Below are 288,358 nucleotides of genomic sequence, written 5' to 3'. Positions count from 1 at the left end.
TCAGTACCATCTTCTGAGTCTGATACACCAAGGCAACATCGTGTTCTAGATCATCACAAACAATACAAATACTTTTTGCATGCAACTGTTTGTCCTTTTTGTAACATATAAGGACAGTGCGGAGAGTGCAGCTGCCATTGTTCCAATGGTACCCCTGTACTTATCTTGAAAACAAAATTGAGATTTTCAATGAAATCCATTAAATTTAACACTGATCATTCATCAAGTGTTTCCTTCTTCATTTTCAGATAATCAGATTGTGATTCAGAAATAAAAGAGTATGGAGTAAGTTTTTCAATTTTCTTAATTAGTGTGTCACAGAATTCTGGTAGAGAAGTGATTTGAACACTTAAAGTCATTCTATCAGTTGATACTCTTTGACTGTACTGAACCATCTCATCAGGATCATAGACTTCTATTTCATTTTCTAAATGGATTTGAAGCAATGAACTGGTGGGGCATTTTTCACACAGACGAAGCATACAGGCTCGGTTTTTTATATCACATGTTAATATTTTAATTAGATCTTGGTATGTTTCTTTAATAGAAATGGAATTTGGAAGCAATTTAACGTTTTGGTGGTAAATGCACACACATACGGTATGTGTTCCTGATGATCCTGCAAGTATTCACTGTTTTGGTCGAAGAGAAGCCAATTTTGAGAATCCTACTTTATTTTGAGGATACTTTTTATAGAGAGAATACTGTTTAGTTAAATTACTTAAGACAAGACGCTTTTGTTCATAGGTATTTTTGCTGGTGCTCACTTTGGCTTTTTTCCCAGGCATTATTCTTGTGTTTTCGTCATCCAAATAAAAACTCTTTACTTTTTGCACTGTATCATGTGGCAATGTTTTTCCTCTTTCCTGCTCAGCCATCGATAAAAGAACTCCTGCTTGTCATACCAAATATTCAGAAACCTGAAATTTGGAACTGCCTTTCTGCCGAGACCAAGTTGGTGGCACAAGAGTAACTGAATGTTTTTCACCATTATATGCATAATCAATTTTCTGTTTGATTTTGTCCATGAGTTGATCATGATGTTCTGCCTTTTCTTCCAGTTCTGTTAAATCACTGTCAGGGATAATGCTTGCATCAGCAGCCAGCTCAACTTGATATGTAGGTGAAATTTTAGTTTTCAGAGCCCCAACTGCTGATTCCAATTTTTGTTTGTCTGTTGCATACCGACTATGCTGAGCAACTGAATGCAGCTTTGCAGGAGATACTCATAATGTAAATAAGCTAGTATTGAGCACAGATTTTTCAGGAGTCTGCACCTTCACATTACTTTCATTTATATATTCTGGAGATAGATGTCACTTGCTTGTTTTTCATTAATAAGATTGATACAGGTTGGGAACATTTTCTCCCCATGAATAACGCTGGAGCATCCCATTTTGAAGGTCTTTGCCTTTTCTAAACTAATTTTACTCAATCCAGGTAAAACAGATCGTTTATGGCGCTTGAGGGCATCACAGCAAATTTTCATATATAGAGATAATCTGTGCAGGTACCTGTCTTTGTGTTTAACACAAACCCATGAAACAGTTAAATCGCAGTATGAGTGATGTTGCTTCACTATAATAAAAGTTCATTTGCACAACAATGAAAAATCATTCCATACCATTCTTTCATTACAAATGTATTTCATGTAATTATTGTAACACGAGGGGACTTACTTTTCTTTTGGAATAAACAGTTAAAAACTGCAACAACAGAATTTTTAACCAATAATTGACTCTAGGTACAACTCGGTACAAGAGCTCAGAACTGCATGCTCAGTGAACACTGCAGGCTTTCGTATAAAAATGTGACCATCAACTACCTTCCCTCAGGCTCAGAGTTGAAATATTAAACGTTTTGGCTGGTTTTGTTGTCTAGGGGCTGGGATACGTGGTTGCCACATTACAAGCCAAATACTGCTGAGTCTACAGTATACAGTATGAACATACACATGAATGGTGGGCTCCATGTGTTTCCCAGGTCATGCAGCGATCGTAAATCATACCCATGAATCGAATGGTCAAACGTTCCCATCACTTGGAAATTGCGAATTTTGAATGTAACATAGAAATTTACAAATGAAAGATTGTAATGAAATAAAATCTGCAGGTACTATTTTAACAACTTTAAATGATGAGTACAATATCAAAAGTACCTTAAAGAATGCCATTTATTACTGTAAAACCCTTATTGGTGTCGATGGTCAAGAAATAAAATAAAACATAAGTTGAATTACAGGGAAACAATAGATTCCTACTTCACGTAATTAGTTATGAACAACAACATAGCTCGCGAGAAATTCACTTCTAAACGCATACAAGGTCTTCACTGCAGAAGCCACGGAAATCTCCCGCGACCATGCGCAAACTGCTCAATACTCTACAAGTATTTCCTGCGACCGTCCGTCACGCCTCCCCATCCAGCACCCCTGTCGTGTCCTGTGCGACCCGATGTTCCTCCCCCACTTCCTTACAGTCTCTCCATTGACTTTGGTAGTTGCCTACCATAGAAACAAGTGCTGTGGTTTGCTAGAGTGGTCCCGCCATATCTCCAAGCCAACGCACACTCACAAACATATTGAAATACACACGAAATACTGGCTTTAGATTTAAGTAACTTGAAATTAAATAAATATTCCTATGGATGGACCATAAACATGCTCTAACACACATTATTATATACATAAACAAATCAAATAAACATATATCAATGGAATAGAAACACGTGTAGGCCAGTAGCCTAATGTCTCTGTGCTTTCTAAAACACAGTAAATATTTGACCAATTTGTTCATGAATAGTATATATGGGATATAAACAAAGACACAGATGAATCCATATATTTATAAGCATGCTGCTAGCGTTTTTCTGTGTAACTGTGGAGTACTTCTTCCCGATGCGATCAATAGTAATTGGCCACTTTGACCTCCAATAATTCATTTACTATTCAAGTTACATGCCTGTAATTCATACCAATTTAGGTTTACACTAATAGCTTTCTAAAGACACATCAATCGACAAAATCGGATGAACCGTTTAGGTTTTGGAAACTCGTTGCTAGGTGTTACTTATATAATTAACAGTCAGGTACTAAACTTTAAACTAATAAAGGTATTGAAAATCTGATTACACCACCATAATCGTCGAGCAAATAATAGTAATGTACATGTTTCTTTTTAGGTATTATGATTTGTCTGGCTATTATTAATTTCTGCATGAACTGTGAAATGTCTGCCATTATGGTTTCACAAAGTCCGCCATCTTTCGCATTCCCGGCATACAAATATCCTTCATCACCACAAATTACAGTCGTCGACACAGTGACAACATGGAAATCCCAGCTACACTGTCGAACTGGACCCTGTGCTGGGGCTGCCCCTCTTGCTCCAGCTAATGTTGGTCACCAAGCGGTTGCTGATGACCCCGGCGTGCCGAGTGGCCCGTGAGGCCACGCCAACTCCGAACTTAAAATATTTTCAGGGCACCACAACTTGCCCGTTACATCACAACAGATGTCTCAAAACAAAGGAAATGGACGATGCAATACATGTTGTGGCAATAAAACAGTGTTCTCAGTGTAGTGGCATCACCGTTTAAGACGGGAAAAGGTTAGCTTCAGTACAATATTTCTGAGCGCACAAGTTACAGCCAGGTGCAGGCCTGTTGGCAATAAGTTACACTACCAGCGGTTGTGAAGTAGAATGGAGGCCACAGGGCCGTAGACCTAATGAAAAGAGTAAACACAGCGGTTAGTATGGCCCAAGTTACAGGCAGAAGGGGCCCACTGGACCAACCCAGGTGTTATGAGTACATGACTCGTAGCAGTCCATTAGCAAAACAGAGGCGCACAGCCACGTATAAATAAGTGCCGGTTCACTAACAAGGCATCCAAGTGTGATAGCTCTCCTGGACAGCGGGGAATGTCACACCACTGGCTTCACACTGCAGGAGATGGAGCACCAACATTCCAGTCCACAGCAGGTCGCTGGTTTGACACTCTGAGGCCAACGTGGGGTCCTCAGCCAGCCAGCGGCGGGCCACACCACAGCTCCCTACTGTGGGTAGTCTTGTTGGCTCCCAACACACGCCGGAGACATCCCGAGACGAGGGCTGCAGATTCTGACGCTGGATCATGGGTGCTTGTTGTCGCCGCGATCTTAGCCACACCTGTGAGGAAGCACGCCATTGGCAGCCTTGCAGTGGGTGGCGCTGAGGCAGCGGGGATGGAGACCACTGAGACGACTGCCGGCGCAGTCTGACATTGTCACAACTCCACGGCCGTAAAAGGCCGACACGCAGCAGAGCGTTGCAAAGGTCACTGAGGCTGGCATTCCGCAAAAAGCCATTTCACAGACAGCGAAGTGGTGTCCTCAGCATTGCAGGACCCAGTGACCCAGACTGAGAGGAACGGGGGCACTGTAGCTGGAAATAATAAGTCACTTGGGAAACTTGGACAAGTTTTAATACGGCGCATCCCGACAGTTTCCATCCTCGTCCAACATACCTCTACATCAGCTATGATTTGTTCCTAAGGAAATCCAGTGTAGCCAACTTCAGCAATTGTGATGACACGGTAGTCATGAATTAGCAACTTCAATATTTCTTTTACAATAACATTGTTTTTCACACTTCCCATTATTTCTACAAACAGATTCTTTTTGTGTGACATAATGGAATATTTATAATAATACTGTAAATTTTTGAAAGGTATTTATGAGGGGCCAATACCTTAAAGAAATTATAATGTTCATATTTGGATTTTGTTTAAAAGAAATTATTTACAATTTTCTCTGAGATGTAGTTGATGGATATTCACTACAATAATTGTGACTATAAAAATATAAACCTTTCTCTTTAACTAAAGAAGAAATTCAAGCTTCCACTGCAAAAACTTTAGGAACTATTGCTTTTTTAAATTATAAATGAGTTCGTCTATGAAAGACTGAATTCCTTAATCTGTACAACTTCTATTTATCGTAAGTGTAAAAGTAATTGACTGCAACATTTACATTTTGGAAACGTGAATACAGCTAGGTAAACTTCCACTACTCAAAATTTCAAGGATTTGCTTGATAATGGGTGTCATTTCGTAAAATTTCTGGATGGTCTGGCGTGGAATGAACCACTTGCGAGCAGGTCATGAAAATTATGTCATGGACAGACATGCCAGGTGCAGGTATTTCAGAGGTAAGAATAACTCTGTTTGTGGATTTCGTTGCAAACGAAAAAAATGAAATGATCGTGTGGCATAGATGGCCGGGAGGCCCCATGCAGGAACTTCGGGTGCCAGGTTGCAAGTCTTATTCCAGGTGACGCCACATTGAGCGCTCTGCATGTCGTTGATGATGAGATGATGATGAGGGAAACAAAACCAGTCCACGAGTGGAGAAAACCTCCATCGCGGCTGGAAATCGAACCCGGGCCCATTGCACGGTAGGCAAACACGTTACCACTCAGCTAAGCAGGCGGACTCATTGCAAACATATCTACGAGATTAATTGAAATACTAATCAGTCTTGGTTGCAAGGATTTATTGAAAACTAAAAAATCAAAAAGCATCTTCAGAATATGTCTCTGTAACGTTAAACATTAATATTCTTTAGAGGGAAATGGGCGTCAAAATTACATTTCATAAAACAAAAAATTTATATATCGTGAGTGGTGAGCAGAGATGATGGTGGAGCATTGGTGTCAGAGGACAACACTGGTAGCTACTAAACAGCGTCAAAACGCTCACACGAAGCTCCGCCCCTTGCCTTCTGCATGACATAGTTGAGAGCATAATATACGATGGTAGCATATGTAAAAGACAAAGCATGGATCCAGTTGTTGATAAAATGCAACATTAAGGATTATTTAATTCAGTCAGGATGTAGTAGTAATTGTTTTTCATTGGCAGAAATAATTTTCTGTTGGTTGTTTGCATATGCCGTTAATTACTTGAGCCAGGGTACAATAATTACTACTGCACCCTGCTCACTTTATATAATCCTTAATATTTAATCTACAGCTAGACCTATATTTTATATTTTACAAATGTTAACCATCATATGTTAAGCTCTATTGGCTCTCCGTGTCATCATACAATGGGGGAGGGGCACAGCTCCCTCTTTAGGCTGGGAACACACAGGTCCAGCATTTCACCTGAAGCAAAATGTTGCGTAGCGTGTTGCTCCAAGCGTTTTGCTTCTTTGCTGCTCCAGTGTGCGGGAGGTAATATTTTGTTTCAAGCAACAGTACGTAATATTGTTTGTATTGTTCTCCTCCAGTAGTGGCGCAATTAACATGTGTGACGAGGAAGTCAATGTAGATATTGCTTTGTGGCAGTTTTTGCAAATGCTGGACTCAAATGAAAGGAAATATTGGGTTCACCCGATCAATCAGAGGAGAGACATTAAGAATTATTGTAGAATGAGTGTCAATTGTTTTGAAATTTTGTTGTAAGTGCCGTAATTAGCCTCTTAATAACTTTATAATTAAAATTTATAATTATATTTTGTAATGTGGAACAGCTATACGAGTGGTTCTCAACCTTGTTACTGCTGAGGACCACTTCTTACCCTTCAGAATCCGAGGCAGACCACATACAATATTTCGTTTTTAAATCAGTCATAGGGATATTTTTCTTTTCTTTTTGGCAGCAATTCACAGTTCATTCATGTAACAGAAATGGGACATCCATATAAAATCAATCGGCTATTTCGTATTATAAATTTGTTTCTTTTCTACATTTATCAAGAAAATAGTTGAATTTATTTTGTACATTTTTGTTTCTATATGTTGCTCATATTGTAATATATGGTACATAAATTTAAGTCTTTAGGCTTAAATGTCATACTCATAGAACATAATAAATAAGCACTACTTATTTATACCATCACACGTCATTAGGTGAAATGAAATGAAACCTTAAGTTATATTAACATATTTTATTAATTATAAAATAAAATTGATACCAAACGAAAGAAAACAGTACTGTTAAATGTAAATTCAAAATATAATTGTTACATTATAATGAAATGTCAAAACATATTTTTCAAGGAAGAGTTACTTTTTCTGAACCACAAAAGGTTATTTGAATTATGATAGTCACCAAGCTGTAACAGATTATATTCGTCTTGAGCAGATATCTGAGATGGTGTCGAATCACCTGACGGGTTTCTACCATGAGAACTGCAGAAATTTGGTGCTGGTGAAATTTGAGGGACATTCGGTTGTCCTGAATAAAGCCCTTCTTCTTGATCAAGATAGTAGTTCCACTGTTTTTAACATCCATTTTGAAATGTCTTTGAGAAGTGTCAGACAATTTTTCAATTTCAGGCATTAGACCTCTAAAATAAAGCATCATAGGATGTTCTTCACATGATTTTTTTGGGTGATCGATTTAAAATATGCAGCCATTGGTTCAGCCACTACCTCTGCTGGTGTCTTAGCCTTTTTTTTTCCTTGTATTCATTTCGACCGCTGCTGTAAGTGAAGATGAATAACCAGCGACTGTGGCAACATCTGTCTCAGTTGTGGGTTGTTCTAAGTTCTCTTCTGTCCCTTCCTGAGCTGCTACATCTGTTAGTCTTCGAACCATATTGCTGGTTGTACTTTATGGATGTCCAATACAGGGAAGCAAAAAACTCATTGCGTCAGCCAAATACCACTTTTTCTTGTTGCCACCTGATCCACTGGCATTTTTTTCAGCTCACGCAAATATCTCGCGTATGAGGAACTCAGAACGTGCCGTTTGGACTTGCACTCATTACCTAAAACAAAACAACAAAAATTAGTAAAATAAGTTAAAAACTATTTGTACGCTAATAGTATTTGGTATTTTCAGGGTTCTGGCTACTGGGGATAGATTTCAATACGTCCATTACAATCTTCGTGTTGGTAAAACGACAGTCGGAAAAATAGTAGGTGAGAAATGTACTTACATTTGGGAAGTACTGTCAGCGTTGTATATGATGACTGAGCCTACAACTGAAAAATGGGCGTCGGTAGCTGAACGCTTTGAAGACTAGCGGAATTTTCCAAACTGCTGTGGCGCAGTAGATGGAAAACATATAAGAATTGAGGGACCATGGAACTGTGGATCAGCCTAATACAATTACAAGAACTTTCACTCTATTGTGCTACAAGCAGTGGTAGATGCTGAAGGAAACTTTTTGATAGTTGGCATAGGAGCACCGGGTAGAAACAATGATGCTGGTGTGTTTCTCTCTTCAAGCTTTGGACAGAGATGCGCTGACAAGAGGTTAAATCTCCCTGTACCCTGATTATTGTACCCAAACAAAAACGTTTCGTTTCCTTACGTGTTTGTAGCTGATGATGCATATGGTTTGGCCATCAATATGATGAAAGCATTTCCAAGAGCAACACTTCTAAGTAATGATAGAAAAATATGCAATTACAGGTTATCTAGAGCTCGCAGAATAGTAGAATGAGCGTTTGGTATGATGGATAAAAAATTCAGAGTTCTTGAGCAAGCAATTCTCGTTCACCCAGATGTCACAAAACAAATTGTATTAGACTGTTGTGTGTTGCTCAATTCCATAAGAAAAAGGGAAAGAAAACTAGCAGAAGCCTATGATGAGCTTACGCATATTGTTGAAGTTGATGAAGAACCACAGCAGGCTGGAACACGAGCCTCAAAAGCAGTGTACAAAGTTAGAGAAAGCTACATTCGGTTTTTTAATTGCCCAACAGGTGCTGTTCCTTTGCAAGACAGGATGGCCTTCTGTGATTAAGATATCAATCAACGTGTGAAGAATTATTAACGTATAGACCTTAATGTAGAAATGAACTCATGTACAAAAGTAATGATAACGATTAAATACGAACATTTTTAGGTTAGGCTTTACCGTGACTGTAATGAAACAACAAGTAATGGTGACTGGTAACAGTGAACTTGTTGTTTCATTTAATGATAACGATTAAATTATTATCCTATTATCTTACTAAATAGTAATTTATGATCAATTTTGAAATATTTTTGTTTAAATCTATATAAAACATTATGTTTAAAGTTGTAAAACGATTGAAAGAAGAGGTTTTCAAAATATGAACACTTTTATAACTCATGAAGGTCATTCTTGATAAAATTGCACGAATTATATTAATTTGTTTTTTAATTATACATTTCTTACCTGAGATCTTCATTTCCTGACCTGTGTGTTGCCATGCTTTGGTGATCACATCCTGCTTGTGGTGATCTTTCCTGGTAATCACATGCAACTTGGGTCTGGTTTCCACGAGGGCTACAAGTTATCAACATCGATAACTGTATCGTTGACCACGCCATCTTCCCCTGTTTCAGTCATTACACAGTACACTTGACTAAAACACAGATCTGAAAACACAAAGCAGATGCTTCTGAACTGTCAGAGCTGCGCGTGACAGCTGTATCGGTGGGTAGTGGAGGGGAGTTGGTGCATGCGCAGAACGTTTTGCTCCTTGAAACAGGCATCATGCTGTATCAGTTGCAGGCGTCGAGCAACTGCTCAAATGTTTCAAGGTGTTGCTGTTGTGTACATAGTTCCGTGCAGTCAGGGCATACAGAACTTTCCCACTAGAGCGTGCCCCACTAAGCACAACAGAGCAGGCGCAGCACCCGTCCGTCTCCGCACTATGAGATGGCGCTGCATTAGAGACGGACCATATTCTGCTTCCACAGATCTGCATATTAATATGTAACGCAGCCAAGGAGATTGCTGCTAACGTAGAACCTTTTCTCCTCGCGGATCAACTCACGCAGTGATACATGAATGCGCGAGGTATTATAATGAATGTACAGACCTCTGATTAGTCAGTCTGCATTTGTCTGCACCAGTCTGTACCTGTCTGCATTAGTCTGTACCAATCTATAGTCAAGTTTCAGTTTGCGCCTAATAAGATTATCATATTCCTGTACATAGCCATGAAGAGAAATGTATAGACACTTTGTCAAGTGTTAGAAATATGTGAGAATAAGATTAACATACCAAGACCAAAGGAACTTCAGATTGTCAATTGTAAACAGTATCTAGAATCAAGTTATGTAATGTCTATGCTTTTTATTATTTTAATCAAGTTCTATTTAAAGTTGGTCACCGTCAATCTGCTACTCTTAAGTGTGCAAGTGGCATTTCTATCATCTGACCTAACGGCAGAAGATAAACACGCCACAATAAGATCACAAGACATATTGCTGACACTCGCCTACTTCGTCAGAATGCAGTGTTCTCCATTTCTTTATTTTCCATAGCTGACATACCATTACCGTAAGACTGGACATAAAGTTTGTCCCTTGGTCTGTTTTTAATAGTCTCTGGACTTCCAAATGGTTGTCTCAGCAGTCATGTCGTTAACAGCTACCATAATACTGAAAATGTAAATACATGTGATAAAAATGAGATTTCACATAGTATTAAGCATAGGAAGTTTCAAAAAGACGGTGAGAGGACTGACGTGTAAACAGTGCAACTTCTGCCTACATGAAAAGAGTACAGGAGTCAACATTAAATATGTGGGTGAAACTATGACCTGGCAATGAGCTTTTTGTATCGTGGAAACTGGACATCAGTACAACTTAGATTTAGAACTGATAAGTGAAATAATTAAAGATCTTCAAAAACAGTTGCAGCCTCAAAAACAAGTACTTGATCAAAACAATGAGTTCTTATTGGGTATTTGTGTGAGCAATGATCAGTTGGTGTCATCAGGTTTGGATGAAATGAAGTATAAAAATTATGAGTATGATTTTGTGTTTCCTAAAAAATATAGCACATTCAGATCCCAGAAACAAGACAATATTCTACTTTCTAATGAATCTGAAGTGCTAAACTTAGTTGAAAACGGCAAAAAATGTGAAAGTACAGTTCCTCAGAAACTTTTCACTACTGATAGAGAAAGTATGTCACAATAACTCAAAAAATATAATAATATGTGGTGTTCTCAACATTGATTTCCTTGAAGAATCTGCTCAAAAGTCGCAATTAGTAAATTTAATGGGGTCATTCAACTTAAATATGAAAGTTTAATGTCCAACAAGATTAAACAGCTATCTTGATTAGGTCTGCTACTAACACTGATTGCACTGTAAAATTATAGATGTTGGTTTTTCAGATCACAGTGCACTAAAAAAGCAGTCCGTCTTCAGGCCATGAGTGGCCTACCGGGACCATCCAACTGCCATGTCATCCTCCGTGGAGGATGCGGATAGGAGGAGAGTGGGGTCAGCACACCACTCTCCCGGTCGTTATGATGGTATTCTTGACCGAAGCCGCTACTATTCGGTCGAGTAGCTCCTCAATTGGCATCACGAGGCTGAGTGCACCCCACACTGGACTAACAATACATTTTAATCCATCACTCAATGTACTCCCAACAGGAAAACAGTTATGAAGTGTAGAAGTAATAGTGACAGTAACATAAATAACTTTGTACTTGGCTTAAAGAAAGAAGACTGGCAAACCGTATTTACTTCTTCAACTGCAAATGAAAAATATGACAATTTTTTCCAGATTTTTGAATATTACTTTAATACTACACACCGGAATCGGCTACAAGGGTAGCGGAGTATGTGTGGAGTACACATGTGGGCTTTTTAGGTTAGAGAATTCCCTCCCTAGGCACGACAAGACGCCTCCTGAGACGCGGCAAGGTAGGAGTAGGCAAAATGCAACAGGAAATAACAATATTAATCTGCTAATAGTAAACTGCAGGAGCGTCTATAGAAAGGTCCCAGAACTGCTCTCACAACGCCCATATAGTACTAGGGACAGAAAGTTGGCTGAAACCAAACGTAAACAGTAATGAAATCTTAAACTCAGATTGGAATGTTTACTGCAGAGACAGGCTGGACAGTGAAGGGGGAGGCGTGTTTATAGCGACAAGAAGTGCAATAGTATCGAAGGAAATTGACGGAGATCCGAAATGTGAAATAATTTGGGTGAAGGTCCTGGTTAAAGCAGGCTCAGACATGGTAATTGGATGTCTCTATAAGGCCCCCTGGCTGAGCAACTGTTGTGGCTGAGCACCTGAAGGATAATTTGGAAAATATTTCAAGTAGATTTCCCCACCATGTTATAGTTCTGGGTGGAGATTTTAATTTGCCGGATATAGACTGGGAGACTCAAACGTTCATAACGGGTGGTAGGGACAAAGAATCCAGTGAATTTTGTTAAGTGCTTTATCTGAAAACTACCTTGAGCAGTTAAACAGAGAACCGACTCGTGGCGATAACATATTAGACCTTCTGGTGACAAACAGACCCAAATTATTTGAAAAAGTTAACGCAGAACAGGGAATCAGTGATCATAAAGCGGTTAGTGCATCAATGATTTCAGACGTAAATAGAAATATTAAAAAAGATAGGAAGATTTTTCTGTTTAGCAAAAGTGACAAAAAGCAGATTACAGAGTACCTGATGGCTCAACACAAAAGTTTTGTCTGAAGCACAGATAGTGTTGAGGATCAGTGGACAAAGTTCAAAACCATCGTACAATATGCGTTAGATGAGTATGTGCCAACCAAGATCGTAAGAGATGGAAAAGAGCCACCGTGGTACAACAACCGAGTTAGGAAACTGCTGCGGAAGCAAAGGGAACTTCACAGCAAACATAAACATAGCCAAAGCCTTTAAGACAAACAAAAATTATGCGAAGCGAAATGTAGTGTCAGGAGGGCTATGCGAGAGGCGGTCAATGAATTCGAAAGTAATGTTCTATGTATTGACTTGGCAGAAAATCCTAAGAAATTTTGGTCTTATGTCAAAGTGGTAGGTGGATCAAAACAAAATGTCCAAACACTCTGTGACCAAAATGGTACTGAAATAGAGGATTACAGACTAAAGGCCGAAATACTAAATGTCTTTTTCCAAAGCTGTTTCACAGAGGAAGACTGCACTGTAGTTCCTTCTCTAGATTGTCGCACAGATGACAAAATGGTAGATATCAAAATAGACGACAGAGGGATAGAGAAACAATTAAAATCGCTCAAAAGAGGAAAGGCCGCTGGATCTGATGGGATACCAGTTCGATTTTACACAGAGTACGCGAAGGAACTTGCCCCCCTTCTTGCAGCGGTGTACCGTAGGTCTCTAGAAGAGCGTAGCGTTCCAAAGGATTGGAAAAGGGCACAGGTCATACCCGTTTTCAAGAAGGGACGTCGAACAGATGTGCAGAACTATAGACCAATATCTCTAACGTCGATCAGTTGTAGAATTCTGGAACACGTAGTATGTTCGAGTATAATGACTTTTATGGAGACAAGAAATCTACTCTGTAGGAATCAGCATGGGTTTCGAAAAAGACGGTCGTGTGAAACCCAGCTCGCGCTATTCGTCCTTAAGACTCAGAGGGGCAAAGGCACGGGTTCCCGGGTAGATGCCATGTTTCTTGACTTCCGCAAGGCGTTCGATACAGTTCCCCACAGTTGTTGAATGAACAAAGTTAGAGCATATGGACTATCAGACCAATTGTGTGATTGGATTGAAGAGTTCCTAGATAACAGAACACAGCATTTCATTCTCAATGGAGAGAAGTCTTCCGAAGTAAGAGTGATTTCAGGTGTGCCGCAGGGGAGTGTCATAGGACCGTTGCTATTCACAATATACATAAATGACCTTGTGGATGACATCGGAAGTTCACTGAGGCTTTTTTCAGATGATGCTGTGGTGTATCGAGAGGTTGTAACAATGGAAAATTGCGGAGTATGGATGTAGATGTAGATGTAGAGGCTACAGCTCCATAGTTGGAAGAATACTAGGTTACCACTATACCAAGTCGGAGATTAAATAATGTCACGACAAGCTGCCATAAAACCAGGCATAACTAAGAAATTTATGTGGCCCTGGGAGGAATAATTTCAAATATTGCGTTTCATGTCACATACCAATGCCAAATTACAGCTCCCAGTTGGGAAGACTGTAGTCCATTTTGATTATTTAACCAAATGTAAAGATCTAGACATACAAACTCCTGTAGCAGATCCATTGAAACTCAGAAAGGATCATTTGGTGCAAAAGCAGTGTGCACTACAACTATTACACAGCAGCCAATGAGTTCTGAGCACTATAATTTACATACCATGCCTCCATACAATTTAATGTCTGGGGCAGGGTTTCACAAATCGTATTTCATGGAGCACTGGTGTTCCACAAGAAGTGAATAAGTGCTTAATAATATGGCATTTTTTCAACATTTTTTCTTACTTTTTAAAAATTTTATTCTGAATTTTGTGTTATTAGTTGTAATTTAGAATTGGACTAATGACTGAGTAAAATGAGTCTTTGCCATTGCTTCAGAATTTTATTAACCTTAAAAATAAATGAGGTATTCTGTCCAAGTACCAAGACTCTCAATATATTCCATCAGAGGAAAAGTTTGTTAACCCATGGTCTAGGGATTGAGAACAAATTTTATTGCAAGTCATAGGAGGGATGTACAGTTTTTATTTTCTATGCAAGTCTATTGTTTTGACATTTTCAAGATTCTGTTGTGATTTTGCTTCAGTCAGGCCCTCATAACTAGAAGATTTTTCTTAATAGTTGCACTTCTGCCATTCATGTAAAGTTGCCTTTATGCCTTATAGGTATTTTATGCATAAAACATTTTAGTTTGACAGCACTTCTGCCTCTACAAAACTTCTTCTCCGTTGGATTTGTAACGGAACTGAAATGATGGTGGGCTGACAGTAATTTGGAGCCCGCGCATCGCAAACGGGCGCGCTGGTGTGAGACTGCCAGGGAGTGCACCCTGATGCCATCTATTGGCGAAACTGGGAATTAGCGCTGCCTGTCAGACAATGCACTAAGCTCTCGGAGTCAAATGTATTCTTTTTCTTGGTAATTATAAGCTATTACTGTATGATTTAATGTTATAAAGCGCTAGTAGTAAATTATTATGACTGGTATGAACTCCAGGGTAATAAATATAAATATTCTTAAATACTAAATGATTTCGGTGAAAAGGTGGTAGGGGAACGCCCCCACTCTTGGTGATACGAGCGTAGCTAGAGGTAGCTGGAGACACGGGGACTGAACAATGGAATGGCCTGGGGAGTGTTGACGTGATCGGACGTGCGTAACTGTGCTCACGCAAAAGTGATTGTGCAACAGCGAAGAGGAGAATATCGTCGTCGTTTGTGGAGTAGAACGCGACGAATGGTTGTCGAAGCCGTCTCTATGCCACTGGGGCTGATTGTAAGAGTTCCTGCGCCCAGATTTTATGGCGGACGTGCAGTAGCAACTACGAGTGCTACAGCTCGTAGTTCCAGCCGCCATTGAGGGCATGAGGCGTGAAGAGCTGCGTTAGCCACATGCATCTCACCACCAGCACCGACACGTCTACCCAAGGCAAGACTGCTTGCAATTGTTAAGTCGAACTTTGTATACATGTAAAAGGAGAATACCAGTTTTCTTTTGTGCAAGTGCAGAAGACAGAATATAGTAATGAGTAAAATTACGACGCATGTTGTTCATTGTAAAGTGTAGTAACCTGAAACATAGTGTAGTGAAATCAGACTGAGGCCACCATCGCCTCTTTCATTTACAATTCTTTTGGGTGTAGAATACTTTAGCGTATAAGAATGTTGAAAAGAGCAATGGTCACACCAGAATGAGTCGCCTATTTATAGTTACTTAAATTTTTCTGAGTAACCTTTCAAGTAAAGTCACTTAACTAATTCTATATCAATTGTCCAAAGGGTAATATCCAAAATCATTAAATAAGTTGAAGGATAGAATTTTGTTAACCTAAGTTGCATAAGTTGTCTTGGTGGTAATTACCAAGCCAACTCACAGAAATTGAGAGAGTATTTGCTTTGTAGAATCACCTAGAATGATCAGAAATAGTAATATTCAGAATTAAGTTTAAATTCAACTCAAGCCGTTTCACTTTGAAATGAGCCAAAAAACTGATTTATTCTTTTGCTCCTTCAGAGCTGGCGACCGTAGTTATAAGTATTTTCAGGAGGATTCGACGGTAAGTCTGCTGCTCTCGTCGTGCTGATAGGATTACCCACTGCTGCTAGCAGTGGTGATTGGATACATAAGCTCACTACCAAGTTAAGTGGCTCAGGTAGGCAGTGTTACCATGTGAACTGTAGGGCACTGTAGGCCGTGGATCGAACCCGTTCAATCATCACAGCTCTTTGGGAAATAGTCCGGTTAGGAGTGCACTAATCATTAGGTAAATACTGGCGAGTAATGGTCAAAAATGTATACGCAAGTGAATTTAGCAAGGTCCATGTAGAACCTAGTTAATGTGGTGCAATGGCGAGGGTAGGAGTGGAGTAAAAGTGAGCTGAGCTTGTGGCAGCTGTGCTGTCTCCAAAGATTAATAACGTGAATTCACTACTACCTCTTACCATTAGGGCTGAGCTATTTACGGTTAAAATACGTAGCAGTAAGCGCAAAGGCGTGACAGCTACAAGTCCGTATTGGCTTTATACATACGGAAGTAGGAAGCGGGTCATTCCGTGAGTGGAGGGGTTAAAACAACCGAGTCAGTTGAGAACATACCCCATTTACTGATGGAAAGATTCGGCGGTTCGGTCGCATGTGGCGACTGTGACAGGACTTACCAAGTTTGTAGAATAATGGCTGCAATAAAAGTGTTTTATATAAACTTGTAGTTTCAAGAAAATTTTAAATTTAAAATTCTGTTGTAGACAAATATACCATAATTGGTAAGTTCAAGACGACAACCTGCAAAGCAGCAAAAGAAAGTCCAATAGTAGGAGTTAAACAAGTAATACTTGGTTTAATAAACATTTCTATTAGGCACGAAATACAGCAGCATAAGATGGAGTCGAATAGTAACAAGCAAGACGAAAACATTACAAGGTCAGACCCAGAATTAGGGACCATAGATACTGTTGTAGGGTTGGAAAATCTTATAGATGAATCCACACCCACAAGACAGGAGGAACGGGAAGTGAAACCAAAGGTAGTGAAAAGTGAACCCAATGTATCTGTGGATGCAAGTCACAAGGGAGAGGATATGGAATTAACAAGTTTGTTAAATAGGATGATGGCGCAAATTCGAGAAGGGAATGCTAGTTTGAAAGCAGAAATGGCTAGTCATATATCCCAACTGGATGAAAACCTATCTGGTAAAATAAAAGCCAATTTAGATATTTTGAATACGCAAAGCCAGCGTATCACAGAGGTAAACAAATCAGTAAATAGCATTAGGGCTGAAATAACAAATGTTCAGAGAAAAGTCACAGAAATAGAGAAAAGATTTGATACCGAAATTCAGAGAATAGAGAAATCAGTGGAACCTTTGGTTAGTGAAAAATTAGAACCGATAGTTGAAAGTAAATTACAGGTGATAGTACCAGTTGTAAAGAAAGAGATTGTTAAAGAAACGGCAGCTGATATTGAAACACTGCACAATACCATGTTGAGTTTTGATGCATGTGTGCAGGAGCAGGAAAATACACTGCGTAATGAGATAAAATTGTTAAGTCAGCAAGTTCAGAATCAGACGTTTCTTAACTGTAGTGGTATCCCATTGGTAATGCAAAAATCGGAAATACTGAGTAGGGAGGAAAAATACGATCCTCAAAAGAAACAAGGTGGATGGCATCCAATGGATTTTATAAAAAATTGTGAACGTGTCTTACCAACAGACATGTCGGATAAAGAAAAAATTAATTTAGTAATAGACGCTTTAGCAGGTCATGCTAAACGTTGGGGATTGAATTTGGATATCGACAATTTGAAGTTTACAGACTTCAAAGAAAAGTTCCTTGAGGAATTCTGGAGCACACAACAGAGAGATAGGTTGTGGAGAGAATTCGTTGTAGCCAGAATGCCAGAACATGGGCGTGGGCTCATGAAAGAATACTGTGAAGGATGGTTCAAGCGTTTGGAGTATCTTAAAGATCGTAGATCAGAATCGGAGATAGTGTGGGAGTTGTGGAAAAAGCTACCTGACGATTCAAAGCGGTATGTAGGAGGCACTCATCGAGATTCGATGAATTTTTAGAAAAAATCGAGAATGAAGATAGGTGGCGTGAAACTAGAGAGTTTCGAGGTTTCAGAAATCAGAATGGAATAGTAAAAGGTGGTAGGAATGAACCGCAAATTAACATGATGAGAGGAAGAGGTCGAGGAGGTAACTCTCAGCGAGGGAGAGGACACTATCAGGGAAACGGGATGCATTATCAAAATCAGGAAAACTAAATACCGCGCAGGCCAAGGGCCTAACGCGCGCGGAAAGAAAGAAATGGCCCAAATATAGGGAAGATCGGAGTAGTCAGTACTATAGTAGGATAGTGCGTCGTTCGCCTGAAGAGCAGTTTCATAAACGAAACTTTGCGAAGTATAATGCAGGGATACAAACAGAGGAGAGAGAGCAGGGAGGAATTATTAAGGGAAATGAAGTAGGAAAAGAATATCGGTAGGATGTGAAGGCTCAAGTGAATGAAATAAGTACAATTCGAGGTCAGAGTGACGAATTGATGATGGAAGAGTCAGAGAAGGCATTGTTTGTCGGTAGGGATGGCAACTGTGCAGAGAGGCAGGGGCAAGGTAGGAGTGATGTGACTTATGGTAAAAGGTTCGTACGAATAGTCGACGAATCGCATCGAGAAGTAATTAAAGAGGGAAGGGTGGATAAGAGAAAGGGGCATAGTGCAGAGACGCATGCCGATTCAGAAATTACTTTGTATGCAGAATATGTACATCAGCTCAAAAGCCAGCCAGCACAATTAGAAAGATCTTCCACTCAAGTGATTAGTTTGGACCCGAATATGACAGTGTTAGAGAGCCGTACCGATTATGATGTGTACCTAGTGACAGCAAGAGTACATGACTGTGATGAAGATTCTTTTAGAGAAATTAGAGAAAGTGTATCTAACCAAGAGAAAGAGTGTTGTGATCCCTGTAGTACTGAAGCAAATGAGTTGAGTGAGACTGGAATTCCATTAGTAGGGGAAAATAATGAAAGTAAGAGTGGCGAATGCACTATCCAACAAAGGGAAAGTAGAGAAATGGATTATAATTTGCAAGAATTATTTGAATCCGAAGAAGGTCATATTTCTAAGGAGGAGGAATTATCGTCAGAATCATCAGAAAGCAGCCAGGGAGAAAAAGAAGTAGAGGAAGTTTCCGATTCCGCAACCGAGAGTTCAGGCATGACAGATTCGAATGAGAACGAGATGACATTAAAGAGCCTAGACGAAGGACTATTGGAAAAAGTGGTGAAAGAATTTAGGATGAAAAGGAGAAAGAAACCTCCAGATGGAATGGTCAGTATAAAAACAGGAAAAATAATATGGCAAGACTTGGCGGTGGAAAAGGATTTATTATGGGAAGATAAAGAAAGTATGAAAGAAACTATACGGTTTCAGAGAAGGAGGCTTTAGCTATAGTATGGGGTTTTAGGAAATTTCAACTTTTCTTATGGGGACATAAGACTGTGGTCCATACAGACCACAAAGCTTTAATATTTTTGAAGGACTGCAGATTGTTACATAACAGGTTGACCAGATGGGCGCTGTTTTTACAACAATTTGATATAGAGATCAAGTATGTTAAAGGGAAAGAACATGCAGTACCGGATGCTTTGTCGAGATTACCGGAAGGATGTGAGACACTAGAAAGTGTAAAGAATAGGGAAGATGTTTTTGAGGTGAATTACTTCAAAAAAGCGGAAGGAAGAGAAAAAATTAGGGAAATATGTCGGAATATGCGAAGATATCAAAGTGATGATGATGCACTCAAGTCGGTAAAGGTCAAGTTTGACAATCCGGACGCAACTAACATAAGGGCTTCATATAAAATACATAAAGGTGACTGTATCTTCAAAGATTAAATAATCCAGGGAAGTGGAGAGTATGTTGGCCAGAACAACACACTGAAGTGCTGATAGATTATGTTCACTTGGCATATGGCCATTGTGGTGCACGGAAGTGTACCGATAAGTTAGATGAATGCATTACCTTTAACAACATGGCACGAAGGGTAGCACAGAGGATAAGATCTTGTGATCTATGCCAAAAGGCGAAAGTAACAAATGCAACTAATCAAGGGCCCATGCAATCAATAAAACCTGATGAAGTATTAGAAATAGCAGCAGTAGATATCTTTGGACCATTACCGAAAACCATGGGGGGTTTTGTGTACAAATTTGTATCAGTTGAACTTTTCTCAAAGTATATAAAGCTATATCCCTTGAGAAAAGCTACTGCCAGAGCTGTGTATGATAAAATGGTGTGTGATTATTTTGTGAAAGTAGGGAAGCCAAAGAGAATACTATCAGATAATGGTGTTCAGTTTTGCTCAAAAATGTGGAAGGATGGGATAGCTGAGAAACAGGTAGAAGTGGTACATATCTCAGCTTATCACCCATCAAGCAATCCGGCAGAAAGATATATGCGTGAGATAGGTCGGTTATTTAGGACGTACTGCCATAGCAACCACAAGAAGTGGGGCAAGTATGTGAGTGAATTCGAAGAAATCATGAATTCATTAACAAACGAGAGCACTGGATTTACTCCAGAAGAAATCCTGAAAAAGACGAGAAGTAAAAGTCTAGTAGAAGACCTACTAGAATTTCCAGATAGAGTTGAATTAGATTATGATAGTAAAAAGAACTTAGTAAAAGACAAGATGAGAAAACAAGCAGATGCGAGAATTCGTCGTCATGACGAAAAAGTAAGGAATCCTAAATTCAAAATAGGTGATCTCGTTCTTGTAAAAACACATGAAAAGTCAAGTGAAATTAATAACGAGATCAGCAAATTTAAATATATATATAATGGACCATTTAAAATAGTGTCCATACCCAATGTGAATGCTTATTATTTAGAGCACCCATTAACAGGCAAACGCCTGGGAGTAAGAAACATAGTGGATCTCAAAAGGTATGACAAACGAATTCTACCAGATTGAAAATAAATATATAAATAAATATTAAAGTAAACCAATATGTAAATAGTTTTGTTTCTTTTGTTCTGTGTGAAAGGTAAATGTTCACTAAAATATGTTGCAGTATTCTAATGAAACTTCTAGTTTAAGTAGAGACTAAACAGACTGGGAAAGACTGAGCTTCTAAGAAAGCCTTAATAGATGTGTAAATAAGTGTTGTGGAAGAGGTAGAAAAGTGAGGAGGTAAAGTGAAAAGGACGGGCTCTAAAGTAATAGGCGCATAACGTGTATTTTACTTGCCTGAGATAAAAGAAGTGTATTTAAAATTTTTGTAAAAAAGATGTTTAAAGTGTACTGTGTTTAGAAGTAAGAAAATTGGAAAGAATATATGTAAATCATTTATGTAATGTTTAGCAGGAAAGATAGAAAGAATTGGTGTTTAATTTTAAATAAGTAATATAAGTACCGAGGCGTATCAGTAAGAAAGGGAAAACACTTGGTAAAAAGCTTAACGAAAATTTCAGATTCATTATAGGAGAGACTTCTTATTGAATTACCACTGTTAGATACTTCAATAAGAAGTGGGGCATGTGTAACGGAACTGAAATGATGGTGGGCTGACAGTAATTTGGAGCCCGCGCGTCGGAAACGGGCGCGCTGGTGTGAGACTGCCAGGGAGTGCACCCTGATGCCATCTATTGGCGAAACTGGGAATTAGCGCTGCCTGTCAGACAATGCACTAAGCTCTCGGAGTCAAATGTATTCTTTTTCTTGGTAATTATAAGCTATTACTGTATGATTTAATGTTATAAAGCGCTAGTAGTAAATTATTATGACTGGTATGAACTCCAGGGTAATAAATATAAATATTCTTAAATACTAAATGATTTCGGTGAAAAGGTGGTAGGGGAACGCCCCCACTCTTGGTGATACGAGCGTAGCTAGAGGTAGCTGGAGACACGGGGACTGAACAATGGAATGGCCTGGGGAGTGTTGACGTGATCGGACGTGCGTAACTGTGCTCACGCAAAAGTGATTGTGCAACAGCGAAGAGGAGAATATCGTCGTCGTTTGTGGAGTAGAACTCGACGAATGGTTGTCGAAGCCGTCTCTATGCCACTGGGGCTGATTGTAAGAGTTCCTGCGCCCAGATTATATGGCGGACGTGCAGTAGCAACTACGAGTTCTACAGCTCGTAGTTCCAGCCGCCATTGAGGGCATGAGGCGTGAAGAGCTGCGTTAGCCACATGCATCTCACCACCAGCACCGACACGTCTACCCAAGGCAAGACTGGTTGCAATTGTTAAGTCGAACTTTGTATGCATGTAAAAGGAGAATACCAGTTTTCTTTTGTGCAAGTGCAGAAGACAGAATATAGTAATGAGTAAAATTACGACGCATGTTGTTCATTGTAAAGTGTAGTAACCTGAAACATAGTGTAGTGAAATCAGACTGAGGCCACCATCGCCTCTTTCATTTACAATTCTTTTGGGTGTAGAATACTTTAGCGTCTAAGAATGTTGAAAAGAGCAATGGTCACACCAGAATGAGTCGCCTATTTATAGTTACTTAAATTTTTCTGAGTAACCTTTCAAGTAAAGTCACTTAACTAATTCTATATCAATTGTCCAAAGGGTAATATCCAAAATCATTAAATAAGTTGAAGGATAGAATTTTGTTAACCTAAGTTGCATAAGTTGTCTTGGTGGTAATTGCCAAGCCAACTCACAGAAATTGAGAGAGTATTTGCTTTGTAGAATCACCTAGAATGATCAGAAATAGTAATATTCAGAATTAAGTTTAAATTCAACTCAAGCCGTTTCACTTTGAAACGAGCCAAAAAACTGATTTATTCTTTTGCTCCTTCAGAGCTGGTGACCGTAGTTATAAGTATTTTCAGGAGGATTCGACGGTAAGTCTGCTGCTCTCGTTGTGCTGATAGGATTACCCACTGCTGCTAGCAGTGGTGATTGGATACATAAGCTCACTACCAAGTTAAGCGGCTCAGGTAGGCAGTGTTACCATGTGAACTGTAGGGCACTGTAGGCCGTGGATCGAACCCGTTCAATCATCACAGCTCTTTGGGAAATAGTCCGGTTAGGAGTGCACTAATCATTAGGTAAATACTGGCGAGTAACGGTCAAAAATGTATACGCAAGTGAATTTAGCAAGGTCCATGTAGCACCTAGTTAATGTGGTGCAATGGCGAGGGTAGGAGTGGAGTAAAAGTGAGCTGAGCTTGTGGCAGCTGTGCTGTCTCCAAAGATTAATAACGTGAATTCACTACTACCTCTTACCATTAGGGCTGAGCTATTTACGGTTAAAATACGTAGCAGTAAGCGCAAAGGCGTGACAGCTACAAGTCCGTATTGGCTTTATACATACGGAAGTAGGAAGCGGGTCATTCCGTGAGTGGAGGGGTTAAAACAATCGAGTCAGTTGAGAACATACCCCATTTACTGATGGAAAGATTCGGTGGTTCGGTCGCAGATTGTTGCTATGGACAACAGCCAGTCTGATATGAACACCTGGACTTTGTAAATCAATGCCAGACACAAAGCTGGCACCTTTTGCCCACTGGGTGCCACTCTCACATTCTAATGTGGTCGCATCTGATCTCCACATGACTAGCAGGTACCTGTGCTACTGATGCACCACTACTTTTACTTTTGTATGTTACATTCTCTCTGTTAACCGGTATGCCCCATTCAGCCTGATTTCACTCTCTTACTTATTCCTCTATATTTCATTATATGCCTCTACTAGTGAATGGTTTTGTCATATAGTCTGCATTATTTTGCTATGTTGAGACATTGTTGCTACATAGTTTTCACTGTTGCATGGTATAATGATGTTATGTTCAAAGTTTACAGAACATGAAAACTTACGTTACAAAAGCACAGATCACATGCCATCGTCATGGAGAATGCCACCACATTGTTTTGAAGGAATCTGCAGAAATATGATCTCACTCTCTGCTGAACTGAACCACCTACTGTTCAACTGCCACTGAATAAGTGCAACTCAACCCAGCTTCACGTGCCCGGCATCTGAGTAGACACTGCTGGTGCAATTCAGAATCTTATGTGGACTCTGTGTTCCCATCAGAATTTCATTCCACATACAATCTGAGTAACAGACTTCTATCGAAAGCATTCATTGCTATATCCTGCAAGCTGAATTCTGGTTGGCCACTCAGCTGAAAGAAACTTTAAATGCCTCATCAAATCATTCTTGCTATTCATGCCAGAATTTAATTTCTCTCTCTGGACACATCCTGCCTTATCAGCTCTCCCAGATACCAAAAACACTGAATTGTTCAAGTCCTTGGATTAGTTGATAGCACAGTAGCACCAACAAATTTCACAAGATTGAGCTGCTGCCCATATGATGGCATTTGACCATATTTTACAAGAAATAACTGTTCCCACGGTGATTCTAACCCTGCGGGCTATTCTGATAGTGAGTGTGATTATATAATGATGTTTCATATGCAATTTATGCAGTGAAACAAATACAGCCTCTCCAGCTGACCACATCCCTTGGCTAAGTTCCATTGCAAAAGTTATTTATGACTTTTATTTTTCTAATATCATGAAGTGTAATTTTATAATCTGGCTTTGACTTGTTTCCTGAATTAGAACTACTACTTTGTATTTCTCTTACAAACTGCTTAGTTCTGTGAATTCAGACAGTAGTCTTTTATTATGTGCTAATTTGTTCATTTGATATTTTTTATTGTCACTGGTTATTTTTATGATCTTTCTGTTCAGTTTAACTGAACTTAATTATTTAGCTTTTGTGAGCATGTAAAATTAGGTTGAAAGAATAACCCTTCTGGTGTTTGTTGTAAATTATTTATTATTTGTTTATAATAAGTATCAATGCAATAAGAAGCATCATGTTTTGTATTTGTAAATTTATACTTCTGGGTTAAATCTATTTAATTTCAAACATCATTCTGGTTGATGCTCAGAAAGATTTAATCAGGCAGTTGACATGACGCCTTACACACATTAATATACTTTTAAGTTGTACAGTTTTTCTTTGGTCAGTTAAGTAGTTGGACTGTTAGTCAGAGGATGTAACTCGTGTGGCTAACAAACTCAAATTGAATTTTACTTGCAATGACTGCATCCCCATGATTAAGTTATAGCAAACTGTTGTGTTTCAAAATTCTGTTCTGCGACTTTGACCTGTCCTGTCATGAGGTCAGCAGCCAATTTGTGCCACCCTAATGGTTACCCAGGCCCCATGTAAGGATGTTGCACAGAGTATGCCCATCATCATTCTTTTTTTTAAAAAAAAGGTAACTGTCTGCAGTCTGATGAGGAGGCCTCACAATGCCATGTGGCCCCTGCTCTATCACAAATTACATTGCATCTGTTATCTCCTCTAATAATGATAGAAGTCAATCATTCATTTCCATTATTATTAGAGAATATTAAAAGAAAAACTGGCCTGTAAACATGTGTTGATTATTTTTGAGTTATATCCTAATCCTTGTCATTCGAGTGTTTCAGTTGCTTGTACTCCTCAAAGCTGCCTCTGAAACCAGCTTTGACTATATTTGTAGTGCCACCACTGTCACAGTACTGTGTCAACAACTGTAGTCATTGCACATTGTCGTAACAATTATATTCACACTCCAAGAGTTTAGTTTTTAAATGCAATATATGTATTGTACTGTTAATAAAAATGAAATATTGTTATTGCCTAGAATTGTGGCCCCATTGAGACTGTGAAATTGATGCGTGGTGAACTCTTTCAGGGAGAGGAGTGGAGATGTACAAGGTGGCCTCAGACCATAAGTAATTTTCATTATTTAAATTTTACAAAGAGGCTGCTTTTTTTGTCCATCACCCTCCAGCTGTTCCAACTATAATTGACCACTTCCTGCAAGAATATGTTGAATCGCCTTCTGTAAAGCCACCTTACCAAACATGTTGCTGGTTCCCCAGACTTGTAAGACTGAGGACTCTTGGAGCTGTGGATGAAAAACATCGCTCTCTTCTGTTCCACACCTGGAGCAGATGCTTATTGTCTTATTTCCTACACCTTTGTATTTGCCATTCTCTTTTAAGATGGCTCTGGGGCTACTACAGTTATCTTCTGTCACCCCCAAGCAATCCTTGCCATATAATTATATAATCCCCCACCCCAAGTGCTAATAAACAGATACAGTTTATTTTTATAAACCTCAGTACTATATATTAATTAAAACCCTGCACCTCTTTCCAATCCAGACTATACCTACAAAGGAGTGCAAATCAGTCCTGGTTGCAGATTATACAAGCACTGACGTGAAACTACGCCCACATCTGTATTCTGAGAACCACTGTGAAATGCATGGCAGAGAGAGAGCAAATGAGCATTACTAGAGATGGAGCAAATACTTTTTTGTGAAAGTTACTGAGTGATTTTGCATAAAAGGGCTAGCTGTAAAGTTTGAAAAAAAAAGTAGCTCATCCAGTTTTCTACTATCAAAAATATCGCATCTCCTATTAACATACTACATCAACAAGAAGTAATAAACACACTAGAAACTTCTAAGTCCTTAGGAATGTATGGTGATGAAAACTTAAACTGTAAAATCCATATAACTGACCTGTTAAAATGTTAAATGTGGCAACTTTTGACATTAGGATAATAGCTAACTTTGGAGATATAAAACTTGGTTAAGTTAATATAGTTTGAATATTTTAAGTCACTGATGTCTTGCAGGATAAAATAAAGTAACTCCTCACTTATGTAAAAAGTACTCATTGCACAAAATAAGTAATTAGAATTATGTCTAGAATTCACACTTGACCATCTTCCTGCAGACGTCTCTTTATGCAACTGGGAATATTAACCACAGCCCCACATTACATTTATACACTTTTGAAATTTGTTATAAACAATTCATCTGCGTTTGAGGGTAGCAGTGATATTAGCTGCCATAGCATTTGAAGGAAAAATGATCTGAGACGCCCTTTAATCAATCTAACTTTTAAAACTTTTTGAAAATCTTCACATGAAAATAAATGTCTGACAGACAATAGCAGTGTTTCCAAATGTAGAGTAAAGATATTTCTCCTTGACAACTATTTCTATACTGTTGAGCAATTCTGGGGTATAAATAAATAGTTGAGAATAGAGAAAAGGCCTGTCAATGGAGAGCATGTAGGTACATAAATATTTTTCAACTTTATTTTTTAAAATATATGTACTGTGGTTTTTGTAATTAAAAAGAAAAGGGCAAAGATGGATGGGGCACACACTGAGAAAGTCAGACAGAGAAATTAAGAAGGATGCATTTGAATGGATCCCTCAGGGACTAAGGAAGAGAAAGAGGCCCAGAGCTACATGGAAGAGGATGGTGGAGGGGGAAGCAAGGATGGTTGGCAAGTTCATGTTGGAATTGAGGGAAATGAGCAAAGACAGATGTGGATGATGAGTTCTCCTGGATGCCATATACCCCAAAAGAGGCCAGAGAAATGAAGTTAAGTCTATGTTTTTTCAGTTGACATATTATTGTGATCTGTGGAACATATGTAACTAACTAAACGTAAATTGGTTCACTTGATTTTTAAAAAATAAAAAGCATTCCAGGTCTAAATAAATTTTTATTTTTAATTCTGGTTATCAGTCTATAAGACCATCTTCAGATCATGACTCCAGATGACACGAGAAACCAGTGTATAGACCCGCTGCATAGTGCAGACTTTTACCTTCTGTGAACTGCTCCGTAACTGGGCACTTCTTGGCAGGTATGCCAGTACTACATACTGACTCTGTGCACTGTCTGCCCTGGAGCTGGTCCAGAATTGTCAGTCTAACAGCAGTTCCTTGCTCTGCCTCCTTACATCATCTGGAAACTTGGACTGAGGATGGTCGCATAGATGAAAACCAGTAACCAGAATTAAAAATTAAATTTTATTGTGATTTGGTCTACTTTTTAATAAAATATTAAGTATGACTGCTGTGTTCCAAAATGATATCAACAATTATTAAATTATTAAACAATTTTTTCCCTATGTGTTGAGGATTTATTGGGTTCTTGTTTGTATATACACTGTGAATACCAAGCTCACATATCCTATTACGTCCTCTTTTGAGACTATTAAGAGTCCGGTTGGTCATAGGTATTACCTCCAGCATCACTACTATGATGTGCTTGCAGCATCAAGAAAATAAAAATCAATACAATTTAAAAACATACCAACAAGAGTGGCTGGTTCACCATCAAAGCAGAATCTGTTAAATACCTCATTAGGGTAATGGTGCGTAGACATCTATTAGGCACGAAGGAAATAACTTTCCTAAACCTGTACTTTTATTTTAAATTTGCAAAATTGCAGTGACTGTGCCATGAAAACATGCTGTCCAAAATGAGCACTAGGTGTAAACAGATGCATTTGAGTATTACTTCCCTACAATGAAATTAATGCTGTGACTAGAAGATAAAAATGTGCAGAATAAGTTATACATATAGTTATCAAATACAAAGTCCTTAACCACTGAAATGGTTTCAAATATTGTTGAAATAGGTACTGAAAATGCAAAATTACAAACTGAGCTTGTACTTAAGGCAATCACTGAAAACAGATCATGTTCACCACCACTATCTCATATACGTATTCTGCTATGTGCATTATGCACCACTGTCATCTCTCATCACACACCACCTTTTTTATATTTTGTCTATATATCCTGTATGTATTCTGCTATGTGAGTTATGTACCACTACTGTCATCTCTTGTCATATACCATCTTAACATAATTTTTCAAATTGACTTGTCCTATATCATGATGTGCTTTGCTGTACAAATTGTATGATCTACAGGACCAATAATATATCAAATCAAATCACTACCTCCATAGCACTGGGATTTCAAATATCACGATGTCCCAACAGAGTATTGGTCCAAGATTTAAAACTTTACACCTTCGTTGTTTACTGAACAACTGGCTGCAAATACAGATTCATTACAAATAAACAACAACAGGATTTTAATATGTGTACCAAAGCACATAAAACTTTTGGTTGTAAACATTTCAAAGTGTCAAATTCTGCCAATAAATCATCAGAAAACTACCTCTAAAATTACAAAAATAAAATATGGCAAGTGCTCACAACAGTGCATAGACCTGCTTATGTCAGTGATAAGCTAGAAAGAGAGTAGCCACAGCTCAACATATGTCTTTAATTAAATCATCATACTGTTGAGGTATCAAATCATTGTCCACCTCACAAAACTTTAACTCTGTCAGCATACTTAGAGTGCGTACATCTCAAAACATTTGTTTAATCCAGTCGTAATATTGTTCTGTGGTGAAATGATTGAGAACCTCACAAAACTTTAACTCTGGGTGCATGCAGCTTCTTGAACACAAGTTTATAATGAAACCTGGACCATGTAAGTGTCCATTTCCTGGCAAAAGCTCAATGCAGACTCTGAAACTGGGTATATAACGGCATGCAATAGAGCTCTCAAAATATCCACCAGAGCATACTGCACAAAATTGCACGCTTCGCAGATACTCTAAAAGACACCATGGTAAAGTGGTCACAGGTAATCTGAAAGAAAAAAACACATTTACAGATGCATATCAATGTAATGTTACCACTTAATACATAAGCTGAATTTTTAAAAAAATCTTACTTCCAGGAGATGAAGTTTTAAGTACAGTTAATAGACACTTTTAAAAGTGTGTGTGTGTGGGGGGGGGGGGGGGCGGTGGCAAATTATGACTAGTTTTTGGAATGGTTAGTTTCTCCCTCAGGAAAGAAAGGTTGGTGAAGGCTAGAAAGGAGGGACAGTTCATTCAGCATCAAGGATGATAGGGATTCACATGTTGCATGTGTAATGGAACTGACAAATAGACGTCATTTAATTTTATTATACACTAAAGTCGTGTTAAAAATGCTTTTGCTTAAGATAATACTAAGTTAGGTGTTGCGATCAATAATCGATATTGGAATTGTAAGTTCTTTGTAGCTTGTGACCGTGATCTTTGGTCTGCAACGGGTTTTCGGGCACTTGAGTGTTGGCCGCAGTTGAGTATAGTTGTGTATATAGTTTTGGCAATAAATTTGTTTTTGATACAAAGAAACCGTGGAATACTGGGTCATTTTTCGATAGTCCAGTAATAATTAAAAAACCCGCACCTTTTCTTGGACCCAGAGCAGCGAAGGAATCATCGCCTAGACAACGAGAAGCCACATGGACAACGCAGACTCAGCAGCATCAATAAAGGAGACATCATGGCCAGCTCTACTAAAGTACTATACAGCCATTAGCCACACCGTAACGGTGTCCTTATGGAGATAACTTTTCTTGCACAGTAGAGCGGGTTCATGACAACTGGGGGCTCGTTGCCGGGATTAAGACATTTATATGTACTGGATTGAAGAAACCTGTTTTGCAGAAGTCTAATGACCACGTGGTACGAAGAAGTTATATACATGGAAGTCAAGGGAGACGAAACGAAACAGTAAAGTGGACTGACCACACGAGTGAGAACCAAGACTGAAAAGATAAGTACATTTGTGTAGTGCTGTTTATCCCTTTTATTATTTTGTGTGTGAAATTTCACGAAAATGACCATTGTGAAAGAGGAAAGTGGTGCTGAATCCGAGCAGGATTGTGAAAATTTGTTACTGTTTGGGGACATAAACATGCCGATAAAAACGGAAGATGAGTCAGTCAAAGAAGCGGATCAAAGTCTTAATTCATCAGAACGTGAGACGTCGGACATTAAATCACTGTTACAAATGATGGAACAATCGTTAGCTTTAAATCAGACTGTTGCAGCTTTAAATGAGACTGTTGCAGCCCGCTTACAAGCTAATGAAGAAGCATGAATCAGACGGTTGTGGACAGTTTTTGTGTTATAAATCAGAAAGTGTCACGTCTAGAGGAAGCTATGAACAAAAAATTTGATAATGTCTTACTTTGGGGTAATAAACTTCGCAACGATATATCAAAGATAGACAAGAAACTTAGCAAGCCAGAAACAAAGATTTTGGCGGTAGAATCTAAAGTGGGAGAAGTAACATCTAGTCTGAGTAACAAAATCCAGTCTGTAAGAAATGAACTGGTCACAGACAGAGAGAAAAGTGCAAAGTGTTTTGTGAATGTTAATTGTCAAATAGATACAGTTTGTGTAAATGTAAAAGCTATGGCAGTAGATCTTGAAAGTACAGTAGACTCTAAACTAAACGTTGTGAATGATAAAGTGGAAACAGTCAGTAACACAGTAAAACTCCATGAGACTGAAACTAAGACAGATGTTAGTGAATTAAAAAGTACAGTATCAGAGTTAAACCAAAAGTTTGAAATATTTAGCAATGATGTAGCTAGCAAAAATTTTTCTATGAACACATGTACCTTATTATCCAATATTCCAGTTAAAAACTTTTCTAATGAGTGTAGTTTGCATCCTGTTGACTTTCTGCAGAGTTGTAGAGACAATTTTTTGCCCAATATGAGTGAAAGTTTCAAAATTAAGTTTGTTAAAAAGTTTTTGGAGGGGGAATCTTTGTCATGGGCCAATCAAAATTTTTCTATGGACATGTCTTATGCAGAATTTGAAATTGAGTTCTTAAAACAGTTCTAGTCAGAAACTGAACAAGCCAGGATAAAGAGCGAGTTCCTGAATGGACCAAATTATAGAGAAACACAGGGGACTATGAAACAGTTTTGTAAGAATCAACTGAAGAAACTTGTACATTTGAGCAAACCCTTTGATGAGCTCACACAGATAGATGCTTTAAAGAGAAGGTTGCCAACAGATGTGCAATGGGACCTAGTGTATGGACCAGATGACAACACTGAACAATTTTTAAACTATGTGGACAAACTTGACAGGATTATAGACAAAGTGGGGAAACCAAAAAACTATTTCAATCATGCACAAAGAGGTGGGGATCATAGTTGGGGAAACACTAATTTTAACAGGAGGGAAAACAGTAGGCCCAACAACCATAGTTTTCATCATAGGGAACAAAATAGTCACAATATTAATAATAATTTCCATTCAAGGGAAAACTATAATTTCCATTCAAGAGGACAATCTGGGAACAATTGAAACAGAAGTAATAACAGGGAGTCTAAAAACAGGAATTGGCGTGAACATAGTGACACCAGGAGTCAAAATGCTATGGGAAGTCATGAAGTAAAAAACTAGCATGCGCTCCATTGTCGGTCCACAAGGTAGGGGCGAAAAGCATAGATAATAGATGGACCAATAACAGTGACTACGTTGCACCAAGAGATACGTCTCAAGTAATGAGTAGTTATCTTATGAATGTGTACTACCCTCTAAACACAGTACCTGTTAAGAATGAACACATTGGTTATAATAAAGAGCCAGAGAAAATAATTGACTTAGTTGAATTTTATGAATGGGCAGAAGCTTGTAGTTTGTCAGAGGACCAGCAGGTTAATGATGTAAATGATTTAAGAATTGATGCACTGATGAAGGAACCAGGTGAGCAAATTGTTGACACTGATTTAACAAGCAAACTTGGGTGTGAAAGCAACGTTTTAAGTTTTCGGGAGAGAGAGGTTGATGATTGTAGTATTTGGGAAAATGAAGATTTAATGATACATGATGATGGTGAAAAATATTTTGTTTGCTTGAAAGAGGAAATGGAGGCATTAGGTGTTGTGGGAGAAACTGATATGCATGTTGTAGATGTACCCAAGGATGTTATTAACAGTTTAAGTGGTGTTAATGCCAGTGTCACAACCAATAGGATCTGTAATCAAACATCTTATGAAAGAACCTGGGCAGTTGATAAAGATTCCCTGAACAGTAAAACTGACTGTGCAAGTAGGCTACCATTTGCAATGAACAAAGGTGAATTATTTCTTTATAATATGTGGCTAGATAGTGATGCAATTAAAAATGATAGCAATTTTAGAAAAATGATTCTTAATATGTCTCAAATATTATATCCTGATTGGTGGCAAAACACTAAACATATTATTGTTGAACAACTGAAGGATAAATACCTTAGTGGTGAGCAATGTTATATGGGTGAAAATATTTTGATCAATGAAATTATCAATGCAAGCGGCAGTGCTAATGATGTGTGTATTAATGTAATGACCGTAGATAATAAAGGTGACAGTAATGTAGGTACTTGTAAGTCAGAAAGTCATTGTTTCAGTGAAATTCAAAATGATTTATTGTATGAATATGTTCAGCCTGAAAAAGGTGATGATATGGGTAGTCCGTTCATTAGAGCAAAAGTTGGTACCTGGGAAGGCAAGTGCCTCATAGACACAGGGAGTCAGGTGTCAGGAATATCTGAAATTCTAAGCAAAAAGCTGAAGTGCGAGAAAGATTACATTGAAATGCCAGTCATTGGGGTGAAAATAAGAGGGGCTACAGGAAAACATAGTAAAACTGTGAAAAGACAAACTTTGTTATCTTTTACAATCGAGGGAGTCACATTTACACATGGATGCCTAATTATACCAGGCCTCAGTGAGGACTGTATTCTTGGGATGTCATGGATTCGGAGTGTAGATGCAAGACTTGACTGGGGAGGACAAAAACTTAACATAACAACACCAAATGGGGGGTGTATCTCCACCGAGTTTGTCAGATCAAATACAGTTTTGTGTAATGATAAATTTAACACTATAAATCTTGTAAAGGAGAAAAGATATGTTGACAAACACATAACAGAGCTAGATTTAAGTGAAGTAGATTTCAAAACAATGGTAAACACAAAGATTTCCGAAGCTAGCGGTCTAAACAATGAGCAAAAACAGGAACTAGAGTCTTTGTTATGGGAATACAGTGATGTCTCCAGGGAAAGTTAGGGGTTACAAATGTACTTTGCAAGTAAGACCACATGACCCATTTTTCATAAAACCATATGGTGTGCCCATAGCAAAACGTACAGCAGTTGAGAAAGAATTACATAAGATGGAAGTGTGTGACATTATTGAAAGAAGTATCAGTGCTTATAATAACCCTCTGGTAGTTGTGTCAAAGAGGGATGGGGGAGTGAGAATAGTTCTTGACTCCAGGCCATTAAACAAGATCTTATACAGGGAAACAGACCACCCTGAAAACATTGATGAGCTGTTGCACAAGTTCAAGGACATAAAATTAATGTCAAGTCTAGACTTAACCTCAGGCTTTCACCAAGTACCCCTGGCACCCAAATCTAGGAAATACACTGCTTTTCTTTACAATGGTCGTTGCTATCAGTATTGTGTAGTCCCGTTTGGCTTGAACTCATCGGTAGCAGAATTCGTTAGAGCTTTAGACCATGTGCTTGGGCAGGAACTTGTATCCAAATTAGTGATTTATGTAGATGACATTTTAGTAACTGGACAAGATTGGAATGAGCATGTTGGGCTTTTAAGACAGGCATGTGAGAAACTTAGAAGAGGAGGAATGACTCTAAAACTAGAAAAGTGCAAATTTGCAGTACCTGAGTTAAAATTTTTGGGACATGTCATAACAGAAAAAGGAATTTTGGCTGATCCAGACAAAATTAAAGCTATTGCAGAGTTTCCTATACCCCATAACAGAAAACGACTAAAATCATTTTATGGGCTATGTGGCTTCTACAGAACATTTGTAAGTAAACAAAGCTTGAACACACCCTGTCTAAGTAACTTGTTAAAGAAGGACACTGTTTGGATATGGAGTAAAGATTGTCAAGAGGCTTTTGACATAATAAAAAAGGAACTGAATAACCAGAACCTGTTACATAGACCAGATTTCAATTTACCTTTCTGTTTACATACTGACAGCAGTAATTATGGGCTAGGTGCTGAATTATTTCAAGTAAAAGAAGTCAATGGGGAGACAGTTCATGCTACAATTGCATTTGCAAGCAGAATGTTACTGAAGCATGAAAAGAGCTATACAGTAACAGAAAAAGAGCTATTAGCCATACAGTGGTCATTTTCAAAATTCAGGACCTATTTACTTGGACATAAGGTAATAGTGTACTCTGATCATAAAGCCTTAAGCTATATACAGGAATGCAAGCTCTATCATGATAGGCTTACAAGATGGGCATTGTATTTACAACAATTCAACTTTGAAATTAAGTATATTAAAGGCACTGACAACATAGTTGCGGATGCTCTATCAAGGCTACCAGTAGGAGGGGAAACAGAAAATTTTGATCAGAATGAAGAAAAACAGTTTAAAATGAGGTATATTAAAGGGGTCACAGATGAAAAAGTTGTTAGATCATTGTGTGATAAAATCAGGAGGAGCCAGAACCATGATGCAAATTGGAAATTAGTAAAGAGCTGTTTAGGGAAAAAGAACTATGAAAAATTAGACAAGTACTATAAGGTGTTTAAAGGTACTCTGTTTAGGAGAACTGACGAAGACTCGGACAATTGGAAACTATGCTGCCCTGAGGAGGAAGCTGAGAGGTTAATTAGATATACTCTTGGGAGCTATGGTCATTGTGGCATACAGAAGTGTGTGCAGAAATTACAAGAAAACATATACTTCTACAATATGGCCAAGAAAGTTAGAAAAGAATTGTCAACTTGTGATAAGTGCCAACGAGCCAAAGTAAGTAACAGAAAATGTCAAGGTGAAATGCAAAACATTATTCCTGCACAACCTCTAGATTTAGTCGCTGTTGATTTCTATGGGCCTCTTCCAAGGAGTAGGAGTGGCCACTGCTACATTTTTGTCATGGTGGAAGTATTTTCTAAACTAATCAAGTTGCATCCTGTCAGAAAAGCCACAGGTAAAGAGATAGTAACAAAAGTTGAAAAAGACTATTTCTTAAATGTTGGGAAACCAAAAGCAATCTTGTCGGATAACGGTTCTCAGTTTTTGTCAAAAGTTTGGAAAGCCTTTGTTGATAAATCGGGAATCAAACATGTTCAAATATCTGTATATAATCCATCGTCAAACCCAGCTGAGAGGTATATGCGCGAGATTGGTCGCTTATGTCGTACATATTGCAGTCATAAACATCCTACATGGTACGACCATGTACGAGACTTTGAAGATGTTATGAACAGCTTGCAGCACACTTCCACAGGATTTTCACCTTATGAAATTATGTTTCATCTAAAACCAGACAACATTATCACTGAACTCGTAGAATTTCCACCATGTACAATGATGACTATGCATGAACATGAAGCCATAGTCAAAGAAACCATGATAAAACGGGGAAATTAGAAAAAGATGACATGATGGCAAGATCAAAGCATCCAAGTTTAAAGTAAGAGATTATGTTTTAGTAAAATCACATGAGAAATCAAAAATTCTAACTTCTGAAGATTGTGGAGCATCCACACCCAAATGCATACCGGTTGGTGTATCCTAAATCCAGGAAAGTTCTCGGGCTAAAGAACATTGTTTTGTTGAAATTGTATAAACAGAAGGGATAAGACTAGTCTGAGAAAGTTAAAAGGTGACTCAACAAAAGTTTTTCACTGGAAATTTTGAAATTGTGTATATAAAAAGTTGTCTCATTTTGATACAGTTTTGTGCCCTTGAAAATGTTTATTATTTGTTTAATATGTCTTCATTGTTTGAAGTGTTTGCAATGAATTTTCTGCGTAATGTGCTAGCCATGTTAGTTTTTTGATATTTCTGTATGTTTATACAATTTGATTGATGTTTGATAATTTGTGTAATTTTAGCTTGTGTGACTCTCACACCACACTTGTTGAGACATCATTTAAAATTCAAACCACTAATCAGCACTAAATCTGTCTTGCAACAATTGAGTTTTTTTAATCTTAAAGGCAAAGTCCTAGTTACTACACACTAAGTGCTTGAAATGTCCAACTCTACAAGGAGACAATCATTTTCAGTAAACCACATGAATTACTGTATATTTCTCTCTCAACCACTGCAAATGCATAGGCAGTAATATTTTTTAATTTTGATAGATACGTACCATTCCAAAACTTTCATCCATGATTCTACCTTTGCGCTCTTACTGTGAATATGAACCCTTGTAACAAACTGCCTGTAACTTTACTTTTGAAAACAATTTAATTTTTTCTATCCTTGGAGTAATGTCTTTGTGATAAGATACTTTACACCCAATATGTTAATTCATTTGTATTACAAGTTTATTGAATTTATCAGTAGTATTTAAAGAATCTTTTTTTTTTTGGACCAGTTCATATCTGTGTAGTATTACTCAGACAGATATTGTAAACTTCTCCCACTAGATAAACATTACCAGAAGGTCAACTATGTATCCTAACCATGTACTTACATATAAACATTATGTAACCAAAAGGTGATGTCTGTATGTGATTTTTAGATAACATGGCATTATAGTCAATGAAGCGATACAAACAGCTAAGCTTTGGAAACAGACGCACTGCAGGACAAGCAGAAATCAGACCTTTTAACGGACGTCACCTATGTGCAGGTGGACGATGTGGGGCAGACTGTGAGTAGTGTGAAAAGTGGGCAACAAAAGAAATTAAAACAAGCCTGCAGTTAAAAGTTACAGTCTTTCAATGGTTTCATATGAAGTGCCACAACATTATGGACTCTTCTAAGTGAAAATTGTGAATCTTCTTTTGTATTTCATTTACTCTATGGTTAAAATTGTATGTTTTCCTTTACTGAGTATAACAATTTCAGTGTTAGCATAATTCAAAGGAAACAGTCCTATTAAAAATTTTAATTTATTTAAAAACATATTCTTGGCAGTTCCATTATTCTGGTGTCAGAATTTTGTTCGCATTTTCATACTTACAAAATTCTTGGGGGGCTATTGTAATGGAACTGACAAATAGACATCATTTAATTTTATTATACACTAAAGTCGTGTTAAAAATGCTTTTGCTTAAGATAATACTAAGTTAGGTGTTGCAATCAATAATCGATATTGGAATTGTATGTTCTTTGTAGCTTATGACCGTGATCTTTGGTCTGCAACGGGTTTTCGGGCACTTGAGTGTTGGCCACGGTTGAGTACAGTTGTGTATATAGTTTTGGCAATAAATGTGTTTTTGATACAAAGAAACCGTGGAATACTGCGTCATTTTTTGATAGTACAGTAATAATTAAAAAACCCGCACCTTTTCTTGGACCCAGAGCAGTGAAGGAATCATCGCCTAGACAACGAGAAGCCACATGGACAACGCAGACTCAACAGCATCAACAAAGGAGACATCATGGCCAGCTCTACTAAAGTACTATACAGCCATTAGCCACACCATAACGGTGTCCTTATGGAGATAACTTTTCCGGCACAGTAGAGCGGGTTCGTGACACATGGACAACAAGAAATGGACCCCGTTCAGTCTGGGGTGTGGGTGACCTGTCCCTTCTGTCTAATCTCTCCCAACCTGTATGTTTTTTATCCTTAAAGGAGAACTCGTAGTGAACCAGATAGATCCACACGTGATATCCTGTGACGCAGTTGTAAGGTGTGCCACAGAAGTCAGCAGTTGCAGCTACAAGTTTGACAACAATCGGAGGTTGCCACTCATGGATGCACATGCAGCCTCTTGTCTGCACACTCCACCATCTGGATAACAGCTTTTAGAGATGGGCTCAGCCAGCTCTAACTCAGTTACATGTTTACCTTGCATATGTGTCATCAGACTGTTACTGTGAGACACTCCTTATAATAAGTTGTTTTTTACACTTAATAAAGTTCAGTGTGTCAGTTATTGTGTGGTATTCTCTTATGGGACACATTGGCGATGGGTAGGGTCATATCTTTACATGTTTTTCATTGTACAGTTGCTTTCTGCGTTTTGTTATAGCATGGATGATTCTCTGACTCAAACATTGGTGCAGCAACAGGACCTCATAACAGCCATGCAACAGGCTTTGCCAGCATTGCTATCCAAAAATTCATCTCCAGCTCCATTTCCTCCTCAGTTCATGCTGTTAAATAGGGCAGCAGAAGATTGGGAGGTGTACAAATACTACCCATGGCAGCATTTTCACGCCTTCCACATTACAGGTGCAGAGGTATGTAATGGACCATTTTTGACATGGATTTACCCCTACCTTTTGTCAGGTGTTACAGCATAGTAGGAATCTTCCTCATTGTTGTTTCACACCTTATGTTGATTGTTGTCTTTCTATTATCCGTGCCACACAGATGTCATGGCCACCAGGGTTGAATTTTACCAGTGCAAGAAGCAGCCCCATCAGTCTTATTGTGCCTGAGTCATGATCCTCTGTGGCATTAATCACAAGTGTTATTTTGTCACAACTAAATCCAAAGAGTCATATGCAGATGTCATAGTTCACACTATAATCATCTGCTCCATCCCAGATAAGGAATCCCAACAATGGGTCCTGCAGCTAGAGAACCCTTCCTTCGAAGAGGTTTTGTCAACTGCTCAGTCATATGAAGTCTCACAAGCTGCTGGTTAGCATCTGGAAGCCTGGTGCGATGTTGTGACACTGAATGTTGGCCCAGCTGTGTCCAACTGCATCTGGAAAGAATGACATTGTGGTGGTACAATCCATCCAGTCCGGCAGCTCCTGCGAAGTACTGTAGTGTTCCAGCCACCACATCCTGTTGCTGTCCTCTGTGTCATGTTACTCCAAAGATGGCAGATCAGAGTGTCCACATTGTTAGGCCATCTGTTGTGTCAGAAAAAAGGTCACATTACAGTAGTCTGCCACTCAGCTGCACAGAAAACAGCATCAGAGGCCATGGATATGGATATTCAGGAAGTGTTGCCATCAAGTCCAGTTCCTAATCAAGATTCCAACAAGCTTTTTCTTGACATTTTGGTTCTCCAGTTACAGCTGCACCTCGGCTCTTTGCAATTGTCACCAATAACAGGCATCTCATGGTTACAGTAAACAGCACATCCCCTTGTGTAGCCAATACATGAGGGATGTCACCTATCAAACAGTGACTCAACCTATTACGTTTATTGTCATCCATGACACTAGTTCAGTAAACCTTTCATGTCTTTAGCTTTTTGGTCACAGACTCCATGCAGTTGGAATCTGCCAAGGTGCCCTGTCAGTCTTTGGAGTCTCTGTGCTCAGAATTTCAGGATACCTTTGAGGAAGTCCTAGGGTGTGCCACAGACTTTCAAGCCTACATAACCTCAAAGAAGTTGGTGCTTCCCAGATTTTTTCATTTTTGGCAGATTTCCCTAGCCCTCCACCCCAAAGTAAAAGCGAAGCTGGACCAGCTCACCTCTCTCAGCATTGTGGTTCACATTTACTCTAGTAAATGGGTCACACCACTTTCCATTTTTAAGAAATCCTCTGGGAAAATGCATCTTTGGGGGTGATTTTAAGGTTACCATGAATTCACAGAATGTGGTCAACACTTAGGAATTGCCATATCCTGACAAACTATTCACATGTATACCAGGAGGTCAATTCTTCTCAAAATTTGCTCTTTCCAAAGCATATGACTAGTTACCCCTGGATGATGAGTACAAGCAATCATTGTCATTAACATGCCATTCGACCTTCATCAATACCAACAGTTGATGTGTGAGGTGGCAAGTGCTCCTGCAATTTTTCAACACTGTTGAACAGGTCATGTCCAATATTTCACACTGCTTTAATAATAATAATGTCGTGAGGTCAGGGCCTCCCGTCGGGTAGACCATTCGCCGGGTGCGGGTCTTGCGAGTTGACGCCACTTCGGCGACCTGCGTGTCAATGGGGATGAAACGATGATGATTAGGACAACACAACACCCAGTCACTAAGTGGAGAAAATCTCCGACCCAGCCGGGAATCGAACCCGGGCCCTTAAGATTGACAGTCCGTCGCGCTGACCACTCAGCTACCGGGGGTGGACTTCACACTGCTTTAATTGCCAGGATGACATCATCATTATAGGATATACTATGAGAGACCACCTGCACAACTTCTGGGCCCTATTTCAAAACCTCTGGACTGTGGGTCTCCAATGCAATCTACATAAGTCCATGTTTTTCAACTATCTGTTGGTTATCTGGGCCTCCTCAGCTCAAGGCAGGGTGTCTGACCCATGAAAAGTCTTTTCAGGGCCAATACAGACCTACCATATACCTTGAGATTGTGTGAACTGCAGGCTTTTTAAAGTAAAATTGCCTATTATCACTGGTTCATTACTGGGGCATCCACCATCATGCAGATACTGCATCTCTTTCTCCACAAAGATGCTCCCCCTGTCTGGTCTCCAGCATGTGACCAGGCCTCCACCATGCTGAAGGAATGCTTCCAGTAGCACTGTGTCTATCTATCTTTGATCTCAACAAACCATTGATTTTGGCCACGGACACATCACAGCGTGAGCACAGTCCTTGCCAATTGGAATGCAGACAGCCAAAACTCTCAGCCAAGCACTGGTTGAATAATCTCAGGTTGAGAAAGAGACTCTGGCCATTGTGTATGTGGTCACAAAATTTCAACTAATTGTGAACCACAAGCCCTTAATTTCATTATTTAGTCTGTGCACCTGGGTCCCTGAAGAGGCAGGCCACATGTTTCAGCAGTGGGTTTTGTTCCTCTCCAAATACAACTATGACATTCATTTTCCCACCTCAGGATGACACGTCAATGTGCACGCCTTATCCCCACTGCCCGTAGGCCCGGACCCTGAATTTCATCAGGAGGACCTCAAGTGTTTCAATTCATAAGTCTCCTCCTGCCAAGCAGTAGACGGTTTTCTGATCAATAGAGCCATCCACAGTCAGGTACTCTGCCTCATCCGACAGGGTTGGCCTTCTTGTCCTCCAGGCCACTCGTCTGATCCACTTTGCAACTACTTTGTTTTGTGCCGTTGTCTCGCAGTCTCAGAGGGGGTCCTACTTCTCTCCACAGATGACACAGCTCCCCGAGTGGCCACTCTCGGCAGTTTTCGGCGAGACGTTTTACAGCTCTTACTGGAGGGGCATTGGAGTGCTTCCTACACCAAAACATTGGCTTGCAGATATGTTTACTGGCCTGGTGTTGACCAAAAGCTGGAACAAATGGTTGCTGCACGTCCACAATGTGCTAGTCAACAGGTAGTTCCCAGGTCACTGATCTCTCCATAGCCTCCAGCAACCCAGCCCTGGGAATGCATCCATGTTGATTTTGTGGGTACATTTCTGAATGTGTTCTGGTAGGTTCTCAATGGTGTATTTTCACAATTACCATGTGAGGTCTGGTGCCCTCAGTCACTAATGAGGTCATTATTCAAGCTCTCTCCAAAATTTTTCCTGTGGAAGGTCTTCCAGTTACCCGTGTTTCAGAAAATGGGCCCCAGTTCCTATCTCGGGCATTTCGTGATTTCTTTCTTCAGTCAGGAATTCAACACATTCTCTCCCCCCCTTTCACCCACACTCTAACGGGAAAACTGAGCACATTGTTTGACCCTCAAGACCCAGAGGAAAAAAATATCTGGAAGACTTCCCCACCGAAGAAGCATTATATTTTTTTCCAACAACCTACTGGACTACTCGTATCGCTTCCTGTAGCCCAGTGGAGCCTCTCCACACTCACCGGCTGAGGACACTGCTCCATCTCCTACATCCTGGATCTCCCCGCCATCATGTTCTGGCATACTGGGTTTTACACTGGGGATGTGGTTACCACCATTGGAAACCAGCAGTCATAATGCAGCAGGATGGTTGCCGCATGTACATCCCAATGACCAGGGGACTGGGAGGTCCAGTGCCATCAAAATCAGCTCTGAGTCTGAATAAGCAACCCCACCCCCTCCCCCCAGTCCTGGCCACAACACCATCTTCACCAGTACCCCGGTCACTGGGTACCACCTACCCTCACGGGTTCTGGCCTCCTGTTCCACCAGTGGCAAAACTTTCGCCCAAAGAGCCTACACCTTGACAGACTCTGGCAAGAGCTCTGGTAGAACAGTCCAGCCATACAACGTATCCGTCACTGGTTTGATGTCACAGGAGCAGCCTCAGCTCGTTGTGGTGTCACTTCCACCTTCCGCACTGCCACTGGACGTCGCCATGGATCTCGACTCGGACTGCTCGTTTCTGGTTTTGTCATCTCGTGCTCTGACGGGAGGCAGGGGGGAGAGGCTGGCTCTCCTTATGCTGGCCACTTTCACCGTCGTATCCCCGGGTCTTTGGCATTCAGCAGTTGCTCGTTGCTAGCTCGTCTCGTCTGCCCGGCCTCCAAATCGCAGTTGTCTGTAATTCACCTCGGAGATCAGCGACACTCTCAATGGGGGAGGGGTGTAGCTGACCCACGTAGATACTCACTCGAGATCAGGGCATGCAGTCATAAGGTGCTCCACCGAAGTTACGGGATTTAGCTAGAAGTCTGACGACCGTCAGGGAGTGTCACTCATGACATTCTACCAGCTGTCTAAAAGCTTTTAGAGACAGGTCCACCCAGCTCTAACTCAGTTGCATATTTACCTCTGCATGTGTGTTATCACATTGCTATTGTGAGCCTCTCCATGGCTAGTGTACCCATTATAATAAATTGATTTCTAGATTTAATAAAGTTTGTTATGTCAGCCATCATGTGGTATTATCTTGTAGGATTAGAACAGAACTAACGGTTCCAAAAACAAGGTACACTTTTTTTCCTTTTTATAAGTGTCAGATATGCACAAGAAACTATTTCACTTTCAGCACCTGTTTATCATAGGCCGTTGGAGTAATGAACTGTTCCAAATTATTACGAAAATGTGCAGATCATTCATATTATACAGCACGGTCATCAGACATATGTACATGACTATAGGCCTGTATCACTGACCTCAGTCTGTTGTAAAAATATGGAGCAAGTTCCGGCATGATGTGAAATTTTAAATATTAAAATACATTACATGACCGATCAGAAAAAACAACTTGCTTGTAAATGCAAATAAGACAACGTACATACAGTTACAACAACTAAAACTACCAAGACTGACAATATCTCCCTTGAACTAGTTAATTCAGTTCTCGGCAAAGTAGGGAATCACAAATTCTTTCATATCATTGCTAACAAACACTTGACACCAGAGGACGATACCAGCAAAGTATGCTCTAAAGCAATTGCTACCCTATTCTTAACGAGAAAAATGACAAGGGCAGTGAACACAGGTATACAGTTAACAATGTGCTATGGCCTAGTCTACACTCACTTATCATACTGCATTACAGTCTAGTGATATGCAGCACACATACATATTCATAGGTTACCAAAGCTTAAAAAGAAGGCTGTTGGATACATTACAAATGTTACCCCAAGACAATCCTGCGAAAATAAATTTAGAGAACTTAATGTCATGACTATCCATTCATTATATTTCTTAGCAACAATAATGCACTTCAAAGCAAATAGTACTGCACAGTTAAATAAAGATATACACTACCAGTCAAAAGTGTTTGATCAACTATCACAACTGTGGATTTGTGGTTAAAACAGGGATTTCATTTTGAATATTCTATCAAATCCTAATTCTGATAACAAAACAAGTATAATCATGTAGAGACTAACTGCCTCCCTTGTGTATCTGACTGGTTGTTCACATAGACTGGTGGTGATGAGTATCAAGAACAATACTGACATGCCTTTATCTAAGATGGTCCCTTCGAATAACCCTTATTCCTTCAATTGTCTGTGTATCGAACAATTTGCACTAGTTTACAATACATTATGTGCACCTAGCAGTGTGTTTGTATACCTGATCAAGTACATACCATATTACCTTGTAATGGGGCAGAAGCAGGAGACTGGAATTGAAAAACACACTGTAATTGAAGCTCTGCATCAGGAAGGCTATTCTAGTAGGACAGTAGCAACAAAGGTTGACATAGCCCAATCTACAGTGGTGTATACTTTTCAGTAGTTGAAGCCAACTGGTGCTCTTCCAAGTGTCTCATGCTCTGGAAGACCTCAATTAATATCATACAGGGAAGATCAATTTATGTGTGTACAGAGTAAATGTCAGAAGACATGTACAGCACCTGAAATTCTGTAGGAAGTAAATAGTATACGAGCAGCTTCAATCTCCATTTCCACAGTGCAATATTGTCAGTGTGGATAAGCTTTAAAGGGGCCACCAAATCTTTAGTCTGCTGACAAAATAAGGTGAAAAGATTGCAATGGGCATAGCAACATAAAAGCTGAGGCATGCAGCAATGGTCCACGGTGTTATTCATGGATGAATCTAAGTTTGAAATATTTGGAAGCCACCATCAAATCTTTATTGACTGAGTTTTTGAAGAACATATGAAGAGTCAATCTGTGAAGCCAATGATGAAGCATGGTGGAGGGTTGGTCATGGCGTTGAGATGAGTTGTGGGTGATAAAGCTGGTGATCTCGTGAGGATTAATGAAAAATTAAAGAAGGAAGGGTATCACAGGATATGAATCCAGTTCCATCTGACATGGGACTTATTGGTCATGGAATTGTTCAGAAGCAGCACAGTGATCCCAAACATGCTTCCACATTATGAAGTGGGCATGTCAACAGAAAAGAGAACTGTGGGGAACTGAAGGATATGATTTGGCCATGTCAGTCACCTAGCTTAATCACACTGAACTCTTATGAGATGGACTTAAGAGGAATATCAGGAAACTGAGGCCATCTAATGTTGAAGATATATGTGGTAATTTACAGATATGTCGGATTGGACTAAAGTACCTGCAAAAATATAGCAATATCTCATATCGAGAATCACAAGAGTTTGTGCAACTGTTCTGAGGACAAAGGGTGGGTACTTTGAAGGGGCTAAAATCTAAACCACATTGTATTGTTTAATGATAGAGAGAGAAAATATTTATTTTGTTGGTCTATTTAGTTTGTGTGATATGTTTGTGCACTTAAATAAAGTATACAGTTTTTCTTGTGGGTGATCAAAAACTTTTGACTGGTAATGTACATAACTACAATACAAGAAATAGGGCTGATTATTATCTACACAGGAAGAGGCTCAAGTTACCTGAAAAAGAACCCATAAATGTTAGACACATTTTGTACAATAAATTATCACAGAGAATAAAATGCATTGAAAAGACATCAGTTTTTAGAAACAAATTAAGACATTGTTTGAAGTCTTTATTTCGTACAGCTTCAAAGGATACCTAGAAGTTAAACAGTAGAGAGGATCTCCCACAAAACAAGAAGAACATCATAAAATGTTTTTGTGTCCATGAACCAGGAAGCATGAACATACAACATACATATTTTCTTGTTGTATAAGAATGATCCTGCTGTTGCTTGCTCTTTTTTTTTATCATTCTGGGTGCCTTAGATAGACATGGTGATACAAAGTGAGGGTGACATAGCATTAGACAGTAAAGATCAGTGGGTGCATCATGTACACTGCAGAAGTTAAATGATGAAAGTTCAAAATCACAAAAATATGAAGGTGAGTGTGTGAATTTATTGTGGACATCAAATTACTGTTATTCATATTTTTATTTAATTCATTTTATGTTAGTGAAATACTGGTTTGATGTTGGGTATGATAAATTTTGACTAAATTAGGTGATTCTTTGTAATGACATTTGTATAAATGCAACGGAAATTGTGTATAATAGAGGGAAACATTCCACGCGGGAAAAATATATCTAAAAACAAAGATGATGTGACTTACCATACGAAAGCGCTGGCAGGTCGATAGATACACAAACAAACACATACATCCACACAAAATTCAAGCTTTTGCAACCAATGGTTGCTTCGTCAGGAAAGAGGGAAGGAGAAGGAAAGATGAAAGGATGTGGGTTTTAAGGGAGAGGGTAAGGAGTCATTCCAATCCCGGGAGCGGAAAACTTACCTTAGGAGAAAAAACGGACAGGTACACAATCGCACACACACACATATCCATCCGCACATACACAGACACAAGCAAACATTTGTAAAGGCAAAGAGTTTGGGCAGAGATGTCAGTCGAGGCGGAAGTTTGCCTCTGTACTTCCGCCTCAACTAAACAGTGAAAACTATTAACAACAGCATGACATAGGCAGAAGCATTTGTGTCCTAATGTTACCTATAGTTTTAATGATATACAATATATCTCTTTGAGCCACTTAGATAGTTAACACGATACCTGTCAATTGTTTACGTATGTTCTATATTTTTTATAATAGTACATTTCTTCTACTCGTTGTACAGGGGCCTGAAGATGGCATCATTGTAATGCCAAAACTGGTAGCACACAGAAGTTCATAAAATAAAATAAATTTCTTCAATACATACAGCTGTTGGTAAATTATTGCATCGAGATAGTCTTGTTTATGTTCCGATGTAGTAAACCTAGAGAATTTCATTTAATTGTTCTTTCTGCTTTCCAGTAATTTACTTGTAGAGTGCATATCTTCATTATTTAGTTCACATTTCCAGAAAGCAGTGTAAATTTTATGTTGATTCAGAAAAATTGCACTAGTTGTTTGTCTACATACAGTTGTGTCTGGGCCTAATTTTTCTAAATGTGTTATCTTGTTTATCAATAATTTAACTGACTTAGTATTACTAAAGTATTATATTTATAATGAATGAAAAGTGCCTGACTTGCCATAGAACTGTTAGGTCCAGGTGCTGTAGTTTTTTTCACGTGAGTAAATGTAGTGGTGTGGGAATTGGGGAAGTAATCTAGGCTCTTCAGGATACATAGCAGAGATAGGAGGACAGTGGAACAGACTGAATTAGAAAAGGCCAGGAAAGATCTGGACAAGTAGAGGTGGGAAGTGGCAATAGACAACAGAAAGAACAGGCTTAGGACATCATCTGACAGCTTTGTGGTGCATGTTTGACCCGTTGCTTCTGTTTAAAACTGATGGCCCTCAAGCAGATGTAGGTGTAGATAGAGCACAAAAAACTTTCAGCAATAAATTGAAAATTAAAAATGCAGGAAAGCTGTAAAGAGAAAGTAAGTTTTGTTATTAAGTAGTTCTTGTGCTAAAGGTGTTGGCTAGTTTATGCAGAATGAACTAGGATCAGAATACCAGATAACCAATTTTTTTAAACCTAGTGTTGGACAGGAGAAGGTGACAGAGGATTTAGGATCACTTTGCAAAAATTTCACCATGGAAGACACTGTAGTTACAGTGGGTGGCCAAACAAGAGGATTGACAGAGGTCCTGGATACAAATTACTTGTGGTGTGAACTCAAGAGCATCTAGCAGAGTTCTGTTTAGGGAACTAGTAATATTAACTACTGCTTTCCAATATATACATTCCTTAATGAAATTTGTTATTAAAAATATATTTCTTTTACAAACTAACAGCTCAGTTCATGGAACCAATATTAGAAATAAGAATAAGCTTCACAAAGATTAAAAGTCATTTAGTTTTGCCCAAAAAGGTGTACATTATTCAGGCACACTAATTTTACAATAGTTTTCCAGCAGCCACAAAAGGTTTAACTACAAGTAACATTCAGTTTAAGATGAGCCTAAGGGATTAATTGGTGGCCAACTCCTTCTACTCTATTGATGAATTTCTTAGTGGAACCAACTGATGTGTGTGTGTGTGTTAGTGTTACTAATAATATCAAATAATTTTGTGTATTAGTACAGTCTGACTTCTGTACAAATTCAGTGCAAAATGCAATCACTGTAAACAAGTGTTTTGAATTATTTTTCAATTTAGTGTTTAATATCTTTTAAATGAAAATATGTTTAAATATTTTCACTCATTCTACATCCATGACAATCATTTCACTTGGGATCTGAGGAAGGTACATTAGCATATTTGTTTTTCCTTGTAAACGTTTATTGTGTATTGTTGTTTTTCTGACATGTTCTACATGCTGGAGGATTTACTCACTATTGATCAATTGGAACAAAAAGTATATCTAATCCAATCTAATCTAATCTATAATGTAGTTTTTTCACGTGCTTTACTATGTCAGACAATGCTGTTGTGGCGTAGAGCGCCATAAATATCGATATTTGTTCTGTGCGCAAGTGTGCTATCTTTGAGGAGAGGGCTTTGGGGCAGGATGTTGGACACTAACGGCAGTTAGCCTCCGGACTTGTATCTGTGTAGAAGCTAAGTGAGAATAAATCTGTATCTGAGTGAATTCTAGTTGTTTACTTACAACTATTGTATATTCCCTCACTGGTGACCCCGTTTTTGTGTAATCTGCGTCCGAGTTACCGCCCGAAGGTTATTTACGTGCCTACCGCATCGGGTTTCTCCGCGATTGCGAGGGCCTTTGTTCAGCTCCAGACAATGGCCTTTCAGCGTTCACCGCCGCCCAGATTCCAGCAACATCTCTCCAGCACTCCTGCCGTCGTAGTCGACATGCCGCAAGAATCTTCGGAATCCTTCAGCCAGAACATGCAGTGAAATTCATCGAGTACCGCCAGTTTCTTCCAACCGCCAACGGTCGTGGGCTCTGGCTTTGCTAGCCTGGACCTTCCCACGTGTTCTCCACAGAGTGTTGGTTGGAACATTCCTACTCCTGTGTCGAACACACAATTCAATACAGTTCGTGGCGTCGAGCGAGGTTTTGCTACTTTGGAAAATCCAGTAGTAAATTCAATCTCAAATCAGTTCCCGCCACATGTGTATCCTTCCGCGCCGGTTAGTCAACAGGTGTTCAATGCTCGCCAAACAGCAAATATCACACCGAGTGTGCATCCTAGTGGACGTGTGTGGGATCCTTGTGTTGCTCCTAATCAAATCAACAAATCTGTGCTGGACAGTAATTACTCTGACATCTGCAATCAGCCCCACCACTCACGGTCGAGTGAATACTGTGTGCATAACGGACATTCACCGGCGTACTTAAGCACTTGTGGCTTCTCTCCGAGCTACCACGTCAATGAGAATGCACATTTTGACTACGATCCTCACACCGTTCGAGCGTCCGTCGCTTCTCAGCCGCCCCTCTGGCGTCAAGTGAATTTCGCAATTCCCGCATTACAGGACGCCAATAATTCTGACTCGCAATCTTCTGCATGCTCTACTTCCGTCCGAAGTAATATGCTCACCTCCGCAGTGACTGCAGTGCCGAATCTGCCGAAATTACCAGAATTCAAACCCGCTCACCCGGAGTTCTGGTTTAACCTGGTTGAGCAAACATTCAATGTCTGTGCTTTGGACGATCACGCACGCTTCGCCTGCCTCATGAACCATCTTCACGACCGCGTCAATTTAATTTATGATCTTGTCAAAGCACCCCCCCCCCCCCCTAGCAGGGAAGTATGCTGTGGCGAAACAGACGATACTGGAGCGCGTCTCTAAAACCAGGAGAGAAAATGTGTGACATCTCATTTACGAAGAGCGTCTTGGCGACAGGTCTCCGTCCCAGCTGTGGCGGTGCATCCGTCTTCTCGTCGATGAGCAAGTTATGCCTGATAACACGCTCGCAGAAATCTGGACTGAAAAGCTGCCTTTGCCTGTCCAGACTGCAATCTCTGCGTATGAAGATAGGCCAGTAAATGAACGTTTACGCGCCGCCGGCAGAGCATACTCCGCCAGGCAACGTGAGCTCTGTGCACTGCACTCTGGACGTGACCCCACTAAGACACTTTCTGACGCCACGGCTTTGTCTGGTGCTGCTAATAACAAGTTTGTTAAACTAGCCGCCCCGCCTGCACCTTCAACTCCCTGCAACGGCAGTGCATCGGCCTCTGTGGAAGACTCTGGGGCACATACTCCGTCGCCTAGCAACTACCCACAGGAGCACAGGCCCACCCAACCTTACTGTTTCTTCCACGCGAGATTCGGGGAGCAAGCTCGCAAATGCCAGTCACCGTGTTCTTATCCAAACTCCAACCACAGGTAGGCTATGGTGCCACCTCCTGCGATGTAAACAACGGGCACCATCCTACGTTGCACTCCGTTTCGGACAATAACAGTAAGTGTGGTCGAGTCTATGTTCGCGATTTACGATCAGGTGTACGGTTTCTGGTAAACACTGGCGCAGACATCTCTTTGCTGCCGGTTCGCCTAGCAACCAATAAAGCGCAACCACACAAAACAGTACTTCGTGCAGTGAACTTGTCTACCCTACAGTGTTCGGGTTCCACTTTGTATACAGTGAAACTTTCGCCCGAGTGCAAGCTGGAGTGGACGTTTCTAGTGTCAACAATTGAAGAACCTATTCTCAGAATTGATTTCCTCAAGCACTATCAGTTGTCATTAGATTTTGTGCAAAATACTGTGTTTTACCCCCCCCCCCCCCCCCCTTAACAAACATATTGTTTTTGCTTCGCCGAGTGACAGTTCGGCTAACAACAAACATGTGTGCTGTGCTAAGAAGTGTGTAAACCTATCCTTGGAGCTGCAATCTTGGACAAACAAGTGGCTAGTGGAGTGCGCCAAGTCTTCGAAGTTGCGGATGGAACGTACGGAAATGCTGCTGCATCTCCGCGACATACACCATGAGTTGGCCTCCACACAACAACGCCTCGCAGCACTACAAGCAGACGACTCGTCGGCTACAGACAAGGTCAGTCCATGCCAATCTGATGTTCCCGTGCCCGGGCACGTTAACGACAATGTTGTGAACTCTGCAAACTGTGTCAGCACCCCCTTTTGTAATGATAGGGTATGCCCGAGTGCTCATGCTCCTTGCGTTCCGAATGGACAATTAACTTGCCAAGCTCGTGGCAATGAACTACAGCCATCTGCTGTTCGGCCAGGCCCACTCGTGCCTACAGCGCTCGTAGCGTCACGGCCTGCTACCAAGAACCAGTGTACCAACCTCACCCATGTTAACACGTGTGCGGCCTTTACGCAGCCTACGAGCGGGTGGCACACCTGTACTTCCGTGCCCTCAGCGCCACAGCTTGGCCCGTCCGCCACTGCCTGCTTCGCTTCACGAACATCTGACTGTCGTGCCGCGCCACGTATTGCAGTAGTCACTAATGGCACAGTTCATCGGTTACGTCTAACCGGTGGGCCGCCCATATCGCAACGCCCACGCCGCCTCAAGCCAGACTTTATGAAAATAGCAAAAGAACAATTGGACGATCTGTTACAAAAGGGAATAATTGAACCTTCTTCCGGTTGCTGGGCTAGTCCTATCCTGTTTGACCAAAAGAAAGACGGTACTTGGCGTATGGTCGGAGACTATAGGCGTTTAAATTCGCGCACCATCATTGATAAATATCCGGTCCCACACATTGCAGACTTCAATCATGCGCTCACAGGTGCAAAGTACTTCTCTGTTTTGGACTGTAAGCACGCATTTCATCAGATTCCTATGGCTCCGGAGGATATTGAAGAGACTGCCATAACCACTCCCTTTGGGCTGTTCCAATACAAATTTAGGCCGTGTGGGTTGAAAAACGCCCCCCAAATGTGGCAGCGTTTCATCAATCAAACTTTATCCCATCTAGACTTTTGTTTCGTATACATGGACGACATATTGGTTTTTGCTTCTACTTTAGAACAGAGTGACGAGCGTGTTCAAGTCGTGACACATATTTTAGCAGCCGCTGGTATTGAACTGAACAACAATTGCACCAGTCATCCGTCACATTCCTAAGTTATGTTGTGTCATCGGACGGTCTGACACCACCATAGGACAAGATCAAGCCTGTTCTCGAGATGCTACGCCCTCAGACCTATAGGGCATTACGCAGGTTCATCGGAACAGTTAATTATTACCGGAAACATTTGCCAGCCACTTCTGCAGTGCAGGCTCCTCTCACAGATGCTCTCGCTGGCCCACAAACTTCTGGCACCCGCCAGGTACCATGGACACCAGACATGGACAAGGCATTTAATGAACTCAAACAGCTGTTGGCCTCCGCTGTCACTATTGCTCACCCACGGGCAGACGCCACAATGTTTATCACTGTTGACGCTAGTGACAATGCTATCGGTGCAGTACTGAGTCAGACATACAACGATGTTATGACTCCCCCGCAGTTTTTCTCAAAAAAGCTAAACAACGCGCAGAAGAAATACTCAGCATTCGACAGAGAATTACTTGCAGTTTACGAGGCCATAAGACACTTCATAATTGATGTTGAGGGATGAGATTTCTATGTGCTCACTGATCACAAGCCGTTGGTTCCTGCCATAAAAAATCCTGCGGCTGATCCGCCCCCACGACGCTTTCGTCACATCGATTACATCTTGCAATTTACAAATGACATTCGCTACATCCGAGGAGCGGGCAATGTGGTCGCTGATCTTCTCTCGCGTGTTGGTGCTGTCACAACCCTAATTGACTTAACGGACCTACCTCGGTTGCAATCGGCAGACCCCGATACCATGCAGTTAATTTCAGACCACAGCTCCTCTCTCCAACCGGTACGCTCTACTTTCCTCCAACCGGTACGCTCTACTTTCCCTGGCATATCTGACTTAGAGTGGTGTGATGAATCGACTGGTACGTTGCGGCCATTCATTCCTAAGCCCCTTCAGTGCCAGGTCTTTGACAAACTACACACATTAGCCCACCCCGGTGTCAAAACTTCCACCCGTCTGGTAGCTGAACGGTTTGCCTGGAGAGACATGCGCCGTGACTGTCAGTCTTGGGCAAGGGCATGCGTGGTGTGTCAACAGAACAAAGTTTCCAGGCACACTTCTTCACCCCTTCGCTGTTTTGCCCAACCGCCAGGCCGGTTTCACCATGTTCATGTCGACCTCGTAGGCCCTTGGCCCCCTCCGAGGGTTTCCATTACTTGTTTACAGCTACTGACAGGATGACTCGGTGGGCTGAGGCTGTGCCTATTCTGAACGTTACCTCTGAGACAGTAAGTCGAGCATTCTTAGATTCGTGGATCTCTCGATTTGGCTCACCTGTTTACCTCACCACTGACCAGGGGCGACAATTTGAGTCTTCAGTTTTCTCTGACTTATGTAAAATGTGTGGTATTGCCAAAATTCATAATTCTGCATACCACCCCCAAAGCAATGGGCTTGTCGAGCGATGGCATTGCACCTTAAAGTCTGCCCTGCGTTGCCATGACTCACTATGAACAGAGGCACTGCCCTTCATGCTTCTTGGCCTTCGTGCCACTTTCAAGGAAGACCTCAAGGGGTCCGTAGCCGAGTTTGTGTATGGCCAACCTCTGGTTTTGCCTGGAGAATTAGTCACTCCGACTCCACTTCCACAGCCCTGTGAACTCCCTTCACTTCTCGAGTGGGTGAACTTGCACTGCAGCAAAATTCAGCCGCCACCTCCGGCTGCTCATACACCTCCGCGCGTGTACGTACCGCGCACGCTAGACTCTTGTGAGTACGTGTTTCTCAGAGACGACTCAGTCAAAGCCCCGCTTCAGTCGCCCTACACAGGTCCTTACAAGGTCGTCAAACGCTCTGAGAATAACATGGATCTCCTCATAAAAGACTCTGTAACTACGGTCTCACTCAACCGAGTGAAACCAGCTTTCATTGAGCCTCAGGTGAACCTCCCTGATTCTGCCCCTATTTCTCCCACTCCTGCTTCGAGCGGCCATCCATCTTCGCACACCATGCATTCGGGTATTGATTCTCCACAGCATGTTTCTCTGCCGAGCACTGCTCCTTCTCCGCGTTCATCTAATTCGAGTGGCCAATCTTTTTGGGGCTTCACTCCTCACAGCCCTCTCAGTCGAACTGCCAACCACTTGGATTCTACCATTGTGTTACCATCTTCGTGTGACAGCTCTTTGTCATGCTATTCAATCCATGCTGGCTCCTCGTTGCCTTCGGTCACGCTCCCTCGTCTGTCAGCTGATCGCCCGACGTTGTCTCCTGCGCAGTCCAGTGCACCTGCCGCCCCCCTCTTAGCAGATGCTTCCCCCTGCCATGGCTTTCCCACACCTCCCTGCCTCCCTACCATTGCTCATACAGGTGCCATCCAAGAATTCACAACACATGTGCACCCTGATGACATACATAAATTATCTGTTGTCGTAGATGGCGATATGGTGTGTGTGGTACTCACGTGTGACAAAATTGAGGGAGGAAGTGCAGAATCTCGTGTGGTGCGCCACTTTAAATTGAGCAGAAGTGCTGCGTGTGGCAATTTGCGTGCCTTTGTTAGGCCTTCTGGCAAGGTGATTCTCCGCCTGCCGGCTGACGAAGAGCTACACCTCCACTCCAGGACGGGACATCATCTTAAGCCACTGGCGTCGCTGGCTGACTTCACCGTCGACGTACCGGGTTTCACCCCCCGGTCTCCTGCCAGTCGACCGCTTCTGCCTGATGCAGAAGAACTGTGCGTTACCTTCCTAACTTCTCACCCCCCCCCCCCCCCCCCATTCACAGGGACGTACTCCATACTGTGCGGGGGAGGGGGGGGGGCTATGTGGCGTAGAGTGCCATAAATATCGATATTTGTTCTGTGCGTAAGTGTGCTATCTTTGAGGAGAGGGCTTTGGGGCAGGATGTTGGACGGTAACGGCAGTTAGCCTCCGGACTTGTATCTGTGTAGAAGCTAAGTGAGATTGTATCTGAGTGAATTCTAGTTGTTTACCTACAACTACGTATATTCCCTCACTGTAAATATCACATAACAATATGCTTCAAAAAATGGGATAGACAATGAGAAATATACAAATTACATCACAACTTGTAACCTTACAGGCTTGATTTGACGCCTTAAATTAGCCTTTATTGGATCAACATTTGACCTTAGCTTGAAAATTAATTTGACGCTGTTTGTTTATGAATTTCACACAATATCATTGGATTAGACTTTCACATTAACATATTTTTATTCATGTTATCACTCACAATGATGATCAGTTGTAGATTAGTGTTTAAACACTTCATTTAACAGGTCAATAAGCTTACTTGCAAGTGGCAATAGCACTCTGTTCATCACATGATGACTGTTCCATACAAGGTGCTGTATTTACATGGCCCAATTTATCACTGTGGACATGGAATGTTATACAGTGGGGGCATTCATTGATACCTAGCTATGGACTGACTTAATGAAGCAACTGCATAACAAGTAAACAATTTGGGAGTAAAGGTGACCACTCACCAAATATTAGAAGTGTTGAGTTGATGGCAGGCACATAGAAAACAGACTGAAAACTTTGACAGCTTTTGGAAGAAAACATCTGATGAGCTAGAACAGTGTTTTTCAACCTTTTTGGATAAGTGACCATTTTCCAACTAAAAAATTCTGGTGACGCACAGAACCATAATAAAATTATCTTAATGGTTTCGAAGACAACATATTTAATTTTCTTTCTGTTGATACTATATTGACTGAGAAATCAAGTGCATTGTGCAAGGTAGTTGCAGTGCTCTGCAGGCAGTGATATATTCTTTGCCACAGCGGAGATGTAGGGGTGAGAAGGGATCAGTGGTTGCATAGGCACACAGTTTCACTTGCTTCATCTGCAGCTACATCTACATCTACATGGTTACTGTGCAATTCACACTTAAGTGCCTGGCAGAGGGTTCATCAAACCATTTTCATACTACTTCTCTACCATTCCACTCATGAATGGCGTGTGGGAAAAAGGAACAACTAAATCTTTCTGTTCGAGCTCTGATTTCTCTTATTTTATTATGATGATCATTTCAACCTGTGTAGGTGGGTGTCAACAAAATATTTTCGCATTCGGAAGAGAAAGTTGGTGATTAAAATTTTGTAAATAGATCTCACAGCAAAGAAAACCACGTTTGTTTCAATGACTGCCCGCCCAACTCGTGTATCATATCAGTGACACACTCACCCCTATTGTGCGATAACACGAAATGAGCTGCCCTTCTTTGCACTTTCTTGATGTACTCTGTCAATCCCACCTGGTAAGGATCCCATACAGCACAGCAATATTCCAGCAGAGCTGGACAAGTGTAATGTAGGCTGTCTCTTTAGTGGGTTTGTCGCATATTCTAAGTGTTCTGCCAACAAGGCGCAGTCTTTGTTTCGACTTCCCAACAATATTATCTATGTGGTCTTTCCAGTTTAAGTTGCTCATAATTTTAATTACTAGGTATTTAGTCAAATTGATAACACTTAGATTTGTGCAGTTTATTTTATTGTATAACCAAAATTTATCAGATTTCTTTTAGTACCCATGTGGATGACCTTGCACTTTTCTTTGTTTAGTGCCAATTGCCACTTTTCACACCATGCAGAAATTCTCCCTAGATCATTTTGTAATTGGAATTGATCATCTGATGATTTTACTAGACAGTAAATTACAGCATCATCTGCAAACAATCTAAGGGGGCTGCTCAGATTATCACCTAGATCATTTATCTAAATCAGGAACAGCAGAGGACCTATGACACTACCTTGCAGAACACCAGATATCACTTCTGTTCTACTCGATGATTTACCATCTATCACTACAAACTGTGACCTCTCTGAGAGGAAATGAGAAATCCAGTCACACAACTGAGACAATCCTCCATATGAATGCAATTTGATTAATAATATATAAAAACAAAGATGAGGTGACTTACCGAACAAAAGCGCTGGCAGGTCGATAGACACACAAACAAACACAAACATACACACAAAATTCAAGCTTTCGCAACAAACTGTTGCCTCATCAGGAAAGAGGGAAGGAGAGGGGAAGACGAAAGGAAGTGGGTTTTAAGGGAGAGGGTAAGGAGTCATTCCAATCCCGGGAGCAGAAAGACTTACCTTAGGGGGAAAAAAGGACAGGTATACACTCGCACACACGCACATATCCATCCACACATACAGACACCAATGGATATGTGCGTGTGTGCGGGTGTATACCTGTCCTTTTTTCCCCCTAAGGTAAGTCTTTCCGCTCCCGGGATTGGAATGACTCCTTACCCTCTCCCTTAAAACCCACTTCCTTTCGTCTTCCCCTCTCCTTCCCTCTTTCCTGATGAGGCAACAGTTTGTTGCGAAAGCTTGAATTTTGTGTGTATGTTTGTGTTTGTTTGTGTGTCTATCGACCTGCCAGCGCTTTTGTTCGGTAAGTCACCTCATCTTTGTTTTTATATATAATTTTTCCCACGTGGAATGTTTCCTTCCATTATATCAATTTGATTAATAGTCGCTTATGAGGAATTGAGGAATGGTGCAAAAGACTTCTGGAAATCTAGGAATATGGAATCAATCTGAGATCCCTTGTCAACAGCAATTTGACCTCATGGGATTAAAGAGCTAACTGTGTTGCACATAATGATATTTTCTGAATCTGTGTTGGTTATGTATCAATATGTCATTTTCTTCTAGGTGATTCATAACGTTAGAGTACAGTATATGCTCCAAAATCCTACTGCAAATTGAGGTCAGTGATGTTGTTGTTGCAACCTACATCCTTCTGAATCTAGTTAGTGTATTCATCTCTTGGTCTCCCTCTACGATTTTTACCCTCCACACTGCCCTCCAATACTAAATTGGTGATCTCTTGATGCCTCAGAATATGTCCTACCAACTGATCCCTTCTTCTAGTCAAGTTATGCCACAAATTTCTCGTCTCCCCAATTCTGTTCAATACCTCCTCATTAGTTATGTGATCCACCCATCTAATCTTCAGCATTCTTCTGTAGCACCACATTTCAAAAGCTTCTATTCTCTTCTTGTCTAAGCTATTTATCATCCATGTTTCACTTGCATATATGGCTACACTCCATACAAATACTTTCAGAAAAGATTTCCTGACACTTACATCTATACTCAGTGTTAACAAATTTCTCTTCTTCTGAAACACTTTCCTTGCCATTGCCAGTCTACATTTTATATCCTCTCTACTTTGACCATCATCAGTTATTTTGCTACCCAAATAGCAAAACTCATTTACTACTTTAAGCATCTTATTTCCTAATCTAATTCTCACAGCATCATCCGAATTAATTCGACTACATTCCATTATTCTCATTTTGCTTTTGTTGATGTTCATCTTATATCCTCCTTTCAGGACACTGTCCATTCCGTTCAACTGCTCTTCCAGGTCCTTTGCTGTCTCTGGCAGAATTACAATGTCATCGGCAAACCTCAAAGTTTTTATTTCTTCTCCATGGATTTTAATTCCTACTATGAATTTTTCTTTTGTTTCCTTTACTGCTTGCTCAATATACAGATTGAATAAAGTTGGGGATAGGCTACAATCCTGTCTCACTCCCTCCCAACCACTGCTTCCCTTTCATGCCCCTTGACTCTTATAACTGCTATCTGGTTTCTGTACAAATTGTAAATAGTCTTTCACTCCCTATATTTTACCCCTGCCACCTTCAGAATATGAAAGAGAGTATTCCAATCAACATTGTCAAAAGCTTTCTCTAAGTCTACAAATGCTAGAAACATAGGCTTGCCTTTCCTTAATCTATTCTCTAAGATAAGTCGTAGGGTCAGTATTACCTCATGTGTTCCAACATTTCTACGGGATCCAAACTGATCTTCTCCAAGGTCGGCTTCTACCTGTTTTTCCATTTGTCTGTAAAGAATTTGTGTTAGTATTTCACAGCCATGGTTTATTAAACCGATAGTTCGGTAATTTTCACATCTGTGAACATCTACTTTCTTTAGGATTGGAATTATTATATTCTTCTTGAAGTCTGAAGCTATTTCGCCTGTCTCATAAATCTTGCTCACTAGATGGTAGAGTTTTGTTAGGCCTGGCTCTCCCAAGGTTGTCAGTAGTTCCAATGGAATGTTGTCTAATCCCGGGGCCTTTTGCCGACTTACATCTTTCAGCGCTCTGTCAAACTCTTCACGCACTATCATATCTCCCATTCCATGTTCTTCTACCTCCTCTTCCATTTCCATAATATTGTCCTCAAGAACATTGCCCTTGTATAGACCCTTTATATACTCCTTCCACCTTTCTGCTTTCCCTTCTTTGCTTAGAACTGGGTTTCCATCTGAGCTCTTGATATTCATGCAAGTGGTTCTTTTCTCTCCAAAGGTCTCTTTAATTTTCCTGTAGGCAGTATCTATCTTACCCTTCATGATACATGCTTCTACATCCTTACATTTGTCCTCCAGGTCAGTGATATGGGTCTGTAATTCAATGGGTTACTCCTATTTCCTTTCTTGAATATTAGTGTGACCTGTGCTACTTTCCAGTCCTTAGGAACAGACCTTCCGTCAAGTGAGCGGTTGTATATGATTGCAAAGAAAGGCGCTATTGTGTCTGCATACCCTGAAAGGAATTTGATTGGTATACCATCTGGACCAGAAGACTAGCCTTTCTTATGTGATTTGAGTTGTTTCGCAACACCTGAGATATCTGTTTTTATGTCACTCATGCTAACAGCTCTTCTGGTTTCGAATTTTGGAATATTTACTTTGTCTTCTTTTGTGAAGGAATTATGGAAAACTGTATATAGTAACTCTGCTTTAGTGACACCATCATCAGTAACATTTCCATCGCTATCATTCAGTGACGGTATTGACTGTTTTTTGTGAGTGGTGTACTTCACATATGACCAGAATCTCTTTGGGTTTCCTACCATACTTTGAGACAATGTTTCATTGTGGAAACTATTGCATCTCACATTGACGTCTGCACTAAATTTTGAGCTTCCATGAAACTTACCCAGTCTTGGGGATTTTGCATTCTTCTGAATTTGGCATACTTTTTTCGTTGCTTTTGCAACAGTGTTCTTACGTGTTTCGTGTACCGTGATGAATTAGTCCTGTCTCTTATTAACTTATGCGGTATGAATCTATCTATTGCTGTCGATACTGTATCTTTGAATTTGAGCCGTATCTGGTCTACACTTACATAATTAGCTTGGAAGGTATGGAGATCCTCTCTTAGGAAGGCATCAAGAGAATTTTTATCTGCTGTTTTAAATAGATATATTTTGCATTTATTTTTAGTGGTTTTGGTTTGTATCATTTTAAGCCTCGCTACAATGACCTTGCCTTCACTAATCCCTGTATCCGTCATGACACTCTCTATTAGATCAGGATTATTTGTAGCTAAGAGGTAAAGTGTGTTTTCGCAACCATTTACAATTTGCGTGGGCTCATGAACTAATTGTTCAAAGTAATTCTCAGAGAAAGCATTTAGTCCATCCAGGATATGTGTGTGTGTGTGCGAGTGTGTATCTGTCCTTTTTTCCCCCAAGGTAAGTCTTTCCGCTCCCGGGATTGGAATGACTCCTTACCCTCTCCCTTAAAACCTACATCCTTTCGTCTTTCCCTCTCCTTCACCTGTTTCCTGATGAGGCAACAGTTTGTTGCGAAAGCTTGAATATTGTGTGTGTGTTTGAGTTTGTTTGTGTGTCTATCGACCTGCCAGCGCTTTCGTTCGGTAAGTAACATCATCTTTGTTTTTAGATATATTTTTCCCACGTGGAATGTTTCCCTCTATTATATTGACCTAAAAGCGTAATATACGGGCAGGTGGGATGAAGGAAACAAAAACCAAGAACAAACTCTGCACTCACACTGTGTGCCATGAGGCAGCTTCACAGTATGTGTACCAACAACAACTGACTGGAGGGCCATGCCAAAGGTCTGGAGACATGGTGCAGCAAAGGCACCAGTAGCGTATGAGCAATCGGACTGTCATTATTATCATAGATATAGAAAATATCTGGACTGACTGGTCCGAGCACTTGCAATACTCCATTTAAAAATGTAATAGAATATGAATGAGCTGTGGTATGCCATGAGGCTAATTAACTCTCAAATATGTAATACCTAGTGATATTTTTAGGAAACAGAGCAATGGAACATAGAAAAATGAATGAACAAAGGATAAAAGGCAGAACAATAATGATAAAAATTAATGGTCACATACACCAAGCTAAGTAAATCATCACATATATGGTACATTATGGGCTCAACTGGCATAAAATTAAGTAAAAAACATAAAAACCATCACAAATGTAAAATGTTAGTGTATTAATGTAAGGAGTGTAATAACAAATGAAAATGATCAGCTGAGTGCCCTACATATACAAAGCAATAACAATATGGAATGATGACTAGGAGGTGAAACAACTAAACAAATGGCAGAAAAATAAGCCTGAACCTCACAGATTTGTAAAAATTGTATAAAAAATGGGATACATCTGATGTTAACAACTACAGCTCAACCTCTCTTCTGACTGCCCTATCCAAAATTCTTGAAAAAGTAATGTGTTGTAGAGTAGCTTCACACCTTTGTAAAAATAAAGTTGTAACAAAATGTCAGCTTGGTTTCCAGAAGGGTTTTTCAATGGAAAATGCTATATATACTTTCACTAATGAAATATTAAATGCTCTGAGGCAAGAAGTAATGAAGATTTTGTTGGAATCCTGATCAACCCACAGAGCTATGAAAAATATAAATGTCAACACACAGTGTGTCAATTATAATCTGAGGTGAGCTCAAGAGTCCTAGATCCACTTGGGAGAAACCGCTGTACTTGATGCCTTATTTAACTGGTGCCAATCCTAGTGATCTATTGTTTGATTCAAACCACAGTTACTGAAATTCATTCAAGTAACTGTGGAGCAAAGTCCTGCAGATGAACTGTGTGTGTGTTGTTGCAGCCATTTTGTATCACATTTCGACATGAGCATCTTTTAAATGCACTTTCATGAACTGTTGTAGTTCTGTGTGATATTTTTACCAGCGCAGATGATCAGCGTGAAAAGTAAATTGTCAGTGCTGCACAAGATGCTTCCCTGAGAAAGTCATTTCCACCCAGAAATTAATGTGGTCTTTCTCCTCTCCCCACAAACCTCTCAAAGGTGAACTCATGGATATGGTCTGAACAGGGCTTATTGACACTTGCCACACTAGTCAGGTTTTTTAGGTGTTAGATAAGTTTGATGGACATTGTGTCACATCTTACCACTGCAAGTCTTTGTCAATTTGAATTGTTCAACAGGATTAAATTAATTTCATAGTCATTACTACAAATAAGTACCAAATCTGAATGTGAGAGTCTTTACAATGTTCTTCCACAAAACTTTGTCACTCCTGTTTGACATTTCTACCATAGCAGATGAATATCATGAAGCATATGTTATCGGCTATGCTGCTACTGCTTCTTCCCGCAACTGTGGCCACCGAGCAAGACTTTGGAAAGTCCTGGGCTCGCGACCCACAGATTGAAAAGCACTGAGCTAGAGTACAAACAAACATACACGCGTGCGTGTGCACACACGCACGCACACACATGCACACACACACACACACACACACACACACACACACACACACACACACACAAGCTTGCAGGCACAGCCACACATACCTATGCACTTACATTGTGCCAACTGGACACACAACCACAGTAACTGCTATCTTTGAATGCTTGCTGCTGACTGATTGCCACTTTGTGTGATGTCTCTTTAAAAATATGTGTAGAACAGATATTACAAAATGTTAAAATATACCTTTTAGATATTTATATGAAAGACAAAAAAAGTATACAATATATATTCACTTTAGGTAAAGACATTATTTTGGTTAACAATTACCGTATTTCCTCAAATCTAAGCCACACTTTTTTCCTGGGTTTTGTAAGCGAGTGCAACATAAGCAGAAGTTCTGAAAAATGTTGGTAGGTGCTGCCACAACTAACTTCTGCCGTCGAATATGTGTAGCGCTACACAGGCATGCTGTGCAGGCATAAAGATAAATACTGGCGCCAAAACCTCTGTGTCAGTAAATAAATAAAAAAAAGGTAGAAGAATGTAAACATTATGGCATGTATTCTTTTGTGTTTGCTGCTATCTCATTTAAATGCTGTCTGCCTAATAAACTACAAAACTAGTGTGAGACAGCAGCAAATGCGGAAGAACATACATACCATGTCATGTTTATATTTGTATTATTCTTATGCTGAATAGTGGCAGTCAGAAATTAAGCATGACAACTGACTAGATTTTTAAATCTAAGATGACTCTAATTTCTGTGCAGAATACAATGTACTAAAGAGGCATCTGCAAAGATTTTCAAACGAAGAAAAATTTTTCTTAACTCTCGTTCAGAACATCTTCTTTCATACGCAGTCTATTATTTGGTTCCTGTTGATCATTGTCAAAGAAAGCACCAGTGTAAGTAACAACAAATAGCAGTCCCTTGCCATTGTTTCACTAATGAGACAATTCCTCTCCTCTTTTTATTGTAAGCGGCGGTAGAGTGCTCAAAAGCAAGCCATGCCGCGAGCGGCAACAGGTCGTATACACTCATTATCTGAATGCAACAAACAGTGCATGACAAGGTATGATCATGCATTTTCAGCTTAGAGTGACATAAACACCTATAACAAAGAGAACGGTACTTACCAGATCTAAGCAAAATAAGCAATCAATTCAAACCAGACGAAGCATGTGAAAAAGGAAGGGAACCCGTATAAGTACAGACAGAGCACCTGACGCATAGCAATGGCTACCTGGTAAAGTTTAACTGCTAAGCTTGCGACTCGAACCAAACTACTGTAGCTGTATCTTCATCCATTCAACCTAAACTGTGTCTCATGGACGAACTTTGTTTCGATTTGGAGGTGCAGTCTAAAACTTTTCTCTCCCCTTGAAATTCGAGTCTCAAATTTCTGGTGCAGATTAGATTTGGGAAAATTTTTTTCCTTGATTTTGAGTCTCGTTTTTCAGGTGCAGCTTAGATTCGAGTGCAGCTTAGATTCGAGTAAATATGGTAGCTGAATGTCTTTAAACGAGTACAAGCAATTACATGTTGTCAGAAAAGATAACATGTTCTTTAGAAATATGAGCTCTCAGATGAGGTATGTCAGGCTATCTCAATTCTACGTTCCTCCTTAATGTCTCACTTGAATTTATCCCATTTTTTTCCTACTGACGTTTGATCTGTCTGAACAAGTTATAAGTGCCACGTAAGACAGACAGTTTGCACTGTGGGTGGTGGCACAGTTAACACAATATTTTAGGCCATTCCAAAGAGGGGAGACATGAAGAGGAAATACACTACCAGCACTAAAATGCACCAGAGAAATCTACTACCAGCATTGCCAGCACAACCTACAATGTTTAGCTTCACCATACAGTTATAATACAACTACTGATAGGTTGTGGCAGGAATGGAAAAAAACGCAAGTTAATGTGACGTGTTCTGGACTGAGCCAATATGTGACAAATAAGCCCAGCTGCCACCATTTCTTGTGTCATTTACAACTTAGTTTCATCTTTTTGCATGTATTGCTGATGCACTGTATTCAGCAACAATATTGATTGCCAATCTTTTAAATGGAAACACCAAGTCTCAAAGAATATGCTTGATCAGAATCAAGGAAACATTGCTTATTCCCAGCTAGTGAGCTGTTATTGGTTGGTAACACAACAGCCAGTGCAGCTACCACACCACACTGATACACATAAAATGAGCTTACTTGCTGGATGTGGAAGAGGGAGAGTGGCCCTTCAACAACGGGAGTGCAGGTAGGGGTGAAAGCATTCTGCGAAGTGCTGAAAATATACTTTTTGTGCAGATCATTTGCTATGGCAGGGATGTCACACAGAAATAGAACAAGGTTTCCATGATAGCACATTTGAAAGACTTTCATATTCAAATCTGGCACAATATAGTTGCAAAAACTACATACACTGTTGATCGTAAAAATTAGCATCAGTGAGAGAAGGCATGAAGCAAAACTATAGAGCCTGAGCTTTCTTCTAAATTTATATTTTACACATTGTACAGAAATTCACTGAGCCAACTTCTAATAAGCTTCGCAATGATGTGGAATGTGTCAGGTTAATAAAAGATGTATATACAAAATATTACATTACACAAAATATTACATGACTTTTTTTTGGGTTGGGGGTGGGAAATTACCCACATACTACATCCAAAAATTAATCTAATGGGTAGAAGGAATTGTCATTCAGAAATTCTTTTAATTTCCTTTTAAATGCTATATGGCTATCTGTCAGACTTTTGATGCTATTACGTAAGTGACCAATTTTGCGGCAGCATAATTTACCGCCTTCTGAGCCTAACTTAGATTTAACCTTGAGTAGTGAAGATCATCCTTTCTCCTAGTGTTGTAGCCATGTACACTGATATTACTTTTGAATTGGGGAGCAATGTGTAGACAACCTCCAAGATGGTGCTCCCCGTGCAACGTTGCAGTAAAATGCAATGGCAAAAAGTCTACACAATTCCGGTGACCAGACGCTCAAATGCCTCCCGGCCCACAAGAAGGCAAACGATTCAGAAGTGGAATTACTCCACGAAGATGGTGAGAGTGTGCCACTTCAATATAGAAGGCTACACAAGGACGAAAGGAGAAATCCTTGAAAAAATTATAACAAGAGAAAGATTAAGTGTCGTACTCTTGCAGGAGACACATCTGATGGATGAAAACATCAAACAATTATGCATACCAGGATTCACCAATGTGGGATACTCAGGACACAACAAACATGGTATGGCGACCCTGGTGAAAAATGAGTTTCTAGGAAACCTCGAGAACAATGTGGAATCGGTTCCACACGCAATAGGCATTAAACTGGGAGAGATGACAATCTACAATGTCTACAAACCACCTTCGCAGCAATGGCCTATAGGAATCTTACCGCAGGCTAATCATCCAGCAATCTATGCTGGTGACTTTAATTCCCAGCACACCAGATGGGGACATCAGAGAACCACTCCGGAAGGCATTGGACTAAGTGACTGGGCTGACAACGGGACCTACACCTCCTGTTTGATCCCAAGGACAGAGCGTCCTTTAATTCAAAAGTATGGGGCACAAAGACGACACCTGACCTGACCTTTGTCACACATGGTGCAATGGGCATACCAATGCAAGCTACAAGAAGAGTCCTTGAAGCTTTCCCACGGAGCCAACACCTCCCGATTATTGTGCAGATTGGCCTTTCCATCTCGATCATAAAGAGCCCCCCAATTCCACGGTGGAATCTGAGAAAAGCAGACTGGGGGAAATATAAATCTTTTATTCACAAGACAATAAATCGAATACCACCTTTGTCCAGAGAACTACCAAAGGTTTGTAAACCTGATATATAAAGGGGCCCTAAAGGCAATCCCCTGAGGGGCCCAGAGGGAATACATTCCTTGCTGGTCAGAGGAGTGCGAGTCATTGTTAGAGCAGTATGAGAGGAGTAGGGAGGACAAGACTGCAGAACGACTGATCAACACTATGAACGAGGAACGTAGGAACAGGTGGAAGATGGCAATGGAGAATCTGGACTTTACCCATTCTAGCAGGAAGAGCTGGGGTCTACTACAGAAACTGGGTGGTGTCACAACACCATGGAGATCGGCTGCTGGTGTGGGCCCATCCGAAATAGCGACTGCCATGAAACAGACATCCAAAATACGCCTGAAGACTGATGAGAGGAAAAGGATCTCCAGGAGCCTAACCAAGGAAGTAGCCAATAATCCAACTAATCTAGATATTGTCAAAGCAGTAGACGTCGAAGAGATTACCCAGACCCTAACACTAATGAAAACAGGGAAAGCAGCCGGACCCGACGAAATCCTCCCAGAATTTCTGAGGGAGCTGGGAAGCATTGGGAGGAAATGGATGGCCAAGCTCTTCACGGAATGCATTAAATCAGGTGCACTCCCAAAGTTATGGAAAGAAGCTAAGGTAATAGCGGTACTGAAACCAGGGAAGGATGGAGATAATCCAAAGAACTGTAGACCGACCTCACTGCTTTGTACCTCTTACAAACTATTTGAAAGAACATTACTGGCCAGACTAGCACCATACATTGAGGCGAACCTCCCGGACTATCAAGCAGGGTTCCGTGTGGGAAGGAACTGCTGTGAACAAGTTTTGTCCCTTAGAACATACATAGAGAAAGGCTATCAGAACAAGCTGAAAACAGGTCTCGTATTAATAGATCTTACATCAGCCTATGACACTGTCTGGACCGAAGGACTACTGCTCAAGCTTACTCAAATTATCAAATGCAATCAGACGTACACATTACTAAAGAATATGCTGACAGACAGGAAGATCAAGGTCTATCTCCATGGAAAGAGCAGCAAAAGCATGGTCATAAACAATGGCCTGCCGCAAGGGTCAGCCCTGGCGCCGACCCTTTTTAATTTATACATATCTGATATGCTGAGCACCAGGTCGCGTAAATTTGCGTATGCGGATGATCTGGCCATCGCATACCAAAGCAAAAATTTTGAAGATCTTGAAAAAACATTGAATGCGGACCTTGAAGCACTGAACACCTACTACCTTAAGTGGCATTTGCATCCCAACCCCAATAAAACGACCAGTACCATAATGCACCTTAATAACAGAGCTTCAAGCAGGAAACTACAGCTTTCCCTGAATGACCGGCATATCAGACATGAAGATAAGCCCAAATATCTGGGAGTAAAATTAGACTGTACACTAACGTTTAGCTCCCATCTGGAAGACACCAAACAGAATTTAAAATCTCGAAATGCCATTATGTCTAAACTGGCCGGAACATCATGGGGGTGCGGAGCTAATACACTAAGGATGTCAGCATTAGCCCTCGTGTACAGCATGGCTGAATATTGTTCACCAGTCTGGGCGAAAAGTGTGCACGTAAATAAAGTAGACACCCAATTGAAAGAGACGATGAGAATTATCTCGGGCACACTTAGGGCTACCCCATGTGACTGGCTCCCAGTCCTTGCCAACATAGAACCCCCTGATATAAGGTGCTCCATGGCGACCTCAAGAATATATAGGAAGATCGTACACAATCCAGAACTCCCTATAAACCAAAACTTATCACCCATCAACAGGCTAAAATCTAGGTCCCCCTTTTGCAAGATTGGCAGGGAATTACAGGACTTTGACCCAAAGCTAGCCTGGGGGGAATCATGGCGCAAAGGGACACACAAGAACCAAAAGCTTATCGATGACCCCAGCAAGAAGATAAATGGTTTTGATCTCCCTCGGAAGCTCTGGGTTGCCTTAAATCACTGTAGAACAAGCGTGGGAAGATGCAAACATCTAATGAATAAGTGGGGACTTGCGGAGAGTCCTGTGTGTGAATGTGGTGAAATCCAGACACTGGACCACCTACTGGTGTGTGAAGTGGTAGGATATAGTGGTGAACTGAAGGACAGACATTACTTGCCTGAGCTAGCCATAGATTGGCTCAAAACTATAAGTAGCATTGTGTAGTGCTGTAATTTCCTGGTGGATTGTAATGTCACTGTAATATTTGCCTTGTATATGCCGAACGAATAAATAAACTTTTGAATTTGTTCGGATTGTTAATAACAAATTTCATAAGTGAATATATATATTGTGAGGCTACAGTGAAGATCCCTAGCTCTTTAAATAAGTGTCTGCAGGATGATCTTGCATGAACTCCTGCAATTATTCTGATTACACATTTTTGTGCGATGAACACTCTTTTACTCAATGATGAGTTACTCCAGAATATGATGTCACACGAAAGCAGGGAATGAAAATAGGCATGGTAGGCTAGTTTACTGAGATGTAAATCGCCAAAATTATAAAAGACCCTTATAGCATAAGTAGCTGAACTCAAACGTTTCAGCAGATCCTCAGTGTGTTTTTTCGAGTTCAACCCCTCATCAATGCATACACCCAGAAATTTTGAATATTCCACCTTAGCTACTGATGACTGATCAAAGTCTATATTTATTAATGGTATCATTCCATTTACTGTGTGGAACTGTATATACTGTGTTTTGTCAAAGTTTAATGAGAGCACATTTGCAGAGAACCACTTAATGATTTTCTGAAAAACATCCTTTTACAATTTCATCAGTTCATTCTTGTCCTTTGGGTGTTATAGCTATACTTGTATCATCAGCAAAAAGTACCAGCTTTGCATCTTTGTGAATATAGAATGGCAAGTCATTAATATATATTGAGAACAGCAGAGGACCCAAGACAGAACCTAGCGGCACCCCATTCTTGATTGTTTTCCAGTTTGAGATCTCACCAGTTTTTTTCATATTATGTGAACTGCTTTTTTCAACTTTCTGCGCTCTTCCAGTTAGGTATGATTTAAACCATTTGAGCACTGTCCCATTCATACCGCAGTACATGAGCTTATCTAGAAGTATTCAATGACTAACACATTCAAAAGACTTAGAGAGATCTCAAAACATCCCAATGGGTGACTTCCGGTTACTCAGAGCATTTAATATTTCATTAATGAAAGTATATACGGCAGTTTCCGTAGAAAAACTCCTTCTGGAAACCAAACTGACATTTTGTTAAAACTTTATTTTTAGCTACTCTACAACACATTACTTTCTTGAAGAATTTTGGATAAGGCAGTCAGAAGAGAGATTGGGCAGTAGTTGTAGACATCAAATGTATCCCCTTTTTTATGCAGTGGTTTAACAATGGGATACTTCATTCTATCTGGGAAAATACCCTGCTCAGAGAGCTATTACGTAAGTGGCTAAGAATCCCACTTATCTCTTGGGAACAAGCTTTTATTATCCTGCTGGAAATGCCATCAATTCCATGTGAGCTTTTATTCTTGAGAGAGTTTATTATCTTCCTAATTTCAGAAGCAGAGGTGGGAATTCCAATTGTATCAAATTGTGTGGGTAAGGCCTCTTCCATTAACTGCGTTGCTTCTTCTAATGAACATTTAGATCCTATTTTCTCTACAACATTTAAAAAATGACCATTCAAAACGTTTTTGACTTTCGGCTTGTTGTTTGTCAAGTTTCCATTCGCTTTGATGGTAATGCTGTCATCCTGTACGCTCGGTTGCCCTGTCTCCCTTGTAATAATATGCCAAATTGTTTTTAGATTAGATTAGATTAGATTAGATTTACTTTCATTCCAACTGATCCGTAGTGAGGAGGTCCTCCAGGATGTGGAACATGTCAGAAAAACAACAATACATGACAAATTTTTACAACTAAAAATAAATAAGCTAATGTACCATTCCACACGTCCCAAGTGGAATGATCATCATTTTTTACTGAACACTAAGAGTCATTTTACAAATACTAATGCACTGGATTTAAAATAAAAAAGTTCGTTATTTATTTATAAGGTAATACAACTACTGTAATACTTATTTACAATGAACACATTACTGCACTGAAATGGTGCAGAAGTTAGATTATACTAAAACACACACACACACACACACACACACACACACACACACACACACACAAATTTTCAATGAACCCATTACTGCACTGAAATTGTGCAGAAGTTATGTTGTACTTATATACAAATCAGTTGGTTTTACTAAGAAATTCATCAATGGAGTAGAAGGAGTTGGCCACCAATAAATCCTTTAGGCTTCTCTTAAACTGAATTTCATTGGTTGTTAAGCTTTTTATGGCTGCTGGCAAGTTATTGAAAATGTGTGTTCCTGAATAATGCACACCTTTTTGTACAAGACTAAGTGACTTTAAATCCTTGTGAAGATTATTCTTATTTCTAGTATTGATTCCATGAATTGAGCTGTTGGTTTGAAAAAGTGATATATTTTTAATGACAAATTTCATTAAGGAATAAATATATTGGGACGCAGTAGTTAGTATCCCTAGTTCCCTAAACAGGCTTCTGCAGGATGTTCTTGAGTTCACACCACATATAACTCTCACTGCACGTTTTTGTGCCCGGAAAACTTTAGCTTGGCTTGATGAATTACCCCAAAAAATAATCCCATATGACATTATGGAATGAAAGTAAGCATAGTATGCCAGCTTTTTCATTTTTATATCCCCTATGTCTGACAAAATTCACATTACAAACGGAGATTTGTTAAGACGCTTCAGCAGTTCTGTGGTGTGCTCCTCCCAGTTGAATTTATTATCAAGCTGTAATCCCAAGAATTTAACACTGTCCACTTCTTCTATCTTCTTGTCATCGTATGTTAGACATATATTCTTGGGACACCCGTTACAAGTTCTGAACTGCATGTAGTGTGTTTTTTCAAAGTTTAGTGACAAAGAATTGGCTAGGAACCAGTGATTAATGTCCACAAATATTTTATTGGCTGGTCTTTCTAAGACTACACTTGATTTGCTATTTATTGCAATGTTTCTATCATCGGCAAACAAAACAAACTTGGCATCTGGTAATGTTACTGATGAAAGGTCATTGATATATACAAGAGAAAGTATGGGCCCCAAAATGGAACCTTGTGGGACCCCACATGTAATTAGTTCCCAGTTGGATGATGCCTGATAGCTTGATACATGTCTCTTTCCTAATAACACCCTTTGTTTCCTGCCAGAGATATAAGATTTGAACCATTTTGCAGCATTTCCTGTTATACTATAATATTCTAGTTTACTTAAAAGGATATTGTGATTTACACAGTCAAATGCCTTTGACAGATCACAAAATATACCAGTTGCCTGCAATTTTTTGTCTAATGAATTAAGCACATTTTCACTGTAAGTGTAGATAGCCTTCTCAATATCAGAACCTTTTAGAAATCCAAACTGTGACTTTGACAGTATGTTATTTGAGATAAGATGGTTATAAAGACGGCTGTACATTACTTTTTCGAAAATTTTTGAGAATGCTGGCAACAGTGAAATTGGACAGAAATTTGATGCTATTTCTTTATCTCCCTTCTTAAACAGTGGCTTAACTTCAGCATATTTAAGCCATTCAGGAAATATTCCACTAATAAATGACTGGTTACACAGATAGCTTAATATGTTACTTAGCTCAGAATCACATTCTTTAATTAACTTTGTTGATATTTCATCATACCCACTAGATGCTTTTTGATTTTAAAGATTTTATGATGGACATTATTTCTGTTGGGGTAGTGAGGGTCAAATTCATATTATGGAAGTTACTTGAAATGTCTGGTCTAAGGTAAACCATAGCAGCATCTACTGAACCTGACAACCCCATCTTTTCAGTAACAGTTATAAAATGTTTCTTAAAAAGTTCTGCAACACTATACACATCTGTCACCAATGTATCATTTACTCTTAATGCTATTTCTTCCTCTTCATGTCTGGTTCTACCGGTCTCCTCCTTCACTATATCCCATATTGTCTTTATTTTGTTATCTGATATGACTATCTTTTCCTTGTAATATATTTGCTTTGACATCTGTATTACAGTCTTTAATATTTTGCAGTATTTCTTATAATGTGTTGTACCATCAACATTGGAAATGTTTTGGATTGACAGATACAGTTTTCTTTTTGTTTTACAAGATACCCCTATTCCTCGAGTAATCCATGGCTTCTTTGTAGACTTTGCTTTAACCTTGGTAAGTTTTGGGGGAAAGCAGTGTTCGAATAAGGTAAGCACTTTATTAGCAAAAATGTTATATTTTTCATTCATGCCATGACCACTGTAAACATCAGTCCAGTGAACGTCTCTGAGGAGTGTCCTAAAATAATCAATTTTTGGCTTACTGATTACCCCCTCGAGATCAGATTTAACAGATTTTATATCCTGTTCAGTATTAACATTTAATAGAAAGAACTGCATGTCATGGTCTGAGGCCATTGACTATTGGTTTTGTAATATAATTTTGTTCATTGGACTTTTCTATAAAGATATTATCAATGGCTGTTTGTGAGCAAGTGGCTATCCTAGTGGGGAACTTTACAGTGGGAATTAAGTTGAATGATAGTGTCACTAACTCAAATAAGTTCTAATTGGGAGAGTCTTTAAGGAAATCTACATTGAAATCACCAGCAACCACTATTTCTTTGTTTTTGGTTATTAAATGGGCCAGTACAGCTTCAAGGTGGTTGACAAACAGATTAAAGTTACCTGCAGGTGCTCGATATACACTTAATATTATGAAGGATTTTTTGTGAAATTCTAATTCTGTTGCACATGCTTCCATATGCTGTTCTAGGCAAAATTTATGAATGTCTATGTTCTTAAATTTATTACAGTTCCTGATGAATGTGGCAACTCCTCCTTTCTCCATTTCTGATCTACAAAAGTGAGATGCTAACCTAAACCCTGTAACACTTAAAAGTTCTATACCAGTGGTCACATGATGTTCAGAGAGGCAGATTATGTCAGCTGGGTTTGAAGACTCTAATTCATCTATGCAGATAGTTAATTCATTAATTTTATTTCTCAGTCCTCGAATATTTTGATGCAATAAAGATAGCTGACATTTCTCATTGACTGAGTTAAAATTGGGTGGAGTTAAAATATCTGCTGACAGTTGAAAATTCTTAACCAATGGCTGTTTAAGCTGATGTAATAAGCTGGAATTATGTTTTTTGGTTTCTTTCTCCAACTGAAGGTTTGTCTCAGTTCTTACCTCTCTTAAAATTTGCTTTCTTTCTGTCCTCCCTACCCGAAAAAAGGGTCTTTTCTGAATCCTATAACCACTGGTATTTTACCACTCATGACAGTGCCTCCCCCCTTTAACTCTCCTGCTATTTCCCCAGCCAGTTTACCCTTCCCCTTCCTGTTGAGGTGAAGGCCATGCCTAGTATAATCCCACCTACTGAGAGAATCAACATGAACCACACCAATGTGTGACCCCGCACCCGACATGAGCAGCCGTTCCAGCTCCAAATTAGCTCTCTTGACAGAAGAGTTCAAATGAGGTCGGTCATGGCACCCAAGAACAGATACAAACTCAACACTAGTATGCTTCGATGCTGATGCAATCTTCGCCAGGTCATACTCTATACTGTACCCAGGATCTCTGTCAATACTGTTACCTGCCCCACCCACTATAACCACGGTGTCTTCCTTAGTGAAATCTTTGGAAAGTGATCCTAAATCCTCCATCACCTGCTCCAGACCAGCACTAGGTTTAAAAAAATTGGTGACCTGGATGATTTTGTTATCAGAGGTATTAATCACAGACATGATGCACGTGCTTCTAGACTTTTTAATAACCTTTCTTAATGTAGCACCGTAGTTTTTATAATATTTGGCTGTTTCTGGGTCATTACTCTTTCTTGTTGTTAGATACAGTTCCCTTTTGTGGTTACAAGATATTTTTACTCCTTAAGGAAGCCAAGGTTTTTTGCATGGTTTCTTATAATTAGATTTAACTACTTTCTTGGGGAAACAGTTTTCAAATTATCTTACAAGTGTATCATGAAATAAGTTATATTTTAAATTAGCATTGGGTTCCTTGTACACTTCATCGCAGTCTAACTGCTGAAGATTTTCCCTGAAATTTCTAAATGTTGAGTCTTTAATTGAACGCACAACTTTGCAGGGTAGTTTTGAATTACTGAATGGAGCTATGTCATATACTGTAACTAGCTGAACACCATGATCAGAAAGGCCATTCTCAACATGACATGAATTTATGTTTTTAAACTTATCTTGGTGTACAAAAGTGTTATCTATCAATGTGCTGCTGTCCTTTACTACCCAATTAGGAAAATTAATGACAGATGTCAAATTGAAATAACCGAGCAAGTCTTCCAGGTCATTCTTCCTATTACACTCTTTCAGTGAATCAACATTGAAGTCCCCACAAATAATAATCTGAATTCCTCTATCTGACAGATAGCACAACAACGCAAACTGTGGTAGCAAGACAAATCTATTGACTGTGACAATTGGGAAGCTGTCAGACACTGTTTCTGAAAGCTGTTGGGCACCAGAATTTCAAGATTTAAAACTGATACATGGTTAATGTTTAGTAATTGTACCAGTTAACATTCCACATGAAATATGAATATTCTGTAGTATTATTTGTTTTATTCTGTGCATTGCATAAATTTTTGAATACTATGTCTGCATGCTTCCTTCATGTACACAATCAATGTTCATTGTGTGACCTCCTGTTTGTTACATTTTTTGATACTTATTTATGCATGGTATTAGTTGCCAATGTTGTTTTTCTCACCACTACTGGCCCCATGTGCATTCAGATTGGCATTAAGTTTCATATATGTATGACTTGTTTTTGATACCTTATTTCCCCACTGCTGTGTGGTTAGTTCTTGTATTTATTTCTAAGAATTGATGTAACAGCTGACTATTTTTTGTACACAATGGAGACAAAAGTTATGGGATACAGATATGCAGATACACAGATGGCATTAGTAACACATACACAAGGTATAAAATGTCTGTGCATGGGCAGAGCTGTCATTTATAGTCAGATGATGCACTTGAAAAGGGTTCTGAAATGATTATGGCCATACGACAAGAATTAATGGACTTTCATTACATCTACATCTACATGATTACTCTGCAATTCACATTTAAGTGCTTGGCAGTGGGTTCATTGAACCACAATCTTACTATCACTCTACCATTCCACTCCCGAACAGCGCGCGGGAAAAACGAACACCTAAACCTTTCTGTTCGAGCTCTGATTTCTCTTATTTTATTTTGATGATCATTCCTACCTATGTAGGTTGGGCTCAACAAAATATTTTCACATTTGGAAGAGAAAGTTAGTGATTGAAATTTCGTAAATAGATCTCGCCGCGACGAAAAACGTCTTTGCTTTAATCACGTCCGTCCCAACTCGCGTATCATATCTGCCACGTATCTGAACACAGAATGGTAGCTGGGGTAGATGCACTGGACATCCCATTTTGTGAATCATTAGAATACCAAATTTTGGGCATTATTTCTCACCACAGCCTTCACTTAATGACCGAGAGCAGCGCTTTTTGTGTAGAGTTGTCAGTGCTACCAGACAAGCAATACTATGCGAGATAACCACAGAAATCATTGTGGGACATATGATGAAGGTATCCACTAGTACAGTGCGGCAAAATCTGGAATTAATGGGCTATGGTAGCAGACAACTGACACAAGTGCCTTTGCTAACAGTACGACACCACCTGAAACTTCTCTCCTCGTCCATATTGCTTGGACCGTAGATGACTGGAAAACTGTGGCCCGGTCAGATGAGTCCTGCTTTCAGTTGGCAAGAGATGGTAGTAGGGTTCAAGTGTAGCACGAAGCCAAGGAAGCCACATACCCAAGTTTTCAATAGAGCACTGTGCATAATAATGTGGGCTGCGTTCAATGTAATGGACTGAGACCTCTGGTCCAAGTGAACCAATCATGACAGGAAATGGTTCTGTTTGGCTACTTGGAGACCATTTTCAGCCATTCATGGACTTCATGTTCCCAAACAATGATAGAATTTTTATTGATGACAATGTGCCATGTCACTGGGCTACAGTTGTTTGCAATTGGTTTGAAGAATATTGTGGACGGTTTGAGTGAATGATTTGGCCTCCCAGGCCACCTGACTTGAATCCTATCAAACATTTATGGGAGATAATCAAGAGGTCAGTTTGTGTACAAAATCCTGCACCAGCAACACTTTCACAATTATGGACAGCTATAGAGACAGCATGTTTCAATAATTCTGCAAGGAACTTCCAATGACTTGTTGGGTCCACACCACATGGAGCTGCTGCACTAAGCTGGGAAAACGGAGGTGCAACACAGTAATAGGAGGTATTCCATGAATTTTTCACCTCAGCGTATAACTGTTCTGTGGTATTTCATGCCATAATTCCTTCTAACATGGCTATGACTTGATGATATTGCACGGAATTGTGTCAACAAATTAAATTGTAACCAAGACTTTCCACAGACAATTAAGTGTCAATTCTGAATGGTTGCCTACCTCATAGATGGAAGCATATATGTACCAAGTGAAGTACAAATTTTTTTCATAGGAACACAGTTTTCTGTTCAGTCAATCTACAAAGATGATACTGCAAGAACAATGCAAGCAAGTAAGCAAGCAAATGTATAAAGGGCTATACTTCAGAAGAAAAATAAGTGATCATGGAAGAAAGTTTGATAGAATTGTGCATCAGTATATTGTAGCTCTAGAAAAAATATGCAAGAAATTACCTGTAGTCAACCACAGTTCGGGCAGCAAGTTCTTTGAGAGATGGTACTTTGTTCTTCTGAGGTCTATCTGGTGTCACAAAATAGCGTGAAGTGAATGGATTATTTGACAAATCCAAAGCAAATTCATGTAATGGAAACAAATTGTATGGAAAAATTCGCATCATATTGTTGGAGGCCGTTAGAACACTGAAAAATAAGAACAAGAAGATATTATCAGTTAACAAAGTGACTAATTCTATACCATCAACAACAGTTTCTCTCCTGTTCTTATCTAATTAGGTATGATAAGAAATACATATAACAGTAACTTGTGTGGCAAATTTATGTCACTTTCATGAAAACAATTAGAAGATATAGCTCATCTGGTGCAACAGACTATGACAGTGAAATTGTTGACTGAAGAAAGATCTAGTGATGTGGTAAGTACTAGGTGTTATTCTGCTCTGTGGGTAGAGAGTACATTTGCACATATGGTATCACCTCCTAAGTCTGCAAGAACAGCTACGATCAATCAATCAATTAATCAAATTTTATTGTCATTCAGCTCATAAAGCAATAGACAACATCAAGATAACTTACATTTTTAACATTAATTACTAAATACAATTTAGTTTGGATTACATAAGGCCAACAACTAGATACAGTGTTGAAAGAAAGTATTTTCAGTTTCAAAAAATTTGTCTACTGTGTAGAAAGGATTATTTACTAGTATTCTGTACAACTTAGCTTGACAGGTAACTCTTTTAAATCTATACTTAACTTATTGTACAACTTAAGTCCAAGAACTAAATATGAATTCTGTGACTTGGATAGTCTTTGATATGGTACATCTAAACATGATTTGTTCCTGGTGTTATGGCTATGTACATCCCTTCTTAATGATATATTTGAAATATTGTTCCTAACATACAATAGAACATTATAGATGTACAAGTTTATAACGGTCAGGCATTGCAATTTAACAAACAAGGGTTTACAGTGTTCTAACTTATCTGAGTCAGTTATTATTCTTACTAAATTTTTTGTAAAAGTAGAATGCCCTTTATGTGACTGCTATTGTCCCACAATAAGATTCTATGTGATATGATACTTTAAAAGAAAGCAAAATATCCTAATCTTATATAACTATTAGGGACATGTCTTTTTAAGTTTCTAATTAAATAGATAACTCTTGAGAGTCTGGCAGATAAATGTTTGATGTGTGGTTCCCATGTCAACTTGTTGTCGACTACAACACCTAAAAATTTTATGCTTTCTAACTCATGATTCTCTCTTAAGCTAAAGGAAAGTGCCTGGGTCTTACTTTCATTTTGTAGAAAACCGTTTGCTCTAAACCATAATGAACTCTTAGCAAGGGTATCTTTAACTTTATTTTTTAGTGTGTATAAATCTGAGGTGTTTAAATCTGAGCTTCACACAGTGCAGAGCAGCAGCAGCAGCAGTGTACGGTAGAGAGAAATGCCTGTCAGCACTGTGATTTCCTTATGGAAATGGCCAAACTGACAATTTTGGATTCCTTCCCAAACAGAAGGGGCCTTTGCTAAGGTGGCTATTGCCAACACTCATATGTATTTCATATTAGAATTGTTAGAATGACACAGTACAGAATTTCATCAGTTTGATCAGTCACCAAATTAATAAAATCACAATTATGTTAAGCATCTCCCTGAAACTGCATGAAATAGCACATCTGAACACTGTAACACATTGCATTAGTCATATGCTGCAGAGAGGTGTCTCTCTGGGTTGTGGAAAGTAATACAGGGTGTATCAAAAAGAATCATCCAATTTGGCATATCTGTATTTCTGAAACTAATAAACATATACAATGAATTTTGTTTTATGATGAACAGGAAACTCAAAAAGTTTTTTTTCATATCTTGTTATAGGTGTACAATATGCCCCCTTGAGATGCACAGCATATGTCAATGTGGTATTCAAATTGTTCCCACACTGCAGAAAGCAGGTCTTCAGTTACAGCTTCCACAGGTGCTGTTATGCAGTGTCTCAGTTCATTCAGTACTGTTGGTAATGGAGGCAGATAAACAGAGTCTTTTATAAACTCCTGCAGGAAATAATCACATACAGTCAGGTCTGGTGACCTTGGAGGCCAGTAATGTAAGAATGGATCATTCGGTCCAGTGCGATTGATCCATAGTTCAGTAACCTTTTGATTTAAAAATTCCCGCACTTCCAGATGCCAATGTGGTAGTGCCCTAACCTGTTGGTAAATGAAGTCACTTGAATCAGTATCCAACTCTGGGAAAAGAAAATTGTGAAGCATATCGAGAGACATGCTTTCTGTAACAGTGTTCTCGGCAAATAAAAATGAACCATAAACCTTTTCCTTTGAACAAAACACATTAAATTTTGGAGAGTCTGTCTCATGTTGTACAACTTTGCGTGGTTGTTCTGTACCCCGTGTTCTCACATTATGACAGTTCAGATTTCCATTTAAAAGGAGTTTTGGCCTGTCACTGAACACTAAGCCTGGAAGAAAACTGTCATCCTCCATCTCACCAAGAATGAAATTACAGAACTCCACAAGTTGTTGTTTGTCACCTTCATGAAGAACCTGCAGTAGCTGAATTTTGTATGGTTTGATGGGTAAATATCGATGCAACACACACCAGATGGACATCAGGGGCATGTTGAGTTGTCGAGATGCACGACGAATGGATTTCTACGGACTCCTTGTGAAACTACGGCACATGCTTTCAACGTCTATGTCTGACAGTCAGGTACGGCTTGGTGATTTGCCTTTACACAAACAACCTCTTTCTCCACACCATACCTAGTACGAAAGTCACACTGAAGAGTTATTACTGACGTGCACTGTGAAAAATATAGAGCAAAATATGCTTTCTGTTGACCTGAGATCATTTTTACTAGAACTGAAGTGGGCACACACTGCTGCTACCGAGTGGGAGCCATGCAAAACTCCAGAGTTTCCTCTTTCCAACACACGTATAGCAAATAGTGTAACAGTTCTGATTTTTATGAATTGGATGATTCTTTTTTATACACCCTGTAAAATGATAGCAATATAATGAAATGACTTGACATAATGACATATTATTGCAATCAAGTGCTAACAATAATTAAAACTGATTTAAAATAATAATTTTAAGAGATTCTGTTCAGATATTCTTCAGTTGCTTAGAATGTGTTGATCAAAAGGTACTTCCTTAATTCATGCTTAATCGTCACAAAATTATCCATACAACATCTAATACACTCTAGTTGGTTGTTATACACGTGTGTGCATGAGTCTTTTATGTATTAATGTTAATGTATTGAAGCTTTATAGATACTGGTATCAGATTTGTACTTTGCTCCACCTTTCAGAAACAACAATGGGCATTAATTAATTAATATGAGCTCACTAGAGAAATATTAGCGATGTCTTTAAAGGAGCATACTAGTCACTTTGGGGTGATGTATATGCTGCAGAACTGATACCAGGCAGTCACATGGCCCTCTCCCACTGACATAAGTCATGTCAGTCAAGTGAAGTGTACATGGAAGTCCATTGTATGGAATCAGTAAACATGGGTCAACATGGTGACATACAGAGCGGAAAAAAGGAGCTATGATGTTTGTTCAGAGGCATCCATGATTACACCATGAATGTATGTGCTCAATTTATTGGTGTATTGACACAGACTGTCTGAGACATCTATAAGATAGGGTACACTCACAACCATGACATATGAACAGTGGTCATAAAATGATTCTGAATGAAAGGGACCAGAGATGAATGTCACACTCTTCCAATGACAGCCAGTTTCACTAACTAACAGAAACTGATGCTGTCAATGAATGCAGTCCATCTCAACCAGAGTCCAAGTTAATATTATAAAGGTAACTGCATGCAATGGATACTGGGAGTTGGGTACCTTACAAAACATCACTGATCACAGTGCTACATAAAGCTGTATGTCTTCAGTAGGTCAATCATCACAGAAACTGGACAGTACTTGACTGGCAGGATTACAGTGCAGTTCACTTAGTCACATTTTTGCCTATTTTCAAATGATGTGAGGCACTGAGTGCACTGATGGCCCAATGAGGCATTCGACCCGCAGTGTGTGAAGCTTGGTAAGTGATGTTTTGATGATGTTTTTCATTTCATGACTTGGATCTACTTACACATGAAATACACAATGCATTTCAACAGTGTCATTGACCATTTGTTGCTTTGTCTTGCACATCTTCATTATGAGTATGCTGAAGATACTACCCTCTTTTCCAAGATGACAAAATTCATGTTCACAGACCTGCATGCCTATGCTCCCAGTTTGATGAACGTTCAGGCATTCAATCATGCCTCAGTTTATCCATGGAATCCCCCAATCTTAATTCCATACAAATATCTGGGCCTGTTTGGAACAGTGGATGAAATGCAACAATAAGATGCATATGGCATAGCTGAAGAAACATCTGGCCTCTCTTCCTCACTCAAATGAGGTCATTATCAAAGCTAATGTGATGTTAGACAGCATTAGCATGATATATCTTGGGATTTTTTTATTATTTATTTTTATTTTTATTTATCTATTTACTTTTTTTTGGCCTAGTGTGCTTATCTAAGTTGTAATAGCTGTCAGGATGCCAGATTTTTTTGTAAGATTTCTGTGACTAAATGGAAAGATGCAGAATAAAGCACTTTCTTCATTTTTAAATTACTTATAGTACATACCAGGTGTACTGAAAATGTAAGTGAACTAAGGCGTCTTATTAAATACATGACAAGGGTTTTGTAATTAACACTGTGATATATTTGTAGTTCAATAAAATTAACATTATTTATTTATTGTATTTCATGATCTTTGTGGTGACTAAGATTTCAAGATGAACTTCATAGTCAATTTATTTAAAGTTCATATTCCATCCAAATGTTGAGTCTCATGCCCTACGTCAGTGGCACAACAGTTTAAAGCTATTTTTAATACATACAGATCTTAAAACACAAATTTAAATTGTTGTACCACAGAAAATAGTCATGAGGTTTGACAGTGGTCCAGTACGATAAATTTTAAATAGTTCATACTATGTAGCCAATGCAGGCATTTTAGTTAACATTAAATAGCTGAAATTTGAACAATCAGCAACATACAGTGTGAATTTTATGTCATTGTTTAAGTAGACTATTTTTATAGCTTGAAGGTCTCTATGAGAAGTGCGGTATGATTGGTGTTGTGATTTTCAATCTGAAGACTGGTTTGATGAAGCTCTCTACATTTCCTGTGTAATCCTCTTCATCTCTGAATAACTACTGCAACTTCTGAATCTATATATACGAAGACAGTAACTTGTTCTCGAAAGAACAGTTACTGTTGATGAGCGTGCAGCTTTTTCCTGGAATAAATGATAACTAACTGACAACCTCAGCTGCCGACAGGTGTTGTTGTTATACCTCGATGTGGACAGCTGAAAATGTGTGCCCCAATCGGGACTCGAACCCGGGATCTCCTGCTTACATGGCAGACACTCTATCCATCTGAGCCACCAAGGACACAGATGAATAGGGCGACTGCAGGGACTTATCCCTTGCACGCTTCCGGTGAGACTCACATTCCCAACTGTCCACAATTCTACATATGTATTGTACCTTATAGACATTTGCCTATCCGCTCATTACTCGCGCACGCTTTGGCAATTCCCATAAGAGTTTGGGCAACTTATGCGCATTCGCACAGACGAAGGTCAATGGCTGGGTAGCCTTTTAACTATATATACGAAGACAGTAACTTGTTCTCGAAAGAACAGTTACTGCTGATGAGCGTGCAGCTTTTTCCTGGAATAAATGATAACTAACTGACAACCTCAGCTGCCGACAGGTGTTGTTGTTATACCTAACTGTCGGCAGCTGAGGTTGTTCAATTAGTAAAAGTAAAAAGAGTAAATTAGTTAAAAATATTTGTTAGTGAATGTCTGAATACTCGTGAACAAATTATTAACAAATTACATAAACCAATTAGAAAGGATTTTAAAGGAAAAAATATCATTTTGGGACAGATGAATTATGGCAATCTGATTTAGTGGAAATGGATTCAAGTAATTTCAAAAGTAAATAAATGATATAAATAAATTAAATGTAGCAGATTTTTCAAACTTTGCGTGGCTATTCCAGTTAAGGGCAAAACAGGTAGAAATTTATGTCATTCATTCGAATAAATATTCGAGTCAAGATAACGAAAAAATGGTACAGAATTTTATAATGAAGAATATCAAGAATTAACGAAAAATTTAACATTAAGCATTATTCAGGTTTTAGTGATTTAAAATCAACTGTTGTTGAACGATTTAATACAACACTGAAAGATAATATGTGGAAGAAATTCGCTCTTCAAGGCAATTATAAATGGGTTGACTTAGTTTCTAAGTTAATTGATGAACATGGTAACACAAGACATTAAATGATAAAAATGGTTCTGAAAGATGTAAATAGAGGAACTGAAAAAATATTATTGAATACTGTTTATGTTACTGTTTTATTGGCTACTGAACAGGAATATAAAATTGGTGATAAAGTTAGAATAAGTTGGTAAACAAAAATTTTTTAAATTCAACATGTTATTTGTTCTAATCCAATTACACATAATTTGAAAGATTTAAATGACATACAAACAAAAGGAAATTTTTATGAACAAGAACTACTGAAAATTAATTTTGCAGATGTTTACCATGTCGAAAAAGTTTAAAATATGGAAGGTATTAAATGGTATGTTAAATAGTTAGGTTTTGATAATTCACGCAATAGTTGGGTAAATAAAAGTAATGTAATTTTTTAAAAGGTTAGTAAATAAAGTTTAAATATAAATGGAAAGTGTTGTGAACTTGAACGAATTTTCATTGCATACAATATTCATTATGCTTTTTATTTCATTAAAGAATATAGAGTTTATTCTGGTTTTCAAATATATGACAAAACTGACTACTGACCGGATAATTTGAGAATTTAAAAATTGAGTTAATAAAATCAAATGGTTTTAACGAATTTTGTATATTATATGCACAAAAAAACTTATGACTGTTATTTAAATTTAAATATGAAAAAAGTAGTTACAAATTTAATTTAAATTCTAGGAAACTTTTACTAGTTTAATTATATCTTAATAGAATTGTTTTTGTGATTAATCAGCCAAAGTATTAAAATAATTTCGATAACAAATAAGTCTTCAATTTTTTTTCATTGATGTAATCTTAAGATAACAAAAGTAGATTTACATTTTGATAACTTAATTGAGGCGCCACATATGTCAATAATGTATTTATTTCTTCAGTTCTTTCGTTTATTATTCCAATTCCAACAGAAATTACTTCTCTATAATTTTTTCTTTCATTTTATTTTAGTTTTCCAAGTGAGTTATTTCCTCTTTCATTTTATATTTCGTATGTTTTCTAATCGATGGTATAACTACTTCATAAACCCAATTTCGAAAATTTTATGTTAAAGGCATTTCGGATTTTATAATTCAAGAATATAAACCAGATTCATTTGTGTATGGATGAACATTTTTCGTAGCATAATTTCAGTGCTACTCTAATTTTCATATGTTTTACAATATTCTGGTTCAATACGTTATTTTATTATATTCTTTGGACTTCCATATTCTAAAATATCAGCAACTTCATCTGCATAAAACCAAAAATAATTTTTTCCATCAATGGTTACATAAATTTGTTTGTGTAAAATTTAAGATTGTTATTTTGTAAATCCACAAGTGGTATCATTGATATATCAAAATATATTATTTGGTCAAGATTCGAAAACATTTTTTCCACATAAATGGAAAGTGAAAATAAAATCATTTGCCCATTGTACTATAAAAAAAAGAATTCATAAAGAAATTAATATAACAAAACAAAATATGCATCCAAAATCAGTTTGTAATAATTGTAAAAAACAGAGACAAAAAGAATATCTTCCTAATTGGCATATTTATTTGAGAACGTTTATTTGAGAAATATGTGGAAAACGAATTAAAAATTAGCTAAATATATCATAGCTGTGATCATTCAAAAGATGAGAAAATAGCTTTCTGCTATGTAAAAAAATAAACACATTATCAAAGAGTCGAATGTACACTCCTGGAAATTGAAATAAGAACACCGTGAATTCATTGTCCCAGGAAGGGGAAACTTTATTGACACATTCCTGGGGTCAGATACATCACATGATCACACTGACAGAACCACAGGCACATAGACACAGGCAACAGAGCATGCACAATGTCGGCACTAGTACAGTGTATATCCACCTTTCGCAGCAATGCAGGCTGCTATTCTCCCATGGAGACGATCGTAGAGATGCTGGATGTAGTCCTGTGGAACGGCTTGCCATGCCATTTCCACCTGGCGCCTCAGTTGGACCAGCGTTCGTGCTGGACGTGCAGACCGCGTGAGACGACGCTTCATCCAGTCCCAAACATGCTCAATGGGGGACAGATCCGGAGATCTTGCTGGCCAGGGTAGTTGACTTACACCTTCTAGAGCACGTTGGGTGGCAAGGGATACATGCGGACGTGCATTGTCCTGTTGGAACAGCAAGTTCCCTTGCCGGTCTAGGAATGGTAGAACGATGGGTTCGATGACGGTTTGGATGTACCGTGCACTATTCAGTGTCCCCTCGACGATCACCAGTGGTGTACGGCCAGTGTAGGAGATCGCTCCCCACACCATGATGCCGGGTGTTGGCCCTGTGTGCCTCGGTCGTATGCGGTCCTGATTGTGGCGTTCACCTGCACGGCGCCAAACACGCATACGACCATCATTGGCACCAAGGCAGAAGCGACTCTCATCGCTGAAGACGACACGTCTCCATTCGTCCCTCCATTCACGCCTGTCGCGACACCACTGGAGGCGGGCTGCACGATGTTGGGGCGTGAGCGGAAGACGGGCTAACGGTGTGCGGGACCGTAGCCCAGCTTCATGGAGACGGTTGCGAATGGTCCTCGCCGATACCCCAGGAGCAACAGTGTCCCTAATTTGCTGGGAAGTGGCGGTGCGGTCCCCTACGGCACTGCATAGGATCCTACGGTCTTGGCGTGCATCCGTGCGTCGCTGCGGTCCGGTCCCTGGTCGACGGGCACGTGCACCTTCCGCCGACCACTGGCGACAACATCGATGTACTGTGGAGACCTCACGCCCAACGTGTTGAGCAATTCGGCGGTACGTCCACCCGGCATCCCGCATGCCCACTATACGCCCTCGCTCAAAGTCCGTCAGCTGCTCATACGGTTCACGTCCACGCTGTCGCGGCATGCTACCAGTGTTAAAGACTGCGATGGAGCTCCGTATGCCACGGCAAACTGGCTGACACTGACGGCGGCGGTGCACAAATGCTGCGCAGCTAGCGCCATTCGACGGCCAACACCGCGGTTCCTGGTGTGTCCGCTGTGCCGTGCGTGTGATCATTGCTTGTACAGCCCTCTCGCAGTGTCCGGAGCAAGTATGGTGGGTCTGACACACCGGTGTGAATGTGTTCTTTTTTCCATTTCCAGGAGTGTATTTGTGGAAAATTGGATTGTAAAATTTATTTGGAAAGGTATCGTAAATTAACATATCAAGAAAGAATAATATAAACTAGTTAAGTTTTTATTTTATTTTATTTTCTGTGAAATTTTTTAATTCTTGGAAGAAAACATTTTCATCATCTTTTATTTTATTTGGATATAATTTGTAATGACTATATGGTAGTGTATTAATTCCATCTTGTAATAAAACACGTGTACCATGTACAATTAAGTTTAAATGATCTAATCAAATTCATTTTCCTATGTTATTTTATTTGGTCAGTTTAACATTTTTTTTTTAAATTATCGAAAGTAATTTAGTTTTTCGTTAAGTATTTGTAATTTCTTAAAATTTTTTCTCTACTACATAACCAACATAATGAGCACACATTTCCGATCTAAAACTAACATGTTCCTACCTATTTTTTCCCCAGTTTTCGTCGTTAATTTATCATTATACTTTCTTATTTACTTACTGAATATTATCTTTTGGATAATCACTTGTATCAAAGTAATCTTTCATTAATTTTGTGTCTTTATATAAGGCCTTGGCAACGACCTTGCTGCAGTGGATACACCGGTTCCTGTGAGATCACCGAAGTTAAGCGCAGTTGGGCATGGTCGGCACTTGGATGGGTGACCATCCTCGTGACGCCTATTGACTAGCTACTCGACCGTAGTGGCATCGGTCAAGAATACCATCATAACGACTTGGAGAGCGGTGTGCTGACCCCACGCCCCTCCTATCCGCATCCTCCTCTGACGATGACACAGCGGTATGAAGGTACCGGTAGGCCACTCGTGGCCTGAAGACGGAGTGCTTTTTTTTTAAATATAAGACCTTAGTTCTTACATCATAAATGGAAGAATCAGTATCCATATAACATAAATCAATAATTTCTCCATATTTTGTTTTCATAAAACTGGTACATTTTTATATTAGAAACACATAGAATACTCATTCCCACATAAATTGGTCTATTCAACATTGTTTTAATGTTTTTCATATGAACTGCTACTAGAATTTCTCAAAATACTGTAGTATGTTCATTATTCTGGACTGAAGTATAATTCGTATATTTTGTTGGATCCTTTATTATTTTAATATTTTGTGTATTCCTAATATTTTCTGCTGCTTTCCCAAAGGCTTAATTATTCATTAACTTGTAGAAATCTTTTTAAAAATCTTTAGCTGCGTTCCTTTTCATTTCTGTACAAAAATCAATGCATTTCTTAAACGGATCTGACTGTTAATATGATAAAATTCTATAATTTTTAAAAAATTTTAATCCAAGTTTTAAACTTTGTTTAAGAGTTATATCATGTAAAACTTATTTTTCTTTGATATTTAATGATGTTAATAAGTTACTCCCTTCCTTTCGTGCTAATATTAATTCCTTATGTAAATCATGATATTTGTTCGCATATTCTTAATCGACTTCAAGAATATATACAAATTTATAATCATCCGAAATTGTAAGCATTCTTTCAGAATTATAACTTTCTAATTCTACCTAAGTGAATTTTTCAAATGGTAAAAATTAAGACTTTGTCCAGTCATATAAATTATTTGAATCTAAATATGCAATACAATTTGATTTTCAGATATATTTGTTAATTCATTTAGTATAAATTTCAATACTTTGAGAAATTCCATCTCAAATTCCTTTCTCTAGAAATAAAACCATATCATAATCATGTAATAAATCTAATCTAAATTTTGTTATTTTTGACATAGTATTCCAAGACAATCCAGGTGCTGTAAAATATGAAGATGGATGAAGTTTATAAGAGTGAACAAGTGTATCTCTAAAATTTTCGAATATATCTGCTAAAATTAAAAGATCAGATTTATTATATAATTTTGTATATCCACCCATATGCTTCATACTGACTTTTTTCTAAACTGTTTTTGCTCTTTTATAATCTGCATCAGAAATAATATTTTCATTAAGTTTTTGATGAAAACATTATTTTTATGTAATTTTGTTTCTTGTAATTTTTCTGCAGAATTCATATAATCATAAGGAAAAACTTCCTTTTTACTTATTAAATCTAATTGCTCACATTTTGATGTTTCTCTATATTCTTCTTTTGTAAGATTAGATGATATTTATCAATACTTCACGCCATGAATTGAAATGTATCGAAAAATGTTATTGTTAATCCATCATCGTCATATTTACTATAAGGAATATTGTTTTGTTTATTATATTGAATAGAGTCAGCATCTTTACTATCTACTGCTAATTATTTGATAAACAAATGAACATCTTAATTTGTTAAATTATGAGTATGAACTGGAATTAATTTAAGGTTTTGGTAATTAAGATTGGAATCTTCAGGTGTAATTTCTAGATATCTTCCGGTTAAATGGCAATGATCTCTTACTTTATTTTCCAAATACATATCGTTTCCCAAATAAAATAAGTTTCCAAATTTTTAAAATTGATTATATTTTCTTTACTTATTGTCATCAGAATATTTCTTTTATATATTTTAAGAATTACTAAAACAAGTTTCTGAGGTTTTAAAATTGATTACAGTCTCTTTAGTTATTGCCAACAGAATATTTCGTTGTTATATTTTAGCAATTACTTTAGATTCTCGTTTTAAATTTCAAGGAATTTCTTGCTGCATTTTTACTAGTATGTGTACCAGTATTTTTATAAGCACAATTGGAATGTTTACCATCATAACTGAATGAAATTGGTAAATGTCTTTATGTTTGTTAATATAACATTCTTCAGGATTTGGATGACAAGTGTTAATATCTTTTAATAAATATTCGAAATCTGCATAAATTACAAAAGGTATCCTTAATGAATGATTATAATTTTGAAATTCAATTTTCTAACATGTATAACTCATATCTGTTTTTACTTCTTTGTGTTCTTTACAATTGTATTCATGAATCTCTAATTTTACCTGTGAATGGAAATATCTTAAACATCGATCACAAAGCTAAATTCTTCGATTGTGTTCACTTGTTTGTGAACTAATTAATCTAGAAAGATTTCTTATCTAACAATAATGTTAATTATTTTCTTCTAGAATTAAATGAAGATTAACAGGTTTTTCTGGTTTATTTTGTGTATGGTAAAGAGGATTACAATAATTTTTTCTTCTTCATTGCTTTCATATCCATAAACATCAACTGAAGTATTTTATTTCTTTTCAAATTTTGTAATATCTGTTAGCGAACAGGTAGAATAATTTCCGATTTTTCAGAAATTTCATCTAATTCTAATCAAATATTTTTATAATTATTAATGGCCTCTACCTGATAATTTGCTGGATATTTGGATGATTTTATTGTAGAAAAATATTTATGATGTACGTTTTTTACATTAATTACAGCTTTCTTATCTATAATTACTTTTTGCAAATCCATATAATAAGAACCAGAAACTGGACTGTGTTAGTTAGCATTTAATTCTAAACTTTCTTTATAAAATAAAGGCTGACCAGATTCTTTCATCTGCATTTCTTCCATTTCGGTTAATAGTTTATCTGTTGATTTTTGATATTAATCTTCTAAATCAGTTGTTCTTAATATAAATGATTAGTTGTTTTAAACTTAAACTCTTGTACTTTATCTTGATTTTTAAAATTACAAAAATATCATGTTACATTTAATTGTACTTCTTTGTATTAAAGTATTCTTTAATTTTTTTGATTCTTTCTTCTTCAATTGGATTAAAAAATTCCTGTGGTTCAACAATATTATCAATTCCACAAGTTATTATTCTTGATTGCACAATATTATTTCTATAAATTCGTTTGGTTGGTTTGATGAAATCTTAATCATCTAGAAAATTGGAACCTAGTTAATTTTTTGGATCATGTTTTTGATTAATTTCTTGATATTCTTCTATTAGCAGGTTTTGAAAATAATTTTCATTATCATTATTTTGTTCTCAGGTTTATTAAGGTCAGAATAATTTTTAATTTTTGTTTGTTTAACAGATTTTACAATGATCACTTAACGGTTCCTTACCCAAATAGTTATAATCATTAATTTTACCTTCAGATTTGTTGATAAGATCGATTAATTGTCTTTTTTTAAGTTTACAATAATTTTTTATTTTTTTTGTTTTAAATATCTGATGAGGTTCTTTGAAAAATTTTTGTTCAGCTCATTATCGTTATCATTGTTCTTAATATTGACATCAAGATTTACAATAAGATCGTTAAATTTTTGTTTATTAAGCGCGGAATAGTTGTTTAAATTTTCTGTTTTACAAATTCATCGAAGTTCTTTTACAGTCTTATATTTTAGTTCTCACTTCTTTATGTCTTTCTTATTAAAATAATCAGTAATTACTGTCAGATCATCTCTAGTTACATTTGAGTAACCATTTTCTTCCCAAAAATTTTCTAAATCTCTGTAACTCAATTCATACTTTATTTTACTATAATTTTCCAAGTTTTTAAATTACTCAACTTTCTTGTTCATTTTATTTAGGTTGTAATTATATAGAATGAAATTTGATATTTATCTTATTAAGACGATTACATTTATAATCCCCCCATGAACCATGGACCTTGCCGTTGGTGGGGAGGCTTGCGTGCCTCAGCGATACAGATAGCCGTACCGTAGGTGCAACCACAACGGAGGGGTATCTGTTGAGAGGCCAGACAAACGTGTGGTTCCTGAAGAGGGGCAGCAGCCTTTTCAGTAGTTGCAAGGGCAACAGTCTGGATGATTGACTGATCTGGCCTTGTAACAATAACCAAAACGGCCTTGCTGTGCTGGTACTGCGAACGGCTGAAAGCAAGAGGAAACTACAGCCGTAATTTTTCCGAGGGCATGCAGCTTTACTGTATGATTACATGATGATGGCGTCCTCTTGGGTAAAATATTCCGGAGGTAAAATAGTTCCCCATTCGGATCTCCGGGCGGGGACTACTCAAGAGGATGTCGTTATCAGGGGAAAGAAAACTGGCGTTCTACGGATCGGAGCGTGGAATGTCAGATCCCTTAATCGGGCAGGTAGGTTAGAAAATTTAAAAAGGGAAATGGATAGGTTGAAGTTAGATATAGTGGGAATTAGTGAAGTTCGGTGGCAGGAGGAACAAGACTTCTGGTCAGGTGACTACAGGGTTATAAACACAAAATCAAATAGGGGTAATGCAGGAGTACGTTTAATAATGAATAGGAAAATAGGAATGCGGGTAAGCTACTACAAACAGCATAGTGAACGCATTATTGTGGCCAAGATAGATACGAAGCCCACACCTACTACAGTAGTACAAGTTTATATGCCAACTAGCTCTGCAGATGACGAAGAAATTGAAGAAATGTATGATGAAATAAAAGAAATTATTCAGATTGTGAAGGGAGACGAAAATTTAATAGTAATGGGTGACTGGAATTCGAGTGTAGGAAAAGGGAGAGAAGGAAACATAGTAGGTGAATATGGATTGGGGCTAAGAAGTGAAAGAGGAAGCCGCCTGGTAGAATTTTGCACAGAGCACAACATAATCATAACTAACACTTGGTTTAAGAATCATGAAAGAAGGTTGTATACATGGAAGAACCCTGGAGATACTAAAAGGTATCAGATAGATTATATAATGGTAAGACAGAGATTTAGGAACCAGGTTTTAAATTGTAAGACATTTCCAGGGGCAGATGTGGACTCTGACCACAATCTATTGGTTATGACCTGTAGATTAAAACTGAAGAAACTGCAAAAAGGTGGGAATTTAAGGAGATGGGACCTGGATAAACTAAAAGAACCAGAGGTTGTACAGAGATTCAGGGAGAGCATAAGGGAGCAATTGACAGGAATGGGGGAAAGAAATACAGTAGAAGAAGAATGGGTAGCTTTGAGGGATGAAGTAGTGAAGGCAGCAGAGGATCAAGTAGGTAAAAAGACGAGGGCTAGTAGAAATCCTTGGGTAACAGAAGAAATATTGAATTTAATTGATGAAAGGAGAAAATATAAAAATGCAGTAAGTGAAACAGGCAAAAAGGAATACAAACGTCTCAAAAATGAGATCGACAGGAAGTGCAAAATGGCTAAGCAGGGATGGCTAGAGGACAAATGTAAGGATGTAGAGGCCTACCTCACTAGGGGTAAGATAGATACTGCCTACAGGAAAATTAAAGAGACCTTTAGAGATAAGAGAACGACTTGTATGAATATCAAGAGCTCAGATGGAAACCCAGTTCTAAGCAAAGAAGGGAAAGCAGAAAGGTGGAAGGAGTATATAGAGGGTCTATACAAGGGCGATGTACTTGAGGACAATATTATGGAAATGGAAGAGGATGTAGATGAAGATGAAATGGGAGATATGATACTGCGTGAAGAGTTTGACAGAGCACTGAAAGACCTGAGTCGAAACAAGGCCCCCGGAGTAGACAATATTCCATTGGAACTACTGACGGCCGTGGGAGAGCCAGTCCTGACAAAACTCTACCATCTGGTGAGCAAGATGTATGAAACAGGCGAAATACCCTCAGACTTCAAGAAGAATATAATAATTCCAATCCCAAAGAAAGCAGGTGTTGACAGATGTGAAAATTACAGAACTATCAGCTTAATAAGTCACAGCTGCAAAATACTAACACGAATTCTTTACAGACGAATGGAAAAACTAGTAAAAGCCAACCTCGGGGAAGATCAGTTTGGATTCCGTAGAAACACTGGAACATGTGAGGCAATACTGACCTTATGACTTATCTTAGAAGAAAGATTAAGGAAAGGCAAACCTACGTTTCTAGCATTTGTAGACTTAGAGAAAGCTTTTGACAATGTTGACTGGAATACTCTCTTTCAAATTCTAAAGGTGGCAGGGGTAAAATACAGGGAGCGAAAGGCTATTTACAATTTGTACAGAAACCAGATGGCAGTTATAAAGAGTCGAGGGACATGAAAGGGAAGCAGTGGTTGGGAAGGGAGTAAGACAGGGTTGTAGCCTCTCCCCAATGTTGTTCAATCTGTATATTGAGCAAGCAGTAAAGGAAACAAAAGAAAAATTCGGAGTAGGTATTAAAATTCATGGAGAAGAAATAAAAACTTTGAGGTTCGCCGAGGACATTGTAATTCTGTCAGAGACAGCAAAGGACTTGGAAGAGCAGTTGAATGGAATGGACAGTGTCTTGAAAGGAGGATATAAGATGAACATCAACAAAAGCAAAACAAGGATAATGGAATGTAGTCTAATTAAGTCGGGTGATGCTGAGGGAATTAGATTAGGAAATGAGGCACTTAAAGTAGTAAAGGAGTTTTGCTATTTGGGGAGCAAAATATCTGATGATGGTCGAAGTAGAGAGGATATAAAATGTAGGCTGGCAATGGCAAGGAAAGCGTTTCTGAAGAAGAGAAATTTGTTAACATCGAGTATAGATTTAAGTGTCAGGAAGTCATTTCTGAAAGTATTCGTATGGAGTATAGCCATGTATGGAAGTGAAACATGGACGATAAATAGTTTGGACAAGAAGAGAATAGAAGCTTTCGAAATGTGGTGCTACAGAAGAATGCTGAAGATTAGATGGGTAGATCACATAACTAATGAGGAAGTATTGAATAGGATTGGGGAGAAGAGAAGTTTGTGGCACAACTTGACCAGAAGAAGGGATCGGTTGGTAGGACATGTTCTGAGGCATCAAGGGATCACCAATTTAGTATTGGAGGGCAGCGTGGAGGGTAAAAATCGTAGAGGGAGACCAAGAGATGAATACACTAAGCAGATTCAGAAGGATGTAGGTTGCAGTAGGTACTGGGAGATGAAAAAGCTTGCACAGGATAGAGTAGCATGGAGAGCTGCATCAAACCAGTCTCAGGACTGAAGACCACAACAACAACAACATTTATAATGTAGCTTTGAGTTTCTTAATCGAAATTTCAGTAGATGATATAGGTAGCTAAGATTTGTTTGATGCTATTTGCAAAGAGAAACATTTATTAGGTTGCTACTTTTTAAATAAACCAGACTTTGTTCTTTTTTCAGTATCGGCAAATGAAGTTTGAAGCTTCTTATTTATAAGGAACAAAATTTATTACATTTTTTTAAATTTTTAAATGAATAATGAGAATTTAGTTTCTCAGGATAGGTAAATGATGTTTGATGATTCTTTTTGGAAATAATAAAATTTATTATATTTGTAAATCTTTTAAATGAGCGAATGAGAATTCGTTTTTTTCGATATAGATAAATAAGGTTTGATGATTGTTATTTAGATCCCTAGGAAACAGTTGGCAAGAATGGGGGAAAGAAATACAGTAGAGGAAGAATGGGTAGCTTCGAGATACAAAATAGTGAAGGTATGATAGCAGAGGATCAAGTCGGTAAAAAGACAAGGGCTAGTAGAAATCCGTGGGTAACAGAAGAGATGTAGAATTTAACTGATGAAAGGAGAAAATATAAATATGCATTAAATGAAATGGGCAAAAAGAAATGGAAACGTCTGAAAAATGAGATCCATAGGAAGTGCAAAATGGCTAAGCAGAAATGGTTAGAGGACAAATGTAAGGATGCAGAGGCGCATATCACTAAGGGTAAGATACTGCCTACAGGAATACTGAAGAGACCTTTCGAGAAAAAAGAATCACTTGCATGAATATCAAGAGCTCAGATGGAAACCCAGTTCTAAGAAAAGAAGGGAAATCAGAAAGGGGGAAGGAGTATATAGAGAGTCTATACAAGGGTGATGTTCTTGAGGACAATATTATAGAAATGGAAGAGAATGTAGATGAAGATGAAATAGTAGATATGATACTGTGTGTAGAGTTTGACAGAGCACTGAAAGACCTAAGTTGAAACAAGGTCCCAGGAGTAGACAACATTCCATTAGAACTACTGACAACCTTGGGAGAACCAGGCCTAACAAAACTCTACCATCTAGTGAGCAAGATGTATGAGACAGGCGAAATAGCTTCAGACTTCAAGAAGAATATAATAATTCCAATCCCAAAGAAAGTAGATGTTGACAGATGTGGAAATTACCAAACTATCAGTTTAACAAACCACGGCTGCAAAATACTAACACAAATTCTTTACAGACAAATGGAAAAACTGGTAGAAGCCGACCTCGGGGAAGATCATTTTGGATTCTGTGGCAATGTTGGAACACGTGAGGTAATACAGACCCTACGACTTATCTTAGAAAATAGATTAAGGAAAGGCAAACTTACGTTTCTAGCATTTCTAGACTTAGAGAAAGCTTTTGGCAATGTTGATTGTAAAACTCTCTTTCAAATTCTGAAGGTGGCAGGGTAAAATACAGGGAGCAAAAGGTTATTAACAATTTGTACAAGAACCAGATGGCATTTATAAGAGGGGCATGAACAGGGAGCAGTGGTTGGGAAAGGAGTTAGACAGGGTTGTAGCCTATTCCCGATGTTATTCAATCTGTATATTGAGCAAGCAGTAAAGGAAACAAAAGAAAAATCCGGGGTAGGAAATAAAAACTTTGAGGCTTGCCGATGACATTGTAATTCTGACAAAGACAGCAAAGGACCTGGAAGAGCAGTTGAACAGAATGGACAGTGCCATGAAAGGAGGATATAAGGTGGACATCAACAAAAGCATAACGAGGATGATGGAATGTAGTTGAATTAAATAGGGTGAAGCTGCTGGAATTAGATTAGGAAATGAGATGTATAAAGTAGTAAATGAGGTTTGCTATTTAGGGAGCAAAATAACTAATGATGATTGAAGTAGAGAGGATATAAAATGTAGACTGGCAAAGGTAAGGAAAGTGATTTTGAAGAAGAGAATTTTGTTAACATTGAGTATAAATTTAAGTGTCTGGAAGTAGTTTCTGAAAGTATTTGTATGGAGTGTAGGCATGTATGGAAGTGAAACTTGGACAATAAATAGTTTAGACAAGAAGAGAACAGAAGCTTTTGAAATGTGGTGCTACAGGAGAATGCTGAAGATTAGATGGGTAGATCACATAACTAATGAGGAGGTATTGAATATAATTGAAGAGAAGAGAAATTTGTGGCACAACTTGAGCAGATGAAGGGATCGGTTGGTAGGGCATATTCTGAGGCATCAAGGGATCACCAATTTAGTAATGGAGGGCAGCTTGGAGGGTAAAAATCGTAGAGGGAGAACAAGAGATGAATACACTAAACAGATTCAAAAGGATGTAGGTTGCATTAGGTACTGGGAGATGAAGAAACTTGCACAGGATAGAGTAGCATGGAGAGATGCATCAAACCAGTCCCTGGACTTAAGGCCACAGCAACCACAACATTTATAAAAAATAAAATATGAGATTTGTAAATTTTTAAATGAGAATTTTGTTTTGTGGGCATGGATAAATTATTTGGTTGGTTTGAAAGGGGGTGGGGGGAATGGTCCAAACTGCTTGGTCATCAGTCCCTGATAAATTTTTTGGTTTGGAAATTCTGTGAAATTAGAACTTTGATTTATAACCCGGAATCTTTAATCCAAAATGTTCTTTGGTCCGGAACTCTCATCAATATACTACTTCCACATTTAATAGTTCTCCAATTAGATGAGAGCAGGACAGTATGGGTCTCATCAGTACTATCTACTACTAAATTCTGCCTTTGAGGTATGTTCCACAATTCTTGTATATATACGCTTTTCCAGAAACTTTGAAAAAGCAGTTAGAAGGGAAATTGGTTTTTAATTTGTGACTTCAGTTTTGTCACCTTTCTTATTTGCTACGCCAGTCATTCCTGATAGGTCTGCTTGCTGTAATGGGGTTTGGTGGTTCACAGTGTCAAAGGCTTTTGACAAGTCACAAAATAATTTTATTTTTACCATTTTGTCATTAATTGAATCCAGAACTTTATTTGTGAAAGCGTAGATTGCTTGTTCGGTTGACAGACCTTTTCGGAAACAAAATAGAATTTTACTGAGACTGTTACATTTATCTGGATGTTCCACAAGTCTCTTATATATATATGCTTTTCCAGAATTTTTGAAAAAGTAGTTAGAAGGGAAACTGATTTTTAATTTGTGGCTTCAGTTTTGTCACCTTTCTTGAAAAGGGATTTTACAGCAGCACATTTGAGTCTGTTAGGCAACGTTCCTTGTTGTAAGGTTACATTGAAAATGTGACTAAGTACATCACTTATACAAGCACAGCCCTGTTTCAGTAAATTATTAGAGATATTATCTAATCCAGTGAAATACGTATTCCTCAGAAAGATGATTGTTCTTTTAATTTCAGATGCTGTGCCAGGTGTAATATGAATTTTACCTGTATGTTTGGGTAGAGTCTTTTGCATATGACACAGTACTTCATTAACACAGCCCTTTCAGTCTATCTGTTCTGAATCTGACAAGAAGTGGTTGTTGAAAATATTGACTATGCTTTCAGAATCATGTACTAGACTTCCTTCATGTTCAGATCTTCAAAAGTTCTTATGGACTTCCCTGTCTCCCTTCTAACGATATTCCAGATAGTCTTCATTTTGTTATGAGATTTATCAGTTTCTTTCTTATAATAACAATGCTTTTGATTGTTGTATTACCTCCTTTAGTATCTTACAGAACATTTTATAATAGCCAGTTCATTGTGCCCTTAGTCATTCTAACTACAATGTAATGTTCCCTCTTTGTTTTACATGATTGTTTAATTCCCATTGTGACCCAAGGTTTGTTTGGTAATGTACCAATATTGCTTCTAACAAACATGTTTTGGGAATACCTTTTCAGAGGTGGCTGAGAAATCATTTATGAATATATTAAATTTAGCATTAACCTCAGCCACCCTGTATATTGGGCTCTAGCCCAACTGTTGCAGTTTTTGTGTAAAGATGTCTACTCTAGACATTGACCTAATGGATTTCCAGATGGGGATTAATTTCATGAGAGGTGTACTGTCATACAGTGTGAGGAGTTGTCGATCATGGTTACACAACCCATTCAGGGGTGACAGTGAACCTGTGGTACCTGCTTAATTCTATAAATACATTGTCTATCAAAGCCTGACTCTAAGGTGTGATACTAGTGGGAAAATCAACTGCAGTAAGATTATATGAATTCATCAGATGTTGGAGCTCTACTTTGCTGTTGGTTTCAGTTAAAAAGTCTACATCAAAACCCCCAAATAATAATTTCACTATTTTTAGTAAATAAATCAGAGAACTATAATTCTATTTGAACAAAAAACAAAAACAACCTAAAATTAGTTCCAGGTGCTCTGTAAATTACCACAACTCTTACTGGGGAGTTATCTACATTAATTTCTATTGCACACGCTCCAAATAGTTGTTCTAAACGGTTTTTCCTTACATTTATAGCTCTAAACATAATATTATTTTCAACGAAAATAGCTACACCACCTCTTTCCTAGTTCTCCCTAGAACAGTAGCATGCAATATTGTAGTCAGACTCTAAATGTAATAAATTAATGCCAGTTGTGATACATTATTTAGGAAAATATAATATTTGAGCATTGTTTATACAATTTCTCTCATTTATATTAACTGCTAGCTGATCTGCTTTGCTGATAATCCTCTAATGTTTTCATGAAAGATAAGCAGGTTAGACTTGATTGTAGAAGTGGCACTTGTCTTGGGTGCCTTTTTCTTTGTATCTGTAGTTTAGTTAAAAATTCTTTCACACGAGATGGGCGCACACTTTCCATCTTCTTACTATTCTTTGTGCAGTCTGCTTTGCTGTTGTGTTTACTTCTGTTGGTGCTGGAACTCCTTTTTCTTCTTCTCCTTCTTCTTCTTCTTCTGCAGGTGATGTTATGCCTAAGAAGTTCTTGGTGTATTTTTAGGTGCTGCTACATGGTGGTCATCAAGTGGTGAAGCTATTTTTGAAGCTCGCAAAATCTGTGCTTCATTCACCTCTGTTCTTATTGGCTTGAACCATTTCATGACTTGCATTTGTTTTACTGTTTAATTGTTACTTTCTGACCTACTGGGCTTAAACCACTTTGTAATTGGCAACTGATTGATGGCTTTACTGTTTGCTGCTCAACAAACACTTTGTGGTTAGGCATTTGATTGCCACTTGTCCTAATATCGTCATTGTCCCGTGAAATACGAATAAATATTTTATCAGCAAGTATCCCCTTTCCTGGTGCATTTAAATGAAGTCCATGAGCTGTATAGAAACTCCATTCCAAAATGTCTATGTCTATAACACCGACATTCTGGAAATTAGTATATATTTTGGTGAAACTCTTTTTTGCAACACTAATTTCACAGTTCATGCATGACCTACTAGCCATTCAGTAAATCATGATGTTGTGGGTCATTCACAACGAGTACATTTGTATGAATTAAATTATTTAAGCACTTTATTAGTTCTGTGCTAGACTTGTAAATCTCACTTCGATAAAAGCCATTACAGCCTCCCAGCAACACAATGAAATTGTCCTAAGTCAAACTAGTTACATACTTCACTTAATTTTGTTAGAAACTTTAAACATTGTTATTGAGTGATGTCCAGCAACCACACATTTACTTAATTACAGAATGTATGTATAGCCACTTCGGCTGCACAAATTTGTCAAATTGACAATGGTTTTGGCAGCACTAAAACGGTCTTCATCAGAATTAGTGGCTCTATCTTGAAAAAAGCTTTTGTTGCATAATTGCAGCGGTTCATTAAGAATGAGACCACCCTTCATTCTGATTTAGACCACCATAGTGCTGTCAAAACCATGGTCAATCTGACAGGAATTTTATGCAGCCAAGGTGGCTATACATACATTCTGTAATTAAGTTAACCCATGGTTGCTGGACATCAGCCAATAACAATGTTTAAAATTTCATGATTCCCACCTGCCGAGGTCTCTAAGGCTGTGACGATATACATAGACTTGAAAATGAAAATTCTGAATTCTTCCGATAGGCTGAACATCAAAGAAGAGCTAGAGATTTTTAAATACCTATCTCACTCTTAACAAACAGTTGCAATTACGCAACAAACACTTTTATCAAGGTATAGAGCCGCTAATTCTAATGAACACTGCCTTAGTATTGTTGAAACCATGGTCAATTTGACAACAATTTTGTGCCACTGAGGTGGCTATACATACATTCTGTAATTAATTTTGTTAGGTTTGCTAGTTCACACAATGGAGCTCCAAGCTTCAAGAATTCAGATCCCTTGAAATTGTATTTTTCCTTTACCACTGCGGATATTCCCAGTCGTGAGTATTCCCAGGCACACTTATTTTTTGTATTTTATAATTTTCGCACTCGGGATCGACTAGCAATGGTCTGTTTAGTTTTTGTGATTGATTTCCCAACTTTCCGATTTCAGCTGGTGTGATCATTGATTCTTTAGCAGTGAACACATAAAAGTTTTTATGCACTCGAGTTTACTGTTTTTATGCACTAAAGTTTCAGTGTTTTTGCACACAGAAGTTTCACTGTTATTTTGAGATTGTATTTCCTGGGTGCTGTTTTCTTCCTTGTTCCACTTGTCTGCTGAGGCCGAATTTTCTTGGTTCATCAGTGCCTCACCTTTCCTGCATTTAAGTTTCTTTATGAGCAGTTTCAGGGCACCGACTATAAATTTTAAACTGGAAATACGTTCATTTAGCTTTGAAATTTCGTCCTATATGTCCTATTCAATTTCTATAACATTGCCTTCAAGTTTATCTCCCTTGCCCAGACCTTTTATACACTCCTTTCACCTTTCAACTTTCTCTTATTTACTTAGTACTGGTTTTCCATCTAAGCTCTTGATATTCACATGGCTGCTTATCTTTCCTCCAGAGGTGTCTTTAATTTTCCTGTAGGTGGCATGTTTCTTTCCCCTAGCAAAACTGCTTCTAAATCCTTACATTTGTCCTCTCACCATTCCTGCGTAGCCATTTTACACATCCAGTCACTCTCATGTTTTAGACATTTGTATTCCCTTTCACCTGCTTCATTTGCTGCATTTTTATATTTTTCCCTTTCATTAGTTAAATTCAATATCTCCTGTTTTACACAAAGATTTATAGTTGGCCTTGTCTTTTTACTTATTTGATTCTCAGATGCCTTCACTGTTTCATCTCTCAAAGCTACCCATTCATCTTCTGCTGTATTCCTTTCCCCTGTTCTAGTTTCCTAACGCTCCCTCTGAAAATCTCAAAAACCTGTGGTGATTTCTACTTTTCCAAATCCTATCCCCTTAATTTCCTATCTTTTTGCAATTTCTTTAATCTACAGTTTATAACCAATAAATTGTGGTCTGAATCTACATCTATCCCTTAAAATGTCTTACAATTTAAAATCTGGTTCCAAAATCTATGTCTTACCATTATACAAGATGAAAAAAAATGCCACATTTGGTGGTCGGCATGTGAGTCCTCATCCTAATTCAAGACAAAAGTGTATCTAGCAAAATCCAATTCCACCAATAGGTTTTATAGAAATGTTATTTAAAAATTGAGGCAAAGCTGTAACTAGATGCAGCATGGCCAAGAACAGGTAGCATCAACTCTACACTGTGCCAAAGCTGTCCCATTAGCTCTGTAAGATGAGGCAATGCTGTGAGGAATGATATGCAGACTCACCAATGTTCGAGTTACACTCATGCCAAACACTTTTTCCAGTTACAGCATAAATCTGCATCCACCGTGTGTTATCTTGTGTATTTCTTTCTGTTACTATTAAATTTATTTAAACATTAACGCACACGATGACCTTCTTACAGACATAAACGACCAATTTGTTTCGTATGCGACACAAATAAAGCCAATAGAAATAACTGGATACAGTAACACTGTCTGTATCCAGTGCGGCACAAAAAATTATGTACACAAACTACACTAGAGTGCACATTCTGTATGATTGATGCCCAGGATTATCTTCACACAGCCAGTATGTACATGTATGGGCAACATTCACTTGAGAGAAGATGCTCAAAGTGACCATCTTGCATTTTCAAACACCTTGCCACTTCCTGGATCATACTTTCTGGACCCTATGCAACACAACTGCATCCACCACTGCGAAAGTAGTATGTACACAAGCTGCTAGGTCATGTACATCCATGGATGCAATTACAAACTGGCTCCTGTAAATGTCGCCACACATAAAACTCTAGTGGATTAAGGTCCGGGGAACATGGAGGCCAGAACACCGGACCTCTACAACCAATTCATTTCTGTGGAAATGCTTCATCTAAATATATATGCACATTCATTCAAAACTGCAGCAGTGTACCATCATTCTGAGACAATGGCTGTTGCTGAGCACCAAGTGGACATTTTCTAATGCATCATACAAAGCACTGCAAAGAGATGGGTGATAATGGGGCACATTGAACTTGTCTAGCAATAGGTAAGAGCCCAAAAGCTCTCCCCCCATGGTTCCAGCCTATATGTCTATGCCAAAGTATGGCTGAAAGCTATACTCGTGTGGGACATGTGGGTTGTGTTTCAACAAATAATGGCTGTTGTGGAGGTTGAAAATAACCTTCACATGCGAAGCTAGATTCATCAGTTTATATCACGTTATTTATAAAATGTTTATTATCTCCTACTTCATGCAAAAGCCATTCACAAAAATTGTACTCACTGAACATGATTTTCTGACCACTGATGTTCTGTTAATGTGTAATGATATGGATGTAATTCTTTATTGTGCAACACTTCAACAATCAGTCTTTCAGATATTTTGAACTGCCTTGCAAAATTATGGGTACTTCATTGAGGTGAATGGTTTCAAGAATTGCTTCCTCTGTTTGTGGAAGATACCTAGTCCTTGGATGACCTCTGCCCTTTACTAGTGGATCAAGACTACCAGTTAGCCATAGGTGTTTCTCCTGGTGACAAACAACATTCTTATTGGGATGGCACCTATGTGGGTATTGTGCAGAATACACATGAGCAACAGCAGCAGCTTGGTTATCAGATGCACCCAGCACCAAAACACATTGACATATTCATTGTTTGCATAGTCTATCAGGAAGTTGCCCTACATGACATTGATAGGACCAGTTAATGTTGAGCTCTGTGTGGTTAGTAGACATGTGCATACAGTTTAATGGAGCCCACTGTCATGACAAATGACAAAATGATGTCCTGCTTATAAACGAAGAGAACTAGGGAATGAGCAGGTAAAAATTAAAAAAGAAACCTGACATTTTTTTGAACGTGGGTTTTGATGGAGTGGGGATTTTCCAATATGACCATTTCATGAGTGTACTGTGAGTATCAGGAATCCGGTAAAACATCAAATCTCTGATACTGCTACAGCCGGAAAAAGATCCTGCAAGAACTGGACCAAGAATGATTGAAGAGAATCATTTTAACATGACAGAAGTGTAACCCTTCTGCAAATTGCTGCAGGTTTCAATGCTGGGCCACCAATAAGCATCAGCATGTGAACCATTCAATGAAATATCATCGATATGGAATTTTGGAGTCAAAGACCCTCTCGTGTACTCTTGATGACAACATGACATAAAGCTTTAAGCCTCGCCAGGGCCCATCAACACCAACATTGTGCTGGTAACTGGAAACATGCTGACTGGTCAGATGAATCTCATTTCAAATTCTATTGAGCTGATGGATGTGTATATACAAGTATGGAAACAACCTCATGAATCCATGGACCCTACATGTCAGCAGGGGACTGTTCAAGCTGGTGGAGGCTCTGTAATGGTGTGGGGCTTGTGCAGCTGGAGTGATATGGGACCCCTGATACGGCAAGATATGACTCTGACAGATGACACATACGTAAGCATTCTGTCTGATCACCTGCATCCAGTCATGTCCATTATGCATTCCGATGGACTTGGGAAATTACAGTAGGGCAATAGAACACCCTACATGTCCAGAATTGCTCCAGAGTGGCTCCAGGAATTCTACTCTGAGTTTAAACACTTCTGCTGGCCATCAAACTCCCCAGGGATGAACATTATTTAGCATATCTGGGATGCCTTGCAATGTGCTGTTCAGAAGAGATCCCCACCCCCTTGTACTCTTACATATTTATGGACATCCCCGCAGGATTCATGGTGTCAGTTCCCTCCAGAACTACTTCAGACATTACTTGAGTCCATGCCACATTGTGTTGTGGCACTTCTGCGTGCTCTCAGAAGCTTTACATAACATTAGGCATGTGTACCAGCTCCTTAGGTCTTCAGTGTAAATATAGACTGCTCAGTTGATACTCCTTTCTGAAATACAAACGTTTTATAACTGATAATGTTTTCTGTGACAACTATTTATAGATTCTTTAGAACACGATTTTGTCAAAAATTTATGAAAACAGTGGCATTAATGAGATGGGTCTACAAATCTTTACCAATAATTTATCATTTTATTTCCACTGTGAAGAGATTCATTAGATAAGCAACTTATGAGGATCAAGCAAACAATATTTGATTATTTTACTACTGATTTTCCCAAAGCTTTTAAACATTTACTTTTAATAGAGTTGGTTACACTGAAAACTTGTTTTGGATATGCAAGATGTAGATGAATTTTATTACACTTATTTTGAAATGCTGCTCGTAGAATTTGTAGGTTATCTGCTAAGAAAGTGTTCAGATCTAAATCTTCTACTTCTGACTAAAACAAGTTGTTAAAAGGGTCAATAGTTTTTGTAGTTTAAGTGCTCCATGCTTTATTTTCCTCGAAAGACATTTCCTCATTTTTCTAATTCATTTCTGTGTTCCAAACAGTTCTTGTTATTGGAAGAGCTTTTTTTAAACACATGTATTTTTATGCTCTAATGGCTTTGCTTACAATTGTACAACAAAGTTTGAAACATAGGTTTTTAGTGTCGTAATCTATGTCCCTTCATTTCACATAAACTCGTCTCTTACTTTTAAAAAAAGTTATTGGTTCTTGAAGAGTTTAACCTCATAACACAAATCTCTTTTTTAAGACAAAAGTTTTCAAGGAACCTATGATTAAGTTACAGATTACATTATATTTTTCTCTAACACCAAGTACACCATTGACCTTATGACCACCGATCAATGAAAGAGTGTAGGCCATTGGGTGGTACCATGGGCACGTGCCACAGTAAGGAAAGTATGTAAGTGGGGCGGAGTTGAACAGGGAGTGATTCTAGTGAAATGGGGAAATTCACTGACATAAATGGCTTTGTCAAATGGCGGATTATTATGGGCCACCACCTGGGCATGAGCATATCAGAAATGGAGAAGCTATAAAACTGAAACAACAAGTAGGTAAAGATGTTGGATATCCATGCATCAGTCAATCATAGTATACATAAATATACTAATTTACTGTTTTGTACATCCAGAAAGGTGACAGTTATTATAATGGTAAATATAGCTGAATGTAAATATTTTGCAGGTCTACCATGCTCACTGCTTAGCCATAATGTTTTTCCCAGTTTCAGCTTTCATCAGTATGCATGCAAAAGAACTTAGAACTTTCTAACCTGTTTATTATTTTCTGTTGGTTCAACACATTAACAGGAGGTGCAAGGTTTTCGAGAGTACAGAGCTGGATTTTTTTTTTTTTTTTTTTTTTTTTTTTGCAGATATGCCAATTATCTTAAATCTGTTAGTAGCTTTAATAAAAGTATCATCTTCTACTTTCTCTGATAAGGCTTTTTTACAGAGCTTGACAATAATGCTTGTAGAATCTCTAAAAAGCATTAATTCCATCCCTGATTAATATGAGTAAGAAAAAGTAATGAGGCCCTGATCACACTCTATGGAATGCTCATTTTGATCTCTTTCTGTGCAAACATTGTGGTACCCCTCCCCCACCACTTCCCCTTTATATTGCTCTAACATCATAGTGTACCTCTCTGTACCCTCTTTCTTCACTAGGAGTTACATACCTTCAATAAGTCATACAAGATACTAATCAATGATACTTTATTCTTTAAAATTCACATTATGTTCTCAGTGAATGTACAAATAGATGCCCATATCGAGTAGCATAGCAGAAATATCAGTTGTGATTGACTAAGTATCCCACTGCTACACAGGTGGTGTGTTGGTGTTGTTTGGGGAAAGAGACCAAACAGTGAGGTCATCAGTCTCATTGGATTAGGGAAGGACAGGGAAGGAAATTGGCTGTGCCCTTTCAAAAGAACCATCGCAGGATTTGCCTGGAGCGATTTAAGAAATCACAGAAAACCTAAATCAGTATGGCCAGACACAGGATTGAACCGTTGTCCTCCCAAATTCGAGTCCAGTGTGCTAACCACTGCACCACCTCGCTCGATACACAGGTGGTGACAACACTAAAGAACATTACTTATGAGACAAATTTATAAAATGATGTTTAGTATTCCTGCCTATAGACATCATGATGAGGCAGATGAGATGGTACAGGTGTCACAGCAAAATAGTGCAAAAACCTTCCATGGAAGAGGCATGTAATGTGTAGTATGGGTAGACCCACTGCTGGAGGTGTTTACCTGCTGGCAGCAGAAGGCAAGGTGGGCCAGTGATTATCCAAAGTTCAACCACAGTGGACCTCGCCTTGTACTTCATGCTGTGTGCTGTTGCTGAGTGCTTAGCCATTAGCCATTACCCATTAGCCATACACACCTGTCTACATGGCTTCATACTATCTGTTTCATGTATATTAAAGTGCATGGCAAATTTCTTTGCTTCTCAGGAGGTTCTGATCGCTGGCTATTATTGAGCCACTGTTAGCCTGTGAAGTATCCACGCTGACCCTGTCAAGTAACAGCATTTCATGCCTATGCAGATACTAAAGTGGCAATGAAGTATGTTCTTACACATGTGATACCCCTATTTTTATCCTTTGCCCCTTTTCTTTTTGTTAACTTTGGCTACCACGGTCCTGTAACTTCTGAAACGCTGACAGGAACAGTTGTGCCTACAGAAGGAGTGACAGCTGCAGCAGCAGCAACAGGAGCAGGAGTAGGTGCTGATAAACCAGAATGCAGACTTGCTTAGTGCTCTTACAGTTCCCTTGAAGTTTTCTACACTGCTCCTACCACCTGCTGTTTGTCAGTTTGATGGGTCGACAGAAAGCTGGAAGAGTTACCTGCACCAGTTCATACCACATTATCAGGTAACATGTATCGTTGATCCCTTTGATAGGGCTGCCTTGTTGTTGTCCAGCAGCACGGGTTTGTATCAAGTTGTCCAAAATTTAGAGCTCTTTGCTGAGCTCAAGAAACTTCCCTTTGATGAGTTCTGTCAGTTACTTACACAGTATTTGAGACATCAAACCTGTGTGGTGGTGGCACTGTTGCAGTTTAACCAGCACAACAAGCACCCTGGACAGTCATATGTGGTCTAGATAGCCGATCTGCAGGACATCTCACGTAAGTGTCATTCTCAATGCCCAAATGAGCTTTCTCTTATGCAGACTCACTAATTCAAGACATGATCATCTGGTTAGCTCCTGATCTAAAAGTTCAGACTAGGTCATTGACTATGTCCAACCCTTCTTTAGCCAATGTTGCCCAAATTGCAGAATCGCATGAGCATACAGAGGCAGTGAGGGACATCTTTTCTGATAATTAGCAGGTGGAGCAATTAGGTAGCATGGTAAACAGTCCCCAGTGACCTGTGTGACCTCCCAGGAGGCCTCACCTCCGACCAAGTCAGCACGTGTTGCCGCCATTGGTGATTCAGGTGCATTGGCATTGCTGCACTGCCGATCCTTGTCCTTGTGGGCTCAGCAGGTCTAGGCTGCTAACACCATCATAATTCCACATGCGGCATTTCTTGTGTCATCAGTGCCATTCTCCTTCTGCTTGTTGCGTGAGCCAGCAAGACTGCCCCAATTGTCATTTGTTGCGTGTTCACCAAGACTGCTTGAATGTATATAGTCATCCATCAGATAGGCCATTTGGTATCTGTTTCTGACTGTAAGTGGGCCATGAGAGGCACTGGATGCCCCATTGTTTTCACTGCACTCTGCCCGCACAGGTCACCCCTACATATTTTGCTGACATTGGTAGTGGACAGGTAACTGGTCAAATTTCAGGCAAACACAGGAATGATGGTTAACGTCGTTAATTTAGATACATAGAAGCTCTTCGTGTGCCTGGAGTCACAATAGCCTCTTTATCAGGTTGTGCCTTATAGTAAACAGCGCATTCCTTTGTGAGGGCTCTTCTCCATTTCTGAGAATCTGGAATGGTAACTTACATTGTTAGTTGTCTTTGGATTAGACACTTTTTCTATGTTACTGCTAATGCCCAAAAAACATGTGTATTAGTTAATGACAACAAATCAGAATCGTAGTTAATAAGTTGCAACATCATTGTGGAGGCTGCAGTATTAGTACCAGAAGCAACAATGGAGGCACAAGGTGCATCATGACTAGTACATCTGAATATGGATTTGTCAGAGCTTCTATCATACAAAGCAGAGTGTGCGGCACATTGTCCATTCGTGGCAAAGCTGATCTAGATCAGAAGGCAGTTTTTGATATGGTTATTAAAAACAGTAAAAACCACAATGCAGACTCACTGTCCAAGATTTTGGCCATTAAGAGACTCAGTTTTCTACAATTTGTTCTGCTCATTATGAGAGGTGACTGCTGAGCAAAGTTTGTAGTTACCACGACATTTTTTACCATTGCAGATGACGGTTCCAAAACACATGCACACATGTTGACAGTACTGTCACAACTGTTCCCCCCTCCCCCTTTTCCATGGTCTTCAATTTGGTGATTGAGAGATGCCACTATTTTCAACAGGACAATGCTCATCCACATGTGGAACATTTCTGTATGAGTTGTCTGTGTGATATTGAGATACTCCCATGGTCAGCAAGGCCCCCAAATCTGTCTCCGAAACAACACGTGTAGGACCAGCTTGAATGTCAACTCTGCCCCAGTGCCAGTATCCAGAATATCGAGGACTAGTTACAACAGTTGTAGTCCAGGTTATCTTAGGAGACGATACAAAGGTATTATAACAACATTCCCACTCAAATCAGTGCATGCCTAGAGGTCAGTAGGGGTGCAACATCATTCTGTTAAGGGGGCTCATACAGCCAAGTTCTTTGTAAATTTGATTTGATATTGCAGTCACTGAAATAACATCACATACCCTCTCAACCTGTGGAGTTTCATTTTATTTCCTTCTTCCCTTCTGGATGTTCCACTTTTTTGATCAGGAAGTGTAAATAAAATAAATAATAAATAAATAAAATGTTCATTTCCATGCATTAAAATGTCAAGATGCTCATTAAAGATATTTTTATGTGAAAATTTATGAAAATTAGATTTTTTTCAAATGATTGGGCATAGCTGTTACATGTTATGTTGTATGTTTATTGTGAAAGAGAACAGAGGGGACGGAAGAGTCATCTTGTGAGATCAGCAAAAATCTGTACCAGGAACGTTGCCCGATGTTGACACAGTTATGTGCTAGCTGCAAAAAATGAATTTGAGCTAGCTGCTAAAATTGAAGGTCATCATTGTAACAGCTGTAATACAGAACCAAAGCATTGTAACTTTGGCTGTTTTAGGACTTACGTGAGACTGTTCATTAGAATTTTGCCTGGGTCAGCACATCTGTCATAGTGGTAAATGAGAAGCTCTACTAGTATGTTACAATGTGGTAATGTATGTGATAGACCATATTCTGAATCTCTGAAGTTGATATTGGTGTTTAAGTCTAATTTCTAAAATATTTTGGAAAGTAATAGTGAGAGAGTTGGACAGTGATTGGTAATCAAAAACGTGTACGATTTGTCCCAAGTTTTGTTTTGTTCCTATTGAATAGGAAGTGTAGATTGGAAAACCTTAGATCATTAGTGGGATTTTAAGATTTTTCTATGACTCAACACCACACCAATCAGTGTAGTATGCTTTAATTCGTCCAGTATCATTGTGTGTTCATTTTACATGTAGTTAGAGAGATAACAATAATAATTAATAACTGAATAGCAATAATCTAACAACAGAAGAAGAAACTAACTCATGAAAAAATGTCTTTACCATCACTAAATAGCTAGGGTCATATGAGAAAGTTATTTTTACCATTTGTGCAGTTTCAGTATCAAACTATTTTTTTGAATGTGGCAAAGCTTTTTCGCAAAATTTGATCAAGTGATATCAGTAATTCATAGCAGTCAGATGCAGGTAAGAGTTTAAAATAAATCAAATACTATATGATAGCACAGACACAAAAATATTTGTCAGGCACCTAGCAGAACATTAAGCATTATTATGATCCAAAGTCATATAAAGTGAAATTCAAATTAAAAATATAAATCTTGTCTGTAATAATAATCGAATTTACCTGTGGTGATACACTTTTGAATACATTGGTTACTTTGAGAATGTATTACCTTTGGTATATCTAATCAATAAAATAATAAAGAATGACTGATATAATCCACTGGTAGTCAGCAGTTGTCACTCAATGGCTGTAAGTTTAATGATTGTGGAATACGAAGTTCTTAGGAAACTATGATTTTAACTGATCATGATTATGTGAATCCCCATGGGCATATCAGATACCAACTTCTAAAATATACAGGGAAAAATATCACAATGGTTGGAGCAATATATTTAATATTAGCTGTCACTATCATATTATGAAGCCTGCTTAGTATCAAAAAACCCAATATCTGATAATATGACGTGGTTACATCATTCATGAAATCTGAGGAAGTGATTTCTTCTAATATACACTAGTTATGAAAGAATTTTCCAATTCTTGGGACTCTAGTAGGCATCATACATCCTGAAGATAACGTACTTTATTTTTTCAGATGACACATGAATGATTTGGAAGACTAAAATAACATGCACTGTCACTTTAAAGGCAGCACTACATGGACCATTGGGCACAAATTTGCTGGATCTCATCAGAAACATATGCTTATGTGTTTTCCCTGCATAGCAATGATATATCAGAAGTAAGGCACCACAAATTGAAGACACCACAAATAAATGACTAAAACTGTGAGCTACATGACACATCCCCAAAACTTTCTTGTGCAGAATGTCTTACATAGTGAAATGTTAATGAAAATGTTTTATGCAGCAGTGCATTAGCTTGTACTCATTCTGTTATAAGCATAGAGTAGCAGAGAGAAGGTGTGGAAAGAAATAGTAAAATAAGTGCATCACAGAGTCACACTATTTTGAACAGTGGCTACCACTTTTTTGGAAAAAATTATAATTACTAGTCTCATTAAATTGAAGTTGCAGCAATCTAAATATCAATAACATACCTTAAACCATCCATCTCTTTTAGAGCAGTTGGAAGGGTCACTAGAAAATTATCATCCAATAGGCAGATTGCAAGGTCAAGTTCCACCACTTCTTGTGGTACATTCTGAAGCTGTCAAAACAAAATAAATACTTAAATTAAAATTTGTAAGATCACTAACACAGCATCATTTTAATGTTTTTTTAAATTATTGTCACCTGCAGTGTTACTACTTCAAACATTACACTGCAAAATCCTACATGCAATACAAACAATGGAATGATTAATGACATCCACTCAAAATAAAGTGGAGGACTTACGCAGTGAATAAGGGTGTGATCAAAGGTTCAACAAAGTAGTTCAGATTAAAAACTTGTACTCTTCTTTGAGCACACATATACCCACAGCAACAATGTCCAGGTTCTGCAGCTTGAATCGGATGATTGGTTGTCTTTGGTGGAAGAATGAAGAAGAGATGAAGAGAAGGAGACTGAAATGGAAAAAGGGGAGGGGGGTTTGGATTGGAGGAGAACAGGACAGATGTGTGGCATCAGAGATAGTTCACTACAGTGTAGATTTGTGTTACACACAATTATAAGGACACAGGATTATAAAGGAGGTTCAGAAAGACCACTAAGAGAATGGTGTAGATTGATTAGATATAAAAACAATACTTTGAGGACAAAAATAAAGGAATTGCTAATGCAGTACATCTTTTTCTTCGTAATGAACACTTGAAGGCAAACTTACATTAACTATGGCCTCCATCCCTCCCTCGAATGATTTTACGTTTAAAAAAAACTGTTCCTTATATGTATTACGTACAGAGTGTTCAACAGTGCATATAATTTGTTTTTATGTTTTAAATTTGCTCGAAGTGTAATGTTCTAGTTGCCCTATATCTCGAACAGCTGTTACACTGTTAGATGCACTGGCCAAATAAAGAAATAACATAAATGTATTTATTTCTGTCATATTCTATGAATGTATTAGCACGTATCATTTATATTTTTTAAATTTTTTTTTTTTATATTTTTGTATATTGGCACAGCTGATGTAAGTTTTCTCATTTCTATATTGCAAAGCAGCTGTTGTTTTGGCACAGTGAGTATGCAGAATTTTGCTGTCTATCTTCTGTTTTCACTTACTTGCTGCTTAAGGTAAATGGTACTTTTTCATGTCATAAGCATTTTTTTGTTGTTGCAAATACTGTATCTGTACAGAATCATTTTTATGCAGTATTTAGAATTTTATTGCCATCAGCCATCTATCTTTGTGGAAACACAAGATTTCTGGCTTTCAATAAATAAATAAAAAAGAAAAAAACTGTTAAATCATAAAATAACCTGAAGTGAAGGATCCAGAGAACAGAAGTGAGAAGTCAGTGTCTGATGGGGTAGAGAGGGAGTCACAAGAAATGAGACAGGACCAGAGATGAACACCAGTGTATGATTAGGTCTTATTGTTGATCAGACCAGGAAGGCTGTGGAAACAGAAAATATATTTGAAGGGCAATTACCATTTGCACAATTCAGAGAAGGTTAGGTATAAATCAAGATTTTAGCAACTGTAAAGAAGCCACTGACATTGACAATGCCTCCTTTTAGATATACCCAGAGCCAAAAGTCACATAGATTCAGATCAGATGATCTTGCAGGCCATGCATTTGGAAAACCTCTGGAGATAGCATGTTCAAGGAATGTTGCATTAATCAGCTCTTTCAGTGATGGAGGGAAATGAGGTGTTGCCTCATCTTGCATTGAAACAGTGATTTCCATGCTGGTGAGCTCTTCCAAACAGTATGCTGTACAAGGAGATCTCAGTAACTTTCAGACATCATGCTACACCTGACAGGTCTTCTGAATGTATTCTGTTCAAAGAAGAATGGACAGAGAATAAAGGTGTTTACAAATCCGCACCACAAAGACACATACAGTGAGTGAAATGGCTCTTTGTGCACAACATCGATTTAAAAGGATCTCAAAGCTCGCATATCTGTTTATTTACTGCACCCTCTAGAGTAAAATGTGCCTCACCACTCCATAGAATATTGCCTGGCCACTTGTCATCAATTTTGATGTATGCCAGATACTGAAGAACAAATTCAGAATGTTACTGCAGATCATGAGTCTTGTACAGGTACCGGTGTAAAATCGACCATAAAACTTTCTGTTCTGTTGAACATGGGATGGACAGCTCTCATAACACTGCGCGAGTACTAGCACTACCTGGGGCACATGCTGCATGGTCAGTTACAGCAACAGCAACCTTATCAATAACTTCCACCAGGATAGGATGCCTTCCTCTTCCTGGTGCCTTGCAAAGCTCACCCATGATTTCAAATTTCAGTATCATCTTCTTTAAACCATTTAATGATATCAAGCATCTCCTCAGAGCTCTGGGTCAGCAATACTGTCTAAAGGCAGCACTGTAATTGCTGCCATTTACATAAAACAGTTTCACTAACAATGCACAGTCTCTCATTTCAATAGCACATTGCTCACTCACAATACGGCTTGTCAAATGACAGTGTGGATGTCATACCGTCATACAACCAAAGTACAGTGTAAGATCTGCACTTGATGGTCAGAATTGGAACTAATAATTTTCCAGTGTAAATCAGTTCCATATTAATCAATTAGCACATTTAGTTCTACTGCTATATGATAATTACAGCTCACACTGAACTTCCATGGGTAACACTTAATTATAACCACCTGGTAGTTTGGTGATTGTCATTCATAAGGGTGAACTGTTCATGAATACTTGTGCACATGTTAATAGCCATGCAGCTGTTGAAGAGGTATTGCATATGATTGCTGTCAGAGGTGACCCTGCCTCTGGCTGCACAGTTGACAGATCTGGAATAGGATGTGCTCCATGGATGCATGGGACAGGCCTTACATGTCAGTATTTTAAATGGATATGAACAATAAGGCAAGTGGTTGTACATTGGGACCTCAAAAAGATGGATTAGAATGTTTTGTAGAAAAGTCAAGTTTGCATGGCCAATACCACTACATAAGAGACAGGAGTGATATTCCTCATTTTGGGAATAATGAAAACAGAATAGTCATAGCCCTGATGGAGGACACTGTTCAGCTATTCCAATCCCATGTGATATTCAATATAAACAGTTTACTAGAGTAACTGGTTTACTTTCCTCTTTTTTCCCTACACAATTTAGCAGTAATAGAAAGATGGTAGATAAGTTGTTGGTACTGCTTCCTCCTCAAATGTCTATTTCAAAAATATCCTCTAGTACAAGGAAGAACATAAGGTCAAATAATAACTGTTCTATGTTTGATAGGAACATCAAATATAAAGTACTCTCATAATTCAGAGATAAAACTAGCTGAACATGTCTTCAGTTAGGATATAAATTCAGCTTGAGAGAACATTGAAGTTTATTATGTAAGATCATTACAGTAAATGTAGTGAATATATAATTACGTTACATAGAGAAATAGGCACTTGTAAACGAGGTTACATTTTCTGTTTCTTGCTCATGTGATTGTGTAATTACTTCAGAGTTAAGTGCAATTCTGATTTTAAAAAAGTGGTGATGAAGGAAATAAACTGAATACAACATTTTGCAAGCTCTAGGGATTGAACACATCAGCTCGTTATTACAACAGCTACAGAAATCCTATTAATTAAAAATTTACCTATTCTTATTCTGCTTTAACAGGAAATTCTGAGTATATTCAAAGGAGAACAATGAAAATTGTTAAAAATTTGTCTGCAACATAGAGGAAGCTCATACAATTCAAGAAGAATCTGAACTGGCCGATGATTATATAATGTTGAAATTGATTTTTAAGATTTTAATTTTAAAGTTGTATATCTGTTTAATATAAGATATTTAACATGTACATTTAATGTTAACACTAATTTTTTTATCTTTGCATTGCAGTTGTAACAAGCTATCACTAACACAGCCTATTACACTATATGTGTTCAGTGACATGTAAGTATCAGAATTATCAAAAAATGGCCATTTTCTGATGAAGCCAGCTCAGTAAAGGTGTCTTCAGTAGTCCCTACATCTTTCTCCTGCAGAAAATACAAAAATTAAATTAAGTACTGTTCATGTATGGGTCTATGTTTTGTACACAATCCATATATAGTTCACCTATGGATGGAATTTGAATAAACTTTGATATGCAGGAGACATAACTAAGGCAGGATGCCCAAAATATATTCAGAATAAGAAAATGCAGTGTGAGTCAAAAGTCTAACATTTGACAATTCAATACTTCATGGAAAAATGTAGGTAGAGAGGTGAGAATTGACACATATGCTTGAAATGACAGGGGGTTTTACTGAAACAAAAAAAGTGCACAAAGTGACAGACATATGGTGCTTTATATGACACAAAAGCAATAATTAGCATATAAATTGATTTTTAGCAAAGACAATGTTCTTTATAGCAAATGCTTAGCATGTTGGCCATCATTCATCAACAATACCTGTAATCAAGAAACAAGGCTGTGAACAACATTGTACAGCATACGAGTAGGTACGGTGAGGAAATTACTGTTGTACGCTGTCTTTTAGCATCCCTAATGCGGTCAGATGATCGAGGTAGACTTGTAGCTTCAGGTAACCCCACAACCAATAATCACACGGATTGAAGTCTGGAGACATGGGAGGCCAGGTAGGCCAAGCATCATGGCTATGGTGGTTCAGCATGTGATCCTCACCAAACAATGTGCATGTGTAGCAGTATGAGGTGGAGCACCATCCTGAATAAAAGGTCATGCCTTCCAGCATGTGTTTATTATGCAGGCTGATTATCTCTCTCTCTCTCTCTCTGTCTCTGTCTCTCTCTCTCTCTCTCTCTCTCTCTCTCTCTCTCTCTCTCTCTCTCTCTCTCACACACACACACACACACACACACACACACACACACACACACACACTACAGCACATTTTATACATGATTCTCATGTGGTGTCACTGATGTGTTGCTATCCAGTGCCAGCTTCTGGCCAGTTTTTGCACCTTTTTGTTCCATCAAATCCCCATGCCATTTCAGATGTGTCTGTCAATATTTACCTCTCTACCTACATTATTCTGTGAATTAGTCCATCTTCAAATGCTAATGAACTTTTGGCTCACCCTGTATATTAACACATTCCAGTTGGGCTACAGTTGTTGCTGTAGCCTCCCACATGTAAACTGTTTCAATTTCTTTGTGTTGCTGCTGCTTATAAGATAAAGGATTCAGGCAAATTACCCTGCAATTCAAAAATACTGGCATTGATTTCAAAAGCATCATCGATTTAAGAACCAGATACTTCAAGAAGCCTCAGTATTTCTTCATCAATCATAGTGTGCCAAATTTTACAACAAAGCTTTTTCAATCAAGACAATTATGGAAGTGCACTGCAACAATGAGTGAGTGGGAAGTGATTACACCTGTAATACATTTTTCAAGACATGGCCAACTTTGTGGAAGCAGGACGTCCATTTAATGTCTCTTAGAAGCACTTAAAGATCAAACAACTGACTTCAAGCCATCACTGCTTGGAAATAACGCATCATGAAGTAACATCCAGGAAAGCTGCACTAGGAAATTCTTTGAGAAATGGCTGTAGTTTCTACAGGCAGTGATCAGTATGTATTAAAGTGTAGTTTATGCCAAGTTCTAGTGGACAGTGTTAAGAATTTTCGGACACACATAAGCTATGCCAAAGTGATCATGCACCCCAAAGAAGAACAGTCAGAGGTGTCCCCCCTTCCACAAAACTACCATTCTGCAGGGGGTATTTCCCTAAACAGATTTAGAAAAATTAATAATTTTGTATGTAGGTTTCTTAGAAATGAAGTATATATAAACTTCACTAAAATTAAGAACACTGATGAAAAATGTTGCAAACAACAAATAAAATGTATCATCATACTAAATAAATTATCAAAAATATTAATAGTGCATAAATAATTGATTACAAACACAAGAATTAGATCAGAATCAGAATTTTATTGTCTCATAACATATATGTTATATCATTGATTTAGTGTACAGGAGACTCGTCAAGCTTATGACTATAATAGATTGTACATGGAGAACAACGTTTACTAGAACTATAAAATATCTGAATATAAAACCACTCCATCTACAGGCCACAAGTGGCCCATCGTGACCATCGGACCGCCTTGTCATCCTCAGTGGAGGTTGCGGATAGGAGGGGCGTATGGTCAGCACACCGCTCTCCCGGTCAGTATGATGGTATTCTGGACTGTAGCCACTACTATTCAGTCGAGTAGCTAGTCAATTGTCATCACGAGGCTGAGTGCACCCCGAAAAATGGCAAGAGCGCATGGCGGCCTGGACGGTCACCCATCCAAGTGCCGACCACGCCCGACAGCACTTAACTTTGGTGATCTCACAGGAACCGGTGTATCCACTGCGGCAAGGCCATTGCTATCTGAATATATTTACTATTATAATTTTTATCCTCCTCAAATGGTCTGATCGTCATTTAAAACTTTACCAATAGAGTAATAGCATTTTTGTACCAGAGTGCTATATAATTTTCTTTTTACTGAATCAGTTTCAATCTTTTGCAAATTTGTCTTTTTAAACTTGTATATTTTCATTCCCATATATCATAGGGTCTGCATGAAAAGATTGAGTCTATGTCTAGGAAGCATGAAACTTTCTCTGTTTCTAGTTTCATATCTGTGCCGGAAGTTATTTGAAGCAAAGAGTTTTGGATTATTATTTGTGAAAACAATTATTTCGAATAAATACAGTGAGGGAACCCTTAGTATGTTTAGGTCTCTTAATAGTGGGTGACAAGATTCTCTTGGCTTTGTGCTACACATGTTCCTTATATTTATTTTCTGTAAAGTTAATATTCTTACCAAATTACTAGCATTTTGCAAGAAGACAGTGGTGTATCTCACTATTTCCTCAAAGTAGCTATGGAGCACTACCTTTTTCATGTCTGTGGCAGTTGCATTGGCTAAGATTGACATAACAAATGCCAGGCTGTTCAGTTTATTTTTTAAATAGTCTATATATGATGACCAAGACAGATTTCTGCCCAACTCCATTCCTAAGAATTTAACACACTCTGTTTTGCTTAGTTCCAGACTTCTGTGCATAATTTGAATACCATTTATTTTAGATTGTTTTGTCTTAAACTCCACAAACTGTGTTTTTGAAATATTTAGTTTTCGACCATTTAGATGGAACCACACGTTTAGGATTTTCTAGAGTTTTTATGACATTTTCAGAAACATCTTTCGCATTTTTCTTTTCTATCAGTACTGATGTGTCATCGGTGAATAAAACCAAATGACGATAATTATAATCAAGGTATATATAACTGAGAGTTGAGAAAATATCTCCTTCCAAGAATTCTGTTTTTATTATAATTTTACGTCTTATTTCCTTTTTTTGAGCAAAGCAAACTAATTGATTATGTCATGGAAGTCAAGTTTAGCAGCTGTGTCATAGTCCATAAAGACAGTTGAATTTGATAGTCTGTTGTCATTCATGCTTAACCTTACGAAGATTTTTATAATCCTTAGTTTGTTGTAACTGTGTTCACCAAATACTGCAGTCACTAATATTGTCATAAATATCTATAACATTATTACAACTTTTTGAATTACATTTCTTAGCCTACACTTAAAAAAAAAAAAAAAAAAAAAAAAAAAAATCTTCAAAATATCAGAATTGGAAATTGTGTCTATGCTCTTCATCAGCTCTTAAACCTTTAACTTGAAAGCAGCTATTTCATAAACTGTCTCCACTGTATAAACATCTCTGCTACATTTTTCATGAGTTCCTCTCGATAACTGAGAGGTGAGCATAGATGGCAGCCATGTGGAGGACCGAGGTTCAATTGCTGCTAGTGTCAAGGATTTTTCCTTTGTGGGAGAACTGGTATAGTGTGCACCCAGCCTCATGATGCCAACTGAGGAGCTGCTTGACTGAGCAGTAGGGCTCCACAGTATGGAAAGTCTATAAACTGGCTGGGAGAGAGGTATGCTGACCACATGCCCCTCCATACTGCATCCACATAATGCCAGAAGGTAGAGGATGAGACGGTGGCCAGCAGACATCCCTTGCGCCTTCACACCCTGAACAAGAATTCATTTAAACAGTTTTCAAGATATGATACTGAGTTTTCATATTAAGACATTTCTTAATAGGAAATTTTAGTCAGATAAAACTGAATATGGGTGTCAAAAACACATAATATATTCTTCCATGTAATTTATGTCACTGGATTCTTCATCTTAAGTATGATTATAATGGTTTGTGCTGCAGGTTTACTGCTAGCACACCTCCAGTGCAGTCCATCAATGATGAAACAAACCCACTAATGTTTGGCACTTTTGACCTGCAACAGCACTATACACCTCACTATGATTCACTCAGATATGCACATACAAGTGACATCCAGCAATCACTGAACTGAGAGAGAACTTGAAGGACTGTAATATACTCTTTAGAGATACTAAATTACAATATTTTTAACAAAATACAAACTCCCCAGAAAAAATACAGAGATTATCTGACTGATGTTAAAGCTCTGCTGCACCCTGGAATATCAGGCTAACACTAAAAATTTGTTAAAACTCTTTTCTGATGTCACCAGAAGTCAAGCCATGTGAGTCAACAACTGTCAAACTGCAAGCTAGGGGGAAATACTGAGCAGGCTGAGATGAACATGGTTGTGATTGTGACAAGTGGGACCTGCTGAGTGCCCCAATTTGCAAGTGAAGCACAACAACATTGTGGCAACAGACAGATATCATAACACTGGTAACAGAGCAGAGTGACACAAGAAACCACAGTTATAAGACAACAGTAACTATACAGCCACTGATTCTACAGAAAATGGTATTTGGAAAGATGAAGCTAATAGGAGAGCCGACCATGCAAGAAATCTAGTATACATGATGTCATTGCTACCTGCACTGCAGCAGAGTGGACAGAAAGTACCAGTATAAATACTATGCAACTCTCAGTTGCAGCAGTCCCGTGATACAGGGGAAGCTATGTCAGTTGACCCTCTGCATGCCTTATGGTCTACAATCATCTATGGAGTTGCCAATCTCACTGGTGAGACTCTGACACTGCAAGCTGCAGTGACAACTTCTGAGTCATCACTGACTGGGTGCAGAGACTGCCACCAGTCTGCTGGCCTACTGGAGACTTGACCAGCCAGGCCAGGAAGCTGTATACTATCTGCCGATGTGAGAAAGAACCGCTGCTGCTGCTCGCCCCATTCCTGCAGCCGACAATGATGCTGCCAGCCTCTAGGGGCCGTGGGTTGGACTCTACACAATGAGTACTTCCAGCTGGGCTAGGTATGGAGTCTCCTGGCACACATACTCAATGAGAGCACCTCAGAGATTGGCCCACAGAGGCTGCTGTCCACCATTGTCCAGTAAGGACTATGTCTGTCAGTGTCTGGGGCCACTGACCAAGCTGTGTCATTAATGGCCAACACACCATCCTTATGTGATTTGGCAGAACTGCTGAAGATGAACTCTCACTTCTGCTGACTGGGTCTGCACTCCACTGGCCTGATGGAGCTACCGTTGCCTGAACTTCTGATTGATAAATGTTTTGTTATGATTCATGTTTTTTTTATGCTGTCAAGCATGAGCAGATCCTTCTCAACACTTCCTACTCAGTTCAGTCCGGACACGTGGGGATTTGGGCTGTCTTGGTCACATATATCCAACATCAGAAGTGGCGGACACCACTATATCTGGGGTTAGCAAATGGCTACCAATGGTGGAGACGTCTGAGCTTGCTGCCACACCCATATGTCTACAACAGCTGCAGCTGTCATCTTCTGTGCAGCTCTGCTGTAAGGTCAACGGTTATGGATTGCAGTTTGCTATGATGCAGTATGGTGAGTGACTTATATTTGTCAGCCTTCTTCTTGTGTCATCAGTAATGACCATGCTGAGCTGTGAGGATCTCCTCAATAAATTAAAACTGTCATTTGTTATGCCACAAGAAACTGTGGAGTTGTCTTTCTTTTGTGGAAATACTAGGGAAGTCTATCTACAGCCAGCAAGATGTCAGTATTACAACCTATCCAGGTATGATTTGCCATATGTTCAAGCTGTGCTAGTTATGTGTAGTACATGTAGATGTACAGAGTCCAGCTGGGTCATGATACAGCACAAAGATTAGGTGCAGTTTGTTCTTATTTTTGTATTGGGCAAACTGTTTGTGTATTATTCTTATGTAATGGCAGATGAAGGTAGCACAAATGCCAGACATGTGGCCAATGATACTAAATAAAATGTTGGAAGCCCTGAAGGGGCAAATAGCTGTGTTATTAGAGACTATAGTCCTACAGAAACAGAACAATGAGGAATTGTGTCAAAGGATAGAGGAATGGGAAGCCATTGGTGATCAAGATGAAAACTGTGTTGAGGGTACCTGTCCTTTTCATCCCACAACAGCTAATCTTATGGCGGCATTTTCCATAAAAGCAACCACAGATGTATCTCCTTTTGTTGCTATGTGATATCTGCCACTGAATTTGGTAAATGGTCAGAGGAAATGTCCTTGAATATGGCTAAATTGTGGTTAGTAGGAGACATGAAAATTTACCACTAGACTCTTAGTAAGGTCTCAACTTTATGTATGAAGAATGTGGTCAACAGCAATATTATGAACATAACAGCATAACATTAAAAGAAAATTATGGGATGATAAATGACCCAAAAGAAGCGTGGGAGAAATTCATACAGTAGAACAACTGGCAAAAATAAAGTACATAATTAGGCACCTAGTTTTACTGTTAGAAACATTAGCCAATATGTTTCCAGCAGTGGCATTACTGGCAGTCATTTCAAAACTTAAAGCTAAAATTCTGGAACAACATTTCTCTGAAGCTGCTAAAGAAATGAAGAGGAGACTCAGTGAAGCCTCTGACATGCCTAATAAATACCCCCCTCTGTCATGGAGAATTCCCTGACACCTTGAAAATCAATGAAATTCTAGCAGTGTATAAGAAGTGAATAAAGACTCACACAAAAAACTACAGGCCAATATCATTCACTTCAGAACTTGGCAAATTATCAGAGAAAGTAAAATTAAATCAGTTCATGGTATATTTCATCAAACATAATATATTCAACAATTTACAATGTGGTTTTAGGAAAGGAAGATGTAATGTAACAGCAGCAGCAACTTTTATACATGAAATAGTAAACAAGCTGGTTAAGGGAGTCAAGGTAACAGGCACATTCCTAGATATGAATGAAGCTTTTGATAACCTGAATTATACTATCCTATGGCATAAATGAGAAAGAAAACTGGCGTTCTACGGATCAGAGCGTGGAATGTCAGATCCCTTAATCGGGCAGGTAGGTTAGAAAATTTAAAAATGGAAATGGATAGGTTGAAGTTAGATATAGTGGGAATTAGTGAAGTTCGGTGGCAGGAGGAACAAGACTTCTGGTCAGGTGACTACAGGGTTATAAACACAAAATCAAATAGGAGTAATGCAGGAGTAGATTTATTAATGAATAGGAAAATAGGAATGCGGGTAAGCTACTACAAACTGCATAGTGAACGCATTATTGTGGCCAAGATAGATACAAAGCCACAACCTACTACAGTAGTACAAGTTTATATGCCAACTAGCTCTGCAGATGATGAAGAAATTGAAGAAATGTATGATGAAATAAAAGAAATTATTCAGATTGTGAAGGGAGACAAAAATTTAATAGTCATGGGTGACTGGAATTCGAGTGTAGGAAAAGGGAGAGAAGGAAACATAGTAGGTGAATATGGATTGGGGCTAAGAAGTGAAAGAGGAAGCCGCCTGGTAGAATTTTGCACAGAGCACAACATAATCATAACTAACACTTGGTTTAAGAATCATGAAAGAAGGTTGTATACATGGAAGAACCCTGGAGATACTAAAAGGTATCAGATAGATTATATACTGGTAAGACAGAGATTTAGGAACCAGGTTTTAAATTGTAAGACATTTCCAGGGGCAGATGTGGACTCTGACCACAATCTATTGGTTATGACCTGTAGATTAAAACTGAAGAAACTGCAAAAAGGTGGGAATTTAAGGAGATGGGACCTGGATAAACTAAAAGAACCAGAGGTTGTACAGAGATTCAGGGTGAACATAAGGGAGCAATTGACAGGAATGGGGGAAAGAAATACAGTAGAAGAAGAATGGGTAGCTTTGAGCGATGAAGTAGTGAAGGCAGCAGAGGATCAAGTAGGTAAAAAGACGAGGGCTAGTAGAAATCCTTGGGTAACAGAAGAAATATTGAATTTAATTGATGAAAGGAGAAAATATAAAAATGCAGTAAGTGAAACAGGCAAAAAGGAATACAAACGTCTCAAAAATGAGATCGACAGGAAGTGCAAAATGGCTAAGCAGGGATGGCTAGAGGACAAATGTAAGGATGTAGAGGCCTATCTCACTAGGGGTAAGATAGATACTGCCTACAGGAAAATTAAAGAGAACGACTTGTATGAATATCAAGAGCTCAGATGGAAACCCAGTTCTAAGCAAAGAAGGGAAAGCAGAAAGGTGGAAGGAGTATATAGAGGGTCTATACAAGGGCGATGTACCTGAGGACAATATTATGGAAATGGAAGAGGATGTAGATGAAGATGAAATGGGAGATATGATACTGCGTGAAGAGTTTGACAGAGCACTGAAAGACCTGAGTCGAAACAAGGCCCCCGGAGTAGACAATATTCCATTGGAACTACTGACGGCCATGGGAGAGCCAGTCCTGACAAAACTCTACCATCTGGTGAGCAAGATGTATGAAACAGGCAAAATACCCTCACACTTCAAGAAGAATATAATAATTCCAATCCCAAAGAAGGCAGGTGTTGACAGATGTGAAAATTACCGAACTATCAGTTTAATAAGTCACAGCTGCAAAATACTAACACGAATTCTTTACAGACGAATGGAAAAACTAGTAGAAGCCAACCTCGGAGAAGATCAGTTTGGATTCCGTAGAAACACTGGAACACGTGAGGCAATACTGACCTTACGACTTATCTTAGAAGAAAGATTAAGGAAAGGCAAACCTACGTTTCTAGCATTTGTAGACTTAGAGAAAGCTTTTGACAATGTTAACTGGAATACTCTCTTTCAAATTCTAAAGGTGGCAGGGGTAAAATACAGGGAGTGAAAGGCTATTTACAATTTGTACAGAAACCAGATGGCAGTTATAAGAGTCGAGGGACATGAAAGGGAAGCAGTGGTTGGGAAGGGAGTAAGACAGGGTTGTAGCCTCTCCCCGATGTTGTTCAATCTGTATATTGAGCAAGCAGTAAAGGAAACAAAAGAAAAATTCAGAGTAGGTATTAAAATCCATGGAGAAGAAATAAAAACTTTGAGGTTTGTCGATGACATTGTAATTCTGTCAGAGACTGCAAAGGACTTGGTAGAGCAGTTGAACAGAATGGACAGTGTCTTGAAAGGAGGGTATAAGATGAACATCAACAAAAGCAAAATGAGGATAATGGAATGTAGTCAAATTAAGTCAGGTGATGCTGAGGGAATTAGATTAGGAAATGAGACACTCAAAGTAGTAAAGGAGTTTTGCTATTTGGGGAGCAAAATAACTGACGATGGTAGAAGTAGAGAGGATATAAAATGTAGACTGGCAATGGCAAGGAAAGGGTTTCTGAAGAAGAAACATTTGTTAACATCAAGTATAGATTTAAATGTCAGGAAGTTATTTCTGAGAGTATTTGTATTGAGTGTAGCCATGTATGGAAGTGGAACATGGATGATAAATAGTTTAGAGAAGAGAATAGAAGCTTTCGAAATGTGTTGCTACAGAAGAATGCTAAAGATTAGATGGGTAGATCACATAACTAATGAGGATGTATTGAATAGAATTGGGGAGAAGAGGAGCTTGTGGCACAACTTGACTAGAAGAAGGGATCGGTTGGTAGGACATGTTCTGAGACATCAAGGGATCACCAATTTAGTATTTGAGGGCAGTGTGGAAGGTAAAATTCGTGGAGGGAGACCAAGAGATGAATACACTAAGCAGATTCAGAAGGATGTAGGCTGCAGTAGGTACTGGGAGCTGAAGAAGCTTGCACAAGATAGAGTAGCATGGAGAGCTGCATCAAACCAGTCTCAGGACTGAAGAGCACAACAACAACAACAACAACAACACACAGTTGCATAAAGACCATAAAGATAAGATGAATCAAGGCTCACACATAGGCATATAGAGAGTCATCCTTCCCTTGATCTGTTTGCAAGTGGAACAAGAAAGGAAATAACTAGTAGAGGCACAGGATACAATTCACTAAGCACCATACAATGGTGCATAGAACACGTGTAGATGTAGATGTAGTAGTCTACATGTCACTATGAGGCAGCTTCAGTGAATGAGTGGGGTGAGCCAAAGGTCTGTTCTGAGAACACAACACAATATTTCAACACATTTACCCTTTCCACATTTATCACCACTAACAACTTCATGTCAATGACTTTCAGAAATAATTACTGTTCTCCAAATGGTGTCTACAAATACTGCAATGTGAGGTGGCATTTCTGTGCATGATTTTGCTCACAAGTGAATCATCATTTACATACTGAGGCTTAATCAATCTTCACAATGTGCAATACAGGTCAGTTGAATATCAGTGCTGGCTGGGGAAGAGGACTGGCAACAGCCTTGGTCTGTCAACATGTAGTGTGAGCTTTACAGGGATCTCTGTTTCATTTGTAAGACTCTAAATAGTCACAAATATCTACAGTTCCTAAAAGATGTGCTGTCACAGTTATTGAAAGATGTCCAACTAGACCTAAAGCACCCTATGTGATGCCAATATGTTGTGTATCCCATGCATTCTGCACAGATAATTACAGACCTTCTAAATTGAATAGTTGGATATCGCTGGATTGGTAATTCAGTGATCTACATGCTCACCAGACTTCGCACCTCTGGACTTTTACATGTACAGAAAATTAAAACAAGAGGACTAAAAGTAAACAACAATGACCCCCAAAAAAATAAAATTCCGATGGTGTAATATGTCCAGATGAAATTCAGTCTGCAATATTGTCTGCCTGGAATTGTTTTCTAGCCTGTGTCAATGCTCAGGGTCTGAACTCTCAATATGACAGTCATAATAATGAAAATATGAACCTTACCTGAGTTACATGTTGGCTTACATTTTGTACAGTAGGGCAGATGCCCGTGGGACTCCTTTTCTGATAACAAGACGGTAGTTAGTGGCACTGTTGTATTATTACTATTTGATCAAGTTCCACACATGCTATGGCAATGAAGTCCTTTTTTAATGCTATTTTCAATACCACAGCAAAAGTCTATAGTACCATTTTAAGGAAAGGAAGTTGGTTTAATAATTCAACACCAACATATGTTAAAAATTACTTGCATATGTCACACCACTATCTGCTATAATTTAGTGAAAACTGTACCTCTATACATTTACTCATTGTGGATTACTGCCATTAAGTTGTGATGCTAGCAGTCTGGTGTAGTGGTTAGTGTCAACAACTGCCATTCTGTGGGTCACCAATTCAAATCTGAGCACCAGCCAATATTTTTTTACTCAATAATTATCATTTCTGAAATGTTCTCATTATGTCTTATAGTTGTAACGTTTGTATATTCTGGTATAGCTGCTGTTTGTATAAATAGCAGCACTATCTGTCCAGAAGTTCATTTATGTTCTGGCCATATTATGGAGTCAGTAATAAATGTGTTTTCAGTGCTAAGTGTTGTACTTCATTGATGATCCTACCTTTGGATTTGGACTCGATTGTGGTTTTGACGTGAGATGGTTTGGTGAAGATGCAGCTTATTTCAATATGTCTTCATCACCATGGTTCCAATTAGGCAACATAAAAGTCGTCTCCTGCATGGACACGAATTGGAATACAAACGGTGCACCACTCCTAAGATATGTATGTTAGGGAGACTATTGATTCTAAAACAGAAGTAAGTAAGCTGCATCTGAGGTATCCATTAGTGTTTTCCAGAGATGCTGGTCAGGACCTGACAAAATGGCTGAAAGAATTTGACCAAGCCACAATATACAAACAGTGGGATGACATGATGTGTTTGACTAACATATACTTTTACCTGTATGCCAGATCCCAACAGTGATTTGAGAACAATGAAGAGAAGCTCATTAGCTGGACCAAATTCCAGGCCAAACTAAAGAGAATACTTGGTGACAGTCAGCAGCAGGTCCACATAGTTGAAGAACAACTGAAGAACAAGGCCCATCATCATAGGGGAATGACATACAGAATGTTTTAGCCCCTATGTCACATTGTGAATATAAATATGGCAGCAGCTGGCAAAATCTCGCACTTGATGAACGGAATTTGAGAAGACATGTACCCACCCCTTCTGGTAAAGGATGTCATAACAACAAAGTAATTTATCAAGTGATGCCACCACATCAAGGAACTGTAACAGAAAAGAATTGGGCAAAAGCAGTATGACCGACTCCCAAATGTGGTCCCCATGGCAGCTGTGGAAGACCACCATGACCTTGCCTGTCTCATATGCCAGATAGTAAAAGAAGAGCTGCAGCAATGTATGGAAGTCAGAAATATCAGACCAAGTACAGCACCTACGAATGTGAACCTCATAAATCGTGATGTAATAGAGAACGACGAATAAGAGGTGTACCTGTCTTTGGCACCAATCTATACCACCAATCAAATGCACAATGAATAATGGACTAGACCAACTTGGACTTCTGTTGCAACTGTCAAATGAGAACCCAGCATCAAACCAGTGAAGGTACAACCAACCGCTCCACCAAATACGAAGCCCCATAAAGAAATGGACATTTGGAAGGCAGAGAACAACATGGTGGTATGTTTTCACTGTGAATAGTCTGGACACATTGTACACTACTGTAGACAAAGAAGATGAGTGTTCAATCACTATAATGCCATGAGATGTCCGCTATCACAACAATCCTCTTCATACCAGTCAACTGTAGATGAGTATAGTCACCTTGTAGGGTGAAGCTCATCACTGTATCCTGGACAACGTCACTCTCCAACGTACCATAGCAATTTCCTATCACCATAAAGAGAAACCAGCCACTCACCTAGCAAAAAAAAAAAATTCAGGAGGTGAGGCCACCACAGATAAAAATCCTCCTAGATGTCAGCAAATTTCAATAACATGATCATTAACAGCCAACCTGTCTGAGCACTAGTTGACTCAGGGTCTTCCTTCCCTGTAATGTGGGATTGTGATCATCATCAGCTAAAGAACACTATGTCCGTGATATAAAGCAATTGTGCTGAAAGCTACAAATGGGAAATATTTCCAGCCAAAAGGAACATGTATAGCAAGAATAATTATCAATGGTAGAACTCAATGCTCCAAATTTGTCATTTTAGCAGAAGCTAGTGATAATGTTATCCTCGGATGGAAGCTCTTGTATGCATCACAAGCAGTCATAGGCTACAGAAGATCAGATCTCCAGACTGATGAAACTATTTCAAAAAGCTCACATAACATTGATTCCTCCGGGTGGTTGTTTGCTGATGAAAACATTGTTATCCCACCATCGTCAACAAGATGAGTTCTAGTCATCAATAAAGATGCTCAGCTAAACTGTGAAAGTTCTTTAATTACAAAAAACTGCTCAGGCTCACAAAAGAAATCTACTTGCCAGCAATGACCATAATCACTGCAGGTGGCCAAGGAGTACTTTGTATCACTAAATGTCAGCTTCAACTCATCCCTAAAAGTATTTGTATAAGTATAGCTCAACCAGACCAGGAATGGCACCTTAATGTCACCAATGAAGAATCATTCTGCACTACCACTACATGCAACACCAGGGAGGAAGCTACTATCAAACTGCCAATAGTATCTGACCTCACCAAAGAACAAAGGTGACAAAGGAAAGTCATTCTGCATTAATTCATAGATGTTTTCAAATCCAAAGTGGAGAAAAGATAGGCCTAGCAGCACATGGTAAAATGCTGTGTCAATACTGGGGATCATCCATCAATTAGCCAAGGTTCATATGGAGGTCACTGGATGACCGATAGATAATCCTGGGGGGAAGTGGAGATGATGCTGGAAGATGATATCACCTTGAACCTTCAGAGAGTCCTTAGTCCTCACCTGTGGTCCTTTTCAAGTGAAACAACAGCTTGTTACATTTCTAGGTCACCTGCCAATGGCTAAACAAAATCATGAAAAAAAACGTCTACCCATTTTCGCCCATTGATGACATCCTGACTGCTTGAAAGGAACGAAGTATTTCTCAACTATAGCCTTGCAGACATGCTAGTGGTGAGTCAATATTTATGAGTCAGGCCGGGAAAAGTCTGCGTGCATAACATCTGACAGCATCTATGAGTTCAAAGTCATGCTGTCTGGACCAGATAACACTCAGCCACCTTGGAGTGTATGATGGATAACCTGCTGCAAAACCCTACGTCGTTTTCTATCATGGATAACACAATAATTTTTTCAAAGACCTTTGAAGAACATTTAAGCTGCTCGTCAGTTGTGTTTAAGTGTGTACATACTGGAGCCCTCTGCCTGAACCTGACAAAGTGCCTTTTCATCGGACAAGAAACAAAAATCTTCGTGTACCCAGTTAATGGTGATGAAGGCCACACCAGTTCAGAGAAAATGAGATTTTCTGACTCCTTGGCATATTTGTGAAGTGAAAGTTTTTCTGTAATGTGCTCATACTACCTATGATACGTAAAGGACTTCTGTACCAAGGCACATCCCTTGCATGAACTACTGCGAGGGGACACCAAATTTTCCAGAACGAGATGCAGGAAAGGTCTTCCCTTGGCCCTTAGAAGGCACTAACATCTCCAGTTCTAGGATTTTAAGACAAGAATGACAGGTCAGAAGTTCACACTGATGCTAGCAGTTTTGGGATACATATAGTTCTAGTATAAACACAGGATGGTGCTGAAAAGGTGACACCTTATGATTCCAGGATACTTTCTAAGTTCGCAGGATGGATGAAATATCAGTCATTACTGCATTAAATTACACTGCTGCTGAACAGAGAGAAGTTCCAGAACTGCTGAAAACCACAGAAGCTTTGAAGAAGGAGGAACCAACCAAAGAAGAATTCCAATTAACAATTGGAACACTGTATAAGGGGAACTATGATTTGGTGGGATGGAAATGGTTGCTCGTCATCCCAATTCATATTTGGCCAGCTTTCTTGAAGTATTTCCATGATTCTCCAATGTCTGGTCACCTGTGATTCATGAAAATTCACCAAACAGTGGCAGGAGAACTCATATGTAAAGGCATCACAGTCTGCAAACTTTCAGAGCGAGTGACTCCTTCTTCTGGGAGAAGGGATGAAAGGAAAGGAAGAAGGGTGCATGAAAAGGGCTGGTGAGGTTTGGTAATAGGGGTAGAGTTCAGAAAAGTCGCTCAGAACCCCAGATCAGGAGAGACATACTGGAGAGGATGAGAAGGAAAGGCTCTTTCCTTCTCATCCCATCCAGTAAGTCTCCCCTGATCTAGGCTTCTCTTCCAAGCTCTAACATTTTCCTAAGCCTCATCCATCCTTTACCTTCACCCCTCTTCCTTCCACTTCAAGCCTTCTGCCAGAATAAGGAGTCACTGGTTCTGAAAGCTTCTGAACTGTAATACCTTTTATGTGTGTGTACTCCTGCTGCTGCTATACAACTACTTATATTATCAAAAACTGATTATTTTCATTGATATTCCAGACAGAATCAGATGCAGGTATCACTGGCCAAGTCTCTACTGATCCAATTACACACTACATGAGCCACTGAAGGAACACCAAGGATGGTACCACTTGCTGCAGTTATCTCTGGGATATCTGGTAGCAATCCTGGCTGCAGCAGCACCAATCCACCAGACTGGAATCAACCTTTTGGACAAGTTCCTCCAGTAAACAAATGGGAGTTAAGTGTACAATAGTTTGCACTGACTACCTCACCTGCTACGCTGTCACCAAAGCTGTACCAACTGTCATAGCTTCAGAAATTGAATTTACTTCTATAAAAAATTAATTTGAAGCATGGAGCACCATGTGTGATGATCTGTGATTGTGGGAAGCTTTTCCTGTCCAGAGTACTACCCAAGGTGATTTCACTTTGTGACATCACTCACAGGATGACAAGTGCCCACAACTCACAGATGAATGACCTAACAGAATCCTTTAATACGACATTGGCAGATATGCCCTCAATGTATTTTAATGATGAACAGAGAGATTTCGATACAATATGCCCATCAGTATATTCTCATATAACAAAATGAAGCAAGATACTAAAGGCTTAACACTGTTCTTTCTACTTCGTCGCTGCGAGGTCAAAATGTCAATTGATACACTGTCTGGATGACTACTTGAAATACCTTGTTACCAGGAATGAATAAAGAGGCAGCTGGCTTGCATACAGTCCCTAGACAGCAATAAAAAACATTGACAATGCTTTAGTGCCAAATACCAGCTGGTGAGATGCAGCCTGGGACACTTGATATGGATTTTTACACATGTGCTAAAAGTGAGGCTATCCAAAGAGTTAACTAATTTGCTACTCTGGTCTACATCATATATCACATATGAAGTTGAAGCTTATGACCTTTCATCAAGAAGATGAAAGTGCAGAGATGTCATCTGTGTCCTCCACATCAAGACCTAACGCAGTCTTGAGGGGCATATCGATAATGGGAGCTTCGAGGAAACTGAAGACCAGCTCAACAATCATGAATCTCTGATGGGAGGGGCTATCTTCAAAGCTTAACATAGAGAAGAGGATATGACAACACAACCACCAACATTGTCATACAGGGTACCATTAACAAGCTCTATATCCAGGATGCTGTTGTTGGTCCCAATGAGAACTTTTGAATCAGAGAGTCACAGTTTCTCCAGGAGAGGGAGCAATGCTGCAAGTTGTGATGCTACCAATGTGATGTAGTGGTTAGTGTCACTGACTAGTGTGCTGTAGGTCACCAGTTGAAATGCGCCCACCAGCCATTACTTGTTATTTAGCAATTACCATTTCAAGAAGTTTCTCAAAAAATCTCATATTTGCAATGTTTGTGTATTCTAGAATATTTGATGTTTGTATAAATAGCAACAGTCTGGAATATCTGATGTTTGTTTAAACTGCAGCACTCTGCATGCAGGAATTCAGTTCTTTTCTGGCTTTAAATTAGTGTCAGTAATAAACATATTTCACTGACGACTCTATCTTTAGATTTGGACTTGACCGTGGTTTCGACATGACAGTATTTGAGGTGGCTTATCTTAGTTGTCTTACCATGTATAGCATAACAAAGAGTAGCAGGTATTAAGAACATTTCAGTGTTGGGCAAGTTTTTTTCATACATACTATAGAGAGAATCTATAGCTCATAATACTGCTTCAAGTCTCAAATATAATGACTTTTTTTTGTAGTCTAATATGTGGGAGAGTGACTTAGTTATTTACTTTACCCTGTTTTGTCTGACTCCAATCCTGTATCATCTCCAATAATTGATTTTCCGAATCATAGTACAGTATGGTGACGTTGTGGAATATCCAGGACTATTCTCGTGGCAAGATCCTAATGTAAGTGGTTTGATATTGCTTTTTTTATGACTTTTGCACAATGTTCCAGATGTGTAACTGAGACATAGATGATGATTATGCGTGAGTATGGAAATGAAAGAGAGGTGGAGACTTTACTTCTGAACAGAACTGCAATTTTAGCACCAACAGGAATTCCAAACTTAATGTTCGTTCTTACAAATGAATCACCAACGATGTCACATCCCCTCACAAACTTCATTAATTACTGGGAGAGTTGTGGGGACTCAGGACTGTAGTCCACAGTATGGCCATGAAGTAAAATATGTCATCACTTTATTTGTGTTTATCAGCCAATTACTGATTATGAAAATGTCTTTTACTGGTACAACTGTCAACCTCTGAGTTCAGTGCTACTGTACTAACATGTATTAGAATTAGTGGTCTAGGTATGTGCTGCACTAAGGCATCAAGGCCTAGATGTTTAGTCTATTAGTCAAACACCCATCTGAATGAAATAGTCAATGTCAATTTTATGATTTTTATCCAACTGAAATCAATTGTATTTCTACAGCTATAACTGCTCATCACAAACACCAGTAAAGTGCTTGGCAGACAATACTTTTTACTGGAGTATACATAACAGTCTTTTCTTTTTCATTTACAGGCAAATGGAATGAAGGAAGATTAAAGTTTAATGTCCCACTAACTGCATGGTCATTAGAGACAGAACACATGCTCGGATTATGAAAGGATGGTGAAGGAAATCGGCCATGCCCTTTCCAAAGGAACTATCCTGGTCTTTACCTGAAGTGATTTAGGAAAATCAGATTTGCAATAGAAGCATGACACAAATCTCTGCAAATGGATTCCCATGTGATGTTTTGTTATTGAAATTTTATCTTCATGTCCCCATACCATATTTCCTGCTGCCAAGTCATTGGCGGACTAATGATTAGTGTCACTTCCTCTAGATCACATAGTCCCTGGTTCCATTCCCAGCCAGGTCAGAGATGACTTTGCTGGGGACAGCATGTTTGTGTCATCCTAATCATTTCACCTCACCATCTTCTATGGTAAGGTGCATAAGTAGCATCAAATAGAAAGTTTTTGCCCAAGAGGCCAGATAATACCAGATGGGGTCTGCTGGCCAATAATGCCATATGTTCATTTCATTTCATTGGGGAGAGCTATTATTGCTAACTTCTCCCAATCCATCTTACAAATAAAGTAGCTGTTTCTTAAATTAATATAATATTTAAAATAACTCAAGCAACATAAAACTTGAAATGCCCACCTGGTAATTTATCCCAAGTCTCTATATATTAAGACTTCAGATATAATATATTGTTTATTACAGAACTGAGTGAGACACCTAACCACCAAGATGATAAGAATTGACATTCTCACATTACTTCCCATGAAATACTCCATTCATAGTGACGACAATTATTACTTTGAATTAGTATGTTCCTACACTTACCAGTAACCTCTGCCATGTTCATACTGGCAACAGTTATTAATTTGAATTAGAGTGCTCCAAATCAAATGCAATTGCATCCATCACAAAAAGAAACAAGGAAATTATTGTGAACTGAACAGAAAGATTTTTGTCCTCTTCATTATTACGCATAATATTCCACTTTCAGTCTTCTCTCCTTCTGAAGTTTCCTAAGCAGGTGTTTGATGGGTGGTGAGCATGTTCCAGTATCTTCTGGTTAAAAGATTTCTCAGCAATTCTGTGACATCCTCACACTTAAAATCAGTCTTTCATAATTTTGTACCATATTTTCCTAAACATGGTTGAAAGGCTCTTAGTCTGATCTAACACATATACAACATAAACTTACATTGTCCATATTAGACTGTGGTTTGGAAATTGTGACTTTTATGACATTAAAAACAAATTAAAACAATTATCTGTATCAGTCACTTCCATTTTCTCCCAATATGTATTTCGAGGGTTTACACCCTCATCTTCAGGTGGATCAGTAGACATGCACCATTCTCACAAGATGGCATTGTGAATAGATGTGGTTGTAAATCCTTCTCTAGAAATCGGAAATATATTTAATTTTTTATGTGTATGTTGCAACAAAAGTGATGGCACAGGTATCAGATTTTGTGCAGTAACACACGTGTGGGCTCACATTTTGTGTTTGGTGAGTGTAGGCACAGTAACTAAAGCATGTGACTGTTACATAGAAACATGCAACCTTCAAGAAACTGCTGTTAAGAAGTTTTCTCTTGGAGTAGAAGAAAGTACTGCTGATGCACTTCAACAGAAACTTATGGCAGCAAAAAGGTTTGTTTGTAATTTGGAGACAGTCGTAAAATCACTCACAGTGAAAATGTCTAGTGATGGTAGTGGTAGTGAAAATGAGAACTGTTGCATTGTGCTGAAAGTACTTTCAAGTGTGAAACAATACCAGCAAGTGTTTCCAATGGCCGTGTCTACCAAAAACAGTCCTGAAGTGATTTCAGACGATAAATGTCCCCATACGATAATTCAAACATTGCGAAAACCAAGTGATTCTTTAGATACTGTAAATATTTCCATGAATGTTACAGGAGAACAAAAGCAGTACATAAAATTGAATAACAAGGACAGTATGTTTCCCCATGGCAACATGAAGTGCCATGACATAAATTATAAAGACAGAAAAGTGCTTGTTTTAGTTGATAGCCATCCATGGATGAAATGTTTTGAAGATGCTTAGTGAAATGAACATTAACATAACATCATTCATAAAACAAAGTGCACCTATGTATGAAGTAACAGAGGACTGCTGTACACTATTGGAGACATTCACAAAAAATGATGTTGTTATCTTAATTGGAGGTTCTAATGATGTGTACCATAATAATGATAAACAGGCTGTCAGAGAAGCAGTGAAAGCCCTAAGCAATTTATGAAATGTAAACATGATCGTCTTGAGCATGCCAACAAGATATGACTTAATTCCTACATCATGCATCAACAAAGAAACCGAAAATACTAATAGGAAACTACAGAAAATTGCTACAGCATTTCCTAATTCATCTTTCCTCAAATGTCATTCCCATGAAAGGGCTCATTATACCGGGCATGGTATGCATATAAATAATAAGGTAAAGCGATTTATGTGTAATCAAATTAGAGAACATATTAGTAGCATAACTAAGGGAAGCAAGTCAAAACTGTCCTAGCAGTGGTAATACAAGGACATTCTGGTGCTGAAAATACAAAGGAGAAAAATAACTTGTCAGCTGGTGTACAAATCGAAATGCAAGGTCCATTTAAAACACTCTTCTATGCTGAAGTTGTGATTTCACCTACAAGATTAACATCACCTGCAGAAGAAAAAGATGTGACATCTATGAGAAAAATGGAAATTCCAAATTCAAAAAATGGGAAGAAATCTTCATCAAGCACACCAAATAAAAGGTTGTTGGGCAGAAGGAATACTGAGCCTCCTTCACATCTCAAGGATTTTTTATGTGTGGGCCTGAAGAAAAAAAGGGACAACAGTAGGTAGTGTCAGTGGATTCTCAGTCAGGTAACAACAGCACTAATAGAATAAAAAAGCATTTCATCTAAATATAGGAAGCCTCTTAAGTAAAACAGATCAACTACTTATTAACGTTAATGAAAAAGACTGTATAAATATTGCTCAGGTTTTGTGCTTAACTGAACACCATGCTGTTGATAAATGTGCCTTGCCATCTATAGTAAGTTATAGTTTACTAACAAAATACTGTAGAAAAAGTACAGACAAAGGTGGAGTAACAATTTATGTTAAGGATAGTATAGCATACAAAGCCATAAATATTAAGAAATACTCTGTGGAACAACAATTTGAGGCATGTGCAACTGAAATAATAACTAATTTTTACACAATAATAGTGCTGGCTGTCTACATGGCACCTTCAGGTGATATAAAAACTTTTCTACATGTAATAGAACTCCTCCCGTCAGGGTTACATGCAAGAGCCTAGGTTATTGTAGTTTAGACGATTTCAATATAAACTTTTTGACAGAAAATATGAATAAAATTGACTCTGAGATTGTATTGACCTTATAGAATCTGATATCGGTAATAAATTTTCCAACAAGAATTACATCTGAGTCCCAAACTATGACAGATAATTCCAGAATGAGATCTTCACTCTGCAGCGGAGTGTGCGCTGATATGAAACTTCCTGACAGATTAAAACTGTGTGCCCGACCGAGACTCGAACTCGGGAGAGCTTCTGTAAAGTTTGGAAGGTAGGAGACGAGGTACTGGCAGAAGTGAAGCTCTGAGTACTGGGCGTGAGTCGTGCTTCGGTAGCTCAGTTGGTAGAGCACTTGCCCGCGAAAGGCAAAGGTCCCGAGTTCGAGTCTCGGTCGGGCACACAGTTTTAATCTGTCAGGAAGTTTTATGACAGATAACATTCTTTTAGGTGTAAGTAGACATCAGAATGATACTGTCAGGCAGTTTATAAGTGGGCTTTCAGATCATGATGGACAAATTCTCATTCCTTATGATGTTAATCTGTTTAAAAAAAATTTCCTCAGTGGGAGCTCATAAGAGTAATGAACAAAGAGGCACAAGAAACTTTGAACCATAAGTTGTAGCAAATGGATTGGCCTTCAGTATGTAGCCTTGATAATATTGACTCCAAATTTAACTGTTTTATACACGAATTCTTAACTTTTTTTGAAGAAATATTTCCACAGAAATGGGTCAAAAACAGTGCTTCCAATTCTGTAAGTAAGCCTTGGATTATAAAAGATATAAAACAGTCATGCAAAACCAAAAGGGAAACGTATACTGCAATAAGATTATCTAAAGATGTAGAAAAATGGGAACACTATAGATTATACTGTAAAATTTTAAAGAAAGTAATACAAAAATCAAAAGCCCTTTATTATGAGAAGAAAATGGATAATTCTAATAATGAAATAAAAACAATTTGGAGCATTGTAAAAAAAGAAATAGGAAGTGATACAACAAGCACAGAAGATGTAAATGGAGGAACACTAGTAAATAACCCAAAAAGAGTGGCTGAGGTTTCAGTACACACTTCCTATCAGTAACTCAACAGATTGGTTGCAAGCTGATGTTGATGAAGCCATAACTCTTTGTCAAGCTGTATATTCAAACACAATTTCAGAAACACACCTTAACCCTGTCACTGTAGACGATATTCAAAACATCATCATGTCTCTAAAAAGTAAGAACTCTGCAGGCGTTGTTAATCATTCTAATAATTTATTGAAATATTCTTGTGTGTGGATAAAGGACATTCTCTGTCATATTTTCAAAGTATCCCTTCAAAAAAGTGTTGTTCCCAGTACGCTGAAGTATGCCATTCTGAAGCCCCTATACAAAAAGGGTGATAAAACTGAATTAGTCAACTATCAACCTATGTCTCAGATTACAGCTTTTTCTAAAATTCCAGAAAAACTAACAAATGTAAGAATTACTGATCATCTCTTGAATGGGGTTCTCAGGAAGAGCCAATTTGGCTTTCAAAAGGTCCGTAACAGAAGACACAATGTATGCACTTGGAAATGAAGTCCTAGAAACCCTTAATGAGAACATCTAGCAATTGGTGTCTTCTGTGATTTGTCTAAAGCATTTGACTGTGTTGATCACCAGATTCTCTTGTCAAAAGTAAAATTAGTAGGAATAAGTGGTGTTGCAGGTAATTAGCTACAGTTGTATCTCTAAGACAGAAAAGAAAAACTTGTCTTGAATAGCTCAGGTAGAGTATGTGATATTTCTGTACATTCTGAATGGACTTCCATTACATGTGGAGTGCCTCAGGGCTCAATTCTTGGACCACTATTATTCTTCACTTTTATAAATGATTTACCATCATGTACAAGTCTGCCGTGTAAATTTACTTTATTTGCAGATGATACCACAATTTCTGTGAGCAGTAGAACAGATAGGAATCTTGAGGAATCCATTAATCACATACTATCAGATGTGGTTAAATTGATCAAGGTGAATGGTCTCTCATTAAATTCCAGTAAGACCAATTTTATTCAGTTCTGTACAAAAACAGCAAAAGAGAGAGAACTAAGTGTGACATGTGGTAATCAGCCAATAGAAAGAATGGAAACAACAAAATTTCTTGGATTTTACATTGACAAGAAAATGAACTGGTCTCCACTTATTATAGATCTCTGTAACAGGCTTAGCTCTGCTACGTTTGCTTTACGGGTTGTCACTACATGTATTAAACCTAGCACTGCAAAAGTGGCATATTATGGCTATTTTCACTCACTCATTGAATACAACATTACTTTTTTGGCAACCAGCCACTACCAAGGAAGGTGTTCATTGCTCAGAAGCGAGCTTTAAGAGTTATACGTGGATTACGCCCAAGAGACTCATGTAGAAATAGCTTTCAAAAACTCAAAACGTACACAACTACATGCCAATATATTTTTTTTCACTTGTGTGTGTTGTCTATAAAAATATAGAGATGTTTCAACCAAACAATAACTATCACGAGCATAACACATGGAGGAAGAATGACAAACACAATGAGCAAAGAAATTTAGGCTTGGTGCAAAAGGGTGTCCACTACACTGGAACAAAACTATTCAGTGCTCTTCCACCTAAAATAAAGACAGAGATTCATAACGAGAGTACCGTATTTACTCGAATCTAAGCTACATTTTTTTCCGGTTTTTTGTAATCCAAAAAAACCGCCTGAGGCTTAGAATCGAGTGCAAAGTAAGCATAAGTTCTGAAAAATGTTGGTAAGTGTCGCCACAACTAACTTCTGCCGTCGAATGTATGTAGCGCTACACGGGCATGCATTGCAGGCACAAAGATAAATACTGGCGCCAAAACCTCTGCGTCAGAAAATCAATTTAAAAAAAAAAAAAAAGGTAGAAGACGAGCTTTTTTCTCCGCCCCGAGTTTCAACAACTGCATTTTCATACATTATCCAACGAAGTAAATGGAAATTCCGTATTGTTCATCTTCGAATGCAGCAGCCTTTCAAATATTCGTAACAACAAAAATAAATTTCCTTACACAAAATACCAACAATGCACAAGACTTTAGGACTGCTGCACGAGTTGATACGCTGGCGCTCATTAAGATTTCACGTAGCGGCACATATTGCTTCGTGGAATTTTGTGAAATGCTTGTTGGTGTTAGTGAACCATAATGAAACGCTTTCATTACAGTGCCAAATTCAAGGGGGGAGTTATTTCTTTAGCGGAACAAGGTTCTAATCGTGCTGCAGGTCTGCGATACGGGATTGATGAGAGCAACGTCAGGTTATGGCGGCTGACGAGAGACAAGTTATATGAATGTTCAAGTAGCAGGAAAGTATTTAGTGGGCCAAAGTGTGGACGATATCATGCACTAGAAGTGATTTTAAATGAATTTGTTAAGGAATAGTGTCAGAGATTCCTGCCTGTGAACGCCGAAATTTTAAAAATTAAGGCACATGAAATGCATGCTACAGAGAAAAAAAATCGAAAATTTTAAGTTTAGTCGCAGCTGGATTGATCTGTTTATGAAGCGCTGGGGTTTTTCACTTCGGAGGCGAACTTCAGTTGCACAGAAGCTGCCGAAAAATTATGAAGAAAAACTTGTGGAATTTCAGCGCTTCATAATTAGGCGGCACACAGAAAAGCAATACCTTCTTGGTCAGATAGGAAATACTGACCAAACTCCCGTATATTCTGACATGCCGTCAAATTATACGTTTAACGCCAAAGGAAAGAAAGACATAAGTGTTCTTACACAAGATGGTGAAAAACAGGTCTCCGTCATGCTTGCTTGCACAGCAGATGAACATAAATTACCCCCATTCACAGTTTTCAAGCGAAAGACTTTACCGAAATCGGAAGTGTTTCCAAAAACTGTAATTGTAGGAGCAAACGAAACTGGGTGGTTTTCAGAGGACATGGTGCTTGAATGGATTTGGCGTTTGTGGAATCGTCGTCCTGGCGCAATGCTTGGTTTACGCAGTCTGTTGGTATTAGATGCGTACGCAGGCCATACAACACCTGCAGTAAAACGAAAATTAGAGGAAAGCAAAAGCGACTTGGCAGTAATTCCAGGCGGGATGACTTCAGTTCTGCAACCACTTGACGTCTGTTTGAATAAACCATTTAAGGGCAAGCTTAAACACATGTACACAGGCTGCCTTTCGAAAAGCGACAGACAACTGACACCAACAGGACGTGTACAACGGTGACATGAGATGGTTGCTAGTAGGAAATTTTATGAATCGTGAAACCCATGCAGTTATGCAGTATTCTCTTCACCGTAAGAATAATACGTATGTAAACATTATGCCATGTATTCTTTCATGTTTGCTGTTATCTCATTTAAATCCTGTCTTCCTAATAAACTACGAAACTAGAGTGAGGCAACAGCAAACGCAGAAAAATATACGTATCATGTCATGTTTATATTTGTATTATTCTTATGCTGAATAGTGATACAGTCAGAAATAAAGCACGGCAACTGACTAGATTTTTAAATCTAAGGTGAGTCCAATTTCTGTGCAGAATGTAATGTACTAAAGAGGCGTCCATTTTCAAACGGAGAAAATTTTTTTGCTTAACTCTCGTTCAGAACATCTTCTTTCATACTCAGTCTATTATTTGGTTCCTGTTGGTCATTGTCAAAGAGAGCAGCAGTGTAAGTAACAACAAATAGCAGTCCCTTGCCATTCTTTCGCTAATGCGACAATTCATTCTTTTTATTGTAAGCGGCGTTAGAGCACACAAAAGCAAGCCATGCTGCGAGCAGCAACAGGTCGTATACAGTCATTATCTGAATGCAACAAACAGTGCGTGACAAGGTACGATAGTGCATTTTCAGTTTAGAGTGACGTAAACACCTACAACAAAGAGAATGGCACTTATCAGATCAAAGCAAAATAAGCAATCGATTCAAACCAGACAAAGCACCTGAAAAAGGAAGGGTACCCGTATAAATACGGACGGAGCGCCTGACGCATAGCAATGGCTACCTGGTAAAGCTTAACTACTACTTGCGACTCGAACCAAACTGCTGTAGCTGTATCTTCATCCATTTGACCTAAACTGTGTCTCATGTTACAATGGACGAACTTTGTTTCGATTTGGAGGTGCGGTCTAAAACTTTTCAAATGGCTCCGAGCACTATGGGACTTAACATCTATGGTCATCAGTCCCCGAGAACTTAGAACTACGTAAACCTAACTAACCTAAGGACATCACACAACACCCAGTCATCACGAGGCAGAGAAAATCCCTGACCCCGCCGGGAATCGAACCCGGGTGTGGGCAGCGAGAACGCTACCGCACGACCACGAGCTGCGGACTCTAAAACTTTTCTCTCCCCTTGAATTTCGAGTCTCAAATTTCAGGTGCGGCTTTAGATTCGGGAAAATTTTTTTCCTTGATTTCGAGTCTCGTTTTTCAGGTGCGGCTTAGATTCGAGTGCGGCTTAGATTCGAGTAAATACGGTAAGTTTAAGAAAGCATTAAGAATATTTACGCTAGAAAAGGGTTTTTAGAGTCTAGATGAATAAGCGGACCGAAAATAGAATGGCAGCACTCCAGTAGGTCGCGGCGAGCAGGTGCAGACTGCCTGTAACCGCCGGTGGAGGGGGAAGGCCACAGACAAAAATACTGGGCCAGGTCCACTCGAGGAGCAGTCTCAGGATACAAGCTACGTTAGTGAAATATCATGTAAGAATGACGCTGTTATCCAGCAGAACACCTGACAACCCAAGATGTCATTAGCTCGCTGGGAAAGTCTCAAGAGTTACAGCTGTCTGTATACTTCCATACAAGCCCTGATTTGGTTGGCAATGCTGCGCCGACGCGGACTCTTCGAGTATTTGCTGCATTAAATAATTATAAAAAACGTTGTTATTAAGCTGTTTTTAAACGTTTACAATTGTTATAAATATAATCTAAGTGTTGTTAAATTAGTAGGAGTGTTAGTGAAGTATAAAATAAGATTAAACGGGGTAAGAAGCATATTTTTCTTCTCGCGTCTGTAGCACGAATCCTAGGCCTAATTTCACGCGTGCGAATCGTAAGTAAGCAGTGAATTAAACTTATAGGTAAACGGTTCCTGAGGGTATAAATATAATATAAGTGTTGTTACATTAGTGGAAGTGTTAAAGAAGATTAAACGGAGTAAGAAGTTTATTTTCCTTCTCGCGCCTATAGCACGGATTTTAGGCTTAATTTCAAGCGTGCGAATCGTAAGTAAACAGTGACTTAAACGTATATGTAATCACCAGTTTTTTTATTCAGTAATCTTTCAATTTATTTATATCTGCTTGAATAGTTTCTAGGGTCCTTTGTTTACGTTTTAGTCAGTACTTAAATCAGTTTATACGATTTCTGTTTTTACCATGCGTGAGAAGTGTGTGACATGCCGTAGGATCGTTAGTTCCAGGGTATGGTGTGATGGGTGCTGTAGTTTCTTTCATTGGGGCGAATGTAGTGGCGTGGGAAATGGGGACAGAAATGAGGCTCACCAGTGGTACTGTAGGATCTGCAGTAGAGATAGGAAAATACTGGAACAGGAAGGGAAAATTGTAGCTCTTCAAGCTGACCTAGACAAGGCAAGGGAGGAACTGGACAGGTTAAAGAGGGAGAAGGGTGAACAGAGGTGGGAAGTGGCAACAGGTAATAAGGGGAACAGGCAAAGGAGAACATCGGACAGCTTTGTCATAAATCTTGAAAATAGATTTGACCTGTTGCCTCAGTCAGAATCGGATGAGCCTCATGTAGCTGAAGCCACAGAAATGGCACAACAAGCTTTCAAGGACTTGAAAAAGGTAGGGAAATTTGTAAAGAAAACGAAAGTTCTGTTGTTAGGTAGCTCCCATGGTAGAGGTGTTGGCCAACTACTGCAGGAAAATCTAGGTCCAGAGTACCAGGTCACAAACTTTTTCAAGCCTAGTGCAGATCTGGGTCAGGTAACAGAGGATGTAGGTTCTTTGTGCAAAGATTTCACGGAGGATGCCGTGGTTATAGTGGGTGGTCTGGGAAATAGCATTGACAGAGACTCTGAATATTCCATAGAGAGTGACCTGGTGAAGATAGCATCAGCAACGAAGCATATGAGTGTGCGATTTGTGTCTGTGTTGAGACGCCATGATCGGCCACATTTTGAACTCTTCTGTCGGGAGGGTGAACTTGGAGTTGGAGTGGCTGCTTAGGACGGATACAGGGTCCCATATTGGTTTGATTCCTGTGGATGCTATCGATAGGTGGGACTACACTAGGCATGGCCTTCACCTCAATAGGAAAGGGAAGGGAAAACTGTCTGGGTTGATTTCAGAAAACGTAAGGGCGGGCACTGTCACAAGTGGTAAAATACCAGTGGTCACAGGTGTCAGAGGGATGCCTTTCTTAGGATAGAGAAGGGAGAAAGAAAACGAGTTTTAAGAGAGATTGGCAGACACACTCAGTTTGAGAAAACAGATGAACAGGAGTCAGATTTTAGCATACAGATTCCATTTAAACTATGTTTAACAGAAAGTAATCAGAAACTGCCAGTTCATCTTCACCAAAGCAGTTATAATCCCATTAGTATGCATTATCAGTTATCTTTATTACACCAGAACATTCTGGGACTCAGAAATAAAATTGATGAACTACTCATTTGTATTGATGAAATGAATTCATCTAACCAAATTGACATAATCTGCCTCTCTGAACATCAAGTGACCACTGGCATAGATATGTTAGACATTTCAGGATTTAAGCTAGCTTCCTACTTCTGCAGAGTAGATATGGATGGAGGAGGAGTTGCCACATTTATTAAAAACTGCCATAGATTCAAGAACATTGACATTAATAAATTCTGTTTAGACCAGCATCTAGAAGCATGTGCAACAGAAGTAGAGTTCCATAACAGATCCTACATAATAGTAACTATTTACCGAGCACCTGCAGGAAATTATAATCTATTCATAAATCATCTAGAAGCTCTTTTGGGTTATTTAACAGGGAGAAACAAAGAAATTTTGATTTCTGGTGACTTTAATACAGATTTTCTAATGCAATCTTCCAGTAAACATTTACTGCAGTTAGTAATGTTGTCTTTCAACCTAACTCACACTGTAAACTTTCCAACTAGGATCACAAAATCCTCAAGGACAGCCATTGATAACATTTTTATAGACAAATCAAAGGAACAAAATCATATCATAAAACTTGTAATAAATGGACTATCAGATCATGACATGCAGCTCCTTGTTTTAGATGTAAATTCTGAGCAGATTATCAAGACTGCTAAGTCTGAGTACAGGAGAGTAGTCAGTCAACCAAAAATTGAGTGTTTTAGAAAACTGCTCAAAGATATGAACTGGAAAGGTGTTTATAGTGTACATGTCATGAATGAAAAATATAATACATTCATGAACAATGTCAGTACCATGTTTGAAAACTGTTTTCCTCTAAAAGTTACTCAAATTAAACAGAAGTCTATAATAAAACCATGGATTACACAAGGAATAAAGATTTCCTGTAAGACAAAAAGGAAAATGTATCTGTCGACCAAGAATAGCTCCAATACTGATGATTTCGCTAAATACAAGGAATACTGTAAAATATTAAAAAAAGTAATTCAGACATCTAAGCAAATGCACTACGAGAAGAAGATAGCAATGTCAGGGAACAAAATAAAAACAATATGGGATATAGTGAAAGAGGAGACTTGTAGAACCAGAAAGGAACAGGAGCAAATAGCATTAAGGGTAGATGACACATTAGTAACCGATGGGCATAGTGTGACAAACCTATTTAACAAGTACTTTATATCCGTTACTGATAGAATAGGATTGTCAGTATCAGTAAATAATGCCCTTGAATATCTGAAACTACCCTTTACAAATAGCTTCAGCTACATGAATATATCACTCACTTCACCAAAAGAAATAACTTCCATAATAAAATCTTTGAAAACAAAGCATTGTAGTGGTTATGATGAAATATCAACAAATTTAATTAAGGCATGTTCTTGTGAGTTTAGTACAATTCTAAGTTACTTGTGCAACCAGTCAATTATAACTGGGACATTTCCTGACTGGCTAAAATATGCAGATGTTAAGCCTCTATTCAAGAAAGGGGATAAAGAGATACCATCAAACTACAGACCGATTTCACTTTTGCCGGCATTCTCAAAAATTTTAGAAAAAGTAATGTACAGGCAGCTTCTCAACCATCTGACCACAAACAACATATTATCAAGAACACAGTTTGGATTTCTGTAGGGTTCTGATATCGAGAAGGTTATTTACACCTACAGTGAAAACGTACTTAATTCATTAAATAACAAATTACAAGCAGCAGGTATTTTCTGTGATTTGTCAAAGGCATTTGATTGTGTGAACCACAACATCCTTTTAAATAAATTAGAATTCTATGGTGTCACGGGCAGTGCTGGAAAATGGTTCAAGTCATACCTAGCTAACAGGAAACAAAGGGTGTCAGTACAAGGGACTAGTGAATTAAGCCATCAGTCATCATCAGAATGGGAAGATATTACATGTGGTGTCTCACAAGGATCCATCTTAGGTCCATTGCTTTTTCTTGTGTATATTAAAGATCTCTCATCAGTTACACTGCCAGAAGCAGAGTTCGTTTTGTTTGCGTATGACACAAGTATTGCAATAAATAGTATGTCGAGTGTAGTTCTAGATAGATCTGCTAATGATATTTTCATGGATATAAACTTTGAAAAGACTCACCACATGCAATTCAGAACCTGTAAGAGGTTTCCACCCAGCATATGCATAAAGTATGAAGAAGAGCAGATAGAAGAGGTTGACAGTCTTAAATTCCTGGGATTACAACTCGATAATAAATTCAGTTGGGAGGAGCACACCACAGAACTGCAGAAATGCCTTAACAAATCTGTATTTGCAATCCGAGTGTTGGCAGACATAGGCGACATAAAATGAAAAAGCTTGCATACTTTGTCTACTTTCATTCCATAATGTCATATGGTATAATATTTTGGGGTAACTCCAAGTAAGTCCAAAAGCGTGTAATACGTATTATTGGTGGAGTAAATTCACGGACGTCATGTAGAAACCTCTTCAAAGAACTGGGTATACTAACCACTGCCTCTCAATATATTTACTCATTAATGACATTTGTCCTAAATAATATATCTCTTTTTCCAACAAACAGCTCAGTTCATACATACAATACCAGGAACAAAAATGATCTGCACAAAGACTTAAAAGCACTTACTTTAGTTCAAAAAGGGGTCCACTACTCAGGAACACTCATCTTCAATAATTTGCCAGCAAACATAAAAAATTTAGTTACAAATAAAGATCAATTTAAAAGGAGCCTGAAAGACTTACTAGCGGCCAACTCCTTCAACTCCATAGACGAATTTTTTAATAGAAACAAATGATGTATTGTATATATTCATACTATTAATATTGTTATTTCAGCAAAAAAAAATAAATAAATAAATAAAAAAAAAAAAGTTGGCATGTTCCACATCCACGAGGATCTCCTCAGCAGGGATCTATGGAACGAAAAACTAATCTAATCTATTTCTGTTATCTTGTTGTTGTGGTCCTTATGTGAGATGTATGTTGGTTCCAGTAGAATTTCTCTGCTGTCTGTCCCAAATGCCAGTTCTCTAAACAATTGACCTTCCCTACAACCAATCTTACATGCTCATTCCATTTCACACTGTGTACCTTATCTCCCAATACCTGCTATGCAGCAGAGTATGACATTATAGCTTTCGTCTGCCAGTGCAGTGTGGCACAGAAATCCAATCAACATACCGTATACACTCAGATAATCCACACGCTCGAATAATCTGTGCACCCTAATTTTGAGGGGGGGAATTCTTTTGTTTCCTTTAATTTGTTCCATTTAGAAAAAAATTGTTCTAATTTACATATAATATCAATTGGTTTGAAAAAACGTGTCAAAACCTTGACATGCTGTTGAACTGGTTGATAAATCATTAAAATACAACTGATTCGGTGGCACGCAGCTGGCTGGCTAGCAGGCCTGCTGGCTGGCCCATTAGCTAGGCGGTCAGCTGGGGAACATTATCCCTGTCAGCTGGGACTATAGACCTACCTACATTAGCAAAGGAAAGAAATGAGAATTACCGTGTTTAAGAATTTAAGTTAATATCTGCAATAAAATATTTTAGGCAGTAAATATGCTGCATTACCTCTCTCCTCACCAACACTTGCATCATCACCACTAGCAGCAGAATAATTATCGTAGCCATGTTTCCGTAGATTGTCATCCTCTGTTGCATCCAATGAATTTGTGACACCACATTTTTTGAAGGATTTTTCCACCAGTAGTTGCACAATGGAGTCCCGTGCACTTTCACCCACTCAAAAATCTGGGACAAATCTGGGCATTTGATTTTTCCACTCGGTGTGAACTTGTGGTTTTCATAAGCCATCCATTGCGTGTATAGCTGTTTAAGTGCAACTTTGAATGACTGATTTATACACACACCTAGTGGTTGTAGGATGTATGTTAGACCCCAGGAATAATGACCAAATCAGTTTTCCCTTTTTGCAATTTGTCTCGCACTTCCTTAGCTGTATGTCCGTGGAAGCTGTCCTGGACCGACACGTTACGTAAATTCAGTAACATACCAGGGCAACGTTGCCAAACGTGCATCACCCAGTCAGTCTCAAGATCATTGTCTATCCACCCTTTCAGATTCATTCTCACTAGTATGCCTTGCAGTGATATTTTCAGAATAGTTTTCCTTTTACACATCATGTTAGATGGCAGTTTTCATACATCGCCAGTTGCAAACAACATTACTGCACGCCTTTGCTTCTCACTGTCACTAGTTCGTATCATGATGCTGGAGTCTCCTTTCCTGTTTATGGTGTTGTCTAGCGGCATCTCAAAATAGACTGGCGTCGGATCCGCATTACCAATTTACAATAATATATAGGACTATTCGCGTCGCAGTTGTATCGTGTAACGATGAAAGGACACTATTTTTTCCTGGTCATCACCTGGAAGCCATTGAGCGATAGTAGTTTTCCTCCAGAGTCCTTATCCATTTTCGTTGAAAAATCTTGGTAGCCAGCCCTGCCTAGCTTTGAAACTGGTAATACCCAGTTCTTTGGCTAAAGCCAGTGCGTTAAGTTGGCACATTTCACTGTGCATCCATATAGTCGCTTCTCATCTACGTAATCGTAGAGCCTTTTTTGGGGGTCCGGATGCTTTGCTTTTTGGCCACGAAATGCTTGGGGATTACTATTAGTTTCTTGAAGCCGTGTTTTGTTTTTTTCCCCGGTTGTGAATACAACTTGCACTCACATCATACTTTCCTCCTGCTACAAGGTTTCCAATGTTCTTGGCTTCTTCAATAATTTTCAGTTTTTCTTTAGCAGTGTACGAGCGATAACGAGAACTTTTAGCCATAATTAACAAGTTTGAAGATGTTGTTAATTCTTCACTTCTAACATGCTACTGATGCGTCACAAACTGAGGTCACAACAATGCAATAATATAATAGGATCTATTGTTGGAGGTGGAGCAGTATCAATCTTGTTTCAAATAATCTGTGCATCCCAGTTTTTTGTCCTTAACTTTGGGAAAAAACAAGTGCAAATTATTTGAGTATATACAGTCACGTTATAAAGAAAATAATTACATTTTATGTAAATATGAGGAACATCAATAACTCACCATATATTTGAGGCATTCAATTCTCAATAAACACGTAAAAAGGACTCAGAACATTGTTAACTTTTAGATGTATCCTTCTTCAAAGCTAACAGAATACATATATGCACGCATACGTACACATACACATATACCTGCACGACTGCAGTGTCCAGCCGACAACATCGTGCAGCTTGACGGGGATGAGAGGTTGAGTCTGGTGGAGTGGGAAAGAGGAGAAAGGAGGTGGGGAGCAGGACCAATTCAGCTCATGTGAACTTGTTCTGGTCAAAGGGGGAGTTGTGTGCAGTGTTTAATGACATAGGGGAGTGGATCAGAGGAGAAGACAGAAGAGCAGAAGATGGATACTATGGAGAAGAGGAGTTGAGTGCAGGACTGTTAGGATCACAGGGCAGGGATGCAGGTGAGTGGAGGATAGAAGCTAGCAGAAATTGAGGACAGGAGAGATATGAAACTGAAGCGTGTGTGCAATGACAATTAATATGTGCATAATTCAGAGAAGCTGGTGTCGGGGAGAATTTCTGAAGACACAGTTTGTGAAGCAGCTACTGAAATTGATAGTGTTGTGCTCAGCAATATTTGCATCATTTGGTGGGCATCTCCACCCTCGGCCACAGTTCATTCCGATGGATAACTAGTCGGTTGCTATTCCTACAGAAAATGGTGTGCAGAAGTTAGAACAGAGCTGGTATATGGTATGGCTTCTTTCACAGGTGGCCTGTCCTCTGATAGGATAGGATCTGCCTATGACCAGACTGGAGTAGGACGTACTGGGCAGGTGCGTCGGGTTGGTCTTGTACTTCCTGTACTTCATGACAGGTATGGTCCCTGTGTCAAAGGGTTGGGAGCAGGTGTGATATAAGGATGGACTACGATATTTCATAGACTAAATACCACATTTGGAAGGCAGCGTTCTCAGACTTTTCTATGTACACTCCTGGAAATGGAAAAAAGAACACATTGACACCGGTGCGTCAGACCCACCATACTTGCTCCGGACACTGCGAGAGGGCTGTACAAGCAATGATCACACGCACGGCACAGCGGACACACCAGGAACCGCGGTGTTGGCCGTCGAATGGCGCTAGCTGCGCAGCATTTGTGCACCGCCGCCGTCAGTGTCAGCCAGTTTACCGTGGCATACGGAGCTCCATCGCAGTCTTTAACACTGGTAGCATGCCGCGACAGCGTGGACGTGAACCGTATGTGCAGTTGACGGACTTTGAGCGAGGGCGTATAGTGGGCATGCGGGAGGCCGGGTGGATGTACCGCCGAATTGCTCAACACGTGGGGCGTGAGGTCTCCACAGTACATCGATGTTGTCGCCAGTGGTCGGCGGAAGGTGCACGTGTCCGTCGACCTGGGACCGGACCGCAGCGACGCACGGATGCACGTCAAGACCGTAGGATCCTACGCAGTGCCGTAGGGAACCGCACCGCCACTTCCCAGCAAATTAGGGTCACTGTTGCTCCTGGGGTATCGGCAACGACCATTCGCAACCGTCTCCATGAAGCTGGGCTGCGGTCCCGCACACCGTTAGGCCGTCTTCTGCTCACGCCCCAACATCGTGCAGCCCGCCTCCAGTGGTGTCGTGACAGGCGTGAATGGAGGGACAAATGGAGACGTGTCGTCTTCAGCGATGAGAGTCGCTTCTGCCTGGGTGCCAATGATGGTCGTATGCGTGTTTGGCGCCGTGCAGGTGAGCGCCACAATCAGGACTGCATACGACCAAGGCACACAGGGCCAACACCCGGCATCATGGTGTGGGGAGCGATCTCCTACACTGGCCGTCCACCACTGGTGATCGTCGAGGGGACACTGAATAGTGCACAGTACATCCAAACCATCATCGAACCCATCGTTCTACCATTCCTAGACCGGCAAGGGAACTTGCTGTTCCAACAGGACAATGCACGTCCGCATGTATCCCGTGCCACCCAACGTGCTCTAGAAGGTGTAAGTCAACTACCGTGGCCAGCAAGATCTCTGGATCTGTCCCCCATTGAGCATGTTTGGGACTGGATGAAGCGTCGTCTCACGCGGTCTGCACGTCCAGCACGAACGCTGGTCCAACTGAGGCGCCAGGTGGAAATGGCATGGCAAGCCGTTCCACAGGACTACATCCAGCATCTCTACGATCGTCTCCATGGGAGAATAGCAGCCTGCATTGCTGCGAAAGGTGGATATACACTGTATTAGTGCCGACATTGTGCATGCTCTGTTGCCTGTGTCTATGTGCCTGTGGTTCTGTCAGTGTGATCATGTGATGTATCTGACCCCAGGAATGTGTCAATAAAGTTTCCCCTTCCTGGGACAATGAATTCACGGTGTTCTTATTTCAATTTCCAGGAGTGTATTTATCTCTGAATCGAAACTTCAGCTTTACAGTAAGTTGTAACCCGTACTCTTTCCATTAATTACTTTTAATGAAAGGCTTTAAATTACTACAATTATATGTCATATCCTACGGCAAATTGTCTATTATGAGGATTGACTGAAACTTTTGATAATGATACCAAATTTCAATGAGAAATACTAACCCAAATAATAAGTAGTGTTACTGTAGCTACCGCCTAATGATTTATTGGTTATCACTTCCATTAGATCATATTCAGAAGCTTGTTTATAAATACAATACAAAAACTAACAACTTTAAATATTACAAAAGCATAGAATCACTGTAATAAAATGTATAATAATTGTTTGGAGAACTGTACCTCATTATCTTGCAAATTAAGTACAACTAAGTTCTGTCTAATATGAGGGCGTGAAAGGAAGTCCCAGTTTTCTTGTGCACCTAATTTGTTGTGAGCCAGGACTAATACTCTCAACTGGGGAAGATCGCCAATGAAGACTGGAATCTTAATCAGATTGCAATTTACTACTTCAAGGTGCACAACATTGAGAAGTCTGGCAAGAGACTGTGGTAGACAATCCATTTTGATGTTATTGAGCTGAAAAAAGGCAAATAAGCAAGGAAACCTCTTAATTTCAATCAATTCCTTAAACCAATTTTTAAGACACAGAATATGACTACAAAGATTGAATAATATGATACCACCGAACTTTGTAATTTTTATGGCACACTGAATACTCAGTAGATGTTTTGAGAGTGCAGGTGGTCACTGTTTGCTACCACACACGATTTTTCATTTGGGAATTTAACACACACCCTCAGGAGAGCTGTGTTTGACAGTTCTTCTGAAGGTAACTGGTAGGTACTCAGATGAAATACAAGTATTGTAGGTGGTAGTAAATAATGACCAGCTGCACTCATGAAGCATGATCAGATGATACCATACAGTAATCAATTTCATTGTTTCACATGTAGAGGTTGACAATCTGGGTATCTCTTCACGCAAAAAAATAAATTACCTTCCCATCACCCACAGGTACAGAGTTTCATAAAAAATACACCTTTTGCATGAATTCCTGTTCCATTTGCATCTTAGAACATCAAATGTGACACTTAAGTATACTTACGGCTAATGAAAAACCGTTCCCTTAAAAAAATGAAAATTTGAAGTGAACTTTTTACACAAGTAGTGTAATACGTACCTTAAGCAATGTCAGGTTCTGAGGTAAATCTCTAATGTTTTCTATCTCTTTAGGAATGTCAGGTGGATTTTCATCTTGTGAAGGATCAACTCTCTTACATAGTTGCCTCAGAAGAGTTTCAAAACGTTCAAGTACAAATGTTTTGTTATGTATTCTCAGTTCATGAGGAGGCTCTCTCAGCACTATAGTAAGATTGTCTCTAAACAGTCCACCTACAGATATCTGCAGCACATTCTCTGTTGAAATCTACAGTAAAAAAAATAAAATAAAATAAAATATTCCTCTTTCATTGAAAAACTGACATCAGTATTCACATACAATAGTAAAAATTAACTTTTACATCTAATGCCATATTCCACATTTCTCCATGTCCAGGGAATTCATTCATTTGAAAAGGATATGACTTCAGGCACTTAATGAAAACAGAAGACTGCATAATCAACAACCATTTTTCCATTAATATTATGACACTGATAAGAGATAAGTAGAATCATTGGACACGTAAAAAAATGACAAAACATGTCAAGCACGACAGAAACACTAAAGAACTCATCATTACTTTCATACTTTTTGAACTGAATTTCCTCCTGCAGAAATAAGGAGAAAGAAGATTGAAGTAGGTAGATGGAAAGGGAAGCAAGGTAATTTATAATAAACAAGTGAAATCAGATCATAAACAAAAGAGGGAGGTGAATGTAAATAGGAGACACAAAGAGAGATAGTGGAAAGAGAAGACAGATAAGCACAGGAGAAGTAACAAAACAAAATACCCACTTGTTAATTTCCTGAGTGTTGACGAACTGAGATCTGTTAAATACTCATCATATAGAGGCATGTACTTTAGATTTTTGTAACAATGGTTATTATCTTTTAGAATTATCTTAAATGCAAAAGAGTTAGTTTATATGTATCCTATTTGTACTCCATGATTAATGTAATTTAAGCAGTGCAGATTTATGCCACTTACAGTACCTCAGTTGAGTAATACGATCAATTGTTGTTATCTGCTTGTTGTTTCTCAGCCTCTGACTGTTTTGGTTAGTACATTTTTCATGATTTTATATAACTTTTATATAGTAGGCAATGAATAAGAGCACTTGTGCTCAGATACAGGGTGAACTGGCTGCTGCCCAAGAACAGCTAGAATCTGTATTAACCACAGTCTACAGGCTTAATGTTGCTATCCTAAGCTACGGCATCACTGAAGCACCTGTAGTAAATGCAGTGACATTTACTATGTTACTGGAATCCCATGAAAAGCTAGATGCCAATGCCTCTTCTGATCTATAACAGCTTACTACTTGTCCTCGTTTGAGAGTGATTGGTGAAAAGCAGTGTGATCACATATCTCTGAGCAGAAGGTGAATGTGGGAACTGGCTGCAAAATGTGTGAAATGGCTGCACAGATGTCTCTCATGGCCAAGTGGCAGCTAAGAGGTGCTGTTCAGCGCTGATGACACATCTGAGTTCGAATGGGATGCCTTGCCTATTGGGCCAGTGGCCAATTTTCTTCCCAAGACTGGAGAATCACACACAGGGTGAGTATATTCATCATTCAGAGCTCCAACACTAGGCACATAAAGAACACTCTCATTGTCAGAAAAATACACTCCTGGAAATGGAAAAAAGAACACATTGACACCGGTGTGTCAGACCCACCATACTTGCTCCGGACACTGCGAGAGGGCTGTACAAGCAATGATCACACGCACGGCACAGCGGACACACCAGGAACCGCGGTGTTGGCCGTCGAATGGCGCTAGCTGCGCAGCATTTGTGCACCGCCGCCGTCAGTGTCAGCCAGTTTGCCGTGGCATACGGAGCTCCATCGCAGTCTTTAACACTGGTAGCATGCCGCGACAGCGTGGACGTGAACCGTATGTGCAGTTGACGGACTTTGAGCGAGGGCGCATAGTGGGCATGCGGGAGGCCGGGTGGACGTACCGCCGAATTGCTCAACACGTGGGGCGTGAGGTCTCCACAGTACATCGATGTTGTCGCCAGTGGTCGGCGGAAGGTGCACGTGCCCGTCGACCTGGGACCGGACCGCAGCGACGCACGGATGCACGCCAAGACCGTAGGATCCTACGCAGTGCCGTAGGGGACCGCACCGCCACTTCCCAGCAAATTAGGGACACTGTTGCTCCTGGGGTATCGGCGAGGACCATTCGCAACCGTCTCCATGAAGCTGGGCTACGGTCCCGCACACCGTTAGGCTGTCTTCCGCTCACGCCCCAACATCGTGCAGCCCGCCTCCAGTGGTGTCGCGACAGGCGTGAATGGAGGGACGAATGGAGACGTGTCGTCTTCAGCGATGAGAGTCGCTTCTGCCTTGGTGCCAATGATGGTCGTATGCGTGTTTGGCGCCGTGCAGGTGAGCGCCACAATCAGGACTGCATACGACCGAGGCACACAGGGCCAACACCCGGCATCATGGTGTGGGGAGCGATCTCCTACACTGGCCGTACACCACTGGTGATCGCCGAGGGGACACTGAATAGTGCACGGTACATCCAAACCGTCATCGAACCCATCGTCTACCGTTCCTAGACCGGCAAGGGAACTTGCTGTTCCAACAGGACAATGCACGTCCGCATGTATCCCGTGCCACCCAACGTGCTCTGGAAGGTGTAAGTCAACTACCCTGGCCAGCAAGATCTCCGGATCTGTCCCCCATTGAGCATGTTTGGGACTGGATGAAGCGTCGTCTCACGCGGTCTGCACGTCCAGCACGAACGCTGGTCCAACTGAGGCGCCAGGTGGAAATGGCATGGCAAGCCGTTCCACAGGACTACATCCAGCATCTCTACGATCGTCTCAATGGGAGAATAGCAGCCTGCATTGCTGCGAAAGGTGGATATACACTGTACTAGTGCCAACATTGTGCATGCTCTGTTGCCTGTGTCTACGTGCCTGTGGTTCTGTCAGTGTGATCATGTGATGTATCTGACCCCAGGAATGTGTCAATAAAGTTTCCTCTTCCTGGGACAATGAATTCACGGTGTTCTTATTTCAATTTCCAGGAGTGTATAAAGGTTGGGAAAGAAGCCACACTGTGCACTCAGAATGCTAGCTGAGCTGTCTCAATCAAAATGTGGAGGGAGCTTTGCTACTGGCCATTGAAAGCACTGGCTGTAAATCATAGCTCATGTCAGCTCAACTGATATTTTCCACCTGCGCTCTGAGAACGTACTCTGTTCCTTATTCCTTTTATATATTACTAACACTGCAAATAACACAAAATAATGCTCAATACATTGAAACTTCCTGGCAGATTAAAACTGTGAGCCCGACCGAGACTCGAACTCGGGACCTTTGCCTTTTGCGGGCAAGTGCTCTACCATCTGAGCTACCGAAGCATGACTCATGCCCGGTCCTCATAGCTTTACTTCCGCCAGTATCTCGTCTCCTACCTTCCAAACTAACAGCGCACACTCCGCTGCAGAGTGAAAATCTCATTCTCAATACATTGTGTTTATTAATATTTTCATAAAAGGATTTGAAAGCAAAAGGCAATAGAAAAGTTCAGATTGCAAATGAATTTCCAGGAAGGAACATTAAGGCATATATGGAAACTTCATGCATAAACTACATACTTTTATTATTTTATGGTTGACGATGGAGGAAGCAGTATAATTATCTCATCATCTTGCACAAGCTATAAACACAGTATTTTTACAATTACATGGATGTTCTAATAGTTTTAATGTTTCTATGGAAAAGTAAACTTCTTAGTAGTAGTAGTAGCAGTAGTTTATTCATCCAGAGACAATTTACATTGCATGGATTTCGTCAAAAAATACATAGTATATATATACACACATATCGGGTGAACAATACTATACAAAATACAGATGTGCATAGTAGACTACGTAACATCAGACCACATTGAAATAGCATGTACAACTTTGATTATTTACATTGATGTATGGGAAAGACTTTTTACATGGAATACACAGTTGATATTTAGATATAACACATACAATTCAGGCACTTTTGTACATATTATTTATTTAGATCATAGCAACAGTCAGATAAAAATTACTATTGGCACAGAGTACATAAATATAATTGTTTAGTATGGAGCTATTACAGGTATTCTTTTGCACTATAATTGCAGTTGGTCATTAAAAATTTGAATACTGCTTCTTTAAATGAAGACTTTTTTTTATTTCTTTTATCTTTACCGGTAGTTTGTTATACAATCTACTTCCTTGTATGTTTGTTTGTTTCTGCGCCAAAGCCTTGTTAACTCTTTTTAAGAATGTCATTGCACTTTCTTGTGTTGTAAGTATGTAGATCCGAGTTGGACTGGAAATTGTTAATATTTCGTTTTACATTAATTACGCTTTTCTGTATATAGAGGCACGGTAGGGGTAGAATATTCAGCTGTTTAAATAATTGCTTTGAAGGAGTTAGCCTTGAACTGTTGGTAATTATTCTAACAGCTCGTTTTTATAGAGTGAAGATGGTTTTGAGATTTTTTTTACTATGACCCCAGAAGATGAGGCCATAGGTAATAGCAGAATGTATATAAGCAAAGTAAACAGCTCTGCTACATTCCCTACTACAGACAAAGCTAATAACGTGTAAAGCAAAGCAAGCAGAGCTTAACTTATGTGAGAGATACAGGATATGGGATTTCCAGTCTAAATTTTCATCTATATGTACACCTAAGAATTTTATGGTAGCAACTCTCACAATTTCTTTATTTTGTATTCTGAGATCTAGATCAGAGTGTGACTTTGCTTTCCTGTAATGGATATAATTAGTTTTAGAGATATTTATGGTTAATTTGCTCACCTCAAACCAATTTTGCAAATATTCTATAACTATGGTTGCAGATGTTGGCAATACCCAGTTTATGTCAGTTACTACAATGTTTGTGTCATCCGCAAACAGGGTTATATGAGTACCATTTACTGGAATCTTGATATCATTTATGTAAAGAAGAAATAGGAGAGGTCCTAGAACACTCCCCTGCGGTACCCCTATTGGCACAGTCTGAATATCCGATCTATAAACAATACTTTGGTTTTTACTGTTTGTTGTTGCAATTTCTACTACCTGTTTCCTATTATGGAGATATGACTGAAACCACTCGTTGTGGAAAGACACCTTCTGAAAATGATATGTTTATGATGTGTGAGAGTGGGTCTGAAATGACACGCACATCTCATCATGACTGAGCAAGGTATCTCGTCAATCCCTGAGGACATTTTATTCTTTATTCTTTTTATTATTTGATTAACTTCCAATTTGTTTGTGGGAGGTAGCAATAATGAATTAACACTTTGTTCTTCTGGGATTGATGTTCTACTAATCTTAGGACAATTTTTATGCAGATTGATTGGACTATTTATGAAGTAGTCATTAATGTAATTTGCTAAAGTACGATTTCTGACTAGCACACCTTGATCATCTTTTAAAACAAAGTCATCTGGATTTCTAACATTTTTGCTTGGGCCTATTTCTTTTTTTACTACATTCCATATAGCTTTTGATTTGTTTGCTGACCCAGCAATTACACTGTCATTGTGCATTGTCATGGCTTTTTTGATCACCTTCCTGTAAATTTTCTTGTATGTCTTAACATAATCTGTGAAGTGTTCATCTTTGTTATCTTTTTTGAGTTGACTGATATGTTTTAGTGTTTGACTAGATACTCTAATAGCAGGTGTTATCCACTGGCTTGTGTTCCTAGGCATGACATTGATCTTTGTGAGCTTGTTTGGGAAACACATCTCAAATAGGGACATGAATGTACTAGAAAAAGCATTGAAAGATTCCTCGGTTGTAGTTTGTGCAAAGACATCATCCCAGGTTTCATTAGCTAACAACTAGATGAAAGTATTTACTTTTTCTGTATAGAAGTGCCTTTTGTATCCCCACTTATATTTTACTGCCTTGGGGATAGAGTAATTTATGTATGTTAATAGTGTATTGTGATCCAGAAGACCTAAGTTTACATTTAGTGGCTCAGTGATACCATTCTCCATATTTGAGAAAATATTGTCTAAAAGAGAAGATGACAGTTCTGTTATTCTGGTGGCGTCTGTAAAGAGTGGTTTCATGTGGAAGCTGCTGAGTATACTCAAAAGCTGTCTTTTTTCATCACTTTCAATTAACAGATTAATATTAAAATCTCCACATAAAAATAATTTCGCTTCATTACTATAAAAAGTGTTTAATGCTGCTTCTATTTTTTGAAGAATATGTTTTAGTCACCCTGTGGAGATCTATATACTGTAATGACAACTAGTTTTTCACTCTTCTCCTCAGTTTTTAACTCTATGGCACATGATTCAAACTGTTTTTCTATATTTAGATGGTCCAATTCTGTTTTCACTTTGAACTGCAGTCCTACTCTAGAGTAAATGCATACCCCACCATTTTTAAAAACACTTCGGCAATAATGTGTTGCTAAATTAAACTTGCTTATATTTATGAGACTTAATTCACTAGCCTTGCACCAGTGTTCGGATAAACAAATATAAGAGACATCAGCAAGATTATTTAAAGCTACTTCTAGATCTAGTACTTTGTTTCTGAGGCATTGAATATTCTGACACATTATCCTGACTGTTTTGCAAGTATTTTTTTCTTTTCATTACCTGGTAATGTGCTGCTTTTTCCATAGTAGTTGTGACTTATCTGCAAATTTTCTTGCTGATTTGTCACAATCGTTTCCATTTCTTTGTCTGAAGCCATAAAAAATCCTTATTTAATGATGTAGATGTACCTTGTCTTTGACTCCTCCTTAGGCAGTGTTGTGTTGCTGCAACTGTTGTTGATGGTTTTGTTGCTGCTGCTACTGTTGTTGTTGGTTCATTTGCTGCTGCTGTTGTTGCTGCTGGTGCTTCTGTGGCCGCAGGTGGTGGTGGTGGTAATGGTAGTGGATGTGGTGGTGGTGCTGACAGGATTCTTCGTGCTGTTGGTTCAGTAATAGGTTCCTCTATTGCTACTGTTTTTTGGATGGTCCATTTGCGTGCTGCTCCTGTTTTTGCTGGTGTTTCTCCTATTGGAGATTTATACCATCCCAGTTCAGTGGCTGTCACGTTGTAATCTTTTAGTTTCATGAAAAGTTTTCTCTCACTGGAGAGTTTGGCAGCAAACCATTCATAACACATTACTTTGCCAAATATTGGTGAGGAAAGTTGGTACTGTACAATGGACTGTATTTAGAAGCAGTCTTCTCAGGATATGATTTCTTTTACTCTATCAATGGGCCAATTTTACCTGCACTGGAAAACTACTGTTTGGGTGCAACTGCTGAGGGCTGCTCAAGAGACAAAATGGAATTAATGGACTAGGGAGTGTTGTACACTTTAATTTCAGTCCTTTCTTGTGGAGTTACTTACAGAGTCCTTGCGGATGCTGTAATTGCAATTCTTTCTTGGAAATTTATTTGCAATCCCATATTTTCCTTTGCACTGCTTTTCATGCCTTTTATGGATATATACTATTAAATTCAATACACTGAGTATTTTGGCTTACTTGCAGTGTAAGTAACATAAAAATCGAAAAAAAAGGTTTTGCCTAGGAGCTCAAACCCATGAGCCTCAATTTACCATTCTGTACTCTTTACACTGCACCAAATGCTGTGGTGCAACTATGCTAACATAAATAGCTCATGCCTCATTTGACTCACACCAAAAATGCTATATTTTCTTAGCACTTGGCCATCTTGATCTCCAAATTCTGTCACTTTCATTTCAGCCAAACCCTGCACCAACCAAAAATCTGACCAAAGTTGGTGGTGATGAGTAGACGTAGTCACTGTGTATAAGTAGGAAGGACTGACATGATTAAATAATTGAATGTTACACATGCATTTTACAGAAGCATTCATGGCTATCTCAAGTTGCCTGGAGTCTTCACAAAGATTAGACTGAGGATAGAAATGAATGAACACAGTGTAAATAGTGAATCAATCGCATTTTGTGGTGGTGTTTCTGAAGTGAACTGTAGTTGTTTTGACTTTTTGGTTGAATTCTGGGACGAATTCTTTTCGGACGAGGGAGGAATTGTAGAGGACAAGGGGTTATTTTTAGGAAATACGGTGCAAAATTGTGATGTAGTGTGTTTCAGTTCGCGATGCGCCAGCCTCACGGCAAGTGGCAGATGAAGGCTGGCCAGCGCTTTATGCAGGTAACACAGTTTTCTAACGAGCGTCGGTATGTGTGTACGTGTGCAGCAGCCATCAGAACGCAGCATTAGCAGAATTACACAGGCGCGGGCTGCGTGTGGTATGGTTGCGTTAGCAAACTCATCGAGAACCTTCTAATAAACACGCCTCTGCATAACCGGTGGGTTCAGCAGCGGTCTGCTGTATTTAAGGGCATCAGAGGTGGGCGTCGGCATTTGGTTTGACCGATTGGGCGATCGGTCGCTGTCACGTCATCGTCAGCAGTGACACTGTCCGCCAGGAACGGCCGGCGGGGGGCGTTGCCCGCTGCTGCGCCGGTGACTCCCAGCGTCGTCACGGGCCGCAGCGTCTGCAGGAGGCGCGCTGGGCCAGACCTCGTGCCGCTAACCTCCTACCGCCTGTACAGCCGCTGACCGAGCGTGGCGTCACATTCCCCGGGCTGCGTGCATCAGCACGTCTCCACCACGACTCGAGCGGTGGGGTTGAGCTGCCGGAAAATGTATTGGAAGAACCGACAATAGAGAGGAAGATTGCTAAAACAGCCACCTCCTTCTACCCAGCCACGCCGTACAAACCCGACCGTATCACCCGCTCCGGTCATCCTATTACATGTGCTATGATGCTATGAGAACCGTGATTGACATCTTACAAGTTTTAAGGTAGTCCATTAGCTGTTCATAATCAATTTGCTTCAAATGCTTTACATACTGTGAGCAATATGTTGATTACCCTCTGGTCGCCTAGTGATTTTGGGTTATCTTCCTTGTGTATTGTCAAAATTAAGCTTTGTTTCCACCCAGTAGGATAACTACTGCTAATGACAGATCAACTGAAAATGTTTTTAGAATCTGATGTAACTATATCAGCAATGTTTTGATCATATCTGCATATACTTCTTTATTACCTGCTGTCTCAAAGGAAATTCTCACGATCTCCTTATTCGGTTAACAGACAGAGATGCTTTTGTGTACAACATATGAATAACCCACTACGTATTTAATTTGGGGAGGAAATATGTGTGTCTTCAAGGAATACAATTTGAAGAGACATTATCAATTTCTGCATATGACATGCATTTGCCCCTTGTTCACCAGACTAGGTTTTCATCATTAAAGGCAAACCCTACATCAACACAAAATATCTTCTCAAAGTAAACAAAAGATTATGTTTCCACCCTGCAACATATTTACTATGTTTCTGAGATAACATGAAGAGGCTGTAGATCACACAATGAGGTAGAAATGGGAAAATCTGTGCTGAGAGATTATATGCAGGCGTGACATGTCCTGGAAAGTTATTAGAATCTGAGGCTGTTTCTCAGTGGTGAAATGAAGAGCAGAAGGCATAGGTGATGAAATAATATTTAAAAAGTGCTAGTAAATTTATCTTCATTTACCTCTCTATGAATGAAAATACAAACATCTCTGACTCTGTAAAATTTACTGTTGTTAGTAGAGGTACCAACAACAGCTTTGTGCTACACAAGGAGTTGACAACGCTTCAGAGACTGAAGGGTATAATCTAGTTAAGGCACATACTTAAAAAAGTGTGCAAAGTCTAAAAGAAATGAAATTGAGTTGAAAAAAAGAAAAGAAAAAGTGACCACTGATGGAGTTATTTATAGAAGTAAGAAGTAAAGTTACTAAAATGAAACAAGAAATTTCAAATTGTTGTTCTGACCCTCCAATTTCCTTTCACTGTATTATGCATCAATGATCACTTCACAGTAAAATTTAAAATGGAGATCATTTGATGAGTTTGGTAGTAAAGAGCTGAATTTTATAAGCAGTCAAGATTTAATCACTGATAGTGCCTTCTGTACCCTTGGGTACAGCCACTGACCACATAGTGAGATGGCTCTACCAGCCTATCCGTAGAAAAGAGGGACGCTATATCCTCAACTGTCACTATGGCCCAGCTACCAGTTGTGTACCATGGACTGCTACCCTTCCAATACGCCAGCAACACAACTGCAGAGGACCACATCTCCAGCAGCCACCACGGTACCTGCTGGCACTATGAGCACCACACGCAAACCTGCTGTCATCAGTACTGTCTTGCTTCTGTGACTCAAGTACCACCACCATTGTTTCCTGGTATCCTGCTGGATGGCTGTATAGGAAATTGCCGCTCTGTACCAGTCAATATCGGGAAATCACAGTTCGTGGATCTCCGGGCCTAATGTCAGCCACACGAAACTTCCCTCAATCAGGATTCCATTTGCTGTGTTCACAATACACTTCAGGCTTTACAGTGGCCACACCCATGGCCTACCAATCTGAGATCGGTGCTTTGCGTGCTGCATCCAAAGTGCCAAGTCATCGTGAGTTAATCAATCACAGACTTTGTCCACATATGAACACTTCCTGGCTAGATCAGTGATACCCTCTTAGGTCTAACCGTGGCAACTGGTTTGAGTATGGCTAGCATAAATAATAAAACTCTTACCTAAGAAACTGTTACTGTATTTGTTCAGAAGATTAATAAAGAACAGAGGATGACAGACTAAAGGCCGAAAAACTAATTGTCTTTTTCCAAAGCTGTTTCACAGAGGAAGACTTTACTGTAGTTCCTTCTCTAGATTGTCACATAGATGACAAAATCATATATATCAAAATAGATGACAGAGGGATAGAAAAACAACTAAAATCGCTCAAAAGAGGAAAGGCTGCTGGACCTGATGGGGTACCAGTTCGATTTAACGCAGAGTACATGAAGGAACTTGCCCAAGGGCACAGGTCATCCCCGTTTTTAAGAAGGGACATCGAACAGATGTGCAGAACTATAGACCTATATCTCTAACGTCGATCAGTTGTAGAATTTTGGAGCATGTATGACTTTCAAGTATAATAACTTTTCTGGAGACTAGAAATCTACTCTGTAGGAATCAGCGTGGGTTTCAAAAAAGCCGATCTTGTGAAACCCAGCTCACGCTATTCGTACACGAGACCCAGACTGCCATAGACACGGATTCCCAGGTAGATGCTGTGTTTCTTGACTTCTGCAAGGCGTTTGATACAGTTCCCCATAGTCGTTTAATGAACAAAGTAAGAGCACATGGACTATCAGACCAATTGTGTGATTGGATTGAAGAGATCCTAGATAACAGAATGCAGCATGTCATTCTCAATGGAGAGAAGTCTTCCAAAGTAAGAGTGATTTCCTGTGTGCCACAGGGGAGTGTTGTAGGACCGTCGCTATTCACAATATACATAAATAACCTTGTGAATAACATCGGAATTTCACTGAGGCTTTTTGCGGATGATGCTGTAGTATGTCGAGAGGTTGTAACAATGAAAAATTGTACTGAAATGCAAGAGGATCTGCAACAAATTGAGGCATGGTGCAGGGAATGACAATTGAATCTCAATGTAGACAAGTGTAATGTGCTGTGAATACATAGAAAGAAAGATCCTTTACCATTTAGCTACAATATAGCAGGTCAGCAACTGGAAGCAGTTAATTTCATAAATTATCTGGGAGTAGGCATTAGGAGTGATTTAAAATAGAATGACCACATAAAATTAATTATCAGTAAAGCAGATGCCAGACTGAGATTCATTGGAAGAATCCTAAGGAAATGCAATCCGAAAACAAAGGAATTAGGTTACAGTACACTTGGTCGCCCACTGCCTGAATACTGCTCACTGGTGTGGGATCCGTACCAGATAGGGCTGATAGAAGAGATAGTGAAGATCGAATGGAGAGCAGCGCGCTTCGTTACTGGATCATTTAGTAATCGTGAAAGTGTTACGGAGATGACAGATAAACTCCAGTGGAAGACTCTGCAAGAGAGATGCTCAGTAGCTCGGTACGGGCTTTTGTTGAAGTTTTGAGAACATACCTTCACCGAGGAGTCAAGCAGTATATTGCTCCCTCCTACATATATCTTGTGAAGAGGCCACGAGGATAAAATTAGAGAGATTAGAGCCCACACAGAGGCATACTGACAATCTTTCTTTCCACGAACAATAAGAGACTGGAATAGAAGGGAGAACTGATAGAGGTACTCAAAGTACCCTCTGCCACACACCGTTAGGTGGCTTGCGGAGTATGGATGTAGGTGAAGATGTAGAAAGTCCCATTGTTCTATGGCTACTTGGGCATGTCCACTTGTCAGCAGTGTGCATAAACCACACAAGCCACTTCCGTTAGCAACTACAGAAAAATTTTGCAGTGATGTTCTCATTCTATCCATAGGCTACAAGGATTCATGACTGAGGGATTCCATTTTTGTTGACTTTGTGCTCAACCACCATACTTTATATTATTTTATTTATTTTTGTGTTCCTTAGGTCCTTGCTGCAAGTGTATCGCTAGGATGTAGAACATGTAATAATCATATGTACATGATCATGAGGCTTACAAACCAAATCACATACAAACAGATACATGAGGTTCAAGTGTTTAACCAACAACAACACAGATTATAGTAGTAATAATGATTACACAAACAAATTATAAGTCATACATTCTAATACATATAAAAAACATTCTGTCATCAGCTGATATGCCAGTGCTACATAGTCAGTTCTTATAGGAATGCTTAAAATTAAACACTTTGTACTAATTGTTACACACTGTCAAAAAATTCCTGTAAAGAACAGAAATAACTATTCAAAAGATAAAGTTTCAGCTGTTTTTTGAATTTAGTCGTATCCCCAATGACTGTTTTAACATGAAATGGAAGTTTATTGTATACTTTTATACTTGAATAATGTACTCCTTTCTGTACCATGCTGAGACTTTTTACACCTTTGTGAAGATCATGTTTACTTCTTGTATCATGATCATGATATTCACTGTTTCTTTTGTAAAGTGTATGATTATTGTTCACATACCACATTTCTGCAAGAGTATCTGAGGTGCACGCTGTTTGCTCATGACTTGTTACCCCTAAATATGATGCCATATGTCATAAGTGAATGGAAATATCCTGGGTGTGCAGCTTAATTGTTTCCAAGTCACAAACAGATGAAATCGAGTGATTGGTAAATGCTGCTGAATTCAGTCTTTCACATAGGTCATTGATGTGAACTGACCAGTTTAGAGAGTTGTTCATGTGTAATCACAGGAATTTGGAAGAATCAACTATCAAAATTTCTGTCACCACATTTTATTTCAACATTTTCCTGTTTTTTATTTGCTGTTTGAAACTGAATCAATTGAGTCTTGTTCACATTGAGCAACGGACCATTTGAAGTGATCCAAGCTAGAGCTTCTTTGAATACAGTGGTCGTAGTGTTTTCTAGATTGCACGATAGTTGTGTCATCAGCAAACAGGGTGAAAGTGTGCTTTTTGTGTCATACAGGATGGCAGATCATTGATAAAGATGAGGAAAAGTAAGGAACCAAGCACTGAGCCTGGTGGCACTACATTTTACTGTATGCCAGTCAGAGCAGGCAGGTGCCATTGCAGAATTGATCAATACTACCTTCTGCCTTCTGTCATCTAGTTATGACTAGAGCCACATCCTTACCTCACCATTTAATCCATACTGCTCAGCCTTTGTACATGAACTGCCTTCTGTCATCTAGATATGACTAGAGCCACATCCTTACTTTACCATTTAATCCATACTGCTCAGCCTTCATACATGAAGTTGTGTGATCTACATAGCTTTAGACAGATCACAGAAGATTCCAACAGGTAACATTTTATTGTTTATGGATTCAAGAAGTTGTTTGACAAATGAGAAAACGGTGTGTTCAGTTGAAATACCCTTTTGGAATCCAAACTGATTTTCATGAAGGATTTTATTTTTATTACAATGAGCCATGATTCTGTTGAACATTAGTTTCTCCAAGATTTTAGAGAGACTTGTTAATGATGAAACTGACGGGTAATTGGAAACATCAGCTTTATCACCATTTTTGAACAGTGGTTTCACAGTTGCATATTTGAGTCTATTGGGGACGGTACATTGATTTATGGGCTTATTAAATGTGTGACAAAGAACTTCATGAATAAATTTGCAGCAGTGCTTCAGGACGTTGACAGATATTTTATCCACATTAAAGGAATTTTTATTTTTCATTTGCCTTATTACCTTCTCAAACTCTTCAGTTGTAATACTGGGTACATGCACCTGACTAATTTTGTTCTGCACTGCTTTTTGTAGAAGACTCATGGTTTCAACTTTACAATTTCATCTGCTACTGTCAAAAAATGGTTGTTCAAGATCTTGACAACTATATCACCTTCATCTACCATGCTTCCATTATGACACACTTTGATAATGTCTGTACTTTCTGTAATTTTTCCTGTGTCCCTTTTGATCACATTCCAAATAGTTTTTATCTTTTTATTTGAATTGTTAATTTCAGAATTAATAAACATGTTATTTGATTTTTAATGACACTCTTTAGGCTGCTACAGTATAATTTGTAGTGCTTCCTATCCTGAGGTTTGTTATAATTTCTGAGTGAAACATAAAGCATTCTCTTTCTTTTACAGGATGTTTTGATTCTCTTAGTGAGTCAAAGTCTCCTGTACTCACTCAGATTGGTGCTTTTTTTAAAATTCTTTTGGGAAATACAGTTCAAAAATGGTAATGAATTCATTCAGTAATTTGTTAAATTTGTTATTGACATCCTTAGCTTGATATGTAAAACTACTCTTTTTGGCTGGGCTTACATCATGCACTTTTAAAAACTGCCCATCATGATCAGAATGGCCATTTAAGATTTGTGTTATATAAATATTATCAATTCTGTTATTGTCTACAAAAATACTGTCAATCAGACCTCTTGTGGGAAAGTCAAGAACTGCCCTCAGATTAAAAGAGCTCATTACATTGTCAATATATGTTCTATAATTATTACACGTAAGAAAATCTATATTAAAATCACCAAGCATGATTATTCTTTGTGTTTTTGAAAACACGTGAATAAAAAGTAATTCTATTTGCTTGAGAAAGATATGAAGCTTCCATGAGGGTGCTCTGTAAACAGTAATCACATAAACAGGCAAAGTATTAATGTGGAGTTCAATGCAACAAGCCTAAAAATGTTGATCAACACAATAATTTTTTTACATCTACAGACCTATACACTATATTATTTTTAACATACATTATTACTCCACCACTATCCATTGTATTTCTTGTATAATGAGCTGCTAGGTTGTAATTATATAGTTGCACCATTTCAATTTTTTCTGTCAAATGATGTTCTGTTAAACATAACATATGAGCATTGTTTATTGCATCATTGACATTAATGCCCAACTGGTCAATTTTCTTTCTTAGACCTATTATATTCTAATGAAAAATACGAAGTTTGTCATTTCCTAAACTCTTTGTTCTGATGTCACTGTTTTGTTGTAAATTGGAATTAGTGATTACAGGCAATGTAACTACAGATTTTTGACTTAAGTTAGTCCTGGAACTGAGGCTGGGTACCAAAACTCTTGTAGACTTGTGCATTTCCTGGTTCTTGGGATTCTTCTGCTTGCCTCATCAGGTGGAGTAGGGTCTTGTCCTTCTGTAGATTGTGGAGGGACTCAGACTGATGAAGTGTCTTGAGTCGCTGATGGAAAGTCAACAGTAGATGTAATTTCTACCACTGCTGCTGGTGAATGCAGGGGGACAGAAGTTGCAGGTTTGACTGCTGCATTTTGAGATTCCACTGTTGCAGCACCTGATGTTTGAGGTAGTGTTGCTGTTGAGTAATCTGTTGTTTGCAAAGATATGGTTGGATCTTCAATACTTGTCACTGCTGCCAGGGGAACTGAGATATTGTTTATTTTATTTGTTGATAGAACAGCTTTCACTATTCCAGCATGCATGGCATCTTTACCCCTGCTATTTCAGTGCTGACCATGTTTTGTAAAGTGCTTTCTCTTAGAGCTGTCAACTGGTATGAAAGTTGCATTGGGAAATGACTTACAAATTTTTTGTTGTTTCCTATTAGTATTCATGATTCCAATAGTAACACACAATTTTTCTATTAAATAATGTCCCCATGGAACAGTAACCACGAAAAAGGTAATTTGTGGGTTATTTTGAAGTTTGTATCATCTCCCTCCACTCACCACATTCATGTGCTCTCCACATGGCGTTTTCAGTTGGTTCCCACCACATAATCAGATTGCAAACTGTTATTGTTGGTATTTATGGGAGCTTGAGACCTTCATTGGCATTGTATGCGTGCTACCCATTCTAGGGAACTGTGGATGATAGTTGTTGTTTCACTAATTGCCTCCTGGGTTGTCAGTAGTCATAGCATGTCTCTTGCATTCACTAGTCCTCACAGCTAATACAGCACCGAAAGTCACTAATTCAGTTTTTACAGTTACGAGTTCAGTAGACCCAGCAGTTGTTCCAAGATGTTAATCAGGTGCTTCAACTACAATTTACAGCAGCAGCATCCCAAAAAGCAATGTCCATATCAGCACCCACATTCAGAGGATCTGATGGCCAGTAGGGCAGCTGGGCTGAGTACAGTGCAGAAATGGAGGCACACTAAGCTCCAGCACTACTGACTCTAGCACCCCACTCCCCCCCCCCCCCCTTAACTAGGGTGCAATTGGCCCCAGTACCACCAGCTCCAGAACCACTGGCTCAAATGCTGCCAGCATCTTCACCAGTCCTCATGCCACAGGCCCATACATAGCCCATCTCCAGTCCGCTCTTCCTTGCTTGCTTTGCTACTGACATCCATTCATTCCATGAATTCACCCTCTCCTTCCAATGGCGGCATCGCCCCACTCTCTTCTGACTCCACAGACCACAACTTGTTCCCTGCTGACTGGTTGCCTTCAGTTACACCTTCCTCTCTCCCTGTTTCTGGTGCTCAGCCCACATCCTCGGCACCCTGTTTCCTCTCCTAGGCCTCTTCATTTTCAAGTGTGGATCACGCTCTTGCTTTCTTCTCTGACACATGACTTCACAGCATGCACCATACCTTCTGCAGGTTCCTACCCTGTGCTACCCCATACTGGTTGCTACCCCTAGACATCACTGGTTCTGGATGTCTCCTGCAACTTCCAGGGCCTTCCACTCAACACAGAGTGCCTGCCTTTTCACATGTCAACATCCCGCTTGGGACTGCTGCCAGATTCCCCCAGAACTCCTGTTCTTCAGCCTTCGAAATTTTGCTGCAAAGACGGGCTACACCATCTCACACCACCTTCATTTGCCCTTCCTCAACAGTGATCCCACATATCTCTTCTTTCCAGGTTGAGCCCTCCACATCCTCAGATGAGTGGACCTCCCTTTCTTTATGAGCACCTCCACATCACTGACCTTTGGCCTCAATTTCAAGTCCACATCTCCATTGAACCTGTCACCCTTTTGTGGATCTGCTGTCCTGCTCCAGGATGCCCCCTCTCTATGGGAAGTGCCTCTGCTCCATGATGGTCCCTCCATCTCCCCATTGAGGAAGAAAGGGTGCAGTATTCTTAGCTGTCAGTTATGTCACAGCCATTGACCACAGTCAAAATAATAATGCTGTATCTTTGGCTGTCACCTATGTGACAGCTACTGACCACATAGTGAGATGGCCCTGCCATGTCTTTGGGAAAGAGATATGCTCTACCCTTGGTTGTTGCCTACAATAGAGCCACGAGCCATTTAGTGGTTTACCATTGGTTGCCAACCATCCAGTATGCCAGCAACACAACTGGGGAAGATCACACCTCCAGCAGAATCACGGCACCTGGCAGTGCTACACTTGCCGTATGTAGTGCGGCTGTTGTCAGCACTATCTTCCTTTTGTGAGTCACGTGTCACCATTGTGTTTTCCCACTGTGCTTTCACCAGATGGCTTTATAGGACACTGTCTGCCCACTCTTCAGGCAGTTGGCATTGGCAGTTCACACTTCACACTTCTATCGGCTTCACATAGACCATGCTAAGTGGTCCTTTAATCAGAGTGCCATTTGCCAAGTGTGCAGTACACTCCAGGCTTTACATCAGCCAAATCCTAGCCTCACCAACTGGAGATCACTGCCTCACATACTACATCTAAACTGATGAGTCATCGCTGGTGGCTCAATCGTTGACTACGTCCACATATGCACATTTTTCGGCAATGTAAGAGACTTTTTTTAGGGCAGATCAATGCAACGTGGTTGACTATGTCTAGCATAAATGATATGGCTCTTTTCTTCTAAGAAACTAGTACTGTATTTGATCAGAAGATTAATAAAGTTCCAATATTCTTTGGCTACCTTGGCATGTCTATTTATCAGTAGCAAACATAAACCACACAAGACAATTCAGTTTCAGTGGTGTTGGCTAACATGCCTAGTGAATATGGAAACACAATTTATCATTCTAATGTGCGCTGACTTAGCTGAGGGTAAGTTCTTTAAGTATTTTCAACATACTGGAACATTTGTAAACAAATAATTTTTTCCCCATAGAAAGTCAAGCCCGATGAAGAACTTGCCAATTTAAGATGAAAATGTGACCTCACTTTCCACTTGAATGACTTAAATTGGGAACTACAAGGAGATGGAAAATTTGTTAAATCTACTCATATGTAAAAGCATTTGATGACAAAATCAAAACTTTAAAGGCCATATCAAAAACGTAAATTTAGGGCACTTTCTGTCTTGTTTGATTCCTTCTGCAGAACTTAATGATGAAAAAAAGTAGTTTTCCTGGTAATACATGTGTTCAGGCAATATAAGTAATTGTAGTGGATGTCCTGAAAGTTCCAGAAAATTTATACAGATGGAGGTAATGGGGCTTCAAAGCCTTATTTAATAAAAACATTACACTGTTATCTTATGCCAGTCTTCCCCAGTCTTCCAAACCCTTTCTCGAAGTAAACATGTCTGCACCCTGCACACTACACTGTCTTCGGCAGCATTTCAGGGTGCAAGAAAAATTTTTCTCTAAGAAAAGAATTACAAATTGCTATCAAGACTTTAGGTAAGAGTTTGCATCTATTTTTAAAAATTAGTGCAGCCAACATTAAAGCTGATATTGTCAAGCTGGCATCCAAGACGCCAGCCCCAACAACTTACTGACTACGCTTACCAGATTATCTGTTCTTTTTCAGTTATATGACAGTAACATGAATATTTCAATCTGCAGTAGAATATATGGTGTTTTGAAACTTCCTGACAACTTAAGATTGTGTAGCAGGCCTTTTGTAAAAATCGGAAACTTGTCTGTATATGACGGTAGTATCTGTTCCCAATAGAACAGTTACCGTAGATGGCCATGCAGCTTTGTTATAAATGAAATGATAATTAAATGGACACCCTAGCTGCAAGCAGGAATTGATGTACTTGTCTTTCACAGCCAGTGCTCTTACTAACTGAGCTGTCCAGGCATGACACATGAGCTCGTTTATGGCTTCACTTCCAGCAGTATATCTCTTCTTTCTTCCAGCAAAATATGCAGGCAAGCTTATGCAGAATTTGGAAACTAGGAGAGAACAGCTGGCAAAAGGGGAGCTGTGAGAGCAGCTCCTGAGACATGTCTGGATAGCTCAGATGGTAAAAGAGCTTTGCAAGTAAAGCCAAGGTTCTCTTTTATAGTCCTTACCCACCAAAATGTTCTCACCTGCCAGGAAATTGTACAGCCTGGCTCCACAACTGATGTCTTTTGTTGTTTAAATAGATATGGCAGTCTATGTTTCTACATCTACACTCTGCAAGCCATCTTGCAGCATGTGGCAGGGGGTACTCTGTGTACCACTGTCACCTCCATCTTTCGTTTTTGAGTCACAAATATTTCACTAGAAGAACAATGGCTGCTAAGACTCAGTGTGGACTCATATTTCTCTAATTTTGTCTTTGTGGTCTATTTGTGAGAAACATATGGGAGGAAGCACTATATTTGTTGACTATTCTAGGAATGTACACTCTTGGAATTTTAACAGTAAACCACAGCATGATACAAACTGTCTAGATCACACTGAATGCAACTGGAGTCGGTTGATTATCTCTGTGACACTATCGTTCTTAATAAGTGAACCTTTAATGAAATGTGCTGCTCTTCTTCGGAACTTCTCTATTTCCTCTGTCAATCCTATTTAGTTTGGATCCCATCCTGATGAGCAATGTTCAAGTACTGGTCAAAAGAAAGTTTTGCAGGCCACCTCTTTTGTTGAGGGACTACATTTTCTGCGGATGCTTCCAATTAATCTCAGTTCAGCATCTACCTTTCCTATGATTACTTTTATGTGGTTGTTCCACTTTAAATCACTCCATGCACAAACTCATACACATTTTATGGAAGTAACTGCTTCCACTGATTGTTCTTCAATACTGCAATCATACAATAATGGGTCTTCCTCTCTATGTATGTACAATATGCTACATTTGCTTATGTTAACTGCCAATTACCAAACCAGTACCAAGCACTGATCCTCTGCGGGTCTTCGCACATTTTGCTACAATTTTCTAATGGACCTATAACTCTTCCTTGGGGTATGCTCCAGGTCACTTTTACATCCGGAGACTTTTCCTAATTGATAATGACTTGCCAAGTTCTGTTTGCTGGAAACTGTTCAGTCCATTCACACAGTTGGTCAGATATTCTGTACACTCATATATTGTTCATTGGGTGGCAGTGCAGAACTGTACTAGATGCTTAACAGAAGTCAAGGAACACAGCAGCTACCTGGGCACCAGTACCTACTGCATTCTAGGTCTCAAGGATGAAGAGAGCAAGCTGGGTTTCATATGACTGTTGTTTCTGGAACCCACATAGATTCCCATACAGGAGATTTTTGGTCTCCAGAAATGACATAATATGTGGGAATAACACATGTTCCAATTTTTTGCAAATGATACACAGATACAGGCCTATGGCTTTATGCATCTGTTTGACAACCCGTCCTGGAAACAGGAATTACCTGTCCTTTTTCCCAATCATCGGGAACACTTTGCCTCTCCAAAGACTCGAGGTACACAACTGCTTGAAGAGATGCAAGTTCTTTAGCATACTCTAGATAGAACCATACTGGAATCCCATTAAATTTTGTGACCTTCTCTCTGTTGTGCAGTTTCAGTTGCTTTTCTATCCCATGGCCACTTATTTGGTTATTTCAATAACAGCCATATTGTTTGTGTGATGAATTAAAGGGGATGCCACAGTGCAATTTTCCTCTGTGAAACAGTTTTGGAAAAAGGCATTTAGCATTCCTGTCTTTTCTATGTCATTCTCTATTTCAATGCCATTATAGTCACAGTGTCTTGACAGATGGCTTCAATCTAGTTATGATTTAACATCAGACCAAAACTTCTTAGGATTTCTGTCAGGTCAGTAGACAGTATTTTACTTCTGATTTAATTAAATGTTTCACAGATGGCTCTCATTACATTAATTTTTGCTTCGTTTAGTTTTTGTTTGTCTTTGAGGCTTTGGCTGCATAAATTTGCAGTGATGTGCTCTCTGCTATCATAGAAACTTTCTAACATGGTTGTCGAACCACATTGGGTCTTCTCCATTACTCATAAATTTGCTCATCACATACCGGTCTAAAGTGTATCATACAATGCTCTTGAACTTTCGTCATTGCTACTGAATGCTGTTAGTGATGAATATGAAATCTTTGTGCTGATGGCTCAAAAATGGCCTTGTGATCAATGATTCCGTGCTCTATGCCAGCTGCCTGTAGGAACCAAAGATGGCCTCTGAATCCATGCTGACATGAGCCAAAATTTGCAGCCAGTTGTACCTAGTGTGCTCAATCACTGCTGAAAGACCCTCCTCTACATCTTGGAAGGGACCCACAGTGATCAAACAGAGAAGACACTGGCCTTCTTCCCTGAACTGCCTGGTATTTCACTGAAGGGCTCTATCTCCTGTCTAACACTGAAGCACCCAGTAACAAGTAATGCCAGTCTCTACATTTGCCCAGACCTCTCAGGAAGATCAGCCACAGTTCCAGTAGGTGAGTGCTTTTAAGACATAAAGGGACAGCAGTATGGTTGGTACCCACTTTTGCCTTCTGCCCAGGGATTCACAATCCTGTCACTAGTCACCAAAAGGTAAGTGTTGACTGGTCATGACATGTTAATCAGAAGCTGCAGTGCCATCAGAGATCTCAAGTGATGCTATAGGCTCCAGAGGTGCCAAAGAAGATATCTCAGATGCCACTACAGCCAAGGCCAGCAACCTGAAGGTTGTCAACTGTGGCAACACAGATTCCAGTTAATTATGGACAGTGGACAATTCCCCTTGCATTCATACATAACAGGTGCAATACACATAAATGTTTGATCATTCTTTTCCTGTACCTCAGCTAATGTAACACTAACCCAAGAAGTTGAACTCACTCAGCACAAATGCCCAAAAAATGTGCAAACTCTTACAACAAAATGAGTAACACCACAAAAAGCAGATAAATAAACATCCACTGTTGACTTCTACTCAGAAGGATGTAAAAAGTCCATTAAACTAACTGTACACAAACAATAAACTGCTGTTGCCACTGCTGAACTTTGCTCTGTTCTGAGACTGAAGCCCAAGTGAGAGGGTTGGGAGAAAATTTTTTGATACTTTAATGCAAAAGTGAGAGAGTTTTTATTTTAAATGAAATTTATCAACTGAAATATGTGCCTTTTTTTAAAAACTTTTGCCATTATTATGATGAAAACGTAATTCAGCTGCTGTAGAACTACTGTGATTTCTGAGTGAAAAACCATGAAAACACTTTTTACAGGACTATTTTAAAATCAAATTTACAACATCACAAAAGTTCTATAGAGACTGAAACAAAAAGTAATCTAATATTGCAAGTTCAATACTGCAAGTGGAGATACCAAGTTCTCTCCATTTTTGAGGGTTTGCCAATCATGAATAATTTTTGAACTATGTCCCCCCTCCCCAACCAAACACACACTTGGGGCAGTATGAGAAGATCTTGCATGTGCCAGTCATCACTTCAACCCCATTCATAAAGCTTCATCTTACTTCAAGAACAACATTTTTCTTGCATTACTATTAATGTGTCAAATTCTGAACCCATAATGACTTGCAAGAACAGAAGTGGGAAGAAAAAGAGTTCAGTCAACGGGGCTATGGACCTTCTGAAAGGATCTGGTCTGTGCAAAATTAATCAAATGCTCATAGCCCCAGTTACAGTCAGTGAAGTGAAAAGGATCATCACTAAAATGGAAACCAAAATGTCATCTGGCTTTGATAATATCTCCACTAAGGTACTTAAACATTGTCGTAATGCCATTTGTGTAATACTTTGCCATGTATTTAATGAATCCCCTCGACAAGATATTGTCCCTGATAGAATGAAGCATGCCGATGTGAAACCACTGTTCAAGAAGGGTGAAAAAACTGATGCTTCTAACTACCGCCCTATATCCCTTTTAACACGCTTCTCCAAAATTCATGAGAAACTGATGCATAGGAGAATTGTAGAACACCTGAATTTCCACAAGGCTCTTAGTCAATGCCAATTTGGTTTCCAATCAGACCTGTCAACTGATGATGCAATATTCTCCTTTACTAATAATGTTCCAGTAGCACTGAACAATAAATTGGCTTCAGTTGGTAATTTTTGCGACTTAACCAAAGGCTTTGACTGTGTGAGTCATGAAATCCTGCTTTCAAAAGCAGCCTATTATGGTTTAACTGACACAGTGGGAATGTGGCTCAGATCATACCTGACTGACAGAAAGCAGAGGGTATTGATGAATCATGAAGATAGCTCAATAGCTTCCACTGGCTGGGGAACAGTTAGTGTAGGCATGCCGCAATGTTTGGTGCTTGGCCCTTTGCTCTTTCTTATTTTTATTAATGACCCTCCTCACTGTTCTAAGGCTACCATCAAATTTACTCTTTTTGCAGATGATACATCCCTTGTAATTGAAAAAACACCTCAAAATGATATTGCATCATCTGCCAACTTGGTGTTCCATGACCTCCATAAGTGGTTCAGATGCAACGGCCTAACTTTAAATCTAAATAAAATACAGTTCATAAATTTCCATGGGTCTCACAAAGTTCAGAATGACATAAGTCTAAGCAGTAATGATCAAGATATACATCAAGTTTATTCAATAAAATTTTTAGGCCTCCACATTGACAATAAATTAAATTGGTCTTGTCATATTTTGGACTTGAGAAAAAGATTTGCTTCAGCAGCCTATGCTCTACGTATTATAGCAACAACTGCTAATAGTGGTGCTGTTAAGGATGCTTATTTTGGCTATTTCCATTCATTGTTATCCTATGGCTTAATATTCTGGGGTAACCAAGCAATGGCAAATAAAGTATTTGTAACTCAGAAAAGAGCAATTTGAATTATAAGTGGAGTTAACAGGAATCATTCATGCAGAAATCTTTTTAAAACACACAAGATATTAACAATGACCTAACAATATATCTTATCCCTTATATGCTTTTAGGCTAAGAACCTACACATGTAGAAAACCAATACTTCTTATCATGACTGTGACACAAGAACAAAACATGACTTTCATGTTGACAGAAAAAACTTGAGTCTGATACAAAAGGGAGTATACTACTCAAGCATAAAGGTGTTTAATGCACTCCCATCTGACACAAAAAATCTTACCAGTGAAACGCCAAAATTTAAGAGTAAATTGAAGGAATATCTTCTGGAAAAAGCTTTTTACTCTCTTAATCAATCCTTTAGTGTAACATTGTAACTTTGATGTAATACTTTACTTGTATATTTGCTATTGCTACTTTGTAACTTAATACATCTTACACCAGGATGGGAATTCGTGTTCAGACAATTGGCACTATCAAATTCCTGCTAATGTATAGTTTGTAATGTGGAAAATTGTAATTTATTATTTTATCATTTTATACCTCTGTTTTACCATGGAAAGTGCTTAAGCCTGTAACTATTAACATATTTTGTTTCTTATACACCAATTGCAATTTACATTTGTTAGCATATACAAGTAAGCTACTGTGTTAATTTATATTGTGACTTGTTACATATCCATGCAATTCTTTTGTATACTGGATCTATAGAACATGTATAAATAAATAACAAGGACAACTTAGCTGGGACATACTGCCTGCAACGAAGAGTGATCAAAGGAAAAACTTCAGAGAAAAGACATGGAGGAAGAGGCTAAGGGCAGAGGAAAGTGGAGAACGTCCAGTCAACACATGTAAGTTATATACACTGGAGAGGAAAAACGAGTGGCTTCAAAAATTGTGATAATCCTTTCTCTTTCAGCTATTTTTAGCAGATGTAATTTCAAATCACTGTCAAATAATATGGAATTGAACTGTTAGTATACAGTCTTATTTAAGTGCCTCAAAACCATTTCATGATTGACTTTAGTTTCTTTCATATTTCTAGATGCTAATATGCTAATACTATGAAACTGCTTATATTGTCAGAACACAAATCGAAAGATACTTCTTTAATGTACAGCAATGATTCAGTAATGTAACAAATGCCAAGTCAGTCTCTCCTAAGGAGTCCATGTTAATCTGGAAGTCCCCCTATAATGGGTTTGATAATTTAATCAATAGGTCAAAAGAAATCATTGGTGTATTAGCTTCAATAGGACCAGACCTTGTAAAGCACTGTTCTGTTGACATCAGCCTTTGTGTTGCTCGGTTTTTCTCAAGATTTCATTGACTTTTCACATTCTAAATTGAGATGATCGAGGTGTATTTTTAAGATCAAAATTTCTAGACAAGAAACAATATAATCTGATTTGTGTTTCATGTGCTTACACTACATCATGTTAAAAAATGTCACAAATTATTTTGGGCCGCATGATCCAAGGAAATTACAAATGAATTTTAATTCTGCTGTGGCTGTCCACTTCATACATCGTAGCACCTACTGCATTGGCATCCCACTTCATGTCCAACCGACATGGGATGCCTGCATCACAGGGCATATATTCACCAGGAAAACCTACATCATCTTCCTTGTCAAAACAAATACTTACTAGTGGCCACAACACAACACAACACCAGGTCTCCACCAACGGCCGTCAGGAACTGCTACCCATTTGTGGAGCCTGCAGAACAGCTTCGCCAGAGGTCGTAGCTAGCCCAGGAACTACTCTGATATGCCAGGCACATGGTCGGAAATAGTTTCTGCACATCCATCTGCCAACGGGCTTTATAAGGTGGTGCACTGCTGGCAAAAGGCAGTTCTGCTGGAAGGATACAGAGCTGCCGCCTCGGCAGCCGAGACCAGATGTCTCTTCTAGCTGGCCAGATGCCTCTTCTAGCTGGCTGATCTCTTGTAGATGGACTTGGTATAGTCGACAAACATCTTGACATTGTAGAATTGTTTGTCATGTTCGCTCCCCACGAAGAGTCAGATCTTTTCTATTATTATTATTTGTTATTTTATATTTGTGTCAATCCGCAGTTGGGATCAACTCGGCTGTTCTTTTGGAGATTGTATTATTGTTTCATTTTGGTAAGTCCAATAAACTGTTTCTGAACTTGTGTTTTCCGCATTTTTATTCTGCTAGTGCAGATACTTCATATTCCCTTCTTTCTTTTTGTCTGCCTCTGTAGCTGAGTAGTCAACATAGCTGTTTGTCATTTGGTGGACCTGGGATCAATACCTGGTACTGCCAGGGATCTTTCTGTTAGTGGGAGGACTGGAACAGAGTCCACTCAGTCTCGTGATGTCAGCTGAGGAGCTACTTGTGTGAGAAGCAGTGGCTCCAAGATCAGCAGACCCAACAACACCTGGGAGAGCAGTGTGCTGATCCCACATTCACCCATACCACGTACAAGCCATGTCACTGGTCGAGGATGGCACACTATTCAGTCTGTCCAGACTGGGCATGCATGATTAGATTAGAATAGATTAGATTAATACTAGTTCCATGGATCATGAATACGATATTTCGTAATGATGTGGAACGAGTCGAATTTTCTAATACATGACATAATTAGGTTAATTTATCAACATACTTAAGTTAATATAACAACTTTATTTTTTGTGTTTTTTTGTTTTTCTTTATTTTTTATTTTTATTTTTTTTAAATATTTTTTTATTTTTTTTCTTAATTTATATCTAAAAATTCCTCTATGGAGTAGAAGGAGTTGTCATTCAGAAATTCTTTTAATTTCTTCTTAAATACTTGTTGGTTATCTGTCAGACTTTTGATACTATTTGGTAAGTGACCAAAGACTTTAGTGCCAGTATAATTCACCCCTTTCTGTGCCAAAGTTAGATTTAATCTTGAATAGTGAAGATCATCCTTTCTCCTAGTATTGTAGTTATGCACACTGCTATTACTTTTGAATCGGGTTTGGTTGTTAATAACAAATTTCATAAGAGAGTATATATACTGAGAAGCTACTGTGAATATCCCTAGATCCTTAAATAAATGTCTGCAGGATGATCTTGGGTGGACTCCAGCTATTATTCTGATTACACGCTTTTGTGCAATAAATACTTTATTCCTCAGCGATGAATTCCCCCAAAATATGGTGCCATATGAAAGCAATGAGTGAAAATAGGCGTAGTAAGCTAATTTACTAAGATGTTTATCACCAAAATTTGCAATGACCCTTATTGCATAAGTAGCTGAACTCAAACGTTTCAGCAGATCATCAATGTGTTTCTTCCAATTTAATCTCTCATCAATGGACACACCTAAAAATTTGGAATATTCTACCTTAGCTATATGCTTTTGATTAAGGTCTATATTTATTAATGGCGTCATACCATTCCCTGTACGGAACTGTATGTACTGTGTCTTATCAAAATTCAGTGAGAGTCCGTTTACAAGGAACCACTTAGTAATTTTCTGAAAGACAGTATTGACAATTTCATCAGTTAATTCTTGTTTGTCAGGTGTGATTACTATACTTGTATCATCAGCAAAGAGAACTAACTTTGCCTCTTCATGAATATAGAATGGCAAGTCATTAATATATAATAAGAACAACAAAGGACCCAAGACTGACCCTTGTAGAACCCCATTCTTGATAGTTCCCCAGTTTGAGGAATGTGCTGATCTTTGCATGTTATGAGAACTACTTATTTCAACTTTCTGCACTCTTCCAGTTAGGTACGAATTAAACCATTTGTGCACTGTCCCACTCATGCCACAATACTTGAGCTTGTCTAGCAGAATTTCATGATTTACACAATCAAAAGCCTTTGAGAGATCACAAAAAATCCCAATGGGTGGTGTTCAGTTATTCAGATCATTCAAAATTTGACTGGTGAAAAAGCATATATGGCATTTTCTGTTGAAAAACCTTTCTGGAAACCAAACTGACATTTTGTTAGTACTTCATTTTTACAGATATGTGAAGCTTCTCTTGAATACATTACTTTCTCAAAAATGTTGGATAAAGCTGTTAGAAGGGAGATTGGATGGTAATTGTTGACATCAGATCTATCCCCCTTTTTATGCAAAGGTATAACAATAGCATATTTCAGTCTATCAGGGAAAATGCCCTGTTCCAGAGAGCTATTACACAGGTGGCTGAGACTCTTACTTATCTGTTGAGAACAAGCTTTTAGTATTTTGCTGGAAATGCCATCAATTCCATGTGAGTTTTTGCTTTTAAGCAAGTTTATTATTTTCCTAATTTCAGAGGGAGAAGTGGGTGAGATTTCAATTATATCAAATTGCATAGGTATGGCCTCTTCCATTAACAGCCTAGCATCTTCTAATGAACACCTGGATCCTACTATATCCACAACATTTAGAAAATGATTATTAAAAATATTTTCAACTTCTGACTTTTTGTTCGTAAAGTTTTCATTCAATTTGATGGTGATACTGTCTTCCTCTGCTCTTGGTTGACCTGTTTCTCTTTTAATAATATTCCAAATTGTTTTAATTTTATTATCAGAGTTGCTGATTTCAGACATGATACACATACTCCTGGATTTTTTAATAACTTTTCTTAATATAACACAGTAGTTTTTATAATTTTTGATAGTTTCTGGGTCACTACTCTTTCTTGCTGTCAGATACATTCCCCTTTTCCGGTTACAAGATATTTTTATACCCTTAGTAAGCCATGGTTTGTTACAAGGTTTCTTATGAGTATATTTAACTATTTTCTTGGGGAAGCAGTTTTCAAATGCATTTACAAAAATGTCATGAAATAAATCATATTTTAAATTGGCATCAGGTTCACGGTACACCTCATCCCAGTCTAACTGCTGTAGGCTTTCCCTGAAATTTGCAATTGTTAAATCGTTGACTGAACGTACTACTTTGGAGGACTGTTTAGTATTGCTGAATGGAGCTATGTCATATATTGTAACTAGCTGTGCACCATGATCAGAAAGACCATTCTCAACAGGCTGAGTATTTATCTGGTGAAACTTATCTTGGTCTATAAAGAAGTTATCTATCAGTGAGCTGCTATCCTTTACCACCCGAGTAGGAAAATCAATAACGGGTGTCAAATTGAAAGAACCGAGTAATACTTCAAGGTCATTTTTCCTATTACCCTCTTTCAGAGAATCTACATTGAAGTCCCCACAAATAATAATTTGCTTCCCCCTGTCTGACAGATAGCACAACAAGGAGTCCAAATTTTTCAGAAATAGATGAAAATTTCCTGATGGGGACCTATATACAGTTACAATTATAAATGTGCCTTTATTTAATTTAAGCTCACAGGCACATGCTTCTATATGTTCCTCTACACAAAACTTTTTTGTTTCTATACTTTTTGCACAATGATAACTTTTGACATATATGGCAACTCCTCCTTTCTCCATATTTTCTCTCATTACATGTGCAGAGAGCTTATATCCACTTACATTTACCTTATCCATATCAGTAACAATGTGATGCTCAGACAGGCATAGTATATCTATTTCATTCTCAGCTTCTAAATCTTCTAAACAAACCAGAAGCTCATCTACTTTATTCTTTAAACTCCCAATATTTTGATGAAATATACTTACATTATTTTTAATTATACTTTTATGAGAACCTTTCCTTATTCTAACATTTGCAGTACTCTCCTGTCTGAGTTTCTCATTGTGCTTAGGCCTAGTTCCTATACCAGTGGTCACATGGTGTTCAGAGAGGCAGATTATGTCAACTGGGTTGGGTGACTAATTCATCAATGCAATTACCTAGGACTGAGATACAACTTGGTGGAGATAAAATTTCTGGTGATTGGTGAAAATTTATAATTGATAGCTGTGATTGGTGATCAAATGTGCTAGAATTGTGCTGTTTAATTTCTTTCCTAAACTGAAGATTTGTTTCAATCCTGACCTCTCGTAGAACTTGACATCTTTCTGTCTTACCTATCCTAAAAAAGGTGCTGCTCCAACACCTGTAACCACTGGTATTTTACCATTCATGGCAGTGCCTCCCCCCCTTAAATTTCCTGCTATTACCCCAGCCAGTTTCCCCTTCCCTTTCCTTTTGAGATGTAGGCAGTGCCTGGTATAGTCATACCTACTGAGATAATCAACAGGAACCACACCAATATGAGCCCCCGCACCCGACCCAAGCAGCTGTTCCAACTCCAAATTAACTCTCCCAACAGAAGAGTTCAAATGAGGCCGGTCATGGCGTCTCAGGACAGATACAAATTCAACATTGGTGTGTCTCGATGCTGACGCAATCTTTACCAGGTCACACTCTATACTGTACCCAGGATCTCTGTCGATGCTGTTCCCTGGCCCTCCCACAATAACCACGGTGTCTTCCCTGGTAAATCCTTTACAGAGTGAACCTAAATCCTCTGTCACCTGACCCAGACTAGCACTTGGTTTGAAAAAATTTGTGACCTGGTATTCTGGTCCTAATTCCTCCTGCAGAGGAAGAACATGGGACTTTATAATTATATTATCTATCTTTGTTTCCACCCAGTACCAAGATATGTAATCTTTTCTTGCCAAAACTGTAACTAGATAATACGAGGTAAAAATAGTATTTCCAGAGTCATACCATAACAAAGCCTTCCACTGCACAATACAAATGAACTTTCTTTTGCAGCTGTTTATTGCATTCAGTTTTTCCCCATTGCATTTGTACCATCTTAAAAAATTCTCTCTTCTGCATTTAGATAAAAGACTAAGCATGTTTTTCTTAATTTTTGCTTCTTAAATAAGCCATCAATATGATGATTTGTCTACAAAGAAAATGGACTCTGAATGCATTGCAAGTGAAGATGAAAATGAATTCTCTGACACTTTGAAGTTACCAAGATAACTGTGGTAACACTCTGTTACCACTCGTATCATACTGGCACCTAGGCAGCTGCTACCAACATGATTCAACTTGTTAGTGCTGGTACCCAGTGGCACAGGTCCAGTTGCCAGGTGGCAGTAGGATCAAATACTGGACACAGCACCGTTTTGGGAACAATGCACGCAGGCAATGGACAGTACCAGCTCAAGATACTGACAAGAAATCTACCTGATATAATCCTAGAGTGGCGTACACTCAGCCTCATTGTGTTATAGTGTGTTCTCATTTTAACTTGAATCTGCACTACTGTATTTTGCCTGGCATTGTACTTGGACTGTGTATGGAATTTCTGAACTGTTAACTCATTTAAGTGATTTACACTTTAGGTGCATACTTATTTTTGTGTGTGAAGTTACTACAACCATATTATCTAAATGAGCTGAATATTTACATTACCGCAGAGAGATTATAGAAAAATAGTAGCATTTGACATATAAGTAAGACCTTTGGCTTGGGCGGTTATATCGTTATGGTTGTCGTCTTCAGTCCAAAGACTGGTTTGATACAGCTTCCCAAGTTAGTTTATTCCATGCAAGTCTCTTCATCACTGCATAACTACTTCAGCACGCATCCCATTTCTACCTGATTATTGTAATCAAGAATGAAGAATGTTCACCCTCAACAATTTTTATCTCCAATGTTTCCCTCCATTACCAAATTAAATACATCGCTGATGTGTCATGATATGTCTTCCTAACTTATCTCATTTTTCATCAAATTTTGCCATAAATCTCTTTTCTCCAGAACTTGATGGGGTGCATTTTTATCACTACCCGGTCTAACCATCTAATCTTCAGCATTCTCCTGTAACACCATATTTCAAAAACGTTTATTCTCCTCTTGTTTATACTGTTTATCCCACATATTCCACTTCAGTATAAGGCTACACTCCATACAAATACTTTCAAAAAAGATTTTGTAATACCTCAGTTTACATTTAATATTAACAAATTTCTCTTTTTCAGAAACATTTATCTTACTATTTCTAGCCTGAATTTTATATCCTCTTCACTTCTGCCATCATTATTTTGCTGTCCAAATAGCAAAACTCTTTTAATGAATTACTGTCTCATTTCATAATCTAATTCTCTCAACATTAGCTGAATTAATTTGACTGCACTCATTTACCTATTTTAAATTTGTTGATGTTTATATTATGACCTGTTTTCAGGAAATTACCTGATCCACTCACCTGATCTATATCCATTGCCATCATTGATAGAATTATAGTGTCATCAACAAACCTTAAAGTTTTTATTTTATCTCTCTGAACTCTCAGTCCTTTTCCAAATTGTTAGTTTCATTTGCTGTTTGATAGGATAACATATAACATTGGGTACAGACTGCAATCTTGTCTCACTACCTTCTCAACTACTGCCTCCATTTCATGTCCTTCAACTCCTGCAGATGCAGTCAGGCTGCCATGTAAGTTGCAGATAGGCTTTCACTCATTGTATTTTATCATCAATAATTTCAGAATTTCAAATAGTGTCTTCGCATCAGCAATATTTTTTTTTTTTCAAAATCTAAAAATACTACCAACTTGTTACTCTGCTGACTTTTATGTATCATATCTCAATGCTACACATACATCTTCTATTGTGTTCCATTTACCTATTTCAGTCAGCTATTGTACAATGCTTCCCCTGAGACTTTCAACAAAATCTGGTTGTTTCAATTTATACTGGTCTCATCTTCGTAATATACTATTCTTCTTCACCCAGAGTTAATCTGCATTTCACAACCAATAAATTATGATCAGAGTCCAAATCTTATCAATGCACTTTGGGTGAAATTCTATCAGATGGCTGCTCCCCATGTCCATTTCCTCCAGTACATATTCTCCTACTGTTTTCCCTTCTCTCCCTTTTCCAAGTATCAAATATCAGTCTCCCATTACAATTACATTCTTGTATCCGTTAACCCTTTCAGATCCATTTAATACAAACATGTACATTAATCTTTACTGTATCATAGCTGCAACAGAAATATTGTTACCCAATGGAAACCTCATGTACACATTTGTGAATGTCCAGTCTTTTCATCATGCACAAGTGCTGCCAACCATTGGGCATCACTATATAAATAGTGACAAGTCAAAGCAGCAATGTGCACCAGCTTGTGATCGCCAGAATACATGGAAGCAGTTGGTTAGTTATATTCCAGTGTATAACTGAGTATTATTATTCTTATTTTGTGTGGTACATCTACATCTACATACATACTCTGCAATCCACCATACGGTGCATGGCGGGGGGTACCTTATACCACAACTAGCATCTTCTTTCCCTGTTCCACTCCCAAACAGAACGAGGGAAAAATGACTGCCTATGCCTCTGTACGAGCCCTAATCTCTCTTATCTTATCTTTGTGGTAAGTTGGCAGCAGTAAAATTGTACTGCAGTCAGCCTCAAATGCTGGTTCTCTAAATTTCTTCAGTAGCGAATCACGAAAAGAACGCCTCATTTCCTCTAGAGACTCGCACCCAATTCCTGTAGCAGTTCCATAACACTCGCATGATGATCAAACCTACCAGTAACAAATCTAGCAGCCTGCCTCTGAATTGCTTCAAAGTCCTCCCTCAATCCGACCTGATAGGGATCCCAAATGCTCAAGCAGTACTCAAGAATAGGTCATATTAGTGTTTTATAAACGATCTCTTTTACAGATGAACCACATCTTCCCAAAATTCTACCAATGAACCGAAGACGACTATCCGCCTTCCCCACAACTGCCATTACATGCTTGTCCCACTTCATATCGCTCTGCAATGCTATGCCCAAATATTTAATCGACGTGACTGTGTCAAGCGCTACACTACTAACGGAGTATTCAGGTATTACAGGATTCTTTTTCCTGTTCATCTGCATTAATTTACATTTATCTATATTTAGAGTTAGCTGCCATTCTTTACAAAAATCACAAATCCTGTCCAGTCATCTTGTATCCTCCTACAGTTACTCAACGACACCTTCCCGTACACCACAGCATCATCAGCAAACAGCCGGACATTGCTATCCACCCTATCCAAAAGATCATTTATGTAGATAGAAAACAACAGCGAACCTACCACACTTCCCTGGGGCAGTCCAGATGATACCCTCACCTCCGATGAACACTCTCCATCGAGGACAAAGTTCTGGGTTCTATTACTTAAGAAGTCTTCAAGCCACTCACATACTTGGGAACCAATCCCATACGCTTTTACCTTAATTAGTAGTCGGCTGTGGGGCACCGAGTCAAAGTCAAGGAATATGGCATCCGTCTGACACCCTTCATCCATGGTTTGCAAGATATCATGTGAAAAAAGGGCGAGTTGCATTTCGCAGGAGCGATGCTTTCTAAAGCCGTGCTGATGCATGGACAGCAACTTCTCTGTCTCAAGGAAATTCATTATATTCGAACTGAGAAAATATGTTCGAGAATCCTGCAACAAACTGATGTTAAGGATATTGGTCTGTAATTTTGAGGATCCGTCCTTGTGCCCTTCTTACATACATGCGTCACCTGCGCTTTTTTCCAGTTGCTTGGGACTTTACGTGGGGCAAGAGATTCACGATAAATGCAAGCTAAGTAAGGAGCCAATGCATTAGAGTACTCTCTGTAAAACCGAATTGGAATCCCATCAGGACCTGGCGATTTATGTATTTTCAACCCATTCAGCTCCTTCACAACCCCAGGGATGTCTATCACTATGTCCTCTGTATGGGAATCTGTACGAGACTCAAACGGCGGTATGTTTGTACGATCCTCCTACGTGAAAGATTTCTCAAATGCTAAACTTAAAATTTCAGTTTTCGTTTTGCTGACTTCCACTGCCAGGCCAGACTGATCAGTGAGTGACTGGATGGAAGCCTTCGACCCGCTTACCGATTTTACATAAGACCAGAATTTCCTTGGGTTTTCAGCAAGATCTTTAGCTAATGTATGACGGTGGTAGTGGTTGTATGCTTCGCACATCGCTCTTTTTACAGCAGCACGAATCTCTACTAACTTTTGCCTGTCGTCATTCTCCCAATCTTTCTTGTACCACAAGTGCAACTACCTTTGCTTCCTGAGCATTCTCCGAATTGTGCTGTTAAACCACGGTTGATCTTTTCTGCGCGTAACCCACTTTTTTGGCACATACTTGTCCAATGCGTGATTTACAATGTGTTTAAAATTTGCCCATAATTCTTCCACGTCCATCGTACCGGAAGTAAATGAAGTCGATTCGTTTACTAAGTGGGATGCTAACAACTGCTTATCTGCTCTTTCTAGTAAGAATACTCTCCTAGCCTTCTTGACCGACTTTTTAACTTTCGTAACCATAGTCATAATGACAACATCATGATCACTAATCCCTGTCTCAACACTGACACCGTGGATGAGGTCTGGTCTGTTCGTGGCTACCAGATCTAAAATATTTCCATTATGCATTGGCTGTCAATTTAGCTGCTCAAGACAGTTTTCAGATAATGTGTTCAAAAGTAATTCACATGACGGCTCATCGGTACCACCTGTAATGAATCCATAGACATCCCAGTCTATATTAGGTAGATATACTAATATATCTCGATCCGGGTACTCCTGCAATACAGAATGTACAGTCCCTTTGAATGATTCTAGAACTGTCACAGTGGAACCTGGTGGCCGGTAATAACACCCCACAATTAATTTCCCCTAGCCCTGTTAAATGTGTCCAGATAACTTCACAATCACACTCTACTTCAACCTCAGTAGACACAATATTTTTGTCAACTGCAATGAAGACACCACCTCCTACAGTGTCTAATCTGTCTTTCCGATACATGTGCTAACCCTCACTTAATATTTCAGCACTTCTTATCTCAGCGTTCAGCCAGGTCTCAGTCCCGAGAATAATTTGTGCGCCACGCGCTTCCTGGAGGGCAGTAAATTCATGAACTTTATTCCGAACACTCTGAAAATTTACTGCTAATATCTTGATAGCTGAAGTGTCTTTATACTGAGCACGTCCTGATTTCCCTTCCTGCACGTCGACTGGTGAGTGTTCATCAGGACACCTCGCACTACTGCCTAGCCTAAAAATCCCCTATGTGGACGCCACAAGTACTCTGCTACCCGAGTAGCCGCTTCCTTTGTGTAGTGCACCCCTGACTTATCTAGGGCGTCCTACAATTCCCCACCCAATAGCGCAAGTCTATAGAAATCTGCAGCCAAGACCGCCACAGAGTCGACGAAGCCTCTGGTTGAGACCCTCCACTCGGTTCCAAACCAAAGGACCCCGATCCACTCTGGCAACAATGCTGCAAATAGAGAGCTCTGTTTGCACCCCGCGAGCGAGGCCAGCGGTCTTCACCAAATCTGCCAGCTGCCCATACGAACTGAGGATCACCTCAGAACCCAAACGACAGGCATCATTGGTGCCGACGTGAGCAACTACTTGCAGACTACTGCACCACGTACACTCAATAGCCACAGACAAGGTTGCCTCCACATATCAAATGAGGACCCCCCCCCCCCCAGCAGACAAACTGAGTGCACGTTAAATTTCTTTCAGCCCTGTACGCTATTTCCCTAAGGGGCTCCATCACCCGCCTAACGTTAGAGCTCCCAATAACCAGCAAGCCTTTGCCCCCATGTGCTTGCTCAGGCCCTGCTGAATGAGTGGCCGCCTGCCCACTGACAGGATGAACGGGCGAGGCCAGCTGGCCAGCTTCCACATTCGACGTCCGCCTTGAGCGACGTGAAAGCGTTGCAGTCCGCCACTCACCCTGAGGTGAGGGCGGCCCAAACGCGCTGGGTACACTAGAAGGTGCCTCAGTGGCTGAGTCAGCAGACACAGCAAGTGACACCTGGGGTGTCTCAAGCGACGCGCCAGACCCTCCGCCGTCACTGCACCTCGAGACAGCAGCCTGAAGGCAGCTGACCATGGCCAACAGCACGCTCAGCTGCTCGCGAACTACGACCAGTTCCTCCTGTGCCTGCACACAACACGCACACACCCTATCCATCCTACTGCTAATATCTAACAACTCTAAGAATTTATACTCTACGGCTATCAATAAGCAATATTACTTCTCTCAAATACGAGAATATGTAAGGATTTTATGTAATTAAATATGCAAGCGCACAAACACTCGGAAAGATATTAAGAATCAAACTGCAAAACATTTATGAAAGCTAAATATGAGACTCGCTACTGCACTGATCCTTGACCAGCGGGTGCTCAAGGCCCACTGAGCTGCGTCAAAAGTGCACTTTCTGTCCAAAACAAACAACTGACTAATGACTCCACGAATTTATACTCTACAGTTACCAATAAGCAATATTACCCCTCTCAAATACGAGAATACACTAAGATTTTATGTAATTAAATATGCAAGCGCACAAACACTCGGAAAGAAATTAAGAATCAAAGTGCAAAACAATTATGACAGCTAAATATGCGACTCACTACTGCACTGATACTTCACCAGCGGCTGCTCAAGGCCCACTGAGCTGTGTCAAAAGCGCACTGGCTGTCCAAAACAAACAACTGACTAACGACTCCGCAAATTTATACTCTACAGCTATCAATAAGCAATATTACTCCTCTCAAATACGAGAATACACTAGGATTTTACGTAATTAAATATGCAAGCGCACAAACACTCGTAAAGAAATTAAGAATCAAACTACAAAGCAAATATGAAAGCTAAATACGCGACTCGCTACTGCACTGCTGCTGCACCGATACTTCACCAGCGGCTGCTCAAGGCTCCATGAATTGTCAGTTTATTTATTTCAACAGTGAAAGTTTCAAAATTAGTTATTTTAATCCATGAAAAGAAATCAGTTGTAAAATGTATATTTCGAAAACAGGTACATATTTTTGTTTAAATTTTGCAACTGAAATCATTAATAACTCGCCAAGAGCATTACAGTGTAAAGAATGATCTTCCTTTTTCCAGAAAAAATCGAGTATGAAAGGATTAACATACTGAATAATTTCTTTATAGTATCATTTATCTTTTTTACAATCTCTTTATTATCAGCAGAGCAAGTAGGCATATAAGTATTATGGTATTCCATTGTTTCCAGTATATCTTTGTTACAGTAATGTGTCCACTATGTTATTCATAGCAGTCTACCTACACTCCCGCTTAACTTTCAATTACTGGACCTACTCCTTCATTATCTCTATTTGGTGTGGTAATGATAATGTTGTTCTGACTCAACTGTAAATCCTATCCATCCAGCCACCAAATTTCGCTAACTCCCACTGTATCTAACTTCAGTCTATTCATTTCTAATTCCAAGTTCTTGAAACTATACACACAATTAAGGGATCTGACACTCCAGAATGTCTACTGTTTGTTTGCTCCAAAAAGATCTTTTCAGGTAGTCCCCACCATGCAATCTGAGTGGGGACCTACTTTAAAATTTACATATTTTAGTCAGGATACCTTCGTCATCATTCAACATCAAAGAAGAGTTGCCTGTCAGAGAACATATGTTAGTTTGGCCTCTCCATGGACACACATCACACATCAGACATTGCTACTCCTATAATGTTGCTAACTGTATCATTGAAACATGGATGTCTCTTCTACCCAGCAAGATCCCTGATTTGTGGGGGAGTTTTAGTGTTACATCTACTAAATAGCACTCTGTCTTCAGGCTATTAGTGGCCTACCGGGACCATCCGACCACTGTGTCATCCTCAATGGAGGATGCGGATAGGAGGGGTGTGGGGTCAGCACACCGCTCTCCAGGTCATTATGATGGTATTCTTTACCGAAGCCGCTACTATTTGGTCGAGTAGCTCCTCAATTGGCATCACGAGGCTTAGTGCACCCCAAAAAATGGCAACAGCACATGGCGGCCTGGTTCGTCAGCCATCCAAGTGCCGACCATGCCCGACAGCGCTTAACTTCGGTCATCTCACCGGAATCAGTGTATCCACTGCAGCAAGGCCATACATCTACTACATATAATTAGTATTGGCAAGTGTAAAAAATATCAAGAACCTGCAGTTTTGCTATTGCTATTGGTAAGGGAAATAGGTGGAAATACTATCTTAATTAACTTACCCAGTTATATTCTTGCTCCAAATCCATAATCAGTGAGGATAGTGAGAAGCAGAAGTACAGAAAAGAAATCAGAGAAAGATATGAGACAAGAATCTTTCAATCAAACAACAAGTCAAATGCTGCAATTGTAAATATGTACAGCAACACTGAAACATTTGTTCCACAGACAGATTCAATAGAAAGTATTAGATTAGATTAGATTAGATTTACTTTCATTCCAATTGATCCGTAGTGAGGAGGTCCTCCAGGATGTGGAACATGTCAGAAAAACAACAATACATGACAAATATTTAAACTAAAACAAATAAGCTAATGTACCATTCCACAGGTCCCAAGTGGAATGATCGTCATTTTTTAATGAACACTAAGGGTCATTTTACAAATACTATTGCACTGAATTTAAAATAAAAAAGTTTTATATTTATTTATAAGGTAAGAAACATGTAATACAACTACTGTAATACTTATTTACAATGAACACATTACTGCACTGAAATGGTGCAGAAGTTAGATTATACTTACACACACACACACACACACACACACACACACACACACACACACACAAATTTTCAGTGAACACATTACTGCACTGAAATTGTGCAGAAGTTATGTTGTACTTATATACAAATCAGTTGGTTTTCCTCAGAAATTCATCAATGGAGTAGAAGGAGTTGGCCACCAATAAATCCTTTAGGCTTCTCTTAAACTGAATTTCATTGGTTGTTAAGCTTTTTATGGCTGCTGGCAAGTTATTGAAAATGTGTGTTCCTGAATAATGCACACCTTTTTGTACAAGACTAAGTGACTTTAAATCCTTGTGAAGATTATTCTTATTTCTAGTATTGATTCCATGAATTGAGCTGTTGGTTTGAAAAAGTGATATATTTTTAATGACAAATTTCATTAAGGAATAAATATATTGGGAAGCTGTAGTTAGTATCCCTAGTTCCCTAAACAGGCTTCTGCAGGATGTTCTTGAGTTCACACCACATATAATTCTTACTGCACGTTTTTGTGCCCGGAAAACTTTAGCTTGGCTTGATGAATTACCCCAGAAAATAATCCCATATGACATTATGGAATGAAAGTAAGCATAGTATGCCAGCTTTTTCATTTTTATATCCCCTATGTCTGACAAAATTCGCATTGCAAACAGAGATTTGTTAAGACGCTTCAGCAGTTCTGTGGTGTGCTCCTCCCAGTTGAATTTATTATCAAGCTGTAATCCCAAGAATTTAACACCGTCCACTTCTTCTATCTTCTTGTCATCATATGTTAGACATATACTCTTGGGACACCCCTTACAAGTTCTGAACTGCATGTAGTGTGTTTTTTCAAAGTTTAGTGACAAAGAATTGGCTAGGAACCAGTGATTAATGTCTACAAATATTTTATTGGCTGATCTTTCTAAGACTACACTTGATTTGCTATTTATTGCAATGTTTGTATCATCAGCAAACAAAACAAACTTGGCATCTGGTAATGTTACTGATGAAAGGTCATTGATATACACAAGAAAAAGTAAGGGCCCAAAAATGGAACCTTGTGGGACCCCACATGTAATTAGTTCCCAGTTGGATGATGCCTGATAGCTTGATACATGTCTCTTTCCTAATAACACCCTTTGTTTCCTGCCAGAGATATAAGATTTGAACCATTTTGCAGCATTTCCTGTTACACTATAATATTCTAGTTTACTTAAAAGGATATTGTGATTTACACAGTCAAATGCCTTTGACAGATCACAAAATATACCAGTTGCCTGCAATTTTTTGTCTAATGAATTAAGTACATTTTCACTGTAAGTGTAGACAGCCTTCTCAATATCAGAACCTTTTAGAAATCCAAACTGTGACTTTGACAGTATGTTATTTGAGATAAGATGGTTATAAAGACGACTGTACATTACTTTTTCGAAAATTTTTGAGAATGCTGGCAACAGTGAAATTGGACGGAAATTTGATGCTATTTCTTTATCTCCCTTCTTAAACAGTGGCTTAACTTCAGCATATTTCAGCCATTCGGGAAATATTCCACTGATAAACGACTGGTTACACAGATAGCTTAATATGTTACTTAGCTCAGAATCACATTCTTTAATTAACTTTGTTGATATTTCATCATACCCACTAGATGTTTTTGATTTTAAAGATTTTATGATGGACATTATTTCTGTTGGGGTAGTGAGGGTCAAATTCATATTATGGAAGTTACTTGAAATGTCTGATCTAAGGTAATCCATAGCAGCATCTACCGAACCTGACAACCCCATCTTTTCAGTAACAGTTATAAAATGTTTGTTAAAAAGTTCTGCAACACTATACACATCTGTCACCAATGCATCATTTACTCTTAATGCTATTTGTTCCTCTTCATGTCTGGTTCTACCGGTCTCCTCCTTCACTATATCCCATATTGTCTTTATTTTGTTATCTGATATGACTATCTTTTCCTTGTAATATATTTGCTTTGACATCCGTATTACAGTCTTTAATATTTTGCAGTATTTCTTATAATGTGCTATAGCATCAACATTGGAAATGTTTCGGATAGCTAATTAGGTACTTATGAGTTCTTTTAAAAAATATGTCATTATATTATTCACAACAACATAATGTTGTTTCATGATTTACTCTCATGTCCACATAAATAACAGTGGTGTAATGTTCTGCTATCATACAGTAGTGCAAAATAGCTAAATTAAAATGCTGTATAGCAGGCCTGAGTTTTTCCAATATCATACAGCAAGAAAGATATGCAGAAAGATGTGATAAGCCAGTCACATTTCACAGCAAGACTTTCAATCCATTTAGAACATTAATCTTAAAATATAAGGACATGCACTAATTTCTTAACTTCAGGAGATGAAAGTGGACAAGTAAATTTACAGATCAAGAAACCAGAACCTCTTGTACTTCATGCAATAGCCTACTCAAACAATTACTATGCATCATGTTTGTGATTCTCACTTAATGTAAGAAAAGTGAAAACTTTTTCTTCTACAGCAGCCTCTTGTTACTTTTCAGGTGCAGCCACAAAGAAAGGCAAGTGGAGTTACTTGACACAGACATCCCCTACCCCCTGGAATCCGTGACACAAACATTTTACTCGTAGTAGAATTGTCATATTTTTTAGAAATGATTGTCTGTTTTCCTAGAGACCACAAATATAGCATTGCTGAACATGAAACAATCTGCAACTTAAGTTTATTTGGTAGTCACAGTGTTCATGCAAAATTAAGCCACTTCTTTGGGGTGACAGTGGTTTGAACGCTGTCCTGGAGTCAAGGCAATGTGAACTTTTACTGAATAGTGTCAAGATATTGTCCCCAACCTCTTCCTCATACAATTCTAATCAAACCACAGGAAAAGTTCAGTCCGCTATATTGGCATGTGGAGTCCAATGGCAGTTCTGTTTCTTCACCCCAACACAATGCAATAGCATTCTTTACTGATAACCACTTACGAATTCCACATGGTCTGCACCCTTTTTGCTGCACAACTTAACCACAACAGCAGTTTATATTTTACACAACGCAAACAAGACCTGTGGCATCTCATTGACATTACATTCAGTGTGACATGCACAAGGTTCATAAAAGACCATGCAGAATGTGTCCATATCAAAAAGATGTCCTCTCCAGGAATTGGCAACTACTAATATGTTGCAAGTTGCAACACACTGCTGGTTACATGCTGGAGTTAATTAATGATATGATACCACTTCAGATCATTAACTCAAAATGTTGGTATCCATAATCATAGTAATAATATAAAATATATACTTTGTATACACCAGTGATTTAATATTTTCGAGGTAGGTTTTGAGGTAAACTACTTTCAAAAATTATTGAAAGGATAGCTATCAGTTTTGGAGATCCAATAGGTTTTATGCATATCCAGTAAAATTTAATTATTATTGTACATTATGATTTCAGATCATTAACTCAAAATGATGGTATCCATAATAACAATAATATTGTAAAATATTTGCTTTGTATAGACCAGTGAAATAATATTTTCAATGAAAGTATCAATATAAACTGCTTACAAAAGATACTGAATGGATAACTATCACTTCTTGAGATCCAACAAGTTTTTCACATATCCAGTAAAATTTAGTTCTTTGAGCATGACACATCTCAAAATACACCATACCGGATGTATTTCGCAAACTGCTCCCCCCACCCCCCTTCACCAAACTTCATTCCTTGGGCACATTTCTGTGAACACCTCAGATATTCCATATACCATAACTTTCCTACACCACACAAGGACCAGGTGACACAATAATATTAAGTTCGTATGATAAATCATAGAATGAAAAATTTTCTCATCTTAAACTGCTGTAACTCCTATGGTACAATGTACTGGATCTTTTATCTTCTTGACCCATGAATAGTCCTATTCTCTCTACCCACTTTCCTACTTCTGGGTGATGCATGACTATCTGGTTCCAAACACTAGCATTTACACTAACTTTTCACTGTATCTATGTCTGCTGTCATCTAATCAGTTGTGGTCTTCTCTATATTTATGTGGCTGTAATTTGATTTTGAAAATCAATTTTCCTAATTTTCCTTAATGATGTTTGATCAGGAAACATGCAATCAAAAAATTATTTTTGCTAAAAAGCATCAATCGGTGAACAAGTTATGTAAATATGTATAATTCATCTTCTAAACAAATGCTGCCTATACAACACTGTCAGTAAGATTTGTCTACGAGATGTTTAATACTCTGTTCAAAAATTCACCAGGGAAAAGAAATATGCTCACAGAGCCTTATATATATGTATATGTGAATACAAAGAAAATATAATAAATTTTGATTTTTTAAAAGAAACATATAGGTCAGTTAATTTTCAGTGTAGCTAATTACTTTAGGGTTGAGATTTCCCTCTTCTTCTACCATTGGAAAAGGCATGCACCCAGACTGTGAGTTGGCATGTTGGTGCATAAACAAAAATCTTTCTTATGTCTGGTTGAGATAAAATATTAACATTTAACAAGGCTTACATGATGTTTTCAAAATCAATGACACTGTTTTTCCAGAGAAGACTGAGTAAAGCATCAGTGTTCATAATTTGGTTAGGGAATGAATTTCCTGAAAAATGACACTAGGCCTAAGTATGCCTTTAATTGCCTCTTGTTTTGAGGAACAGAGCAGTTCCTAAAGGCATCATGTGTTTTAGGATCTGGCAGTATGCCTTCCAAAGACATTATGTGAGGGTAGGCAATAAATGCAAGCTCAGCAAAATAGATTATCTGTTCCTCATAAATTTGTTTGGTTGGCAAACTATCCTGTCATTTCAATTATGATATTGCTTAGCTGTTCATATGTTTCCTCAAAGTCCATTTACTATTTTCACACAACTCCCACTTATTTAAATCACAAATGTGATTATTTTTTTATGGTTTCTTCCCCTCATGATTCAAGCAGTTCTCACATCAAGCTGCGTCTTGTTAGTTGCATTTAATGTATAAACTTTTCTTTATCAAACAGCATGGCTACCTATATATGCAGTGACAAATTTTTTCATTGCACTGGCTCAGTGCTTAAGCGTGTAAATATCAGACAAGGAACTGAAAAGTTGGGCTTGATCCTACATTGGTTACAGTACTATTTTCCTTAAATAAACTAAATGCGCTGAAATGAATATAAACAGGTGAATGAGAAAGAAATCAACAACAGTGCAATGATATGAAATTATGTTAGTGCAGTCCGTTCTGAAACACCAGACCTGTAATGCAACAAATACGTATCACGACATTTGAAATTTTGTGCCAGACTGGGACCCAAACCTGGATTTCCTGTTATTTGTGAGGAGTTGTGTTAACCATTATGGTTACTTGTGTATGCCTCCAGGACAGAATCAGTGATTCACTGTCACTGACGTTTCTGTTTGTGATTTCTTAACACTAATACCAGAGGTTCTCCTACAGGGTATGTGAGAATAGCATCACTGGCAGATCAAAGACAGTAGATGGCCACTAATTTCCCTGCTATAAGGGATATATTTGAAATGAAATAAATTGATTGATGGGGATGAAGTCAATGAAGCTGCAGTAAAAGGAAATTATAACAGTGCAAATCATTCATAATTGTCGAATCTGAAATTTAATAAATATATCACGACAACTTAAAATTTGTAACAGGTCATGACTTGAACCTGTATTTCCTGCTTTTGTCAGAAATTGCTTCAGCAATAAAGTTTTCTAAGCATACCTTCATCCTTGACTCAGATTTTCACTGTCATTACAAACTAAACAGGATTATCAGTCATAAATGAACACAAATTATATTCATACCATTCTATATTTTAAAAATAGTTTATGAGACTGAAAGCTGATGGATATTTGACCACATCTTGCAGAAGCTTGTCAATTATCAATCAAACTCTCTAAAATTATGACAAAAGATCAGTGTTGTTTCTGTGGAATATCTACAACTGAAAATTAAAAAGATGTAAGATAATAATAAAACTCAATAACTTTTGCTACACAGAGAAAACGTTCATAAGAGTCAATACTTCACCAACACAACTGCTATATTCAAAAGGTAGATACAGACAAAGAAAAATAACTCCTGACCATCTTGCACTCTGATAACCAACTCTTTCAAGTGATACTCCATATCACTTTCGAGTGGTCAGTCTAGAATTTGTAAAGTTCATATGTACTTAAAAGCAGATATAATTTTTATCTAATCATTGTCTTCAGCACAGTAAAACATTCAACATCAGTGTATAGTATGCCCATCATATCTGCTCAATCTGCTTACTCAGTAACAACTGTTACAGTGTTGAACAATGTCCATATGCAGAAGGTAATCTAGATCACATTTCATATGTTTTGAGTCCTGAACACTGTCAGGACTTGTTACTGGATAAGCAAAATGAAAACACATTATGGGTAAATTGTTAATCAGCCCAACAGTTAATGAAAACATGAGTTATAGGTAGACTGACATAGTTTATGAAATCTGAAGTGACACAAAGCTATCAGGCACTTAATTGTTTGGTGTAAATGAATCTGTAACTTCAATCACCTTAAGTAGTGACATTTTCAATCACAATACTTGCTACTACAGAACTGTGTATCACAAAAGTGAAATAGCATTAATCGATGAGTACTACAATTCTGATAAACACAGTGTTGCTTGATATCTTCCAATGGCAATGAATAGATACAAAACTGTCATGAAGATTTCCAACTTCTATCTATTTGGAATGTGGGGTCCACAATTCAAAATAAAGTATGTAATAGAACTTATGTGCTTTTCCTATTCAAAAACCTCTTCTTTTGATGAGTAAAGTTTTATTTACGGTTACTGAATTCACATAATAACAAATACTGTCTCTTCAAAGTCTTGTCAGTTGGTAATAAAACAGATTACATGAAAGGCAAAGAATATGAAAGACATTTTATGGATGTGCACTTAAAACTCTCATATTATTATAATGACTAAATGCCATTTAGCCTTCCAGGAAGTCCAACAAATTGTCTCCTTGGAGTACTGAAAACAACATTAATTATGTCTCTGCTACAGTTCTGGTTTCTACCACCAGTTCTCATATGAAAGAGAAGTCACAAAATATAATTACACTTAAATATGTTCTCACATTATAGCTTACAACTATTTCAGATTCCAAAGAGGCTAATAGTTTGTCACTCTGTAATTCAAACATCAAACAGAAGAAAAACATGTTAATTACAAAATAAATCCTTAATACCACTGGGGTTAGTAAATCACCGCAGGTAACTTCTGCATCCAACCTTATGAAAACAACTACTAGAAGTGATACAGCTTACAAACCAAAACTCAGCTGTAAGCTGTTATAGACCACCTCCTTGCAAAGAAAAACAAATGAAAGAACGTTGTCGGCAGACTTTGATGTCATATCGTACACTTGCTGATGCCTAGTTTTCTCTATGGATATCACTACAATATAACTTTGTCTTTCATGAAACACACTTTGATTCAATGGCTAACACCAAAAGTAATTAAAGGGGGGAGGGAGGTTATCAGATCAGCACAAGACTTCAACACATTAGACAAAGACCATATTCTAACCAGAACAAACTTTAGCAATGACTGTGCACATTCATAAATATATAGCTACATAGCCAGGAAAAGGTATACTATTCAGACTATTACCCAATATCCTGGAAATTTCAAGTACTGGTATGTATTTAGTAAATGCAGCTGTAAAAAGGCACAATTATGTAACAGTTGTTGTTGTTGTTGTTAACTATACATTATGTGTTACAGCTAATACTATACATGCAGAACAACACTTCTGTGTGTTCAAAAGTAATAACTATTTTATAAACAGTGTCGCACATAGCCTGTGATAATGGTCAACAATTAGCACCAACAGATATGGACATGCCAGTAAGAATGCAATACGAAGATAGATTATTAGGCCCACTTAACAATGTGACTTATTACAAACACCAGTATCTTGATCTTTAAAAGAACACAAGAGAGCAAAACATAACCATGCAGCTATAGAGTCTTCTACACAGCACAAAAAAATAAAACTTCATAGAATTTACAATTCAGTTTTAATTTGCATAAATGCAGCTTACAGTTCCTGGAAGAGAGAATAAACTCTAAGCAATGCAACTGTGTCAGTGACATAAGCATGGGCATACCCAGCGAGGGGCAGGGGGGGGGGGCAGCTGCTGCCCCCCCCCCTCCGTCCCGTAGAAGATATTCGCAGTTTTTTACTAGTTTACTGTTTTATTTAATAAGAAATGCTGCATGTTTTCTCGGATTGTACAAGTGCGTTCTTGTATTTAAAATGTTTATTAAAAGCAGTTTTTCACTGGTTTACTGTTTTATTTAATAAGAAGTGCTATATGTTGTCTTGAGTCCTTGTTTCCTGAGACTAGTATGACCTCCCCCCCCCCCCCCCCCCCCAGTTCAGATCCTGGGTACACCCTTGGACATAAGTGATGATATGTGCAACAGAAATTACTGGAAACAACATGTAACTAAGACGAGATTTTCTAGGCCTCTATTACATAAAAACATTATTGTAGTTTTAGATATCTATCAGATATTCATTTAAATAAAAGAATTAAAGATACAGTTTATTAACATTAAGTTATCATCATAGTCAGCTTCATTATAATATCTGTTAACGTGATCATAGTGTGGCATAGTGTACAGATCGCACTTTCAGGGTGAAATGCTTTAGTTGGTGTAGGTGAATGACTGATTATACACAATTTTCGACATCTTCACAAAATACATTTTGTTGTCAGCACGTTAAGATCACTGAAACATTACGCTGCACTTGCACAAAAGATAGAAGTTTGCAATGAACATCGTACCAAATAACGCGCCCAATATGCTTTATGTTATGTACGAACAACTAAATACGACTCTGTAAATTCACTGCAAATGAGAGAATGTAAAGCAGTACACATTTGAAAATAAGATATCATGAAATGCTAGCCTTTCGTGAAACATAACTTATGGTAACAGCCCAGTACCTTGTATCTCACGCCGGGTTTGAGGTGCGGATTCACTACTGACAAAAAGTCTTCGCCATGAGCAGAATGAAGAGACACCACTGAATCGTAGTTTTGAAGCAAGATATTTTCCAAGTAGTCGGTTATTTGCACACTCCCTGCTAACCTCATTTTCTTCGACTACGAAACATCAAATAATTATTTGAAGCACGGCCTCATTAAAACACAAATAACTGTTACATATATCATGGAAAGAATTAATAAATATGGCGTAACGATAAGTAAGACATAAAATCTCATTACATCATAGCCGATTGGTACACATAAAACGGGAAGGCTTAACAAACTTAGCGTAAAGGTAAGCAAGTAATAAAACATATAAAACTGTAAAAAATTCATGCAACTGAAGAATGAAACCCAATTTTAATACTCACAGCTTTCGCACTTACAGATACATCTACTAGAAGTCAAGAAAATGTCCGCAGCAACGGCTACCATAATCTCTGCCGTAGATATTATTTGTGTTTACCACTCGATATCTCGAATGTCCTCACTTCTGGCACGTACAGTGTAGCAAACACGTTCCAGGTTTATTGGTTTGTTTCAATGTTCGCTTTTACAAAGAGGAGATTATTAGTTAATATGAGAGATAATACAGGGTTCTGTTTTCATGTTCGTTGTGGGAGAAACGCCTATAAGCATAAAATAATCTCAGCCAAAACGTCTTTAAGAAGCTACTTAATCGCTTTTCATAAAATAATGTGCTTCGCAAGCTAAATGCAAAACCTGACGATTGGCGAAATTATTTTAGAATTGACTCCCCATATCACACGGTGAATTACTTGTATGAGGAGAGTAATTTAGGCACATGACCGTCTTACAGCGATATTGCGATTCCAGGCAACAGCATGAAGTTACAAAGATTTAGCAATACATTTATTTTTATTTATTTATTTTTTGTATAGACTGAATAGATTGCAAACATCAGTGTTGTTTTACATCATTTTCAGAATTTCTTTTAAAATGTCAATAAAATAGATAGTTGATGTAAATTAACAAAACTGCAATACAAGCATAAAAAAGAATAAGCCACAAAAGTGGGTGTACAATTAAAATATGTTTAACTTGTAAAAAAAACTGTAATGTCACATGTTTTCAACTGAAAATTCAGAAAGTGGGTATAAAATTTTTTTGCCAAGAATAACCGAATTTTCTATTTCAAGATAGTTCCATCAAGTGCGCATTAGTTTTTTGACAAGTTATTAATCCAGATTTAACCATTGATGTAAGGAGTGCGGTCACTTATTTTTGATTAGTTCTTTGCCTATTATAGTTATTTCTATTTCTAGTATTGTGGTCATATATGTCATTGCATTTTCTAGCATGTTTATGACGACGTTAAAAAAATAAAAATACTTTAAATATATACCAAGAATGTACTACACTACTGGCCATGAAAATTACTACACCAAGAAGAAATGCGGATGATAAACGGGCATTCATTGGACAAATATATTATACTAGAACTGACATGCGATTACATTTTCACGCAATTTGGGTGCATAGATCCTGTGAAATCAGCACCCAGAACAACCACCTCTGGCTGTAATAATGGCCTTGATACATCTGAGCATTGAGTCAAACAGAGCTTGGATGGCATGTACAGGTACACCTGCCCATGCAGCTTCAACACGGTACCACAGTTCATCATGAGTAGTGACTGGTGTATTGTGACGAGCCAGTTGCTCGGCCACCATTGACCAGACGTTTTCAATTGGAGAGAGATCTGGAGAATGTGCTGGCCAGGGCAGCAGTCAAACATTTTCTGTATCCAGAAAGGCCCGTACAGGACCTGCAACATGTAGTCATGCATTATCCTGCTGAAATGTAGGGTTTTGCAGGGATCGAATGAAGGGTAGAGCCATGGGTCATAACACATCTGAAATGTAACATCCGCTTTTAAAACTTCAATCCGAACAAGAGGTGATCGAGACGTGTAACCAATGGCACCCCATGCCATCACACCCAGTGATACGCCAGTATGGCGATGACAAATACATGCTTCTAATTTGCGTTCACCGCGATGTTGCCAAACGCGGATGCGACCATCATGATGCTGTAAACAGAACCTGGATTCATCCGAAAAAATGACGTTTTGCCATTCGTGCACCCAGGTTCATCGTTGAGTGCATCATCGCAGGCGCTCCTGTCTGTGATGCAGTGTCAAGGGTAACCGCAGCCATAGTGTCCGAGCTGATAGTCCATGCTGCTGCAAACGTCGTCGAACTTTTCGTGCAGACGATTGTTGTCTTGCAAACGTCCCTATCTGTTGACTCAGGGATCAAGACGTGTCAGCACGATCCGCTACAGCCATGCGGATAAGATGCCTGTCGTCTCGACTCCTAGTGATACGAGGCCGTTGGGATCCAGCACGGCGTTCCGAGCGGCAATGTGGCGATACGATAAACCACAATCGCTATATGTCTCAATCGGTCCTTTAGCAGAGTCGGAAACGTGATGGTACGCATTTCTTCTCCTTACACGAGGCATCAGAAAAACGTTTCACCAGGCAACGCCGATCAAATGCTGTTTGTGTATGAGAAATCGGTTGGAAACTTTTCTCATGTCAGCACGTTGTAGGTGTCACCACCGGCGCCAACCTTGTGTGAATGCTCTGAAAAGCTAATCATTTGCATGTCACAGCATCGTTTTCTTGTCGGTTAAACACGTCATCTTCGTGGTGTAGCAATTTTAACGGCCAGTAGTGTGTGTATTATTTATGTCGGACAAAAACCTCTCTACAGTAATCACGTTGACTCAAGCCATGCGTAATTGTAATTGCCTTCTCCTACAACATTAGTCTGTTGAGATGTGTATCTGCAGTGCAGCCTCATCATCCAGTATCATGTTGTGGTAGTAGTAGTAGTAGTAGTAGTAGTAGTAGCTTTATTCATCAGTAGATCTATTTTTTTACAGATTTAGATCAATTTAAAATAAACTAATTCGTATACACATATATTTACAGACTTCTAGTTAGAGACAATCGTTAAATTTACTCCTTGTGTACAATACTTTTTTACAAATAACTTATTAAATAATGTAATGTCAGATTTTTCACTCATTACTCACTATCAGTCACTGCACACACAATACACACAGTCAGCATCCCCCCATAATGAGTGAGATGTTGAGCTCAGAAAGAGGAAGAGGTGTTAGTATTGTGTGATGGTTAGCTTGTGGGTAGTATTTCTAGGAAGGAAAAAAGAAGGGAAAAAACATAAAGTAAAGGTATTATGTGGAATGTTGGATGTTTTATAATCATCATCATCATTATTATTATTATTATTTATTTGTACAACATTTTTTTTATCAAACCCCTACTCTGTTTTATCTAAGTAATCCTTCGATATATAAAATATATTGCATAACAGGTACTTTTCAGCTGCCTTTTTAAATAAGTACATTTTTGCAATTTGGTAATTATTGTACAGTTTTATTCCTTGGTAGGAAATACTGTTTTGAGTTTTATGTTATTTTTTCTTGGTTAATGTAAGTTGAGTCTATCTCTTGTTACATGGTCATGGACATAGCTGTTTGTGCAGTAATTAGCAATGTTATCTTTAATGTGTACAACTGACTGGTAAATGTATTCACATGGAGCAGTTAAACTCCCCAGTGTTCTGAACAGATCTTTACAATGAGCTCGACTAGTATTTTTGGTTATTATTCTTATGGCCCTTTCCTGGAATTTGAAAACCGTGTTCATATTTTGTGCATTTGTTCCCCAAAAGAGAATGCCATAGCTAAGAATTGAGTGTACATATTAATAATATGTAACTAAAAGACCCAACATGTTACATACTGACAATAGGATTCTAAGGGCATAATATGCCGATGACATTCTGTTGGCAACTGCCTTTGTGTGTTCACACCACTTCAACTGAGAATCAATATTCATTCCTAGAAATTCAGCACTTGTTACACAATCTATAGAGGTGCCATCCACATTTAATTTAACATTGTCATTTTTCCTCTTCAAACTGAAATTCAAAGCATTAGTTTTCTTTATGTTCAATATCACTTTATTACCTATTGACCAATCATAAACTTCCTTGAGAGTTTCATTTGCTTTCTCGGCAAGGAATTCTCTGGTTTTTTCAGTGACTATGATATTGTTGTCATCAGCGAAGAGGATTTTTTCACCATGAGTAACACTACTGGGAAATTCATTGATGTATATCAGGAACACAATTGGTCCTAATATTCTACCTTATGGAACCCCTATATTAATGCATTTTTGTTCAGATAAGTGTTTTACTAAATGTTTAGATCTATTTGTAGTATGTGTTATCTCTACTCCTTGTACCCTATATGTTAGGTATGATCGAAACCAGTCATTACCTACCCCTCTTATTCCTGATGCTTCTAATTTATTTAATAGAATCTTGTAGTCGATGGTATCAAACAATTTAGAAAGATCCAAAAATATGCCTGTAACACACTCATGTTTAACAAGAGCATCAAGTACAGCTTTTGTGAAGTTTACTATGGCTGACAGGCAACGGCCTTGTCGCAGTGGATACACTGGTTCCCATTAGATCACTGAAGTTAAGCGCTGTCGGTGGTGGTCGGCGCTTGGATGGGTGACCATCCAGGCCCCCATGTGCTGTTGCCATTTTTCGGGGTGAATTCAGCCTCGTGATGCCACTTGAGGAGCTACTTGACTGAATAGTAGCAGTTTCAGTAAAGAATACCATTATTATGACTGGGAGAGCGGTGTGCTGACCGCACGCCCCTCCATCCATATCCTCCCCTGAGGATGGCACGATGGTTGGAGGGTCCCGATGGGCCACTTGTGGTCTGTAGATGGAGTGGTTCTGACTCTGTATATTTACCAGTTCAGAAACCAAATTGTGATTCGCTTAAAAGATTGTATTTATTCAGGTAATTCATTAATCTGTCTTTCATAACTGCTTCTGTTACTCTTGAGAATACTGACAGCAGAGAAATGGGCCAGTAATTTTCTCTGTCTTCTGCATTACCTTTCTTAAGCAAAGGTACAACTCTTGCCTGTTTTAACTGCTCTGGAAATGTCCCTGATGTGAAGGATTCATTTATTATATTTGTTAAGGGGCCTTGTGTAATCCCTATGCATTTTTTTAGTACACACATTGCTTCTTCATCTAAATCTACTGAATTTTTATTTTTTTGTTTTTGAATTGCTTTACTGACTTCATTCTCTGTGGTTGGAAGTAAAACATTGTATTTAGTGCAGCATTATTTACAGGTGTTATGTTTGTTTGGGAGAATTTTTGCTGTAACTGCTATATCCTAGCCAGTAATGCCACCCGAGCCCGCTGCCAAAAGGTTGGAAGCATCAAAGTCCGGACGCCGTCAGCATAAGCAGCGCCAGCGAGACAGAAAATCGCCGCAAGTCTGCGCGCGCCACCGCTGGCTTCTGGCTTCTTAAGTGCTGGAGTCGCGAGCGCTAGGACAGCTCTATATTCGCCGCTCAGTTGGATACTCGCCACTGAATTGTGTACTTGCTAGTCAGTTGTGTGTTCATCGCAGCAGAGTTGTTGTTTGTCGTCAGCCGACGCTGACCTAGCCGCTCCGACTCGAACTAGACAGATTTCTGTAGACACGGAGTTCACTACTGTGTTTCTGTATCTTCTTTAATAAAGATAAGTACCGACTTTTATTTAATCAGAGTGTTTGGGTTTTCATCTTTCTGTTCACTGTTCCAGCGGACCGGTCGGCCCGCTATTAAAAGTGTGGCGGTGACTTCGTAAGCCGTTTCTACAGCGAATTGTTTGTCGCAACGAACACCGCCACAAAAGTAACTTCTCTGCAATACTTGAAAAATGCTCGTTTACATAGCTTGCTAAGTGCTGTGGATCATTTATAACTTTATCCCTCTTCCTTAGCAGAATGTTATTCTGCATTTGTTTGCCTCTCCCCGTTTCCTTTTTTATAACATCCCAGACTGCTTTGTTTTTATTCTCTGTATTATATATTATTTTGTCATTAAATGACTTTTTTGCAGCAATCAGCACCTTTCTATAGATCTTTATGTATCTATGATAGAAATTTAAGAATTCTGGATCATTGTGAATCTTTTTCATGGAATTGAGGCGTTTAAGTGTTTGGGAGGACTTTTTAATACCTGCTGTTATCCATCTGTTTTGGTGGGATGTTGATACAGACATGCAATCTTCTGGAAATGCCTTTTCAAAGTTCAATTTAAACAATATGGAGAATTTAGAGAATTTCATATTCACATTGGTTTCCTTATACACCTCATCTCAGCTTTGTTTTTCTAGTTGCTTTGAAAAATCTTTTATTTTGGTTTCTGATAGATTTTGTTTGTAGGCTTGTAGTTTAGGGAATGATTCAATGCCTGATTTTACTGTTGTTGTTTGACAGAGATGGTCTGATAATCTGAGATCTTTTACAGGTACATCACATTTTTACCTGTCCATATTTGTGGCCACATGGTCAATTACTGATGAAGTCAGTGTGATAACCCTTGTTGCACTATTGACCAATAGGGACATGCCAAAACTTTGGAGGATTTTTATGAAAGTGCTGCTGGATTCATTTATGATGTTAGTGTTGATGTTAAGGTCCCCTCACAGAATTATGTTGACCTTTGTACTTGAGACTTTATCTACAACTTCTGTTAACTTATTGAAAAAAGTGTCGACACTACCACTGGGAGATCTATACACCCACAAAATGTTCAATTTCTTGGTGATATCAAACCCTGTTAATTCAATAGCTGATATTTCGAAGTTTTTGTCTTCATTTACGGTACTGAGGTCATGTGTTGATTTGAACTGTGTTCCTTTTTTGATATAAATGCATGATCTTCCACCCCTTGATCTAGTTCTGCAGCAAAAGTTTGCCTCTTCGTACAATGATAACACTACATGTTGGATTTCTGTGACTCCACACCAGTGCTCAGTAATACAAACTACTGTGCAGTTAAAAGATTGGAGCTCAACTTCTAATAGTTTTATTTTATTTTTTATTGATTGCATGTTTTGATGGAGGATTGTTAAGTCTGTAAAAGCACCCATGTTACTCCTTCCAATGGTTTATTTTTCTTTGTGACATCTGATATATGTGATATTTGAGGTGTTAAAATCTGCCTTGTGAGTGCTTGTTTCAGTATTTTCTAAAGTGCTGGAGATACTCTTTGAGCAGGGGAACCTGTTGTCTGGATTTATTCTAAAAAGGACCTACTTTTCCTACATATGACAACAGATATTTGACCATGTGTGGCCCAAGATCCACCCCCTATACTTTCATGAATCAGCTGTACCAATCTTCCCTTCCCATTCCTGTTTAGGTGTAGGCCATACCTAGTGAAACCCCATCTGTTGACTGTCCCAACGGGCACCGGAGAAACATAAGCAAAACTGGCTGTCCTCAGAGCCATCCCCAACCCCACATTGATTCGCCTCATAGCTCCATCATGTTGTGGTCGATCATGACGCCGGAACAGCTCAACAAAGTGTACGTTGGTGCTATGAGTCAGGGAAGCTATCTTGTCCAGGTCACCACCTATGTCATATGCCCCATCCCTGTCCAAACTGTTTCCCGCCCCACCCACTATCACTACATGGTCCTCTTTTGTAAAGTCCTTACATAAAGACCCTAGGTGCTCTATCACATGACTTAGCCCTGCGTTTGGCTTGAAGATACTGGTGGCCTGGTACGCTGCCCCTAAACTTTCCTGTAACTGAGGGCCTACACCTCGCTCATGTCTACTACCTAGCAGCAGCACTTTCTTCTTCCTAACACTTTGTACATTCCTAGGCTTCTTGGCCCTCTTGAAGTGTGCTGCACATTTCCTGCTCCTCGTTCTACCTGAGGCTCTTCTCCACTTAACTCTGGCAGTGGCAGATACCTGTTTTTGGTGTTGATGATAAAACTGTCAGATTGCGTTACCGGTATCTTTCTTCCTATCCTCCTACCAGCTGCCAGTTCCCAACCATCCTCCTTCCCCCTACCTCCCTTGATCCTTCTGAATTCCTTCCTTGCTTCCTCCAACTGTGCCTGAAGGGCACAGGTCATCCTTTCCTGGTCCCAATCAAAATGTTCCTACTGCATACTTTGCAGTTTCAGGAGAGAGCCTCTTCTATTCTCCCAACGTTCTCCCCACTTCATCCCTTCCAGTGAAAATATTTCCTACAAGATTGGCAACAAATCCCTCTCCTCACTACCCTATAACAGCTCCCACCTTTCTCACTCATGGTCAGTTTCGAAAGAATAATTAAGTTTAAAGAATGTTTTAAATTTGTTAAGGACGGGAAATTGGCTGTGTGTAAACAAAAAACGACACAAACGTCTTATGTGCGGTGTTTTTTTTTCCTGATTTAGAGATACAATGGCAGAAGAATGTATTTGTAGTTAATTTGCTTTTAGAGAATTTACGTTATCAGGCGTGTTTGGTCAGGTTTTCAAACGTTTGTAACTCAGAAAATTTAGGCCTAGATCACGTCTATCTAACTAGTAAACAGTACTAGCTGTTTTACTTAAATACGATTTAGAAACGTCTAATTACACTTTTATTGCGACAATAGACACTGATGAAACTAGTAGCAGTCTTTTTTTAAACGAATTTTACGTCACACAAAATTTTTTCGTTTATGTTGTGATTATCGGGACTTCAGCTAAAGAACAAGTTTTTTTCAAGAACAAGCGCTGATGAGATGCTAATATTCAGTTGTGTGACAAGAACGGACACCACAGGAAGTATAAAAAACAAAGAAAATTTAAATTCGACACTATTTCCTCTTAAATAAGTTCTCTTAGTGGACAAAGAAAATACCTGTGCTCTAACTCGGCGGTGATCTTGGTTGGGAAGAGCTTAGTAAAGGATATGTTGTTCCATACTAAACAGTTTTGTTAGTAGAGTTTGTAACTATTTTTGCTAGGTGACTGCATAAATACAATCCACTGATAATTTTACCACATAGAAAGTTAATATGATTTGATCATTGCAACACTTAATCTAAGTTTAGGCCTAAGAATTTGCTGCTAGTGGCATCAGTTGGTTCAGTTCTACATATATGGTTTACAGAGGTGTGGTAAGAGTTAACAATCTTAAATGATATTACGATTTGTTAATATTTACATTTAGATCTTGATCACGAAAGTAATTAATTTTGTTTATTACTCCATCTGCTGCAGAAGATGTAAGTTACCAAGTGTTTTTGCCAAAAAACAACAAAGATCTTTCATCTGCATCCCTCAGCCTTTTGAAGTTTTGTGGCTGGGTGATATTGTTCACAAAGACTAAGAAGAGAGGGGCCAAGAATTGACCCCTGGGGGACTTCTTGTTTCACTACAAGACTGAGAGGTTACAGCGTGATCATTAATTTGATAGATTAGCTTTGTGCACTGCTTCTGGTTTGACAGATAGAAGGTCAGCAGTAGTATTGCTGAAACTTTTAAGCTACATGCTCAAGTTTCTTTATTAATAGGGAACGTTTAAATAAATCGAGGAATATGCCTGTTGCCAATTCCTTTGTGTAGTACACTACATCTATTATGTAAAAGTCACAGGTTGCTGTGGTTTTTCCTGAAATCATATTGTGTTTCTGTAAGTTGACTATTTTTTGTGAAATCGTCACTGACTTGTGAAAGCAAAAAATATTCATAGATTTTGCTAAATGTAGAGATTAATGAAACTGGCTTAAAGTTTTCAGCATATTTTTTGGATCCTTTCTTATGTACTGGTTTACGTAAGGGCATTTTTAATGAGTCTGGGTAGCTGTTTTCCCTATTACAGCAGTTAATGAGATAGGTAATAAGTTAAACTAATTCTGTATGACCCTTTTTAGTTAGAGCACAAGATATCTCATGACAGCCAGTTGAGTGCTTGGTCTCTGATGTCTTGATTATTCGACTTATTTCAAGTTCACTTATAGTTCTGAACTCAAAGTTTATACCTTGGGGTGAGCAAATGTTTATCTGAATGTTTTGGTCAATAGTTTGAGCTGGGATGCTTCACAGAGTGACAAAACATGTATTAAAGAGTCACAGATTATTATTGGATCTTCTATTAATTTCCCCTCATGGTATATGCTTGTTTCTTCTGTATTCACGTTTGATGGTGCTTTCTGGCGTAGATAAATGAGCTTCCAAAATGCTTTACTCACATTGTCAGATTTAATTATAAAAACATTGAGATCTTTCTTCTGAAATTTGAAAGCTATGTCTTAAACATTTTCATGGCTTTGCAATACTTTTCCTTGAAAATGATATCCTTTTTAGATTAGGAAAGCAAAGAAGAGCTCATGAACATTCTGCTTCAGTTTAATCAGACTACCACATAGTGTCCGCTTTGGATTCTTTCCATGTATTAGAGTCTCAAAACTGTTTCATAAAATTCATTTCATTTATTGTTTGGGCATTTTACCATGTAAACACTGTTCCATTCCTCCTGGGCTAGTTTATGTTAGAGGCAGTTTGAATTATTATAGTAGTAGTAGTAGTAGTAGCAGCAGCTTTAGTCATCTTTAGATCTCTTTTTACCAGGATATAGGACATCTGAAAGTATTTACAAGTTTGGATCAATTTAAAATAAGCTAATTCGTATACACATACATTTACGGACTTCTAGTTAGAGACAATCATTAAATTTACTCCTGGTATGCATTTTTTCTTTAAAATAACTTATTAAGTAATTTAATGTCACACTGTTCACTCATATCTCACTATCAGTCACTGCACACACTAAACACAGTCTGTTTCATAACACTTCACTCACTACACACACACACACACACACACACACACACACACACACACACACACACACACACATTTGCTCTCTGGGCTGTTTTCTGTACCACAACTCCCCATTTGCTATCCTGGAAAATTGAGTCAGCAGCCCTCTATAATAAGTGAGGTGTTCATCTCAGAAAGAGGAAGAGGTGTTAATGTTGTGCTATGCATAGCTTGGGGGTAAGTATTTATAGAATAGGAAAAAAAGGAAAAAAAATACAGTGTGAAGGTTTTATGTGGAATGTTGGATGTTTTATAACCATTATTATTATTTATTTGTATAACATTTTTTACCAAAACGCTACTCTGTTTCATCTAAGTAATCCTTCAATGTATAAAATGTATTGCATAACAGGTACTTTTTAGCTGCCTTTTTAAATAAGTATATTTTTGCAATTTCTTTAATGTCTTTTGGTAATTTATTGTACATTTTTATTCCTTGGTAGAAAATGATGTTTTGAGTGTTTTGTTCATTTTCTCTTGGTGAATGTAAGTTGAGTCTGTCACTTGTTGCATGGTCATGGACAGAGCTGTTTGTGCAGTAATTAGCAATGTTATTTTTGATGTGTACAACTGACTGGTAAATGTCAATGATAGTTCAAGATTTGTTTGTGTTCAATAACATTTGCTACTTCTGCTGTGTTTATACCCATGGACTCAACAAAATGTCGATTGTGGTGTGAATAGTGAAATTCTATATTGCTGTTCTTAACACCATTTGTAGCAAGTTTACTGACTATGACATAATCTCTCCTGCTGGAGGTGTAGTCTGCCACTCTTGTATCAGTGTCTAATTTATTCACAATGTGGCATAAATTCTATATATCTGTCAGCTTCAAGTTAGTCATGTTGTTGGAGTTTGCAATAATATTCAGATCCTGAAGTATGGTAAGATTACTGGGCCACTTAATTAACTATTAAGCTGAGTGTATTAAAAATTGTGATATATCTGCATTTCGTGGGTGATAAATTACTATTACTTTGTGTATAATTTTTTTGTATAATTACTACCCTCTCCCTTCAGTTCAAGAATAATTCCAGTAATTTTTAGATTTCTTTCACTGCTATGTCTATCCAGGAATGACATTTTCGTAGTAATTAAAGTCTATTGAACAAAAATAGCCACCCCCACCGTCTTTATGTCGCTGCCTACAGTAGCTGTTAGCTAGAATATAACCATCTAGTTTACAAAATTTTATTTCTTCAGCTTTAAGAGCATATTCAGAAATCACAAGGACATGGGGGAGGGTGTTGTTCAGTCACAAAAACTTGTAAAAGGTCTAGTTTATTTCTGAGGTACTGAATATTTGTGTGCATTAGTTTCAGGCCTTGTTTGCTATCGGCTACGTTACTGAATTGTTCAGACCAACTTTGCTCTCACAAGAAACCATGTCTACAGTAATAAGCATATTAATACTTTTGTTCCACCCTTTGTTCTTTGACTAGTGTGTGTGACTGAGGGCTAATGTATTCATTTACTAGCAGTGCTTGTTTGGCTCTTCATTTGAAGACTGTGGGTAGTTAAACATGACCTATCATACATGCTTACATCCACAGATTTAACATCAGAGAACTTAGTACAAAATCTCTTAAGCTTATTATTAATTCAGTCAATTTTCTTGTTCACACATGACCACTCAGGAAAATTATGTCTCTTGCTGTAATTAATTACAGTAATATCTGTGCTAATAAGAAGAACAAATAGTCTTAGATAATTCTTTAACACTATAATTTACTATTGCAATATATGTCGTTGGATCCAGCACAAATCACAACTGTATCATGTTCCTCATATTTCTTACTTATGACATGTTCAGTTACATCAACGAAATGTGCACCAGACTTTACAATGCCCTTTATTTTGTGTATCGAACTATTTTTAGTAATTCTAGGGCTAGTCGCTTACTGTGGCTATCACGAGATTTCTGTTTTCTTTCTTCTCACTTGATGTACCTTCGAATCACTACTTCCACTACACTTCACTTTTGTTTCTTTTCACATCCATTTTGCCTCGCAATTACTGCGCAGACGATTCAGAATTACTAAATTTTCTGCTTATACAATATGAGAATCATGAGTGTCTGACTTACACGGATTCATCTAGTATTCCTCACATATGTCTTTTAATTCAGCTTGCAAGACTCTGATGAAATAAAGGATAGGTTTTCCTTTTTGATACTGTCGATCATTCTAGCTGCCTCTCTAACACACACACAAGTTCAGAGAAGCATGGTGGGAAGTGGTAGCTGGCAACAGGGGCAACAGAAAGAGGGTAGTGTCTGACAGTTTCCCAATTGGCACAACCAATAGATTTGCATTGTTACCACAGTTAAGTAAGGAAGAGGCTCCAGTAGAAGTAGATGTAGTTAAGATGCAACAGAATATCACTAGGAAACCAAATGTTTCAAAAAAGTAAAAAGTAAGAGGAAAGTTCTGTTGCTAGGTAGCAGCCATGGAAGAGGTGTGGGCCAGATTTTGCAGGAAAAATTAGGTGACAGGTACCAGGTCACAAACTTTTTCAAGCCAAGTGGAAGTCTTAGCCGGGTGGTAGAGGATATAGGTTCCTTGTGCAAGGGATTCACATAGCAGGATCATGTGATGATAGTGGGTGGAGTGGGAAACAGTATTGATAGGGATCAGAGCTACAGCATTGAGTGAGACCTGGTGATAATAGCCTCGGCAACGACCCATACCAGTGTTGGGCTGGTGCCTGCTTTCGTGCAGCATGATCAGCCCCAGTTGAACCGCTCTGTCAGGAGGGTAAATATGGAGTTGGATCAATTGTGTAGGGTGGACACTCTGTCAGACATTGGATTGGTTCCTGTCAAGGCTATTGATTTCACAAGGCATGGCCTACATCTCAATAGGAAAGGGAAGGGTAAACTGGCAGTGTTGTTAGTGAAATCCATGAGGGAGGACACTAGTACTCATGGATATACCTCTTTTTTTAGACTAATACCAGTGCCCAATGAGAAGTTCAGGCAGGCAGGTGCTAAAGAGGTCCAAAACTCACAAAATTCTCACAACAGGAAAGTAAATAATAATGTTACCATATTTAAACAAAATATTGGTGGATTAAAGAAAAAAGCAGATTCTCACAAAAGTAAAGTAAAAAATAATGTTTCCATTTTTCACCAAAATATTCCGGGATTGAACAATGAAGTAGATGAGCTCCTGGTTTGTTTAGATGACATTGAATCCGATAATGTAATAGATATATTATGCCTGTCTGAGCATCACATTGTGTCTGATATGGATAAGGTAAATATCAGTGGTTATAAACTAGCTGCAGATATGACTAGAGAGAATAAGGTGGGAGGAAGAGTTGCCATATATGCCAAAAGTTATCACTGTGTAGAAACCTTAGATACAAAAAAGTTTTGTCTTGAGCAACATATAGAAGCATGTGCCTGTCAACTTAAACTGAAGGAGGGCTCTTTTACAATTGTAACAGTAGATAAGTCCCCTTCAAGAAACATTCATTTATTCCTGGAAAACTTGGATGCCTTGTTGTGCTATCTGTCAGATAGGGGAAAGCAAATTATTATTTGTGGGGACTTCAATGTTGATTCACTGAAAGAGTGTAATAGGAAGAATGATCTGGAAGTCTTGCTCAGTTCTTTCAGTTTGACATCTGTCATTAATTTTCCTACTCGGGTAGTAAACGACATCAGCACATTGATAGATAACACTTTTATAGACCAAGATATGTTTAAAAACATAAATTCTTTCCCTGTTGAGAATGGTCTTTCTGATCATGATGATCAACTAGTTACAGTACATGACATAGCTCCATTCAGTAATTCAAAACTACCCTCCAAAGTTGTGCGTTCAGTTAATGACTCAACAATTAGAAATTTCATAGAAAATCTTCAGCAGTTAGAATGGGATGAGGTGTACAAGGAAATGGATGCTAATTTAAAATATAACTTATTTCATGATACACTTGTAAGATAATTTGAAAACTGCTTCCCCAAGAAAGTAGTTAAATCTAATTACAAGAAACCATGCAAAAAACCTTGGCTTGCTAAAGGAATAAAAAGTCTTGTAATCACGAAAGGGAACTGTATCTAACAACAAGAAAGAGTAATGACGCAGAAACAGCCAAAAATTATAAGAACTACTGTGCTACGTTAAGAAAGGTTATTAAAAGTCCAGAAGCATGTGCATCATGCCTGAGATTAATACCTCTGATAACAAAATCAAAACAATTTGGAATATTATTACAAGGGAGACAGGACAACCAAGAGTGCAAGATGATGGTATCACCATCAAATCGAATGGAAACTTGATAAACAACAAGCCAGAAGTCGAAAACATTTTGAATAATCATTTTTTAAATGTTGTAGAGAAAATAGGATCTAAATGTTCATTAGAAGAAGCAAAGCAGTTAATGGAAGAGGTCTTACCCACACAATTTGATACAATTGAAATTCCCATCTCTGCTTCTGAAATTAGGAAGATAATAAACTCTCTCAAGAATAAAAGCTCACATGGAATTGATGGCATTTCCAGCAGGATAATAAAAGCTTGTTCCCAAGAGATAAGTGGGATTCTTAGCCATTTATGTAATAGCTCTCTGAGCAGGGTATTTTCCCAGATAGAATGAAGTATGCCATTGTTAAACCACTGCATAAAAAAGGGGATACGACTGATGTCAACAACTACCGCCCAATCTCTCTTCTGACTGCCTTATCCAAAATTCTTGAAAAAGTAATGTACTGTAGAGTAGCTCCACACCTCTGTAAAAATAAAGTTGTAACAAAATGTCAGTTTGGTTTCCAGAAGGGTTTCTCAACGGAAAATGCTATATATACTTTCACTAATGAAATATTAAATGCTCTGAGTAACCGGAAGCTACCCATTGGGATTTTTTGTGATCTATCAAAGGCTTTTGATTGTGTAAATCATGGAATACTTCTAGACAAGCTCAAGTACTGTGGTATGAATGGGACAGTGCTCAAATGGTTTAAATCATACCTAACTGGAAGAGTGCAGAAAGTTGAAATAAACAGTTCACATAATATGCAAAAAACTGGTGATTTCTCAAACAGGGGAACAATCAAGAATAGGGTGCTGCAAGGTTCGGTCTTGGGCCCTCTGCTGTTCTTAATATATATTAATGACTTGCCATTCTATATTCACGAAGAGGCAAAGCTGGTACTTTTTGCCAATGATACAAGTATAGCTATCACACCCAACAGACAAGAATTAACTGGTGAAATTGTAAACGATGTTTCTCAGAAAATCATTAAAAGGTTCTCTGCAAATGGTCTCTCATTAAACTTTGAGAAAACACAGTATATACACTTCCACACAGTAAATGGAATGACCCCATTAATAAATATAGGCTCCGATCAGAAATCGGTAGCTAAGGTAGAATATTCAAAATTCCTAGGTGTATGCATTGATGAGGGGTTGAACTGGAAAAAACACACTGAGGATCTGCTGAAACGTTTGAGTTCAGCTACTTATGCTATTAGGGTCATTGCAAATTTTGGCGATATACATCTGAGTGAATTAGCTTACCACGCTTATTTTCATTCTCTGCTTTCATATGGCATCATATTCTGGGGCAACTCATCATTGAGTAAAAGATGTTCATTGCACAAAAGCGGGTAATCAGAATAATTGCTGGAGCTCATCCAAGATCATCCTGCAGACACTTATTTAAGGAGCTAGAAATCTTCACTGTAGCCTCACAATATATATATTCACTTATGAAATGTGTTATTAACAATCCGAACGAATTCAAAAGTAATAGCAGTGTACATGGCTACAACACTAGGAGAAAGGATGATCTTCACTACTCAAGGTTAAATCTAACTTTGGCTGAGAAGGGTGTAAATTATGCTGCCACAAACGTCTTTGGTCAATTAGCTAATAGCATCAAAAGTCTGACCAATAGCCATATAACATTTAAAAGGGAATTAAAAGAATGTCTTAATGGCATTTCCTTCTACTCATTAGATGAATTTTTGGATATAGTAAGTGGGTAATTTCCCAACCCTACCAAAAAAAAAAAAATTAAAAAATTTCAAAAAATTAAAAATATTGAGTGTCATGTAATATTTTGTCTATTGTAATATCCTGTATAGACACCTTTTATTAACCTGACACATTCCACATCATTACAAAGTGTCGTATTCATGATCTATGGAACAAGTACTAATCTAATCTAATCTAATCTAATCTAATGGAATGAATCAATACCTGGCACATGCGAAGCTGTATACCAGCTGTATACGAGCTGTATACCATTCGTGAAGACATGTAAAGTTAGTTAATTAGTTCCTTTATTTATTTATTCTCTCTCACAGTTAGTTAGTTTTATGTTCCATGGGTTACTTGCATGATAAATCATGATTATATGGAATAATTCATTTTAAAATTCACATTGCAAGTTAATTTGTAAATGTGGCTACATGTTGAACATTTACAATTTCTTATTATTGTTATTACATGCACAAACGTGAGTTAGTAATTCCAAACCACACATAAATTCTTCTACGTAATAAAAGGATTTGTCAAGAAGTAGCTGTTTAGGTTTGCTTTCAAAGTTTGCTATGTTGATAAAATTTTCTTGGGCTTCCAGCCACCTCCAGTGGTTTAAAATTCGTGAGGTTTCGATCGTGTTTTCCTCGGCCATTGGCAAGTGGTAACTGTCGAATGATTGCTGCTGCCGTCATTATATAGCTGCTTTGTCTTCAGTGACGTCGCTGGTGCTCGCTCCAGTGATATATATGGTAATGTTTTCACCGCGCACTTGCTTCGCCCATTTCAAGTTTCCAATGGCTGGGTTCCAAGTTGTGCTTAGCTGCAGGCCGCTGCTTTATTGAGGGTATTGTCAGAAATTTTTAACTCGACTGCTGTTTTTATAACACTGTCCCAAAAACGAGTAGTTCGCGTAATAACAGATGTCTCAGTGAATGCAATATGGTGTCCATTTTCTAAAGCATGTGCCGCCACTGCTGATTTCTCAGGACACCTTAGGTGAAGACATCTCTCATGTTCCACATGGCACTGTTCAATAGTACCTACAGTCTGTCCAATATAGAACTGTCTACACCCACACGGTACTTTATACACTCACAGTGCTCTGAGTCCAACATCATCTTTCACAGGCCTCACTAGCCACTAGCTGTCCAATTTTACCTGTTGCCCTAAAAACAGTATCGATTTTATGCTTCTTTAGAAGCCAGGTAATCTTTCCTGTTATTGTCCTGAAGGCAGTGCGGTTATATAAGGCCAGCAGCAGCAGTCATTCGACAGTCCCCACTCGACAATGGCCGAGGAGAACTCAGTTGAAAGCTCATGGATTTTAAATCCCTGGACATGGCTGGAAGCCCGAGAAAATTTTATCAGTATATTCGTATTTTACTATGCTGTCTGTCGGATATTTTATATCACTGGGTAAGTTATCAAAATTTTCGTTGCCGACTGTGCACCCCATTTTGTGCTAAAGACAACCTTAATGTGGACTAATGAATATAATTTTTCCTTCTAGTGTTGTAATTATATACGTCATTGTTCCTCTTGAACTGTAGTGGAGTATTTACAATAAATTTCATGAAGGCATTAATATACTGTGAAAATGTAGTCACAATGCCTAACTCCTTAAACAGATGTCTACAAGATGATCGTGGTTGAACACCAAATATTATTCTCCCAGCACATTTTTGAGCAATTTCTTTCTTAAAGATGAGTTATCGTTGAACATTATTCTGTATGGTATTGCTGAATGAAAATATGCAAAATATGTCAAAATAGTCAACTTATTGATTTGTCTCCCCCCAACATTTGCAATGATTCGAAGTGTGAACATAGATGGACTAAGTTGTTTAGAAGGTTCGAAATTTGCTTTTGCAGTTTAAATTCTCATTAACACAGACACCTAAGTATTTTGAAGTTTCCATCCCATATATTATTTCCTCACCATATGTTACACTTATCATTGGTGTATTAATCCTAGATATGGCAGAAGTGAATATGTTGTGTCTTTTTAAAATTGAGGCTGAGGACATTTACAGAAAACCAGTCAATGATACTTTTAAGAACATTTTTTATCATTTCTTCTGTTGCTGTAAGTATGCTTGGACTGATAACAATACTACTGTCATCTGCAAAAAGATCTGATTCTGCTTGTTGTATATCAGATGGAAGAACATTTACATATATGAGGAACAATAGCAGACCTAAGATTTAACCTTTGGGAGCCCAGTATGCGATTTCTCCCCAGCCAGAGTAATCTCCCTGGATTACATTGGTTGAACTACTAAATACAACTTCCTGCATTCCTTTACTCATGTATGATGTTATCCATTGGTTGGTTACATGGTCAATCCCGTAAAACTGCAATTTATGGAGGAGAATATTGATTGATTGATTGATTTCTTTATTAATCCATGTAACAATTTACATTGTGTGGATTTCGTCAGCAAAATCATATACAATACAATATACCTACAGTTATACACATAAAATTTGTATTTACACACATTTTTGAGGTATCTTAAATTAGTTTTATATCCTTGTGTAATTTGTAATTTTCTTATAGTACTGTACAATTTTTGATTTTATATTATAATTATTTCCTCATGTATTACAATGCAGGCTACTTTAATTACACTACATGTTTTAATTCAGATAGTCCATTACTGTGTAATAACTTTTATTTAGTAAAAAAAAATTTAGTTTATTTTTGAACTGTCCGATTGTGTCAATATCTTTTATTTTTTGGGGTAATTTATTATATAATTTAACAGCATTGTACAACAAGCTCTCCTGAGTTTTAACTTTATTTTTCCTCTCTAGTTGCAGATTGTATTGGTTTCTAGTTTCATAGCTATGTACTAAAGAATTTTTCATATAGCAGTCAATTTTTTTTTACATACATAACACTTTGAAAAATGTATTCACAGGGGACAGTTAGGATTTCCAGCTTTTGGAAATGTTCAAGGCAGTGAGCCCTACTGCCACTCTTGGTTATTACACGAATTGCTCTTTTCTGTAATTTGAAAACTATTTGAATATTTTTACTGTTGACTCCCCAAAATATTATTCCATAGGTAATAACAGAGTGGATATAAGAAAAATATACAGATCTGACACATGTAGTATCACAAACTGCAGTCAGAATTCTCAGAGCATAGCATGCTGTAGCGATTCTGTTACTCAGTATTTTAATATGTTCTTCCCACTTTAACTGACTGTCAACATGCATACCAAGAAATTTTGTGTAGTCTACACATTCTATAGTTTCATTGTTTAACTTAAAGATGTTATAGTGTGGTTTTTTGCAGCATTTGTTTTTTTAAGATTTAGTGTTAGTTTATTATTGGATGCCCACTCACGTACACTGTTTAGTGTTTGTTTGGCTTTTTCTTTTAGTGCATCTGGTGATTTATCACTGATTAGAACATTTGAGTCATCTGCAAACAATATTGTTTGTACATGCTTGATGCTCTGTGGGAAGTCGTTTATGTAAATGAGGAATAGTACTGGGCCAAGGACACTACCCTGTGGGACACCTATACTTACATAATTTGGGTCTGAAGTATACTTTACAATATAGTTTGAGCAACTTGAAATATGTGAGATTTCAGTTATCTGTCTTCTATCTTTTAGATATGACTGGAACCATTTGTTCACAAGTCCCCTTATTCCAAGTTCATCTAACTTATTTAAAAATATGTTTTAGTCAAGTGTATCAAATGCTTTAGTTAGATCAAGAAATATACCTGTTGTGTAGTTCCATTTATCTAATGCTTCTAGAATGTGTTTTGTGAGGTGTGCTGTTGCTGATTCTGTGCTTTTCCCTGATCAAAATCCGAACTGGTCAACAGACAGTAAGTTGTATTTATTTAAATAATTCATTAGCCTATCTTTCATAATAGTTTCTAATATTTTTGCAAAGCATGATGGTAGAGAAATTGGCCTATAATTTTCAATTATTCCTGCATCACCTTTTTTGAAGAGAGGTAGTAATTTCGCATATTTTAAATAGTCTGGAAAGTAGCCTTGCTTGAAAGATTGATTTATAATATCAACTAAAGGTGGAAGTAGGCTCTTGATACAGTCATTAATTATAAAAATGGGGACTTCATCCAGACCAGCTGAGTTTTTGTTTCTCAGTTTGCTGACTGCTTTATAGACTTCTTCCTGTGTTGTAGGGAATAACACCATTGAGTGTGATACACCATTATTTGGCTTTTTGACCTGAAGGGCTGTTAGAAAATTTTCCTGTAATTTTATTCCCATGCTGCTAAAATAATCAATTATATAGTTTGCCAAATATATTGGGTCTTTTATTAGAGTCCCTTCCTCTTTGATTTTCAAGTTTGACAGATTCATTTTCCAGGTACCAGTTTCCTGCTTCACAATCTTCCATACTGCCTTATTTTTGTTTTCAGCAGAGTACACTATTTTGGAGTTATGAGCTCTCTTTGCTGCAAGAAATATTTTCCTATTTGTTTTCAGATATCTTTTATAAAAGAGTGAGAAAGCAGGATTAGTTTGGCTGTGTTTAATGGAGCTCAGGTACTTTAGTGTTTCAGATGATTTTTTGATTCCTTTTGTGACCCACTTGCTTTTTCCTGCTGTTGTTTATGGACATAATACTTTAGGGAATGTTTCTTCAAAATTTAATTTAAACAATGTCATGAAATTTTTGAATTTTTCATTTGCATCTACCTCTGAGTATACTGAGTCCCATGTTTGTCCTGCTATCTGTTTGGCAAACTCATGTCTATTTTTTTAGAAAAAATTCGTCTGTAAATATGCATTTTCTTTGTTTCTTCTGGAGCCACTTTTATATTAATGATTTGAGCTGAGTGATCAGATAATCCTAGCTCTGCTACCACCACCTCACAGTTATCTTTGCCTAAATCTGTTAATACCTGATCAACAGCTGTCTTTGAGTATTTTGTTATTCTGGTTGCACTGTTAACCATTGGAACTAAATTGAAACTTTGAGCAAGACTTTGTAATGAGTCCCATGTAGAATCAGGATTCAGTTTATCCACATTTAGGTCTCCACATATGAGAATGTGGTTCTTTGGAGTGGATATCTTGTCAAGAACATGATTAAGTTTGGAGAAAAAGATATTGAAGTCTCCACTAGGAGATCTGTATAAACATAAGATAATCAAATTCCTACACCTGTATTGGTCCCTGATTTCAACTGCTGCCATAAAATTTGGTTAGTGAACATACAAATGACACACTCAGTAGAGCAACTTTTCTGACACCCAAACCGTGATTTCCGAAAGATGTTATTGCTGCTCAGGTGAGATACTACTCTAGAATACATCAATTTCTCATAAATTTTAGAAAACAATATCAGCAGCGAAGCAAGTTGGTAGTTATCTAAGTCTATCATCTTTCTTAGAGAGGGATTTGACAACGCCATATTTGAGTCTCTCTGGAAAGATGCCTTGAGATAATGATGCAGTACACATTTCAGATAAAACAGTCTTATTATATGGGAGCAAATCTTTAGTACTCTATTGGAAACACAATCAAAAGCAGGTGGGCTCTTATTTCTGAGAGAAAACATAACTTTCTTAATTTTGGAGGGAGAAGTTGGTGATAGCGGTCCGGTGTGGCCGAGCGGTTCTAGGCGCTTCAGTCTGGAACCGTGTGACCGCTTCGGTTGCAGGTTCGAATCCTGCCTCGGGTGTGGATGTGTGTGATATCCTTAGGTTAGTTAGGTTTAAGTAGTTCTAAGTTCTAGGGGACTGATGACCACAGATGTTAAGTCCTATAGTGCTCAGAGCCATTTGAACTATATGAAGTTGGTGACACATTCATATTATTGAATTTCACAAGAGTTCCTTCTCAACATATTCATGAAAATGTTTTGAATTATTTGTCCCTATACTTTCTACTATATTAAGGAAAAGACCATTAAATGTATTTGCTACCTGTGACTCATCAATTATAACCCTCCCATTCAGTTGTGTATTGAAGCATCTCAAGTACGTAATTTATCAACTGTGACAAATAACAGATAATACTTTTACATTTTAGACTGTTTTAAATTTTATATGTTATAATAAATTGTATGTGTGTGGTAAAAGAGGTAGCTTTTAGTTTATTTGTGAGTATAGGGGAATTTTGAATCCACCATCTACCAGAAATGTTTTCTCCATAAAATAAAACTCCATTCTGAACTCTTGATATGTATTCATTGTCTATACGAAAAGTTTTAATACTGTAGTAGTGAACTGCATAGTTTACCTTTAACTCACTGTGTTTATGAACCACAAATTCAATTACAGACTAGATGTATTGACACACATGTGTAAGAATCCCTACATCTCTGAGGACACTGCTGCAGGATATATTTTTCTATCAACTTAATACAATATTTTGACTGCATTCTTCTGCAGATTAAGTACTATTATTTGTATCTACACTGCAAAAAAGATTATGGGGCAGGACTGTACTGACTGACAGTACGCTAGCTTATTTAGGGCATCACAATGAAAGAATTTCTAAGTGCAAAGCAAGCAGTACTAATAATTTTGGTGAAGCCTGCTACGACTTTTGTTTCTTCTAGATTTACAGTTTCTCTGTTTGCCATGGGGTCAACTGCTCCTCCATTAAAGAATCATAAGCAGCAGCCTTCTTATCTCGCTCACTCTAATCTTTGATTTTCACTTTACTCAAGCATGTACATTTCAATAAATTAAGCAATGAACTCCCTACAATACTGACACATATAAACCATTTTAGAAGTCACTGTGTATTCAAAGACAAGAAACAGTATACTGAACAAACAGCTGAGTCAAACTCATTTGGAGCACCAGATTTGATCTGTTCACCTATTATGAGTTGTCTGTGCAGATATTACTTCCGCTTGGATATTTGAGCATTTCTCTTCAAACTTCAAACTCCAACTTCTGCACACATCTCACATGTGAGTAAATCTGCTGTACACACTCTGTGTTCTCTCTGTGCAGAGGTGATGTGTACAGAGATTTGCGCAGGTAGATAGTTATATATGGATCAGTCCTTACTTGAATGAAAACTCTTTCTCACTGAAACATCAGATTCAAATGATATGTGGAAAGTGTTGTATATCACATGGACAAACTTTTGGAGGACATTAACTGTTCCATGAAAAATATTATCTCTTCTTCTTGAAAAAAAATGAAAAACCTATTACGAAATTGTAGTTTACATTTCCTTTTCCATTTGGAAACTAAGTTCAGTCAGAAAGAAGGCAAAATAAGGACCAAGTGTAGCGCTGAAAATACACAAGAGAACATGATTATAAAATAATATGGCTCTACATATTAGTGCAAATATGATTTTTAAAAGTTTTCAGTATCTGTAAATATCTAGATTTCCTGCAGTATGGCTTCCATATATGACAGTTTGTATAAATGTACAGTGGCGGACTAAGAGGGGTGTGGGAGTGGCCTCCCTGAGGCCTCTAGGCCTGGAGAGCCACAAAACTCGAGGGCTTCGAGCTTTAGAAGCCCCCCCAGGACCAGAAGAGTTTTAATCGGATTCCAAATAAGGCCAAAATGTGTTCAGTAAATAAGAGGCAGTTTGGACTTAGAGCACCAAACGTATGCAAAATACTTGAAAAATAGGTGCCAGGAAACACTGAAGAGGATACAGTCAATAAAATTTTTTCTGGGTTTGTGACCACATTGCCAATACGTAAAACTACCAACATTTTGGTCACTGTTGCAAGTGACCTTCTTCATGGTGTTTTTGTTTACTGTTGAATGAGAAAATTTTGTTTCTTATATGCCTGCGGACCTGGCTGTTATCTATACCTGAACACAAAAGATATATCCTGCTGAGAAAACACACCAAGTCAGCGTAGGCACAACACCAGGATGTATGTGCCAAACAGACTGATGTTGGTGAAGCTCGTGTACTGGTGAAACAGCCTCTTACTTTCAGGAGGAGGATTAGAGAGGCAATAGAAATAGCTAAGCGACCCGACCACATGAAAAGAGAACATGGGTACTGACTTACGAGGTCTTATGGGACCACTATCCACGTGAAGCAATACACACAGGCTCACGGGAGATGGCATCTGCAATGAATCATACAAATGTTGGTTTGGTTCCTGCTTTCATGCGGTATGACTGGCCACAATTGAACAGCTCTGTCAGAAGGGTCAATATGGAGCTAGATCAGCTGCTTCAGATGGCTTCTTTGTCAGGCATAGGTTGATGGTATTGGTAGGTGGGACTTCACAAGACATGGCCTGCATCTCAATAGGAAAGGCTGGGATGACAGCAAAATCTTCAAGGGGGGGGGGGGGTCATTGAAACTCATGGGAGTATATTTTTAGGCTAAGATCAGTGTCCAGTGATCCTACATGGATTGACATTAAGCTTAATGAGAAGTTCAAACAGGCAGGTACTGGAGATGCGAAAATATCTCAAGATTCTCATAACAATACAGTGAAAACAATTTTAGTATGTCACAAGATTCACATAAAAGCACACCAAAAAATAATGTTAATATAGTGCATCAGAAATCAGGGGATTAAAAAAAAACAAGTAGAGGAGCTTCTAGTTTGCTTAGAAGATTTAGAAACTGGGGGTGGAATAGATGTACTATGCCTGTCTGAACGTCATACAGTCACAGGCAGGTGCGGCTCGTGGTTTCTATATTGGGGAAGGCTGCGGTATTTATCGATCGGAGCCAACATAGACCCAGCGTTACGCTACAGATTAGTCTGACATAAACAACTAAGATTTCAGGGGGAGGGGGGTGGGCATATCACACTCTACCCTTAATTCTACGTACTGTATCTTCTATAATCAGGTATTAAATATCATTAGAAGCTAACTTCGAGTTAAAATCTTTGGTTAGTGTTTCTAAACGTCATAATTACATTTTCTGACACTTTGCAGCAAATCATATGAAAAGACGCGTTTCGGAGAGATCTTTAATGCTATGAATGTTAACTTTGCGGCTGCTTAATATTTTAAGTGTTTTCAGTTCTAAACTTAAGGCGTTTATTGTGGTTTACCTCCAAAGCTCGAAGTTTACGAGTTCGCATGACGATACTGTGATGTTTTGGTGACGTTACAGGTCTTGTGCAAGTAAAACTCACTAAAATCTTGCAAAATACACTCCGAAAAAGAAACTTGCTAATATCGCACGATATCAACACAAGCAGTCAGCATCAGCAAGCAAGGAAAGTAAAGTAATGGGACAAATTTCGCGCGTTTTGTCCTCTAATCACTTATGAAACTCTCGCTAGATGGTAGTACTGTTATGTTACTGTAGTCTAGTGCACTCTGGCGGGATATTTGCAAACTTATTCTAAATGTGGATAAAATAGCCAATGGCAGAAACAAAACAACTATGTAAAACATTATAAAACAATGATACTAAACGTCGATTAATGACGCATCGAAGCGCAGTAGAGATGTGCAGAGACAGAGATTGGATAGCAAAGTTTCGGCCACTCTATATTCCTTTATTACATAGATAGTGGAACGTGAAAAACGTGTGGTGGTTGGTATGACACCCTTAGGCTGCAAGCTCTGAGCCTTCGGGTCGCCCATAAAGAGCAGTACTATGTAGAAGCCACGCCCCCAAACCGCTACTACATGCAGCTTACGGACGTTGCAAGGCGCAGCCTAAACACTACTAACCGTTCGTAAAACATCTATCGATACAAACAGTTCCAAAAACGTTGACCGTCGTTATTTTAATCGGAATGGGAATTATGCGAAATTCATCCTGATAATTTAAATTATGTAATACGTTCTTGCGAAATTTACTTTAACATATATTTTGGGGCGGCTCCGCCTCAAAGCCTTTAATTACGAGCCGCGCCTGGTCACAGGTATGGAAATGGTAAATGTAGGTGGATATAAGCTTTGAGCACATGTAAGTAGAGACACTATTGAGAGAGGAGGAGCTACCATATATGTTAAAATCAGTCCCAGTGTGAAAAATTTGGGAGCTAAAATAGAAGCATGTGCATGTGAGCTTAGACTAAATAATGGCACTTTTATAATTGTAGCCGTGTGTAGGACCCCATTGGGAAATTTTCAACTATTTCTGAAAACCTTGTATTCTTTTTTGTGCTACCTGTTAGACAAAGGAAAACAAATTATTGTTCGTGGGGATTTCTATCTAGATTTTCTGAAAGAGTCCGATTGAAAGCTTGGCCTTGAAGTATTACATGGTTCTTTCAATTTGACATTAGTTATTGATTTTCCTACTTGGATGGTACAGTAAAGCAGCACACTGATAGATAACGTTTTCATAGACAAAAATAAATTTAATCAAATAAAAACTTTTCCTCTTAACAATGGTCTGTCTGATCATGACGCACAGCTAGTTACAGTATAGGATATAGCTCCATACAGTAATGCAAAACAGTCCTCCAAAATAGTGCATTCTATTAACGATTTAACAATTCAAAATTTTAGGGAAAGCTTGCAACAGTTAGACAGGGATGATGTGTATAGGGAACGTGATGCTAATTTAAAATTTAACCTACTTCATGATACCTTTGCGAGTATATTTGAAAACAGTTTCCCTAAGAAAGCAGTGTAATATAATTGTAAGAAAGCATGTAAAAAGCCATGGCTTACTAAAGGGATAAAAATATCTTGTAAACTGAAAAGGGAAATGTATCTTATAGCTAGGAGGAGTAATGATCCCAAAACAGTGAAACAGACTACTGTACTGTATTAGGAAAGGTTATTAAAAAGTCCCCAAGTATGTGCGTTATGTCTGAGAATATCACATCTGATAATAAAATTAAAACAATTTGGAATATTATGAAAAGGGAAACAGGGCAACCGAAAGCACAAGAAGACTGTACTTCGATCAGACACAATGAAAAGTATGTTAACAAGAAGTCAGAAGTAGAAAAGATTTTTAATAATCATTTTTTATGTGTTGTAGAGAAAATAGGATTCAGTTGTTCATTAGAAAATGCAAGGCAGTATATGGAAGAGGCAGTACCTATGCAATTTGATAAAAGTGAAATTCAACCCACCTCTCCTAGTGAAATTAGTAAAATAACAACTCACATGGAAATGATGGCATTTCGAACAGAGTACTAAAAGCTTGTTCCCAAAAACAAGTAGAATTTTCAGCCACATATGTAGTAGCTCACTGCAACAGGGTGTTTTTCCAGGTAGACTGAAATATGCTATTGTTGAACCATTGCATAAAAAAGGGAATAGATCTGATGCTAACAACTACCGTCCAATCTCACTACTGACAGGTTTATCCAACATTCTAGAAAAAGTAATGATTTCAAGAGTACCATCACATATTTGTAAAAATAAAGTACTAACAAAATGTCAATTTGGTTTTCATAAAAGCCTTTCAACAGAAAATGCTATATATGCTTTCACTGATCAAATATTAAATGCATTGAATAATCAAACATCACCAATTGGGATATTTTGTGATCTCTCAAAGACTTTTGATTGTGCGAATCATGAAATTATACCATATAAACTTAAGTATTGTGGTATGAGTGGTACACTGCACGAATGGTTTAATTCATACTTAACTGGAAGACTGCAGAAGGTTGAAATTGACAGCACAAATAATCTGCAAAAGCCAGAGAGTCCTCCAACTGGCGATGTATCAAGAATGGTGTCCCATAGGGTTCAGTCTTGGGTCCCTTATTGTTCTTAATATATATCAAAGACTTGCCACTCTGTATTCATGAAGATGCAAAGCTAGTTCTTTTTGCTGATGATACAAGTATAGTAACCACACCCAAGAAGCAAGAATCAGCTGAGGAAATTGCAAATAATGTCTTTCAGAAAATTATTAAGTGGTTCTCTGGAAATCGACTCTCACTAAATTTTGAGAAAATACAGTTTATACAATTCTGTTTAGTAAATGGTATAACACCATTGATAAATATAGACTATGAACGGAAGTCTGTTGCTAAGGCAGAATACTCAAAATTTCTGGGTGTGTGCATTGATGAGAAATTGAATTGGAAGAAACACATGGATGATTTGCTGAAACAGTTAGGTTCACCTACTTATGCTATTAGGGTTATTGCAAATTTTGGTGATAAACATAGCAGTAAATTAGCCTACTATGCCTATTTTCATTCACTGCTTTCATATGGCATCATATTTTGGGGCAATTCGTCATTAAGAGAGAAAGTATTCATTGCAAAAAAGCGTGTAATCAGAATAATAACTGGAGCCCGCCCAAGATCACCTTGCAGACGTTTATTTCAGGAACTCAGGATATTCACAGTACCTTCAAAATGGTTCAAATGGCTCTAAGCACTATGGGACTTACCATCTGAGGTCATCAATCCCCTAGACTTAGAACTACTTAAACCTAACTAACCTACAGACATCACATACATCCATGCCCAAGGTAGGATTCGAACCTGCGACCATAGCAGCAGAGCAGTTCTGGAATGAAGCGCCTACGACCGCTCGGCCACAGCGGCCGGCCACAGTACCTTCGCAATACATATATTCAATTATGAAATTTGTCATTAATAACCCATCCCAATTCAAAAACAACAGTGAAGTGCATAGCTACAACATTAGAAGACAGGATGATATTCACTTTTCTGGATTAAATCTCACTTCGGCACAGAAAGGGGTGAATTATGCTGCCACAAAATTCTTTCATCATTTACCAAATAGTATTAAAAGTCTGACAGATAGCCAACCAACATTTAAAAGCAAATTAAAAGAATTTCTGAATGACAGCTCTTTCTACTCAATAGACGAATTCTTCGATATGAAGTAGTAACCATAAAATTAATTAATTAATGACTTTGTTTAGAGAAAACTTATGTTAAAGTGACACATTCCACATCATTATTAAATGTCATATTCATGATCTATGGAACAAGGATTTATGTATGTATGTATGTATGCAGGTACATGGAGTACTGTCGCGCCTCAGCCGGCTCTAGAAAGCAGGGAAACAACGACACATCACAACTGCTGCCTGGCTTTCCATTCGCCGATTTCCACCAATCACAAGCAATAATGCAAACACCAATCAAAACGTCGGGTTTCCACCAATGAAAAGAAATAATAAAACCACCAATAAAGAACTTCTAAAATCCCTTCCCATCACCCTTAACAGCCTGTCAGAATTAGATAACATCCATGTCTGCAGGTGTATAATAAACAAAGTTTTCTCATTCAATGGTAAACAAAAACACCCTGAAGAAGGTCACTTGCTACAGTGACCGAAACGTTGGTAGTTTCACATATCGACAATGCGGTTACAAACAAAGAAAAAAATGTATTGACTGTGACAATGGCAGCGGAAGTCTACGCTTATACTGAGGAGGATATATCGAAAGATATTCTATTGTAGCTGGAAAAGGTGTCCTGGATATTACCTTGTGCAGTTCTCTAGGTTGTAAGAATGCTGCGTTAACGTTGGGTGTTCATGGGGGAGTGCAACGAAAAAATTCAGGAAGTCAGTCCAAAAGCTCTGTTCAATCTCTGAGCTAATCATTCCCTAACTCTTTTTGGACTTCATGTTTTCTAAAGTGTTCGATCTAGTGTTGGCTGGTTTGGAACTGTAGAGAAGTTATATTTCTTTTGTCCTTGTCTTATTCATACAATTGGGAATTACTTGTAGCAAAAAAGGAAAAAGTCTGAAAGTATTGTCTGATAGCCACTGTAACAAACTCTGGAGGATATGCAAGATCCAGCCGAGGCATACCTTGATACTAGAGCTGCAGAAAGCTTGCTCCTTCCAGTTATATGTGGTTTTATCTTTTTGATCTACATCAGCTTTTGGCACACGATACTGGAGGAAGTAAATATGGTCCAACAATATGTGCAGTCTCCAAAAATGACTTTCAGTAAAGAACTCGCCAAATTAAATACCATGAATGAATTTTTAGTGAAGGAACAAACTACAATGATATACGATGGTGTTACTTTTGGCACTAAAATGGACACCAATATTGACCAACGAGGAAGGAGAAGGGTAAATAAAATACACTAGAGCTAAACAAACTGGTTCACCTGCCTAATATCGTGTACGCCCCCTGCAAACACGCAGAAACACTACATGGCATGGACTCTACTAATGTCTGAAGCAGTGCTGGAGGGAACTGACACCATGAATCCTCAAGGGCTGTCCATAAATCCGTAAGAGTACGAGGGAGTGGAGTTCTCTTCTGAACAGCATGTTGCAAGACATCCCAGATATGCTCAATAACGTTCATATCTGTGGGGTTTGGTGGCCAGCGGAAGTGTTTAAACTCAGAAGAGTGTTCCTGGAGCCACTCTGTAGCAATTATGAAGTTGTGGGGTGTTGCAGTGTCCTGCTGGAATTGCCCAAGTCCGTCGGAATGCACAATAGACATGAATGGACGCAGGTTCAAATGGCTCTGAGCACTATGCGACTTAACTTCTGAGGTCATCAGTCGCCTAGAACTCAGAACTAATTAAACCTAACTAACTTAAGGACGCCACACACATCCATGCCCGAGGCAGGATTCGAACCTGCTACCGTAGCGGTCGCTCGGCTCCAGACTGTAGTGCCTAGAACCACACGGCCACTCCGGCCGGCTGAATGCAGGTGATCAGACAGTATGCTTACGTAAGTGTCACCTGTCAGAGTCGTATGTAGGCGTATCAGGCACTCCAACTGCACACTTCCCACACCATTATAGAGCCTCCACCAGCATGAGCAGTCGCCTGCTGACATGGAGTGTCGCTGGATTCATGATGTTGTCTCCATACCCATACACGTCCATTGCTCGATGCAATTTGAAACGAGACTCGTCCGAACACGCAACATGTTTCCAGTCATCAACAGTCAAATGTCACTGTTGACAGGCACAGGCGAGGAATACAGCTTTGCGTCACACAAATGAGCCTTCAGCTCCGAAAACCCATATCGATGATGTTTCGTTGACTGGTTCGCATGGTGACATTTTTTGATGGTCCAGCATTGAAATCTGCAGAAATTTTTGGAAAGATTGCACTTTCGTCACGTTCAACGATTCTCTTCAGTCGTCGTTGGTCCCGTTTTTGCAAGATCATTTTCCGACAGCAGCGATGTCGAATACTTGGTGTCTTACCGGATTCCGAACATTCACGGTACACTCGTAAAATGGTCGTACAGGAAAATCCAATTTCACCGCTGCTTTGGAGATGCTGTGTCCCATCACTCGTGCGCCGACTATAACACAACGTTCAAACTCACCTGCCATTGTAACAGCAGTAACCGATCTAACAACTGCGCCAGACACTTGTATATAGGTGTCGCAGTGCCCTATTCTGCCTGTTCACATATCTCTGTATTTCAGTATGCATGCCTATACCAGTGTCTTTGTCGCTTCAGTGAGCTAGATCATGGCGCCGGATTATCGATTCAAGAAAAAGTTTGTCAATGAATGTTTGAATGCATAGACTGATTTATGCAAGAACTGTCACAACGATACATGGCTATGAAAGAAATCACTAACATTTTCCAAACTGTTAACAGAAAATTTTAGCTTGAAGCTTCCGATGACACTCTGGCTGCAGCACTGGAGAATGTGGGAGAAATATGTGTTAAGTCTGATAAGGAGCAGGTGCTGGAACAAATAAAAATACATTGCAGGCACCTGCTACAGTTGTGGATATTTGTTGTTAGATGGACAGTGCATGAAACCCTTCAGTGAATTGTTATCCTGTACATTACTTATAAGCCATTGTTTCTTGACCATTGTTTCTCTCAGTCACACTATGCCATAGAGCTTTTCTAAACCGAAACCAATGTGTGTGTGTGTGTGTGTGTGTGTGAATTCCTATGGGACGAAACTGCTTAGATCATCGATACCTAGAATTACACACTACTTAAAGTAACTTACGCTAAGAAAAGCTCACCCAACCATGCCCAAGGCAGGATACGAACCTCCGGCGGGAGGGACCGCGCAGTCCGTGACGTGATGCCTCAAACCGTGCGGCCACTCTGTATGGGTGAAACCAATAAAAATTATCTTCAACAATGGATCAAGAACGACAACAGTGGGACAAGGCCGGCATCACCCCACTCTGCATTGTTGCTAAATTTATTGAAGATGGCGACCCAAGATCGCGATAGGTGTGGTAATGACATCATAGTGGGAAGTTCAAATTTTGGGGGGAAAATAGGTCAACTGGGTTACCTAGGCAAACCCAACCCCTCCCTTCCCCTCCCCTTCCTCTGGCCCAGATCAAATTTTGGCAGAAAAAAGTCACTTGGCCTACCTCCACTAACCTAAGTCATCCAACCGCCATCTCTTCTTTGGAATTGCCGGGAAAAGGTCTCAGCCTGTGCTGGGTTGCTGGATATGATGGACATAAGTCTTCATTTTGCAGGCAGTCTTTATTTCAACAATTTGGGGCAGTAGTTCAATCTAGCGTGTTCACCATGAGGTCTGGAGTCCAACTGACCTAGTACACAGTACTGCCACCAGAGTTCGCTGTCGCTCCATGGCGGTCTGAGGGGGGGGGGGGGGATGGCGGGAAAAGGATTCAATCTGTGTCCAGTTGCTGGAGAGAGGAACGAGCGCACTTTATTTATTTTGGAACCATATATTTAGGGGCAGTAATCGCATAGTTTATTTATTACAGTGATACAAAACACTCACTCTGAAGTGCTTGGGATCACAATCCACAGCCTACAGAAGTGCAAACCACTCGTAAATTACGGAAATAATGCATTGCACAGTCTACAGACACGAAAATAGCTAGTAAATTGTCAAAATAACGCGTGTAAAACGCTATGCAAACACACACAGTGCTTAAAGAGCAGAAATAATGCACTGCGCGAACATTCATTGCACGTAAAAAACGCTCTCGGACTATCGTTAAGACATTTGACTGCAATGTATCAGCGAACTGCCACTGTACAGAGCTCCAATGGGCGCACACCAGAGGGCACACTCACACTGGTTCCATACGTGAGCGACTCACCATTGTAGGCACAGATAAAAGGTTGTCAGTGTTATACTGACGTCACAGGTCTATGTAAATAAGAGCCAAGTATCCCCTCTGAATGTGCTACAAAAGTCTGTAGCAATGTTTCCTAGAACAGGACTGGGTGCAGTCTCCCTAGCGATCATAACGGGACAAGCGAGACGCTTCAGGCCGTATACATGTTTATTCAGCCAACACACGTACCTGTCAGTTCAGCGAAGACCTAATTGCCAAGTGAGACATGTCCGTGTAACGGCTCACCAGGGCAGGCGCAACTAAAAGGCTGTCTGTGCTATAATGATATCCCATGTCTATGTAGCCAGCCAGAGTGGTCGAGCGGTTCTAGGCGCTACAGTCTGGAACCGCGCAACCGCTGCGGTCGCAGGTTCGAATCCTGCATCCGGTATGGATGTGTGTGATGTCCTTAGGTTGGTTAGGTTTAAGTAGTTCTAAGTTCCAGGGGACTAATGAGCTCAGAAGTTAAGTCCCATAGTGCTCAGAGCCATTTGAACCATGTCTATGTAAATAACGGCCAAGTCCACCCTCTAGACGCGCTATGGACATCTTCTGCAATCCTTTCAGAAACTTTTAACGTGAATAGTCCAGAATAACAACGAATGCATTCTTTCTGCTGCTCCTAACGGCAGAGCCCGTCCATCACATATCAGACCCTCACAGAAACCGAAAAGTGGCGCAGAAATAGTGAACAGTCGCTTTTGTAGGAGGTTTTATGATTCTCAGCTTGTATGCATGGGAGTTTTTGTCCTAACAGGAGCTGATTACGAAAATAGCCCAGAATAACAGTGACTGCATTCATCCTGATGGTCCTAACAATGCACCCCGTACATCACGTGTTACTCTTCCTGAAAATCGTGACAACCTGCTTTCGACATATGTCTCAGAAACAGTAATCGTTCTCACCCCTATGTAGAGCCTCGTTCGTCCCAGCACTAAGGGTGTCTTGTGAATGAATGGAGAACTCTGACTGGCTCTTACTGAATTTACCTGCCACACTGCCACTGCTGCCAGTGAAGGAGCACTGTTCGCCATTTTTTTTATGCAGATGATACTTCCAGCAACAAAACCATTTTGTACAGACCACGATATTGCACTGACAGTTAAACCCCAAAAAAGTGGTCTACTGATTGTGAAATATGGAAAGACATTTGCTCAATTACACTGGTCTGCCACTGAGGACAGAAGCTTGAACATTACAGCGTGAAGCTGATCTCCAACCCAGCAATATATCACCACATACCATGTTGATGTAGTAAGCATACAATTCTTATCCTGTGCCATACAAAATCGCCCGTTTTGCATCATGCATATAGCTATCGACCTCGAGACACTCATACATACACTGCGAAGACAGACACCATTAGCCTACGCTCCGTATATACTCCTCGCAGCACTAGATCTTTCCCACGAGGTCGGTCATCCACCACAGCCGACAGTCACAAGTTGGTTGGTTGGTTGGTTTTTGGGGAAGGAGACCAGACAGCAAGGTCATCGGTCTCATCGGATTAGGGAAGGACGGGGAAGGAAGTCGGCCGTGCCCTTTGAAAGGAACCATCCCGGCATTTGCCTGGAGCGATTTAGGGAAATCACGGAAAACCTAAATCAGGATGGCCGGACGCGTGATTGAACCGTCCTCCTCCCGAATGCGAGCCACAAGTCATCCACCCCCTACACGTGACCAGATCTCCCTCAGCGCACTGAAGAAACTCTCCAAACTGTTGTACAAAGTTGGGGTCAGTTCCCTTTACATAAAGGCGTTACCTTTTCTGGCCCTAACCTGCTTGTTTGCTTGCTTTCTATACCCATCTCCAGACTCTGGGATTAGAAGAACAGATGTATTTTCACATGATTTGGCAGAATATTATACCATTCACGCGATACGTCTCTACATGAACCACTTAGCAATATCACTTGCATAGCAGTATCAATTTCACAGTGTGATTTCGAAGATATAGACTGGAAATTTTTTCCTTAGAAATCCGAAACCTTAACGAGATGCAGCGTGCTGTAGATCACTGAGTAACTGGAAACTTATCCTGTCGGCGAAGATCTTTAAGTGAAAACTCTAAATAAATAGAGGAAACTGATATTTCCACTCGAGAATACCAATTTCGGTGATATAATAGAATCCAAATCATCTTATAATTTACAAAGTCAGCTAAGGGGTTTCTCATGTCCAGAGAACCAGCGAGCTTGTCTTCCACCCGTCTTTCACCTGCTACATGCACACAACACACACCACAGTCGATGGTCTCTCAACCAAATAAAGACTGGAAATGTGAAGAAGCAGTCAGCATGTACGCTTTTTGGACTGTACATGGTTCTTCACGTTTCCACTTCACTATCACATCGCAAACAGTGGACCTAGGGATGTTTAGGAGTGTGGAAATCTCGCGTACAGACATACGACACAAGTGACACCCAGTCACCTGACCACGTCCGAAGTCCATGAGTTCTGTGGAGCATCCCATTCTACTCTCTCACGATGTCTAATGACTAGCGAGGTCACTGATAAGGAGTACCTGGACGTAGTGGTAGTACAAGCACCTAATATGAAAAACGTAAGTTTTTGGGGGTTTCCAGATACTTCTGATCACATAGTGTATATTGCTGGGTTGGAGATTGGTTTCATGCTGTAATATTCACGCTTCTATCCTCAGTGTAATGGAGCAAGTGTCTTTCCATATTTGACAATCTGTAGCCCATTTTTGAGTATTATTCTGGGCTATTTTTGTAAATAGCTCCTGTTAGCACGAACATTTCCATGCATACAAGCTGAGAATCACGAAAGCTCCAGAGACTTGGCTGTCATTCTACATAGACATGAGACATTAGTATAGCACCGACAACATTTTATCTGCACCTACAATGGTGAGTCACTCAGCAATTAGGTCTTCACTGGACTGCAGGTATATAGGTATCACGCCAGCAATGACAAACACGTACTCGCGGTCCAGAGGTCATGTATGGGACTGATGTCAGTGCGCCGTCTGGCATGCGCACCTTGGAGCTCCGTAGGGGGGCAGTATGCTAATACCTCACAATCGAATATCTTAATGACAGTCCGAAAGTGTTTTCTATATGGAATGAGTGCTTGTGCAGTTCATTATTCGGGCTGCTTAAGCACTGTGAGGGTGTTTGCATTGTGTTTTACAAGCATTATTTTGACCATTTACTATCTATTTTCGTATCTGTAGACTGCAATGCACTATTTTGGTGATTTACTAGTTGTTTGCAGGTCTGCAGGCTGTGTATTGTGACACCAAGCAGTTCAGAATGAGTGTTTTGTATCACTGTAATAAAAAAAACTGCTTGATTTACATCCCCAAATATATTGTTCCAAAATAAATAAATTGCAGTCCTTCCTCTCTCCAGCAGCTGGACACAGACTGAATCTTTTTCCCACCATTTCCCCACCCATCCCCCAAGACCACCATGGTACGACAGTTCCCTCTTGTGGCAGTACTGTGTACTAGGTCAGCTGGACTCCAGACCTAATGGTGAACACACTGGATGGAGATATTGCCTCATATTGTTGAAACAAAGACTGCCTGCAAAATAAAGGTTTATGTTCATCCTATCCAGTAGCCCAGCACAGACTGAGCCCTTTTCCAACCAATTCCAAGGAAGAGGTGACTCAGGATAGTGAAAATAGCCCAAGTGATGTATTTTCCCATCAAAATTTTCCTGCTATTTTCTTAGGTTAGTGGAGGTAGGCCAAGTGACCTTTTTGGTGCCAAAAATTGCGACATTACCGTATTTGTCGCCGCCATCTTGTATCCCCCATCTTGTATCCGCCATCTTGGATAAATTTGGCAACAATGCAGAGTGGCTTGTCCCACTACCAACGACTAGTCAAACTGTTTCAGATGAAGTAGAACTCAATGATGTTACTGAGAATTTCAGTGCAAAAAAGGCACTGAAACATTTAATAATATAATCAGAATAATTACTATTATCTCATACTAAGGTTACGAAACTGGTATTATAATATTGTACAAGCTTTGTTTCCTGTCATGTAAAGTAAGTTAATTTTCTTATTCCATTCTTTATTATTTCTCTGCTCTCTACCTGATGGTTACTGTGCACATTGTTGATCTGTGTTCTAAGTTTCTCACCTTTATATTTAAGTATGTACACAGCCAGAAAAATGCAGCATCCTTAAGGGCATCATTTTACTGACAAGTGAGGTGGTGGGTAGCTCATCATTATAGGGCCTTATGATAAAGTCAGGCCAAATGAAAGGTACGTCACAGTAAAGGGTATCTAGGCAGTCTCATCAATACACAGTGAACGCTCCTGTGGCAGCAACACAGTCGTGCGATCTCACAAGTGAACGATCTTAAAGATGCCAGATAGCTCCTGCAAACAGATTATACCTAACATCTTGCGTTTTTATTTATATATTTATTTTCGTGCAGTTTGGTAGTGGTTCCTATGGTTCCTGGAGAATGATTAGATTCCTGCTTCATTATTCCCCATACATGTTCAAATGGCGAGAGAAGCGGTGACCTTGCTGGTCAAGACACTAGTTGTACAACACGAAGAGCATGTTGCATCACAGGAGCCATACTTGGATGCGCATTGTCCTGTTGAAAAACACACCAACTTCCGGTCATAGAGCTGGCAGAAGCACGGGGATAACAGCTAGTGTAATGTAGCGAGTATCCATTGCAGTGGACTGCACGAATTTGCATTCTCAGGATTGTGTAAAAATACCAAAGAAGGGACATTAACAACTGTCCTCTGCAGTAAACAACTACACCACATGATTAATCCTGCTGCAATTTGACGGTTCTCAATGGTCCTTGATGACATAGCAGATGCTACACATGCACAACTTTCGTCCCTGGATAATGTCTGGTCGGCCACCGCTGTTTGCACAATGTGTTGGTCTTGACGTTTGTCTGTACTGCATGGATGTACAAAACCTGGTCTACAGTTCTCAGAGTGTTCTGTAGCTCTCTGTTAAAAGCTGTGGCACACCACCAATACACACGCCCAACATGTGCTGTGATTCGTTGATATGTCCATCCAGCTTTCCGCAGGTCCACAATGCTACTCCGTTCAAATGGCTGAAACTGTTCAACAGCAGCATGTACACAACTGGACATTAAAATTGCTACACCAAGAAGAAATGCAGATGATAAACGGGTATTCATTGGACAAATATATTATACTAGAACTGACATGTGACTACATTTTCACGCAACTTAGGTGCATAGATCCTGAGAAATCATTACCCAGAACAACCACCTCTGGCCGTAATAACAGCATTGATACGCCTGGGCATTGAGTCAAACAGAGCTTGGACGGTGTGTACAGTTACAGCTGCCCATGCAGCTTCAACACGATACCACAGTTCAGCATGAGTAAAGACTGGCGTATTGTGATGAGCCAGTTGCTCGGCCACCATTGACCAGACGTTTTCAGTTGTTGAGAGATGTGGAGAATGTGCTGGCTACGGCAGCAGTCCAACATTTTATGCATCCAGAAAGGCCCGTATAGGACCTGAAACATGCGGTCGTCCATTATCCTGATGAAATGTAGGGTTTCGCAGGGATCGAATGAAGGGTAGAGCCGGGGGTTGTAACACATCTGAAATGTAACTTCCACTGTTCAAAGTGCCGTCAATGCGAACAAGAGGTGACCATCACGCCAGATGATACGCTAGGATGGCGATGACGGATACACGCTTCCAATGTATGTTCATCATGATGTCGCAAAACACGGCTGCACGATCTGTTACAGCCATGCGGATAAGATGCCTGTCATCTCGACTCCTAGTGATACGAGGCCGTTGGGATCCAGCACGGCATTCCGTATTACCCTCCTGAACCCACTGATTCCATATTCTGCTAACAGTCATTGGATCTCGACCAACGCGAGCAGCAATGTCTCGATACGATCTTTATCAAAGTCGGAAACGTGATGTTACGCATTTCTCCTCCTTACACGAGGCATCACAACAACGTTTCACCAGGCAACGCCAGTCAACTGCTGCTTGTGTATGAGAAATCGGTTGGAAACTTTCCGCATGTCAGCACGTTGTAGGTGTCGCCACCGGCGCCAACCTTGTGAGAATCCTCTGGAAAGTTAATCATTTGCATATCACAGCATCTTCTTCCCGTTGGTTAAATTTCGCGTCTGTAGCACGTCATCTTCATGGTGTAGCAATTTTAATGGCCAGTAGTGTGCTTCTTGGTGGCACCTGTTGCAATTTCTGGTCGTAAACACTGTTCACCTCTAAATTCAGCACAGTTACTGCCTGTGGAGCAGAATCAGAGAACGTACAGTTAGGCTTCCTGAGTGGCAACTGATCGTTGAAGAGCGTGACAAATGGATCGTAATAGTACAACCCCTCAGTATGCACAATCCCTGGTACAAATGAACACAGTTCTTGTGGATGTTGCAGTGTTTCAGGTAGTGTATGTTAGAACCATCACAGAGTAGAGTACACATTATCAACATTTGATCATTCTGTCAGCCATTACATTTACGTTGTTCATTTTTCTCAAAATGTAAATATAAATACATCAGATATTAAGCAGACTGGGGGCCTCATTTACTTTCGCCCCCCCCGAGGCCTCCTATGGGCTTAATCATGCGTTGTAACTGTATTAGCATTTTCTGCAGTATGGCATAAATTGGGCTTCCTTATTTGTGTAAGATTGTTGTGCTAATTAATGCAGGCTATTAGTAGTTATCAGAAATGTGTATTACCCTAAAAAAATTTTTCATTACTTTTGCTGTGCTTGGAATATTTGGGTACTATTGGTTATTTGTCATCATTATTATTGTTACTTAATAATATAGTCTTTATGAATGTACTAGCGAATCCAGCAATGTTTCGAAACTGCAAAATATGTAAAGGTATTGGATGTACATTCTAATAACTATCTCCTCCTCTTTCCGTCCAACTCTTCCTCCCCCTCTCTTTGCCCATTCCTCCTCCTTCTCCCCGAATTTCTGTGAATCACCTCTTCCTCCTATACCCTGACGTTTAACTTTTCCCCCTTTCTTTGTCCATCTCCTCTCCATCCTCCTTTCTCTGTGAATCAACTCCTCCTCCTTTTCTCTGTCGTTCTATTTTCCGCTCTCTCTTTGCCCATCTCCTCCCCCTCCCCCTTTCTCTGTGAATCACCTAATCCTCCTTTTCTCTGTTGTTCTACTTTCCCTCCCCTCTCTGACCATCTCCTCCTCCCCCCACTCCTTGCCCATTTCGTTCTCCACCCCTGTCTCTGCGAATCACCTCCTCCTCATTTTCTCTGTTGTTCTACTTTCTCCCCCTCTCTGACCATCTCCTCCTCCCCCCACTCCTTGCCCATTTCGTTCTCCAACCCCTGTCTCTGTGAATCACCTCCTCCTCCTGCTGTATTGCGTATGCAGAGACCGTTGGATGCAAGAGTCTGGAGGACTTGGGATAAATGATCTTCGTGGTCTTCAGTCGATTTGCTGAAAATGAGTACGTCATCCAGGTATGTGAAGCAGAACTCGAATCGTCGTAAGATTGATTCGATGAAACGTTGCCACGTTTGTGCCGCATTCTTTAAACCAAATGGCATGAAGTTGCACTGGAACAAACCGAGCGGCATGATGATCACAGTCTTTGGAATGTCTTCCGGCACTACAGGAATCTGGTGATAAGCACATTTGCAGTTAATAACACTGAAGATTGTGGCGAATCATAACAGATGAGTGAAATCGTTTATGTTTGGCACGGGGTAATTGTCCGCGACAGTGCGAGCATTTAAACGTCTGTAATCACCACACATTCGAAAAGAACCGTCGTGTTTGGAGATGAGGTGAATTGGTGAAGATCAATTGCTGTCTGATGCCTGTAGGATGCCTGCCTCCAGAAGTTCGTTAATTTGCTGCTGGGCCGTGCGCAACTTAATGGGGTTGAAGCATCTAACATTGTGTCTAACAGGAGGGCCGGCAGTGGTAATTATCTTGTGTCTCGTTCTGTCAGTGACAGAAGAGACTGGGAAGTGCACACGAGGCTGAGTAACGTTCTGACATGGAGTTTTGGGATGAGTGCGGCTTGATGAGGCGTAGCCATTAGCGGGAGTGGGAAAAGGCAGCACGAAAATCACATGCTTATTACGTGAGTCAGCGTGCACTTGTTTGTAGAGGTCGGCTGCGCGGGCAGCGCGGAGCGGAGTGGGGCGCACAGTGAGAGAGGCGCTGGCGTCGCGCGAGGGACAGCGATGGCCGCCGAGTTGCTTGGCTGGCGTGCGGGAGAGGGGGAATGCTTATCAACAAGCGGGGCAGCTGCGTGCGTAGTGGGCGTGGTCGTGCTGCGTGAGCGACTGTTATTAGAGACACTGTGACACACGAGGCGCTGCGCGTAGTGGGCACTTGGGCAGTGCAGAGATCACTGAACGCGAATTGTCACATGCTGTGAATGTTTTTGAACTAACCTGACGAGTGTTCGAACCGATGCTTGGCGATGAAGTTTGATCCGGTGAAGGAACTGCAGATTGCAGTTTCAACAGTGAGTTGTGGGCCGCAGCGAGCTCGTTGTAAGTGTGAGCAATGTTTCAGCTCGTCGTTCTCCCGGCGGAGGTGCACCACTGAGTCTTATTCTGATAGTAAGTTAGTGACACAGGTCACAATCTTGCCCACAAGGGTGGAACACTTGCGAACTAAATCATATGTTGCGGCGGAAACGGAGGGAGGACAATGGGTGCCAGTTAGATGGGTGGTGTAACACTGAACACTGGATTACGTTCAGGGAGAGCTTGTAATGGGACAAAAAGTCCATGCCCAGAATTGGTTTATCCATGTCGGCGATGTAGAAGGTCCACGGGAAACGCAGAGAAGGGGATAGGTGCACCGTCACTTTCACAGAACCGACAGTTTGTAATGTTGATGCGTTGACAGCTCGTAGGAGAGACTTCGTCGGCGAAAAGTCGGTAGGAGCCAACGATTGAGGTATGATAGACACGTCAGCGCCAGTGTCAATTAGGCAGACAAACTGTGATGAAATGTCTGTCACGTACAAATGACCGCTCGGCCCAGGGGACGAGTGGATGGAATGCAATATTAGGGGACGTCTATGAAGTTCCCTGCAGGACTTGGCGGCACTTTGTTCCTGCGGTCGGCGTTTGGGTGTTCGCAAGGTAACCTGCACTTTTTGGCCTCAGCACCAAAAGCCTTGTGGTACCAACAGTGTGGATGAGCCGGATGTGGAAGCGGCGGTGACTGTGATAGCGGGGGAGGCTTGTCCTCATTGATCTGCTCTGGGACGTAAACTGGGACATACGGAGCGCGGGCGATTCCTGAGTGCTCGGAAAGAAGAGAGAGCAAACGAGTACTGCCTGGTGGCGTAGAAGGCGTGGAAGTGGAACTGGCCCTGCCCCTGCCTGCAGACGGCCGGTAAACAGGAGGTGTAGTGTCACGCAGCGATGGTGGATGAGATGTGCATTTCTGGCGCAGGAGCGCATACAGCTGATCTGCGATGCGTAGGTGAGCACCGGTAGACTCGAAAGAGTGCGGCAGTAGGTGTATTTGTAGGTCAGTAGGTAACTTCGCAGACCATACCGCCCACAGTGTGACTTCTCGCATCGCGTGTTCACTCACGTGTAATCTGAGGTGGCGCCAAAGTTGTGACGGAGTGCAGACCCCTAGGTGCTCCTCGTACAGAATCTTGATTATCAATTCCTGTGGCGAGCAGGCAAGTCGGTCCAATGTCGTTTTCTTGGCGAACTCGTCCCTTGGTGGCGGTGGAGGCGAAAGTAGGAGACCACAAATTAAATCCGAGTGGTTGTGAAGGTGTGTGACCAAACATAGCAACTTGGAGTTGTCATCAGTCACTTGATGCAGCTCGAAGAGGTGCTCCACTAGTGCAAACCGTGAAACTGTATTGTTCTCGTATAGGGGAGGTAGCTCGGGTAGGCGGCCTGGAGGTGGAGACGAAGGTGGCTTCGGCATATCTTGGAAGGCCTGAGGTCCCACTGCATGGGAGTTCATACTGGGATCCGGCATCATCGGAGCGGAAATGTTACTAGCACACACGTTCAGAACAACTGCTGATTGTAATGTCTGAAAAATCCCGAAAACACGACCCGGAAGGCACAGTCGGTACCGTGAAAGTGAACGGGCGAGCAGCGTGTAATGAGGGCCCGTAAACTGGACAGGAAATTGCAAGAATAGCACTGACATTGTCTAACTTGGAAATGACGTGGAAGGCTGGCGCGGCAGACGCAGATGGTACTGTGGGAGGAGCAAGCGGTTGTATGGTCGGAATCATGGTCCCCCACGGGGGGGGGGGGGGGGTAGGGTGGGGGTGGCCTGGAGCCTAAAGTGGCAACAACAGAAGTTTTCCGCACATACTGGCCACGCACCCTTTGTGGTAGGACCATAAAACACTGGTGAAACCTGTTGGCGGTCACACTGTCGTAGTACAACGTTACTGGGTGAAGAGGCTATGTTGAGTGCACTCGTACCCACGAGGTCCCGAAACTGGGCCGGCGATCCGGTGGTTTGTTCTGGCGAACTGGAGGCATAAAATAGTCTGTTACTGATCTGTGATGAAGGTGAGGCTGGTGAAGCTTGGTAATAGTTGACCGAGTGTGTTGCACACGGCACTACTGTAACCGACGAAGGGGCGTGTAAAGGATCAAAGCATGTGTGCTAATTTCGGTCCCTTTGAACTTCGTAGGAGCGATTGATCGTCACACTATTTAGTAGATCGTCCACTTTACTTTTCACTTGTTGCTGTGTGTAATCCGGCGAAACAAAACCTGAGCCCATTGTTTGTGGTAACTGCGTAACACTCGGTCGTTGTGGAGTTGCTAAAGTAGAGGTTACCCTCGTCAAAGATCTAAGATCATTGTCCGTTAGCTGCGAAATAACCGACGGCGGAGGGTTGTGTTGGCCTGGTTGTAAGAGCGGGGCCTCCAAATTTTCGTAAAGAATGGTCGGTGATGTAGCCGTGGCATAGTACGTGAAACCTGTTGATCCTATACGACCGACGCGGAAGTCGCGGAAGAGGTAGAACTTTTTGTCCGGGGTCACCAATATAGTATTCTGGATATGGTTCGTAATATACGTAATAAACAGTTCCCAAGTTTTCTATATACACATATATTTTACCATAAAGACTGATACACATGAACACTGCATGAAGTACAAAAGCAGACTGAATTAAACATGGCGCCTAGTCGGAGCAGTTAATGTTCCAAAGATTGTAATTTGTGTGGTCGATGGGACCTAATGACGCCACAGTTCTTCATGAATTTCAGAATCAGAGGGTCCTGAAGGTTTCTGTCTAATATACACTAATGGTAACTACCCAACTGGCCACTGCATTTCGTTATCACTGGATCCAACTACCTCTGCTCATGAACTGTTGTGGTTAATTCCAGAAATCGAGAAGAGATAAACACTATTTACATATCTCATGTAGACAATCACCTACTGATACACAATCAGTACACTGGTCTACTGATATACAACAAAGACTTCCAGGTGCATGTTGAACACATCACCAGTTATCAATTGTTGGCTGATACAAGAGCAGAGTTTCCTATTTTTGAGGCTATCTTGGATATACAAATCAACCCAAGTAATGGGACAGAGGGAATTGCAGGCCAATGCTTTATGCTCCCCCCCTCTCAACTGTCACTTTTAAGGTCAGCTGGCTTCCCTCCACTCTCTCTCAAGCTCTTCTCCTTCTCCCCTATCTTTACACCTCCTCCCTCCCTCCCTCCCCCCCCCCCCCCCCTTGTTTGTATTGTTCTTCTCCAGTAGTGGTGCAAATAACATGTGTGACGAGGAAGTCAACGTAGATATTGCTTTGTGGCAGTTTCTGCAAATGCTGGACTCAAATGAAAGGAAACATTGGGTTCACCCGATCAATCAGAGGAGAGACATTAAGAATTATTGTAGAATGAGTGTCAATAGTTTTGAAGTGTTGTTGGAACTCGTCGGAGACAAAATTTTCAAAAAGGACACTAATTGGAGATGCAGCATCCCTGCTGAAGAACGACTGTTAATAACTTTAGGGTAAGTTTAATTTACTGCAATTACGATTCAAACGGTTATGTAAGATGTGCAGTTATCACAGTGGTTACCTACGACGCTTGATGAACTTTGTAAGTGCCGTAATTAGCCTCGTAATAACTTTATAATTAAAATTTGTAATTATATTTTGTAATGTGGAACAGCTATTCCAGTGGTTCTCAACCTTGTTACTGCTGAGGACCATTTCTTACCCTTCAGAATCTGAGGCGGACCACATGCAAAATTTCGTTATTAAATCAGTCATGGGGATATTTTTCTTTTCTTTTTGGCAGCAATTCACAGTTCATTTATGTAACAGAAATGGGACATCCACATAAAATCAATCGGCTATTTCGAATTCTAAATTTGTTTCTTTTCTACATTTATTAAGAAAATAGTTGAATTTATTTTGTACATTTTCGTTTCTATTTGTTGCTCATATTGTAATATATGGTACATAAATATAAGTCTTTAGGCTTAAATGTCATGCTCATAGAACATAATAAATAAGTGCTACTCATTTATACCATCACACATGTCATTAGGTAAAATGAAATGAAACCTTAAGTTTTATTAACATATTTTATTAATTATAAAATAAAATTGATACCAAACGAAAGAAATGGAAATTCAAAATATAATTGTTACATTATACCGAAATGTCAAAACATATTTTTCAAGGAAGAGTTACTTTTTGTTGAACCTTAAAAGGTTATTTGAATTATGATAGTCACCAAGCTGTAACAGATTATATTCGTCTTGAGCAGATATCTGAGTTGGTGTCGAACCACCTGACGGGTTTCTGCCATGAGAACTGCAGAAATTTGGTGCTGGTGAAATTTGAGGGACTTTCGGTTGTCCTGAATAAACCCCTTCTTCTTGATCAAGATAGTAGTTCAACTGTTTTTAAAATCCATTTTGAAACGTCTTTGAGAAGTGCCAGACAAGTTTTCAATTTCAGGCATTAGACCTCTAAAATAAAGCATCATAGGATGTTCTTCAGATGATTTTTTTATGTGATCGATTTAAAATATGCAGCCATTGGTTCAGCCACTACCTTCGCTGGTGCCTTAGCATTTTTTTTTCCTTGGATTCACTTCGACCGCTGCTGTAAGTGAAGATGAAGTACCAGCGACTGTGGCAACATTTGTCTCAGTTGTGGGTTGTTCCAAGTTCTCTTCTGACCCTTTCTCAGCTGCTACATCTGTTAGCCTTCGAACAATATTGCTGGTTGTACTTTTTGGATGTCCAATGCAGGGCAGCAAAAAACTCTTTGCGTCACCCAAATACCACTTTTTCTTGTTCCCACCTGATCCACTGGCATTTTTTTCAGCTCACGCAGATATCTCGCGTATGAGGACCTCAGAACGTGCCATTTGGACTTGCACTCATTACCTAAAACAAAACAACAAAAATTAGTAAAATAAGTTAAAAACTATTTGTACGCTAATGGTATTTGGTATTTTCAGGGTTCTGGCTACTGGGGATAGATTTCAATACGTCCATTACAATCTTCGTGTTGGTGCAACGACAGTCGGAAAAATAGTAGCTGAGACATGTACTTACATTTGGGAAGCACTGTCAGCGTTGTATTTGATGACTGAGCCTACAATTGAAAAATAGGCGTCGGTAGCTGAACGCTTTGAAGGCTAGTGGAATTTTCCAAACTGCTGTGGCGCAGTAGATGGAAAACATATAAGAATTGAGGGACCATGGAACTGTGGATCAGCCTACTACAATTACAAGAACTTTCACTCTATTGTGCTACAAGCAGTGGTAGATGCTGAAGGAAACTTTTTGATAGTTGGGGTAGGAGCACTTGGTAGAAACAATGATGCTGGTGTGTTTCTCTCTTCGAGCTTTGGACAGAGATGCGTTGACAAGAGGTTAAATCTCCCTGTACCCCGATTATTGTACCCAAACAAAAACGTTTCGTTTCCTTACGTGTTTGTAGCTGATGATGCATATGGTTTGGCTATCAATATGATGAAATCATTTCCAAGATCAACACTTCTAAGTAATGATAGAAAAATATGCAATTACAGGTTATCTAGAGCTCGCAGAATAGTACTATGCGCATTTGGTATGATGGTTAAAAAATTCAGAGTTCTTGAGCAAGCAATGCTCGTTCACCAAGAAGTCACAAAACAAATTGTATTAGACTGTTGTGTGTTGCACAATTCCATAAGAAAAAGGGAAGGAAAACTAGCAGAAGCCTATGATGAGCTTATGCATATTGTTGAGGTTGATGAAGAACCACAGCAGGCTGGAACACGAGCCTCAAAAGCAGCGTACAAAGTTAGAGAAAGCTACATTCAGTTTTTTAATTGCCCAACAGGTGCTGTTCCATTGCAAGACAGGATGGGCTTCTGTAATTAAGATATCAATCAATCTGTGAAGAATTATTAACGTACAGACCTGAATGTAGAAATGAACTCATGTACAAAAGTAATGATAACGATTAAATTATTATCCTATTATCTTACTGAATAGTAATTTACGATCAATTTTGAAATATTTTTGTTTAAAGCTTCATAAAACATTATGTTTAAAGCTGTAAAACGATTGAAAGAAAAGGTCTTCAAAATATGAACACTTTTATAACTCATGAAGGTCATTCTTGATAAAAATGCACGAATTATATTAATTTGTTTTTTATTTATACATTTATTACCTGAGATCTTCATTTCCTGACCTGTGTGTTGCCATGCTTTGGTGATCACGTCCTGCTTGTGGTGACCTTTCCTGGTAATCACGTGCAACTCAGGTCTGGTTTCCACGAGGGCTACAAGTTATCAACATCGATAACTGTATCGTCGACCACGCCATCTTCCGCTGTTTCAGTCATTACACAATACACTTGACTAAAACACAGATCTGAAAACACAAGGCAGACGCTTCTGAACTGTCAGAGCTGCGCGTGACAGCTGAATCGGTGGGTAGTGGAAGGGAGTTGGTGCATGAGCAGAACGTTTTGCTCCTTGAAACAAGCATCATGCTGTATCGGTTGCAGGCATCGAGCAACTGCTCAAATGTTTCAAGGTGTTTCTGTTATGTACATAGTTCTGCGTAGTCAGTGCGTACACAACTTTCCCGCTAGAGCATGCCCCGCTAAGCACAACAGTGCAGGCGCAGCGCTCGTCCATCTCCGCACTGCGAGATGGTGCTGCCATAGAGACGGACCAAATTCTGCTTCCGCCGATCTGCGTATTAATGCGTAACACAGCCAATGAGATTGCTGCTAACGTAGAACCTTTTTTCCTCGCGGATCAACTCGCGCAGTGATACATGAACGCGCGAGGTATTATAATGAGTGTACAGACCTCTGATTGGTCAGTCTACATTTGTCTGCGCCAGTCTGAATTAGTCTGTACCAGTCTATAGTCAAGTTTCAGTCTGTGCCTAATAAGATTATCATATTCCTGTACATAGCCATGAAGAGAAATGTATAGACACTTTGTCAAGTATTAGAGATATGTAAGAATAAGATTAACGTACCAAGACCAAAGGAACTTCAGATTGTCAATTGTAAACAGCATACAGAATCAAGTTACATAATGTCTATGCTTTTTATTATTTTAATAAATGTGTGTGAAAATTAATCAAGTTCTATTTAAAGTTGGTCACTGTCAATCTCCTACTCTTAAGTGTGCAAGTGGCATTTCTATCGTCTGACCTAATGGCAGAAGATAAACTCGCCACAATAAGACCACAAGACATATTGCTGACACTCGCCTACTTCGTCAGAGTGACAAGTCAAATAATCTGATGGCGTGTGTACCAAAGGTCTTACAGTAACCACACCACAGTTGCGAAACGCCTCGCAACGTTTGCTTGATCGGTGTGCGGGCTCTGATTGAAATACATGGAGCGCTCGTACACAGCAAAACATTTTGTTTCGCAACACTTGCTTTAGGTGAAATGCTGGATCAGTGTGCGCCCAGCCGTAAAGAACACTCACAGCCAAAAAACAAAACGGCTTTGGGACAGCATTTATCTGATACTGGTCGTTCCATAGGGAGCATTGAGAATTGTATGCGTGTACTTCACAGAGTGAAAACAGGCCGTGCTCTTAATTTGTTAGAGGTGCTTGAAATTTACACTACTGGCCATTAAAGTTGCTACACCGCGAAGATGACGTGCTGCAGACTCGAAATTTAACCAACAGGAAGAACCTGCTGTGATATGCAAATGATTAGCATTTCAGAGCATTCACACAAGGTTGGCGCCGGTGGCGACACCTACAACGTGCTGAAATGAGGAAAGCTTCCAACCGATTTCTCATACACAAACAGCAGTTGACAGGTGTTGCCTGGTGAAACGTTGTTGTGATGCCTCGTGTAAGGAGGAGAAATGCGTACCATCACGTTTCTGAATTTGATAAAGGTCGGATTGTAGCCTATCGCGATTGCGGTTTACCGTAGCCCGACATTGCTGCTCGTGTTGGTGAAGATCCAATGACTGTTAGCCAAATATGGAATCGGTGGGTTCAGGAGGGTAATACGGAACGCCGTGCCGGATGCCAACGGCCTCGCATCACTAGGAGTCGAGATGACAGACATCTTATCCGCATGGCTGTAATGGATCGTGCAGCCACGTCTCGATCCCTGAGTCAACAGATGGGGACGGTTGCAAGACAACAACTATCTGCACTAACAGATCGCCGACGTTTGCAGCAGCATGGACTATCAGCTCGGACACCATGGCTGTGGTTACCCTTGACACTGTATCACAGACAGGAGCGCCTGTGATGGTGTACTCAACGACAAACCTGGGTGCACGAATGGCAAAACGTCATTTTTTCGAATGAATCCAGGTTCTGTTTACAGCATCATGATGGTTGCATCTCTGTTTGGCGACATCACGGTGAACGCACATTGGAAGCGTGTATCCGTCATCGCCATACTGGTGTATCACCTAGCATGATGGTATGGGGTGCCATTGGTTACATGTCTCGGTCACCTCTTCTTCGGATTGATGACACTTTGAACAGTGGACGTTACATTTCAGATGTGTTACGACCCGTGGCTCTACCCTTCATTCGATCCCTGCGAAACCCTACATTTCTGGAGGATAATGCACCACCGCATGTTGCAGGTCCTGTACGGGCCTTTCTGGATACAGAAAGTGTTCGACTGCTGCCCTGGCCAGCACATTCTCCAGATCTCTCACCAATTGAAAACGTCTGGTCAATGGTGGCCGAGCAACTGGCTCGTCACAATACACCAGTCACTACTATTGATGAACTGTGGTATCGTGTTGAAGCTGCATGGGCAGCTTTACCTCTACACGCCAATCAAGCTCTGTTTGACTCAATGCCCAGGCGTATCAAGGCCGCTATTACGGCCAGAGGTTGTTGTTCTAGGTACTGATTTCTCCGGTTCTATGCACCCAAATTGTGTGAAAATATAATCACACGTCAGTTCTAGTATAATACTTCTGTCCAATGAATACCCGTTTATCATCTGCATTTCTTCTTGGTATAGCAATTTTAATGGCCAGTAGCGGATAAAGCAAAATATAGAGAACCAGCTAAACTGCCTAACTGGCAAAATGACTTTCTGCCCAATGCCTACCTTGCCGTATCTGACAATGTTTTACTACGTTGCTGGCACATGTAGTGAGCGTTCCTTCACACAGTGGAGAGTGGCAAAACAGAGGCACGCCAGCGACCGAGGCGTTGCGAAGTAACCACGCACAGATAGCCTTGCTGGCAGCGCCAGTCTACCAACAGGCTGACGCGAGGAATCACACAGACCGGGCGTCGAGTGAAGCCTGGAGAGTGCTGAGTAAGGAGAAGTGAGGCCAACACACTAAATTACGCTGCAATATACTGTAGGAGTATTAACATAAAGCTACCACCGAGGGTAAAAAACGTCCTCCTGCCGGATATAAATAGTGGAGCGCAGGCAGCAACAGACAGAAGCCATTAGGAAGCAGTTCGGGTCTGAGGACGGACGTGGTTCGTGTCCGAATGTTCAATCTTCGTGGGTGACGATTCCGGAAATCTGTTCCAGCTCGCAGGAGTCATCCGTTCGCCGCCAGATGTCAACTTCAGCTCCGGAGGTCGGCCCGAATTCGGTCGGCACTATGGCTGACTAACTACAGCGACAGGGAGCGATGACCGTTGCTGTCTGGTCCCTTAAACCCATAAACCAACCAACCAACTACAGCGACAACTTCCAGCAGGACCGGCCGCAGCGCGGCCTTGGTCAGAGGCGCCGCCGGGGACGATGCCCGGACCTCAACGGCAAGTCAGCCTCACGGCGTGTGGTCCGTCCATGACGGGACCTCGCGGACATCGTGATTGACGGCTTCCCAGCCGCCGGTGCAGCAGGCTCCGTGGGCGTGTCCGTACTGGGGCGCCGAGCGGCGACGAGTTCATCTCAACCACGGGGCATCCTGGCTTCAGCGGAGCACTTGTGGCCTGAGGCTCCCGAGTGCGATCAGCGGCGTGCGTTGCGTGCATTGTCAGAGAATCTACACAGCAGCAGCCAGGCGGAGGGATCCGCAAGGCTGGCTGGCTCTGAGCACTATGGGACTCAACTGCTGTGGTCATCAGTCCCCTAGAACTTAGAACTACTTAAACCTAAATAACCTAAGGACATCACACACATCCATGCCCGAGGCAGGATTCGAACCTGCGACTGTAGTAGTCGCGCGGTTCCGGACTGAGCGCCTGAACCGCTAGACCACCGCGGCCGGCGAAACAGGTACAGGGAAGTTGTTCTGGGTACCGGTGGATGTCGATGTGCCACAGCAGGGGTTATTCTTAGTTGAGCCACTACCGAGTAATGAGGTTTTAGACGAAAAGCATTGCTTTATTCGTAGGAGTGTATCACGGGTAACGGACATAAACGGGCAGTTTATGGTTCCGGTGAGTTTAGATAACTTCGGGCGGGATGATGTCGATCTGCCGAAGGGATTAGTAATACCCACAATAAAGTTAATGGATGAAGATGACATCGATAGTTCGAGGCTAGACTATGATGTAAAGCAAACCGTCAGCAGGTCTGCACTTCGTGACAAGGTAAATCATTTGAGAGGAAATGATCGTTCGGGTATGGAAGCGTTATTACTAAAGTATAAAGCATTCTTTGAAGCACAGGGTACGTTACCTGCTATACCGATTACATCGTATTCCTACAGGGAATCACGCTCTGGTGTATCGTAAGCCATACAGACTACCGAAACAATTACAACCAGTAGTAGAGCAATTAATGGACCAAAAACTGGAAGATGGGATAATCCAGCACAGTAATAGTCCTTGGTCTAGTAGCATGGTCCTAGTTCCGAAGAAGACACCGGACGGGCCGAAAAAAATTTCGCTTTCGTTGAGATTACAGACATTTGAATGAACGGACATTGGTGGACGTATATCCGATTCCAAATATCACAGAAACGTTAGACAACCTAGGGCAGTGTAAATTTTTCTCCACAATGGATCTGGGAAGCGGTTATCACCAGACTGAAGTATGTTCGGAGGACAGGCCAAAAACAGCATTTACGACGCATTGTGGTCACTTCGAGTAAACAAGAATGCCGTTTGGACTAAAAAACGCTCCAGCAACATTTCAGAGGTTGTTGGACGGAGTCCTTCGCGGGTTGAAACCGAAAAATGCATGGATGACATTTTAGTTTTTTCAAGAGATATAGAGCAATATGTGGAACGGCCCCACGGCCCGTGGTCCGTCCATGACGGGACCTCGCGGACATCGTGACTGACGGCTTCCCAGCCGCCGGTGCAGCAGGCGTCGGCAGCTGACCTCACGGCGACGCGGCTCCGTGGGCGTGCCGTACTGTGACGCCGAGCAGCGACGAGTTTATCTCAACCACAGGGCGTCCTGGCTTCAGTGGAGCACTGGTGGCCTGAGGATCCCGACTGCGATCAGCGGCGTGCGTTGCGCGCATTGTCGGAGAATCTACACAGCAGCAGTCAGGCGGAGGGATCCGCAGGGCTGGGGAGCGACGACGAGGGAGAAATTGTAAAGAATTTTCAATAAATAATTGTAAAACTCTACGCCGTCTCAGTCTTTGGCGCAGCCACTGTGTCTGCTGCTAACAACTCTAATCACTGCAAGCCTCTCAAATATTCAAATGCGTGTGAAATCTTATGGGACTGCTAAGGTCATCAGTCCCTAAGCGCCTTATACCGCTAGGCACATTTTTTTTCTATATTGTATTTCAATTCCCCATCGAGGCGGGCTGGCAGCAGCATATGCGCTGCTCTTCAGCCGAAAGACATAGAACAAACAATAGAAGGCATTGAAAAATATACAAAGGAGAGAATATTGTGAACATAGATATAAAAAATGGGGAAGGCAATAGACAAAAAAAAGGCGACTGTAAAATGGAGATAAAAACTGTAAAAAAGTAGCGCACACAAAAAGCCACACACTACGACAATTAAAAGAACACGAGGCACAGTATGACCGGAGCATAAAAAGTATTGACGGATGGCGTAGCATATAACAAACACTGACAGTGAACCTCAAGGCAGTACACAATTAAAATCACACCTCTTGACGCACAGGAGAAACAGCACTAAACACAACACTGACGTGGCACACTGATGATGATCAAAACGGAGGATCTGCCAGGCGCAAGGAGAGGAGAGTGACCGGAAGAAGGGAGGGTGGGAGGGAGGGAGGGAGGGGAAGAGACGGGGGAGATGGGCAGGGGGGCGGGCGCTGAAGATGGCCAGGTAGGGAGGGATGTGGGAAGGAAAGAGGCAAGGATAGGGTGCAGGGTCTCAGGGGAGGGGGGGGGGGGAAAGGAGGAAAATCCGCTCTGGGACAAGGAGGGGAGAGGAGAAAGGGGGCCCTGGGGAGTGCTAGGCACTGCTTTTTTTTTTCTTTATTGTTATTTTGAACACCTTGTGCAAAGGTGGGCTGTCAGCAGCATAATACACTGCTCTTCAGCCGCGAGTGATACAATATAAAACATAATGGAGGTACAGATGATACAATAAAAATGGCGGGTAAAAAAACAGTAGACATGGAAAACAATATACACGAAGCCGTTCATGCTGGACAAGAAAAAAAACTAAAACCTGTTGACACGGCGCACAAAACACGGACGACTGCGACGGCACAGGTGAACGGTGGTGGCGTGATGGCGAAAGAACAATAAACACAAACACGAAGGCACACACACGAGACACAGATGGCGATGATCTCCGGTGCGCGAATGTCCACTGAGCGTGTACGAGTCTGGGGACCTGCCAAGAGAGGAGGAGGGAGGTGGGAGAGGGAGAGGGGAGAGCAGAGATGCCAAGGGCAGGGGAGATAGGGGGAGGAAGGAAGGGAGGAAGGGGGAGGGGAAGCTTGGGGCAAGAGGGGTGGAGGAAGGGGGATGTGGGGAAAGGAGAGAGAAGGGAGGGAGGGTGCCCAAAGGAAAAAACACAGGAAGTGGGAGGGGGGATCAAAGTTGATAGGAGGGGTAGATGGATGGGAGGAGGGCATCATCAGGGAGGGGGAGCTGTTGGAAGCCACCTTGGGAGAGGGTAAGGAGGGTGGAGTGATGGAGACCGGGTGGGACGTGGGAATACAGGCGCGGCAGTGGGCGGGGTGGGAGAGGATGGGTGAGACAAGTGGGTGAGGAGGATCGAGTTTACGGGAGGTGTAAAGGATCCGTATCCGTTCGAGGAAAAGGAGGAGGTGGGGGAACAGAATTAGGTCGTACAGGATCCGCGTGGGGTAGGGGAGATGGATGCGATATGCAAGGCGGAGAGCATGACGTTCAAGGATCTGAAGGTAGGGGGGGGGGGGCGGAGATCCAGGCCGGATGGGCGTAAGACAGGATAGGGCGGATGAGGGATTTATAGGTGTGGAGTATGGTGGAGGGGTCCAGACCCCACGTACGGCCAGAAAGGAGCTTGAGGAGATTGAGTCGGGAGCGTGCCTTGGCTTGGATTGTCCAGAGATGGGGGTCCAGGAGAGGAGACGGTCGAGGGTGACGCCAAGGTACTTAAGGATGGGGGTGAGGGCGATAGGACGGCCATAGATGGTTAGATAGAAATCGAGGAGGTGGAAGGAAGGGGTGGTTTTACCTACAATGATCGCCTGAGTTTTGGAGGGATTGAACTTGAGCAACCACTGGTTGCACCAAGTGGTGAACCGGTCAAGATGGGATTGGAGAAGGTGTTGGGAACGCTGCAGGGTGGGGGCAATGGCAAGGTGGCGGTGTCATCGACAAACTGGAGATGGTGGATGGGGGTGACGGCAGCGGCATGTCTGCCGTATACAAAAGGTACAGAAGGGGGGAGAGGACGGAGCCTTGGGGCACACCGGTGGAGGGAAAAAAGGTGTAGGAATCCGTGTTATGGATGGTGACGTGGGAAGGATGGTGGGAGAGAAAAGAGCCGATCAGACAGACGTAGTTAATGGGAAGGGCGAAGGTTTGGAATTTGAAGTGGAGACTGGAATGCCGTACGCGGTCACAGGCACGTTCGAGGTCCAGGGAGAGGAAGATTGCGGAGCAACAGGAATTAAGCTGTTCGGAAAGGAGATGAGTGGGGTGAAGGAGAAGGTCATCGGTAGAGATGGACGGCCAAAAGCCACACTGGGTAACGGGAAGGGGGCAGTGCTGGCGGAGATGCTGGTGGGTGAGGATGGATTCCAGGACCTTGCTGAAGACTGAGGTAAGGCTGATGGGACGGTAGGAGGAGACGGCAGATGGTGGTTTACCGGGCTTAAGGAACATCGAGATATGGGAGGTTTTCCACAGGTTGGTGTAGTAGCCAGTGGACAGGACTACTTTGTAGAGCCTGGCCAGGGTGGACAGGAAAGAGACAAGAGCTTCACGAAGGTGATGGTAGGTGACACGATCGTGACCAGGAGCGGTGTTGCGTCTAGTGCGGAGTGTAGCAATGAGATCCTGTGTAGTGATAGGGGCATTGAGTTCCGTGTGTGCAATGTTGTCCAAGTACTGGAAACCAGGTGCGAGGGGAGGTACAGAGGTGTCAGTTCGATCGCGGACATCCAGGAAGAGGGAGTAATCAAACTGGGGATCGTCAGGGATGGAAAAAACATTGGAGAGGTAGGAGGCAAAGTGATTGGCCTTACTAAGGGTGTCAGGGAAGGGGTGATCATCATGGAGAAGAGGATAGTAGGGGGAGGGTTGAGTTCCGGTAAGGCGATGGAAGGCTGACCAGAACTTGGACGAGTTTACAGGTAGGGTAGCATTTAATTGGGTGCATGTCTGTCATCAGTCCCAGCATTTCATAGCTGCGAGCAAGTTTCGGATGTGTCGCTGGAGTTGCCGGTGGCATCGTAGTGTGTCCGGGTCAAGCGTGTGGAGGAAGGCACGGTAGAGACGGCGGGATTCACGGAGGAGGAGGATGGCCTGTGGGGGTGAGGTACGATGGTGGGGTTGGACGGTGACAGTAGGGACGTGGGCCTCCACGGCCTCAGACAAGGTCTGCTGGAGAAAGGAGGCAGCAAGGGTAACGACATCAGGGTGGTGGTAGGTGAAGGGGTGGCTATCGACCTGGGTGGAGAGGGTATCCCGGTAGGCACGGGAATAATCATGGACGTACTTCGGGGGAGGGTCATTACGACGGTCGGGGCGGGGGCGACGAACGTCTGAAACGTTGAGGAGGAGGGAGATGGTCGCTACCAATGGGCTCCAGGACATCCACCGTTATGCGGCGAAGGAGGTTAGCGGAATGGAGTTGGATTCAGGACGGGTGTGCTGGGGAACGGGGACGAGGTCGCCTTGAAGGCAGGAGAGGAATCGATGCCACTGCCGTAACTGGGTGGCGGAACGACTATGGATGTTGAGGTCGGCAGCGATCACATAGGAGGAGAAGGTACAGTCAATGTGGGAGAGGAAGTCGAAAGGAATAGGGGCGTTAGGCCGGACATAGACGGTGGCGTAGGTGACAGTAAGGCCGGGGAAGAAGAGACTGAGGATCAGGTGTTCGGTGGGGTCGCGAAGGAGTGGTTGGAGCCGAACCGGGATCTGCGGTGGTGACCAATGGCAACTCCACCACGCGCAATCGGGAGGGGATTATCGGAGCGGTGAAGGAGGTAGGGCGAAGTGTGGATGATGTGGTGGGGTTGGAGGAAGGTTTCATTTAGGAGGAAGGCATCCATGCAGTGGGTGGCAAGGGTGTGCAGGAAGAGGTTCCTGTTGGTGGGAAGGGAGCGGATGTTGTTGAACAGGGTACGGTGCTGTCGCGCCATGACAAGGATTTAGACGAGGGTGTCGACACAGGGGATGTGAGCATTTGAAGAGTTGGTTAGGAGATTTGTGGAAATTGTTGAAGAATAGCTGTTGAATTTATTGACAGTTTCATTGGCATTTTCAGTCTTTTGTCCTTCTATATTTAGTGTGATTTTATCCTCTATCCTTACAAGTATAACTACCACACCCAACAGACAAGGATTAACTGGTGAAATTGTAAACAATGTTTTTCAGAAAATCATTAAGTGGTTCTCTGCAAATGGGCTTTCATTAAACTTTGACAAAATGCAGCACATACAGTTCCAAACAGTAAATGGAATTACACTGTTATTAAATATAGACTTTGATTAGAAATCGGTAGCTAAGGTAGAATATTCAAAATTTCTAGGTGTATGCATTGATGAGGGGTTGAACTGGAAAAAACACACTGAAGATCTGCTGAAACGTTTGATTTCAGCTACTTATGCTATTATGGTCACTGCAAATTTTGGCGATATACATCTCAGTAAATTAGCCTACCATGCCTATTTTCATTCTCTGCTTTTGTATGGCGTCATACTCTGGGGTAACTTATCATTGAGCAAAAGAGTGTTCATTGCACAAAAGCGTGTAATCAGAATAATTGCTAGATCTCATCCAAGATCATCCTGCAGACACTTATTTAAAGAGCTAAAGATCTTCACTGTAGCCTCACAATATACATATTCACTTATAAAATTTGTTATTAACAATCGAAACGAATTCAAAAGTAATAGCAGTGTACATGGCTACAACACTAGGAGAAAGGATGATCTTCACTACTGAAGGTTAAATCTTACTTTGCCTCAGAAGGGGGTAAATTATGCTGCCACAAAAATCTTTGGTCACTTACCTAATAGCATCAAAAGTCTGACAAATAGCCATAAAGCATTTAGAAGGAAATTAAAACAATTTCTTAATGGCAACTCCTTCTACTCATTAGATGAATTTTTGGATATCGTAAGTGGACAATTTCCCCAACCCCCCTCTACCCCCCCCCCCCCCCCCCCCCGTCCCCCCCCCCCCACACACACACATATTAAGTGTCATGTATTATTTTGTGTAATGTAATATCTTGTGTAGATACCTTTTATTAACCTGACACATTCCACATCATTACGAAGTGTCGTCTTCATTATCTATGGAACAAGTACTAATCTAATCTAACTTTCTACTAGTCTGTTCATTTACTATACCCCAGACGCTCTTACATTTGTTGGAAGAGCACCTAATTGTTTTATCATTATGGGCTTTTTTAGTCCATTTGATAACTCTCCTGTATGTGGTTTTTTAATTTTTATAGTATACCTTGAACTCTTTGGATTTGCTGCTGTCCAGTTTGCTAAGTCTGTGCAGCAGCCCCATCTTTTCGGGTGAAGTTTTAATACCTTTTGTGACCCAAGCATTCTGTATTTTCTAAGTGACAGTTTTTGTTTTCTCAGGGAAATGGCTATTCTACATCTACATCTACAACCATACTCTGCAAGCCGCCTGACGGTGTGTGGTGGAGGGTACCCTGAGTACCTCTATTGGTTCTCCCTTCTATTCCAGTCTTGTATTGTTCGTGGAAAGACGGATTGTCGGTATGCATCTGCGTGGGCTCTAATCTCTCTGATTTTATCCTCATGGTCTCTTCACGAGATATACGTAGGAGGGAGCAATATACTGCTTGAATCTTCGGTGAAGGTATGTTCTCTAAACTTTAACAAAAGCCCGTACTGAGCTACTGAGCATCTCTCCTGCACAGTCTTCCACTGGAGTTTATCTATCATCTCCGTAACGCTTTCGTGATTACTAAATGATCCTGTAACAAAGCGCGCTGCTCTCCCGTTGGATCCACTCTATCTCTTCTATCAACCCTTTCTGGTACGGATCCCACACTGCTGAGCAGTATTCAAGCAGTGGGCGAACAAGCGTACTGTATCCTACTTCCTTTGTTTTCGGATTGCATTTCCTTAGGATTCTTCCAATTAATCTCAGTCCGGCATCTGCTTTACCGACGATCAACTTTATATGATCATTCCATTTTAAATCACTCCTAATGCGTACTCCCAGATAATATATGGAGTTAACTGCTTCCAGTTGCTGATCTGCTATATTGTAGCTAAATGATAAGGGAACTATCTTTCTATGTATTCACAGCACATTACACTTGTCTACATTGAGATTCAATTGCCATTCCCTGCACCATGTGTCAATTCGCTGCAGATCCTCCTGCATTTCAGTACAATTTTCCATTGTTACAACTTCCCGATACACCACAGCATCATTTGCAAAAAGCCTCAGTGAACTTCCGATGTCATCCACAAGGTCATTTATGTATATTGTGAATAGCAACGGTCCCCTATGACACTCCCCTGCGGCACACCTGAACTCACTCTTACTTCAGAAGACTTCTCTCCATTGAGAATGACATGCTGCGTTCTGTTATCTAGGAACTCTTCAATCCAATCACACAATTGGTCTGATAGTCCATATGCTCTTACTTTGTTCATAAAATGACTGCGGGGAACTGTATCGAACGCCTTGCAGAAGTCAAGAAACACGGCATCTACCTGGGAACCCATGTCTATGGCCCTCTGAGTCTTGTGGACAAATAGCGCGAGCTGGGTTTCACACGATGCTGATTCCTATAGAGTAGATTTTTAGTCTCCATAAAAGTCATTTTACTCTAACATACTGTGTGTTCCAAAATTCTACAACTGAACGATGTTACAGATATAGGTCTATAGTTCTGCACATCTGTTGGACGTCCCTTCTTGAAAACGGGTATGACCTGTGCCCTTTTCCAATCCTTTGGAACGCTATGCTCTTCTAGAGACCTATGGTACACCGCTGCAAGAAGGGGTGCAAGTTCCTTCGCGTACTCTGTGTAAAATCGAACTGGTATCCCATCAGATACAAGGTCGGGTTAGGGAAGGATTGGGAAGGAAATCGGCCGTGCCCTTTCAAAGGAACCATCCCGGCATTTGCCTGAAACGATTTAGGGAAATCACGGAAAACCTAAATCAGGATGGCTGGAGATGGGATTGAACCATCGTCCTCCCGAATGCGAGTCCAGTGTGCTAACCACTGCGCCACCTCGCTCGGTCAGGGAGCACTGGTGTTCCACAAGAAGTGAATAAGTGCTTAATAATAATGGCATTTTTTCAATATTTTTTTTTTATTTTTTAAAAATGTTATTCTGAATTTTGTGTTATTAGTTGTAATTTAGAATTGGACTAATGACTGAGTAAAATGAGTCTTTCCCATTGTTTCAGAATTTTACTAACCTTAAAAATAAATGAGGTGTTCTGTCCAAGTACCAAGACTCTCAAAATAGGAAAAGTTTGTTAACTCATGGTCTAGGGATTGAGAACAAATTTTATTGCAAGTCATAGGTGGGAGGTAGAGTTATTATTACCTATGCCAGTCTATTGTTTTGACATTTTCAAGATTCTGTTGTGATTTTGCCTCAGTCAGGCCCTCATAACTAGAATATTTTTCTTAATAGTTGCATTTCTGCCATTCTTGTAAAGTTGCCTTTATGCCTTATAGGTATTTTACACATAAAACATTTTAGTTTGACAGCACTTCTGCCTCTACAAAACTTCTCCTCCATTGGATTGTTGCTATGGACAACAGCCAGTCTGTTACGAACATCTGGACTTTGTAAATCAATGCCAGACACAAAGCTGGCACCTTTTGCCCACTGCATGCCACTCTCACATTCTAATGTGGTTGCATCTGAGCTCCACATGACTAGCAGGTACCTGTGCTACTGATGCACCACTACTTTTACTTTTGTATGTTCCATTCTCTCTGTTAACTGGTATGCCCTATTCAGCCTGATTTCACTCTCTTACTTATTCCTCTGTATTTCATTATATGCCTCTACTAGTGAATGGTTTTGTCATATAGTTTGCATTATTTTGCTATGTTGAGACATTGTTGCTACATAGTTTTCACTGTTGCATGGTATAATGATGTTATGTTCAAAGTTTACAGAACATGAAAACTTATTTTACAAAAGCACAGATCACATGCCATCATCATGGAGAATGCCACCACATTGTTTTGAAGGAATCTGCAGAAATAGGATCTCACTCTCTGCTGAACCAAATCACCTACTGTTCAACTGCCACTGAATAAGTGCAACTCAACCCAGCTTCATGTGCCCGGCATCTGAGTAGACACTGCTGGTGCAATTCAGAATCTTTTGTGGACTCTGTTTCTCCTTAGAACATACCGAATACAGTTTGTCTCATACATGGCAAATTAAACTGGTCCTCAGCTCATAGTCAAACTGATGCAATCTTTTTTCTGTGGCATTAGAATCAGATAGTTATACATAATCCCACACCCCTTTCTGGTTTCACCAGTGTTCCCATCAGAATTTCGCTCCACATACACTCTGAGTAACAGACTTCTATTCAAAGCATTCATTGCTGTATCCTGCAAGCTGAATTCTGGTTGTCCACTCAGCTGAAAGAAACTTTAAATGCCTCATCAAATCATTCCTGCTATTCATGCCAGAATTTAATTTCTCTCTCGGGACACATCCTGCCTTATCAGCTCTGCCAGATACCAAAAACAATGAATTGTTCAAGTCCTTGGATTAGTTGATAGCACAGTAGCACTAACAAATTTCACTAGATTGAGCTGCTGCCCATATGATGGCATTCTACCATATTTTACAAGAAATAACTGTTCCCACAGTGATTCTAACCCTGCTGGCTACTCTGATAGTGAGTGTGATTATATAATGATGTTTCATATGCAATTTATGTAGTGAAACAAATACAGCCTCTCCAGCTGACCACATCCCTTGGCTAAGTTCCATTGCAAAAGATATTTATGACTTTTATTTTTCTAATGTCATGAAGTGTAATTTTATAATCTGGCTTAGAGTTGTTTCCTGAATTAGAACTACTACTTTGTATTTCTTTTACAAACTGCTTAGTTCTGTGAATTCAGACAGTAGTCTTTTATTATGTGCTAATTTGTTCATTTGATATTTTTTTATTGTCACTGGTTATTTTTATGACCTTTCTGTTCAGTTTAACTGAACTTAATGATTTAGCTTTTGTGATCATGTAAAATTAGGTTGAAAGAAAAATCCTTCTGGTGTTTGTTGTAAATTATTTATTATTTGTTTATAAGAAGCATCAATGCAATGAGAAGCATCATGTTTTGTGTGATTCTTGAGTTTCTCCCGGCGTATTTGATAATCAAAATATCCACGGGTGTGCGGCCGGACTATAGTGTCCAACGGGCACAATATTTCGGCGAACATACATGTCGCCATCATCTTGAGTTTCTTCCAGCGTATTTGATAATCAAAATATCCACGGGTGTGCTGCCGGTCCATAGTGTCTATAGTGTGACGACCACAGCGGACAGAGCCATCACACCGACGACATCTCAGACGCCGTCGCAATCTGTTCCACCGCGCGAGCGTGGCGCGAGGCGCGGACGGCGGAGGGAGCGCGCCGTGGGTGGAGGGTATTTAAATCGGCTGCCGCCGCAACCGAACCCAGTTCCCTCTGAGCAGCCATAGCGTACGGATCTCCGTGCGGGCACGTTCACAGGAGCTCAGTCCGTCAGTTCACCTGATGATGGCGGCATGTATGTTCCCCGAAATATTGTGCCCGTTGGACACTATAGACCGGCAGCACACCCGTGGATATTTTGATTATCATGTTTTGTATTTGTAAATTTATACTTCTGGGTTAAATCTATTTAATTTCAAACATCACTCTGGTTGATGCTCAGAAAGATTTAATCAGGCAGTTGACATGATGCCTTACACACATTAATATACTTTTCAGTTGTGCAATTTTTCTTTGGTCAGTTAAGTAGTTAGACTGTTAGTCAGAGGATGTAACTCGTGTGGCTAACAAACTCAAAATGAATTTTACTTGCAATGCTTGCATCCCCATGATTAAGTTAAAGCAAACTGTTGTGTTTCAAAATTCTGTTCTGCGACTTTGACCTGTCCTGTCATCAGGTCAGCAGCCAATTTGTGCCACCCTAATGGTTACCCAGGCCCCACGTAAGGATGTTGCACACAGTATGCCCATCATCATTCTTTTTTTTTTTTTTTTAAATGGTAACTGTCTGCAGTCTGATGAGGAGGCCTCTCAATGCCATGTGGCCCCTGCTCTATCACAAATTACATTGCATCTGTTATCTCCTCTAATAATGATAGAAGTCAATCATTCATTTCCATTATTATTAGAGAATATTAAAAGAAAAACTGACCTGTAAACATGTGTTGATTATTTTTGAGTTATATACTAATCCTTGTCATTCGAGTGTTTCAGTTGCTTGTACTCCTCAAAGCTGCCTCTGAAACCAGCTTTGACTATATTTGTAGTGCCACCACTGTCACAGTACTGTGTCAACAACTGTAGTCATTGCACATTGTCATAACAATTATATTCACACTCCAAGACTTTAATTTTTAAATGCAATATAGGTATTGTACTGTTAATAAAAATGAAATATTGTTATTGCCTAGAATTATGGCCCCATTGAGACTGTGAAATTGATGCGTGGTGAACTCTTTCAGGGAGAGGAGTGGAGATGTACAAGGTGGCCCCAGACCATAAGTAATTTTCATTATTTAAATTTTACAAAGAGGCTGCTTTTTTTGTCCATCACCAACTATAATTGACCACTTCCTGCAAGAATATGTTGAATCACCTTCAGTAAAGCCACCTTACCAAACATGTTGCTGGTTCCCCAGACTTGTAAGACTGAGGACTCTTGGAGCTGTGGCTGAAAAACATCGCTCTCTTCTGTTCCACCACCTGGAGCTTATTGTCTTATTTCCTTCACCTTTGTATTTTCCATTCTCTTTTAAGATGGCTTTGGGGCTATTACAGTTATCTTCTGTCACCCCCAGGCAATCCTTGCCATATAATTATATAATCCCCCCTGCCCAAAGTGCTAATAAACAGATACAGTTTATTTTTCTAAACCTCAGTACTATATATTAATTAAAAGCCTGCACCTCTTTCCAATCCAGACTATACCTACAAAGGGGTGCAAATCAGTCCTGGTTGCAGATGATACAAGCACTGACGTGAAACTACGCCCACATCTGTAGTCTGAGAACCACTGTGAAATGCATGGCAGAGAGAGAGCAAATGAGCATTACTAGAGATGAAGCAAATACTTTTTTGTGAAAGTTACTGACTGATTTTGCATAAAAGGGCTAGCTTCAAAGTTTGAAAAAAAAGTAGCTCATCCAGTTTTCTACTATAAAAAATATTGCATCTCCTATTAACATACTACATCAACAAGAAGTAATAAACATGCTAGAAACTTCTAAGTCCTTAGGAATGTATGGTGATGAAAACTTAAACTGTAAAATCCATGTAACTGACCTGTTAAAATGTTAAATGTGGCTACTTTTGACATTAGAATAATAGCTAACTTTGGAGATATAAAACTTGGTTAAGTTAATATATTTTGAATATTTTAATTTACTGATGTCTTGCAGGATAAATTAAAGTAACTCCTCACTTATGAAAAAGTACTCATTGTACAAAATAAGTAATTAGAATTATGTCTAGAATTCACACTTGGCCATCTTCCTGCAGACGTCTCTTTATGAAACTGGGAATATTAACCACAGCCCCACATTACATTTATACACTTTTGAAATTTGTTATAAACAATTCTTCTGCATTTGAGGGTAGCAGTGATATTAGCTGCCATAAAATTAGAAGGAAAAATGATCTGAGACACCCTTTAATGAATCTAACTTTTAAAACTCTTTGAAAATCTACACATGAAAATAAATGTGTGACAGACAATAGCAGTGTTTCCAAATGTAGAGTAAAGATATTTCTCCTTGACAACTATTTCTATACTGTAGAGCAATTCTGGGGTAGAAATAAATAGTTGAGTATAGAGAAAAGGCCTGTCAATGGAGAGCATGTAGGTACATAGATATTTTTCAACTTTATTTTTTAAAATATATGTACTGTGGTTTTTGTAATTAAAAAGAAAAGGGCAAAGATGGATGGGGCACACACTGAGAAAGCCAGACAGAGCAATTAAGAAGGATGCATTTGAATGGAACCCTCAGGGACTAAGGAAGAGAAAGAGGCCCAGAGCTACATGGAAGAGGATGGTGGAAGGGAAAGCAAGGATGGTTGGCAAGTTCAGGTTGGAATTGAGGGAAATGAGCAAAGACAGATGTGGATGATGAGTTCTCCTGGATGCCATATACCCCAAAAGAGGCCACAGAAATGAAGTTAAGTCTATGTTTTTTCAGTTGACACATTATTGTGATCTGTGGAACATGTGTAACTAACTAAACGTAAATTGGTTCACTTGATTTTTTTAAAATGAAAAGCAGTACAGGTCAAAATAAATTTTTATTTTTAATTCTGGTTATCAGTCTATAATACCATCTTCAGATCATGACTCCAGATGACATGAGAAACCAGTTTATAGACCCGCTGCATAGTGCAGACTTTTACATGCCGTGAACTGCTCCAGAACTGGGCACTTCTTGGCAGGTATGCCAGTACTACATACTGACTCTGTGCACTGTCTGCCCATGGCACCTGGAGCTGGTCCAGAATTGTCAGTACTAACAGCAGTTCCTTGCTCTGCCTCCTTACATCATCTGGAGACTTGGACTGAGGATGGTCACATAGATGGAAACCAGTAACCAGAATTAAACATTAAATTTTATTGTGATTTGGACTACTTTTTAATAAAATATTAAGTATGACTGCTGTGTTACAAAATGCTATCAACAATTATTACATTATTAAACAATTTTTTCCCTGTGTGTTAAGGATTTATTGGGTTCTTGTTTGCATATACACTGTGAATACCAAGCTCACATACTCTATTACGTCCTCTTTTGAGACTATTATGTGTCCTGTTGGTCATAGGTATTACCTCCAGCATCACTACTATGATGTGCTTGCAGCATCAAAAAAATAAAAATCAATACTTTTAAAAACGTACCAACAAGAGTGGCTGGTTCACTATCAAAGCAGAATCTGTTAAATACCTCATTAGGGTAATGGTGCATAGACATCTATTAGGCACTAAGGAAATTTCATTAAATGTAAATTACAGATAAATGGAAAAATTATGACAGAAAACTGGAAAGACAGGATGACATGAATAGTAGAAAGGAGAATAGGTGGGAAATAGGAACACAGGAAAGGAATGATTTACTTGGGGGGCTTGTTTTTAAACAGCTAACATTTTTCTTAATGACGATGAATGAGACTGGGAAGCTCATTTATTAGAATAATAATCTTTATTTCTGTAATTTAATAATACTTTTACACTGTAATATAATTGTTAGTTTCCTAATTATAACTTATATAGTGAAGAACACAATTTTCTTTCTTAATTTATGGGCACTAGAAAACTACCTCTAAAATTACAAAAATAAAATATGGCAAGTGCTCATAACAGTGCATAGACCTGCTTATGTCAGTGATATGCTAGAAAGAGAGTAGCCACAGCCATTGACCACCTCACAAAACTTTAACTCTGTCAGCATACTTAGAGTGCGTACAGCTCAAAACATTTCTGTAATCCAATCATAATACTGTTCTGCTGTGAAATGATTGAGAACCTCACAAAACTTTAACTCTGGCTGCATGCAGCTTCTTGAACACAAGTTTATAATGAAGCCTGGACCATGTAAGTGTCCATTTCCTGGCAAAACCTCAACGTAGACTCTGAAACTGGGTATATAACGGCATGCAATAGAGCTCTCAAAATATCCACCAGAACATATTGCACAAAATTGCACGCTTCGCAGATACTCTATAAGACTCCATGGTAAAGAGGTCACAGGTAATCTGAAAGAAAAAAGCACATTTAACGATGCATATCAATGTAATATACCACTTCATACATAAGCTGAATCTTAAAAAAAATCTTACTTCCAGAAGATGAAGTTTTAAGTACAGTTAATAGACACTTTTAAAAATGTGTGTGTGTGTGTGTGTGTGTGTGTATGTGTGTGTGTGTGTGTGTGTGTGTGTGGGAGGGGGGGGGGGAAAGCGGTGGCAAATTATGACTAGTTTTTTGAATGGTTAGTTTCTCCCTCAGGAAAGAAAGGTTGGTGAAGGCTAGAAAGGAGGGACAGTTCATTCAGCATCAAGGATGACAGGGATTCACATGTTGCATGGACAACAAGAAATGGACCCCTTTCAGTCTGGGGTGTGTGACCTGTCCCTTCTGTCTAATCTCTCCCAACCTGTATGTTTTTTTATCCTTAAAGGAGAACTTGTAGTGAACCAGATAGAGCCACACGTGATATCCTGTCACGCAGTTGTAAGGTGTGCCACAGAAGTCAGCAGATGCAGCTACAAGTTTGACAACAATCGGAGGTTGCCACTCATAGATGCACATGCAGCCTCTTGTCTGCACACTCCACCATCTGGATAACAGCTTTTAGAGATGGGCCCAGCCAGCTCTAACTCAGTTACATGTTTACCTTGCATATGTGTCATCAGACTGTTACTGTGAGACACTCCTTATAATAAGTTGTTTTTTAGACTTAATAAAGTTTAGTGTGTCAGTCATTGTGTGGTATTCTCTTATGGGACACATTGGCAAAGGGTAGGGTCATATCTTCACATGTTTTTCATTGTACAGTTGCTTTTTGTATTTTGTTATAGCATGGATTCTCTGACTCAAACATTGGTGCAGCAACAGAACGACTTCACAGCAGCCAGGCAATAGGCTTTGCCAGCATTGCTATCCAAAAATTCATCTCCAGTTCCATTTCCTCCTCAGTTCATGCTGTTAAATAGGGCAGCAGAAGATTGGGAGGTGTACAAATACCACCGATGGCAGCATTTTCATGCCTTCCACATTACAGGTGCAGCGATATGTAATGGACTATTTTTGACATGGATTTACCCCTAACTTTTGTCAGGTGTTGCAACTATTGGACCCATTGTAGGAACCTTCCTCATTGTTGTTTGACACCTTATGTTCATTGTTGTCTTTCTATTATCAGTGCCTCACAGATGTCATGGCCACTAGGGTTGAATTTTACCAGTGCAAGAAGCAGCCCCATCAGTCTTATTGTGCCTGAGTCATGATCCTCCGTGGCATTAATCACAAGTGTTATTTTGTCACAACTAAATCCAAAGAGTCATATGCAGATGCCGTAGTTCACAATACAATCATCTGCTCCATCCCAGATAAGGAATCCCAACAATGGGTCCTGCAGCTAGAGAACCCTTCCTTCGAAGAGGTTTTGTCAACTGCTCAGTCATATGAAGTCTCACAAGCTGCTGGTCAGCATCTGGAAGCCTGGTGCAATGTTGTGACACTGAAAGTTGGCCCAGCTGTGTCCAACTGCATCTGGAAAGAATGACATTGTGGTGGTACAATCCATCCAGTCCGGCAGCTCCTGCGAGGTACTGTAGTGTTGCAGCCACCACTTCCTGTTGCTGTCCTGTGTGTCATGTTACTCCAAAGATGGCAGATCAGAGTGTCCACATTGTTAGGCCATCTGTTGTAAGTGTCAGAAAAAAGGTCACATTACAGTAGTCTGCCACTCAGCTGCACAGAAAACAGCATCAGAGGCCATGGAAATGGATATTCAGGAAGTATTGTCATCAAGTCCAGTTCCTAATCAAGAATCCAACAAGCTTTTTCTTGACATTTTGGTTCTCCTGTTACAGCTGCACTTCGGCTCTTTGCAATTGTCACCAGTAACAGGCATCTCATGGTTACAGTAAACAGCACATCCCCTTGTGTAGCCAATACATGAGGGATGTCACCTATCAATCAGTGACTCAACCTATTACGTTTATTGTCATCTAGGACACTAGTTCAGTAAACCTTTCATGTCTTTAGCTTTTTGGTCACAGACTCCATACAGTTGGAATCTGCCAAGGTGCCCTGTCAGTCTTTGGAATCTCTGTGCTCAGAATTTCAGGATACCTTTGAGGAAGTCCTAGGGTGTGCCACAGACTTTCAAGCCCACATAACTTCAAAGAAGTTGGCGCTTCCCAAATTTTTTCATTTTTGGCAGATTTCCCTAGCCCTCCACTCCAAAGTAAAAGTGAAGATGGACCAGCTCACCTCTCTCAGCGTTGTGGTTCACATTTACTCTAGTAAATGGGTCACACCACTTTCCATTTTTAAGAAATCCTCTGGGAAAACGCACCTTTGGGGGTGATTTTAAGGTTACCATAAATTCACAGTATGTGGTCAACACTTAGAAATTGCCATATCCTGACAAACTATTCACATGTATAGCAGGAGGTCAATTCTTCTCAAAATTTGCTCTTTCCAAAGCATATCACTAGTTACCCCTGGATGATGAGTACAAGCAATCATTGTCATTAACATGCCATTCGACCTTCATCAATACCAACAGTTGATGTGTGGGGTGGCAAGTGCTCCTGCAATTTTTCAACACTGTTGAACAGGTCATGTCTAATATTTCACACTGCTTTAATAATAATAATGTCGTGAGGCCAGGGCCTCCCTTCGGGTATACCGTTCGCCGGGTGCAGCTCTTTAGAGTTGACGCCACTTTGGCGACCTGCGTGTCAATGGGGATGAAATGATGATGATTAGGACAACACAACGCCCAGTCCCTGAGTGGAGAAAATCTCCAACCCAGCCGGGAATCGAACCCGGGCCCTTAAGATTGACAGTCTGTCACGCTGACCACTCAGCTACCGGGGGCGGACTTCACACGGCTTTAACTGCCAGGATGACGACATCATTATAGGATATACTATGAGAGACCACCTGCACAACTTCTGGACCCTATTTCAAAACCTCTGGACTGTGGATCTCCAATTCAATCTGCATAAGTCCATGTTTTTCAACTATCTCTTGATTATCTGGGCCTCCTCGGCTCAAGGAATACGGACCTACCACATACCTCGTGATTGCGTGAACTGCAGGCTTTTTAAAGTAAAATTGCCAATTATCACTGGTTCATTACTGGGGCATCCACCATCATGCAGATACTGCATCTCTTTCTCCACAAAGATGCTCCCCCTGTCTGGTCCCTAGCATGCGACCGGGTCTCCACCGTGCCGAAGGAATGCTTCCAGTAGCACTGTGTCTATCTATCTTTGATCTCAACAAACCATTGATTTTGGCCACGGGCACATCACAGCATGAGCACAGTCCTTGTCAATTGGAATGCAGACAGCCAAAACTCTCAGCCCAGCACTGGTTGAATACTCTCAGGTTGAGAAAGAGGCTCTGGCCATTGTGTATGTGGTCACAAAATTTCAACTAATTGTGAACCACAAGCCCTTAATTTCATTATTTAGTCTGTCCACCTGGGTTCCTGAAGAGGCAGGCCATATGTTGCAGCAGTGGGTTTTGTTCATCTCCAAATACAACTATGACATTCATTTTCCCACCTCAGGATGACACGTCAATGTGCACGCCTTATCCCCACTGCCCGTAGGCCCGGACCCTGAATTTGATTAGGAGGACCTCAAGTGTTTCAATTCATAAGTCTCCTCCTGCCAAGCAGTAGACGGTTTTCTGATCACTAGAGCCATCCACAGTCAGGTACTCTGCCTCATCCGACAGGGTTGGCCTTCTTGTCCTCCAGGCCACTCGTCTGATCCACTTTGCAACTACTTCGTTTTGTGCCATTGTCTCGCAGTCTCAGAGGGGGTCCTCCTTATCTCCACAGACGACACAGCTCCCCAAGTGGCCACTCTCGGCAGTTTTCGGCGAGACGTTTTACAGCTCTTACAGGGGGGGCATTGGAGTGCTTCCTACACTGAAACATTGGCTTGCAGATATGTTTACTGGCCTGGTGTTGACCAAAAGCTGAAACAAATGGTTGCTGCACGTCCACAATGTGCTAGTCAACAGGCAGTTCCCAGGTCACTGATCTCTCCATAGCCTCCAGCAACCCAGCCCTGGGAATGCATCCATGTTGATTTTGTGGGTACATTTCTGAATGTGTTCTGGTAGGTTCTCAATGATGCATTTTCACAATTACCATGTGAGGTCTGGTGCCCTCAGCCACTAATGAGGTCATTATTCAAGCTCTCTCCAAAATTTTTCCTGTGGAAGGTCTTCCAGTTACCCGCGTTTCAGAAATGGGCCACAGTTCCTATCTCGGGAATATCGTAATTTCTTTCTGCAGTCAGGCATTCGACACATTCTCTCCCCCCCTTTCACCCACACTCTAACAGGAAAGCTGAGCACGTGGTTTGACCCTTGAGACCCAGCGGAAAAAAATATCTGCAAGACTTCCCCACCAAAGAAGCATTAAATTATTTTCCAACAACCTACTGGACTACTCGTATCGCTTCCCGTAGCCCAGCGGAGCCTCTGCACACTCACCGGCTGAGGACACTGCTCCATCTCCTACATCCTGGATCTCCCCCCCCCCCCCCCCCCCTCCCAATCATGTTCTGGCATACTGGGTTTTACACTGGGGCGTGGTTTTGGTCATTGCCACCATTGGAAACCGGCAGTCATTATGCACCAGGATGGCTGACGCATGTACATCCCAATGGCCAGAGGACTGGGAGGTCAAGTGCCATCAAAATCAGCTCTGAGTCTGAATAAGCAACCCCACCCCCTCCCCCAGTCCTGGCCACAACACCATCTTCACCAGTACCCCGGTCGCTGGGCACCACCTACCCTCACGGATTCTGGTCTCCTTTTCCACCACTGGCAAAACTTTCACCCAAAGAGCCTACACCTTCACAGACTCTGGCAAGAGCTCTGGTGGAACAGTCCAGCCGTAGCATGTATCCGTCACTGGTTCGATGTCACAGGAACAGCCTCAGCTCGCTGTGGTGTCACTTCCACCTTCCGCACTGCCGCTCGACGTCGCCGTGGATCTTGACTCAGACTGCTCGTTTCTGGTTTTGTCATCTCGTGCTCTGACGGGAGGCAGGGGGGAGAGGCCGGCTCTCCTTATGCTGGCCACTTTCGCCCTCGTATCCCTGGGTCTTTGGCCTTCAGCAGTTGCTCGCTGCCAGCTCGTCCTGTCTGCGCGGCCTCCAAATCACAGTTGTCCGTAATTCAACTCGGGGATCAGAGACAATGTCGATGGGTGAGGGGTGTAGCTGACCCACGTAGATACGCACTCAAGATCGGGGCATGCAGTCGTAAGGTGTGCCACCGAAGTTACGAGATGTAGCTAAAAGTCTGACGACTGTCAGGGAGTGTCACTCACGAATGTGTGCACAGGCTCTCATCCACACATTCTACGAGCTGTCTGAAAGCTTTTAGAGACAGGTCCACCCAGCTCTAACTCCGTTGCATATTTACCTCTGCATGTGTGTTATCACATTGCTATTGTGAGCTACTCCATGGCTAGTGTACCCATTATAATAAATTGATTTCTAGATTTAATAAAGTTTGTTATGTCAGCCATCATGTGGTATTATCTTGTAGGATTAGAACAGAACTAACGGTTCCAAAAACAAGGTACATTTTGTTTCCTTTCTATAAGTGTCTTTTAACAATCACGAACCCCTAATTTTGTGAAAGTGGGTTGATAAACTTAGTAAAAACGTAATAAATTACACAGTCAGTAACATGAAACCTCAACTCTCAACATAGTCCCCATATCAACAGATTACCTCTTCATTTAACACAAATTTATTACTTCCAAGCAACTTTTTTATGTTCGAAACAGGAAAAAATACATTGGATATCTAAAGCACGGGGTTGGCAAGAACCTACTTTGAAGCCAAGGTTCTGCACTTTTCCCATTATAATGGATGATGGTTGACAATCTGAACCACTGTGATACAAAAGTAGATTTTTAAATGCTACTCTTGGTTGCTTCTGCCTGGGAATTTGACTTAAATTTTCCTAACCAAAGTTTTGAAAAGTACTCTGTGCACTGAAATTTTCATAGGCAGAACTTCCTTTAGGATAATATGCACTACCTTCTAAATGAACCTTAATTGACTACCTGGAATGTGCCAAATAAGTAGTGTTTGTGCAATCATCTTTAACTCCATTTATTTAGTTGGTTTTGAGCATTAGTACAGACAAACTCACTCAACTCAGTTAATATCTGGGATCTAGTTCTCAGTTTTTAAAATAAGAATGTTTTATCACCATATACTGTTACTACTCATCTTAGATGATCTTTCTCCAAAATGTGTGATATCAGTTACTTGCACTAGATGCCAAAACACAGCTGTGCATTGCATTATGTCTGAAAAATGTGAACAAAACAATTTCAACAGTCTTACTTATAACAAACATGTTGCCATCCTATCACATGAAAGTGTAAGGAAGAAAAACCAGTTATCCTTCTTTTCATTGAGTAGGTGGTTGGTACAGAAGCAATACCAGCTTGATATATTAATAATAATTTCTTACATGTAATAGAAAATATAGGGGCAAACAATTTAAGAGAACAATGAATGTTTCCTGATCCAGCACCTTCCTTAAAACATAATCATATGGTTGTCTCACTCATTTCTCCTTCTGAAACTGAGAAAATTACATATTCTTTCAAAAATAATAGGTCACCTGGATTTTCTAGGGTTACCGACACAGAGCTATATACTTGATATGGTATAATGAGCGTTGTCTTTACTGAAGTATGTAGGACATTACTAACTCAGGACTTTTGTCCACAGAAATTGAAATATGCCATTGTTAAAATCCCAGTATGTCACAGGAGAGATGTCACTATCTACTAACCCATTTCACTACTGACATCATTTGCCAAAATTTTTGAGGAGGTGATGTATTAGACAACAGTATTCTGTCTGAATAACAGTAACATTCTTTGTAAATCAAAGTTTGGATTTCGGAAGAGTTACTCGACTGAGAATATCATTTATACATTCACTCACCAAATTTTAAAAGTGTAGCGGCACTACCATTCGGGATAGGAAAAGTCAGTTTTGGTGCAATATTTCTGAGCATGCAAGTTACAGCCAGGCGTGGGCCTGTTTACAGTGAGTTACGCTCACCAGCAGCTGCAAAGTAAAACAGAGGTCACAGGGGCGTAGAACTACCAGAAAAAGTACACACAGCAGTTTGCACGGCTCAAGTCACAGGCAGAAGGGACCCGTTGGCCAACCTAAGCGTTACGAGTACCTGACACAGAGTGGTGCATTTAACAAAACAGAGGCACACAACAGCATATAAATAGGTGCCGGTTCACTAACAAGGCATTCAAGTGTGGCAGCTCTCCTGGATGGTGGCGCGTGTCACACCACTGGCTACACACAGCAGCAGATGGGGTGCCAGCATTCCAGTCCACAGCGGGTCACTGGTTTCACCCTCTGAGGCCGACACAGAGTCTGCAGCTATCCAGCGGTGGGCCACGCCACAGCTCACTACCGTGGGCAGACTTGTCAGCTGCCGACACACGCTGGAGGCATCCCGAGGCGAGGGCAGCAGATTCGGACACAGCATCGCAGGCACTTGTTGTCGCCCTTGATCTGAACCACGACAGCGAAGAAGCGAGCAGCGAGCTGCCTGTGGCTCCCAGCGAGTGGCACTGAGGCAGCAGGGGCGAAGACCACCGAGTGGACTGTCAGTGCATCCTGACGTCGCGGCCGTACGAGGCCATCACACAGCAGTGTGTGGACGCTTCACTGAGGCAGCCATTCCACACCAAAGTGTTTTGCAGACAGCCGAGTAGTGTCCTCAGCATCGCGGGACCCGGTGACACACACTGAGGGGAAGGTGGCACTGTATTTGGAAACAATAAATCACTAGGAAAGCTCGAACGAGTCTTAATACGGTACCTTCTTTCTCTTCCCACTACATTTGGTGTTACCGTTACATTCGGTGTCAGAAGTTCCGATTACATTTGGTGTCAGAATAGCTGGACGTCGTCAGTACAGTACGATGTTTGAGTGCACCACCTGCATTACTGTCACGAGATGTGGTGAGTTTTGACCAGTTTATTTTGAGTGTTGGACGTTTGTTTTTCTTTTTTTGTGTTTTTGAGTACGGCTCGTGGCAGGCCATTGTAGATGTTTTGCATGGGCGTAGTATTTTTTGCTGTCAGAGTAAGTGTTAGTGTATTTGGGGCAGTAAGATGTTGTTTTTTGTGGCATTTGATTACTTTTGTATTGGTTTGAGTATGATGTTACTGAGTATGATTACACTGAGGTGTAGAGGGTCGGGTTATTTCTGTACTTAACTGTTTTATTTTGGGATTAACACGGAATGAAAGCGAAACAATGGCAGATTCGTGAATGCAAGCTGTGTTGGAACCAGAAGCAGTAAAGATTTTGTTAAAAAAGGTAGCACAGTTGACAGTGGACAATACATAGTTGAGGAGTGAATTAACGTCTGGAACTGAGCAGGAAACCACATCAGATCAGTCGTTGTTGCCTAGGATGAAGCAGCAGGACATTGATCCAGCTGCTGCGAGTTTGATTATACTGTTTTCTGGCAAGGCATCTGAGGATGTGCGTTCATTTGTGGAGGACTTAGAAACTTGAGCTGTGATGAATGGTTGGTCAGATGCACAGTTGTTACATGTAGCCAAGATTAGATAATGGGTGAAGTGAAGACATATGTAAGGTGTTCTGAGGCCTTAAGGAAGGCAGAAGAGTTTAAGCAGTTGAAGGAGGGGCTTGTACAAAGGTACAAGAAACAGAACAGCACTCCTTACTTTAGGGACAGGTTGAGTACAATGACAAAGAGACAGGGGGAGACAGTAGAGAAATTTGCAGACAGAAAAAGGGAAATTCATGAGTACACTTATGAGTTGGGTTAGAGTGATGAAGCAAATGGTGTTCTGTTGCAGGAGGCCAAGCAAAGGGGACTTGATGTATTTTTGAGGGGATTACAAGCGAATATATTGCGGAAAGTCCATGAAGTGACTCTGAAAAATTTTTATTCGGCCATTCAGCTGGCAATCCAATATGAGGAAATAGACGTGGTAATGGGGGTACGTGATAGATAAACAGTGTTTACAGCAGGTATAAAATGTTAAGAGTGTGGTAGTATGGGACATGTGCAGAGGAAATGTACCCAGTCCCCAAAGAATAGATGAACAGGTGGAAATAAACAGTGTGGAGGATGGAGAAGTGGAGTTAGTAGAGGTGGACAATTGTTAAACAGCAGAGCAGGCCCAAGGCCCACCTAAGGGAGCTACTGTTTAATTTAAATGCTACAAATACATATGCAGAGGTGGGATATTCAGTGGTAGGTTCCATAGGAAATAAAAAGTTTAAGATTTTGTTGGTCACAGGGGTGCAAGCGTCAGTAGCTACTAAGAGTTTAATGGGACGAAGACAGTTAGGCCCACCACATTATAGGTTGTGTGGATTGGGGGATAAGGAGGTCACACCTTTGGGGTCAGTGACAGTTGACTTTTGCATAGGGAAAGTCCAATTTGATGCATGCATGGATGTAGTAGTACCATGGGTAAATGAGGGCTATGACATGATCCTAGGAATAGATTTCTTGCATCAACATCATGCCAAAATTGGCCTTGGGCAACGAACTGTGGAATTTGGTGTAATATTATTTCAGATAGGGGAAACTGTTGTCAATGCAAAGCTGTTGCAAGGGGCGTTCAACATAATGAACAAACCAATTGAACCACGTACACTAGCATTAAGGCTTAATTCACATGAGTGTGTGTCTGGTGGCAACGGGAAATTGCTTTGGGTAAGTGTGGGGTCGAATCTACCTGTGGGTACAGTATGTGTTATTGAGCCATTGGAGGATAATGAAGTTTTGAGTCCTTTGGGTTGTTTTGTGAAAAACAGTATTTTACGTATACAGGAGGGGAATGACGAGCGAGTAGTTCCCATGAATGTGGATAATTTTAGCGCTGTAGACGTGAGTTTGAGAAAAGGAGTTTTAGTAGCAAATTTGGATGTGCCAGATGATGAAAACTGGTGTTCAAGAGGTAGGAAACGGAATCAACCACTAAATGCCAGTAGAACTGCAATGCATGACAAAATTAAGCATTTGAAAGAAGGGGAAAGAGAGCATATGGAAAAATTATTGTGGGAATTTAAGGATTTGTTTTTCCACAAGACCCATTGCCAACAACTCCATTAGTTCATAATAGGATACCAACAGGGAATGAAGCACCGGTTTACCATAAACCATACAGAATACCGAGGTATTTGCAGCTGATTGTGGAGGATTTCATTGATTAACAAGCTTGCGGACAGTATTGTAGAGCATAGTAATAGTTGCTGGGGAGCGGGCATTGTCGTTGTGCCTATAAAATCTATCGGTGGAACTAAGAACTACATGTTCTGTTGAGACTACCAATACCTCAATAATAAGACAGTAACAGATGCATACCCCATTCCAAACATATCGAAGACTTTGGATCACTTAGGACAGTGCGAGTACTTTTCTACAATGGATTTCACAAGTGGTTATCATCAGTTAGAGGTGACTCCAGAGGATCATCCAAAAACTGCGTTGTCTACTCCTGGAGTACATCAGAATACCATTTGGTTTGAAAAATGCTCTGGCAATGTTTCAGAGGTTGGTAGACACTATGTTCGGGGGTTTGAAACCACGGCAGTGTCTTGTCTATTTGGATGACATTATAGTGTTTTCAGGTAGTATGGAGCAACATAGACAGCAGGTAAGGGAAATCTTTATGAGGTTAAGAGCAGCTCGTATGGCGTTGAGCCATGAGAAGTATCATTTCACATTAGAAGAAGTAAAATATTTGGGTCATATTATCAGTAAGGACGGAGTGCGAACAGATCCAAGGTTGGTACAGGCTGTAAGGGATTTTCGGGACTGAAAACAGTTAAGGAAGTGCAGTCATTCATCAGAATTTGCAATTTCTATCGAAAGTTCATGAAGGGTTTTGCAGATTTAGCACAGCCATTGGCGTGATTGTTACGGAAGGGTATGAAATTTGAGTGGACAGAAAAGTGTCAGGAAACATCTGACAAACTTAAAGAAGTGTTAACATCAAGTCCCGTTCTTGTGTTTCCAGATTTTCAAAAGGAGTTTATACTAGCCTGTGATGAATTGAATCAAGCATTAGGGTGTGTTCTTAGTCAGGAAATTGATGGGAAAGAACATCCTGTAGCCTATGCATCTAGGCAGTTTAATGCAGCAGAAAGGAATTACTCAACTACAGAGAGGGAGATGATTAGTGTAATCTATGGAATCACATATTTTAAATGTTATTTATATGGAAGAAGATTTCAGGTAATGACAGATCATGCTGCGTGGAAGTGGTTGTTGGGGTTGAAGGATCCGTCAACTAGACTCGGTAGATGGGCTGGGAGGCTTAGTGAATTCGACCACGAGGTGAAGAAGCACGGTAATGTGGATGCACTAAGCAAGAAGGTGGCAAAAGTAGAAGTCATAGGTTATGACCTATTGGTATGGCAAGAATTACAGGACACAGACAACAATTGCAAATTGTATTGAACACAGTCGCAATTTAATATGTACGACGGTCTTCTGTGCAGGGAAACAAAGTTAGGAGCAAGGGTAGTAGTGCCAGCGAAACTGAGGGATGAGATTTTAAAGGAAGCACATGATCATGTGTTATCTGGTCATGGAAGGTGTAGAGCAATGAATAGGAGAGCAGTAGAGAGGTATTGGTGGAGAGGTAGGAAAGTAGACGTGGATCAGTATGTTCAGAATTGTATACCATGTGCGCTGAGAGCAGATTTGAGTCGGAAACAGATACAGCTACAACGATTGCCAGAACCGACATGTCCATTCTCTATGTTGGGGATTGATGTCTTAGGACCTTTCAGGCAAACACCATCAGGGAACAGATTTGTTCTGACAATAATAGACCATTTTTCAAGGTATGTGGAGATGGTGACTATGCCAAATCAACAGGCACCAATGGTCGCGCAAGCGTTAGTAAACAACTGGATTTTGAAGTATGGTGTACTGGAGACAATAATTACTGACCAAGGAACCAACTTCATGTTGGATTTAATGAAGGAACTGTGTAAATTGCTGAACGTAAAGAAGTTGAAGATGAGTGCGTTGCATCCATAGTCCAACAGAAGTACTGAATGGGTACATAGAACAATTGGGAAGATGCTGAGTTTTTATGTGGATTCTCATCACCATCAGGTGAACGAGTATTAGAAGCATATTGTATGCGCATATAATGCAGAAATCCATACAAATACCGGTTTGTCTCCCTATAAGGTAGTGTACGGGCAAAAAATGGCGTCACCGTTTGATTTGGTTAGGCTACAGAAAGGAAGGTCCAGTGAATCTGTACATCAGTTCGTGAGAACAATGTGGGATGTTTGGAAACATGTACAAAAGGCGAATTTGAAGGCTTTGGAAAGGCAGGAAGACACAGTGAAGTGGAAGGGAAGTTTACCGGAGAATGGGTAATGCTATCCAGCTCCTATACGCCAAAAGGGAAAACAAAGAAGTTCCTTACAAGGTATCACGAGCCATACCGAATAGTTGAAACCATATCCCCCATTAATGTTACGCTTCAGCTGCCAACTAGAACAACAATAGCACATATTGGGCAGTTGCGGCCATTTAAGGGTTACCCGGAAGTGATTCCAGATGTGTCACAGGAAGTAAAGAGGAAGAAAGTGAGACTGAAGAAAGGTGTTAAGCACAGAGAAGATAGAGTACAGCATGAAGTACCATATGCTTTGCAATCCAGAAAGAAGTAGAGTATTTGTAGATTTTTTTTTTTTTTTTGTTTTCTTGTTATTTATCATTGGGTTTGTGTAGATTAATTAGGCATTGTATTTTCGTATATGTATTTTCGAGTGTGGTGAGCCTCCTAGGGACAGCAGTCTTTGTGAAGAGGGAGAAAGGGTGATAGTGATCCTGTCCTCAGGTCACTGAAAAGGGAAGCGTTGAGCAAGTTGGTAGAAGTAAAGAACTGAGGAGGTATTGCTGATCTCGGCAGTTAACAGCCAGTATGCCAAGGGAGGAATTATGGAGCTGCCATAGAGGGAAGGTAACGGCATGTCCAGCCAGGGTGATAAGCACCAATCCAGACATGTGCATGGTGCAGTTACCTTTAACCAGGAGGGAAGAAATAGACTGTCCAAGGGACATCGTGGAGCCAAAATTGAGCTTGCAATGGGTCGAGATGCACTGGATCTTCTCCACCTACAAGAATTTTTTAGTAGCAGCAAGTTGTTTTGAGCGGGTAGTATTGGCAGAAGCAAAACATATAGAGCTCGAGGGGAGCAGAATTTTAATCAATGGAACTGCGTGCAACATAACAGGACCAACCTTCCATCTGCCAGCGTCAATTTCAGGAGTCATGCAATTGAATATGACACAGCCACAGCTGTAGTGGCCAGAAGCAACTTTTGCCAAGGCAGAATGTGACCTTGTTAAATCAAACTCTGGAATTGGGTCTGTTGAGATCCATAAACCAGTTCATTTTAGAGCAAGAGGGGCACATATCAGCTGAAGAACTTGTGCAGTATGTCGCTTAGTATAAGGAAGAGCAACGGCACTCTTAACAGCCATTGTGGTAGAACAGGTGAGTGGAAACCTTGAGAATATTTCATGTAAGTTTCCTGGTCATGTTATAGTTTTAGGTGGGGATTTTAACTTAGGTGCTATAGACTGGGAGATATGAGAAACTAGGGTTGATAACAGGGAAAGAGAATCATGCAAAATTGTTCTAAGTGGTTCATCCAAAGTTACCTTGAGCAGTTAATCAGACAACTGATGCAAGAAGGTAACATCTTACACCTGATGGTGAGAAAAAGACCCAAACTTTTCAACCCAGTTAGCATAGGAAAGGGAACCAGTCATCACAAGGCCATTACAGCATCACTGAATATAGTTATAAATGAGAATACAAAGAAAGGTAGGAGATCTTTCTGCTTAGCAAGAGCGACAAGAAACAAATTTTACATTACTTGAGTGGTAAGCACGAAAATTTCATCTCCAGTACTAACAATGTTGCATATCAGTGGGCAAAGTTCATGATTATTATACAATATGCTTTAGATAGATACTAGCTGAGGAAAAGAATTAAATGAACCAAAAATTAGTTTAAGTAGAGCCATGTGTGAAGCATTCAACAAATCTGAAAGTAAAATTCGGTCCACCAAACTGACAGAAAATTCTAAAAAGTTTTAGTCTGATGTTAAAACAGTAAACGGATTGAAGCCATCTGTCCAGACAGTCCTTGACCATAATGGCACTGAAATGGAGGATAACAGAGAAAAGGCAGAATTACTAAATGTCTTTTACCAAAAGTGTTTCACACAGGAAGGTCGCACTGTAATGACTACAGTGGCACACACAGCGAGAAAGGCATTCTCTAATTGCTGTGATTTACTGTTAAAGTTCTGAGAGGGTGTATTCCTAGAAGAGTCAAAAAATGTATTTCTTTCTCCTACCTATGAAGATGATCAAGATAAAATTAGGGAGAGTCAAGTGCACATGGAAGTTTATCAGCATTTTTTCTTCCTGCAAACTATTTCCAATTGGAACAGGAAAGGTTGAAGTGACAATGGTGCTCAAAGTGTCCTCAAAGACACATCACAAGGCAGCTTACATAGTACACAGGGTGAAGAAAAAAATTCTGCACTTGGTGTTTGGTATGCGATTCCTTATCCCAGTTCTAGACAAAAGTGTATCTAGCAACACCTAGTCCCACCAGTTGGTTTAATAGAAATGAGAGTTTAAAAAAAAAACAAGGCTATGGCAACACTGTAACTGCATACAGCATGGTCAAAAACAGATAGCACGAGCTCCATGCTGTGCTAGAGCTGTGCCATTAGCTCAGTGAGGTGAGGCAATGTCATGGGCAACAGATATGCAGACGGGCCAAAGTTTGTGTTGTGTTTGCGCCAAACTTTTTTTTTCAGTTAAAACATCAAATTGCATCTCATTTACACCTCCAAAATACAGTATCATGTATATTTCTTTCTGTTACTGCTAGATTTATTTAAGAATGAAGACATAACATGAACTTATTACAGACATAAATGACCACTTTGTTTCGTTCGTGACACGCATAATGCCAGCAGAAATAATAGTCAATATAGTAGCATCATCTATGTCCAATGATGTACAAAAAATACAATACATAGGATACACTAGACTGCATATTATGCTACATACAATAATTCCAGTCTGTACATTTGACATCTGGTTTTATCTTCACAGAGCACTGTACAAGCAACATTCCAAAGTGTGGCAGTGCACCATCATGCTAAAATCATAGCTGTTGCTGAACAACAAGTGGAAGGTTTTCTAGTGCATCAGACGAAGTATTGCAAAGAAACAAATGAGCTGCTCCGGGGAACACAATGGTAAGCCCCATCGTCATGTATTTTGCGGTAGATGGCTAATGATACCACCTGTGGGATGCACAATGCAGTAAACTTACTAGTAGTTCCAAATTCACTCAACAGATGTCAGGGCAGAGCTTAATGGTAAGTGCCACTGTCCGTTTGTTGCGGAAACATAATGGTAAGTGACAGAGAGAATGGTGGCAAGTAAAAACATCTCCGACATTATGGCAACAGTGAAAATGGCAGAAGACGAGGAATATACTTCCAATGATACTAATATCTTCAAGAGGGATCCAGAATACATTCCTAATGAGTCAGATGACTCAGTGGTATGTTATTTTGTAAATATACTGTCTTTAGTACGTTTCACAAACATAATGGTAAGTGCATGTACATACCATTATGTTCCTGAAGTGCATTAATTTTGAGGTTATTTTAGAATGGCTACAATTTTTTGGCTAAGTGGTGTGTGAATGCGCATTTCTCATATATATTGTTACATGTAATAATAATGATGGTAATGGTAATAGTAGTTTTTGTTGTTATACAGGTTAATAGCGAATCAGATCATATTGCCCAAAATAACGAACAGTGTATCGCTCCTGCAGAAACCATTCAGGAAGGGGCCCTCGAACAGACAATGAGGTCATCTCGGAAAAGGCTGAGAGTTGATTCTGAATGCAAAATTAAACAGAAGAGGCTTAATTTGGGTGAAGAGTGTGTTTCTTGTACAGGAGCAACTGTAAGTAAAACAACTGTGGGACCTAATTGCCAGTGCCCTCGTAAATGTTTCGAAAAAGTAGGAGATTTGAATGTGATGAAACTATTCAAAACATTTTGGGAAGTAGGTGATTTTAACATTCAAAATGCATACTTATTTGGTCCAATGAAATCTAATACCGTTGCATGTCGCCGAAAAGCAGCTGGAGAAAATTCCTGGAGAAACTGTACCATTTCCTACACTGTAAAAGTTAGTGGCAGTGATATAAAAGTATGCAAGAAAGCTTTTCTTGCCATTCATGGTCTACATAAGAATTGTGGTCGTGTCAAAAATATACAGAAGAAAATCGCATCCGGATCGACCACGCCACCCCAGGACAAATGGCGCAAGCATACCGTACGTCCGTATGCTTACTCTGAAACTAGTGTTAACCATATCAGGGAACACATCGACAAAATACCGAAATACGAGAGTCATTACAGACGCTCAAACAGTCGTGCCAGATTGTACCTGGGCACAGATGCAACAATCACCTCCTGTTATGAGCACTATAAGAATGTTTTCTGCAAGGAGATGTCCTATGAGCCTGTATCTGCAGACAAGTACAGGCGAATTTTCACTGAAGAGTATAACATAGGAGTAAAATCACCAAAGAATGATATGTGTAAGACTTGTGACATGCTCATAGTGCAAATTGAGAGCACTGATGCCCCCAACTGAAAGTACGTCTGGAGCATCAGTTGGAATTACACCAATGTCGGGCAGAAGCAGGGCAAGCTATTTCCATCCACACAAGATGAGCAGAAGCAGACAGTAATGTACATGTTGTGACTTTTGACTTGCAGCAGACTCTCCCAGTTCCTAAGTTAAGTTGTGTTCCAGCTTTTTACAAAAGGAAGATTTGGTTGTATAATCTCAATGTTCATGATTGTGTCAAGAAGAAAGGGCGCTGCTTTTTGTGAAATGAGACTACTACTGCCCGTGGATCAGAGGAAATTTTGAGCTGCCTTTTACGTTACTTTGCAAAATCTGATAACTGCTGTGGCCAAAATAAGAACTGGAGCATGGTACTGTTTTGGAAATGTCTAATTTCAACTGGTAGAGTTCATGTGATTGAACACCACTTCCCCGTGAGCGGGCACACAACGTTGCCGTTCGATAGAGATTTCGCGACAATTGAAAATTACGTTCGCCGACAAGGACAACATGTGTACAGTCCAGATCAGTGGTGCAAGATCATCAAGACATCAGCTAAGAAGAATCCATTGCTTGTATATAATATGAAAAGAGAGGATTTCTATCAAATATGACACTCTAAAGAAGCATTTGTCTTCAGAAAGAAGACAGTTGATGGTTGAGATGTCAACCTAAGGAAAGTATGTAGGTGGAAGGTGACCTCCGAATATCCATCATCTTTATTCATCAGTGAGACATTTTGCCATGACATTTGGCATGAAATAAGCTTCAGGAAACGTGGAAGGCAAGGACCAGTTCCTACGCGTCGGCTTAAATACAATGGGCCAAGGCTTATTGAAAAGAAGAAAGTTGCTGACGTCCTGTCGCTCCTAAATTACATACCTCCTGTCCACCGTGGATTTTTCCTGTCACTAAAGCCAACAGTTTTGGATGAAAAAGACATTAGTAATGAGAGTGAGGAATGATTTTGCAGTTTCAGTAAAGTGTTGAAGACTTACTGTAAAATTTAATATGTAATGTTCTATCACTATGTGTTGTTAATGGTGTATGGTAATGTAATAATTTTTGTATATTTCATTTGTTTTAGTCAGTTCTGAGTTTCATTTATGTCTGTATAGTAGAAGATATATGTTAGAATCACTACAGAATAAAAGGATTGTTCAAAAAAAAAAAATTATTTAGATTTGCAGATCAATCGAAACTTTAGTTGCACTGTATCTCGAAACTGTGATTTTGGTGCTTACCATTTTGTTCCCCCAAGCAGCTCATATGATATTGGGGCACATTCAACTTGTCCAGCAATAGATAAGGGACCAAAAGCACCCCTCCCACGATTCCAGCCCACAGGTTTATGCC

The sequence above is a fragment of the Schistocerca piceifrons genome, chromosome X, assembly GCF_021461385.2.
Source record: "Schistocerca piceifrons isolate TAMUIC-IGC-003096 chromosome X, iqSchPice1.1, whole genome shotgun sequence".
Classification (NCBI taxonomy): Eukaryota; Metazoa; Arthropoda; class Insecta; order Orthoptera; family Acrididae; genus Schistocerca; species Schistocerca piceifrons.
This window is presented reverse-complemented; position numbering follows the sequence as displayed.